Source organism: Coregonus clupeaformis, chromosome 15, assembly GCF_020615455.1.
Source record: "Coregonus clupeaformis isolate EN_2021a chromosome 15, ASM2061545v1, whole genome shotgun sequence".
In the NCBI taxonomy this organism is placed as follows: Eukaryota; Metazoa; Chordata; class Actinopteri; order Salmoniformes; family Salmonidae; genus Coregonus; species Coregonus clupeaformis.
In genome coordinates, this window is record NC_059206.1 from 39,017,340 (window position 1) to 39,259,715 (window position 242,376).

At 43.0% G+C, this 242,376-nt stretch overlaps 7 protein-coding genes and 1 non-coding gene across 11 annotated transcripts; 7 read left to right on the forward strand and 1 right to left on the reverse strand.

Annotated features, from left to right (window-relative positions):
• The first annotated feature begins 645 nt into the window (after positions 1-645).
• LOC121582468 (DDRGK domain-containing protein 1) lies at positions 646-11,600 on the forward strand. The gene is made up of 9 exons (XM_041898272.2): positions 646-857; positions 1,221-1,376; positions 1,463-1,599; positions 2,112-2,213; positions 2,334-2,456; positions 4,871-4,909; positions 10,722-10,778; positions 10,978-11,026; positions 11,149-11,600. The coding sequence occupies exons 1-9, from the start codon at positions 770-772 to the stop codon at positions 11,307-11,309; spliced, it is 912 nt and encodes a 303-aa protein (XP_041754206.1). The 5' UTR covers positions 646-769; the 3' UTR covers positions 11,310-11,600.
• Positions 11,601-14,684: 3,084 nt separating this feature from the next.
• LOC121582467 lies at positions 14,685-18,882 on the forward strand. Its single transcript, XM_041898271.2, has 4 exons — positions 14,685-14,718; positions 15,597-15,776; positions 16,045-16,206; positions 16,740-18,882. The coding sequence occupies exons 2-4, from the start codon at positions 15,599-15,601 to the stop codon at positions 17,204-17,206; spliced, it is 807 nt and encodes a 268-aa protein (XP_041754205.1). The 5' UTR covers positions 14,685-14,718; positions 15,597-15,598; the 3' UTR covers positions 17,207-18,882.
• Positions 18,883-21,889: 3,007 nt separating this feature from the next.
• Positions 21,890-33,704, forward strand: LOC121583477 (leucine zipper putative tumor suppressor 3). The gene is made up of 7 exons (XM_041899629.2): positions 21,890-22,105; positions 26,848-27,705; positions 28,281-28,892; positions 31,229-31,357; positions 31,711-31,902; positions 32,180-32,410; positions 32,850-33,704. The coding sequence occupies exons 2-7, from the start codon at positions 26,935-26,937 to the stop codon at positions 33,702-33,704; spliced, it is 2,790 nt and encodes a 929-aa protein (XP_041755563.2). The 5' UTR covers positions 21,890-22,105; positions 26,848-26,934.
• A 15,803-nt stretch (positions 33,705-49,507) lies between these two features.
• LOC121583315 (vasotocin-neurophysin VT 1) lies at positions 49,508-51,302 on the forward strand. The gene is made up of 3 exons (XM_041899497.2): positions 49,508-49,839; positions 50,357-50,561; positions 50,854-51,302. Exons 1-3 carry the CDS (start codon positions 49,720-49,722, stop codon positions 50,994-50,996), a joined length of 468 nt encoding a protein of 155 aa, XP_041755431.1. The 5' UTR covers positions 49,508-49,719; the 3' UTR covers positions 50,997-51,302.
• A 1,020-nt stretch (positions 51,303-52,322) lies between these two features.
• On the reverse strand, positions 52,323-81,167 carry LOC121582466 (3'-5' RNA helicase YTHDC2). Its single transcript, XM_041898268.2, has 31 exons — positions 81,094-81,167; positions 69,778-69,949; positions 68,045-68,135; positions 66,751-66,947; positions 66,370-66,572; positions 66,050-66,216; positions 65,853-65,955; positions 65,590-65,746; positions 65,247-65,354; positions 64,964-65,115; positions 64,559-64,694; positions 64,227-64,353; positions 64,060-64,125; positions 63,780-63,958; positions 62,830-62,926; positions 62,378-62,465; positions 62,148-62,228; positions 61,984-62,066; positions 61,693-61,798; positions 61,412-61,531; positions 60,969-61,241; positions 60,662-60,788; positions 60,175-60,383; positions 59,738-59,933; positions 59,487-59,593; positions 56,922-57,041; positions 56,595-56,788; positions 56,192-56,387; positions 55,869-56,075; positions 55,609-55,791; positions 52,323-53,327 (listed from the first exon to the last, which is right to left on the reverse strand). The coding sequence occupies exons 2-31, from the start codon at positions 69,941-69,943 to the stop codon at positions 53,262-53,264; spliced, it is 4,305 nt and encodes a 1,434-aa protein (XP_041754202.1). The 5' UTR covers positions 69,944-69,949; positions 81,094-81,167; the 3' UTR covers positions 52,323-53,261.
• A 5,733-nt stretch (positions 81,168-86,900) lies between these two features.
• Positions 86,901-225,797, forward strand: LOC121582465 (colorectal mutant cancer protein). Of its 3 annotated transcripts, XM_041898266.2 has the most exons (19): positions 86,901-87,214; positions 92,391-92,635; positions 93,302-93,525; positions 152,688-152,801; positions 167,142-167,284; positions 174,220-174,362; positions 182,180-182,343; positions 186,336-186,542; positions 199,476-199,622; positions 200,199-200,288; positions 204,233-204,381; positions 207,438-207,578; positions 212,364-212,464; positions 215,361-215,544; positions 217,257-217,491; positions 218,015-218,227; positions 220,840-220,931; positions 222,855-222,977; positions 223,475-225,797. In XM_041898266.2, the coding sequence occupies exons 1-19, from the start codon at positions 87,093-87,095 to the stop codon at positions 223,653-223,655; spliced, it is 3,018 nt and encodes a 1,005-aa protein (XP_041754200.1). In that variant the 5' UTR covers positions 86,901-87,092; the 3' UTR covers positions 223,656-225,797. The 3 variants fall into 3 exon arrangements, with proteins under 3 accessions (XP_041754200.1, XP_041754201.1, XP_045081063.1); XM_041898267.2 differs by lacking the exons at positions 86,901-87,214; positions 92,391-92,635; positions 93,302-93,525 and adding an exon at positions 111,686-112,380; XM_045225128.1 differs by lacking the exons at positions 86,901-87,214; positions 92,391-92,635; positions 93,302-93,525 and adding an exon at positions 132,888-132,929.
• trnaa-agc lies at positions 184,490-184,563 on the forward strand. The gene has a single exon. It is a non-coding gene; the product is annotated as a tRNA-Ala (tRNA).
• A 442-nt stretch (positions 225,798-226,239) lies between the features above and the next one.
• On the forward strand, positions 226,240-234,547 carry LOC121583313 (protein FAM221B-like). Of its 2 annotated transcripts, none has more exons than XM_041899495.1 (7): positions 226,240-226,341; positions 227,151-227,298; positions 228,445-228,568; positions 228,666-228,776; positions 228,911-229,114; positions 229,399-229,518; positions 234,094-234,547. In XM_041899495.1, the coding sequence occupies exons 3-7, from the start codon at positions 228,460-228,462 to the stop codon at positions 234,240-234,242; spliced, it is 693 nt and encodes a 230-aa protein (XP_041755429.1). In that variant the 5' UTR covers positions 226,240-226,341; positions 227,151-227,298; positions 228,445-228,459; the 3' UTR covers positions 234,243-234,547. The 2 variants fall into 2 exon arrangements, with proteins under 2 accessions (XP_041755429.1, XP_041755430.1); XM_041899496.1 differs by having other exon boundaries at positions 227,155-227,298.
• The last annotated feature ends 7,829 nt before the right edge of the window (positions 234,548-242,376 follow it).

Sequence of the window (242,376 nt, forward strand, 5' to 3'; positions counted from 1 at the left end):
AAAGAAATGGTATTGAAATTCAGTTCTGTTGGATTCCGGCTCATACAGGAGTTTATGGAAATTATATAGTAGATATATTAGCAAAAAAAGCAGTGAAAAATAATATTGTGGATAGACAGGTGCAGTTGGGTAGAGGGGAAATTAAAACATTGATTCTGAAAAATGGGTTAGATTGCTGGCAGAGACAATTGGGTGAAAGTAGTGAGGGCAGAAATGTTTATAGTACAAGGAAATCTGTACGGGAGATAGTGTCATATAATGGGAATAGAAGGGAGGAAGTTATGTTGTGTCGGATGAGATTTGGACATAAAAGATTGAATTGGGCTTTGAAATTGATAGGGAAACATGGTACTGGAATGTGTAATGGCTGAATTGTAGAGGAAACGGTTGAACATGTATTATTATTTTGTGAAATGTATGATGTAGAAAGAGAGAGGTTGTTTGACAGGGTCAGAGAGGTTGGACTGGAATGGGGGTGGGGGTGATGGGAGTAGAGAGGTTTGTAGGGAAATATGTTATTTTCTTCGAAATTCTGGGTTAGTTAAGTGAATATAGTATTATTAGTAGGTCGTGACCGGCCTCACACTCCAGTACAGTGGATGGCGGTGTAAGCACCTGTCAGTTGGTTGCGATTCGCTAATAGAAACTTGAAGAAGAAGATCACGTGACAGGGGTCTATGAAGAACACCAGAACATACGTGTCTGTTATGGTGGAGAATAGTTTGAAATGTGAAATTCATAGAATCTAAAACAGCATTTTAAATTTGCGATGGATATCGTGGTGTATTTGATTGCTGCAGCAATCCTTATTGTGTTGATCGTTTTTGCTGTGAAGGTACGAGGAAAGACAGAGGAAGGTAAGGAGTTAACGGTAGCTACCGAGCATTTGGCTAACGACACCAATACTTAAACAGCTAACGTTAGCAATACAGTTGCTATTCGTGTTTAACACTGGCTATTTATAGCGTGCTACTAAGTTAAAAGTAGAGGTTGTTTGGGTGTTTACTTTTTTCCCTTTCATTTACTCGTTATGACCTGTCAGTTCTCAATGTAGCTAGCTCAATGTAGCTAACCCCCCCCCGCAACCGCTCACTCCCTCCATTAACTCTTCCCCTTGTCTCCAGCTCGTTACCTCTCTCACAGCATATGTGTACTCGTTTTTGGGCTAAATTGACCCAATAATCTGGAATTCATAATTGTCCCGCCCTCTCTCTCTCCAGCTGACCGTGAACAGAGGCAGGATGTGTTGCCTCGGGTGGCAGCTCCTCGCCCTCAGGTGGCCGAGGAGCGTGGGGTGGGCATGCCCCGTCGCCGTAGAAATCTCAACAGCAGGGTGATGGCCCAGAGGCGAGCCCAGAGGGACGCATCCGACAACGGTAACACACCTGACACACACACACGAGTATCACATGCGTTTCTACTGTGAAAATAAAGTTTCACAAATGTGTTAATGCTCCTTCAGAGGACAGCCCTGTAGAGGAAGTGGCTATGGAGGAACAGGAAGAAGAGGAGGAACAGCAGTTCCAGGCCACAGGGAAGTTGGGAGCCAAGAAGCAGAGGAAACTGGAGGAGAAACAGGCCAAACGGGCTCAGAGAGAGGTATTACCACTCTGGAACAGCTGGAGAACAGTTCTCTATTGGAGATTGTCCATAATATGTCATCAGTAGCATGTCAATCAATAGTAGGGCCGGGACGATACCAGTATCACAATACTTGTTAGTATCGTGGCAAGGAAACAAAACATGAAGCAGATTTAACTTTTTTAGGAAAACAGCCCTAATGTTGGAAACAAACATCATTATGTTGTCATCTAGAGTCACATTTATTTTCCAAGCTATAGCACACAATATTTTACATACAGCAGGTTTTTAAAGGACCAAAGTGTTTGGCCTGCTTCGTGTTTTCATTTTTGCCATGGAAAAAATATTGCGTCACAGCCCTAGTCAATTGTCTAAAATGGCTTTCTCCCCTCAGCTGCACTGCTGTGATAGAACAGGGCAGGTGAAGGGCATCCACCATATTGCTTTGACTCACCCTGCGTTTTCATATCATTTTGTTTGATGTTTGCAAGTGTTCTTCTGGCGACTGGGTTTGATGCTGTGTTCCTCAGGCTGAGCTGGCAGAGAGAGAGGAAAGGAAGAAAATGCAGGAGCTCAGAGAGCAGGAGAGAAGCAAGGAGGATGAGAAGGAGAGACAACAGGAGCAGAAAGAGGTAATAAACACACATACACTCACTGTCTCACTCTTGAACACAGATGCAGGTAGACACATCACTTCCTATTCCCACTTTTGCACTCATTCCTTCTTTCTCCTATTATTATTTTCCTTTTAGGAGGAAGAGGAGCGGCGGGCCAAAGAGGAGCAGGAGAAGAAGGAGGAAGAGGAGTACCTAAGGCTCAAAGAGTCCTTCGTCGTCGAGGAGCAGGGTGAAGCTGATGATGTCACAGAGGAAGAGGTAGTTTACTAGTGTATTCACATAGTCCAGTCACAGGTTTAAGTGCCTGTCGACATTAACCCCCCTTTTGTAGGCCCGCGGATCGATTTCCAAAGACAATTTTTTTTATATAAATTTATATACACACACACACACACACACACACACACACACACACTTCCGGTCAAAAGTTTTAGAACACCTACTCATTCAAGGGTTTTTCTTTTCTTTTTACAATTTTCTACATTGTAGAATAATAGTGAAGACATCAAATCTATGAAATAACACATGGAATCATGTAGTAACCAGAAAAGTGTTAAACAAATCAAAATATATTTTATATTTGAGATTTTTCAAATAGCCACCCTTTGCCTTGATGACAGCTTTGCACATTCTTGGCATTCTCTCAACCAGCTTCATGAGGTAGTCACCTGGAATGCATTTCAATTAACAGGTGTGCCTTGTTAATTTGTGGTATTTCTTTCCTTCTTAATGCATTTGAGCCAATCAGTTGTGTTGTGACAAGGTAGGGTTGGTATACAGAAGATAGCCCTATTTGGTAAAAGACCAAGTCCATATTATGGCAAGAACAGCTCAAATAAGCAAAGAGAAACTACAGTCCATCATTACTTTAAGACATGAAGGTCAGTCAATACGGAACATTTCAAGAACTTTGAAAGTTTCTTCAAGTGCAGTTGCAAAAAACATCATGCGCTATGATGAAACTGGCTCTCATGGGAAAGGAAGACCCAGAGTTACCTCTGCTGCAGAGGATAAGTTCATTTGCGTTACTAGCTTCAGAAATTGCAGCCCAAATAAATGCTTCACAGAGTTCAAGTAACAGACACATCTCAACATCAACTGTTCAGAGGAGACTGTGTAAATCAGGCCTTCGTGGTCGAAACACAAGCAGTGGAAATCTGGCCTTTGGTCTGGAGTCCAAATTGAAGATTTTTGGTTACAACCGCTGTGTCTTTGTGAGACGCGGAGTGGGTGAGCGGATGAGCTCCACATGTGTAGTTCCCACCGTAAAGCATGGAGGAGGTGGTCCTCTGTAGCTCAGCTGGTAGAGCACGGCGCTTGTAACGCAAAGGTAGTGGGTTCGATCCCCGGGACCACCCATACACAAAAATGTATGCACGCATGACTAAGTCGCTTTGGATAAAAGCGTCTGCTAAATGGCATATTATATTATATTATTATTATTATGATGTGGGGGTGCTTTGCTGGTGACACTATCTATGATTTAACCAGCATGGCTACCACAGCATTCTGCACCGATACGCCATCCCATCTGGTTTGGGACTATCCTTTGTTTTTCAACAGGACAATGACCCAACACACCTCCAGGCTGTGTAAGGGTTATTTGACTTAGAAGGAGAGTGATGGAGTGCTGCATCAGATGACCTGGCCTCCACAATCCCCCGACCTCAGCCAAATTGAGATGGTTTAGGATGAGTCGGACCGCAGAGTGAAGTAAAAGCAGCCAACAAGTGCTCAGCATATGTGGGAACTCTTTCAAGACTGTGGAAAAGCATTCCAGGTGAAGCTGGTTGAGAGAATGCCAAGAGTGTGCAAAGCTGTCATCAAGGCAAAGGGTGGCTTTTTGAAGAATCTCAAATATAAAATATATTTTGATTTGTTTAACACTTTTTTTGGTTACTACATGGTTCCATATGTGTTATTTCATAGTTTTGATGTCTTCACTACTACTCTACAATGTAGAAAATAGTAAAAATTTTGAAAAACCCTTGAATGAGAAGGTGTGTCCAAACCTTTGAACGGTACTATATATATATATATATATATATATATATATATATGTGTGTGTGTGTGTATATATAGATAGATATTACACATACATATCTATCTATCTAGAACAGGATTATCTATTTTGGATGCAATTTCAATGGAGTTGATGGAGAGAGAGAGACTGCTAGAGAGTGCTCACGTGTGCACTGATTTTAAAGCAACGATATTCGACTGATAGGCTGTTTTAAAACTCTGCAATAAAAAAAAAAATATATATATATATATTTATAATAAAAAAACAAGGTCACCCCCGAAAGCCAGATGGAGATGGGTAAATTAGACGCGCATTTGGTCGTTATATTACTGTAGCATAGGCTATGCTGCAGCAAATGCAGGCCTACCCGTCACAACTGAGATGGACTGTCTCTCCCCACCCTGAGCGTTGATTCATCATGCAGAGGCCGTAGAGAAGCCACATTTAGACATCCCATGTAATTTAACAGTTCCATTTCACGCTATGCTTTTCATATAAATCATTTATTATTATTTACCGGTTTCTCGCAGTTATTTATACCGGATAAAGGGAGTGGTTTTGGGTGGTAAATCCCGGTAAATCTCGTTAACCGTGTTCCTGGCATCAAATCCCTATTTTATGTAAATATCTCTGTGTTCTTTTCTTATAGTCACGCAACCTTCTACAAGAGTTCATCCAGTACATCAAGGTATGAGCTGGAACCTAACCAGAACCATATGCACTGTGTACAAAACATTAGGAACACCTTCCTAAAATTGAGTTGCACCCCCTTTTGCCCTCAGAACAGCCTCAATTCATTGGGGCATGGACTCTACAAGGTGTCAAGCGTTTCACAGGGATGCTGGCCCATGTAGACACCAATGCTTCCCACCTTGTCAAGTTGGCTGGATGTCCTTTAGATGGTGGACCATTCTTGATACATACGGGAAACTGTTGAGCGTGAAAAACCCAGCAGCGTTGCAGTTCTTGACACACTCAAACCGGTGCGCCTAGCACCTACTACCATACCCTGTTCAAAGGCATATTTTGTCTTGCCCGTTCACCCTCTTAATGGCACACATACACAATCCATGTCTCAATTGTCTCCAGGCTTTAAAATCCTTCTGTCTCCTCCCTTCATCTACACTGACTGAAGTGTATTTAACAAGTGACATCAATAAGGGATCATAGCTTTCACCTGGTCAGTCTGTCATGGAAACAGCAAAAAATGTCATGGAAAGTGTTTCTAATGTTTTGTACACTGTATATACTGTAGTGTACACTCAACACCTATAGGTCGTTATCAATAAAACGTCACAATACGGTGCACAGCGTTCGAGTTGGCTGCTGAGGGACAAGGAGACCCCCAGCTCCACTGAAACCTTTGACAACTACGTGCCGTTTTCAAGGGAATGTTAAATAAATGTTAACTATTTGGTTTTAATATCATCACCTCTTGAAGAGAATAGTCAGAACTACAGAGTTCTGACTATTCCACATTTCGCTCTATCTTCAGAGTTATAGGCTATAGCAAGTAACTGCATGCTTTTCATTATCAGTAAACCTCAATTTATCATGTAATTTCAGATGCGTGAGGATAGCCTAACCATTTGGCATGTAGCTAGCTAGCTAGCTTGCTAGCTAATCAAACAACGTGTCATTTAGCTTGCTTCTTTAGAGATTAGAAAGGAGCTTGACATCAGCAAGTCCTTGTCCTGGTAAAGTTGCCAGTTGGACTTTTGTCATCACCACTAGATGGCAAGCAAATCAAACAATATTTGGATAAAGCCATCTACTTTATCCCCTGAAAGTTAGCTTGGTAACTAACCATATTGATGTGATCTGTTATTAGCTAGCTATACAATTTGACATGGTCCATCAATCAATGTAGCCTATCATGTCTGTCAGCAGCAATGGTGATTAAACACTCTTAAAAACAATGTTAAAGGGAATAGTGTTAACTTCACTAGGTAGGCCTACGTTGGTTGGAGAAAAAAGTACATTAGGTCTACTTACCACTACAGTGCCTTCAGAAAGTAGTCATACCCCTTGACTTATTCCACATTTTGTTCTTACAGCCTGAATTCAAAATATATTTTCTTCCTCACCCATGTACACACAATATCCCATAATGACAAAGTGAAAACATGTTTTTAGAAATGTTTGCAGATTTATTGAAAATGAAATACAGATATCTAATTTACATAAGTATTCACACCCCTTTGCTATGACACTCCAAGTTGAGCTCAGGTGCATCCAATTTCCTTTGATCATCCTTGAGATGTCACTACAACTTGATTGGAGTCCACCTGTGGCCAATTCAATTGTTTGGACATGATTTAGAAAGAAACGCACCTGTCTATATAAGGTCCTACAGTTGACAGTGCATGTCAGAGCAGAAACTGTCCGTAGATCTCAGAGAATTGTAATGCGGCATATATCTGGGGAAGGGTATAAAACTATTTCTAGAGTGTTGAAAGTTTCCAAGAGCACATTGGTCTAAATCGTTGGAAAATTTACAAAATATGGAAATACCCAGACTCTGCCTAGAGCTGGCCGTCCGACCAAACTGAGCAACTTGGCAAGAAGGACCTTGGTCAGGGAGGTGGCCAAGAAACAACTGACCACTCTGACTGAACTGTGGAGTTCCTTGGCTGAGATGGGAGAACCTGCCAGAAGGACAACAGTCTCTATAGCACTTCAGCAATCTGGGCATTATGGGAGAGTGGCCCGACGGAAGCCACTCCTGAGAAAAAAAGCACATGAACGCAATCCTGGAGTTTGCAAAAAGGCATGGGAAAGCCTCAGAGAGCATAAGGCAAAGGATTATGTGGTCTGATAAGGCAAATTGAACTCTTTGGCCTAAATGCAAAGCGCTATGTGTGGAGAATAACAGGCACAGCTCAACCACCCGTCTAACACCATCCCTACCATTAAGCATGGTGGTGGCAGCATCATGCTATGGGCTGCTTTTCAGCAGCAGGGACTGGGAGACTGGTAAGGATAGAGGGAACAATGAATGGAGCCAAATACAGGAAAATCCTTAGTGAGAACCTGCTTCAGCGTGCAAACGATCTTAGATTGGGGCGAAGATTTCCGTTCCAACAGGACAATGACCCCAAGCATACAAATCAAATCAAATTGTATTTGTCACATACACGTGTTTAGCAGATGTTATAGCGGGTGTAGCGAAATGCTTGTGCTTCTAGCCCCGACAGTGCAGTAATATCTAACAATTTCACAACATATACCCAATACACACAAAACTAGTAAGGAATGGGATTTAAGAATATATACATACAAGCAATGACAGAGCGGCATGGACTAAGATACAGAATAATATTATAGAATAGAATGCAGTATATACATATGAGATGAGTAGTGCAAGATATGTAAACATTATTAAAGTGACTAGTGTTCCATTTCTTAAAGTGGCCAGTGATTTCAATAGGCAGCAGCAGCCTCTAATGTGCTAGTGATGGCTATTTAACAGTCTGATGGCCTTGAGATAGAAGCTGTTTTTCATTCTCTCGGTCCCAGCTTTGATGCACCTGTACTGACCTCGCCTTCTGGATGATAGCGGGGTGAACAGGCAGTGGCTTGGGTGGTTGATGTCCTTGATGATCTTTTTGGCCTTCCTGTGACATCGGGTGCTGTATGTGTCTTGGAGGGCGGGTAGTTTGCCCCCGGTAATGCGTTCGGCAGACCGCACCACCCTCTGGAGAGCCCTGCGGTTGTGGGCGGTGCAGTTGCCGTACCAGGCGGTGATACAGCCCGACAGGATGCTCTCAATTGTCAACTGTAAAAGTTTGTGAGGGTTTTAGGTGATAAGCCAAATTTCTTCAGCCTCCTGAGTTTGAAGAGGCTCTGTTGCGCCTTCTTCACCACACTGTCTGCGTGGGTGGACCATTTCAGTTTGTCAGTGATGTGTACGCCAAGGAACTTGAAGCTTTCCACCTTCTCCACTGCGGTCCCATCGATGTGGATAGGGGGGTGCACCCTCTGCTGTTTCCTGAAGTTCATGATAATCTCCTTTGTTTTGTTGATGTTGAGTGAGAGGTTATTTTCCTGCCACCACACTCCCAGAGCCCTCACCTCCTCCCTGTAGGCGGTCTCGTCATTGTTGGTAATCAAGCCTACTACTGTTGTGTCGTCTGCAAACTTGATGATTGAGTTGGAGGCGTGCTTGGCCACGCAGTCATGGGTGAACAGGGAGTACAGGAGGGGCCTGAGCACGCACCCTTGTGGGGCCCCAGTGTTGAGGATCAGCGAAGTGGATATGTTGTTTCCTACCTTCACCACCTGGGGGCGGCCCGTCAGGAAGTCCAGGACCCAGTTGCACAGGGCGGGGTTCAGACCCAGGGCCTCGAGTTTAATGATGAGCTTGGAGGGTACTATGGTGTCTGTTGATAGAACTTCGGCAGCCTAGTCCTCAAATTTGCTTTGTTAAAATCCCCGGCTACAATAAATGCAGTCTCAGGATATGTGGTTTCCAGTTTGCATAAGGTACAGTGAAGTTCTTTTGAGGGCCGTCGTGGTATCGGCTTGAGGGGGGATATACTCGGCCGTGACTATAACCGAAAAAAATTATCTTATAATACGCTCAGCATTTGATTGTGAGATATTCTAGGTCGGGTGAACAGAAGGACTCGAGTTCCTCTATGTTACTACAATTACACCACGAGTCGTTATTCATGAAACACACACCTCCGCCCTTCTGCTTCCCGGAGAGATATTTATTCCTGTCTGCGCGATGAACTGAGAACCCATCTGGCTGGACCGATTTCGACAGAATATCCCAATAGAGCCATGTTCCCGTGAAACAGAGTATGTTACAGTCCTTGATGTCTCTCTGGAAAGAAATCCTTGCCCGTAGTTCGTCGACTTTGTTAACCAAATATTGAACATTAGCGAGTAGAATACTTGGAAGTGGTGGGTGGTGTGCGCGCCTCCTAAGTCGGACCAGCAGGCCGCTCCGAGTGCCTCTCCTCCGCCGGCGATGTTTTGGGTCAGCCGCTGGAATCAGTTCAGTTGCCCTGGGGAGAGCAAACAAAGGATCTGCTTCGGGAAAGTCATATTCCTAGTCGTAATGCTGGTGAGTTACTGCCGCTCTGTTTTTCCCGGATGTATGTAATGATGCAAAACACTTTCTGAGCTAATAATGTAAAAAATAATACATAAAAAAATAAAATACTGCAAAGTTTCCTAAGAGCTAGTCGTGAGGCCGCCGGAATGGCTTCAGAACAAGAATGTGAAAAGTCCTTGAGTGGCCCAGCCAAAGCCCAGACTTGAATCCCAGTTAAAATCTGTGAAAAGACTTGAAGATTGCTATTCACCACCGCTCCCCATGTAACTTGACATAGCTTGAGAAAATCCCCAAATGCAGATGTGCAAAGCTGATACAGGCGTACCAAAGACTACTCAAAGCTGTAATCGCCGCCAAAGGTGCTTCTACAAAGTATTGACTGAGGGATTTGAATTCTTATGTAAATGAGATATTTCTGTATTGAATTTTCTATAAATTTGCTAAGATTTCAAAAAACATGTTTTCACTTTGTCATTACAGGGTATTGTGTGTAGATGGGTGAGGAGGAAAAAATATTTTGAATCCATTTTGAATTCCGTCTGTAACACAACAAAATGTGGAATAAGTCAAGGGGTATGAATACTTTCTGAAGGCACTGTATGTTTAGCTAACTGTACAAAGTTTCTACCTGTAGCTTGCAAGTAATTGTTTTATTTTATTGAACCTTTTATTTAACTAGGCAAGTCAATTAAGAACAAATTCTTATTTACAATGACGGCCTACCAAGAGGCAAAAGGCCTCCTGCGGGGACTGGGATTAAAAATAAAATTGTAGGACCAAACACACATCATGACAAGAGACACCACAACACTACATAAAGTGAGACCTAAGACAACAACACAGCATGGCAGCAACACATGACAACACAGCATGGTAGCAACACAATATGAGTAAACATTATCAGCTAACAGTACATTGGCAAATATGCCCTTCTTGACAGGCAGAGCCCACAAAGGATGGGAGATTAATCTAAACCACTCACACTTATCAGATATAGTTAACTTCACTTTTATTTTAGATCACTCAAATGTCCAATTAACGGTGGCCAATATTGAGATATTGTGAGGCTATCATCACTTATCTGAAATCACATGATCAATTGATGTTTACTGATGATGAAAAGCATGCAGTTAGGCTGCTTGCTGTATAATTCTGATAAAAGAGCTAAATGTGTGCAATTGTTTTGCATGGAATAATCGGAAATGTGTAGTTCTGACTATGCTGTTCAAGACGTGGTGACGATATTACAACCAAATACTTAACATTTATTTAACAATCCCTTGAAAAAGGCACTCAGTTGTCAATGGTTTTAGCAGAGAAGGGGGTCTCCTAGCCCCCCAGCAGGCAAATCGAACGCTCTGCACCATATTGTGACGTTCTATTGTTAACAACCTATAGGCTTTTTACCCTCTATTCCTCTGGTTCTCTCTCACAGGACTCCAAGGTAGTACTGCTGGAAGACCTGGCGTCACACTTTGGAATGCGCACACAGGTGAGTGGCGGGTGATGGCTGGAAAATGGTCAAAGGGTGCCATAGACTATGATTCCTGCACTCAATGGTCTGTTCTCTTTATAAAATATGCGTGTCAGATTGTGTTGAATCTCCACAAGGTTCAAGTGTATATTAGTGTGTTTTGTGGTGGTTGAGAGAAGGGAGATGATTGGTCATCATAACTAATCTTTGCTCACAGGATGCAATTGCGAGACTGCAGGACCTCTTAGCTGATGGTGAACTCACAGGTAAGTGAATGATCGTGTGTGTGTGTGCCAAAATTAACATACTTTCTCAGAGTAAATGAGTACAGTCAGGCAGTCTTGCTTCTCTGCCGTCTGACCATCTTTATTCTTGTTATTTTCTCCAGGAGTGATCGACGACAGAGGGAAGTTTATCTCCATCACGCCAGAAGAGTTGAACGCCGTGGCTCAGTTCATCAAACAGAGAGGGAGGGTCTCTATCAGCGAGCTGGCCCAGGCCAGTAACTCACTCATCAACCTCACGCCCGAGATACGAAACATCGCCTAATGGGGAATACACAGACACGCACAACACACATGTGGACAGATTTTGCAGATTTTGCCAAAACTAGAAACTCCCTCATCAATCTACAGTAAAAACTGAAATATCCAATGCTGCCAGATTTGTGATGCCAAACTTGGATAAGCAATGAAGCATTAAACAAACACATTAGGCAACACTCATACTGGTACAGACTCAGAATTATAATTTCATACACTGGATTATTGGATTATCTTGGTTTTTGTCAACATACTCAGTATACGGACTGTATATGAATAAAGTTGACATTTGAATTGGTTTTTGATGTTGCCTCTTTTTCTGTCTTTCCAGCTCATATATATTTGTATCTTAAACTCGGCCATACAATCACAACCCACAGTTATATTCCTTGAGTATACCCCACATATTGTTGCACATCATTGCATCCTTAGAGCAGATTTATGTACCAGATTTTATAGCACATTGTTGATTCCTTGGTGGGATTCATGTGAACCTGTCAGATGGGTAAATCATTTTACAGTATGCAAAAATCTTAATTTATGCTTTGTTGGATTAGCTAGTTAATTACATAAATGTCCCTGACTTTTTAAAACCTCTTAAGGATCGGACCCTTTTTTTAAATTTTTGCCTAAAATGACATACCCAAATCTAACTGCCTGTAGCTCAGGACCTGAAGCAAGGATATGCATATTCTTGATACTATTTGAAAGGAAACACTTTGAAGTTTGTGGAAATGTGAAATGAATGTAGGATAATATAACACATTAGATCTGGTAAAAAAAACATGTGTTTTCTATTCTTTTTTTTGTTCCATCTTTGAAAGAGAAAGGCCATGATATAATATTGCAGTTTAAGTGCAATTTAGATTTTGGCCACTAGATGGCAACACTGTGTGTGAAAAGTTTCAGATTGATCCAGTGAAGCGTTGCAATGCTGGACTATTTTGTATCAAGTCTGCCCAAATGTGCCAAATTGGTCAACTGATACATTTTCAAGTACATAACTATAGAGAACATACAAAAATGATATGGTAATACAAAATGTAAGTTTACACACTCCCAGGAATGTCATACATGATGGATCATTAGCTTATACACTAACTTTCACACATCTAGATGGCCGGGCAGTGTGGAGCCAGAGACAGCAGGGGTTCAAACTGTAGAACCCAGTTCATACATTTGAATATAAAATTTGATTTTATCAAACAAAACTATGCTACATTTTATATCTGGGACCCTTAGGATGACAAATCAGAGCAAGATTACTGAATGTAAATACATTATTTACCTTCAGAGGTGAATTTATCAAACCAGTTGCCATGATACGTTTTTTGTTGTTGTGCACTCTCAAACAATGGCATGGTATTTTTTCACTGTAATAGCTACTGTACATTGGACTGTCCAGTTCGATTAACAAGAATGTAAGCTTTCTGCCCATATAAGACATGTCTATTTCCTGGAAAGTTTGCTGTTACTTACAGCAGTCATGCTAATCACATTAGCGCACGTTAGCTCAACCGTCCCTTATACGGGACACCGATCCCCTATAGGTTAATTGTTTGCACACCGTTGCACTCGGGTCGTCACTAGTTACCACAGCCACAAAGTCATAAACCATTTAATCAATTTATTTCATAAATTCTTTTACACCTAACCTTGACCACACTGTTAACTTTATGCTAAACCATAATCTTAAAATAAGACCAAAAGGCACATTTTTGTTTGCAGGAATTTTTACGATATAGTCTTTGTGGCTGTGGTTACTAGTGACAACCTTACACTCGTGTTTGTAATTTCCGGTCATCCCGGAAGACTGTCTACAGCCAGCGTCAGCTAAATGAAAGTTAGATAATCCCGTGCTTCGAATTGGATTTAGATTATGTTGGCTCAGGAAAAAACATATCTTTAGCCACAAATAGATTGTATGTTCGTGGATTTCCTTGTTTTCGTAGTTCTGGTAAGTAACGTTAGCCAGTTGCTAGCCTAGCTAGTTCCGAATGAACAAGCCTGTGCAGAGTTGTTATTATTGTGCGCGTGCATCTGAAATAGCAAGCGCATGCTAGCCAACTATAGCTACTTAATTGACAACTGATTCTCTTGAGTTAATTCAGGGCACGAGAGACGTTGTAAATGTGAAATATCGCAATGCCTGACTATACACCCATATACAGTGCCTTCAGGATGTATTCATACCCCTTGACTTATTCCACATTTTGTTGTGTTACAGCCTGAATATATTTTTTAATTAAATATGTTTTTCCTCACCTATATGCACACAATATCCCATAATGGCAAAGTGAAAACAACATGTTTTTAGAATTTTTAAAAAAATGTATTGAAAATGAAATACAGAAATATTTCATTTACATAAGTATTCACACCCCTGAGTCAATACTTTGTAGAAGCACGTTTGGCAGAAATTACAGCTGTGAGTCTTCATAGGTAAGTCTTCAGAGTTTTCCACACCTGGATTGTGCTTAATTTGTCCATTATTCTTTTCTAAATTCTTCAAGCGCTGTCAAATTGGTTGTTGATCATTGCTAGACAACCATTTTCTGGTCTTGCCATAGGTGTTCAAGTAGATTTAAGTCAAAACTGTAACTCGGCCACTCGGGAACATTCACTATCTTCTTGGTAAGCAACTCCAGTGTAGATTTGGCCTTGTGTTTTAGGTTATTGTCCTGCTGAAAAGTGAAGTAATCTCCCATTGTCTGGTGGAAAGCTGACTTAACCAGGTTTTCCTCTAGGATGTTTGTTGCCTGTGCTTCACTCCATTCCGATGTCTTTTTTTAACCGAAAAAACTTTCCAGTCCTTAATGATTACAATCATAACCATAACATGATGCAGCCACCACTATGCTTGAAAATATGGAGAGTGGTACTCAGTAAAGTGTTGTATTGCATTTGCCCCAAACATAACACTTTGTATTCAGGACAAAAAGTTAATTGCTTTAGTGCCTTGTTGCAAACAGGATACATGTTTTGGAATATTCTGTACAAGCGTCCTTCTTTTCCCTCAGTTAATTAGGTTAGTATTGTGGAGTAACTACAATGTTGTTGAGCCATCCTCAGATTTCTCCTATCACAGCCATTAAACTCTGTAACTGTTTTAAAGTCACAATTGGCCTCATGGTGAAATCCCTGAGCGGTTTCCTTCCCCTCCGGCAACTGAGTTAGGAAGGACGCCTGTATCTTTGTAGTGTAAAGTGTCATTAATAACTTCACCATGCTCAAAGGTATATTGAATGTCTGCTTTTTTTTTTTTTTTTTCCCACATCTACCAATAGGTTCCCTTCTTTACGAGGCATTGGAAAACCTCCCTGGTCTTTGTGGTTGAATCTGTATTTGAAATTCACTGCTCGACTGAGGGACCTTACAGATAATTGTATGTGTGGAGTACACTATTATTGCATACAGTGAGTCCATGCAACTTATTATGTGACTAGTTAAGGACATTTCTTACTCCTGACCTTATTTAGGTTTTGCAATAACAAAGGAGTTAAATACTTATTCACTCAAGACATTTCAGTTTTTCATTTTTAATTAATTTGTAAAAATGTCTAACATTATGGGGTATTGTGTGTAGGCCAGTGACAAAAAGTCTCAATTTAATCCAATTTAAATTCAGGCTGTAACACAACAAAATGTGGGAAAAGTCAAGGGGTCTGAATACTTTCTGATGGCACTGTAGCTTGCTTTTCAGACAATATGCTGAACAATAGACAATTCAGTTGTCACATGACTTTAGTTTTTATTTGTGGCACTTGGTTATCCCTAGCCAAGTAAAACTCAACTCCACAATGTTGATGTGAAATACATAGTGGAGTTGAGTTTTACTTGGCTAGGTTATCCCTCAACAGCAAGTAGCTAGCTAGTCTACATTTTTGTCTCTCGCAGACTTTGTAGTGGATTATTGCTAAGCTATCTGTTGGTAAGTGAAGGGTTAAGTGACAGATGCCTTAGTAAAACCTAACCATTCCACAGATCTCTCACATCCTCATTTTAGGTTTCCCAACATCAGGTTTACACTGTCAATGTTCCTACAACCTGCACCAGCATTCTGTGCTGCATAGTTATTTTTTGCATAAACTCATATTATTACAGCTAACCATACACATGACTTGTCTGAAACAGTAAGAAAATCCAGAGTCTAGTAAAACACCAGGCCTAAATGGTGACATTACTTCTATGCATTTGGCAACTTTTGCAAAGTCTCTGAGCAACAGTAGACTGTACAAATTGTTATGGATGGGGCTGACTTGATAAGTAGACCTACATCGTGTCTTCCTTCCAGCCATGACTCTGAGCATGTCTCCGGCTGCGGTGTGCCAGTGCTTTACTCTGGTGTCTCTGTGCACATCCATCGCTGACCCCAACTGGATCCAGGTCAGGAACAGTACTGACCCCGGAGGCAAACAGCTCATCTATGGAGTGGCCTTCACACTGCACGCTGCCCAGAACCTCACTGACACAGGTAGGGAAGGGCAAGGCTGGACCGTGAAAGAAGAGATTGGTTGACATTTGTCTTTTTGCGCTGCTATCACATAGTTGTCATCTGTTTTGACACTGTAGAGTTGACGTTTTCTACAGTTTAACTGCACCCACATATGTCTGGTCGTCAGTATTTCCATGTTTGTGAGCTTAAACGTATTTACGTCCTGCTTGTGCAGAAGCCTGGGAGTGCGGTGTGTGTTTATGTGCGTGGTGTTGACTTACAGTATGTGTGTGTTCCCTCCCTTTAGGTCCTCTGGGTGGTGTTAATGGCTGGGGGATGTGGCTGCTCTATGCTTTGGCGGCTCTGTGCTACAGTGCTGTCCTGCTCTCCAGCTCCTCCTTCCTATTGGACTTCCTGGGGACTGGGATGTCCCACCCTCGACTGGTGGTGTCACTCCACATCTCCACAGGTAACCTAACCTCCCTCCCTTTTTCTATCTCGGTCTCACTTTTCTTATTTTCTCTTTTTTCTTTCACGTTCTTCCTCCTTCGGTCTCTTTTGCTGTCTTATCTGTTTTTCTCTGTCTGTTTGTCTCTCTCTGAGGGCTTATCACAATACTGTAATTTACATTTTTTAAATGTTTAGTCATTTAGCAGGTGCTCTACTCCAGAGCGACTTACAGGAGCAATTAGGGTTAAGTGCCTTGCTCAAGGGCACATCTGCATATGTTTTATCTAGTCGGCTCAGGGATTTGAACCAGCGACCTTTCGGTTACTGGCCCAACGCTCTTAACCGCTAGTCATAATTTGAAGAAGAATACACTCTCACAGGTCTCATAAAATATGAAGTCTCATAAAATGACATGAGTCATGTTTTCTGAGCCATGTTGATTTACATCACTCTGCAGTTCTCTCTGGGATTAATTCGTATTTCATCCTCTCGCTGTCTTTCTCCCTTTCCCTCCGTGTCTCTTTTTCTCCTTTTCCCTTCCACTCTCCCCAGTCGTTTTCCTACTGTCCATGCTGGGAGTGTGCGGGGCCTGCCTGTATGTCATCAGCGGCAACCTTCAGGAGGGCAAATTTGGGCTACTGTGGGACTGGCTAGGGGGCTGGACCTGGCCTGGGTCTGGGTCTCCTAGGCCTGGGTCTGGCTCCAGGAGCCAGGGAGGGGGAGGGGCAGTGGGGTTGCAGGCTTACCCAGGGGAGAGCTTCTACATTGCCATGCTGGGCCTGCTCTTTTCCTGCCTGGCTTCCGTGATCAGCCTGAGTTGCCCGGGGGACCCCACCTCCACCCAGAGTGACTACACAGCCGTGGTGGAAGGGGATGACAGTGACACAGAGCCCCTCACCCCCAGGGAGCAGGGAGTGGGACAGTCTGACGGCGACAACAGGGGGGAGGAGTGGGCAGGAGAGGTGTTCCCTGAACTGACTCAGGGGGAGGTGGAGACTGCTAAAGGGGGTTCTGTTTAAATGTGTGGCATATAAGGTGAACTGAGGCTTGGTTCACGACTAGAATGCGAACCAGGACCACACATGGCCTGTAACAGACTTTATTAGACAGCAGTGCTGGCCCCTTCGCTGGTCATCTTTTGGTTCCTAATTGTTTCACTGGACCGAGCTAGTGGAATCCAGTCAGGAGCCAAAAAAGAGATCAGATGCGTTCTTTTAATGTTCGTCTGCCAATAAAAATCACTCTCGGGTCATTGTGTGTGTACAGTTGCACAACATGGAGTAAACCCGTTTATGGAAAAAAAAGAATTACTTTTTCTTTCCCTTGTGGGAGTTTAGGCCCAGAGTCTCCAACTTCACTCGACCAAGGTCAATAGTTATTTTGCTTGCTGTGATGGTTGAAAAAGTGTGCTACACAGTTAAGCTATTTCTGTCTGTGTGACCAGGGCAAGTGTGTTATATCAGATGTGTGACACAAATTATATGCCCTTCATGCTCTTTTAAATATAGTTGAACACTTGGCAGCACTTGCATGAATGGATAGTAAACTCTCATCAATGGGAACAAGCTTTGACCCTGTTCCCATTACTGCAAAAATAACCACTGGGGTATGTTCAGGATCAGCTAATGGTTTCAAACACTTCAAAACCAGAAAAGATGTTCAATTGAGCAAAAGTTGAGACATAGCCCATGTTTGTACAATCACCTATTCTCCTCTTCTAGTTATCATAAAAATCCCTAGAGGAAGGGTTTTCTGATTATTTTTTACAGGTTGTTTTCTAACCTATGCATTATCTTAACTTCTTAAACCCTTTGCAAAGTCTTTCATAGTGACACTTTAAGTTTCCCAAATGGAGGACAGAAATCCCAGAGATTATTCATAGGAGATTTACCTGAAGTGTACTGAAACTGGAGTTTCCTTTGAGAAATTCAATTTAAAAAAGCCCATTTGGCTATTATTGCCACTATAGCTTTTATCACTTTTAATTGAGCCACTATTTATTAACGCATGGATGTTTACTACTATAGGAAGAATTGAGTGGGGATATGACGTTTTACCTTTCCACAGCAGGTAGTGTAAATACATGGCTCTTGCCTTTAAATGAGTTGATATACTAATTATATTAAAATATGATGTATTGAATATTTTATGTACTTAAATGTTTCTGGTTTCATATAATGTAGACACTGCTATTGGTCACTAGATACTACAGATCACTGTGAAAATATATCCCGGTTTGGCATCTTTAGAGGTCTACATTACAGCACAAACCACTGGATAAAGCATGGTTATCCTGCTTGAAGGCAACCAATAAGACAAGCTCCTTGATGGTGCTTGGTTGCAGATGATGGTAGGACCATGGATATTGGCTTAATTAATTAAGATAGCTAAGAGGCTGCCTAGAATCAGGTTTTCCTTACCCACTTGTTTCCTGGACACAGATTAAGCCTAGTCCTGGACTGGGAAACATGTTCAATCGAGATTCTCTTTTTAGTTCAAGACTAGGCTTAATCTGTGTCTGGGAAACCATCCCTCATTCTCTTCCTCAGGTACATAGGAAGACATTCCTTCTCTTATTCCAGGGTCACAGTCCCATCTCTATGAATCAGACTGTTCATTGTGGTTGTTTGTGATGTTATTTATTCATTAAACTGTTTTGTGTTTATGTAAAACGTGTGAATGCATTTTCTTTCTGTTCCAGAACAGAAGTGTCCAGTCCAGTTCCTCTCATTCCCACTCATCTGTTTGTGTTGATCTGTCATCTCATCTCTGCCGCTACAGGTTTATTTCCAACCAACATCATCAGGACATGATCTTAATCCAAAACCATGAGATCATCTAACAAATTATGTTGCTTGCTGGTACGCAAATGACCAGGTATTAACTTAGAAATTACATGGAAATGACAAACTTTTTTGTTTACTACATGATTCCATGTGTGTTATTTCATAGTTTTGATGTCTTCACTATTATTCTACAATGTAGAAAATAGTAAAAAATAAAGAAAAACCCTTGAATGAGTAGGTGTGTCCAAACTTCTGACTGGTACTGTATGTCTGACTGTACTTTATGCAGGGTTCCTATCCAAAGAAAAGTTTGCTGGACCAATGTCAATATTTTCCAGTTACTGTAATTCCAACGGTAACATTTTAATGGCTTGTGCTTGTGTGAGAGGATGTTTTTATTTGTCAGGGGAACATCTTAACACCCCTGGGCATGATTGAAATCTGAACCCTGTCTGTTGTATAGAGTAGGTATCCTGGGGTATATGTGACTATAGGGACTGATGACCTTCTCTCCTCTTCATGGACAATCAGATGGCTCTAAATATACCTCTCTACCCAGCACTGTCCCACATGTCTTTCCTGAAGTCTTTCTGAATGCATAGGCAGGTTTTAGGGTTAGCCAGGCAGAAGGACTCGCTGTGAACATGATGTCCTCTCTGTCAAGCAATGAATTCAGCAGACAAACCACTCATTGGTAAGTAGAAATAATCTAAGGATATGGTTAGTGTAGCCTTTCTCTAGCCTATTAGTAGATGAGCATAAGGTTGGTTTACATCTGTCTTGCACTGTTCTTAAACACAGTTTAAGTCCCCCGTTCCTTTCCCCTAATCTGTCACGAGTCCACCCCCTTCTCCCATTGGACAGAAACCATTGCCATAGTAACCTTGACAAATTGTGAATGGAGAGGAAAGATGCAGGGCAGTCGAGGAGCATATTTTAGTGATGGTTTGCACTGATGAGTGAGTGTGATCCTGTGTGTACATCACACACACGCATGTAGGTACATGTGTGAACGTGCTAGCACTGGTTTACTGTACTAAAATGTACGGGAAGGTACAGATTTTCATGTAGATAGTTTGGAATATGGTGCATTTGCAAAACATGATGTATTTATTTTATGACCCTAATATTAACTATTTTGCGAGGCAAGTGGGAAATTCTTTCAACAGAGCTACCCGAGTCGCGTGTGTGTTTGTGCGCACGCGTTTACTTTATGGAGGCAGATGGAGGAAGTGAGAGGATGCTATTGGTAGCTCAGAGGGGCTGGGACGCGGTGAGTATTGCTACAGTTCATCTCCACATGGAGGAGTGGAGCGAGGGATGAGGAGAGAACCGACAGCGACGAGCCTACCAGTGGAGCTGTGAGATTCCTCTTTGTATCCCTTATTCCACTCCCTCCGTTTTTTTTCTCTCTAAGTGACATTCAGCCATGGCGGCTCAGAAATATAAAAAGAGGAGGAGAGAAGGAACAGTGGCGTTATTAAAGATGGATGTCAGATCCTGTTTCACTAGCGTACTTGCATGGGGTCCCTGTGTAGCCTATCTGTGGTCTTGTGTTCTGTTAATGTGTAGTAGGTCAGTACAGCATGAAATGTGAATACATGTGTGTGTCCCAGAGTGGGTGTGGGTCACCATGTACGTGGCGACAACGGTCATATTTGCTTTAGTGCGTGTGTATGTACTATGCAAGTATTCATCTCTGCTAACCTGGCCCAGAAAGTGTGTATGTGTGTTTGTAGTCTTGACAGTCGTATGTATCGCTCTACGACTGGCAAAGCGAGTCGTGTGTGTGTGTGAACAGGTGAATTGTGTTTGAGTGGCTTGTGTGCAGGTCAGTGTTAGTGTGAAGGACCATGGCTGTTTTCTAATCGTGTTGTCGGGGTTATGTGTAGAAGACTTGTATGAAGAAGGCATTATGAGTGGGAATCGAGTCACATTTCTTGACACTGGAATGCCTGATTTACTCCAAATAAACCCAGCAACTCTCATATGCAATGAAAGGATAGATGTGTTTTGCTTGGAAAGTATGTTGTAATGTTTTTGTATCCCTATAAAGGCCTATAATGTGTGTGAGCTACGTGATTTTGAACGCCATACCTGTATTTGAGTTTGGTAAACCCAGTCAGTTTTAGAAAAAGGACATAGTTATATGTCATACTATATGTCATACTTATCCATCTACTCATCTCTCTCTCCGATCCTTATTTTTGTCGTTGGATTGGTCATTTTAGGCAAATGTCTTCTTGTCAACTTGATCTCTTATAGAAGATGGTATCTGTTGGCTTTATGACCAGCACCAAATATTCCATTCCAGACAAGTTAACAGTTCCGTACTGCTAGTGCTACAGCTTCAACATTGGCTGTTTCTCTTTCTCTCTTTCCCTGCTCCTCAATGCGCTCTCTCTCGTCTCTTTCTGCAATCTCTCCCAGCCCTCCTCTCTCACTCTCTCTTGATTAGTCCTGAGTGAGGCTGATTTCAGGCTCCAGTTCCTCACCTACACAGCCAGCTCTGCTCTCTCTGCCCCTGGGAACTGGGCATCATGTTTGCCCAAGGCCTCGCTTGCCCTTGGTACTAAAACCTGAAGTCTGAGCTACACACACATAGACACTCAACCTGCCCGGTCATGTGTAATTCAGTTGTGCAGTACTCAAATAAATATATATAGAATAGAATGTGCAGATGCATACATAGTAATATATAGACACCGAGAGATATATTATAGGATTGGCAGGGGTCCCCATTTTCCAGCAGTAGCCTACGTATTATGTGTGGAACAGAATCAATACATTGTGTGCTATTCTGAGGTGGAGGAAGAATTCACACCTTTGTGTGGGCGCAGGCGCAGGTCTGGGAAGGGGGCGGTGCTGTGGTCCATCAGAAGGGGCGGGGCAGAGGTGGGTGTGTGACACAGCTGATACACGGATCTTCTCGCTGTCTCCATCACCCGATATCCGCTACGGGCAATAGCGGCTGCAGCCTCCCCCGACCAGAGCCACACGAGTAGGCTATAGGCCTACTGCCACTCCAACGTCCCAATCAGCGAACCCAGAATCGGACAGCTCGCCGAGGAGCAGTGGAGCGACGTTATTCGGCTTCATTCGGCGTTGTCTGTGCTGCTTCTGCCCCTAATAGTAAGTGCAGAGCTGCTCTAGGCTATGAGGTGATTGAGCGAGCGCTCCTTCATTTCCATAGAGAAATACGCGCACCTAGTATGCGACGCAGCGCGGCGCACATCTACACCTGCGTTTTTCTATATTTATCGCCATTCACCGCATTGTCAATCCATTATCCTGCCGCTTTACATGTTGGATTTGGGGTGATTCAAAGGTTGTTGTGGCAGAGAGATAAGTGGAGAGCGAAATTGAGGGAGAGAGAGACCGTGTTTTTTAATATTGCTCATTGGAGTGAAAGTAAAGATGGGAATCGGTGAGGCTCAAGCGAGCGGTTGTGCGCGCGGGTTGTAGCGGATGCTGTGCTCGCTCGAGCTCGCTCCTTTCGGATTCCCCACACCGAGAGAGAACTGCGAGTGTAGTAGAGTGCTTTGCGTGACCCACCCACGCATTATGTATTGCGTGAATGAAAAGAAAAACAGATAGGATAGATCATGTTAATTATATCGTTCTACTTGCCTTTTGTGCCTGGGTTAGGGCTTTTTCGCTGGTATGGAGAAGCGAGTAACATTTCTCCATTGTGCTTTAGCATTGCCGCTACAGCTGACAGTCTATGCACATCAGTGCGGTGAAGGGATTGATGGGGAGGTTGTTGTAGCGGCTGCAAAAATAATGGAGAGGGTTTTGAATACATGGAGTATAAATGGACAGACCAAGAGCAAATGGCCTGCAGTAGAATTTAGACCAACATTGGCACTTAAAAGGAATAGACTGATTTGTAGGCCTACATCACTACCAAAAAGATGTAGCAAATACTGTATTATTGACATGATATAAAGCCTATTGTGAGGATATGTGTGAACTAGAAGTGTGAGCTAGCATGCCCGTTTTAATATGCTGGTAATGGCAAGGGAGCTCTGATAAAATAGGCCTATTATTGAATATCCTTTACAGTGCAGTGGTTACCTCTGTACCCAATGTGACTGCTCTGGGGGTCTTCTACGCCTGGCCTATATGAGGCCTTGAATGACGTGTGTGTGGTGTGTAATGGGGTAGCAGTGGTCACTGTTTGGGGGGCACTTTGTTTGCATTTGAGGTGTATCTAAGGGTCTATGTATGGACAATGCAGTGAAAATATGGGGAGAAAATGTATTGCTGTGTGTGTGTGTGCGCGCATGTGTGTAGGCTACACATATTATTCTATTAATTACCTCATACTGCATGTCAACACAGGAGAGGAGATTAGGAAGACTCCCTTCGTGAGCGTGTATGTGTGGAAGTGTGAGAATGAGGGGGGAGCGCGCACCAGAGAGAGTGCCTGCTTGTGTGCGCGCGCTCTCTATTTGAAGCATGGAGCCGATGATGTAATGCCTAGGAGTGTGTAACTGTGCCAGTGAGGCGAGTGTAGGCACGTGCCACAGCTCAGCCAACACTGGAACAGGGCCCTCTGCTGGTATCGCACCATATGCCGATTTGGACTCAGCACGTTATCCTAAGGATTCAGTACTCCCCTGTTCACATCCCAATCTGTTCCCATGTCCTACCTGAGATGGAATGTCAATACTCACCTTATTATAGCAAAGTAACATAAAAGCATAGTAGCTTCATGTGCACCGGCTTGGCTTCAGGCATGAAGAGACAATGGGGAGAGACGATGGAAAGAGAGAGATGATTCACAAAAAGGTTTGGCTGCATCTTTGCTCAGATAGGAGTAGTAGACTACACTTGGTACAATGGACTATAAATTCACATATTTCCTTTAGGTCAATGTTCAATCAGTGATAGATATTCTGGTGAGTAATCAGTGCTCCCAGTGGGTGTGGTTCAGGGACAGGGATATAATACAAATATGGATAGTGTTCCTTATTGCACTCAGTGATACATACACGGACAATGAAGTATTGACAATTGTCTCCCATGTTTTTCCTTCCATTAGAAAGAGTGTTGATAGAGAATGTGTTTTTGTCATTATCATTGGCACAGGGGGAACAACTTACCTCTGTGTGTATGTTTGCATTTGTGTTTGTGTGTGTCAGAAGGCAAGGGGTTAACATGCAGAATAACAGGTGTGCAAAAGACCTGCTCTGCTACCCAATCACAAAGTAGAGTGTGAGATAGTGAGAGAAAGGAACAAGACAAGAAGGTTGTGTGAGCAGAGAGCACAGTAAGCTTTCCTTCTATGATTGTGTATTCAGGATCTGCAATTGAGGTACAATCTGTTAATGTAGATGTAGAATGTAGTTAATATTTGTCATGTTTGGATTGAAAACTTGATAATCAAGGAATAATCATTTGCATTGGCTCGAACAAATCCTATTGATCAGCTAGGCTATTTGTTAGCCCTTTAATACAGTGAGGGGAAAAAAGTATTTGATCCCCTGCTGATTTTGTACGTTTGCCCACTGACAAAGACATGATCAGTCTATAATTTTAATGGTAGGTTTATTTGAACAGTGAGAGACAGAATAACAACAAAAAAATCCAGAAAAACGCATGTCAAAAATGTTATAAATTGATTTGCATTTTAATGAGGGAAATAAGTATTTGACCCCTCTGCAAAACATGACTTAGTACTTGGTGGCAAAACCCTTGTTGGCAATCAGAGGTCAGACATTTCTTGTAGTTGGCCACCAGGTTTGCACACATCTCAGGAGGGATTTTGTCCCACTCCTCTTTGCAGATCTTCTCCAAGTCATTAAGGTTTCGAGCCTGATGTTTGGCAACTCGAACCTTCAGCTCCCTCCACAGATTTTCTATGGGATTAAGGTCTGGAGACTGGCTAGGCCACTCCAGGACCTTAATGTGCTTCTTCTTGAGCCACTCCTTTGTTGCCTTGGCCGTGTGTTTTGGGTCATTGTCATGCTGGAATACCTTTCCATGACCCATTTTCAATGCCCTGGCTGAGGGAAGGAGGTTCTCACCCAAGATTTGATGGTACATGGCGCCATCCATCGTCCCTTTGATGTGGTGAAGTTGTCCTGTCCCCTTAGCAGAAAAACACCCCCAAAGCATAATGTTTCCACCTCCATGTTTGACGGTGGGGAAGGTGTTCTTGGGGTCATAGGCAGCATTCATCCTCCTCCAAACATGCGAGTTGAGTTGATGCCAAAGAGCTCGATTTTGGTCTCATCTGACCACAACACTTTCACCCAGTTCTCCTCTGAATCATTCAGATGTTCATTGGCAAACTTCAGACGGGCCTGTATATGTGCTTTCTTGAGCAGGGGGACCTTGCGGGTGCTGCAGGATTTCAGTCCTTCACGGCGTAGTGTGTTACCAATTGTTTTCGTGGTGACTATGGTCCCAGCTGCCTTGAGATCATTGACAAGATCCTTCCATGTAGTTCTGGGCTGATTCCTCACAGTTCTCATGATCATTGCAACTCCACGAGGTGAGATCTTGCATGGAGCCCCAGGCCGAGGGAGATTGACAGTTATTTTGTGTTTCTTCCATTTGCGAATAATCGCACCAACTGTTGTCACCTTCTCACCAAGCTGCTTGGCGATGGTCTTGTAGCCCATTCCAGCTTTGTGTAGGTCTACAATCTTGTCCCTGACATCCTTGGAGAGCTCTTTGGTCTTGGCCATGGTGGAGAGTTTGGAATCTGATTGATTGATTGCTTCTGTGGACAGGTGTCTTTTATACAGGTAACAAGCTGAGATTAGGAGCACTCCCTTTAAGAGTGTGCTCCTAATCTCAGCTCGTCACCTGTATAAAAGACACATGGGAGCCAGAAATCTTTCTGATTGAGAGGGGGTCAAATACTTATTTCCCTCATTAAAATGCGAATCAATTAATAAAATTTTTGACATGCGTTTTTCTGTATTTTTGTTGTTGTTATTCTGTCTCTCACTGTTCAAATAAACCTACCATTACAATTATAGACTGATAATTTCTTTGTCAGTGGGCAAACGTACAAAATCAGCAGGGGATCAAATACTTTTTTCCCTCACTGTATCAACAGTTTTTACAGTTATATGAGATGGGCTTTCATTATTGTTGCATAAACAATTTTCTCAGTGGAAAAAATACATTTTAATGTGAATTTTGATATGATGTGGAATGAGGAGTAACCGTATAAGGGAATGCATACTGAAATTAAGTACTCTAATTGATACTTCAATCATACATTCAATGTACTTCATATAATGTTTTTTAAAAATACATCAGATTTGAATGCTCAAGAAATCTCTATTAGTGTCAAAGTAACCTTGTTCTTAAAAGAGTTCAAATCGCCTTAAGAGCTTTTGCAGGGTGTATAGTATGACTCCTATCTCAGAGAGAGACAGAAGGAGAGGAGGGAACAGGGAATTGGGAACTCATTGCTATGGTGAGGGGGGGAGAGCACGGGTGGAGAGAAGTAAGGAGTGGGTGAAAGGATGACCTCACCCACTGTATCAGTGTCCCAGAGGGGAGGAGGAGGAGGGGGAGTTTCAGTCAGTATTACATTGCATGAGAAAATAGCGTATAGGCCTATGGAACTTTTAGCGTAGTGCAAAGATATGAATCAACAGTCATATCCTACAATACAGTATGTCTCACTCTATAGATCATGTGTGTATGGTCACTAAATACGTGTGTGTGTGTCTACTGTACAGTATATCAACCCCTTTACTCTCTTCCTTGTGTCTGTATGTCATCTATAATTATTAAATAATTATGTTACTTACAGAGTGTGCGTGTGTACAACGGTTTGTGTGTCTGTACCTTACTCCTAATGAACCCTTTCTCCCCCTCTCTCCCTGTCTCTGTGTGTCCTGCAGTGTGTGTCGGCAGGTGCTGCCTCCCTGCCCTCCATCATAGCGCGTGTGGAGCGCGGGGGGCTGAGTGAGGGGGGGCGCCCCCAGGGCATGGGCAGTGTGGCCAGTGGGGAATCCTCCTGGACCACCACCTCCTCTGGCCAGCAGCAACAGCAGCAGGAGATCGCCATGCGGAGCGTGGGCACCCGCACCACCCAGCAGAACAGCCTGCCTCGCGCCCCCCCACCACCCCCCTCCTCTTCCTCCTCCACCTCCAACTCCACCCACAGGGGCAGGAGCTTGGAAGATAGGAGTTACAGCATTGAGAGGTCCTCACAGCAACCTCCTCCCCTGACCCATGCTAAGGGGACTACGGCGGACGAACGCAGCTTTGCCACCGTCGAGAACACTTCTTCTTCTTACTACGGCAGTGAGCGTCCTCCTCCGCTCTGCGAGGGGGCAGAGAGAGAGAGGACCCCTGTCCATAACAACAGCAACAGACAGGTCTCCAATGGCAATCGGGGCGTTTCCAATGGGAACCGAGCGGCGGCGGGTAACAGCGAGAGGCAGGTTGCCAATGCAGTGTTTCTGAATGGAGGCGGGCGGCGTGATGGGCGTGACCAGAGGGATGGGCGTGACCAGAGGGATGGGCAGGGCCAGAGGGATGGGCGTGACCAGAGGGATGGGCGTGATGGGGGTAGAGAGGTGCCAAGAGGGACGGTGAGTTTGGATATTTGCGGGAACAACGTGCTGAACAATGATAAGAACAGTAGCCAACAGCTGGCTCAGTACAAGGAGGCGGGTGCCAGCGCAGCCAAGGTGGACAACCATAACAACCCCCCCAACATCCTCCCCATCTCTGGGAAGATGGAGCAGGTTCAGGTGGGTCACTGTGTGTGTGTGTGTGTGTCTCCAAATACAGGCTGTAGGTTGAGTATGACGGTTCATGTTGAAAGGGTGTGTTGTTCATTTTGTACATACAGGCATGTGTATCTATGAGTTAAGGTGCAGGCAATAAAAAGCTGTCATAAATTGATATACTGTACTTTGTTACCTAGCGGCTGTAAATCAGTGCTGCCCATTATGACAGGGAGATATTTACATGAAATATGATCTCCTCTCCTGTCAACTCCTCCATGCATTGTAATAGCATTAGCCTTAGCTATTACTGTTGTTTATATTAGATTTATGAAAAGGTCTGGTACATGTATATCTACATATAGTTTGTGTACCGGTATATTAATAAACTATAGTAAATAAGATGAATCCCCCTTGTAATCAGGGAATGTAAGATCACTGAAATTCACATTTAGCTTCAGTATGCTGGCTGTTTAAGTAATTATACATTTAGCAGCATATTCATAATCCCTGTAGACCTAATTGTCAGATAATGTATGTTGTACAATCCTCGCGTTATATTTCACCACCAATGCCATTTGCCTTCCACCCCCATCCAGAGCAATGATGGATTGGTCCGCCCGTCGGCCTTTAAGCCTGTGGTGCCCAAGAGCTTCCACTCCATGCAGAATCTGGTGTGCCCCCCCCAAACCGGAGGAGTGGGCCGCAGTGCCGGAGGAGGTGCTGCAGGTGGTGGGTGTCCCAGTGTAACAGGACCCCTCAGAGACACAGACAGCCCTAGCAGCCGGGGTGGAGGTGGAGGTACCAGAGGCGGAGGAGGGGGTGGCAGCAGGGGCGTAGGCCAGGGGAGCCTATCTGACTCAGGGAGGAATTCTCTAACCAGCCTGCCCACCTATGCTGGCTCGGGCTATGGGCCCCCGCCTGTCCTGGGGCCCCTGAGCGCCTCTACCAGCCACATCAACCGCCTGGGGGCCACGGGGGCCCTGGAGAAGTTGGAAAAGCCTGGTGGAGTTAGCGGTAGCGGCGCTAATAGTGGTTACCAGAACGGACTGAGCGCCTCGGATAGTGGTCGTTCCTCCTCCGGGAAGAGCTCCTTGTCCTATCAGAGGCTCAGCCACCTGAGTGACGCCCCCGCACCGCTACGCCCCTCTCCCTCCTCCGATGACGTCATCCAGGACCTGGAGGACCGGCTATGGGAGAGAGAGCAAGAGGTGAGGAGAGAGAGAGAGAGAGTGAGGGAGAGGGAGATGAGGCAAGAAAGAGGGAGAGGGAGGGACGAAAAGGGAGAGGGTGGATACTGGGGGGTTCAGAAGGGAGGAGTCTTGAGATGATATTGTAGAAGGAAGCAACAAACAAATGGTACCAAATAGTGCAAATTATCACAACTATAGCACAGTGAATACAGTTATTTTATATACACTCCCATCCATATGTATTTGGAAAGTGAAGCAAAACTTTAACATTTGGCTCTATACGCCACCATTTTGTATTTGAGATCAAATGTTTCATATGAGGTAACAGTACAGAATGTCACCTTTTTTTGGGGGTATTTTCTTACATATCTGTTTTACTGTTTAGAAATGAAAGCACTTTATGTATCTAGTCTTCCCATTTAAGGAAGTCATAAGTATTGGGACAAATTCACTTCAAGTGTCTTAAAGTATTCAGAAGTGTATTATTTGGTCCCATATTTCTTGCACTCAATGACTACATCAAGCTTGTGACCCATTTGCAGTTTGTTTCAGTTGTGTTTCGGGATTATATTTTGCCCAATAGGAAATGGATGGTGAATAATATATTGTGTCATTTTGGAGTCACTTTCATTGCGAGTAAGAATAGAAGATGTTTCTGAACACTTCTACATTAATGTGGATGCTAACATGATTATGGATAATCATGAATGAATCACGAAAAATTATGAGTGAGAAAGTGAGAGGCTCAAAGACCATACCCGCCACAAAATGCCAACCTCCTCTGTTATTGGTAATGGGGCGATTCCACGCCAGCATGGCCCGAAAATATTTTTGGTACCTCAGATTGTTCAGGCAATTCTCACATAAAAAATGTATTGGGAGGAAGGATATTTAACATGCTTTTTACATTTGTATCACAAACCATTTTTGAGAAAATCATTATGAAAGTGGCCATTTTCAGCTCTTTTTAGACCTATACTGTGCCTTCAGAAAGTATTCACACCCATTGATGGACTTTTTCCACATTTTGTTGTGTTACAAAGTTGGATTGTTTTGCCAATGATCTACACAAAATACTCTAATGTCAAAGTGGAAGAACAATTCTAACATTTGCAAAACAATTAATGAAAAATAAAACACTATATAATATATAAAACACTATAATATATCTTGTCTCTAAGTATGTGAGAATTGCCAGAACAATCTGAGATACCAAAAATATTTTCGGGCTATGCTGGCATCGCGCAATGGTGAGAGGTAGCATATTTTGTTTTAGCCTCTGTAACCTTCTTACTCATCGTTATTCATGATGACATTATCAGGATTAATTAGAAGTGTTCAGAAACAACTTATCTATTCACTTAGAAAGAAAATTACTCAAGTCATCATTCACCATTCAGTTCCTATTTGGCAAAATATAACACAACCAAAACAAACTGCAAATTTATCCAACGAGTCACAAGCTTGATGTAGTCATTGCGTGCTACGAATATGGGACCAAATACTAAACTTTTGACTACCTTAATACACTTCAAGTGAATTTGTCCAAATACTTTTCCAAATGACTTCCTCCTCAAATGGGGGGACTAGATACATGTGCTAGATTCAAGTGCTTTCATTTCTAAATGGTAAAACGTATGTATGTAAATGCCCTCGAATAAAAGGTGACATTCTGTATTGTCGCCTCATATATAAAACATTTGATCTCAAATCCAAAATGTGGAGTAGTATAGAGCCAAATGTAAAATTTTAGCGTCACTGTCCAAGTACATATGGAGGGGAGTGTAATCACAAAAAGCTGTTATTTGAAATTTGAGGTGTTTGCATGACCTGTAGAGGGCATGGGTAACTGTACCAGTGATCTTACTGTACATAATACTGTCTATGGCTTAAGAATAAACCGGGAAAACCGTTGGGTGTGCCTGAAACTTGCTGAGCGGACAACTGTATTCTTATTAGCTGACGGTCAAGCAGGTAAGACACGTTAGGCCTTGGGTCTGAAATAGTAGTGCAAGGTATTCAAGTACTGAGGGCTTTGGAAGTAGCGATATGTGATAGTGGATGGGTACACATTGGTGGTAGCTGGTGGATGAAGTGTGTTACCCCCATACAATGCAATGCAAGGAGACATAGTGCAACACCTAAAATGCATTTAATTGACATTGCATGTGAGAAGTACAAAGAAATATGAAAGACTAGTGGGGCAGTAACTGGTCATTATTCACTTACCTTGATAATGGATGTCAGCCATTTTGTGAAATAACCATCCCCACCTCCTGCAGTGGATGAAAAGATGAGAACTTCACAATACATGTTAATTACACCCGAGTTCCCTTCCTCCTCCCCTCTCCCAGGTGCTCCACATGCGCCGTAACCTGGACCAGAGCGAGGCGGCCATCGTCCAGGTGTTTGAGGAGAAGCAGCGCGTGTGGGAGCTCCAGATGGACGAGCTGCGGCAGAACTATGCCTCGCGCCTGCAGCAGGTGACCACACAACTACAATAGATAGATATTAGAATTGCAGAATATACTGTATATTACAATTATAGAATGGCTCCTCAGTTCACAGATTGTGGGATGGTAGGCTATACCCAATATCATATAGCACAATAGCATTAGCCATGACTGCATGGCAAAACACTGAGAAAAGGCAAATAATGAGCTTAAAGGAGCAGTTTAGAGATGCAGAGTAAAGTTCTGTGCAAAGAGATTATTTTCTCACTGCTCTCTAATTTTATTCCAAATGGTACATTCAATATGGTTGCCACCAGCATACCCACTGCCGAATGTTGATTTGAATGGGGAATGTCCATTCTACTAATTGTATTTCTACCCAGGTGACGCGTCGCGCCCAGCGCTCCCAGAGTGCCTTGCAGGCCCAGATCAGCCGTCTGTCGCAGGATAAGCGGCGCCTGCAGGAGGAGATGGCTGCACTGCTGGCCCAGAGGGAGGAGCTGGAGAGGAAGTGCCTGGACTACAGGAAGGAGCAGGCTGACATCCTGCCTCGCCTGGAGGAGACCAAGTGGGAGGTGAGATAGGGGGGTGGGACTACCTGGGGTTAAGGGGGTGGTGTGTGTGGCTGGGTGTGGGATACAAGGGAGATGGGTGAGGGCTGAGCATAACAACTACTACTTGATGTCCATGCAAAAAAAGGACAAAAGGGCAGTACTGTCTAAAACCAATGATCAAATATGCAATAGCTGTCCTATACTGTATGTGCACATCCATTAGACAGAGACATGTTTGTTGATCTCTATTTCCACCATCTTCATACCTTTCATCCCCCCTCCCCACCCTCCCCCCCAGGTGTGTCAGAAGGCGGGGGAGATCTCCCTGCTGAAGCAGCAGCTGAGGGAGAGCCAGGCGGAGGTGACCCAGCGGGCGGGGGAGATGGTGGCCCTGCGGGGCCAGCTGAAGGAGGCCAACGCCCAGCTGAGGGACCGGGAGGAGGCCATGCTGGGCCTCAAGGACTCTTACAGCACTAAGAGCCTGGAGCTGGAGCGCTGCGAGGGGGAGCTGCAAAGGACGCTGACCGAGGTAGACAGACCTGAAACACTAGCTACAATTTGTAGAGTTGTTCTGCTCTGTGCACCACAAGTTTTGCGCTCTCGAGTCACTCACATGCATACAGATACAGGCATTCACATACACTTACTCTCTCTCTCACTCACACACTCACTCAAAAACACACACACACACAGTTTTGTTTTACTATCCTTGTGAGGACCAAACAATTGATTCCCATTCAAAATTCTATTTTCCCTAAACCTTAACCTCAAAATCTAACCCTAACCCTAAACCTAACCCCTAAGCCTAAAATAGCCTTTTTCCTTGTGGGGACCCGCGGAATGTCCCCACTTCTCCGAATGTTCCTTGTTATACTATCCTTGTAAGGACTTCAAGTGAATTAACCCCCACTTCCTCTCTCTTTAACTCCTGATTGACCCTCCTGCCTCCCCTCCCTGTGTCTCTCCAGGTCTCTCTGCTGAGGGACAAGCTGGGCATGTTTGAGGCTGAGGTGGTGGGGCTGAAGCGGGCCCTGGGTGAGCTCAGTGCGAGGGATAGGGCTATCGAGGCTAGGGGTGGAGGTGGCAGAGGGAGCAGGGAAGTATCCAGGACCAGAGTGGGGCTTTCCTCCCCACACAGCCCACTTGAGGGTTCTGCCTTCTCCTACCCGGCCCTGCCTCCACCCCCTGTACCTCCCCCAGATGCCATACTGAGTTTGCAGAGCGATGAAGCTAAAGTTCAGCGTCAGGAGGCCCACCAGCGTCAGGAGGCCCACCAGCGTCAGGAGGCCCACCAGCTTCAAGAGGCTCAATTGCGGCAGGAAATCCACCAGCAGCGCCAGGAGGCCCATCAACAGCACCAGGAGGCCCACCAGCAGTGGGAGGAGGCGGGGGATCTGCGCCGGCAGCTGGAGCGCCTCCAAGGCGAGCTGCGTCTGGAGCGGCAGCAGCGCGAGCGACAGGCACTCACCTTCAAGAAGGAGCGCCACGTGTGGATGGACGAAAAGGAGCGTGTGCTCAAGTACCAGGCCCAGCTGCAGCTTAGCTACGTGGAGACCCTGCAGAAGAACCAGGCCCTGGAGCTCCGCGTGGGCCACCTGGGCTCCAAGCTCACCTCCACCAACACCACCCCCTCGCCCACCTCACCACCCCCACTGTCCCTTGCCCCCATCCCCCTGCCCGCCCCCGTCACCCCCCTACCCTCCCTCTCTCTCTCCCCACCTCCCCTCGCCGAGGACAAGAATCTCCCCCCCACCCTCCACCAGCTGGCCCCGCCCTGGCCGGTGCCCACCCGTCTGGAGAGGATAGAGTCCACAGAGATCTAGATTCTATTTGCTGTAGATCTATGGCCCTCCAGAACACTGCCGATCAGTTAAATTCAGCTTATACAAACGTTTACAATAATTAAACCGTACCACATAGCACCTGTAACAATAGCATTCATTTGGTACAGTCCTAAATGGTTATACTACTCACTGCTACTCCGGGGCGGTCCTAGGACGCACTGCACTATGAATGGTGGACAGAGGCATGGAGGACCAATGGGAAAGGGGGAGAAAAATAATAGTTTAGACTGTGGTATTCAAAGCCGCTCTTCAAGCCCCTTTGTATGCAGGTTTTAGATCTATTGATCTGCTGTCCACAATATGAGGCAATCAACTGAACATTTAGGTTGGGGTGAAGATTGGAGTCAAGCGTAACACACTACTGGAAAAGCTCTTGTTATATTGTCATTGGCATGATATTCATATATTATAAAGAGCAAGACTGTGTAGGTGAAATTATTTGAAATAAAAAACCTGTAGAATCTATTTAAATCAAGCCAAATACTACCAATACTACTACTTCAGTTATCAAATAATGTAAAAGTAGAGACAATAAATTATCTTGCAGATTTTGTCTAGGACATCATAATAACTGACAGTGTAAAGAGGATGTATGATAGAGAGTTTGAGTAAAACACAGTTTTACCAACCTATCTACAAAAAGGGGCTTGAAGGACAACATTGAACACTACTGGTGTAAGTGTCAGATTTGAGGCATGACTGTTGGGCATGTGTGGTTACTGTATGCCATGAACAACTGGTCCAGGGCCAGTTCTTCTGCTTAATTCACATGGTTAAATCTAAATCAAATCAAAGTTTATTGGTTGTGTACACAGATTAGGATAATCTGTTAACATTAGGAACGAGGTAAAGACATCTATGATTCAGGTAAATGGGGAGATCCATCCACACATCCTCCCCCTGTGGCTTTATGTGTGCTATAAGAACACACCACACCACCACACCAAATCACAAAGGAGAAACAACCAAAAGCTTAGGATACAGAAGCCGTTTTAAGGGATGTGAGATGTGTTTTTCAGAAGTGTGTTGCATTGTAACGTGGTAACTGGTGGACTGGTGAGAGGCGTGCTTGGTTGAGATATCGAAATGAGGCTTCAGAACCCTAAGGGGCAGGATTGCATGACCGGATCAGTTGTATAAACCAATTGGAGATCTCTAAATTTTTGATGGAACTGCAGTGATGCAGTACATGTAGGTTCCGCTGTGCTGTCAGTAGCTGCAGTGACTGAGGATGGCCACCATGTGGCGACAACAACTGACACAAAATGGCTTGATCAATCCCAGGATGACCTCTTTTTTGCATTGTTCTTCGTTTCGAAACTACATAGGCGACAGCTAAAAGCAGTTTGTAATTTGTTGACGTTCTAGATGCTTTTGGTCTCTATTGATATTTGTTCAAGTGACAGAAAAGGACGTGTTAGTGATTAGGTAATAGGCTAGTTTGTTTTGCCTGGCCTGGTGCGCCGGGTGGGCAGAGTTAATTTTCTTTTGGCCATTCCATTGGTCCTTAAGTGAAATCTCCACCCACCTGGGGCACCGGGGCATGCAAAACGAACTAACCCATTGATTATTTAAACATAAAGGTTGGTCAATGAAGCTGCTTATCTGAGCAAAGTGTCTATTTAAGATCACTAGCAGCAGGTTGTAGCTGAGCCAGCAGACTTGGTGTTAGATACTAATGGTGAGACTCAGACTTTACAGGAAGAGTAATGCATTTTAGGAATGATTCTTTGAGATAATGGAGTTTTGTGTGGTGTACTTGTTTGAACAGGACCCACCATTATTAGAAAAAACAATGTATATGTCAATATATACTACCTTTATAGATATCTAGATTATATTTGGCTATATGGGACATTTTACAATATATGAAACTATTCTAAACATTATAGTGTATACAGTATATGTTGACATATATTTTTTAATGGGTCTGGGCAATTTAGAGAATACCTTTGTGGAGTGAGGGGTGAAAGGAGTGAGGACTTAAAAAAAGAATGAATGTTAAAGAGAGGACTTGTTTATATGAGGACAGTGTAAATATAGAGGGATGGAGGCCCACATACCCTCTGTTTTGGGGCAACATTTTCTGCTACAGTATGTACTTCTGTTGTGTCCTGCTGTGTTCTTGGTAGAGACAGAAAGGCAGTGTACTTGGATGTAAATATAATTGTTATTTATTATGTGTACATATATTCAAATATATCAAGCTCTTGCGTGTGAATACTTTAAGAGGATTATTGTGAATTAATGAGACAGACATTTCTGCTTTTATTTTTTAAACTATATCAATATAAATATATAAATATATACATATATATTACATCTTTTTAATTTTGATCTACTACATGTTACAGTACAACTAAAGCGAACGTTCAAAAACCATTCTGTTTCTTTTTATTGTTGTTTCATCTCTTGCAATGTCTTAAAAGACAAAATGCCGCCAAGTTTCTTTTTGTATTATTTCTTATTTTGTGGTACTGAAAAATGGCTTGAAGAAAACAAATCTTAGCAAATATGAATTTAATGAATAAAGACGTGATTACATCATCTTGAAGAACTCCTTTTTGGCCTACAGAGTATACATACCCATTTACTGTGAATAAAGCTCAATAATATGTGACTTTAAATTTTAAACATGTTGAAGTAGCTAATCTCTTATTAGAAATACAATTGGCCAATCATGGTCAATAATTAGGATTATTTGGATACAGTTGGTTAATTATGGCCAATTTCAGTATTATGATATCATGTAAATATTAGGATATTATAATGTCATATATTGATTATCAATTGATAAGTAGGAAACCCCTGCCTGCATTTCATTTAGAGTAGAAGAGCCCTCTAGCTGGTGGGCTGTAGCAAGCTATCTGCTTTCGTTTTCGAGATGATCGATCTCTGTCGAGGGAGGAGCTGTTTTTTACATATTTATTTATTCTGAACACATTTCCGTTTGTTGGCAACGTCAATTCTTGCACATTTTATTAAAATTCAAACTTTTATGTTCAGTAGCTGGACAGGCAAACGCCGCAGAGTACTAAACTGTAAACCAATCAACTTGTGTACTATCCATGGTACTATCTCTGCTGGTCACGTATGCCAATCACGTTATCCGTGTCTAAGGTATACACAGCTGGTGACATCACGAGAGCGATCTCCGTCTGACAAACTGCTATCAAGTAAAGTTTTTATTTTTTATTTGTTATCTAACTATTTAGTTATAGAAAAGTGATACCATCAATGCAAGCTGTAAAATGACTCCCAACGTAGAACACCACAACCTTAGTAAAGTAGCTAGCTAGTTACAACAAGTAGATCTGTTGCTAGCTAGCAGGAACAGATAGCTAGCTTTATCACTAGCTAGCATGTCATTCCGGGACAAGGAGCGTTTTAGCTTTCAGTTTATTCCAAGTTATAATTTGACTACAAAAATCTATAGGACAAGTAGTGTAAATCTAATACAGTCATCAAGGCAGGACCCACAAATTGCATTCATACTGACAAATAAGAAATTCCACGTTATCCCTGTCAATAGTTGGTGTATGATTATTGCAGAGCACCCTGCCTCAGACTGTCAGGATGATCATATTCTAGCTCACAAACTACTAGGCTTGGGCGGTATACCGTATATACCCTATACCGTGGTATTTGGAAATAGCCAGGGAATGGTTTTTCAATACTGTCAATACCGTTGAAACTATTTCTGTGAAGTTTTACAATACATTTTAATATTTGTAGCTACTTTTTAAGTAAATACCTGCTGTCAACCTGTGCAATACTTTAGGAGATAAAGCAGATTGCGTTCTTCATTTCACTTGTAACATTATTTTACATTATGAAGCTTACCATAGTTTCCCAGAACAGTTGAGCCAGTCACGTGTTTGTTTGTAAATAGCACAATGGGAGAAAAAGAGGGAGCAGGTGAGTCCAGCTGTGTATTGACAGGGGTCGCTTTTTATATTGAAAGTGAACAGTGTTTTTTTGCTTCAATAGAGTGATCAGGGACGTACTATAGTTTTCCTTCACAGAAAATACATTAGTGCAACACATTCGGTAGAAAATAGCTTCATTTTTATCAGATGACAACATGAGTGCAACACTATTTGGCTGGCAGCCACACAAGTAAATGAGCTTACATTGAAAAAGCAAGGTATTTTTTGCAAAAACGATGCATGGCCATCATATTTATAATGTTTATCGTTAATGTTTTGCCTAAAGTTAATCTTGCATTTTACTGGAGAAAAGTAGGCTGGCTTAACTGAGAAAAGTACTGGAGAGAAGTAGCTACACATCAGTCAGAGCGCTGTCTGCTGATAATAATGCCAGTTCATGATTTATCATCTGAGTGAAGTGCAACTGAAGCACGAAATTAGTCTGATGCCAAGCAGAAATTACAATAAGAAGCATTTTACATCTGCATTTACAAAACGCAGCAAGATATTTCTTATGCGTTTTATCTTTCTTTCCTGCGTGAAAAGCGCAGAATTCTGCATTAACGCGAGCCCTAAATTGAATTTGCTAGTTAATCTGCATGTGGCTGAATTAATAAGGTGACGGGGCATCATATTGTGTTAGCTTTCTGCCATGTTTGAGAAGTCAAAAGCCCTTTGGATGAGTTATTTGTACAGTTGCCACCATCTTGATTTCCTTGCATTTTTCTCCTCTCTGTTCTCGGCCCATCTTCTCCTCTCCTCTCCCCTCAGAGCAGAGCAGGCAGGTCCGTTGCCCTATTGACTCCAGACTCTACACAGACACAGGTGTAGCATACACATGCTGCTCCAGAGCCAGTACTGTTCTTCCTTCAGACAAGCATGCATCAAAACTTTGTTCATTTGCACAATGTCTCTTGTTCCAATTCGCTTGTAAATGTCCAAACTCACCAAAAATGACATTCGGTAGCTCCTACCTAGTGAGGGAAAGAAGTATTTGATCCCCTGCTGATTTTGTACATTTGCCCACTGACAAAGAAATGATCAGTCTATAATTTTAATGGTAGGTTTATTTGAACAGTGAGAGACAGAATAACAACAAAAAAATCCATGCAAGATCTCACCTCGTGGAGTTGCAATGATCATGAGAACTGTGAGGAATCAGCCCAGAACTACACGGGAGGATCTTGAAGGACTGAAATCCTGCAGCGCCCGCAAGGTCCCCCTGCTCAAGAAAGCACATATACATGCCCATCTGATGTTTGCCAATGAACATCTGAATGATTCAGAGGAGAACTGGGTGAAAGTGTTGTGGTCAGATGAGACCAAAATTGAGCTCTTTTGCATCAACTCAACTCGCCGTGTTTGGAGGAGGAGGAATGCTGCCTATGACCCCAAGAACACCATCCCCACCATCAAACATGGAGGTGGAAACATTATGCTTTGGGGGGGTTTCTGCTAAGGGGACAGGACAACTTCACTGCATCAAAGGGACGATGGACAGGGCCATGTACCGTCAAATCTTGGGTGAGAACCTCCTTCCCTCAGCCAGGGCATTGAAAATGGGTCGTGGATGGGTATTCCAGCATGACAATGACCCAAAACACACGGCCAAGGCAACAAAGGAGTGGCTCAAGAAGAAGCACTTTAAGGTCCTGGAGTGGCCTAGCCAGTCTCCAGACCTTAATCCCATAGAAAATCTGTGGAGGGGAGCTGAAGGTTCGAGTTGCCAAACGTCAGGCTCGAAACCTTAATGACTTGGAGAAGATCTGCAAAGAGGAGTGGGACAAAATCCCTCCTGAGATGTGTGCAAACCTGGTGGCCAACTACAAGAAACGTCTGACCTCTGTGATTGCCAACAAGGGTTTTGCCACCAAGTACTAAGTCATGTTTTGCAGAGGGGTCAAATACTTATTTCCCTCATTAAAATGCAAATAAATATATAAAAATTTTGACATGCGTTTTTCTGGATTTTTTCTTTGTTATTCTGTCTCTCACTGTTCAAATAAACCTACCATTAAAATTATAGACTGATCATTTCTTTGTCAATGGGCAAACGTACAAAATCAGCAGGGGATCAAATACTTTTTTCCCTCACTGTATATATATCTTTATGAGCGGGATTGCCGGTCTTTGCAATTAGTTTGTTTTCGTTTGCTCTCGTTAGCACATTTAGCTAGTAGCCTCCGTTGAAATTCACTATTACATCTGCTAATTTTGTTAGCATTCTGGTAATAGACGCCCAATGGTTTGGGAACCACTGTGCTAGGGCACCAAGTCCATTAACCAAAATAGCCAATTAAATAGATTTAAAAAACAAAAAACACTAGCTATTCTGTTAAGAAAAACATAAGTGTATGTAAATGTACATAAATAATTAGCCTACATGTCGACGTGATAGCCTATGCGCAACTTTAATTAGACTTTTAATTACATACTGTACATACAGTGGTGTGTATTCATGGAAGCCAGGCTTCCCCAAAAAATTGACCAAGGAAAAAACATAAAATGATTTATCTTTCTTCTCTCTGTGTTGTCATAATTTTCCTTCAATTCGCAAGAGGCTGAATGTATCTCACCGGAGAAAGCATCCGAGTGAGCGAAACAGCGGCCCTCTGTCTCTGTATGTGTAAGCCATCTATCTGATTTTTTAAATTTATTTATTTCACCTTTATTTAACCAGGTAAGCCAGTTGAGAACAGGTTCTCATTTACAACTGCGACCTGGCCAAGATAAAGCAAAGCAGTGCAATAAAAACAACACAGAGTTACATATGGGGTAAAAAACATAAAGTCAGAAATACAACAGAAAATATATATACAGTGTGTGCAAATGTAGCAAGTTATGGAGGTAAGGCAATAAATAGGCTATAGTGCAGAATAATTACAATAGTATTAACACTGGAATGCTAGATGTGCAAGAGATTATGTGCAAATAGAGATACTGGGGTGCAAAAGAGCAAAATAAATAACAATATAGGGATGAGGTAGTTGGGTGGGCTAATTTCAGATGGGCTGTGTACAGGTGCAGTGATCTATCTGATGCGGTCTGGTCATAAAGAGTATGACATAGTTGCCGCCCGAAGCATTGAATGCAAGGGAAGCCGGCGAGCATTTGGCCTTCCTTGATAAAGAAAAGTATAAAATAATAGCCAATCAGCGTTGAGCTAAACTGAGTGAGCTCAACTGTGAATGGTCCTGGCGCACCAAAAAAAAAGTGTTAAGGGAAGCAAGTTTGGATTTGGCTTCACTCCTATCACAGGAGAAATACGTAATCGACAGAAACAACTTGAATTGTTACATCTCGTTGTGTTGTTGTCCTCAGGTGGCTAGCTAGCTAGCTAAAATTGGCCCTTTCCTAAATTAGCCATTGATGGAGATAGGGATTTGGACTTAATTCTCCAACTTAATTCTCCGTACTGGCCAATAATTATAACGGCAATTCTAATCCAGCCATAAAATACATTGTGCCCCTGGCCTGAGAGGATGGAAGTTCAACATGTAGCTAGATGTAGAAGGCTAATGTTAACTAGTTAACGTTGCCCATGAAAGGAAGTTAGGCTAGCGAGCAAGCATTTTAGCCAGGTAACCTAGGACAACAAAAAATGAAAGCGTGTACTGTATGACAGTATCATAGACCGTTTCGTCAACATGAAAGAGGAGGATGAGTAGGGTGAGCCAACATGTTTTTCTACTTGCACGAACACACACACACAAATCAGAACCATGGACAGCCACATGATATTTAGTTTACGTTGACTGGACTAAATAGTTTTTGGTATCTTTTAGTTGTCACTGTATTAGACTAAGCATAGGAGCTTTGATGATGTTGAAATGTTGAAGTTGAAATGGTGCTGGAATAGTGAAGGCAGCTCCTGTTTTCTTTGCGACTTGCAGTAACTCTCCGTGGTTCTAAATCAATATTTGTTTAGAAGTCCGAAAATGTCGGAAACATTAACTTTCTTGACCATGCTGTAGGTCATGTAACTGTTTGTTACATGCAATATGCTTTGTTGACTTCACCGGACAGAGGTTGCTCTACGGTTTTGTGATGAAACAAAGGTGTTGTTGAATTTATTCTGCGACTGTGTCTTCTTATTGTCTCGGCCTTAGGCATATATCACGGTCACAGGGCATATGAACTAACAGGTTATAGAGCAAACAACGCAATTATCACAACACATACACTACATGACTAAAAGTATGTGGACACCTGCTTGTCGAACATCTCATTCCAAAATCATGGTTAATAATATGGAGTTGGTCCCCCCTTTGCTGCTATAACAGCCTCCACTCTTTTGGGATGGCTTTCCACTAGATGTTGGAACATTGCTGCGGGGACTTGCTTCCATTTAGCCACAAGAGCATTAGTGAGGTCGGGCACTGATGTTGGGCAATTAGGCCTGACTCGCAGTCGGCTTTCCAATTCATCCCAAAGGTGTTCGATGGGGTTGAGGTCAGGGCTCTGTGCAGGCCAGTCAAGATCTTCCACACCGATCTCGACAAACCATTTCTGTATGGACATCGCTTTGTGCACGGGGGCATTGTCATGCTGAAACAAGGAAAGGGCCTTCCCCAAACTGTTGCCACAAAGTTGGAGGCACAGAATCGTCTAGAATGTCACTGTATGCTGTAGTGTTAAGATGTCCCTTCACTGGAACTAAAGGGCCTAGCCCGAACCATGAAAAACAGCCGCAGACCATTGTTCCTCCTCCACCAAACTTTACAGTTGGCACTATGCATTGGGGCAGGTAGCGTTCTCCTGGCATCCGCCAAACCCAGATTCGCCCGTCAGACTGCCAGATGGTGAAGCGTGATTCATCACTCCAGAGAACGCGTTTCCACTGCTCCAGAGTCCAATGGCAGCCAGCTTTACACCACTCCAGCCGACGCTTGGCATTGCGCATGATGATCTTAGGCTCGGCCATGGAAACCCATTTCATGAAGCTCCCGACGAACAGTTACTGTGCTGACATTGCTTCTATAGGCACGTTGGAACTCGGTAGTGAGTGTTGCAACCGAAGACAGACGATTTTTACGCACTACGTACGTATTCGGCGGTCCCATTCTTCACAGTCCGCGTTGTGCAGTGAGGTGGAAGCTTTAACAAAATAAGAAATGCTTGGACTAAACCTCTAACTGTGTCTTTGTGACTCTTTAACTATGGTTAACCAGTAATGCGAGTAGGATGTAACAATGTTGACAAACTATGATGAACGGAGCTAGCGTGGTTCATGTAGCCGATGTAAAATGTAGCAATGTTACCACGAGCAAAGGGGCCCCCAAAGCTCATGTTCAATCAGTTAACACACAGGGGGTGTGCTACGCCAGTGTACATACCCCACAAGACATGCTGCAGACGTCTCTGTCCAGAACAGAGGCTAAGAAACGCACAGTACTATATAGAGCCAGACATGGAACTCACTCCCACCTCAGGTAACTCAAGCTAGCAATAAAATCAGATTTAAAAAAACAGATAAAACATCACCTCACGGCACAACGTGGACTGTGAAGAAACACACACATACACCCACTCTAACACACACACACTCTACACACAGCCACACATTATTCTTAGTAATGTATTGTAAAATTGTGATGTAATAATGGAGCAACGTTGTGTATGATGTAATGTTTTATTTCTGTTTGGGCCACAGGGAGAGTAGCTGCTGCCTTGGCAACAGCTAATGGGGATCCTAATAAAAGACTAAATACTTCTCAAAGCAGAGGATGTGCGCCAGATGTCACTGGTCCTGCTAAGTGGACTGTCAAATAAAAATTAAGTGTGCCATTATGACATAAAGTCAGTCACTAAAGGATGTGGAGTGAGTTATAGAAGTGTTTGTTTGCAAAGTTCAGAAACAAATACTGTGTAACTAAATCTCGTTTTCATTTAGAGTGAATCATTTCAATCACAGGGCCTCATGATAGACAACTAATTGTGAAAACCATGATAAAGTGCAGGAAAAATAGGTTGATTTAATGTTTTGAAGAAAATAAAAACGTTATGTCATTGTTATTTTATAAGGTATATCAATACATTTTACTCATACTTTCTTGAAGAACTTTTGAAAGAATTAGGGCATTTTTTATTTTTTATTTTCAGTTAAAACAAAGGGGGAAATGTAAGGGTGTCAGCATGATAGGCTGTAGCATGAATTAGCATCAAAGCTTGTGATGTCACCAAGGTTTCTGTCAGATGCGCATAAGTGCTGTACAATAAGTGTCTCCCACTCTCTCACTCATACACACACACACACACACACAGGCACATTAACACAAGCATGCTCAGAAGCCCTGTTTATACCTGGTTCTAACATGCGTCCTTTGTCCTGATCCAGACTGGTTGCATAGACTAGACTATTTTTTTGCTACTTTGCACCTACTTAGCATGTTAGCTAACCCTTCCCCTAACTTTAACCCTTTTAGCTAACCCTAACCTTAACCCTTTAACCTAACTCCTAACCTTAACCCTAACCTTAACCCCTAACCCTAACCCCTAAAGCTAACGTTAGCCAGCTAGCTAATGTTAGCGTTATCCTCCTAGCCACCTAGCTAACGTTAGCCACAACAAATTGGAATTCGTAACATATCATACATTTTGCAAATTCGTAACATACAGTTGAAGTCGGAAGTTTACATACACTTAGGTTGGAGTCATTAAAACTCATTTTTCAACCACTCCACAAATGTCTTGTTAACAAACTATAGTTTTGGCAAGTCGGTTAGGACATCTACTTTGTGCATGACACAGGTATTTTTCCAACAATTGTTTACAGACAGATTATTTCACTTATAATTCACTGTATCACAATTCCAGTGGGTCAGAAGTTTACATACACTAAGTTGACTGTGCCTTTAAACAGCTTGGACAATTCCAGAAAATGATGTCATGGCTTTAGAAGCTTCTGATAGGCTAATTGACATAATTTGAGTCAATTGGAGGTGTACCTGTGGATATATTTCAAGGCCTACCTTCAAACTCAGTGCCTCTTTTCTTGAGATCATGGGAAAATCAAAAGAAATCAGCCAAGACCTCAGAAAAAAATTTGTAGACCTCCACAAGTCTGGTTCATCCTTGGGAGCAATTTCCAAACACCTGAAGGTACCACGTTCATCTGTACAAACAATAGTACGCAAGTATAAACACCATGGGACCACGCAGCTGTCATACAAGCTCAGGAAGGAGACGCGTTCTGTCTCCTAGAGATGAACGTACTTTGGTGCGAACAGTGCAAATCAATCCCAGAACAACAGCAAAGGACCTTGTGAAGATGCTGGAGAAAACAGGTACAAAAGTATCTATATCCACAGTAAAACGAGACCTATATCGGCATAACCTGAAAGGCCGCTCAGCAAGGAAGAACCCACTGCTCCAAAACTGCCATAAAAAAGCCAGACTACGGTTTGCAACTGCACATGGGGACAAAGATCATACTTTTTGGAGAAATGTCCTCTGGTCTGATGAAGCAAAAATAGAACTGTTTGGCCATAATGACCATCGTTATGTTTGGAGGAAAAAGGGGGTGCTTGCAAGCCGAAGAACACCATCCCAACTGTGAAGCACGGGGGTGGCAGCATCATGCTGTGGGGGTGCTTTGCTGCAGGAGGGATTGGTGCACTTCACAAAATAGATGGCATTATGAGGAAGGAAAATTATTTGTATATATTAAAGCAACATCTCAAGACATCAGTCAGGAAGTTAAAGCTTGGTTGCAAATGGGTCTTCCAAATGGACAATGACCCCAAGCATACTTCCAAAGTTGGACAGGGAATTTTTACTAGGATTAAATGTCAGGAATTGTGAAAAACTGAGCTTAAATGTATTTGGCTAAGGTGTATGTAAACTTCCGACTTCAACTGTATTGTACGAATTGCAATTCGTAACATATCATACAAATTATCATTTGTAGCCTATCATACGAAATGGATGATGGACATCCACAAATTAACACATACCATACGAAACGTGACATATCATACTAAATGGAGTGACTTGGATTTACGTACAGAATAATACGAAATGCTCTGAGACCATGTTGCCTGATCAGTTTGGTGAAGAAGGCACAACAGCGCCTCTTCAACCTCAGGAGGCTGAAGAAATTTGGCATGGTCCTTAAGACCCTCACGAATTACAGATACACCATTGAGAACATCCTGTCGGGCTGTATCACCGCCTGGTATGGCAATTGCACCATCCGCAACCGCAGCACTCTCCGGAGGGTGGTGCGGTCAGCCCAACGCATCACAGGGGGCACACTGTCTGCTCTCCAGGACATCTACAGTGCCTGGTGTCACAGGAAGGCCAAGAACATAATCAAGGATCTCAGCCACACAAGCCACGGCCTGTTCACCACGCTACCATGTAGAAGGCGGAGACAGTAGAGGTGCATCAAAGCTGCAGCCCTATGTGTCATAGTAATTGAATACTGGTCATTTTAATCATGTTTACATACTGTTTTACCCACTTCATATGAGCTTCAAGTTCCTTGGTGTCCACTACACCAACAAACTATCATGGTTCAAACACACCAAGACAGTCGTGAAGAGGGCACGACAAAGCCTATTCCCCCTCAGGAGACTGAAAAGATTTGGCATGGGTCCTCAGATCCTCAAAAGGTTATACAGCTGCACCATCGAGAGCATCCTGACTGGTAGCATCACCACCTGGTATGGCAACTGCTTGGCTTCCGACCGCAAGGCACTACAGAGGGTAGTGCATACGGCCCAGTACATCACTGGGGCCAAGCTTCCTGCCATCCAGGACCTCTATACCAGGCGGTGTCAGAGGAAGGCCCTAAAAATGGCCAAAGACTCCAGCCAACCTAGTCATGGACTGTTCTCTCTGCTACCGCACAGCAAGCGTTACCGGAGCGCCAAGTCTAGGTCCAAAAGGCTTCTTAACAGCTGCTACCCGCAAGCCATAAGACTCCTGAACAGCTAATCAAATGGCTACCCGGACTATTTGCATTGTCCCCCTCTTTTACGCTGCTGCTACTCTCTGTTTATTATCTATGCATAATCACTTTACCTCTACCCACATGTACATCTTACCTCAATTGCCTCGACTAACCTGTGCCCGCTCACATTGACTCTGTACCAATACCCCCTGTATATAGCCTCACTACTGTTATTTTACTGCTGCTCTTTAATTATTTGTTATTTTTCTATTTTTCTTATTTTTTTATTTTTTTACTTATCTATTTTTTACTTAACACTTATTTTTCTTAAAACTGCATTGTTGGTTAAGGGCTTGTAAGTAAGCATTTCACTGTTGTATTCTGCGCATGTGACAAATAAAATTGTATTTGATATACTGTATTCCAGTCAAGGCTCATCCTATATATCTGCTGCTGTACCCACCTTTTCTATTAATATACTGTCCATATTGTCTATACACACCATCATATACATTTATATTTATTTTCTGGACTCTGACATTGCTCGTTCTGATATTTCTTGATATTTTTATTTTGGGGGATTTGTGTGTATTGTTCTGTATTACTGCACTGTTGTAGCTAGAAACAATAAAATTTGATTAGATTTTGATTTGATCCTGTCCACATTCTGATTGTGCCCACATTTTTTGACATGTGTAAACGACTAAAAGACGCATTGTGATCTTATAAGTGTAAACAGACCAGCTTGGGATGTAGGATGCATGTTAACCACATGTATAAACGGAGCTATAGACCACCCTCTTCAGAGGTGGTCTTGATGCATTGTTCGTCACTTCTCCTCTGACTAGATTCTTATTGAGAATGTACTATTCCAACGCCAGTACGATACGCAAGTCACCTGTTAGGACACTGAGAATTAACACTCATTTAGAAAGGCCCATTAGAATTTCCAATGGCTTGATTTATTCCTAAATAAAAACGTGTAAAATGTCACTGCATAAACATGGTCGTGTTCAAAACCTCACACTAGCTGTAGCTTATTTTCTCCCTGCTCCATCTGTCGATGTCATGTCCAACTGATATTGGTTTCAAGGTTTATTTCAAGGTATTTATTATCATAAACCATGTTTCTATCTACAGCTTTTATGCGAGTAAAGTCCTACAGTTACAAAAATCATGACAGCTGTGATGGAAACAAGACGTTTAGGTACAATTGTATAAATGCCTACAGATAATTTATTCGTTCGACATGGGTGGGATCTTTTTGTGAGAGGTAAAATGAACTATGCAAGAAATGGCGGTGGAAACGCCTTTATGCGCAAATATTTATATAATAACCATCATATCGAAGTAAATTTGGAGTCACCTAATGATATGTTGCATGTTACTCCCACTACGACTCGGGAAACCATGCAGTTTTATTAGGCTACAGATTAAAACATTTATGATGCACGGTGATCTTGATGCTCCTTGCAATAAATATCGAGGGTATGATTCTGGTGACATGATGATCGATGCTTGACTGCCGGTTGACAAATAAAATTATTCTCTCGCTTATCCATAATAATCTCATGTAGACTAGTTTACCGTATCTGCGAGCTGTTGGCTAGAGCCAAAACCAGAGTACGCACATTTGCTATTTAATGCAACCGTTTTTGTGACAAAATTATCGGTAGAGTTGAAAATGCGATGGAAACACATTGAACTTTAGATTTGTATTCGGTACATGAAAGCTTTTAAACGAAAAAGAAAACGTTGTTTTCTCTACGCCATCATGCAACAAGTCTGTTTGGTGGAAACACCGATGGTGGGAAAATGAGCATATTTTCTTTATGTGGATTTTAGAATATTCGCATGAAAATCTGTTGCCAATTGGATGGAAACCTGGCTATATACTGTGAACGATTGTTACTTCAGAATTGTTGTCTCTTTCCCAGTTCCCCCACCACTGCCATAGCTCTACAGTAGACTATGTATGGAATAATTGGTCAGTCTAAGAAATGTGTGCCAAGCTGCACCATTGTAGGCTATTGTAACAATATCATTGGGAATCCTGTTTCCTCTTCCAACTAGTTGCACTGGCTGTGATTGTGACATTACATCATTTCCGTACAGCCATTGGGGTGGGGGTAGATATTGTTATTTTTGCTCCATCCATTTGAAGGCTCCCCATGACTTCTCACTGTTGCTCCATTTTGTTTGCTGCCTCGCATACGAACAGCTGGTTTAGTGTAACAGTCATAAATATTCAGAACAATTAGCCGTGGCATCGCTGTAAAGGACTGACAGCTTCTTCAGCTCATGTTCAGAGGTCCTGCTTGATGTGCCATAAACAAAATTTAAGTTTTCTGATGCAGCTCATCGCTCTGGGTCTTACAATGCTTGCTCTCTCTTTCTCTCTCTCTCTGTGTCTGCCTGTCTGTCTAATAACCTGTCACAAGCACATCACTCTGGATCAATGTCACACATTTTGTTTCACATTTAGTCAAACATTTCTCCATCACTCACTATTTCTGTTCTTTCTTTCTCTTTTAACATTGCCACCCCTCTTCTCAGTCTCTTGTCCGATTGGGATGAAAACGGTTAATTAAGGGGAGACCACTTGCATGACCTAAAATGAGTTGAGACACTTACAAATTATCTTTATGTCTATTTTATAGAAATACAGGTTTAGGATGTGTTTTTAGAGACAGTTATTGATGTCATTGGCATGATATGGAATGAAATTGTTATATTTCTTTGTAATACATATGCTTGGAATGTCCATGGTGTCACATCATTTCATATAGGTCTAGGCAATAACCTGACCGTTGATAGGCTCTCCAGACAACTCATTGAAGTATATAGACAGACAGTGTCAGTCTTATTCATCTAATTTACCAGTGTCATTGGTCAATTCTAATTAGTCTTTCTTTAATCAAATGGGAGAGGGATTAGCCTAATTTTGACAGTTGAATTATCAGAGATCAGATCGGACATTGGCCGTGATCACCGTGGGGAGATGCAAATTATGTGATGACGTGGGCGCCAAGCATACGCTTTATCAACTTGGACGATCCCTATAAAAAAACTGAATGTTCTTAGTCATTCAAAAAAAAAACGAGCCGTTTGAAAGAGTTCAGTTGTAGCCGTAGCCACAAATTGGACGAAGCACTTTACATTGAACAAGATGCCAGATTCTACAATTCCACTGCTATGCGTCCTGGGGCTCCTCGCGCTCTCCTCTGCATGCTACATCCAGAACTGTCCGCGAGGCGGGAAGCGCTCTTTTCCTGATCTGCAAAGACAGGTAAGTTATTTTTCGATGGAAAAATATTGTTTTCGAAGGAAAGTTATTCAGTTTTGTTCCCAATAATTTTAACAGTTGGTTTTAATTTGGTTGTTCTGGAAGGTAGTGAGTGCTTTGTTGTTTTAAGAAAACTTTACGCCTATTGGTGCAAATAATCCATTGGTTTGAAATTAAGTAGCCTATTAATTCTGTTCCGTTGTTCACGAAAATAAAATAATTCTTACAGATAAGCATCACATCAGCTTAATGTGAATAGCCTACAAATGAGCTCTGCCAGAGGCATTCATTGCGCAAAATGTAACCTAACGATATTTTTGGGCGACATCGTCCTTCATGTGACTTCTTGCTCATGCTTGCGGTATTGAATCTTATATAAAAATAGGCTAGATAGCTTACTATTAATTTCAAAAACTGAAACACAGTAGGCTAATCAGCGGTGTTGTTTCCCGATAAGCTTTAGTCGTGCGTAATTGCGCTTCTACACACAGCGATTAACAAAGGATCCTTCCATTTTCAGTGCATGTCTTGTGGCCCCGGGGACAGGGGCCTCTGCTTTGGCCCCAGTATCTGCTGTGGGGAAGGGATGGGCTGCTACGTGGGCTCCCCAGAGGCAGCTAGTTGTGTGGAGGAGAACTACCTGCCCTCCCCCTGCCAGGCCGGAGGAAGAGTGTGTGGCTCTGAGGAGGGACACTGTGCTGCACCTGGGGTCTGCTGTGATGCAGGTAAGACAGCCCTCTTGTTTTGTTAGCCCTAGCCTCTGTCTGTCTGCTGGACTTGATAAAGACAGTAAATGGAGAGGTGAGCTTGAAACCGATGTGATATTAGTGATTTTACTGGTTTTACTAGTAAGAGGTGACTTATTGTGTAAATACTTGAACCCAGATCTTTTTGCCTATATACCATTTTGCATCATCCACTAGTTGGTGAGGTAACACTTCAGTTCATAGTAATACAAAAAAAATCCATATTGATGTTTTGTCTACTATATGATTAAGTTCTTTCTTATTTCTACAGAGAGTTGTCTACTGGATCCAGACTGCCTAGAGGACAGTAAACGTCAGCCACCTAGCGAGCAGAACAGTTCATTGATGGGAGGTTTGGCAGGAGACCTGCAGCAGTGGATGCTGCATGCCACCAGCAGAGATAGACATCAGTAACCAACCACTGGCCATCCCTCACCTGAACACACACCCAGAATAGAGCCTAGATCAGTTTCACATTCACTACTACTGAAAAAAATAAACGATCTAACACAGCATACACACATCTTTCACATACAACAGGACACACACAGGAGAGGAAGAGTGGGCTTGCTGCATAAGAAAAAACGATAAGCTCTAGTACATGAATCTTTACTGTGTGCATAGTAGCCTTCAGTAAGTTGTCATTTATAATGCTTCAACTCAAATATGGATTGTACAATCCACTAAGGGTGGAAGGAATGTAAATATGTAGCAAATAAATATTTTCTTGCACTGTTGAAATGTGTTTTTCCTATGACTTACTGAGAGGTACAGTAATAGGCAAACAGCATCTTTATAGGGATTGTTCACCACAAAATCAAAAGGTTCTTGTCAGGGTTGGTGCCAATAACTCAGTCTAAATTCCAGTGAATTCATGAATTGATTTGCACTCCTATGGACAATTTTTTTTAATGCAACAGTCTGGAATACCACATAGGTAGGAAAGATTTGGCACCATATAATCTGATTTTAGGGTGAACTATCCTTTTCAGGTAATACTGCAATGTGGATGTATAAAAAAGCTGACAGGTTATTGATAAAGTCTTTATCTATATCTTAAATGAATCAGATGAACACATACTTGTCAGTCAATTGTGTAATATTTAACCCCCTGCTTTACCAGGGATAACATGAACCGATACAAAAAACTACCCAGTTGAACATTTCATATCCAAAATTTTAGTTTATTAAAACGTACAAAAATAATTACAAACGATCACAGATCAGTTGAAATGAAAACACAAACATTTGGATCGTTGACACCAAGACTGAAAGAGAAAGACATGACCTCTAGTAAGGTCTCACCAGGCACAACTTAGCTACAGTTCAAGGTTATACGCTGAGTGTACAAAACATTAGGAACACCTGCTCTTTACACGACACCATGACAGACTGACCAGGTGAACCCAGGGGAAAGCTATGATCCCTTTATGATGTCACTTGTTAAATCCACTTCAAATCAGTGTAGATGAAGGGCAGGAGACCGGTTAAAGAAAGATTTTTAAGCCTTGAGACAATTGAGACATGGATTGTGTATGTGTGCCATTCAGAAGGTGAATGGGAAAGACAAAATATTTAAGTGTCTTCACACTCAATAGTTTCCCGTGTGTATCAAGAATGGTCCACTACCCAAAGGACATCCAGCCAACTTGACACAACTGTGGGAAGCATTGGAGTCAGCATGGGCCAGCATCCCTGTGGAATGCTTTCGACACCTTGTAGAGTCCATGCCCTGACAAATTGAGGCTGTTCTGAGGGCAAAAGGGGGTGCAACTCAATATTAGAAAGGTGTTCCTAATGTTTTGTACACTCAGTGGGCGACTGCAGTGACACGCATTTCAAAGATGTTAACACAACATTCCAACACATTGTGTGCCATGGACTGCTATGGTACATGAAACTCATATGTACTGTGAGAAGCATTGAAAAGACATACGGGACACGATTCCTTACTAATAGTCCCAATCATTACATTTCACTGTACACTTTCTCTCTTCCATAGTCCCATATCCTTCACTGTGAGTTAGGGTAGATGCCAGTCTCCTTATATACTGTATTATCCGGATTATTAAAAACAAAACGGAACAGAGCTTCTCTCATGAGGTCACTTCATGTAAACACATCTTTCTGCACTTAGACATTCTTGAACATGAACATAATAACAATATTGCATCTGAAAAGCTGAACAACTTTCAGAACATGAACTTCAGTTACAAAAAAAAAAGCCACTGGACCACTGACAAAGAAGTGGGTACAGAAGTGGTTCAAAACACATTCAGGAACAAAACTAGCCCTCGATCTGTTATAATGCTGCCTTCGATCTGTTATAATACTACATAGCCAAGTCAAATGGTGAGGTCCTCAAGGTCAGTCCAAACAGTGCAATCTCTCATAGGTAAAGGAAATACATGTAATTACCACATTGCCAACTGGTAATGGTATTTAATAAAAAAGAATCAAGTGGGCATAGCAAAAGAACAGGTCAAGGCTGCGTAAAATTAAACTATAGTTTGGTGCATTTTAAATTAAGAAATGGAACTATCCAAGAGTGAGCAGTTATTTTGTCAGATTTCCTTAAACACTGTGCAAATTATATTTCTGCAGTCACATTTTGTGTAACCTGTGGTTATCTGATGATAAAGATGGGGCCTGTTGTACCTCGTGTTGCTGTGGTAGCTGCTATGGTTTCCCTGAGAGTCTCTCCCACAGCAGCAGCAGCTGGCCTCCAGCCTGAGGCTCCACCTCCTACATGAACCAGAGAGAGAGAGGAGAGGTGTAGTGAGGGGCAGTGAGATGGGGGAAAAAATAGTTCCATTCCAGTCATAGAAATATACAGACCAAAGATGGAAATGAGCTACACTATATATACACAAAAGGTATGTGGACACCCATTCAAATTAGTGGATTCGGCTATTTCAGCCACACCCGTTGCTGACAGGTGTATAAAATCGAGCACACAGCCATGCAATCTCCATAGACAAACATTGGCAGTAGAATGACCTTACTGAAGAGCTCAGTGACTTTCAATGTGGCACCATCATAGGATGCCACCTTTCCAACAAGTCAGTTCGTAAAATTTCTGCACTGCTAGAGCTGCCCCGGTGAACTGTAAGTGCTGTTATTGTGAAGTGGAAATGTCTAGGAGCAATTACGGCTCAGCCGCAAAGTGATAGGCCACACAAGCTCACAGAACGGGACCGGCGAGTGCTGAAGCGCGTAGCATGTAAAAATCATCTTTCCTTGGTTGCAACACTCGCTACCGAGTTCCAAACTGCCTCTGGAAGCAACGTCAGCACAAGAACTGTTCATCACAAGCTTCATGAAATGGGTTTCCATGGCCGAACACCCGCACACAAGCCTAAGATCATCATGCGCAATGCCAAGCGTCAGCATTGTGGTGTAAATCTCGCCGCCATTGGACTCTAGAGCAGTGGAAACGCGTTCTCTGGAGTGATGAATCACGCTTCACCATCTGGCAGTCCGATGGACAAATCTGGGTTTGGCGGATGCCAGGAGAACGCTACCTATCCCAATGCAAGTTTGGTGGAGGAGGAATAATGGTCTGGGGCTGTTTTTCATGGTTCGGGCTAGGCCCTTTAGTTTCAGTGAAGGGAAATCTTAACGCTACAGCATACAATGACATTCTAGACAATTCTGTGCTTCCAACTTTGTGGCAACAGTTTGGGGAAGGCCCTTTCCTGTTTCAGCATGACAATGCCCCCGTGCACAAAGTGAGGTCCATACAGAAATATTTTGTTGAGATCGGTGTGGAAGAACTTGACTGGCCTGCACAGAGCCCTGACCTCAACCCCATTGAACACCTTTGGGATGAATTGGAATGCCGACTGCGAGCCAGGTCTAATCGCCCAACATCGGTGCCCGACCTCACTAATACTCTTGTGGCTGAATGGAAGCAAGTCCCCGCAGCAATGTTCCAACATCTAGTGGAAAGCCTTCCCAGAAGAGTGGAGGCTGTTATCGCAGCAAAGGGGGGACCAACTCCATATTAATGCCCATGATTTTGGAAGAGATGTTCGACGAGCAGGTGTCCACATACTTTTGGTCATGTAGTGTATGTAGCAATATACAGTATGTGCATAGTTCAAGTAATCTCACTTGAAATCTTAAAATGTAAGCCATTTTAGTATGTTTGTTTAATTAGTCTTTGTATATTGAATGTTGTTTGTCGGAGGGGTCATCTTGACAATATAGAGTGCAATAGTAATGGCGTCTTTTTGTAGGCACTAACGGAGGAGAACTCTGCCATGGCTCGTTGGCCAAAGCCTATTGGGATATTCATGTTTTTTTTTTGTAGGGTTTTTGGATAAACGCTGAAAATAAGGTCTGTGGTAAACACAGGCTTAGGAGATCTTATACGTTTTGTTCTATGAGATGATCTTCATCAGCTAACATCACTTTCTGTGAATTTTGAAGCATTTAAGTATTCAAAACAAGCACAAAAAGGCTTAATAATTCATAAAGTTCATGTTAACTGACATTATCTCATAGAACAAAACGTATAAGATCTCCTAAGCCTGTGTTAAACTTAGACCTTATTTTCAGCATGTATCCCATAGACATTTTACATTTTTAGTAATTTAGCAGACGCTCTTATCCAGAGCGACTTAAAGTAGTAAGTGCATACATTTTCCTTTTTTCATACTGGTCCACCGTGGGAATCGAACCCACAACCCTGGCTTTGCAAGCACCATGCTCTAACAACTGAACCACACAGGACTTCATAGGAATGGCCAACGAACCAGAGGTAGATTTACATTTACATTTTAGTCATTTAGCAGACGCTCTTATCCAGAGCGACTTACATGAGCATAATGCTAACTAATTTCTGTTGTTTAGCATTACAAGCTGGCAAGCTCTATTGTCCTCAGATAGTGAGATCATCTTGACAGTAGTCTGTAGGGGAGTTTTGACCATATTAGCAGCATAACATATCTCTTTGTTCAGTTGTCTATATTGGTCCTGGTCTGTGGAGATGTTCTGACTGTATTGATGTTAGGTAACCCACCTGTCCGTCTCTGCTGATCTGCACTTTCTTGTTGTCGTTCCAGGGGTTGAGCAGCTGCTGGGCATACTGGAAGGGCAGGATCTCCTTCCGGGTCCACTCCACACTGAAGACCCCCCCCAGCCCTGTGGAGCCCCAGTCCTGACAGGGCTCCTGTCCGATGACCGACATCATCCGCGCATAGCCCTGAGAGGCCGAAAATGACATGTTACAGTCTGCTATTCTCCATTTCCACAGACGCACACGCACACACACACACACACCTGGAAATGTCCGGAGCCCTGGACAGAGAAGACCAGGAAAACCAGGCTGCTCTCCAGGAAGGCTCTGTTGAGTTTTAGCTCGTTGCTGGGCGTGGTGGACCAGATTCCTCTCTGCTGGGAGATGTCAATGTTCCTCAGGTTGCTACTCTTCATGATGAAGTAACGCACCGTCACACCTCCTGGCCGCGGGGATGGAGACTTGGAGCACTGAGGGAGCGATTGAGTTAAACTATGATAGATTTAGATTTACACACTGTGATAAATGACTTCAACCGTTGCTGGAGCAAAAGCTGTACTAATAAAGATATTGGTCATTTGTGTACCTTTCCTGATGAAGTGGGGGAGGGGCTGGCACAGGGGCTGTGGAGGCCGAGTGAAGCCGATTCAGGAGACTTGGTGGTGGAGGAGTGGTCATCTGTGGGGAACTTGGAGCCCTTGTCCCTGCTGCCATGGGGGGCTTTGGGCTGCAGGAGGGCCGAGGCAGGGGACAGTATGGAGGCAGGGGACAGTCTGGAAGACCTGGAGGAGGGGAGGGGAGGGGAGGGGAGGGAGGTCTGGGTGGGTTAGTGGACTGGCCAGGAACTGGATATAGATCAGATTGACAAAAACGTAATTAACAGATTGATATACTTCGTTAACCTATAAGGCATTGTGAATACTGAGATACAACTTTTGATCGTAGTTGGTCCATTTCCCATACTGACGCATCCAACCCCCTCTCATCACCTGTCTGTGGCTGTTTGTGATGGGGTGGCGATGAGGAGTTCGTTGGGGCTGGCTGTGGGGCCGGGGGTCCTCCTGCTGTTGGCGTTCCTCCAGGATGAGGTCTGGGGTGGCTCCTCAGAGGACATGGGCCGGGGCCTCTGGCCAATCCCTGTGGGCTGCTGCAGCCCTGCAGTCTGATCCTCAGTCCCCAGCACCTGGAGACAGGATGGGGATGTATGGGTCAGTGACAGATACAGGTACCAGGTGGTACAGCTACCAGGTTTACAGGCCCATTTACGGTGTTATTTCCAGTATTTCTTTCATAATTTAAGCCAGTGTCCTACTGACCGACACCAGGGCCCGTATGGTGTTCTCATCCAGCTGAGACCAGGGCTTGGAGGGGGAGCGGATCCTCCTCAGGAACAGACCGTGCCACTTCTGCCTCAGCTGGAACACCAGACCCACCACCTGACAGACAGAGGGATGGAGAAGAAGAGTGGGTTATACAGGTAAGAAGGCAGTTTCCCCTACAATTTTTTTCAGCAGAGGTGGCAAAGTTAGCAGGGGGCGTGGTAGTGGGCATGGCCAACGGTGCCATCTCCGGCCAACATTTTTAATAGCCTTGGCAGCAGAGACAAAATGTAGATGTTTTAAAGCAAATGTCCTGTAATTCTACACATTTTGCCATGGGGTGGAGAGAAACACTTAATTTTAAAGCTAGTTTCCTGCAATTCTACACATTAAGTCATGGGGCTGATGGCTGAGATAAATAAATGCAGTTTTATAGCTAATTCCCTGCAATTCTACACATTTTGCCATAGCATAAGAACAAGGCATAAGCCATCTGAGTAACTCAAATATTATAACAAAATCAATGGGAGCCCCATGCCATGACAGTTTTGGAATTTTCAAGCTGTCCTTTCAAACAGCTCTTACGTTAAAAGGGCATAATCATTTTTACAATTTCACAGTATTATTCCAACCTCCGTGTGGAAATATATACAGTACCAGTCAAAAGTTTGGACGCACCTACAGGGTTTTTCTTTATTTTTACTATTTTCTAGATTGTAGAATAATAGTGAAGACATCAAAACTATGAAATAACACATGGAATCATGTAGTAACCAAAAAAGTGTTAAACAAATCAAAATATATATTTTGTACTTGAGATTCTTCAAATAGCCACCCTTTGCCTTGATGACAGCTTTGCACACTCTTGGCTTTCTCTCAACCAGCTTCATGAGGTATTTCAATTAACAGGTGTGCCTTGTTAAAAGTTAATTTGTGGAATTTCTTTCCTTCTTAATGCATTTGAGCCAATAAGTTGTGTTGTGACAAGGTAGGGGTGTTATATAGAAGATAGCCCTATTTGGTAAAATACCAAATCCATATTATGGCAAGAACAGCTCATGTAAGCAAAGAGAAACGACAGTCCATCATTACTTTAAGGCATGAAGATCAGTCAATCTGGAAAATGTCAAGAACTTTGAAAGTTTCTTCAAGCGCAGTCGCAAAAAACATCAAACGCTATGATGAAACTGGCTCTCATGATGATCGCCACAGGAAAGGAAGACCCAGAGTTACCTCTGCTGCAGAGGATAAATTCATTAGTTACCAGCCTCAGAAATCGGTAATTAACTGCACCTCAGATTGCAGCCCAAATAAATGCTTCACAGAGTTCAAGTAACAGACACATCAACAGTTCAGAGGAGACTGCGTGAATCAGGCCTTCATGGTCGAATTGCTACAAAGAAACCACTACTAAAGGACACCAATAATAAGAAGAGACTTGCTTGGGCCAAGAAACACGAGCAATAGACATTAGATCAGTGGAAATCGGTCCTTTGGTCTGATGAGTCCAAATTTGAGATTTTTGGTTCCAACCGCCGCATCTTTGTGAGACACAGAGTAGGTGAACGGATCTCCGCGTGTGGTTCCCACCGTAAAGCATGGAGGAGGTGTGATGGTGCTTTGCTGGTGACACTGTCAGTGATTTATTTAGAATTCAAGGCACACTTAACCAGCATGGCTACCACATCATTCTGCAGCGATACGCCATCCCATCTGGTTTGCGCTTAGTGGGACTATAATTTGTTTTTCAACAGGACAATGACCCAACACACACCTCCAGGCTGTGTAAGGGCTATTTGACCAAGAAGGAGAGTGATGGAGTGCTGCATCAGATGACCTGGCCTCCACAATCACCCGACCTCAACCCAATTGAGTTGGTTTGGGATGAGTTGGACCGCAGAGTGAAGGAAAAGCAGCCAACAAGTGCTCAGCATATGTGGGAACTCCTTCAAAACTGTTGGAAAAGCATTCCTCATGATGCTTTTTGAGAGAATGCCAAGAGTGTGCAAAGCTGTCATCAAGGCAAACGGTGGCTACTTTGAAGAATCTCAAGTATAAAATATATTTTGATTTGTTTAACACTTTTTTGGTTACTACATGATTCCATATGTGTTATGTCATAGTTTTGATGTCTTCACTATTATTCTACAATGTAGAAAATAGTACAAATAAAGGAAAACCCTGGAATGAGTAGGTATGTCCAAACATTTGACTGGAACTGTATATAAAAACACAGGAAAATCTGCACTGGGCAGTCAAAAATGTGTAAGATATGTCTTTTCAAACAGCTCATACACTAAAAAGGCATTATCATTTTCACAATTTCACAGTACTATTCCAACGTCATAGTGTGGAAATATACTTATACAAAAAACTGGAAAATCATGTTTGACTGCACTGGGCCCACCGCTGCTAAATTAATATAGGGGAAACACTGGAAGGTGATGAGCACAAGATGCAAAACTGCTGTTTAAATTAAATGCCCAGTTGTATTGCTTGAAGGGCCCTTTGAGTACAGACAGAGCATATCAGCACTGCAAAATAACCAAGCTATGTCCTCACCTCTCGGTCCAGTTTGAAGTTGAGCCACTCGTCGATCTTCATCTGAGCCAGGTGGGCCGTGGAGCGATCCTCCATCTCACTGTCACTGCTCTCATTCACCACATCATCTACAGCAGGCACATAGGGCCATACAGGCAGAGAGTGATATTTACAAGAGTCTCTTTGGAACCATCAGATTTCAACATATTAAGTGCAAATATAGGCAAGACTTATCTAACTGAAGGATGTTTCCTTCAGTTAGATAACCCTACCTTTCTGAATGGCAGGTTCCTGTAGGGCTGTGCTGGGCAGTTTGGCGCAGCCCCCGAAGATGGCTACGGTGAGTGGGGAGACCACAGAGCAGCAGCGGATGCTAGCTATCCTATGGGCTCGTGTCATCTCATCATAGATCAGCCAATCGGTGGGCAGGGACTGGACGGCCGCCACCTGGCCATTGACTGGGGGGATCTAAGAGATGGAGAAAAGGTATAAACATGTTTTTAGAGTCAGGGTGGGGTTAAAATGGTTTGAGTATATTATAGTTTTGGACTGAATGTAAGCATACAGTAAAGAGAGATGGAGAAGTCAGGAAGCACCTGATTTTAAGAAAACTGCCCTAAACAGGGTTCACTGAAGAAGACCCTTTGCTCCACTAGGAGCTAAATAAGGAATAAGTCAAGTAGGTGAACAGAGGATGTGTGCTAGCTACCTTCTTATGGGGCTGTGGCTGGCTGAGGATGGAGGTGGGGTGGAAGCGGACCCTCTTCTCCTTGGCCCCGGAGAGGGAGCAGCTCTCACGGTCCACGTGGATCAGGTTGGGGTACATCCCGGCCACCAGGGCTGCCTTCACCACTGACCAGTTCTCAGAGTTCAGGTTCACGTCGCGGATGTCTCCGCCGCCCCGCGCCCGCACAAAGCCTGGTGGTGGAACACACAATGAAAAAGGAATCAATGTATCGATGTGAGGGGGGCGAAGACAACCAAAAAGGCCACAGGATATGGTGGGCACCAAGACAAGTGGATGGCTCACAAGGCTATTCATTTCACATAGGGTCAGGTGGAGGTTGTGTGGGCTTCAGTAGAGCATAAGTCTTTATCCAAACACTACCTGCAGTCAAATTAATATCCAGTATAGAAACCCACAACCTTGGTCCATCATGCTCCACCTGAGCCCTCAGTACCACTGTAAGGCTGACCTATGGCTCTGAGCTGTCCCAGGAGCTGGGTCCTCATCCCTATGATGATCTCCATGGTGGCCTGGGACAGGAAGTTCTTCTCACAGAAGGACCTCTCCCAGCCGTCGCTGCGGGCCTTCTGCCATGCCTACAACACCACAGGAGAGATGGATTGTTAGGAACATGTCGTCTGGACAGTGCTTTTTCAATGTGATTTGTGCAGTCAAATCAAGCTGCTAATAATGCTTTGGATTAAATATATCTAGCTCTAAACATCTCAACAGCAATTAAATGAGTTAATTCTTTAAACCTCAAATTCACCCCTTACCTGGAAGGCTCGGAGCAGGGCCATGTGGTCGCTGAAGGTCCCTGCAGTAAAGCGCTTCCGGCACAGCATGGATGCCCTCTTCTGGGAGGCCTGGGAGGGCAGCACGAAGGGGTCGCGGTGGGCCAGCGTGCAGGCGATGGTCAGGATGGGGTCCAGGCACTTGAGCACCACACCACACAGAACCATCTTGCCCAGGTGGGGCTCCACAGGCAGGTCAGCCAGGTGGTAGCCCAGCTCCGTCAGGTCCTCCCACGGATCCATGGCGTCTATGGTCTATGGATAAATGTTATGGTTAGTGTTGTTTTCTACCTATGTTCATTAGGTAGTGTCACAGTGCCAAGAACCGATGCCCTCCACCTCGATGACAACAGTAGTCATTGATAAAGTGGGAAAAAAGTTATTTAGGTCATGATCAGTTCAAAACTAAAAATACTAGCTCTTACCTTGAGCATCTGCACTGCGTTTTTGACGATGAGGATGGGAGGTGGTTCGGGTGCTTTGGAAAGGAATTCAGCGATGGAACAAGTGATGGGGGCCAGCAGCTTGGTGTGGAGACACAGTTCCTGAAAGAGAGAGAGAGGGGAGGAGGGAGTTAACTACCACAAACAACACTGCCTGTGAGGTATATGCTTGCATGCAAGTGTTTATAATGATAACAACTTTGTCTGTATAAGTATGTTCCTGTTTCATACGTTCAGCTTGAAGCGCGTGTGTGTGTGTGTACCTGCAGGGGCATCCTCAGTAGCTGGGGGACCTGGTACTCCAGCATGTTGTTGAAGCGGAGGCGACTGAAGAGGTGGAAGCAGATCCCTGGTCGGCAACGCCCAGCTCTGTCACACAACACAACATAGGACACATTCATAAGAGGACTTAAGACGCTATGAGGCTTCATAAGAGATGATACACCCTTATCATCATGATATGTCTATAGTGCATGGAGTGCCTCTGTGGTAGGGCTCTGATAGAAATCAATCATGTACAATTTACATGGGGAATATCTGAATCTGTGCTTCACCTGCCCTTCCTCTGCAGCGAACTGGCCTTGGAGATCCACACCATCTTCAGCATGGTCACGTGGTTCAGGGCATCAAATGACTTCTTTGATGGGGAAACAACCACATATCAGATTTGCTATTCTGTCGGGGGGGAAAACACTCTTGTTTTCAAAGTGATCATAACCTCTTTGACTTTTCCTGCGTCGATAACAAACACCACATCGTTGATGGTGATACTCGTCTCTGCGATGTTGGTGGAGAGAATCTGAGGAAGAGAGGAAAATACTTGATGTCTGAACAAGAAGGGGTTGAATGGTATTTTGCTTCAAGGAACACTTTGGGCCCCAGAAGTAGGCTTGGTGAAACTGGTCTTTGGTGTGTTAGCCAGCACAGCAGATGTAAAAATAGACTCACTATTTTCCGGACCCCAGCAGGAGTGTTCTTCAGCACTTTCTTCTGATCTGAGGTCTGCATGTTGGAGTGGAGTGTGAAGACCTGGTATCTATAAAGAAACAACACGCAGATCTGAGGTTCTAGATGTGGTTCAAACAGGACAAAAACAGAAAATCTCTTAATTGTCTCCTCCAAATAATCCATATTTCTTCTATAGAAGGTATATTTGGCAATTTTTGTCAATATAATGATGCTTCTTAATCTGACTTGCAAATGTGTTGGGTGTAAATTTACATTTGGGTTGCATAAGCAGGAACATCATGGAAGTGAGCATCAAATTAGAACAATAAAACGTGAATAAATTGATCAGAATCAGACACAAATAGACAAGAGCTATGTTGAAATACTGATGGCTCAATTAAATGATGTTGAGAGGGACACGTTGCTCTCGCCACTCATTTAACTGATAGTACCTTTGGGAGTGGTCTGCAAATCTTTTATCGTCGTACAGGATACGGTCCCTCAGACCCACTATCTCATCGTATCCGGGGAGGAAGATCAACACCGCACCTGACATAGAAAATATTTTACATAAAATCAAACTATATGTTCAATACAATCAAGGGAAAAATGTACACTGCCACGTTGAGAGCTTGGGATATAAGGATCTATCTGCATTTTTGTCCAAATTAAGTTATTGACATAGCCTTGTTCTGTTCAATGTTCTCTACCTATATAGTACTCTAAATACACAAATTCATGTTGTTATGTTCAAAAGAATACAAGATAAAAATTGCTGACACCATTCAAAACAAGGAGAGTTCGGAACTTTAAAGAAAATTAGCTCAGAATCATATTTTTGCAGATAGAACCTTATAGTACCAAGCTCTCGACTTTGCATCAAACATTTAGAAAAGTTTAAAAAATACAAGACCATTTAGTAGTCACTAGAGAAAACTATCAAGTAGTCGTTAGATAACACTCGTCACCACACCTGAGTGGCGCAGTGCTAACTGTGCCACTAGAGATCCTGGTTCGAATCCAGGCTCTGTCGCAGCCGGCCGCGACCGGGAGACTCATGGGCGGCGCACAATTGGCCCAGCGTCGTCCAGGGTAGGGGAGGGAATGGCCGGCAGGGATGTAGCTCAGTTGATAGAGCATGGCGTTTGCAACGCCAGGGTTGTGGGTTCGATTCCCACGGGGGGCCAGTATAAAAAAAATATGTATTCACTAACTGTAAGTCGCTCTGGATAAGAGCGTCTGCTAAATGACTAAAATGTAAATGTAAGACTATCAAGTAGTTGTTAGATAACACTCGTCAAGTAGTCACCACACAAGACTATCAAGTAGTCACTAAATAACACTCGTCATGTAGTCACCACACAAGACTTTCAGGTAGTCACTAGACAAGACAATCTCTCACCTTCCTCGGAGCTGGTGCAGATGTTTTGCAGCAGGTGCATGATGAGGTCCAGATCCACCCTCTCGTCGTCAAAGCTGTGGTGGTATTCCTTGAGCAGCTCCTGGTCCTCCGGGCTCATCTCTGTCGTGGCTGCCTGCACCAGGGACCACTCGTCCAGCTTCCCCGCCTCCAGGGATGAGCTACCAAGGAAGAGAGTATTTCTGTTATCATCCTAAACAAACAAAGGAAGGGTTTTTATATCGTCATTCATAGCAATGATAGTGATACATGGTGCTCTTACAGGTAGGATTCTAGTAGGTCCACCACCTCTGCCTGCTGGAAGTGCTTGGCCCAGTCCAGTGCAGTCCTGAAACAAACCAAATACTGATCAACATTTCAGACTAATTTATGGTGTATAGAGTAAATAAAAAGGGGATGCATTCATACAGTTATTCAAAGAACCCTTACCAGCCATTGGAGGCCTTGATTCTGATGCTGGCTCCCATACTCAACAGCTGCTCAATCTGACTGAGGAAGCCTCGACCTGCTGCCACCATGAGGGGAGTGGCGCTCGTCTCACTGTGCATGTAGTCCACTGAGAAGCAGAAGGGGAGGAGGACATATCAGGCTGGGAAATATTGGGAATATTACTCTCAACCCCTTGGGATTAAAGATGTATTTTTTGTTTAAAAAAATAAAAAATGTATAATGTTGGTGTCATTATTTCATACAGAAATAAGATAGAGATACAAGAGTAAACTGGGGCACATATTTAAGGACGCATACAAAACCCATCTTACCGCTGACGTTCTCACTTAGGATGAGATTGAAGAGCTGGATGAAGGCGTCAGCGTCCTGGTTGAGGAAGATGTCTGAGATGCAGGCGTCCATCTCCTTCAGCAGCCACGGGTCCAATGACGCCACATCTTTCTCATTCTGAAACAACACATCCTGTATCAAACTGATAGCAAACCCAGTGCCACTTAGTAAGAACCAGGAAATATATCTGTGATGTGATGTTGGTGAACTAAATCATAAGGAGCAATCAATGAATAATCAGAAAATAATTAGTGGCATCTCTTCAGCACATTCAGAGTATATACTGAAAATAACTGAAGCAACTGGGAGAAAATAACATAGAAAACTCGGATATTGAGAAATGTGCATGGACCCCATATTCAACCCAAACTAACTGTTGTTCTCACCAGCTGGTTGAAGACACTGTCCTCTCCATCATCCAGCAAGTCGTTCTCCTGGAGGACACAGGAGGCTGAGGTCTTCTCCCTCTGGGGCTCCTGGCGGGAGCCGCCCTCCTGGACCTTACACCACTCTGTCAAAGACGTCTGCTGCTTCTCCTCTGCCAGAGACGACACACACATGCACTTGTTCAGTCTGGGAGAGTCCAAAACTGGACATGGGTCCAAAACAGTGTTCAGAAATCAAAATGGAAATCAAGCAAACCAGGATTGAGAGATGGTTGGTAGTTACCCCTCTGGATCTCCTTTTTGTATTTCATCATGTCTTTGTTTGCATAGCCCGTTGTCCTCAAGATGTCTTCCAGGAAGAGTTGCTTCACCTCAAATGGTCTTCCTTTGACTAGATCAAAAAAGTATTCTTACTTTAACAAGTCAGTGCTTGCAGGACCAGTCAAGACAAGCAGTAGCCCCTTCCATACAGAGGTCTTTCCCTGCAATTACCTGGCTTTGGCAGGTAACGGTTTCACTGATGAATCCCGGTCCCAATTTCAGATGAATATATCAGGTGATTCTGTAGTGATTTCTGCACCCTCCTCTCTGTATGTGGCCTATCCAAACACATGGGGTTGACTTACTGTGGATGACGGGACAGGAGCTGAAGTAGCGGAGGAACAGCTCCACGTCCAGGGCAGCGCTGGACAGGATGAGCTTCAGATTGGGCATCGTCTGGAGCATGTCCCTCATCTTGGTCAGCAGGAAGTCACTCAGGCCGTCCCGCTCGTGAACCTCGTCCTGATTGGACAAGAGGCAGGAAGTACAAGATTAACTCATATTGATGTGCATTCATTCAGTAAAAGCAGTGAACTATAACAAAAGGATCACAGTAACTTGTACTCACCACAATGACGTGAGTAACAGTGGACATTGTGGCATCTCCAGCCATCAGTGTTCTTAGCAGGACTCCGCTGGTGCAGAAGGTCAGCAGCGTCTTAGGAGAAACCCTGAGGGGTCAAACAGAGTAATTAACTTCCGCACAGTAGCCCAGTGAAAGTAGACCGAGTTAGTGCCTCCCTTCCTCCCTCGCTCTTCTCCTACCTGCTCTCCAGGCGGATCTGGTAGCCGATGGTCTGACCGATGCTCTCCCCTCTCTCCGCGGCAACCCGCTCTGCCACAGCGATGGCTGCCAGACGCCGGGGCTGGGTGCAGAAGATCCGACAGGGTATCCCATTTCGGCTGCAGTCGTCCAGGAGGAACTGTGGGATCTGGAATGGCAAAACACTTCCCATTTAGTTTCTAGCTGATCAGGAACTTACAAATGTAACACCTTTATCATACCAATGCAATACCTTTGTAGAGCATAAGAACAGCAAGATCCCATATTTGGACAGTGAATTTAAAACGTTTCTCCCCCTCACCTGTGTAGTTTTCCCCGAGCCGGTCTCCCCCACCACTAGGACCACACGGTTGTCTTTGATGACTTGGACGATCTCTTCCTGGCGCTCGTACACAGGCAGTGAGCGGCGGAAGAAGTCTAGCTCAGACGGGCCCCTCCTCTGGGGCACCTGGGGGATGCCGTTGTTGAGCCGCCCGCTGGTCCTGTTCTTGTCACGGCTGCTCTCTGGTGGAGAAAAATGAGGGGCAGAGGAATGTTTATACTTTGTATTGTCAAGACATATTGTTAACACATTGATCGTTTCTTCATTAATTAGTACATCTGACATTAAAAACCTAAAGATTGGCAAGGTCTCCCATTGATATCAATGCATTATTAACCCTGAGATGTAACTGCCACTCACCAGCCTCCATGGCCACAGACAGGCCCCTCTCAGTGTGAGGCAGTAGGTCTGTGCACTCCTTGTTGGTGATGGGGAACCTCTGCAGCAGGCTGCGCACCACGTGCTTGGAATTGTGGGAAAGGTTGAAAGACATGATGGACTGGGCCGTCTCTGAGCCATCCTTCTTTCTGATAGTGAGGGTGCGGCTTGATCCTTTTCTGAAAATGAATTAAATAAGGCTGTTAGGCTTGAAGCACAGTACACTTTAGTAAACCTGAGGGAGGCTTTTAGGGAGTTACACTTACGGTACAATGTCGGGGAAGGATACACAAACTTTTCTACTCAAGTTTCGCTTGTACACAGTGTACAAAACGTGCTCTTTCCATGACATAGACTGACAAGGTGAATCCAGGTGAAAGCTATGATCCCTTATTGATGTCACTTGTTAAATTCACTTCAATCAGTGTAGATGAAGGGGAGGAGACAGGTTAAAGGATGTTTAAGGCTTTATGACAATTGAGACATGGATTGTGTATGTGTGCCATTCAGAGGGTGAATGGGCAAGACAAAAGATTGAAGTGCCTTTGAACGGGGTATGGTAGTAGGTGCCAGGGACACCGGTTTGAGTGTGTCAAGAACTGCAATGGTGCTGGGTTTTTCACACTCAACAGTTTCCCATGTGTATCAAGAATGGTCCACCACCCAAAGGACATCCAGCCAACATGGGCCAGCATCCCCGTGGAATGCTTTTGACACCTTGTAGAGTCCATGCCCCAACAAATTGAGGCTGTACTGATGGCAAAACGGGGTGCAACTCAATATCAGGAAGGTGTTCCTAATGCTATGTACACTCAGTGTATATGGGAGTATCTGAGGTTGACCTAAAGACTATAGACGGATTGGCTGACAACATTTCAAAAACATTATGCGCGCGCATTGATGTGGCCGGAAGCCGTGTGTTTGTTATGATTATGAACAGTCAGATAACTAGCAACAATGACAAGAAGCTGCCATGTCGGGAATTGTAGATGGCTCATTTCAGCTAGTGTTTTGACTGATTTCATGTCAATGCTAATAGGGCAGAAATTCGCTAGCTAGCTAACTCTAACGATGTATTGGAGAGACAACAAGTTCTCATTGTGCAAATGTATTTATGTTTTCAATAAACATGGAGACAAAATACAGTTTACATGTTGTCAACAATCTAAGACAACCCAGTCTGTTTTGCCCCATAGTTGCGCGCGCGTCGGTTTTATTGCTAAACAACCAACCTGGCTATGGGTTCTGACCACTGATGTAAATTTGGATAGCTCACCCTCTGCTTTTAGAGATATATCCCAGGGACTGCGCAAAGCGATGGATGAAGGCCCTCTCAGTACTGGACAGGGAGGAAGGAAACTCAATTTCTGTAAAAATCAAAATAACTAATGATTTAGTATAATGCATCATATACTGTTCCTGCATGTACTTCGGAAAGTACTCAGACCCCTTGACTTTTTCCACATTTGGTTACGTTACAGCCTTATTCTAAAATGGATTAAATAAAAAAAATCCTCAGCAAAACAGAAATACCTTATTTACATAAGTATTCAGACCCTTTGCTATGAGACTCGAAATTGAGCTCAGGTGCATCCTGTTTCCATTGATCATCCTTGAGATGTTTCTACAACTTCATTGTAGTCCACCTGTGGTAAATTCAATTGATTGGACATGATTTGGAAAGGCACACACCTGTACCACAATTGACAGTGCATGTCAGAGTAAAAACCAAGCCATGAGGTAGAAGGAACTGTCCGTAGAGCTCCGAAACAGGATTGTGTCAAGGCACAGATCTGGGGAAGGGTACCAACACATTTCCGCAGCATTGAAGGTCCCCAAGCACACAGTGGCCTCCATCATTCTTAAATGGAAGAAGCTTGGAACCACCAAGACTCTTCCTAGAGCTGGCCGCCCGGCCAAACTGAGCAATCGGGGGAGAAGGGCCTTGGTCAGGGAGGTGACCAAGAACCCGATGGTCACTCTGACAGAGCTCTAGAGTTCCTCTGTGGAGATGGGAGAACCTTCCAGAAGGACAACCATCTCTGCAGCTCTCCACCAATTAGGCCTTTATGGTAGAGTGGCCAGACGGAAGCCACTCCTCAGTAAAAGGCACATGACAGCTCGCTTGGAGTTTGCACCTAAAGACTCTACGATCATAAGAAACAAGATTCTCTGGTCTGATGAAACCAAGATTGAACTCTTTGGCCTGAATGCCAATCATCACATCTGGAAGAAACCTGGCACCATCCCTACGGTGAAGCATGGTGGTGGCAGCATCATGCTGTGGGGATGTTTTTCAGCGGCAGGGACTGGGACACTAGTCAGGATCGAGGAAAAGATGAATGGAGCAAAGTACAAAGTACAGAGAGATCCTTGATGAAAACCTGCTCCAGAGCGCTCAGGACTTCAGACTGGGGCGAAGGTTCACCTTCTAACAGGACAATGACCATAAGCACACAGCCAAGACAACGCAGGAGCAGCTTTGGGACAAGTCTCTGAATGTCCTTGAGTGGCCCAGCCAGAGCCCAGACTTGAACCCGATTGAACATCTCTGGAGAGACCTGAAAATAGCTGTGCAGCAACACTCCCCATCCAACCTAACAGAGCTTGAGAGGATCTGCAGAGAAGAATGGGAGAAACTCGCCAAATACAGGTGTGCCAAGCTTGTAGCGTCATACCCTAGAAGACTCGATGCTATAATCACTTCCAAAGGTACTTCAACAAAGTACTGAGTAAAGGGTCTGAATACTTATGTAAATGTTATATTTTTCTATTTTATTTATTATAAATTAGCAAACATTAAACTGTTTTTGCTTTGTCATTATGGGGTATTGTATGTAGACTGATGAGGGGGAAAAAAACAATTTAATACATTTTTGAATAAGGCTGTAACGTAACAAAATGTGGAAAAAGTGAAGGGGTGTGAATATTTTCCGAAGGCACTGTAATCCACATTTCTCCACGAAGCACCACTTCATCAGCATGAGTAGAATGACCATTTTCTCTTACCTTTTTGCTCACTGTACTGAAATCTCTCAAGGGAGATGTTCACAGCAATCTTAACTTCTTCGTCGATGCGTATGTCTTTCAGCCCTTTGCCCCTGGGTCCCCCACCACCAGAGTGTTTGGATTGGCCCATGGCAGGCTTGTGGGAGGCAGTACTGGGACGTGACATGATGCACTGTAGAACACAAGAGTTCATCAAATGTAGCTAATGTGTAATCTACTTTACAACAATACATTGCAATCTCCCTACATGACTGTCACATGTTACTTGAACTAACTAGAGACAAAGGGTAGAGTGTCATTCCATGTCATTTCAGGAAGCCATGACACCTACCATCTCAGACTGTTTTGAAATGGTTTCTGCAGTTAGAAACATAAAAGATTAGCATTCCTTTAACATTGTTTTGTTGAAATATAATTTGATCTCTGAGAAATGTAGCTAACTGATTGCACCCAAATTGGCCCTTTTATTTATAGGATTCACATAATATTAAATAAATATAGTACCTAACATCCGATTTGGACCAAACTTTATCCTACCAATGAGTAAGACATGAGTAATCCAAAGAAATTGTCATAAGCTACCTACGGACCCACACCATGCCCACCCCAACGGCCAGTATACAGTATCAGTTCCCGATGTCTGACAAGTAGTGTGAAGCTGCGGCTAGAAGTATTATTTATTCATACAAAGTAATGCACAGTTGGGTGCTGAGGGGAGGACAGCTCATAATAATGGCTAGAATGGAGTTAATTGAATGGTAGCAAACACATGCAAACCATATGTTTGATACCATTCTATTTATTCCGTTCCAGCCATTACTATGAGCCCATCCTCCCCAATTAAGGTGCCACCAGCCACCTGTGATGTAATGTATTCTCAGTAAATTTGGTGATGGTTATTTTCCCCTGTTCAGAGAAATTAGTCATTGAAGTTTTGCACCATCACACAACCTCATATTACCAGGTATTGACCACTAGATGGTGCTGTTCCTGCTATTAGTTGAAAAAAAGTGTGACGAATCCCCCTCCCCCTCAATGTTAATTCAAGACAGAACCTTCAAATGATAATGATTAATAAACGTGGGGGAAGAATTAAAGTTAGAACATTTTATTGGCCCAAACACATCTCAAAAGAAAAATCATATTAAAACAAAAAACAGCATTGAGGACTTCTCATTCCTCATTTCATTCTTTCACTTTCTTTTCTTTCTTCAGTGCATCTTCTATTACAGTGATGTCGCTACATCCCAAATGATATTGGCAACCAGTTGCAGTGGTTGGTGCCTTAAAGCCAATTTATGCTTGATCCGAAAATGTGGTCGGAGGCTTTGTATTGAGGGTGTGACGCAATTGCGGAGCCTCTGGAGGCATGCAGAGGCCAATCAAGCTCTGTACCGCATCGCCGTGCGCCTCTCAAATTTTTTAACAATGCGGAGGGCTCCGTACAGCTCCACATTGTCATGATTGGTTGACGGTAGGTGGGGGCGGTACGTCCTGTATAAACACCAACTCACTTCCTTCACAACTTTCTTCACAATAGCTCTGCTCTTCTCCACTAAGCGCAAGAACATTCGGAAAGTATTCAGACCCCTTGGCTCTTTCCACATTTTTGTTATGTTTTTGATTAAATTAATATTTTTCCTCATCAATCTACACACAATACCCCATAATGACAAATGGAAAATAGGTTTTTAGAAATGTTTTCTAATTTATTAAAAATATAAAACAGAAATACTTTATTTACATAAGTATTCAGACCCTTTGCAATAAGACTCGAAATTGAGCTCAGGTGCATCCTATTTCCATTGATCATCCTTGAGATGTTTCTACAACTTGATTGGAGTCCACCTGTGGTAAATTCAATTGATTGGACATGATTTGGAAAGGCACACACCTGTATATATAAGGTCCCACAGCTGACATGTGCATGTCAGAGCAAAAACCAAGCCATGAGGTTGAAGGAATTGTCCGTAGAGCTCCGAGACTATTTCTGCCACATTGAAGGTCCCCAAGAACACAGTGGCCTCCATCATTTTTAAATGGAAAACGTTTGGAACCACCAAGACTTTTCCTAGAGCTGGCTGCCTGGGCAAACGCAGCAATCGGGGAAGAAGGTTCTTGGTCAGGGAGGTGACCAAGAACCCTATGGTCACTCTGACAGAGCTCCAGTTCCTCTGTGGAGATGGGAGATCCTTCCAGAAGGACAACCATCTCTGCAGCACTCTACCAAATCAGGCCTTTATGGTAGTGGCCAGACGGAAGCCACTCCTCAGTAAAAGGCACAAGACAGCCCGCTTGGAGTTTGCCAAAAGGCACCTAAAGGACTCTCAGACCATGAGAAACAAGATTCTCTGGTCTGATGAAACCAAGATTGAACTCTTTGGCCTGAATGCCAAGCGTCACGTCTGGAGGTAACCTGGCACTATCTCTACAGTGAAGCATGATGATGGCAGCATTATACTGTGGGGATGTTTTTCAGCGGCAGGGACTGGGTGACTAGTCAGGATCGAAGTACAGAGAGATCCTTGATGAAAACCTGCTCCAAAGCGCTCAGAACCTCAGACTGGGGCGAAGGTTCCCCTTCCAACAGGACAACGACCCTAAGCACACAGCTAAGACAACGCAGGAGTGGCTTCGGGACAAGTCTCTGAATGTCCTTGAATGGCCTAGCCAGAGCCCGGACTTGAACCCGATCTAACATCTCTGGAGAGACCTGAAAATAGCTGTGCAGCGACGCTCCTCATTAAACCTGACAGAGCTTGAGAATCTGCAGAGAAGAATTTGAGAAACTCTCCAAATACAGGTGTGCCAAGCTTGTAGCATCATACCCAAGAAGACTTGAGGCTGTAATCGCTGCCAAAGTACTCAACAAAGTACTGAGTAAAGGGTCTGAATACTTATGTAAATGTTATATTTCAATTATTTGTTTTTATTATACATTTGCAAAGATTTCTTAACCTGTTTTTGCTTCGTCATTATGGGGTATTGTGTGTAGATTGATGAGGGAAAAAAAACAATTTATTACATTTTAGAATAATGCTGGTAACGTGGAAAAAGTCAAGGGGTCTGAATACTTTCCGAATGCACTGTATGTATGTATGTATGTATGTATGTATGTATGTATGTATGTATGCATGTATGTATGTATGTGTATATATATATATGTATGTATGTATGTATGTATGTATGTATGTATGTATGTATGTATGTATGTATGTATGTATGTATGTATATATATATATATATATATATATATATATATATATATATATATATATATATATATATATATATATATATATATATATATATAATACAGTGGGGAAAAAAAGTATTTAGTCAGCCACCAATTGTGCAAGTTCTCCCACTTAAAAAGATGAGAGAGGCCTGTAATTTTCATCATAGGTACACGTCAACTATGACAGACAAAATGAGATTTTTTTCCTCCAGAAAATCACATTGTAGGATTTTTAATGAATTTATTTGCTAATTATGGTGGAAAATAAGTATTTGGTCAATAACAAAAGTTTCTCAATACTTTGTTATATACCCTTTGTTGGCAATGACGCAGGTCAAACGTTTTCTGTAAGTCTTCACAAGGTTTTCACACACTGTTGCTGGTATTTTGGCCCATTCCTCCATGCAGATCTCCTCTAGAGCAGTGATGTTTTGGGGCTGTCGCTGGGCAACACGGACTTTCAACTCCCTCCAAAGATTTTCTATGGGGTTGAGATCTGGAGACTGGCTAGGCCACTCCAGGACCTTGAAATGCTTCTTACGAAGCCACTCCTTCGTTGCCCGGGCGGTGTGTTTGGGATCATTGTCATGCTGAAAGACCCAGCCACGTTTCATCTTCAATGCCCTTGCTGATGGAAGGAGGTTTTCACTCAAAATATCACGATACATGGCCCCATTCATTCTTTCCTTTACACGGATCAGTCGTCCTGGTCCCTTTGCAGAAAAACAGCCCCAAAGCATGATGTTTCCACCCCCATGCTTCACAGTAGGTATGGTGTTCTTTGGATGCAACTCAGCATTCTTTGTCCTCCAAACACGACGAGTTGAGTTTTTACCAAAAAGTTATATTTCGGTTTCATCTGACCATATGACATTCTCCCAATCCTCTTCTGGATCATCCAAATGCACTCTAGCAAACTTCAGACGGGCCTGGACATGTACTGGCTTAAGCAGGGGGACACGTCTGGCACTGCAGGATTTGAGTCCCTGGCGGCGTAGTGTGTTACTGATGGTAGGCTTTGTTACTTTGGTCCCAGCTCTCTGCAGGTCATTCACTAGGTCCCCCTGTGTGGTTCTGGGATTTTTGCTCACCGTTCTTGTGATCATTTTGACCCCACAGGGTGAGATCTTGCGTGGAGCACCAGATCGAGGGAGAGTATCAGTGGTCTTGTATGTCTTCCATTTCCTAATAATTGCTCCCACAGTTGATTTCTTCAAACCAAGCTGCTTACCTATTGCAGATTCAGCCTTCCCAGCCTGGTGCAGGTCTACAATTTTGTTTCTAGTGTCCTTTGACAGCTCTTTGGTCTTGGCCATAGTGGAGTTTGGAGTGTGACTGTTTGAGGTTGTGGACAGGTGTCTTTTGTACTGAAAACAAGTTCAAACAGGTGCCATTAATACAGGTAACGAGTGGAGGACAGAGGAGCATCTTAAAGAAGAAGTTACAGGTCTGTGAGAGCCAGAAATCTTGCTTGTTTGTAGGTGACCAAATACTTATTTTCCACCATAATTTGCAAATAAATTCATAAAAAATCCTACAATGTGATTTTCTGGATTTTTTTCCCTCATTTTGTCTGTCATAGTTGACGTGTACCTATGATGAAAATTACAGGCCTCTCATCTTTTTAAGTGGGAGAACTTGCACAATTGGTGGCTGACTAAATACTTTTTTCCCCCACTGTATACACACAGTGAGGGAAAAAAGTATTTGATCCCCTGCTGATTTTGTACGTTTGCCCACTGACAAAGAAATGATCAGTCTACAATTTTAATGGTAGGTTTATTTGAACAGTGAGAGATAGAATAACAACAACAAAATCCAGAAAAATGCATGTCAAAAATGTTATAAATTGATTTGCATTTTAATGAGGGAAATAAGTATTTGACCCCCTCTCAATCAGAAAGATTTCTGGCTCCCAGGTGATTAGGAGCACACTCTGAAAGGGAGTGCTCCTAATATCAGTTTGTTACCTGTATAAAATACACCTGTCCACAGAAGCAATCAATCAGATTCCAAACTCTCCACCATGGCCAAGACCAAAGAGCTCTCCAAGGATGTCAGGGACATTGTAGACCTACACAAGGCTGGAATGGGCTACAAGACCATCGCCAAGCAGCTTGGTGAGAAGGTGACAACAGTTGGTGCAATTATTCGCAAATGGAAGAAACACAAAAGAACTGTCGATCTCCCTCGGCCTGGGGCTCCATGCAAGATCTCACCTCGTGGAGTTGCAATGATCCTGAGAACGGTGAGGAATCAGCCCAGAACTACACGGGAGGATCTTGTCAATGATCTCAAGGCAGCTGGGATCATAGTCACCAAGAAAACAATTGGTAACACACTATGCCGTGAAGGACTGAAATCCTGCAGCGCCCGCAAGGTCCCCCTGCTCAAGAATGCACATATACAGGCCCGTCTGAAGTTTGCCAATGAACATCTGAATGATTCAGAGGAGAACTGGGTGAAAGTGTTGTTGTCAGATGAGACCAAAATCGAGCTCTTTGGCATCAACTCAATTTGCCGTGTTTGGAGGAGGAGGAATGCTGCCTATGACCCCAAGAACACCATCCCCACCGTCAAACATGGAGGTGGAAACATTATGCTTTGGGGGTGTTTTTCTGCTAAGGGGACAGGACAACTTCACTGCATCAAAGGGACGATGGACGGGGCCATGTACCGTCAAATCTTGGGTGAGAACCTCCTTCCCTCAGCCAGGGCATTGAAAATGGGCCGTGGATGGGTATCCCAGCATGACAATGACCCAAAACACACGGCCAAGGCAACAAAGGAGTGGCTCAAGAAGAAGCACATTAAGGTCCTGGAGTGGCCTAGCCAGTCTCCAGACCTTAATCCCATAGAAAATCTGTGGAGGGAGCTGAAGGTTCGAGTTGCCAAACGTCAGCCTCGAAACCTTAATGACTTGGAGAAGATCTGCAAAGAGGAGTGGGACAAAATCCCTCCTGAGATGTGTGCAAACCTGCTGGCCAACGACAAGAAACGTCTGACCTCTGTGATTGCCAACAAGGGTTTTGCCACCAAGTACTAAGTCATGTTTTGCAGAGGGGTCAAATACTTATTTCCCTCATTAAAATGCAAATCAATTTATAACATTTTTGACATGCGTTTTTCTGGATTTTGTTGTTGTTATTCTGTCTCTCACTGTTCAAATAAACCTACCATTAAAATTATAGACTGATCATGTCTTTGTCAGTGGGCAAACGTACAAAATCAGCAGGGGATCAAATACTTTTTTCCCCTCACTGTATATATATATATATATTTAAAAGAACTCAGTCCGGCTTTAAATTTACTCTAGTCATTGCATACCTTAGAGAGCTATTTATAACTTGTCAGAAATGTCCAGATCAACTAGCCCATGTCAGCTAATGTTTTTTTATTCAGGTTTTTTGGCCCATAGATATTGTTGTAATTTTTTCATTACTCAAATATCACATTAATATACATTAGACATGGCAAAATGAATAGAATTGCAAGAAAATTAGCTTTAAAACTGCTAAATGTTCTGCACCAACAAGAGGGGTGTGAACAGTTTGTGTCATGAACAGTGCTTGTTCCCATAGAAATAGACATGGCGTGTGCTCACAGGGGGGGTGCGGGATGTGAAATGCTGGAAGGGGGGCCGAGTGAAAAAGTTTGGGAACCCCTGCAATAGAAGATGCACTTTAGAAAGAAAAGAAAGTCAAAGAATGAAATGAGGAATGAGTTGTCCTCAATGCGGTTTTTGGTTTTCATATGATTTTCATTGAGATGTATTTGGGCAAATATATTGTTCTAACTTTAAATGGTCAATGTGTAGTTGCTACATACATTTTTGGGATTATAAATTAATGATATGTACCAAATGACTCTTAAAGAATATAACTTAGTTCATTTTACATTTTCAGTCATTTTATCAGACAATCTTATCCAGAGCGACTTACAGTTAGTGAGTGCATACATTTGTTATACTTTTTTTTCATACTGGCCCCCCGTGGGAAACAAACCCACAACCCTGGCGTTGCAAGCGCCATGTTCTACCAACTGAGCTACAGGAGGCCCATGAGCTTAGTTCAACTGTTGTACCCCATCAAAACCTAAATATAAGCTTGTTTTACTCCAATTTTTGGATGGTCAGTCCTTGCATCCATAGCTCTGTCTATGAATTTGAGAGTGGTTACATTTCTCCAGCCCCATCCATCAGCTTTTTGCCAAAACAGTGGTAGGGAGTACACTTTCTTATTGTTTCAACTGTGGATTGCCCCTTTAACTCTTCACTTTACATTTATAAATCATTATCATTTGAAGGTTAATTCTTTTTTATCTAATAGCAGGAACAGCACTGTCTAGTGGTCAGAACCTGGTAATATCAGGTTGTATGATGGTGCATAAACCTAACAACTACACTGAGTACGTTTACGTGGTCCTCTGTAGCTCAGCTGGTAGAGCACGGCGCTTGTAACGCCAAGGTAGTGGGTTCGATCCCCGGGACCACCCATACACAAAAATGTATGCACGCACGACTGTAAGTCGCTTTGGATAAAAGCGTCTGCTAAATGGCATATTATTATTTATTATTATTATTATTACATGCACACTAATAATTCAATATTAAAGTAGGAAGAGTATGTAAACACCTTACTCTGCTTACAGTGCCTTCAGAAAGTATTCACACCCCTTGACTTTTTCCACATTTTGTTGTGTTAAAGCCTGAATTTATACAAATAAAGAGAGTCGCATACTATATATAAACTCCCAGTAAGTTATTGGGTAAACCACCAACGTTTCGGCATCACTGTGAATTCTTCAGGGTCAAGAAGACACAGTGATGACGAAACGTTGGTGGTTTACCCAATAAATGATTGGAAGTTTATATATAGAGTGTGCAACTCTTTTTATATATTTTTATGGCTTGCAGTTTATTAACTGTTAATCAGCACCTCTACACAAAATAATTTCTCTGGGTGTGCGCCAGCTCAAACCTTTCATTAAAGCCTGAATTTAAAATGGATGAAATTTAGATTTTTTTTGTCGCTGGCCTACACACAATACCCCATAATGTCAAAATGGGATTATATTTTTCGAAAATGTTACAAATTAATTACAAATAAAAAGCTGAAATGTCTTGAGTAAATAAGTATTCAACCCCTTTGTTATGGCAAGCCTACATAAGTTCAGGAGTAAAGATGTGCTTAACAAGTCACATAATAAGTCGCAAGGACTCACTGTGTGCAATAATAGTGCTTAACATGAATGAATACCTCATCTCTGTACCTCACACATACAATTATCTGTAAGGTCCATCAGTCGAGCAGTGAATTTCAAACACACATTCAACCACAAAGACCAGGAAGGTTTTCCAATGCCTCACAAAGAAGGGCACCTATTGGTAGATGGGTCAAAATGAAATAAAAAGCAGACATTGAATATCCCTTTGAGCATGGTGAAGTTATTAATTACGCTTTGGATGGTGTATCAATACACCCAGTCACTACAAAGATACAGGTGTCTTTCCTAACTCAGTTGCCGGCGAAAAAAGTAAACTTCACAGGGACTTCACCATGAGGTCAATGTTGACTTTAAAACAGTTACAGAGTTTAATGGCTGTGATAGGAGAAAACTGAGAATGCATCAACAACATTGTAGTTACTCCACAATACTACCCTAAATGACAGAGTGAAAAGGAAGCAGCCTGTACAGAATAAAAATATTCCAAAACATGGATCCTGTTTGCAACAACGCACTAAAGTAATAATGCAACAAAATTTGGCAAATCAAATACAACACATTACTGTGTACCACACTCCATATTTTCAAGCATAGTGGTGGCTGCATCATGTTATGGGTATGCTTGTAATCGTTAAGGACTGGGGAGTTTTTCAGGATAAAAAAAATTAAACGGAATGGAGCACAGGCAAAATCCTAAACGAAAACCTGTTTGTCTGCTTTCCACCAGACACTGGCAGATGAATTCACCATTCAGCAGGACAATAAGCTAAAGCACAAGGCCAAATCTACACTGGAGTTGCTTACCACACTGGAGTTGCTCACCAAGAAGACAGTGAATGTTCCTGAGTGGCCGAGTTACATTTTTGACTTAAATATACTTGAAAATCTATGGCAAGACCTGAAAATGGTAGTCTAGCAATGAAAAGAGCGTGAATAATTTTGTGGCTAGCTCTTAGAGACTTACCCAGAAAGACTCACAACTGTAATCACTGCCAAAGGTGCTTCTACAAAATATAGACTCAGTGGTGTGAATACTTATGTAAATTAGATATTTCTGTATTTCATTTTCAATACATTTGCAAACATCCTCTGTAGCTCAGCTGGTAGAGCACGGCGCTTGTAACGCCAAGGTAGTGGGTTAGATCCCCGGGAACACCCATACACAAAAATGTATGCACGCATGACTGTAAGTCGCTTTGGATAAAAGCGTCTGCTAAATGGCATATTATATTATTATTATTATTATTTCAAAAATGTCTAAAAACATGTTTTCACTTTGTAATTATGGGATAGTGTGTAGAGGGGTGAGAGAAAACATATCAATCTACACACAATGACAAAATGTGGAATAAGTCAAGGAGTATGAATACTTTCTGAAGGCACATAAATCGGCATACGGAAATAATCAAAGTAAGCGTACACCAATTAAAACACCTGGTTTTCTGCGCAGTCTTTCTAATTATTAGGACATGTAAACACCTTAATCGGAATTCCAGCGGTGTATTTGATCCGTGCATGTGCTAGATCCAGCTGTGCAAGCCTCCCTCTTTAGCGAGAGTTTCGGAACAATTGAAAGCATGCATTTTAGAAGTAGTTTCCCCTATAAACGTTTATGTCCGAATCAAACAGGCGTTCCAAAACTAACATGGTCGCTGTAGTAGAACGTTTATTTTGATTGGAGATTTTCTGCATTTATCAAAGTCCCATCAGGTAGCCTGATTTCAGATATGTCCATGTAAACAGAATTATTAGGGAAATCGTTATTCTTGCAAAGCATGTAAACAATGTAATCAAACTATTATATTAATCTGACTACCCACAATAATCGTATTATTGTGTGCATGTAACCGTACTCAATTACTAATTTCTCTGAACAGGGGTAAATAAACATCACCAAATTTAATGAGAATACATTACATAGTATAATGAGACAATACTCCTAGCCGCAGCTTCCTACTACTTGTCAGACAGAGAACTGATCATGTTTACTGGCCGTTGGGGTGGGCTTAGTGTGGGAGTTGGGGAGTCCGTGAGTTGCTTTTGACCATTTATTTGAGTTCCTCGCGTCTTAAATCCATGTTAAGAAAAGGTATGGTCCAAATGGGATGTTGGGTACTATATTTATTGAATATTAGCTACAGTATATGAATCCTATAAATTGAAATGGCCAATTTGGGTGCAATCAATTTGCTTAATTTAGTTCAAATTGTCTTTCAACAAAATACTGTTGCAGGAATTACCTTATCTGTTTTTAACTACAGAAACGATTTCAGAACAATCTGAGATGGTGGGTGTCGAAATCTTATTCATTGACCTTTTTGAGGTGGAACGACGCTAGAGCTACTATAGTTAAGTGTGCAGATGCTGACAACGATTCAATGTTACCTACTTCTGACTCTCCTCTTAAGCTATTCATAAACTCAAGAGATAAAGTAGTTAGCTAGCAAACGGTTAGCTAGCCATAGCCATCACTGAGACTGAGCTTCCGTGAGCCATGTAGCTAGCTAACTAGTTATAGGTAAAATAGCTAATGTCTCCAGCAAATCTTTTAGTAAAAATCCCTTGACAGTTGTGTTAATTTAGCTGGCTAACTACATAGCCGTAGCAACTCAGAAATATAACTAGCTAGCTAGGCTCTGGCTGCAAGCAAAAAGCTAATTTAGCTGGCTAGCTAGCTACCCAGTAGCTATCATTAGCCAGTTAATATAGTTAACTTTGGCTATCTAGCTAACGAGCTAAGTTTAGCTAGCTCGTTAGCATAGCTACAGAGACATAACAAACTTGTCATTGAGCTTTATCCATTATTTAGTTAATTATAGATAATAATTTAATTGTAACTAGCTAGGTAATACCTTTTGCTACGTCAGATCCCTGCTCGTGCGCCTCCAGTAGTTTGCAAACACTGCATTCATGGTACGTCACAGACACCGCTATGGGTACATCTCAATACGTTTTACTTCCTCGACTCTTTCCACTACTTCATCTGTAAAACCACAGTTATGAATATAGAACAAGCCTAGACTAGTCTAGTCCAAAACTGTATTATTTCACTGTCAATGCTAGAAACAACCCCTACTTATACAGGAAACACGTTTCACACCATTTCGATAAAGAAGTGACTTTTTCATAGCAGGTTAGGATAATTTATGCAGCAGGTTAGGAGAATGGGCATAGGAGACAGACTGAGGTTAAGGTTAGGAAAAGGGTTAGGGTTAGCGAAAATGCTCTCCTAACCTGCAACGAAAGTCACTTAATGTTGAAGTTGCTGAAAAAGAGTGTGCCCCCCTACTTATAAGCATTTGTGTTGATCTGAAAGGTTTTGATAGTACTGAATAGGAGGTTTAACAAATGCTACCCATTTGTGACAGGACATGACCCCAAGTTTTGTTCAGTGTTTCCCAGGGGATTCTAATTGGTGTAAAAGGTATAAAACCATCCCTTCCTGCTCTTCTGCCTTAACCTATTATATCATTTTAATACTTAGATAAGATCTCCCCCTCCTGGACATATGCTAAATTACTTAAATCTAATTCTACACATTTTGTCATGGGGCAGAGAATTTTTAAAATGTTTTTATTTTTATTATTATTATTTTTTTTATATTATTATTATTTTTTTTTTTTGGTCATTTAGCAGACGCTCTTATCCAGAGCGACTTACAGGAGCAATTAGGGTTAAGTGCCTTGCTCAAGGGCACATCGACAGATTTTTCACCTAGTCGGCTCGGGGATTAGAACCAGCGACCTTTCGGTTACTGGCACAACGCTCTTACCCACTAAGCTACCTGCCGCCCTTGTTGTTGCAGCTTTAACGCTAATATCCTGCAGAGGCAGAGAGACAGGTTTTGGGGAATACAAGAAGTATTGAGTGGATACCGATATCCCTGTGAGCAGTGGCGGCTCCTGAAAAAATTCTCAGGGGGGGCAATTTTTCTGATGATTTAGGTGACCTACACACATTTTAAAAAAGATATGTCCAGCAACAACATGAAGACAGGGGCAGCATATAAGTCAATACCAGAAGCATTTATTGACTGATCTCAAAAGTGTTGGCTTACCAGGGTTGGTGGAGCCCTCAGTTTCATCTTTGCCTCGCAAAGCTAACTCAAACACTCCGCAAAACTTCACACACTGGATTAGCCGGCTGAGGATGTGGCGGTTCTTGCTAATGTCGTAGTAAATATATTTGTTATAGTGAATATGGAATATGATATGTTGAGTAAAATGTTGTGCTAAGATCTATTTAGGTCAGGAGCTGGTTATAAGTTCTGTTCCTATCCAATAACAATGGACAAAAGGGTCCTATCTTGTCAGCCTTGTCAGTTTCAGTTCTCCAGTAAACTTGTGATTATCAACACTAACCTCATCGTTGTGGCGGCGGACAGCTAGCCTGTATCCCTCATCCAGTTGAGTGGGAATGTTCACTCTCCCCAAAGCAGACAATCTCAAACAGCTATCCATGTGGGTCTTTGACAGCTCATGTTTCTTAATCTTTCCTGAAAGATGGTGCATGTCCGTTACACACCAGTCGCTGTCCAAGCGGTGCTGTCTGCCGTGCCGCCTTCAGGGTGAAAGAGTAAGCAGGGGGTAGCAGAAGACTGCATTAGCTACATCGCAGCCTGCTAGCCAGGTTTTTCGTTCGTACCAATTTTTGGAAAATCCTCGGGTGTAGGACTTCCCCCCTTTAGTAGAAACCTGTTGAATTATTAAATTTGGTCTGGGAGGTCCTAATTATTTCGTTGCCAATTTATCTTCATTTGTTCGCCGACAAAAAGGAACTTCTTTCAAAGACACAATCGAGTTGCACTGAAGCCTAGCCATTTTGATAGTAGTAGTGAATTGATTGACGAGGCTACCCGCTCTTTTCTTAGTTACGTTCATGGTTATGTTACGTATGACGAAACGCGTAAGTGCAAGCCCTCAGAAACCCATAGAGATTGTATTGAAAGCTCTGATATTTGAAAAAAATAGATTTTACATGGGAGTCTATGACAGACTTCTGGGCGATTTTCAACCTGACTGAAATCGCCCCAAAAGGGGGGGGGGGGCCATTTGAAGCACGACTTTAGCCTGATTGGACATTTAGTGGCACTGTGGCAGATCAGACGTCTAGATTACAACACTGATAACTACTGTTGCCGTGATATAATTGATTAGAAAAAAAATCCCTTCCTTTTCCCGTTTGGCAGTGCGTCGCCCATATCGCCCTATTGAACACACCGCCCCTGCCTGTGAGCCTCCCAGGCCCCTGTTGCCCAGGGTTAAGAACATAAATTGTAGATTAATAATATTACATTTTATTGTATTACACACCCTAAAATTATTCCACGGATCCCTTGGCCAACATTTGTTTAATCTGTTGTTGTTAGCAATATTCATTAAAAAAATCCTAAAACAAAAATGATTTCAATACTAATATTTTGAGATCTGGCCAAGGACCCCACTTTGAGAAACCCTGCTGTAAATAACTCACAGCCAACATACAGGTCTATTACCTAGCTATAGGCCTACTTATTACTTCAGGTATTCATGTTTCATCAATGAAATGTATGTTTCATCAATTAAATGCTTTGTTACTTTGCAACAACATATGTTGAACTTTATTGAGGGGCCTCTGTTTAAATAATATCTCAGCAATCAATGTTGGTTTAAATCCATATAATCTATTTTCTATATTTAAACTATGAAATACAAATGTGCAATCCTTGTTCATACTCACACAGTTTTCATGCTGCCCAGGACAATATTGCTCTGCTAGACTGGCCTCCCGAGTGGCGCAGTGGTCTAAGGCGAGCTGTGCCACTGCCCAGGACAATATTGCTCTGCTAGACTGGCCTCCCGAGTGGCGCAGTGGTCTAAGCAGTGCTAGCTGTGCCACTAGAGATCCTGGTTCGAATCCAGGCTCTGTTGTAGCCGGCCGCGACCGAGAGACCCATGGGGCGGCGCACAATTGGCCCAACGTCTTCCAGGGTAGGGGAGGGAATGGCCGGCAGGGATGTAGCTCAGTTGGTAGAGCATGGCGTTTGCAACGCCAGGGTTGTGGGTTCGATTCCCACGGGGGCCGGGAAAAAAATGTATGCACTCACTAAACTCTGGATAAGAGCGTCTGCTAAATGACTAAAATGTGAAGCTACAATAAGGATTCGCCACATTAGTGGAATTTGTGGTTTGCCTTCAAAATAAAAGTCCCTCATTGAAAGTGATGCATATAGTGGAATCATGCCATATTTGGACTATATAATGCTAAACAAGGTTGGAATGTTGTTATACAATAATAAGGTAATTTGACACAAAAGTACAACTGTTGTAATTGCACTGTGGATCTATCAGAATTGCATTGAGGGCATAGTTATATTTCATTGTGGATCAATTAAATGGAGTATCAGTCTTATCAGTGACACCCACAGAACACAACTGTAAAGAGTTTACACAAATATTAGCGTTGTTGTGTTCTGTAAGGCTGTACAGTGAAATACGTATGTCCAATATACGTACAGTTGAAGTCGGAAGTTTACATACACTTAGGTTGGAGTCATGAAAACTCGTTTTTCAACCACCACAAATTTCTTGTTAACAAACTATAGTTTTGGCAAGTTGGTTAGGACATCTACTTTGTGCATGACACAAGTAATTTTTCCAACAATTGTTTACAGACTATTTCACTATTTCACTTATAGTTCACTGTATCACAATTCCAATGGGTCAGATGTTTACATACACTAAGTTGACTGTGCCTTTAAACAGCTTGGAAAATTCCAGAAAATGATGTCAAGGCTTTAGAAGCTTCTGATAGGCTAATTGACATAATTTGAGTCAATTGGAGGTGTATTGTAGACCACCACAAGTCTGGTTCATCCTTGGGAGCAATTTCCAAACGCCTGAAGGTACCACGTTAATCTGTACAAACAATAGTACGCAAGTATAAACACCATGGGACCACGCAGCCGTCATACCGCTCAGGAAGGAGACGCGTTCTGTCTCCTAGAGATTAACATACTTTGGTGCGAACAGTGCAAATCAATCCCAGAACAACAGCAAAGGACCTTGTGAAGATGCTGGAGGAAACAGGTACAAAAGTATCTATATCCACAGTAAAACGAGTTCTATATCGACATAACCTGAAAGGCTGCTCAGCAAGGAAGAAGCCACTGCTCCAAAACCGCCATAAAAATGCCAGACTACGGTTTGCAACTGCACATGGGGACAAAGATCGTACTTTTTGGAGAAATGTCCTCTGGTCTGATGAAACAAAAATATAAATGTTTGGCCATAATGACCATCGTTATGTTTGGAGGAAAAAGGGGTGCGCTTGCAAGCCGAAGAACACCATCCCAACTGTGAAGAACGGGGGTGGCAGCATCATGCTGTGGGGGTGATTTGCTGCAGGAGGAAGGAAAATGATGTGGATATATTGAAGCAACATCTCAAGACATCAGTCAGGAAGTTAAACCTTGGTCGCAAATGGATCTTCCAAATGGACAATGACCCCAAGCATACTTCCAAAGTTGTGGCAAAATGGCTTAAGGACAACAAAGTCAAGGTATTGGAGTGGCCATCACAAAGCCCTGACCTCATTCCTATAGAACATTTGTGGGCAGAACTGAAAACCGTGTGCGAGCAAGGAGGCCTACAAACCTGACTCAGTTACACCAGCTCTGTCAGGAGGAATGGGCCAAAATTCACCCAACTTATTGTGGGAAGCTTGTGGAAGGCTACCTGAAACGTTTGACCCAAGTTAAACAATTTAAAGGCAATGCTACCAAACACTAATTGAGTTCATGCAAACTTCTGACCCACTGGGAATGTGATGAAAGAACTAAAAGCTGAAATAAATCATTCTCTCTACTATTATTCTGACATTTCACATTCTTAAAATAAAGTGGTGATCCTAACTGACCTAAGACAGGGAATTTTTACTAGGATTAAATGTCAGAAATTGTGAAAAACTGAGTTTAAATGTATTTGGCTAAGGTGTATGTAAACTTCCGACTTCAACTGTAGTAGGTTGACTGGTAAGCTTAATGTGGCGCATTTCACAGGGATAGAAATAGGAGCTACGATGCTAATATTTGTGTAAACTCTCCACAGCTGTGTTCTGTGGGTGTCACCTGAGTAGACTGATACCACATTTCATTGATCCACAATCCATAGACAAGGAAGGCTGTACAGTGAAAGATGAATGTCAATACGCGCAATAGGCTGACTGGGGAGGTCCCGCAATAAGAGCTACGACGCTAATATTTGTGTAGACTGATACCCAATTTCAATCCATAGGTAAGACTGCACAGTGAAATATAAGTATGCCCCAATGCAATTCTGAAGTCTAATACATCCACACTGCCATTTCAACTGATTTTTTTGTCAAATTAGTTCATTATTTTATTTTGTTTAATTTAAATTTCAACATTCAAAACTTGTTTAGTATTATCTAATCCAAATATGTCACGATTCCACTATTTGTATCCATTTTCATCTTTCAATTAGGGAATTATATTTTGAAGGAGAACAGCATATTCCGCTATTGTGGCTAATCCTTATTGTGGTTAGCTTCACATAGGTCCCACTGAGTTATAATAAAGTCGGCATTCACCCTCACCAAAAGTTTACCCAAAGCTTTTTATCGCCTTCCCTATTCCCGACTAGATTTCGGGCTTAACTTTTACTGCACATGCTGCACCCTCCTTTTTGCAGAAGTGACCTAAACCCAAGTTTACATTTGATTCTATTCAATCACATGTCGGGTAGTAGCCTACACTTATGAGAAGTGTGACGATGGAGCAGTTACTTCGTTGAGAGTGAATACTTGGAGGTGTAATAGCCTAGCATACTAGTCACAGTATTCAGGGAAGATCATGGCGGCGGTGGAGGTGAGTGTGAGTAGCGGCAGTAGTGACACATCTAGCACCGGCGAAGACGAGAGGATGAGGCGATTGTTTCAGACTTGTGACGGTGACGGTGATGGATACATCAACAGGTAAAACAATTTTTTATCAACGACACGGTGGGGTTAGAATTGAAGGCTACCAAATGCAGATTAACAGATTTTTCAGACATGTATATACGAGATGGAAATATAATAACTTGTTTAGCAAGCAAGCTATGCTTTGCTCTAGTTTTGTAATGTGAGCAAATTGCCAGTGACTTCCATAGTGAACAAGTTCTCGGATTTTGTTTCGTGCACTTCGAACCATGCTCAGTCTCGAAAACTGGCAACGGCAAACTAGCTAAAAACAGCTGCATTGCCATGGAAGTGTTGGCTTGAGTTTTTGAAAACAACTCAAAATGTAATATGACGATGGAAATGTTGCAACAGTGAATTTAGTTGAAACTAAGAATGTAGTTAGCTAACTAAAAGCTGTACTCCAGACCATCATACTCATAGACTAGCTCCAGACTAGAAGAACCTGTTGGCCAATAGCATGTTTCCTATTATGTGGGCAATATCATAATCATAACCATCCAGTTTGTAACTTGTTACAAGAAAATGGATGGACATAGCTTATGTTCTAATAGCTTATGCACTGAGTCATGTTGTTCAGAGTCAGAACTGCTTTCACACATGTTCATTGACGAGGCCTACTGCATATTATAAATAAACACCAACCCTCCAACTTAGATCACAGCAACTGTATTTGATGCAGCATCCAAAGACCTTTTACATTTCATGTTCAGGCTACAGCAAAGTGGCATGAGCCAGGCAAGATCATAGAGAAGACTCCTGAGCACAGGGAACTGAAACATTTGTCCATACCTCGGAATAGGGAATCTAGGCCTATTCCTATCCTAACATAGTCTTGTGAGTGTGAGTTATGGTGTCAGTAAGTTATTCAGTTACAGTTTACACAGCGATATGAGTTATAATCACAGTGGTGGTCTGTAATTATAAAATGCTTATGAACTCTGAAGTGTTGAATGTTCTTTCTTGGCAGTAAAGTAGGCATGCTTCAGGCTATACACAGGCAGCGAGAGCGGTGAGGAAAATTAAAACATGCAGGAGAGGAGAGCTTAAGAGCATTGGTTACTTTTGACTCAACTCAAACACATCTGTTATTTTTCAGTCATCTCTTTTCAGTCATCTCTTGAGAAGCCCATGGTTTGCTTAGTCACTTGAGATGCATGTTTTAATGTATATATACTACCAGTCAAAAGTTTGGACACACCTACTCATTCAAGGGTTTTTCTTTATTTTTAAAATGTTTTACATTGTAGAATAATAGTGAAGACATCAAAACTATGAAATAACATATATGGAATCATGTAGTAACCAAAAAAGTGTTAAACAAATCCAAATATATTTTATATTTGAGATTCTTCAAATAGCCACCCTTTGCCTTGATGACAGCTTTGCACGCTCTTGGCATTCTCTCAACCAGCTTCACATGGAATGCTTTTCCAACAGTCTTAAAGGAGTTCCCACATATGCTGAGCACTTGTTGGCTGCTTTTCCTTCACTCTGCCGTCCGACTCATCCCAAACCATCTCAATTGGGTTGAGGTCGGGGGATTGTGGAGGCCAGGTCATCTGATGCAGCACTCCATCACTCTCCTTCTTGGTCAAATAGCCCTTACACAGCTTGGAGGTGTGTTGGGTCATTGTCCTGTTGAAAAACAAATTATAGTCCCACTAAGCCCAAACCAGATGGGATGGCGTATCGCTGCAGAATGCTGTGGTAGCCATGCTGGTTAAGTGTGCCTTGAATTCTAAATAAATCACAGACAGTGTCACCAGCAAAGCACCCCCACACCATAACACCTCCTCCTCCAAGCTTTACGGTGGGAACTACACATGCGGAGATCGGCCGTTCACCCACACTGTGTCTCACAAAGACATGGCAGTTGGAACCAAAAATCTCAAATTTGGACTCCAGACCAAAGGACAGATTACCACCCGAGTGGCGCAGTGGTCTAAGGCACTGCATCGCAGTGCTAGCTGTGCCACTAGAGATCCTGGTTCGAGTCCAGGCTCTGTCGCAGCCGGCCGCGGCCGGGAGACCCATGGGCGGCGCACAATTGGTCCAGCGTCGTCCAAGGTAGGGGAGGGTTTGGCCGGCAGGGATGTGGGTTCGTTTCCCACGGGGGGCCAGTATAAAAAAACAAACAAAAAAAACAACAACAACAAAAAAACACGTATGCATTCACTAACTGTAAGTCGCTCTGGATAAGAGCGTCTGCTAAATGACTAAAATGTAAATGTAAAATGTCTAATGTCCATTGCTTGTGTTTCTTGGCCCAAGCAAGTCTCTTCTTCTTATTGGTGTCCTTTAGTAGTGGTTTCTTTGCAGCAATTCGACCATGAAGGCCTGATTTACACAGTCTCCTCTGAACAGTTGATGTTGAGATGTGTCTGTGACTTGAACTCTGTGAAGCATTTATTTGGGCTGCAATTTCTGAGGCTGGTAACTCTAATGAACTTATCTTCTGCAGCAGAGGTAACTCTGGGTCTTCCTTTCCTGTGGCGGTCCTCATGAGAGCCAGTTTCATCATAGTTCTTGATGGTTTTTGCGACTGCACTTGAAGAAATGTTCAAAGTTCTTGACATTTTCCGTATTGACTGACCTTCATGTCTTAAAGTAATGATGGACTGTCATCTCTCTTTGATTATTTGAGCTGTTCTTGCCATAATATGGACTTGGTCTTTTACCAAATAAGGCTATCGTCTGTATACCCCCCCTACCTTGTCACAACACAACTGATTGGCTCAAACGTATTAAGAAGGAAAGAAATTCCACAACTTAACCTTTTAAGAAGGCATACCTGTTAATTGAAATGCATTCCAGGTGACTACCTCATGAAGCCGGTTGAGAGAATGCCAAGAGTGTGCAAAGCTTTCAAGGCAAAGGGTGGCTATTTGAAGAATCTCAAATATAAAATATATTTGGATTTGTTTGACACTTTTTTTGTTACTACATGATTATTTCATAGTTTTGAGGATAACACAGTGCCACTGACGCGGCCCGCTCCCAAGGACTGTGGGCTCTCGTTCTCCGTGGCCGACGTGAGTAAGACATTTAAGCGTGTTAACCCTCGCAAGGCTGCCGGCCAAGACGGCATCCCTAGCCGCATCCTCAGAGCATGCGCAGACCAGCTGGCTGGAGTGTTTACGGACATATTCAATCTCTCCCTATCCCAGTCTGCTGTCCCCACTTGCTGCAAGATGTCCACCATTGTTCATGTACCCAAGAAAGCAAAGGTAACTTAACTAAATGACTATCGCCTCGTAGCACTCGCTTCTGTCATCATGAAGTGCTTTGAGAGGCTAGTTAAGGATCATATCCTCTACCTTACCTGCCACCCTAGACCCACTTAATTTGCATACCGCCACAATAGATCCACAGACAATGCAATCGCCATCGCACTGCGCACTGCCTTATCCCGTCTGGACAAGAGGAATACCTATGTAAGAATGCTGTTCATTGACTATAGCTCAGCCTTCAACACCATAGTACCCGCCAAGCTCGGGGCCCTGGGTCTGAACCCCGCCCTGTGCAACTGGGTCCTGGACTTCCTGACGGCCGCCCCCAGGTGGTGAAGGTAGGAAACAAGACCTCCACTTCGCTCATCCTCAACACTGGGGCCCCACAAGGGTGTGTGCTCAGCCCCCTCCTGTACTCCATGTTCACCCATGACTGCGTGGCCACGCACGCCTCCAACTCAATCATCAAGTTTGCAGACAACACAATAGTAGTAGGCCTGATTACCAACAATGACGAGATGGCCTACAGGGAGGAGGTGAGGGCCCTGGAGGAGTGGTGCCAGGAAAATAACCTCTCCCTCAACGTCATCAAAATGAAGGAGCTGATCGTGGACTTCAGGAAAAGCAGAGGGAGCACACCCGTATCCACATTGACGGGTCCGCAGTGGAGAAGGTGAAAAACGTCAAGTTCCTCGGCGTACACATCACTGACAATCTGAAATGGTCCACCCACACAGACGGTGTGGTGAAGAAGGCGCAACAGTGCCTCTTCAACCTCAGGAGGCTGAAGAAATTCGGCTTGGCCCCTAAGAACCTCACAAACTTTGACAGATGCACAATTGAGAGCATCCTGTCGGGCTGTATCACCGCCTGGTACGGCAACTGCACCACCCGCAACCGCAGGGCTCTCCAGAGCGTGGTGAGGTCTGCCAATTGCATCACCGGGGGCACACTGCCTGCCCTCCAGGACACCTACAGCACCTGATGTCACAGGAAGGCCATAAAGATCATCAAGGACATCAACCACCCGAGCCACGGCCTGTTCACCCCGCGACCATCCAGAAGGCGAGGTCAGTACAGGTGCATCAAAGCTGGGACCGAGAGACTGAAAAACAGCTTCTATCTCAAGGCCATCAGACTGTTAAATAGCTATCACTAGCCGACTACCACCCGGTTACTCAACCCTGCACCTTAGAGGCTTCTGCCCTATATACATAGACATGGAATCACTGGTAACTTTAGTAATGGAACACTAGTCACTTTAATAATGTTTACATACTGCTTTACTAATTTCATATGTATATACTGTATTCTATTCTACTGTATGTTAGTCAATGCCACTCCGACATTGCTCGTCCTAATATTTATATATTTCTTAATTATTTTACTTTTAAATTTGTGTGTATTGTTGTGAATTGTTAGATACTACTGCACTGTTGGAGCTAGGAACACAAGCATTTCGCTACACCCGCAAAAACATCTGCTAAATGTGTGTATGTGACCAATACAATTTGATTTGATATATTGCTCTAATTGTATTCCTTTCCATGTCATCTAGGAAACCTATTTGCCCCCTCCAAACCTGTCCTAATATTTATTTATTTTCACTCTTTTGAGAATTGAAGACAATTTCTCAGGCTGGTGCCCTGGCTAATGTATCAGAAATTCAGCTTGGTACTGCAACTTGTACACCACTCTTCAATTGAAAACCATGTTCTTCCTCTCCATGTCCTTCTCCTCCTGTCCCTCCATATCTCTCTCTCTCTCTCTCTTTCTCTCTCTCTCTGCCCTTTTACCTCTGCCTCTCCCTCTTCTTTTCTCTCTGCCTCTCCTTCACCATGTCCCTCCCGATTTCTCCCTGTTTCTTTGCCTATCTCCATACTTTTCCTCCTGCCTCTATCTCCTTCCCTCTTCTTTTCCATCTCCCTTTCCATCCTTCTCTCCCTCTCTCCTGTTAGGAATGACCTGCTGATGGTGTGCAGACAGCTAAACATGGAGGGGTCTGTGGCAGAGATCATGGGCCAGCTGGGAGCGGACGAGCGAGGCAAGATCTCCTTTGAGGACTTCACCCGCTGCCGCATGCAGCTGGTCAACGAGATCCGAAAGGAAGAGGGCGAGATCTCCCAACGCTCCCAGGACTCTGACACTAGGAAGCTCAGGGAACACATCGCCTCCTGGCCAACCAGTAGCGAGATTAGCCGTGGTGAGTTTGGGGATAGCCAATCAAGATTAGGCAGAATTGTGAGTTACATTGTTAAACAAGAGACACAATTAATCACAGCTGCCTACAAGCATAAAACCAACTAAGAACAGGCAACACCAAACAACTAAACCTAACACCCAACATCCAACAACTAACTGCAAACAACCACTAACCCTTATTACACAGTCATTATTAACCATAAACAACTGACACCAAACCGCTAACATGAAACAACCAAAACGGATCCTGCATGACTGAGGCTAGGGTTTTTAGCTCTGTTGCTAAACCTTCAGTAACATTTGTTTTTAATTGGCCGTTCTAAATAGGAGCCTCTGGAGCATCAGCCAGTGCTCATTATTGTGGAATGAAAGGAGAGCATAATGACCAGGCATGTTTACCCCATTTTATAGTGACTAATTCAATCTACCTAACTCAGCCCACTTCACATGTGCATGAAACCACTTCAAAAGTAATCCACAGAGAATAAAAAAAAAACTGAAGTCTACTTGCATAGGGAAGCAGTAATGCATGCAAAAGTTTTTAGACTCTTGAGGTTCTCTTTAGGCAGATCTGGTTGGGAGTGTCAAACCTTCACACTGCTTATTAGTTATGAGTTATTACCTGTTAGCTATCGAGTTATAATGTGTCCCCTATGGGCCTTGTCAGGAGCCAGAGAGAGCTGGGAGTACTACTCTGGGGCCCGGGACCTTCAGAGTTCAGACATCCAGCCTCAGCAGACACAGACCCAGCAGCAGCCAGCCATCCTCCAGAAGCTCCTGGAACAGCCTGGGACTGTCCTAGAACAGCAGGCTGCCCTTCATAAACTCCTGGCCCAGACCAGTGCCCGCTGTGCCCCCCTGGCAGGAAACTACCTGGAGCTGGCCAACACAGTGAGTAGACCGCTGTTGATGCTGATGAATGCTGAGTGCATACTGCATAGTGCTGGTGGTAGCATTTGATGGATTCCTGATATGTTGCCTTTAGAATTATCTTGTGAGCCACCCAATGACCAAAATAGTTGTTTCTAGTCAAAAGCCAGTCTGCGACTCAGTATGTATTGGCTGCTGGTGCCACCCACCATTTGGTGAACACTGATATAGGACCGAAGCACATCACCTATAAGATCAGATACTACTTAGCCTCTGAGTTACTGGACGTTTACTTCCAACGATGAAGGAATGAATGTGCAATGAATGGTGGAGTCTGGAGATATTGTATTTACAGAAATACAGGCACCTCCAACACTCATACACAGTTTAGTTGGTAACACAGAACCCTAAGAAGTGTTGTGGTGCTGTGTGAAAGTTGAAAATCAATATAATAGGGGTAAATTAATGAATGATAGGTGTAGTAAGCATGGTTATGAAGCAGAGGGCAGCGCTGCTCATGATTACTCAATCTACTCGCATTCTCCTCTCCTGCTTAGAGCAGCCACTGGGCCTGTATGGCTTGACATCATTACATTTACATTTTAGTCATTTAGCAGACGCTCTTATCCAGAGCGACTTAGAGTTAGTGAATACATATATATATATTTTTTATACTGGCCCCCCGTGGGAATCGAACCCACAACCCTGGCATTGCAAACGTCATGCTCTATCAACTGAGCTACATCCCTGCCGGCCATTCCCTCCCCTACCCTGGACGACGCTGGGCCAATTGTGCGCCGCCCATGAGTCTCCCGGTCGCGGCCGGCTGCGACAGAGCCTGGATTCGAACCAGGATCTCTAGTGGCACAGCTAGCACTGCGATGCAGTGCCTTAGACCACTGCGCCACTCAGGAGTACAGTGATCTATGGAGCATGGTACCCCCTCCTTATTTACATTTACATTTTAGTCATTTAGCAGACGCTCTTATCCAGAGCGACTTACAGGAGCATTTAGGGTTAAGTGCCTTGCTTAAGGGCACATCGACAGATTATGGTTAGTATTTGAAGATACTGGTCCTAACTGCGACACCATTCCTGTGTCTTTACTCTTCAACAAGAAAACTGTCAAACCTACAGACCTCTTCTGACTCTAGAACCACATTGGGGTATCGCAATACTTTTTATGCTTGGTCTGGGTAGGGATTCCAACACTCCCTGTGTTGACCTTGGCTCTCCCTGTCACTTAGCGTTAAGGGGTATCATCATCAGGGTAGCCGTATAATCTCTATCACCTCCCCTGAGCAGTAATCACACCCCTTCATTAATGCATCCATATTTATTATTCATCACATTGAGCTGTCTCATGAGCTGTCATATATCCTTCCTATATCAGGTTTCAGGGCTGGGCGCCTTTATGGACCCATATAAATCATTTAGTCATTTATTACGGAGATTCACATCATGACACCGTCCCTCTGTAGATTAGCACAGGCACCGGAGAGAATGGGAGGTTAAATGCGATCGGTTGTGAGTGACAGAGAGTGATGTTTGTGTCTGATGGAGAAAGTGTAGTCACTAGTCACTTTCCAGCTCTAACCATTATGTGGGATATGGTGCAGTGGTGTAGCAACCATTTGTAGCACCCCCACGCAATTAGGAGTCCCACTTTACGGGTTTGTCCTGCTGGTGCTGTGTTTAATGTGGCCCCCGGGCTTCGATTACAGCCCTAATGGAACATCTGGTTGCTGACACGGGGAGGCCGTGACACTATCAATGCTTTTGGTTCTCTGTAGGTCGAAAAGTGACTTTATGGACATGGTCCCTGTCATGTTTTGGGATGTTTTCAGAATAGGGGGAGCGTACAGATGCTGTATAGCCTATGATTGTTTTTGTTTGTTATTTTTAATACCTGGGTTGGTTCTTTTTATGTGGGTCTATCAAATTGTCTTTCAATTGGTCCTCTGTAGCTCAGGGTTCGATCCCCGGGACCACCCATACACAAAAAAATGTATGCACGCATGACTGTAAGTCGCTTTGGATAAAAGCGTCTGCTAAATGGCATATTATTATATTATAAAGGTTTAAATGTTCACTACATATTAGTCGCCAAACCCACTGGCTCCAGGTCATCTATAAATCACTGCTAGGAATCCCCGTCTTATCTTAGCTCACTGGTCACCATAGCAACACCCACCCGTAGTCTGCGCTCCAGCAGGTATATCTCACTGGTCATCCCCAAAGCCAACACCTCCTTTGGCCGCCATTCCTTCCAGTTCTCTGCTGCCAATGACTGGAACGAACTGAAAAAATCTCTGAAGCTGGAGACTCTTATCTCCCTCACTAACTTTAAGCGTCAGTTGTCAGAGCAGCTTACCGATCACTGCACCTGTACACAGCCATTCTGAAATTAGCCCACCCAACTACCTCATTCCCATATTGTTATTTATTTTGCTAATTTGCACCCCAGTATCTCTATTTGCACATCATCTTTTGCACATCTATCATTCCAGTGTTAATTATGAAATTGTAACTATTTTTGCACTATGGCCTATTTATTTATTGCCTTACCTCCATAACTTACTACATTCGCACACACTGTATATATATTTTCTGTTGTATTTTTGACTTTATGTTTTGTTTACCCCATATGTAACTCTGTGTTGTTTTTATCGCACTGCTTTGCATTATCTTGGCCAGGTCGCAGTTGTAAATGAGAACTTGTTCTCAACTGGCTTACCTGGTTAAATAAAGGTGAAATTAAAAATAAATTTAAAAAATGTCAAATCACATTTTATTTGTATGTGTGAGGGTGTGGGTAGAGTCCAGTGAGTGTGCATAGAGCCAGTGCAAGAGAGTCAGTCCTCCCCAAAAAATGTAGGCTACGTTTTATCTTCCTTCATGCACTCATGTAGACCATGTTAGTATGTGGAGGCCTTGTATTGAATTATGTTCTGTCCTTGAAGGACATTTTGCAAATATTAAGAGATTTGTTATTTACTGAACAAAAATATAAACGCAACATGCAACAATTTCAAAGATTTTACTGAGTTACAGTTCATTTGAAATAAATTAATTAGGCCCTAATCTATGGATTTCACATGACTGGGAATGCAGATATGCATCTGTTGGTTACAGATACCTTAAAAAAAAGGTAGGGGCGTGGATCAGAAAACCAGTCAGTATCTGGTGTGACCACCATTTGCCTCATGCAGTGTGACACATCTTCTTCGCATAGAGTTGATTGTGGCCTGTAGAATGTTGTCCCACTCCTCTTCAATGGCTGTGCGAAGTCGCTGGATATTGGCGGGAACTGGAACACGCTGTCATACACGTCGATCCAGAGCATCCCAAACATGCTCAATGGGTGACATGTCTGGTGAGTAGGCAGGCCATTTTCAGCTTCCAGGAATTGTGTACAGATCCTTGCGACATGGGGCCGTGCATTATCATACTGAAACATGAGGTGATGGCAGCGGATGAATGGCACAACAATGGGCCTCAGGATCTCGTCACGGTATCTGTGCATTCAAATTGCCATCGATAAAATGCAATTGTGTTCGTTTTCCGTAGCTTATGCCTGCCCATACCATAACCCCACCACCACTATGGGGCACTCTGTTCACAACGTTGACATCAGCAAATCGCTCGCCCACACAATGCCATACACGTGGTCTGCTGGTGTGCTGCACTCACTAACTGTAAGTCGCTCTGGATAAGAGCGTCTGCTAAATGACTAAAATGTAAAGCCGGTTGGACGTACTGCCAAATTCTCTAAAACGACATTGAAGGTGGCTTATTGTAGAGAAATGAACATTCAATTATCTGGCAACAGCTCTGGTGGACATTACTGCAGTCAACATGCTTGAGACATCTGTGGCATTGTGTTGTGTGACAAAACTGCACATTTTATAGTGGCCTTTTATTGTCCTGAGCGCAAGGTGCACCTGTGTAATGATCATGCTGTTTAATCAGCTTCTTGCTATTCCACACCTGTCAGGTGGATGGATTATCTTGGCAAAGGAGAAATGCTCACTAACAGGGATGTAAAGTAATTTGTGCACAAAATTGGAGAGAAATAAGCTTTTTGTGCATATGGAACATATCTGGGATCTTTTTATTTCAGCTCATGAAACATGGGACCAACACTTTACATGTTGCATTTTATATTTTTGTTCAGTGTACATCAGCTGCTGAGTGGAGAGTGAATGCTACATTTTCTCCTGTGTGAATAGAAACATTATTGATTGTGTGCGTGGCGTGCGTGAGAGAGAGCGGGAGAGCGTGTGTGTGTTTATGTGCGTCAGCCAGTGTTATGTATAGCAGAGAATACATTGCCATCCCTGGTTGAGTAGAATCCCATGCCCCCTCACCCAACACTCATTACCCAACTCCACATCCCTCCACACTCAGTAAACAACATTGTGTTTGGGGGAAAATAATGTGCATATCATTATCTCCCTGAGAAGAAACTTAATCCCAATGCGTTTGCAGATTGCTTTCTTTGGCAGCTTGAGTTTATTCACACCCCTGTTCATTAGCTGGTGTTTTATTGGCCATAGACAATCACTATGCGGGAATGCTGTTACCCCATTGGCTGCAGCCAGCATCCGGCCAGGGCTGTAAAGGCGGATTAACACTGTCAATGGAGACATGGGACATATGCAGCGGCCACCAACAGATAAAACAATGAGGACGGTATATCACTGTCAAAGGGACTTTCCGACAGTATTGAACTGAAACACACTTTTGTCATTCCTCTTTGATTTCTGATAAGATTTTATTCGTCACATGCTTTGTAAACAACAGGTATAGACTAACAGTGAAAGGCTTACTTACAGACCCTTCCCAACAATGCAGAGAGAAAGAAAATAGAGAAATAATAGAAAAATAATAACACGTAATAATAAATACACAATGAGTAACGATAACTATATACACGGGGTACTAGTACCGAGTCGATGTGCCGGGGTACGAGGTAATTGAGGTAGATACAGTGCCTTCAGAAAGAACTCACACCCCTTGACTTATTCCACATTTTGTTGTGTTACAGCCTGAATTCTAAATGGATTACATAGATTTTTTTTCTCACCCATCTACACACAATAATACCCCATAATGACAAAGTGAAAACATGTTTTTAGAAATGTTTGCAAATGTATTGAAAAATGCAATACAGAAATATACTATTTAAATACTTTATAGAAGCACCTTTGGCAGCGATTACAGCGGTAAGTCTCTAAAGCCTTGTTCACATTGGCAGTTTGAAGTGACTCAAATCCTATTTATTTGCATATCAGATTCAAATCTGTTATTTTCCATGCAGTCTGAACAGCCAAAAAGCACATGGAATTAGATATTTCAAACCACCTTCGTAGGTGGTTTGAAATCAGATACAAATCTGATTTCTGGCCATGCGACTTGTCTGAACAGTCAAATCTGATTTATTTGCCCCCAAGTTGTTTTTAGACTGTTATTTGGCAGATCTTGTTGCTTGCTAGCTACTCTGTTGACAGTTTTGACAAGAACATGTGGTAGCTATCTAGCTTGTACATTTTTTACAAACAAATTAGTGAATGTGCTAGAAAGCTAAACAGCTAGCTAGCTAGTTGACTGCTGTGGCTAGCCAAAAAGGACTAGTTTTGAAAGTTGGATGATCTTATCCTTTGAGGCTTTAAGTGTTCTTACACTCAAAGCAATTGGGAAAGTCCATGGCAGGCATTATTGTCACCTTTAACTTGCTACATAACTTCTGAATGATTGGAAGCACGAGCACCCCCACCATTCAGCCTACAACACTGCGCACACACCAGGGCTCGAATTTCCCAGCAGCACCGACGACAGCGTTGACACCCCCTTGTGTGGCTGTAATGGCCAAAAAAAAATCCATGCTTTGTGGCCAATGTGGCCGTTGTGCCCTTGGGGCTGAATATAATAATTCCCTTCTCCCGGCTGCCAGTCGCCGTACTCCGAAGCGCCTCTCACTCATATCGCTCTCTCAGATATCTAAATTCTTATTAGCCAATGCCCGTCACATGATCGGGTCCTTCTCACAGGCATCGCAGCTCCGAAGTAGGCTAGAAGAGAAGATGGACACATCGGGGATGCAAAGGCGCGAGTCCTTATTGAATTCCGAGGAGCTTATTGAAGATGTTAGAAGAACTGTCCACATTTACTTTTCATCAGCCAACAAGATGAGTAGGCCTAACGAACAGCAAAAGCACTAGCCTATGTCAATAATCCCCCATAGTACAAAAGTTGACCTATTCTATTGCTCAGCTTGTCCTTGTGTATGAGAAATTAAATATTCCAAACATACTCTGGGACAGTTGTGGGACACGATATATCCGAAATTAATACAACCACTGTAGCCTACATAAAAACAAACATTTAAAAGCAATGAGGCTGATGCAACAGATCAGAACGTTTAGCTTAAAATGTTGATAAACTATTAGGCTATTTCTTCACATTATAAGTGCAGCAATGCCCACAGAAATAGGCTATAAGCAAGAATGTTCCAAAATGCAATTAGCGGAAGTGCACCGCAAATGCAAGCGCTTTCATATGACAGAGATGAAAATATCCTTCCGAAATGTTGAGAGACTCATCAAAACATGTGTTGTTAATATGACTAGGATTGTGTCTTTGGCTGCTGGACAATGAAAGAAAGTTGAGAACATAAGAGAAATAGGCTACTGGTTTCAATGGCATATGAGGAAGTGTTTATCAAATAATCCCCTTAACATTTGGTCGGAAAATGGTAAGACATGCCTCATAAAATGACAAAAAACGTCCAGGTTTTAAACAATAATGTTTATGGTTACATAGTTTCAAAATATTGACTGCCTCCACTCAGATTGTAAGGTGGGTGATGTTGCAGTGCGCAACATGCACTGGCCTTTCTCTCCTATCTGAACTAACAGTGCCTCAAGTATGTCGACAGAATCAAGCCTTTAGATATTAATAATAATCCTACATTAAATTTGGTGTTTAGCATATATATATATATATAAAATTAAAAGTCTAATTAAAGTTTGGCTACATTTTCAGGCACCTTCCTCTTGTCAGCATCGGTCTGGACATGACCGGCTGTAGCCAATACGCATAGGCTATCACGTCGACATGTAGGCTAATTATTTATGTACATTTACATACACTTATGTTTTTCTTGACAGAATAGCTACTGTTTTTCGGATTTCAAATACATTTAATTGGCTATGTTGGTTAATGAAAAATAGGCCCACCCACTGAGGAGTATTTCTGTTTGTAATAAAGTACTTTTGTGGGGAGAAACTCATTCTGATTGGCTGGGCCTGGCTCCCCAGTGGGTGGGCCTATGCCTCCCAAGCCCACTCATGGCTGCACCCCTGCCCAGTCATGTGAAATCCATAAATTAGGTCCTAATGAATTTATTTCAATTGACTTATTTCCTTATATGTACTGTAACTCAGTAAAATCGTTGAAATTGTTGCGTTTTATATTTTTGTTCAGTATACAATGTTGTTGATCCATTCTCCAGACAGTTTTCTCCTATCACAGCCATTAAACTCTGTAACTGTTTTAAAGTCACTATTGGCCTCATGGTGAAATCCCTGAGCGGATTCCTTCCTCTCTGGCAACTGAGTTAGGAAGGACGCCTGTATCTTTAGTGACTGGGTGTGTTGATACACCATCCAAAGTGTAACTAATAACTTTACCATGCTCAAAAGGATATTTCATGTCTAGGTACCTTTTGCGAGGCATTGGAAAACCTCCCTGGTCTTTGTGGTTGAATTTGTGGTTGAAATTCACTACTTGACTGAGGGACCTTACAGATAATTGTATGTGTATGGTACAGAGATTACATTTACATTTTAGTCATTTAGCAGACGCTCTTATCCAGAGCGACTTACAGTTAGTGAATACATATTTTTTTATACTGGCCCCCCGTGGGAATCGAACCGTTGCAAACGCCATGCTCTATCAACTGAGCTACATCCCTGCCGGCCATTCCCTCCCCTACCCTGGACGACGCTGGGCCAATTGTGCACCGCCCATGAGTCTCCCGGTCGCGGCCGGCTGCGACAGAGCCTGGATTCGAACCAGGATCTCTAGTGGCACAGTTAGCACTGCGATGCAGTGCCTTAGACCACTGCGCCACTCAGGAGTACAGGAGAGATGAGGTAGTCATTAAAAAATAGTGGTAAACACTATTATTGCACAAAGAGTGAGTCCATGCAACTTTATGTGACTTGTTAAGCACATTTTTACTCTTGAACTTATTTAGGCTTGCCATAACAAAGGGGTTGAATACTTATTGACTCAAGACATTTCAGCTTTTCATTTTTTAATACATTTGTAAACATTTCTGAAAACAACATAATTCCACTTTGACATTATGGGGTATTGTGTGTAGGCCAGTGACCAAAAAAACCAACATGTAATCCATTTAAAATTCAGGCTGTAGCACAACAAAATGTGGAAAAGGTCACGGGGTGTCAATACTTTCTGAAGGCATTGTACATGTTCCCTGTGATTGCAGGCATGATTCATGCCTAACACACGCACAAACACACATACCCACACACAGTTTGGTGCCATCTCATTATCGGGCTCATTATCCTAAGAGCTCTCAGCTGTTGATCCACCAATCACTCAGCCCTGCAGACCAACTGCATTCAGGCACTTTTACCTTAGTCGATGGTAGTTTTCACTTTATCTTTATGCAACTGGAGATTGGCCTCAAATCAAGATAGTGTGGTCAGTGCATTAGCACATGATTCAATATTAACTCTACAAACACTGAAATAGGTTTGGAAAGAGATGTTTGCTCTGTAATGCTGTGCACACACACTTGCTCTTGCTCTTGCTCTCTCCATTCATATACATTATGCTGTACTACTTTACAGCATGATGTATGGTAAGCTAATGCCACGAGTTGCAACCATACAGGCTGATCTAGGCTATCCATAGTCGGAGGTCCATCTCTTTACGCTAGTGTTTTGTAGAGACTTTTGTATGATCTTGATTCCATGCCACATACAGAAGCCTATCTTTACCTCTATATAAGCACTTTCTCTTTCAGCATGTGTAATATATCCACTGGGGCGGCAGGTAGCTTAGTGGTTAAGAGCGTTGTGCCAGTAACCGAAAGGTCGCTGGTTCTAATCCCTGAGCCGACTAGGTGAAAAATCTGTCTGTGCCCTTGAGCAAGGCACTTAACCATAATTGCTCCTGTAAGTTGTTCTGGATAAGAGCGTCTGCTAAATGACTAAAATGTAAAATGTGTGGATGGTTAGGTTTTGTCCATAGCAGAAGTGGCTGGCTGTATCTTTCTCACTACTTGTCTCCATCTGGTGTCTTAGTATGAAATCCCCCTATGATATGACACCAGGGCCTCAGCCAAGCCCCAAAATAGAGCAAAGTAGTCCTAATAGATTTAATATACAGTTACTAATAGATAGCCTATTTTCAAGACCACAAAAAGCAACAGTTATATCTGTTAATCAACCCTTTACACTCGTACCCGCATACGGGTGGAAAATGGCAGATTTGGGCACCGATAAACGCCTAAATTGGAGCGCAATGGCTATACAGTAACATGCTATACATGACATCAGAGCTCTGGCTCTGCGCTTCACAGGTTTTGACTGATAGCCATTCTGAACATGAGCACCTCGCGCGACAAGAAGTTGCCCCCATCTCTCCTGCTAATTGGGCATCTTTTGCAAATGTTATGTTGTCTGAGTGAGGGAAATGCTGTAAATTAAGAGGACTCTTATGTATTTTGAAAAATGAGACGTTGAGGATTAGAATAATTACCGCTTTGATGTCATACAAGCAAGCCAAACACCCGTGAGTCCAAATGTGCACTTCACATTTCCATACCAGAAACCTACTGTCATATACATTGTCAACATTTGACCACTATGTGGCCTCCTGTAGCTCAGTTGGTAGAGCATGGCGCTTGCAACTCCAGGGTTGTGGGTTCGATTCCCACTGGGGGCCAGTATAAAAAATGTATGCACTCACTAACTAAGTCGCTCTGGATAAGAGCGTCTGCTAAATGACTAAAATGTAAAATTGTATGTTTGATGTACAGGTACTAGATTAAATCATACCCTGGGTTGTTCTGAACAGAATGAGCCTATGTTTGTCTATTGTGAAGAACATTTGCCGTGGTCCACGCACTTGAATGCACTCATAACTCCTTTCTATGCGCACAAAAATGATGATCTGTTTCCCTGAATTGCCTTGTGAAAGCCTAACACTGTAATATCATATTTTATAACTTAGTTGGTTATAGAACAGGCTTTCAAATGATGCCCACCTGACCCAGATTGCAATTTATAATGGACTGTTTTTGCAAACAAAACAACTACAAGAGTTGAAGACGACTTTGAGTCATAAAGGTGCATTGAAATGACTTATGAACTGTGCACACTTTGGAGACACCAGCTAGTCCTCTTACTCAAACCCTTATAATTTTCTTGTCTTATGTGGTACCTATCCCACATTTTCCAGGAATACTCTTATCATGTTACTAATTGTATTCAGAGTATTTTCAGATTTTGTATCAACAAATGCTGCGAAAGTACAGTAAATGTAAAATGCACATAAAATCAACAGTGTATTGTTTGGATTCAGTCTTGTGTCAGGTGAACTGTTGTGTCCTCACCTTTGGTGTAATAATTTCCCCATAATCTCCAAAATGTTCCCTTTCAATTGCTATCATGGTTATGCATTTCATATTTCTTCTGTAAGAAACATTTCAATTTCGCCCTATCCATATAGGCCAATTCCCATGAGTGTAAACGGTTAACAGATGCATGCAGTATCTGATGGATTTAGGGAGGAGGAAGTGTATTTTGACAAAATGAGCCAGCACATGTCGCTCTCTTCGATATGGCAGTAACTTATGGAGGGAACAGTGTTTCACCAGAGGAAGAGAAGTGAGTGAAGCTTGGAGGAAGAGGATGAGAGAGAAGCGGAAAGGAGGAGCAGTCCTGCTGAGAGGATATAGACGCAGCCGAGCGGTCGCACCACATGTTCATGGAAGAGGGGAAGGAAGACATGGAGAGGAATGGGAGGAAGAGTGGTAGGTAGAGAAGGAAGAGGAGGACGATGCACACACAGTCACCAAGGGAGTGATCCAGAACAGAAATGTGCATCCAGAGCCTTCTGTTTCCTCTCCTGCCTCGGGAAGTACACACACACAACACTCACACACAGCAGGCTATCCCTTTACCACACCAGCCTTGGTTCATGACCTGTGTCTTGTTTGATGTTTTGTGAGTTGTGAGCTAGTCTGGCTCCTAGTCTTACAAAGCCTGCTCCCTCATTTTATTACCATGCTTCCAAAGAGCCTAACTGAAAGAGCATAGTCTAGGTTTCTACATAGCTTAACCAGTATGAATCTAGACACACACAGGCTGCAAAATGGCACCAATTCTGAACATGAACAAAAATATAAACGCAACTTGCAACAATTTCAACACTTTTACTGAGTTACAGTTCATATAAGGAAATCAGTCAATTGAAATAAATTCATTAGGCCCTAATCTATGGATTTCACATGACTGGGAATACAGACATGCATCTGTTAGTCACAGATACCTTAAAGAAAAGGTAGGGGCGTGGATCAGAAAACCAGTCAGTATCTGGTGTGACCACCATTTGCCTCATGCAGCGCGGCACATCTCCTTCCAATAGAGTTGATCAGGCTGTTGATTGTGGCCTGTGGAATGTTGTCCCACTCCTCTTCAGTGGCTGTGCGAAGTTGCTGGATATTGGCGGAAACTGGAACAAGCTGTTGTACATGTCGATCCAGAGCATCCCAAACATGCTCAATGGGTGATATGTTTGGTTAGTATGCAGGCCATAGAAGAACTGGGACGTTTTCAGCTTCCAGGAATTGTGTACAGATCCTTGCAACATGGGGCCCTACATTATCATGCTGAAACGTGAGGTGATCACTGCGGATTAATGGCACGACAATGGGCCTTAGGGCTGGGTGGTAAACTGTATTTTACTATATACCGGTATTGGTGCACGGACCGGTTTGGGTTTGTACTTTACCTTTAATAACGGGTTTGTTAAATGTTATACGCTGTGTGTAACGTCCATTTGTATCGTTTATTTCGTTACTCTCTCCGCTCTCTCTCTCTCCATGCTGCTTTCCACACAGACCTAGCCCCGCCCCCTGCTACTCAAAGAGCCCATTTGTTGTTCCTCGACCAGGAGACACTTGCGTTCAGTCTTCATTGTCAATGCAGCACATGCAACAATGTTGATGACAACGATGCTGTTTTCACTTTGCTTCTTAATATAGAACCACTAGCATTCTATAATTACACTATTAGTTTGTGTTTCTTACATCTGCAAACAGCTAGTTTGTCTTTTCTTAGCAAGTTGGGCCTAAATCTTGTTAGCCGTTAAAGCTAATCGCTAGTTAGCTGGCTAGCTAGCTAATAAATGTACAGAGTCAGAGAAAAGGTAATTAGCTATACTGTACAGCCTGTTAATACCAGTGATGGTGTAGACTTAAATCAGCAGGTTGTTTGTGCAACACTATCTTTTCAATCAAAGGAGGAATACGCCAAGCATGAATATGTTCGCTACATGAAGTAGTTTAAAATAAAACATTAAATGTAGCCAAAGATTATAAGGTCCCCTAGGAAACACTTAACAACACTTGTGGTTCCTACCCTGTCACAATAACTCCCTGGCATTTTCATTCGTTGTCATGTCAAACAACACTTTATTCAAAGTGCCCACTATTATATTCTTACTATAGAATTAGAATAATCATTTTATTTCAGTGATTCCAACAGTTCACCCAAGTGTTTTGCTCTAAATTGCAAGTCAAATCGCAATTGCAACATTTGGTTAAAAATAAGGCCTAGATTAGGGCTGCACGATATATCGTTTCAGCATCGACATTGCGATGTATGCATCCGCAATAGTCACATCGCAGAACGTGCGATTTAGTAAGGTAAACATATATCAGTCTACAATATATATATTTTTAAAATGTTAAACTAGCATTATATCTGTCTGATATAACGTAATTTACTCCGATTTATGGGTTATTGGATACACAGTTTATTATTATTTTAAATACGGAGTTCGTTGCTGCACGTGGTTGACATGCAGGCTCTGCTTGCGCGTGACGAAATGATGAGCGAGGAACAGGCAAAAAATACCAAAATTGAGAATTTCGTTGCAAAAAGAAATGCATCGTCAATTATATGGAAATATTTCGGCTACAGACAGGATGATGTTGACCAAAAACAGGTACTTTGTCGAGAGTGCCTTGCAATTGTTGCCGCAACACGACCAATTTCTTTCGATCATTTAATGCAGCACCACAAATCTTCGTATGACGAGTGCAAAGCATCTCAATGCCCTCCAAAGCAAAAATCTATTTCGGATGCCTTTGCCAGTATTACACCATACGAGAAAGGTTCCAAACGGCAGAGAGAAATCACAGATTCAATAACATTTCACGTCGCAAGACATGGTACCAATTAACACGGTTACCAAAGAGAGTTTTAAAAACATGATCCAGTCGCTTGACAAGCGGTATGTAATGCCATCACGCAACTATTTTTCTCAAGTTGCCATCCCAGAGGTGTACGAGAAATGCAAGGCACAAGTTGAAACAGAGCTGTCACAAGTGGAATATTATACAGCAACAACGGACTTGTGGTCCAGCCGGACAACGACCATACACTTTTATTATTCAAAAACATAAAATACTGTCATACAGTACTTTTTGTATTTTTATACTGTGATATGATATTTTGGCCGTATCGCCCAGCCCTGATGGGCCTCAGGATCTCATTACAGTATCTCTGTGCATTAAATTGCCATAGATAAAATGCAATTGTGTTCAATGTTCATAGCTTATGTCTGCCCATACCATAACCCCACCGGCACTCTGTTCACAACGTTGACATCAGTAAACCGCTCGACACATGACGCGATACAAAAATGGAGCCATCTGCCCGGTACATTTGAAACCGGGATTCATCCATGAAGAGCACACTTCTCCAGCGTGCCAGTGGCCATCGAATGTGAGCATTTGTCCACTGAAGTCTGTTACGGCGCCAAACTGCAGTTAGGTCAAAACCCTGGTGAGGACGACGAGCGGGCAGATGAGCTTACCTGAGACGGTTTCTAACAGTTTGAACAGAAATTCTTCGGTTGTGCAAACCCAAAGTTTCTTCAGCTGTCCGGGTGGCTGGTTTCAGACCATCCCGCAGGTGAAGAAGTCGGATGTGAAGGTCCTGGGCTGGCGTGGTTACACGTGGTCTGCAGTTGTGAGGCTGGTTGGACATACTGCCAAATTCTCTAAAACGACGTTGGAGGCAGCTTATGGTAGAGAAATGAACATTCAATTCTCAGGCAACAGCTCTGGTGGACATTCCTGCAGTCAGCATGCCAATTGCACGCTCCCTCAAAACTTGAGACATCTGTGGCATTGTGTTGTGTGACAAAACTGCACATTTTAGTGACCTTTTATTGTCCCCAGCACAAGGTGCACCTGTGTAATGATCATGCTGTTTTAATCAGCTTCTTGATATGCCACACCTGTCAGATGGATGGATTATCTTGGCAAATGAGAAATGCTCACTAACAAGGATGTAAACAAATTTGAGAGAAATAAGCTTTTTGTGCATATGGAAAATTTCTGGGATCTTTTATTTCAGCTCATGAAACATGAGACCAACACTTTACATGTTGCGATTAATATTTTTGTTCAGTATAAGTCGGAAGCAGCTTGGTTATCCAGGCACCTCTATTTAAGTCCCCATCAGCACTATGTGGTATAAAGCTGTAACAGATGAGTTATATGTGCCTTAGATTGCTCTTAAAAAAGCCCAAGCCTCAGCCATTCCTAGGCAGGCCCTAATCCTGATTTTTAGCATTGATCACAGGAAAGATCTCTCTGTGTGCTGTATGTCACCCTTTATGTTTACCCATTACTTGATGACAATAGTGACTTTTGACATTGTGAAATGTAAAAGGGGGAACATTCAATTAATTACCCTTAGTACAAAAAGTTCTACATTTTGGACTTTTTCTTGTGGAATGTCCACAAGATAGTAGTACAGTAAAGCTATCCTTCTCAGTCACCTCTTTAAAAATGGCCACCCTTGTTTCAACCTTACAGCTGAACTGAGGAAGAAATCAATCAATTTGTGCCTAACTGGTGGACAAAATCGCGACCAGTTGTGGATGTCATAACCAGTTGTGACAGGTGTTATGTCAGTCTTATAACAGTATTATGCCTATTTCCTGCTTTGGTGGGAGTTGTTTATCTAGAGATCAGACAATGTGATTAAAGGCCTTTGACTCAGCAGGTAGAGAAAGAATGACACCACCAGGCTGGCCGTTAGCCAGTCCTCCCTCTTTGGGGGCTAGCTGCCACTGTTTGGATTAGCGTCTGTAACTCTAGCTAGCGCTAAACCCATAGCCCCCCTCCTGTGTTAGCTAGGCTAACTGTATCGCTATCTGCCCTCAACCCATAGCCCCCCTGTGTGCTAGCTAGGCTAACTCTATCACTATCTGCCCTCAACCCATAGCCCCCCTGTGTGCTAGCTACGCTAACTCTATCGCTATCTGCCCTCAACCCATAGCCCCCATGTGTGCTAGACTAACTGCTATATCTACCCTCAATCCATAGCCCCTCTGTGTGCTAGCTAGGCTAGCTCTATCGCTATCTGCCCTGCAGCAGATTTGATTTCACTCACATTCAAGTTGTGTTTCCCTGTGCCACTCCTCTTTTCTCTCCCCCTTGGAAAAGTGCCCAGAAAAGCATTAGCGAGTCTCCCAATACATCCTCCCAGCCAGCACCACTGCACCAGTCACTGTGTCCTCAAAGCTCTGTGTTGATCGCTAACAAGGTGTTAGCCGTAATGTGTTAGCCTAGCTTGTCTTTGAAATGTCTCTTTTGGATTAACATGTGGGTGTTGGAGGGCTGTTGAGAGGACTATGTGTTGGTGATGAGGTAAGTAAAGCTGGGCAGGAGGATGAAAGAGATGGGTGGTAGTTCTGTGTGGAAAGTTGCTTTAGGCCCTGCCTGCCCTATAGCCTAGAGCTGAGTTGCCAGGTTGGAGTGGACGTAGCTAGAGACCAGAGACCACTGCAAAGGGTAACTGTTGGGTCTTGGATGTCTATGTGGGTGAAGGGTGAGGATGTTGGCCGTTTTAGACTGCTATGTGGATTTGATGGGAAACATGCAATCGATCTTCAGGGATGCCTCTCATTTTAGTCTGGTTGGAGAATCACTTTCTATTGAGGCCTATGTTCTTTTATATTAATCTGTATTTCAATCTATAGCAGTATGATATGTGTACCTACATGCTGTGCTGTATTACTTTACATTGCTCTGGGAGATGTTATTTTCCTGTTATGTAGTGATGGTTATTTGAGCTTTCTTCCACTACTAGTAACAGCTAAGTGTCATTATGTGAACAAATTATTTATATCTTGCCATCTAATTACTTTTCTATCTGCCTAGAAAACCTCTTAGAAAAAAGAAAACCCTTGAGTAAAAGAAGGGGTCTATTCTCCATGTCATTGTTCTCTTTTAATTTTCACTGATTAAGGAGAGAGGGAGACAGACTATTCTACCCACTCCATTACATTTCTTTGAGTCGCTCAATTAGAACGTGAACCAGCTCCCAATGTACAGTAAGTCCAGCTTCATAAATCATACATGCCGGTGTTTTTGCAGGGCCAGAGCAGCTCTGTCTAAACATAGCCCAGCAGCACCTCTGATATACTACTCCGAGTGCAGAGTCAGAAAAGGTTCAACTTTTTGTCTCCTGCTACGGCTCTCATCTTCTCAACTGTCTCCTACTGTTAGAATTATTTTAATTTTATTGTAATATTGTTCTCTTAGAATATCAATGGGGAATGGTAGTTGAACTTGTTTCAGCACAGTTCTTTTAATATAGTTCGTTTTTTTACCCCTTAGTGAAATGGATGAGAGAAGACATTATATAATATACATTTTGGATGAGGCTATGGTGAAGCCTTGTGCTATAGGGTGGTAGGTTGAAGTATTACGACTCCCTTGCCTTGAAGTCTTACTATTGACCGTGAATTCAGTGATCAGGGCATTGTGAGTTTACATGTTCCAATTTGCATGGCAAGTAAGGCAGACTTCTAATTAGGGGCATATGCCAGCAGGTGCCCTACTGTGTGTGTTTCCCCTCTTCATTCTGCTCTTTGTGTGTTTGCATTCTGATGAGCAGTGTCCAGCTTGGGGAGCAGCGTGATTTGTAGCTGAGCTAAAAGGTCAGGATCACCAAAGCGCTATAACACCCCTTCTGTGCGTGTTGTGTGTGCGTGTTGTGTGTGCGTGTGTGAGCATGTCTGAAATAGCTGCTTGTGTTGCTGTGTCCATCCACATCTGTGTGTGTATGTGTGTGTGAATGCTACTCTGCTATGTGGTCTCCTTGACACCTTGGTCATTCCCCTAATGTGGCTTCCGGTCACATCACAACTTGTCATATCAAAAATCTAACCAATATCAATAGGGGGAGAGGTTTATTCCATTTTCCATTCAAAGCTCAGAGCAAGAGGTGGTCGTACTACCAATTTTTTCAAATGCTTATGTGACTGCCTTTCCCCTTGCCAACAATCTAACCTATCTGAATTAGCTAGTCTTATCGGCTAACAAATATTGCGTTGATCCATGTAGTCAAATATTAATTACTGGTTGCGCTAAACACCAGTCATCAATATATTAATAAAGTGCTCCAATCTGTTCATATTTAATGAGGCCTGAACGGGCTGCTAATGAACTGGTCTATTAGTGCGCCCTACACACTATAATTAAGTATACGAGAGGAAGTGCCAGAAGTGCACTTTAATCGCTTTAACAGCCTCCAAGAGTGGAGATGAGGGAAAGTTCTGGAACGCTGCCATTTCTAGAGCTCAGGGAGGAAAAGAGGAGAGAGAGAGAGAGAGCGAGAGAGCGAGAGGGAGGGAGAAAGGGGGAGAGAGAGAGGGAAAAAGACAGCATGCACTCTGTTGAACATACCATTAGTGCCGGGGCACTCTTTTGTGTGAGTGCTGGTCTGAGTTTAGGAGAGAGAGCGAGAGAGAGAGAGGTCTGGGAGTGGCACAGACCGACTGAAGGAATGGGAGGAGGGTGTGAGGGAGGGGGTGCTGCTAAAACTTGAATCCATATCGGAGAGGGAAAGTGAAGAGAGGAGGAGGAGAAAACGAGGGGAGAGGGGGGTAAGGAGGAACAACCGCTGGCAGACTGGAATCCGACAGGCAGTCGAGCAGCAGAGACGATAACACACTGGGGAATGCTGCCCGCTACACACACACAGACGCACTGAGCCTGGCCCCGGGAAGCTCTCGCCACACACACTCCGGCTGTGGCGGCAGCGCGTGGAGATGACAGGGGGGAGCGGCAGGGAGAAGGCGAGCCAGCCAAGAGATACTCCATCAGTTTTCCTTGGATTCACTCGGGAACGGTTCTCTTGAGGGTCAGCAGGAGCGCTAATGACTTAACTGATAACGGATCATGGAACATGTGCCGGTGTGTGTGACTCTGCACCTCTGAACGTGAGCGGGTTTGTGTGTATGTGTGTATACCTCCACCTTTTGGTTTGTGTGTGCGTGCGTGTGTGTGTGTGTGTGTTCACTCTGATCACAGTGTGGGATTTTTCTGAATGAAGATGGCTGGCCACAGCAGCCAGCGGACACTGGAGACTACAAGCAGCTGAAGACAAGGGACTAAGGGACTGCGTTTTTCTTTCGTCGCATTTCCGTCGGGAGAGAGAGCCCTGGAATCTTAATATTTTTTGAGAGTTTGGGGAAATCATGAATTCTTCCGGAGCAGTCGGGAAATTGGGGATTGAAGGGGGCGAGGTAAGATGGCACATTTCTGTACTACTGGCCACATCAAAATTGTTTGTCTTGCTTGAAGGCTTGTCTCTCAGGTCTATAAGGTCCACTGGGTAAGAGGTAGCTGTTAATTCGAGAAGGGTTGGGTCTGAGTTTTCTCTTACTTTATGTCTTAAAGGCTTGGTTTGGAAGTGGTGACTTGTGTCGTTAGGGTTTCTGTGAAATCCTCTTGCCACCCATTTCTAGGTTATTTCAAGGTTTGGCCAAGAGGTAGGTCTCCTGTCTTATAACAATCATTTCTGGAAGGTTTCAGTCAGAGCTGTCTGTCTTTCGTCCCTCTGTAAACACACTTGCCCCTCCATGTGGGCAGTTCACGGCTCAGAGTAATCTGGGTTAGTCCTCTACCCCTTTCTCTCTCCCCCGCGGTCCCCCCCTGCCTGCAGCGTATTAAATCCAGGTGGGGGGAGTTAGGTTCAGGCGAAATCAGGGGGAGGAAAATTTTGGCGATGTGCCTTGGGGTATATTACACTCCACACAGTGAAAATAAAAGACTAGATAGCTACCAAATCAGCACTCTTTCCCTCTCTCTCGCTCTCTCTCTCTCTCTGTCTCTGTCTCTGTCTCTGTCTTTCTGACTCTGTAAAACAAGCAAGATCTGACTGTTAGTGTAAGCTCTTCTACGGAAGTGTTTCTTTCAGTTTCAAAGTCTTCATGGCCCCCTTCCCTTCTACCCTCACATTGTCCACAGATGAGAACGGTTAAATCTCCCAGAGAGTCACAATGGCCATTTGTTTCTGAAGATACAGGAAGTGAGGCTCTGTGTAGAGTCACACGTGTAGAATTTAAGGAAATGTATTTTAAAACAAGAAATGTCATCTCCGGGGGGGGCACCTCATGGGCAAAACATTTTAGTGTGCCCCCTTTTGACAGCGGAGATTACATTTCTTGTTTTAAAATACATTTCCTTAAATTCTACACGTGTGACTCGTTTCAGGAAACTAGGCGTATGTTGCATGTCACTACTTCACAGGAGAGGCATTTTGAACGTAAACATTAATTTTTTATCAAAATGCGTTTTCTGGCAGAAATGCCTTCTGGAACATGTGAACTTTCATGTTCCTTAATAACAAATGTGTATGCCATCTGTAAATACGAATACAATTGTTAAATTACGAGCCTTGTTGGTTTAGCCACGGGAAAAGACGGGAACCATCCCACTAGCCATGATGGGCTGAGATAATGGATGGGCTGGACATGCCGAGAGATGAATTCGGATTGGTCTGCCATGTAGCATGCTTCCGTCTATAACATGAGCTGCTCAGTATGTGTAGGTAATCCTTTCTACCGCAGCTTTTTTGAAAGATGTGAAGAACTGCAAAAGTGTTGCTACTACTCTCCACTTTCTAGAGGACGATTGTGCAATGCTGACTCTCTGACTCTCTCTGAAAATGAATCAGACGATGAGGAAATCCCAGATGTAGGTAAAAATATAGCTTTAGCTACCTGCAGATTCATGCCTGGTGGCTAGTTATGACAATCAGTTTGTATTGCGAGTAGACTTACCCAATTTGTAAGTCGCTCTGGATAAGAGCGTCTGCTAAATGACGAAAATGAAAATGAAAAATAGTATGGGTTGGGTTTTTTGCTGCATTCAAAACAACTGGGAACTCGGAAATATCCTACTTCTGACTTCAGTGCGTTCAAGACAACTGGGAACTCTGGGGGGGGAAAATGAGCTTTGACTGGGAAAAATATTTTTCTACGGTCATCCAACTTGGAATTACAACTTTCTAGAGCCCTGACTTTCCGATCACTGATGTCATGATTTGACCTTGTATTTTTCCAAGTTCCCAATTGTCTTGAAAGGACCATTAGGTTAATTGTTTAGCTAGCTAGCTACATGTCTAAACAAAAGACTCCACATCGCCAGATGATTACATTACCCATACAGTTAGCCAGGTGTGTCTGGGGCTGATTACGGTTAACTATTGTACTAACTGTAAGTCGCTCTGGATAAGCGCGTCTGCTAAATGACTAAAATGTAAAATGTAATGTATTTCATGTGTACATGTCTAGACAAGAGTGACCCATCCACTTAGCTAGATGTGGCTGAGGGGTGGTTATAGCATTTATTTCACATGACCCATCAATTTAGACAAGTGTTTCTGGGTAAGAATCATCTAATAATTATGAAATATTTATCTGGACACTTTTTTTGATATTGCTACTATGCAAATATGCAAGTGATCATGTCACTGTACCATTAACACCTTCTGTGTCCTGTGCATGTGACAAATACTTAGATTTTATTTGATATAGTGTGTGTTTACCGGTAATGTGAAGAACAACATGACCTGCACCAAAGTCAGATTAGGAAATAGGCCAAGGACTACAGTGAAGGAAAAAAGTATTTGATCCCCTGCAGATTTTGTACGTTTTCCCACTGACAAAGAAATGATCAGTCTATAATGTTAATGGTAGGTTTATTTGAACAGTGAGAGAGAGAATAACAACAATAAAATCCAGAAACACGCATGTCAAAAATGTTATAAATTGATTTGCATTTTAATGAGGGAAATAAGTATTTGACCCCCTCTCAATCAGAAAGATTTCTGGCTCCCATGTGTCTTTTATACAGGTAACGAGCTGAGATTAGGAGCACACTCTTAAAGGGAGTGCTCCTAATCTCAGCTTGTTACCTGTATAAAAGACACCTGTCCACAGAAGCAATCAATCAATCAGATTCCAAACTCTCCACCATGGCCAAGACCAAAGAGCTCTCCAAGGATGTCAGGGACAAGATTGTAGACCTACACAAGGCTGGAATGGGCTACAAAACCATCGCCAAGCAGCTTGGTGAGAAGGTGACAACAGTTGGTGCGATTATTCGCAAATGAAATTAACACAAAATAACTGTCAATCTCCCTTGGCCTGGGGCTCCATGCAAGATCTCACCTCGTGGAGTTGCAATGATCATGAGAACGGTGAGGAATCAGCCCAGAACTACACGGGAGGATCTGGTCAATGATCTCAAGGCAGCTGGGACCATAGTCACCAATAAAACAATTGGTAACACATTACGCCGTGAAGGACTGAAATCCTGCAGCGCCCGCAAGGTCCCCCTGCTCAAGAAAGCACATATACAGGACCGTCTGAAGTTTGCCAATGAACATCTGAATGACTCAGAGGAGAACTTGGTGAAAGTGTTGTGGTCAGATGAGACCAAAATCGAGCTCTTTGGCATCAACTCAACTCGCCGTGTTTGGAGGAGGAGGAATGCTGCCTATGACCCCAAGAACACCATCCCCACCGTCAAACATGGAGGTGGAAACATTATGCGTTGGGGGTGTTTTTCTGCTAAGGGGACAGGACAACTTCACCGCATCAAAGGGATGATGGACGGGGCCATGTACCGTCAAATCTTGGGTGAGAACCTCCTTCCCTCAGCCAAGGCATTGAAAATGGGTCGTGGATGGGTATTCCAGCATGACAATGACCCAAAACACACGGCCAAGGCAACAAAGGAGTGGCTCAAGAATAAGCACATTAAGGTCCTGGATAGGCCTAGCCAGTCTCCAGATCTTAATCCCATAGAAAATCTGTGGAGGGAGCTGAAGGTTCGAGTTGCCAAACGTCAGCCTTGAAACCTTAATGACTTGGAGAAGATCTGCAAAGAGGGGTGGGACAAAATCCCTCCTGAGATGTGTGCAAATCTGGTGGCCAACTACAAGAAACGTCTGACCTCTGTGATTGCCAACAAGGGTTTTGCTACCAAGTACTAAGTCATGTTTTGCAGAGGGGTCAAATACTTATTTCCCTCATTAAAATGCAAATCAATTTATAACATTTTTGACATGCGTTTTTCTGGATTTTGTTGTTGTTATTCTGTCTCTCACTGTTCAAATAAACCTACCATTAAAATTATAGAATGATCATGTCTTTGTCAGTGGGCAAACGTACAAAATCAGCAGGGGATCAAATACTTTTTTCCCTCACTGTAGATAAAGTGTATTGCTACTACTTTCTTCACTTTTAGTCTTGAAATCTTTGGTTGTTTACTACACTACCTTACTCTGTTTAGCACATGGCCTCACATGTGAATCCTTATAGAGATGGGTGGGGCTAAAGCTTAAGAGGGTGTGAATGATGCTGAATGGGTGTATACAAAGAGCTCTCCAGGCCATTTTCTCAAAAGTAGGTGTTACAAGTTTATCTACTTTCAAAGCAGAATTACTTTCCCATTGTTCCTCAGCTGCAGTGTATGATATACATTTTGGGTTGTTGCTCTGAATCTCTACTTTAATCCAATGTAAAAAAACAGCATTTCACATTTTGCTACATAGGACCGAATTGAGCCGGCCGGTCACATTTTGCCATGGGGAGTAGAGACAATATTGCAGTTTTAAACCAAGCTTTATGCAATTCTACACATTTTCCCATGGGGTTCAGATAATTTTTTTGCAGTTTTAAAGCTAATTTTGAGCAATTCTTCACATTTTGCCAAGACTTATGCCATGTTAATGATATCTGAGCGAGATCGACTAACAAGATCAATGGGGGCCCCCTGGAGGTCAGTGCCCCTAGGCACATGTCCTGCATGCCCGGTTGGTATTCGGCCATGATTACTACAAGTTTAGATAGCTGGCTAAACTAATTTACCAATCTAATAATTGTTAGCTGACATGGCTAATTGAGTGACTGTCAGTGACTAGCATAACAAGAGAAAAATGTCTGATGCACAACCACATTTAGAAATTGCACCTTGTGTATTATACTATTTGAACTCTTAACAGTTAGTTGAGACCCCAACTGAGTTCCTACATTTAAAATGTTTAAATAATAATAGGCGGCCGGGGGCCCTAAGCGACCGCTTATGTCGCTTATGCCTGGAGCCGGCCCTGTCCACAAATTTGGGATGAGGGGTTTGTGGTCTAACTGAGGAGGTTGTGACTAGCTGTCTCCTCAACACTGCTGCATCCTGTCATCTTAATAGAGGTGTCCAGTGTCACTTTGAGTTAGATTTGTAGTTGATAGTGTAGATTTGATCAGATTTAGGTCGTTGAAGGGATTGGTTATTAATCAATTGTAGAAAGGATCATGAATAAAGAATTGTTCGAAAAGCTGCTGGAATTTTCATAGTTTCGGGTTTCAGAACCAATCAGCTTTTTTGGTCACATTTTGCTCAAAGAGGGCTTTGCAACAGTGTTTTTTTGTCTATTCTAGCCTGACTATTCTAGCCCAACAGTCAAGGTTATGACATTGTGTCTGACTGAGAGCATTTAACTCCCTGGCCAAACTGTAGCTCAGTTGGTAGAGCATGGCGCTTGCAACGCCAGGGTTGTGGGTTCGTTTCCCAAGGGGGGCCAGTATGAAAATGTATGCACTCACTATCTGTAAGTCGCTCTGGATAAGAGCGTCTGCAAAATGAAAAAAATAAATAAATAGAGCTACCCAAATAAATGTCTAGGGAGTGGGCAGCATCGGCCAAATAAACGTAGAGCGGCGCTGTATAGACTAGAGTCAGGTTGAGGTATTCCATCTTGGCTGTCCAGTGAGGGCTGCCTGGAGGAGACAGATGTAGGGAGCATATGGCAGGTATCCAGACTCCTGTATAGAGACTATATACAGTGCCTATAGAAAGTCTACACCCCTTGAACTTTTTTGGGATGAGGGGTTTTCAAGACGATTTTAAGTCAAAACTGTAACTAGGCCACTCTGGAACATTCAATGTCGTGTTGGTATGCAACTCCGGTGTATATTTGGCCTTGTGTTTTAGGTTATTGTTTTATGTTAACCTGCTGAAAGGTACATTTGTCTCCCAGTGTCTGTTGGAAAGCAGATTGAACCAGGTTTTTCTCTACGATTTTGCCTATGCTTAGTTTATTCAGTTTATTTTTATCCTAAAAAACTCCCTAGTCCTTTCCGATGACAAGCATACCCAAAACATATGATGCAGCCACCACCATACTTAAAAATATGAAGAGCGGTACTCAGTGATGTTATGTTGGATTTGCCTCAAACATAACGCTTTTTATTCAGGACATAAAGTTAATCACTTTGACACATTTTCAGTTTTACTTTAGTGCCTAATTGCAAACAGGATGCATGTGTTGGAATATTTTTATTCTGTACAGGCTTCCTTCTTTTTACGCTGTCATTTAGGTTAGTATTGTGGAGTAACTACAATGTTGATCCATCCTCAGTTTTCTCCTATCACAGCCATTAAACTATGTAACTGTTTTAAATCCACCATTAGCCTCATGGTGAAATCCCTGTGCGGTTTTCTTAGTCTCCGGCAGCTGAGTTAGGAAGGATGCCTGTATCTTTGTAGTGACTGGGTGTATTGATACACCATCCAAAGTGTAATTCAAATTTAATTTGTCACATACACGTGTTTAGCAGATGTTATAGCGGGTGTAGTGAAATGATTGTGCTTCTAGCTCCGACAGTGCAGTAATATCTAACAATTTCACAACATATACCCAATACACACAAAACTAGTAAGCAATGGGATTTAAGAATATATACATATATGGACAAGCAATGACAGAGCATCATGGACTAAGATACAGAAGAATATTATAGAATAGAATGCAGTATATACATATGAGATGAGTAGTGCAAGATATGTAAACATTATTAAAGTGACTAGTGTTCCATTTCTTAAAGTGGCCAGTGATTTCAATTAATAACTTCACCATGCTCAAAGGGATATTCAATGTCTGCTTTTTTTTTTTTTTTTACCCATCTGCCAATAGGTGCCCTTGTTGCGAGGCATTGCAAAGCCTCCCTGGTCTTTGTGTTTGAATCTGTGTTTGAAATTCACTGATCGACTGAGGGACATTACAGATCATTGTATGTATGAGGTAGTCATAAATATTCATGTTAAACACTATTATTGCACACAGAGTGAGTCCATGCAACTTATTATGTGACTTGTTAAGCACATTTTTATCCTGAACTTTATTTAGGCTTGCCATAACAAAGGGGTTGAATACTTATTGACTCAAGACATTTAAACTTTGAATCTTTTTTTATTAATTTGTAAACATTTCTAAAAACATAATTCCACTTTGACATTATGGGGTATTGTGTGTAGGCCAGTGACACACAATCTAAATGTAATCATTTTTAATTCCGGCTGTAACACAACAAAATGGGGAAAAAGTCAAGGGGTGTGAATACTTTTTGAAGGCCCTAAAGTAATACTGCAAAAACATAACATAGCAAAAACTTGGCCTAAATACAAAGCCTTATGTTTGGGTTAAACACATTATTTTCAAGCATGGTGGTGGCTGCATCATGGTATGGGTATGCTTGACATCGGTAAAGACTGGGGAGCTTTTCAGGATGAAAAGAAACGGGATGGAGCTAAGCACAAGCAAAATCCTAGAGGTAAAGCTGCTTCAGTCTGCTTTACACCAGACACTGGGAGAGGAATTCACCTTTCAGCAGGACAATAACCTACAACACAAAGCCAAATCTACACTGGAGTTGCTTACCAAGACGACATTGAATGTTCCTGAATGGCCAAGTTACAGTTTTGACTTAAATCTGCTTGAAAATCTATGGCAAGACTTGAAAATTGCTGTCTAGCCATGATCCCTAACACCTTGACAGAGATTGAAGAATTTAGAAAAGAATAATGTGCAAATGTATTTCACAATACAGGTGTGCAAAGCTATCATGCGACTTACCCAAGAAGACTCGCAGCTGTAATCGCTGCCAAAGGTGTTTCTAACATGTATTGACTCGGGGGTGAATACTTATCTAATCAAGGCATATTAGTGTTTTATTTTTCATTAACCTTTCTAAAATGTCACTTTGACAAGATAATTTTGTGTAGATCGTTTACAGCAAATGACAAATCCATTTTAATCCCACTTTGTAACACAATAAAATGAGAAGAAATTCAAGGGAAGTGTAGACTTTCTATACAGTGGGGAAAAAAAGTATTTAGTCAGCCACCAATTGTGCAAGTTCTCCCACTTAAAAAGATGAGAGGCCTGTAATTTTCATCATAGGTACACGTCAACAATGACAGACAAATTGAGAATTTTTTCCCCAGAAAATCACATTGTAGGATTTTTAATGAATTTATTTGCAAATTATGGTGGAAAATAAGTATTTGGTCACCTACAAACAAGCAAGATTTCTGGCTCTCACAGACCTGTAACTTCTTCTTTAAGAGGCTCCTCTGTCCTCCACTCGTTACCTGTATTAATGGCACCTGTTTGAACTTGTTATCAGTATAAAAGACACCTGTCCACAACCTCAAACAGTCACACTCCAAACTCCACTATGGCCAAGACCAAAGAGCTGTCAAAGGACACCAGAAACAACATTGTAGACCTGCACCAGGCTGGGAAGACTGAATCTGCAATAGGTAAGCAGCTTGCTTTGAAGAAATCAACTGTGGGAGCAATTATTAGGAAATGGAAGATATACAAGACCACTGATAATCTCCCTCGATCTGGGGCTCCACGCAAGATCTCACCCCGTGGGGTCAAAATGATCACAAGAACGGTGAGCAAAAATCCCAGAACCACACGGGGGGACCTAGTGAATGACCTGCAGAGAGCTGGGACCAAAGTAACAAAGCCTACCATCAGTAACACACTACGCCGCCAGGGACTCAAATCCTGCAGTGCCAGATGTGTCCCCCTGCTTAAGCCAGTACATGTCCAGGCCCGTCTGAAGTTTGCTAGAGTGCATTTGGATGATCCAGAAGAGGATTGGGAGAATGTCATATGGTCAGATGAAACCAAAAATATAACTTTTTGATAAAAACTCAACTCGTCGTGTTTGGAGGACAAAGAATGCTGAGTTGCATCCAAAGAACACCATACCTACTGTGAAGCATGGGGTTGGAAACATCATGCTTTGGGGCTGTTTTTCTGCAAAGGGACCAGGACGACTGATCCGTGTAAAGGAAAGAATGAATGGGGCCATATATCGTGAGATTTTGAGTGAAAACCTCCTTCCATCAGCAAGGGCATTGAAGATGAAACGTGGCTGGGTCTTTCAGCATGACAATGATCCCAAACACACCGCCTGGGCAACGAAGGAGTGGCTTCGTAAGAAGCATTTCAAGGTCCTGGAGTGGCCTAGCCAGTCTCCAGATCTCAACCCCATAGAAAATCTTTGGAGGGAGTTGAAAGTCGGTGTTGCCCAGCGACAGCCCCAAAACATCACTGCTCTAGAGGAGATCTGCATGGAGGAATGGGCCAAAATACCAGCAACAGTGTGTGAAAACCTTGTGAAGACTTACAGAAAACGTTTGACCTGTGTCATTGCCAACAAAGGGTATATAACAAAGTATTGAGAAACTTTTGTTATTGACCAAATACTTATTTTCCACCATAATTTGCAAATAAATTCATAAAAAATCCTACAATGTGATTTTCAGGATTTTTTTTCTCATTTTGTCTGTCATAGTTGACGTGTACCTATGATGAAAATTACAGGCCTCTCATCTTTTTAAGTGGGAGAACTTGCACAATTGGTGGCTGACTAAATACTTTTTTCCCCACTGTAGGCACTGTAGCTATGTTTCAATCCTATGGAGACGTAGTCATGCCCTGCTTGCAGCCAATTTCAATGGTGAGAAAGGGGGAGAGAGAGTGAGTAGACAGAGTTCAGTTTTCGTAACCAACAATGTGTGTTCGAGCTCTTTAGGGACAGAGCAGGGGTTAGAGAGAAAATTATGCATGTGGGCACTTTTACTTCTTCCCCTTACTAACCCTGCAGCTCTGGTAAAGCAATGTTCAGGGGCGTAGGCGATTCCCCATGTCGTTCTATTTTTTCACTCCCCTCACATCAACTCGAGAAAATATGTTTTGTCTGGGCAGATGTTTTAGAGGCCCTTTACCTTCAATTTATGGCGAGGGAAAGCAGACTGGATCTGTCAGTGACTTAACAGCCGTAGTATTGTAAACGTAGCATTCGGTCATCATTTGCGCCGCTGATGTACTACTGTGGAGCGCAGAGAATCATAAACAACGGTCGAGGCACTCGATCGATGCGGGGTGGATTTGGAAGAGACGGACCCGGAGGCTGCACGAGCGTAGGGCCGCGTAGTCTCTGTGCCGCCACCGGTTTGTACGCAACCTTGATTTACGGCCCCTCCGTCAAATGCAAACATGAGCGAAGTGGGGGCTGCAGGTAGAATTTACGAGCTCCTCCTGGTAGCTAGAGTAAACCAGAACAATGAACCAGTGTAGGAATGAATAACCATGGAACTTTTATTTCTTTATCCTCATATTTAATTATGGGTCTCCTCTGTATACTCGATGGTCTCTTTAAAATGTGCTGTCACATATTTATGAAGTTGTTACATTTCTGAATTCATTATGGGAAGAGAGGGAGCATATTGATTGAGACAACATTGAGTGCTATAATTCAACAGTCGCCTTCTCTGATGTTTATTGATCAAGTGACTCATGGTGATAGGCTACTTGCTAAACAAGAGAGTGTCATTGCGATAATACAGCCAAGTAAAGCATTTACATTTTGATTAAAGTTAGTTTAATAACATTATGAACTAGGCCTACGTTTTCAATTTAGATATCTGTTTGCTTAGAGTGTAATGTGCACTCAAATACTAAAATGAAGTAATTGATAGTAGGTGGGGTGGTTTTATGTTCCCTTGTGGAGTAGTCTGCATAGTGAAACACTTCAGTCTCTGATGTGTTCAGTCTCTAGGCCAAGGCTCACCAACCCTGTTCCTGGAGAGTTACTGTCCTGTAGGTTTTCCCTCCAACCCTAATCTAGCGCACCTGATTCAAATAATTAGCTGGTTGAAAAGCTAAATCCGGTTAGTTACAACTGGGGTTGAAATGATAACCTAAAGGAGGGTAGCTCTCCAGAAACAGGGTTGAGAGCCCTGCTCTAGGCCTAGGCCTATATATTTGACCAAGGTATCAGTAACTTTATAGTTTTTCTTAACAGTAGTTTCATGAGCTCTGTTTCTCCCGGGCAGTCTTGATAACAGAGGTTGTTTCATGCTAATATTTTCTTAATTGGCTGAGTGCGCTGTACAAACATCAAAGGGCTGTATGTGGGGATACGCCATACATAACACAGAAATATTCAGGGGTTATTTGTGCTATACATCGTATCCATTCGTGTACAGGGAGAGGGAGAGAAAGAGAGACCATGGACTCAGCCCCTGCTTTATAGGGAACATATACAGTGGGTATAGATCACTGTTTCCTTAGGGTTCACTTGACTGACCAGAAAAACGCAGCAAGCCAGCGCCAGTGCACCAGAGGTGTGTCGTCGTGGTGATGGTGCTCGAGCAGCATGCATAATGTTCCCATGCTGCTCAGTCAGATATGGCCATGTGCTTGTTTCTAATTACTCACCTAAGTGGTTCTCCTCTATAGCTCTCCCTCTCTCCATAGGCACAGTCTTATGATAAGGAAGGCAAAGGCATCATTCTTAGTACAGACATAGACACACCACTGACCCTGTTCTAGTTCTGTGGCGGTGTGCAGTTCATCTTCTCCATTATAGGCATTCAAAGGGTGCTGGTGTGTTGCAAAGCCCGAAAGGCATGGTCTTGAACTGCAAGAGGCCTCACCGTGTAGAGTGCTATTTAGGCTTTTAAATTCTTGGCCGGTGGGACCTACCAATACCAGCCAACGAACTAGCCACAGCAGTCAACGAACTAGCCACAGCAGCCAACGAACTAGCCACAGCAGCCAACGAACTAGCCACAGCAGCCAACGAACTAGCCACAGCAGCCAACGAACTAGCCACAGCAGCCAACGAACTAGCCACAGCAGCCAACGAACTAGCCACAGCAGCCAACGAACTAGCCACAGCTGCCAATGAACTAGCAAAAGCAACCAACGAACTAGCAACAGCAACCATCAAAGACCAATATCAGCATATGATATGATGAAAGATGCAGATGTTCTATTGAAGCCCGGCGTATTTATTAGCTAGTCCTGGAAAACCTGTTGTAAGCTTTTTCCAGTGCAGCTGGTCCTAAAATGATGCGGTCAGTGCTTTGAAAGAGACACCATGTAATTTAAAGGAGAATCAAGAGACAATAATTTTATATATTGTACTTAAGATTTACCAGAGCGAACCACTTACTTATCAAAGTAAGGCTTCATTTGAACACGAGCCATAGGCATTTTTATGGTTGTTAAGTAGATGTTTATGGTTGTCATACAGTGTGTTGATGTTCATAGAGTTATTTTAACTATGTTTGATAAAGATTTGATTCATGGTCAGTCCTTGTTTTTCTGTCTTTGTCATCAGTTTAACTTTAGGGTTCAAGACTGATGGACATAGCCACTGTTGCCATAGAAATCTGCACATTAACCAACTCCTTGCCACTAATTTCTAGGTTAACTATGACAAGCTACAGTAACACATTTCAGCCAATGCATTTCAATTCCATCTCTCTCAAACAATTCCACTTTAAATTACTCTGAAGGACTCAGGGTGATACTGTATTTCTGTGATGAATTTGAATAAGGTTTGAAAGTAAATGTGCAAGGCTGAAAGTAGGGAAGTAAGCCAAGGTTTCCCCTGACTAATGACCCGTGTCAGTCTGAAGCTGCAGTATCCTGGAGCAGCAGGACTGACTTGGGCCCTTACCTCAACGTGCCTAATTGAAATCATTAATTTACTGGGGGAGCCCTCATTAACTCCCTTCTCTAGGTCTTTAGCAGGTAATTAGAGTGAAGTACTTAGGCCCCAGAGAAACTAGAGGAACACTGAGAATCACACACACTAATGCAAACATGCATGTTCATGTGCGTGCGTGCCGACACTTTTATAGATCACACTTTCACAGAGGCACAAATTCAGAAACACACAATCACACATACACACACTTTTGTAATCAGAAACACACAATCATACACATACACACTTTTATATCACCTATACTCACTCACACACTGACTTTCTCACTGTCACTTTCTCACCCCATTTCGCTCTGCGAGACAGGGTAGATCCACTGCCAATTAGGGCTGGCACAAGTAAATGTAATGTAAAATTACTGTATAACCGTGTAACCGACGGTTATGGATGAAGACCATCATGAAAATAAATAGAAAACGTCAGAACCGTTTAAATCTATTTATAAATGTTTTGTGTGGAACGAACAGCTGACTGAAGATGGGAAGGCTGGGCATTCATACAGTTGAGTCCTGCATTCATACAGTTGAGTCCTGCATTCATACAGTTGAGTCCTGCATTCATACAGTTGAGTCCTTATATATACAGTGGGGAGAACAATTATTTGATACACTGCCGATTTTGCAGGGTTTCCTACTTACAAACCATGTAGAGGTCCAAAAATCCAGAAAATCACATTGTATGATTTTTAAGTAATTAATTTGCATTTTATTGCATGACATAAGTATTTGATACATCAGAAAAGCAGAACTTAATATTTGGTACAGAAACCTGTGTTTGCAATTACAGAGATCATACGTTTCCTGTAGTTCTTGACCAGGTTTGCACACACTGCAGCAGGGATTTTGGCTCACTCCTCCATACAGACCTTCTCCAGATCCTTCAGGTTTCGGGGCTGTCGCTGGGCAATACGGACTTTCAGCTCCCTCCAAAGATGTTCTATTGGGTTCAGGTCTGAAGACTGGCTAGGCCACTCCAGGACCTTGAGATGCTTCTTACGGAACCACTCCTTAGTTGCCCTGGCTGTGTGTTTCGGGTCGTTGTCATGCTGGAAGACCCAGCCACGACCCATCTTCAATGCTCTTACCGAGGGAAGGAGGTTGTTGGCCAAGATCTCGCGATACATGGCCCCATCCATCCTCCCCTCAATACGGTGCAGTCGTCCTGTCCTCTTTGCAGAAAAGCATCCCCAAAGAATGATGTTTCCACCTCCATGCTTCACGGTTGGGATGGTGTTCTTGGGGTTGTACTCATCCTTCTTCTTCCTCCAAACACGGCGAGTGGAGTTTAGACCAAAAAAAGCTATATTTTTGTCTCATCAGACCACATGACCTTCTCCCATTCCTCCTCTGGATCATCCAGATGGTCATTGGCAAACTTCAGACGGGCCTGGACATGCGCTGGCTTGAGCAGGGGGACCTTGCGTGCGCTGCAGGATTTTAATCCATGACGGCGTAGTGTGTTACTAATGGTTTTCTTTGAGACTGTGGTCCCAGCTCTCTTCAGGTCATTGACCAGGTCCTGCCGTGTAGTTCTGGGCTGATCCCTCACCTTCCTCATGATCATTGATGCCCCACGAGGTGAGATCTTGCATGGAGCCCCAGACCGAGGGTGATTGACCGTCATCTTGAACTTCTTCCATTTTCTAATAATTGCGCCAACAGTTGTTGCCTTCTCACCAAGCTGCTTGCCTATTGTCCTGTAGCCCATCCCAGCCTTGTGCAGGTCTACAATTTTATCCCTGATGTCCTTTCACAGCTCTCTGGCCTTGGCCATTGTGGAGAGGTTGGAGTCTGTTTGATTGAGTGTGTGGACAGGTCTCTTTTATACAGGTAACGAGTTCAAACAGGTGCAGTTAATACAGGTAATGAGTGGAGAACAGGAGGGCTTCTTAAAGAAAAACTAACAGGTCTGTGAGAGCTTACTGGTTGGTAGGTGATCAAATACTTATGTCATGCAATAAAATGCAAATTAATTATTTAAAAATCATACAATGTGATTTTCTGGATTTTTGTTTTAGATTCCGTCTCTCACAGTTGAAGTGTACCTATGATAAAAATTACAGACCTCTACATGCTTTGTAAGTAGGAAAACCTGCAAAATCGGCAGTGTATCAAATACTTGTTCTCCCCACTGTATATATAAGGACTCAACTGTATGAATGCAGGACTCAACTGTATGAATGCAGGACTCAACTGTATGAATGCCCAGCCTTCCCATCTTCAGTCAGCTGTTCGTTCCACACAAAACATTTATAAATAGATTTAAACGGTTTTGACGTTTTCTATTTATTTTCATGATGGTTATACAGTAATTGTGCCAGCCCTAATTGGCAGTGGATCTACCCTGTCTCGCAGAGCGAAATGGAGTGAGAAAGTGACAGTGAGAAAGTCAGTGTGTGAGTGAGTATAGGAGATACAAAAGTGTGTGATTGTGTTATTCAAACGGTTGTTACAGTGACCTATAACCGTCATCCAAAATTCCAATACCGTTACAGCCCTACTGCCAAAGTATATGCAATGGACCTAGAGCATTTAACACTTGGAAATGAGGCCTGAGAGTGAGGAGAGGGAGATAATTCAACTTTCACAGTCCATTAAGCTGTAAAACCAAAGTTTGAGCCTGTTCTCTCCCTTCCTCCCTCTTTCTCTCTCTCTTTCTCTCCTCTCTCTCCACCAGTCAAAACAAACGGGGCTATTTATAGAAATTAAATGATAAAATCTCTAAAGCTACTCAGTGAGAACATTAACAGGAGAGTAAAAAACGAATGCTATGATGATGGTTGTTCTTGGTACAGCTCTGTGCATAAGTCTCTGTAATTGAGCAGAGTGACTGTACTTGTGTGTGTGTTGTTGTGGAGGCTTCTGTCACCCATGATGGAACATCTCATCCTACATCCAGGACAACACCCCTTGGTATCAGACGGATGCAGCTACTGCAACACTTGACTGGCCTGAGGCTGCAGGGGAAACTCGCTGCTCTGGACTGTGCTGACCACTCGGTCTCCCATTCCATGTACCAGAATACTGCCGTTGGTGAGGACATTCTCACCTTTACTGTTAAGGCAAGGCTGCAAGTTCTACAAATAAAATATAATCTAGCACTCTGGTACCCTGCAAACCATGACCCATTTCGTATTCTAGATGAGTCAAATGTAATGGAGTCCATTGCCCATGTTGTGAATGGCTGCTGTTCAACATACAAGGATTTGTACATTGCTTGACATGACCGCCTTGTTGACCGGATAGCCAGCGAGGTGAGACAACTAGTCTCACCAACAGCACATATGCATAAACATTATTGTGTAAGGGGAAGCTGGTTTGATGTTGATGATGATGTGTTTTCCTGTGTGCCAAATATGGCAGGTATTGTTGTTGTGTGGGAGGCCAGGGCGAGGTGCTCATTTTGGAAATGGCCTGCTCATTTGACGGCTACGTGGAGCAGGCCTTTGCCGAGAAGCTGCTTAAGTACCAGCCCCTCGTGGCACGCTTGGACAGCCTCAAGTGTAGGTGCAAGCTGGTGGCACTGATATTTGGCAGTCTCTGCCACGTACACAGGCTTGTAGTGCGTGGCCTCCAGATTGCGGTAAAGCAATTGGCTAGGTACTGCTCTGTTTCAGCTGTCGTGGGCAGCCTAGCTGTTTGGAGAAGGAGGTGCTTTCTGTACCCTTGAGTGCCATGCATACAGGGACCTTTGAAATGTTTGGATCCTTTTTTTGTAAATTTGATTGATGAATTCAAATAAAGTATTTAAATTGTGTGTGTGTGTGAGCCTTCAGATCTGGTTCTGTAACAGTACCTTTTAGCGGTTAGTGTTTTTTTTGTTTGTTGAGCAAACGAGCTGTGAATGAGAGCATGCAAAAGTTGAGTTGATTGCCCATGCTCATGCAGACCTTGAGAAACCCTTTCAAGTTTGGACAGACACTGAAATGTGTAAATGTGTTTCCCCTATATTAATAAAAACTATACAGTCGGGGACAATCTAAAATAAAATAAATGTCATGGCATGGGGCCCCAATTAATTTTGTTATAATGTTTGAGTCTCTCAGATAGCATAAGAATACGAAATAAGCCTTGGCAAAATGTGTATTGGCGGAAATTAGCTTTAAAACAAAATTCTCTCTGCAGCCAAGAGGGCCTCTAAAATTGCGGTCGGACACAGTGCCATTGCCACCGCTGCTGAAAAACATTCTAGAACATTTTTTTTACATTTCTGCCGAGACGCGCTTTTAAGATCAGAGTGACAAGTTACATATCTTCCTCAGATTGTCATCAGATCGTCCGAGAAACCTCCAAGGTATAGCTAGCTAGCTTGTAATCCTGGAAGTGTAGCCAACCCATAGAGATAGATAGAGGACTCTAGTGCCCAAAAGACAGTTTTAGTATGGGCAGCGCCAGTTGAGGACGTTCACCATTTTGAAGTAGTTAACTGGGCGGGACTTCCTATGGGTTAAGGAAGGCTCACATAATTCTATCCAGGTCATCAGGAGGGATCAGTCAATCAATTATTCTCTTGAGAAAACCTTCCATAACTGCAGGTGGCAATAAATTGCCAACCTTGGCTTTATACCTGTTCAAACACACTCTAGGTGGCAGTATGCACCCTTTCAGTTTGTTTGTCAACTCATAGAAGTAGTAGAATAAAAAAATTTACTACTTCAAAATGGAGATGGTCTCAATGGTGCTGCCCATGCTCTCACTGACATCATAATGGAACAGATACAGTGTTGCGTCCTCTAACACTATCACTATAGACTGGTTGTTTTTTTTAGCAACAAAACCGACGCGTGTGCAACTATGGGGCAAAACAGACGAGGTTGGCTTAGATTGTTGACAACATGTAAGCTATATTTCGTCTCCAATATTTATTGAAAACATAAATACATTTGCACAATGAGCCCTTGATGTCTCACTGAAACATCATTACAGTTGTTGGTTAGCTAGCTAGTGAATTTGAGCCATATTGACATGAAATCAGTCAAAACCTCTCAAAACAAGACATGATATCAAGAACAAGATTAAATGAGCACACTGACTTCTGCCCCATGGAAGCACGCACATCGTTTTCCTGACATTATCAGCCAACCCATCTATGAGCCAACCCTATTAATAGATGTCTGTAATCATTGTTAGCTAAGATACAGTAACGTTACACTAGCTAAATTATTTTGGGGGTTAATTTAGAATTGGCTGGTGATGTCATTGAGATCGCGAGATAAAATGAAACTGTCCTTGATTTTAAGATGAGTTTCAAAGGAAGAGAACATAATTACATTTTCATGCATTTTGGAGTAGAATGTTTTTGGGGGTTTTTGTCCCCAGAAGTGACCTTCTTGTCAAAGTCATTCAACAACAAAAATCCCCCTCCGCAACCTCTGCCACCACTGCTGAAATAAATCCTACTTTAAACACTGTTATTGTTCTTGAATGTGCTTTTATCTTTTATTAGGCTTATATACATATCATAAAGTCTAACCTCGTAGAGAAGACTTCATTTTGTATCAACAGACAGATAATAAAATAAGGTCTGAAGGTAGTGTAATTATGTATTTTAACAATCTCTTTTTGTCTTTGATTCAAACAGCAACCAAGTCTTTGATTGCATTTCAAGCTGAGAGCTGTTCCTTAGAGGCACATCCTGTGGGGCTGGTAGTTAAATTCTTGCCAAACTAGATTTGTGATTGTACAATGTCATTCCACTCAAGTCAAGTTACCCCAAAGAGCATTGTTATTTCCATCCAAATTTCTTGGAGTCGTTTTGTCTTTGTTTGCAGCCGTGGCAAAATAGTGTTCTTATTTAGATGTTGGGTATATATCACTGCATCTAGTTGAGCTCTGTTCGATATCTCTTTCATCTGGGGTGAGGTAATCACAAGTTCCATTGTCCAGTGCCGAGCCTCCTGCGTGTGAAAACGCCTTGTTTTTTACCTTTGACCTGCCCACAGCTTCGCGCACCCTGGCGGGACTACACTTCCCACAGGAAGTCCTGAGGAAAATAATGGGCTGGGCTGTGTTCTCACTCCAAATGTTTACTTCCTGTCCGAATGCCTTTGGTGTGAGAAGTGAAGGAAAGGACAGACTGAGATATTAGCCCTAGCTCGGCCTTGTTGTGGTCAGTGGTCACTACATAGGCTAAGCCTACTTATAGGGTTGCTGTGTCCTCCACTTGTCTATGGTTTGAAGGCTGTAATTTTGAAACAGAGTCATTTGTTTGAAACATGTCTTGTTTTTTTTATTAGCGTGATTGTGTCTTCATCATTTCCAGACATGTGTGATGTCTGTACATGAATACGTTTTTTTTTTTTACTGTATCAATGTTGAAAACAGGTATATTTAGGTGTGACTATAAGCACAGAACATTTACAGTACCTATGTTTTCCCCTAGAGATCTGACAGCTGATTTCCCTTTGATTTATTTCCAGTTGCCTCCAAGGAGTTAGATCTAACAAGTGTTCAGGCAAGGAGGCTACTTATGTTATCCTGATTCTGCTAAAGGCCAGTTAAGGCTATATCTTACATTATGCTGTTACAACTGTACTGCTAGACTAGGCTGTATGTTTTCTAGAGTGGACGTGGAGGGAATGTTAAAAATAACTTTAATTTAAAAGAAGGGGAAAAGGGATGTTTTGTCCCCTTGTGCTATTTGTTGTTTTCTGAGAGGATGAGTGGTGTAGTACCTTGTTTCTATAATTTGTACTGAGGTAGGTTTTGCTAGGTAACATGTGTTTTCTTGACTGGAAGGGATCGGAGCAAACAAAGTAATAATTCCTTTGCAGTCGTAAAAGGAAAACAAAGTATAACCTTGAGGTATTTGTTGTTTTCTTGTGAGAGAAATAAGTGATTCAGCACTTTATGTACTTTGATGAAGTGAAGTACTTGTTTTCAAGGTGGAGGCTACACTGCTAGGTCCTGGAATCTGTGGTCTCAGGAGAGGTCTCTGTCCAGACTGTGTGTCTGCTATGTCCAGCAGGAGGTCCAGGTCATGGCCACTCACTCCTGACCTTTCACCCTGGACACAGCCTGTCCTTTCCACTTCACTAATCTTTCTCTCTACCCCTTTATCCACACACACACATGCATGCAAACACGCATGCATGCATGCATGCACAGACAAACACACACGCTCTGATTCCACATTCCTGTCTCCATGCTATGCTAGTCAGGTTTCAGTTTGTGTTGCCTTTTCCTCTCTCTGTGGGGGGGAAGCGGGGGTGAAGGGAGGGGGTCAGATGTCTTGTGGAGCACCTAGGGACCATTCGTTTTCTGACCAGGGCTCAGTCCAATAGCAGGCAGCCTCAACCCTGCGACCAACACCCCCCACTCGGACAGGAAGGAAAGGGCGATGCTAACAACAAAATGAAAAAGAAACAGAGAGAGAGCAGAGCAGCCCCTTGTTTCAGAGGGAACTCACACAGTCAAGACTCCACAGCGGACAGAACTCCAAACACCACAGGGAAACCTAATGGAATGTTGGGTAGACCGTGTGCTACCTCTGAGCAGGAGATGATGACAAGCCACAGCCAGGAGGAGAAACGCACACAGAGCGCCTTGGTCAGGGGGAGAGGAGGATAGAGGGAGCACAGGTAAGGAGAACAGAGGAGCAAAGAGGGGAGAGGAAGAGAGACTGTGACAAGAGAGATAAAAGGAGAGGATCAGGCGAGACAAGGAGATCGGTAATCTCAGTAGTTTCAGAGAATAAGAGACCCAGCAGGGATACCAATGAGAGGAAGGTAACGGAGGCCCTCTTTGGGGAAGAGAAACAGAGGAGAGGATTTGGGAAGAGAGGCCAGGGGGAAAGATGTTATTTGTATTTATTTAACTAGGCAAGTCAGTTAAGAACAAATTCTTATTTACAATGACGGCCAAACCCGGACGACGCTGGGCCAATTGTGCGCCGTCCTATGGGACTAAAAGGTGAGTTTGTTCATGCCTAGCGGCCAACCGTTGGGGTAATCACGGCTGAGGAGCCTATAGAAGTATGAAGGGAGGGTGGCACAGACTCTGGAGTTTGATAGTATATATATATTTTTTTTACATTTACTTGCCGTCAGATCCAAGAAGCACGTTTAGTTTGCCATGTCTCTGGCAAGTGGTGGTGCTTTAGGTTGTGTGTAGGGAGACACACTTTGTTTTCTTGACTTTTTAATATTTTGCCCAGTCTCCTTTTAGTTTTAATTTATTCAGCCCATCAGTTGTTTTATTGCTGTACATTGTCTAACATTTTTTTTAATTTCACATTTTTAATCGAAGCGCTTTTTCATTGCGCTCACGCGTCTTATAACCGCCGCAGTGATCATTCTATTTTACGGCACTGTTAAGCTAAACGAGAAGGGCTTTGTGTGAATGGTAATGAAGTTGATTATTTCATTATCTCTATGTCTTTGTCCCTAGGACATGGCCTGTTATTTGTGCTGCACCAGATGTATCCTGTAGGATGTCACCGATCCCTTCCTTATCCCCCTTGTTAGAGTTCATCCTTCATGAAAGGACAATACTTCTAAAAGCCTATTTCTGCATTAGGTATTTCTGTGAAACAATATGGTATAATTCATTAATCACCTGTCAACAAGGCTTTTGACTTCTTCTAGAGAGTATAGATAAATCGGACTGCTAACAATTTTCGGAAATACCAAAAATATTGGCATTATTGTGTATTATAATGTCCACTTATATAGGCTGCAAGTGCTCCATCAGCTTTCTCATTACGGTTCCACCACAAGGTCATGGTGAGTGTACCCATCTTATTAACTGGTGTGTATTCCTCCGGCACCACTTTGGTTCCACTTGAGTAGCCGTGTTAACCATTAGCATTTTCATGGGCTGGTGCGTCTGTCAGTGTGTAGCAGCCTAGACCCCTGTCCTCAGTGGTACTGTAGGCGGTTATGTATACTGCTGTGCTAAGGTAAGGCTTTGGAAGCCAAAGTGCTTGGCTGTGCTCTGTCCGAGACGCTGTGTCAGCATGGAGCTAACTCTCCCGCGCTCCAGTCTACACTCTAAAATCTCATTTAGGGACTCACACTACAGTAAGGCTGGGCGATATGGTCAAAATATCACTGTATTTTTCTAATTTATGATGGTATTTGACGGTATTTTATGTTTTGGAATAATAAAAGTTCTACATTTGCTTTAGGAGTAGTGAGTGACCCAACACAAGTGATTTGAATGGGTCTTTCTCCATTCTGATTGTTTTATACTGTTCAATTAAACTTCAACCCCCACATTTTCATACATTTCTGCATTTCCTGCACTCACTTGAAATCATTTCCACACTGCCACGTATGTAGGGCTGGACGATATGGGCAAAACATCTAAGGCCTTATTTTTTACCAAATGTTGCAATTGCGATTTGACTTGCAATTTAGATCAAAACACTTGGGTGAACTGTTGGAAATATAATTATTATTCTAAATCTATAGTTAGATGCCAGGGAGGAGTTATTCTGACAGGGTAGGAACCAAAGTGTTGATCAGTGTTTGGTAGGGGACCTTATAATCTTTGGCTACATTAAATGTTTTCTCTTAGCTACTTCATGTAGCCAACATATTCATGCTTTGCCTATTCCTCTTTGATTTAGAAGATACTGTTGCACAAACAACGTGCTGATTTAGGCCTACACCATCACTGGTATCAGGCTGTATAGCTAGCTACGTTTGCTCTGACTCAGTACATTTATTAGCTAGCTATACTGAACAAAAATATTAACGCAACATGCAACAATTTCAACGATTTTACTGAGTTACAGTTCATATAAGGAAATCAGTCAATTGAAATAAATTCATTAGGCCCTAATCAATGGATTTCACATGACTAGGCAGGGGTGCAGCCATGGGTGGGCATGGGAGGGCATAAGCCACCCACTGGGGAGCCAGGCCCAACCAATCAGAATTAGTTTTTCCCCACAAAAGGGCTTTATTACAGACAGAAATACTCCTCAGTTTCTTCTGGTCTCAGACGATCCCACAGGTGAAGAAGCCGGATGTGGAGGTCCTGGGCTGGCGTGGTTACATGTGGTCTGTGGTTGTGAGGCCGGTACTGCCAAATTCTCTAAAATAACGTTGGAGGAGGCTTATGGTAGAGAAATGAACATTCAATTCTCTGGCAACAGCTATGGTGGACATTCCTGCAGTCAGCATGCCAACTGCACACTCCCTAAAAACTTGAGACATATGTGGCATTGTGTTGTGTGACAAAACTGCACATTTTACAGAGGCCTTTTTATTGTCTCCAGCACAAGATGCACCTGTGAAATGATCATGCTGTTTAATCAGCTTCTTGATATGCCACACCTGTCAGGTGGAGGGATTATCTTGGTTGGTTAGGACTGATCCAAGGTCAGTTTTGTATGTTAACTTCTAATGCAGGGGGTGTCTATTAGGTTAATTTGTGCACAAAATTGGAGCGAAATAAGCATTTTTTGCATATGGAAAATTTATTGGATCTTTTATTTCAGTTCCATGTTGAGTTTATATTTTTGTTCAGTATAGATAGCCAGCTAACTAGTGATTATCATTATCATTAGCGGCTAGCTTTAGCGGCTAAGGCAATTTAGCCATAACTTGCTAATAAAAGTCAAACTAGCTGTTTGAAGATGTAAAAAACAAACTAATAGTGTAGTTATAGAACGCTTGTGGATTTAACATCGTCGTCATCAACATTGTTACACTGACCATGCAGACTGAACGTTAGTGTCTCGTGGTCGAGAAACAACAAATAAGCTCCTTGAGTGATGGGGCAGGGCTAGGTCTGTGTGGGAAGTGGCATGGAGAGAGAGCGGAGTAAACTATAAAAATAGTCAAACTGCGGTGGTCTCAATGGTGTAGTATATTCTTATCCAAAGGCATAGCTATGGGCCTAGATGGGGGAGGGTTGAGTGCATTGGTAAGAGGTGGAGGTATTGAGGGTTGGATGGGTGGAGGTGTGGCGTGTGTGGGTCTCTCCAGAAATTCCAATGCTTTTAAGGTAATTATAGTCGTGGAGAAATGACAAGTGACGTATGGCAGGAATGCCGAGAGGAGGGAGGGCCACTTCCCATGTGGCACCGAGACATGTCATCAAAGGAAATACGATTTGTGTGAATGTAGGCTGTCAGCATGTCACACAGACCCATACCACTGGGAGAGCCTTTAAAACCTTGCCTGGCGCTAATTTGCTAACCTGTTTGCACTTTCATAAAGATAAATACTTCAGCAAAGCCGTCTGATCCTTTAGGACTGATCCAAGGTCCGTTTTGTGTGTTAACCTAATAGACACCCCCTGCATTAGAAGTTAAGTCAATTTGACTAAGGGCCCATGCCTGTAAAGGCAGTTGTCAGGAGCGCCATATACTGGGGAAAAACAATAACAAAATAATTCACCACTAGGTACACCACAGGACTACTGAATAAGATGGCGGTGCTGAGGAGGGTGCGCGTCTTGCCGGTTCCTGCTCGACTTTGCTTTTTTGTGGCTATTTTTGCATTAATTATTACTTTGTTTGCTCAGAATGTTCATGCATTAATTTCCTATGTCCAATCGCTGGAGCAAGGTTTAAATCGCAGAGGGACATCAGGGAATGCTGTGTCTTTGTTTTTACAGAGACATGGCTTACAGACGATACACTCGACTCTGCTATTCAACCCAACTGCTTTTCCGTTTTCCATATGGATTAAACGCCGGCTTCTGGTAAGAGTAGGTGGGAGGGGTATGTTTCCTCATCAACAATTCCTGGTGTACCGAAGTTGAAAACATCTCAAGCTCCTCTTCACCCAACCTGGAGTTTCTGATGCTTAATATGCCGACCCCACTATATGCTGAGGGAATTCACTTGTGTTATTATCACAGCTGTGTACATACCGCCACAAGCAAACATCAAGGCGACACTCAGCGAATTGTACAAAATCATTAGTCAGCAAGAATCGTCTCACCCAGAAGCAGTCTTTATTGTCACGGGGGATTTTTTAAAATATTACCAACATGTATCCTGCCCCACAAGAAAAAAGAATGTACTGGACCATGTACACTAAGTGTACAAAACATTATGAACACCAGCTCTCCATGACATAGACTGATCATGTGAATCCAGGTGAAAGCTATGATCCCTTATTGATGTCACTTGTTAAATCCACTTCAATCAGTGTAGATGAATGGGAGGAAACAGATTTAAGAATACATTTTAAGCCTTGAGACAATTGACATGGATTGTGAATGTGTGCCATTCAGAGGGTGAATGGGCAAGACTAAATATTTAAGTGCCTTTGAACAGGGTATGCTAGTAGGTGCCAGGCGCACCGGTTTGTGTTAAGAACTGCAACGGTGCTGGGTTTTTCATGCTCAACAGTTTCCCGTGTGTATCAAGAATGGTCCACCACCCAAAGGACATCCAGCCAAGCTGACACAACTGTGTGAAGCATTGGAGTCAACATGGGCCAGCATCCCGGTGGAACGCTTTCGACACCTTGTAGAGTGCATGCCCCGACGAATTGAGGCTGTTCTGAGGGCAAAAGAGGGGGGTGAAACTCAATATTAGGAAGGTTTTCTTAATGTTTTGTACACTCAGTGTATATACTAACATTGGTGATGCGTACAAAGCCACCCCCCGCCCCCACTTCGGCCAATCAGATAATGTCTCTGTTCATACTCCCCGCCTACAAGCAGCAACTCAAGAGGGAGCCACCAACACAGAATAGTGAGGCGCTGGACAGAGGAGGCAGACTCAATGCTGCAGGACTGTTTTGAGAATACTGATTGGAATATGTTCAAAGACTCATCCACCCAGAACTCATCCATCAATATTGAGGAATATACATTGTCAGTCACAGGCTTCATTAGGTAATGTCAAGAGGGCGCAAAAGTGTCTCTACTTCCTAAGATGGCTGAAGAAATTTGGCATGCCACCCCGGTTCCTCTCCAAATACTACCATTGCGCCATTGAGAGCGTCCTGACCAGTTGCATCACAGCCTGGTATGGGAATTGCTCTGTCCACGACCGCAAGGCCCTCCAGTGGGTGGTGAAGACAGCCCAGTACATTGCTGGGACAGTGCTCCCATCCACCCAGGACATGTACTCGAAACGGTGCCTGAGGAAGGCCCGCAGCATCATCAAGGACCCCACACACCCCAGCCACAAGCTGTTCTCTCCCTTACCATCGGGCAAACAGTATCGGAGCATGAGTTCTGATACCAACAGAGAATGCTGAACACTTGAACTGGACTGACAACCACCTACTCTGTTTCTCCGCACCTTAGAACACATGCACTCACTCAAGCACACACCCACATGCGCACACATACACACACACACACACACACACACACACACACACACACACACACACACACACACATATATACATTCATGCGACACATATCACAACTGCTGCTACCAGACTCTTATTATGATTGCTAAATACTGAACAATTTAAACACTTGCCCCCCAATCCCCCCTTCCCCACTACACGTGTAAATATTGGACTATAAGTTGTGCCTTCCTGTATTATACTAATGCTAAAATGTTTATTAGATTCTAGAAAGCCATTTACTTCATATTTGTATTCTTATCTTTTATTATTTAATATTGTTGTTGTTGAGAAGAAACCTGCAAGTAAGCATTTCATTGGACGGTGTATACTAGGGCTGGGAATTTCCAGGGACCTCACGATACGATATTATCACGATACTTAGGTGCTGATACGATATATATTGCGATTCTCACAATTCTATATGTATTGCAATTTGATACTGTGATTTTATTGTGATTCGATGTTCCAAACATATTGCTCATCATATGTCTGCTGCAGAGAGACAAGCGAGAACATTAGAAAACTAGTTTGATCAGTCAGGGAAATAAAAGTGCTGAAAACAAATTGGCTCCCTATTTAAAAAGAAGATAGAGAACAAGTTATAAAGGAAGAAATACTGGTGTTTTGGTGCCGGTACAGCCAACTAGTGCAAAAATAATATTGCAATAACTTGTATACCTACATGCTTATAGGTATATGCTACAAAATCATTCTACATGAAGCAATTTCTTGCCTCGTTGTGTAGAATGCACTAGGTGCTGTTGCATGAATTGTTCTATCCCAATTCAATTGGGATCACAAGTGGGGGCCACAAATGACTCTCGAATTGCATGTTTGAAACCGCTGTTCTAACTGTTAATGCTATGATTGTAAAGGGGAAAACTGACCCTAAATCTAAATTCAATCAGAAGAGAAGTTGATCTCAATGCAGAAAAGCTTCAGCGTTAGCATTTAGCCAGCAGACGGCAAGGCCACGTTTTTCCACTTGCCCTGAAAAGAACTCGTCGGAATGCTGCAGCTTTTGGCGAAATAATACAATTTATAACACAAGTTGACACTATATTGCCTTTAATGTATTCAATTAGCTTCAGCATTGAAGAGTTACCATGTGATAATTTGTCTCTGTCTTCTGGCCATAACACAAATTAGATATGAATCACATCTTCCCTCAGCATGTGGAGCACCAAACTATTTTTGGTGCCGGGTGGCGAGGTGAGATTGATTACAGCCTCTGTAGGAGCGTCTGTTTGCGGACCCTGAGAGGGCAATTAATTGTTCCGTTGCTTGAGTTAATATTTTTTTCGAGCCTGAGGAAGGGCAGCTACAGTGAGTGCCTTTAGAAAGTATTCACACCCCTTGACTCTTTCCACATTTTGTTGTAACATTTTGTTGTAATATTTTGTCAGCCATCTACACTAAATACTCTGTCAAATTGGAAGAAAATTTCAAAAAATGTTAGAATCAACTTTGGCAGCGATTACAGCTGTTAGTCTTTCTGGGTATGTGTCTTAAGAGCTTTGCACACCGGGATTGTACAATATTTGAGCAGTATTATTTTAAAATTTCTTCAAGCTCTGTCAAATTGCTTGTTGTTCATTGCTAGACAACCATTTTCAGGTCTTGCCATAGATTTTCAAGTAGATTTAAGTAAAATCTGGGCCACTCAGGAACATTCAATGTCGTCTTGGTAAGCAACTCCAGTGTATATTTAGCCTTGTGTTTTAGGTTATTGTCCTGCTGAAAGGTACATTTGTCTCCCAGTGTCTGTTGGAATGCAGACTGAACCAGGTTTTCCTCTAGGATTTTGCCTGTGCTTAGCTTTATTCCGTTTATTTTTATCAACAAAACAAACTCACTAGTCCTTGCCGATGACCAGCATACCAATAACATGATGCAGCCACCACCATGCTTGAAAATATGAAGAGTGGTGCCTTATTGCAAACAGGATGCATGTTTTGGAATATTTTTATTCTGTACAGGCTTCCTTCTTTTCACTCTGTCATTTAGGTTAGTATTGTGGAGTAAATACAATGTTGTTGATCTAGCCTCAGTTTTCTCCTATCACAGCCATTAAACTCTGTAACAGGTTTAAAATCACCATTGGCCTCATGGTGAAATCCCTGAGCGGTTTCCTTCCTCTCCTGCAACAGAGTTAGTATCTCTGTAGTGACTGGGTGTATTGATACACAATCCAAAGTGTAATTAATAACTTCACCTTGATCAAAGGGATATTCAATGTCTGTATAAAAAAAAAAAAAAAGGTTTTATCTACCAGTAGGTGCCCTTCTTTGCGAGGCATTGGAAATCCTCACTGGTCTTTGTGGTTGAATCTGTGTTTGAAATCCACTACTCAACTGAGGGACCTTACAGATAATTGTATGTGTGGGGTACGGAGATGAGGTAATCAATCAAAAATCATATTAAACACAATTATTGCACACAGAGTCCATGCAACGTATTATGTGACTTGTTAAGCACATTTTTACTCCTGAACTTATTTAGGCTTGCCATAACAAATGGGCTGAATACTAATTGACTCAATACATTTCATCTTTTCATTTTTAATTAATTTGAAAATAATTCCAAAAACATCATTCCACTTTGACATTATGGGGTATCGTGTGTAGGCCAGTGACACACAATCTCAATTTAATCCATTTTAAATTCAGGCTGTAACAACAAAATGTGGAAAAAGTCAAGGGGTGTGAATACCTTCTGAAGGCACTGTATGAGATAAATAGGCTGCATAGCTACTGCACTGCTGTTGAATTGTTTGCCTCTCCTGTACTTAGTAAAGGTTGTAGTTGTACTGGCTGCATAAAGCTTGTACTGGCTTAATTCTGCCTTAGTGATGGCTAATGAACAATGTTGCCCTCTTCATTTGGTGGACTTAAAACACATTTCTACTCTTGGTACAGGGTACACAGTACAAACATCCCGCTCACTACTATTGTGTTTTATTCATAAGTATCGCTTGGGTTTACCTTGAGGTTTCACAGAGGTTTCAGTCAAAAGCCTAGTCCCTAGTACAAAACCCACTGTACTGTAGGTCATAATTTTTTACAATGGGGACAGTGGCAACAAGACCTTTACCTTAAATTAATAGCTCACAGACACAGATTGGGGACAACCTTTATAAGGTCAATCGGTATTGTAGCTTTCAGATAAGGCAATTTCATTGGTTAACATACAGTGGGGGGAAAAAGTATTTAGTCAGCCACCAATTGTGCAAGTTCTCCCACTAAAAAGATGAGAGAGGCCTGTAATTTTCATCATAGGTACACGTCAACTATGACAGACAAATTGAGATTTTCTTTTTCCTGAAAATCACATTGTAGGATTTTTAATGAATTTATTTGCAAATTATGGAGGAAAATAAGTATTTGGTCACCTACAAACAAGCAAGATTTCTGGCTCTCACAGACCTGTAACTTCTTCTTTAAGAGGCTCCTCTGTCCTCCACTCGTTACCTGTATTAATGGCACCTGTTTGAACTTGTTATCAGTATAAAAGACACCTGTCCACAACCTCAAACAGTCACACTCCAAACTCCACTATGGCCAAGACCAAAGAGCTGTCAAAGGACACCAGAAACAAAATTGTAGACCTGCACCAGGCTGGGAAGACTGAATCTGCAATAGGTAAGCAGCTTGGTTTGAAGAAATCAACTGTGGTAGCAATTATCAGGAAATGGAAGACATACAAGACCACTGATAATCTCCCTCGATCTGGGGCTCCACGCAAGATCTACCCCGTGGGGTCAAAATGATCACAAGAACGGTGAGCAAAAATCCCAGAACCACACGGGGGGACCTAGTGAATGACCTGCAGAGAGCTGGGACCAAAGTAACAAAGCCTACCATCAGTAACACACTACGCCGCCAGGGACTCAAATCCTGCAGTGCCAGACGTGTCCCCCTGCTTAAGCCAGTACATGTCCAGGCCCGTCTGAAGTTTGCTAGAGTGCATTTGGATGATCCAGAAGAGGATTGGGAGAATGTCATATGGTCAGATGAAACCAACTCAACTCGTTGTGTTTGGAGGACAAAGAATGCTGAGTTGCATCCAAAGAACACCATACCTACTGTGAAGCATGGGGGTGGAAACATCATGCTTTGGGAATGTTTTTCTGCAAAGGGACCAGGACGACTGATCCGTGTAAAGGAAAGAATGAATGGGGCCATGTATCGTGAGATTTTGAGTGAAAACCTCCTTCCATCAGCAAGGGCATTGAAGATGAAACGTGGCTGGGTCTTTCAGCATGACAATGATCCCAAACACATCGCCCGGGCAACAAAGGAGTGGCTTCGTAAGAAGCATTTCAAGGTCCTGGAGTGGCCTAAGCCAGTCGCCAGATCTCAACCCCATAGAAAATCTTTGGAGGGAGTTGAAAGTCTGTGTTGCCCAGCGACAGCCCCAAAACATCACTGCTCTAGAGGAGATCTGCATGGATGAATGGGCCAAAATACCAGCAACAGTGTGTGGAAACCTTGTGAAGACTTACAGAAAACGTTTGACCTGTGTCATTGCCAACAAAGGGTATATAACAAAGTATTGAGAAACTTTTGTTATTGACCAAATACTTATTTTCCACCATCATTTGCAAATAAATTCATTAAAAATCCTACAATGTGATTTTCTGGAGAAAAAAAAACTCATTTTGTCTGTCATAGTTGACGTGTACCTATGATGAAAATTACAGGCCTCTCATCTTTTTAAGTGGGAGAACTTGCACAATTGGTGGCTGACTAAATACTTTTTTTCCCCACTGTACATTACACCTGACCAGATATCATTTTGGTATGTGGCACTCTTGTATTTGTGAAGGTTTCACCATATGGGGAACATATAGTCCTACATTATTGTATTATTTTGCTAGTTTAGGCTAGAGGAGGAGGATTATCTTATTTAGTGAATTTCATTTTCATTTTTTTTGTAGTGAAACATAAAGTTCTCCTTTTTCGATAAAACGAAATACATTCACATGGCACCAAATAACTGATTTAAAACACACTGTTTTGCAATGAAGGTCTACAGTAGCCTCAACAGCGCTCTCTGGGGTAGCACCATGGTGTAGATGGAGGACAGCTAGTTTCCGTCCACCTCAGGGTACAGTGACTTCAATACCAAACCTAGGAGGCTCATGGTTCTCACCCCCTTCCATAGACTTACACAGTAATTATAACGACTTCCGGAGGACATCCTCCAACCTATCAGAACTCTTGCAACATGAACTGACATGTTGTCCACCGAATCAAAGGATCAGAGAATGAATCTAGTACAGAAAGCATAAGCATAAGCTAGCTAGCACTGCAGTGCATAAAATGTGGTGAGTACAAACAAATTTACTTTAAGGAGAAGCAGCAGAGAGAGGGAGGAAGAGAGAGAGAGCTAGCTATATTTCATTGTATTTTTTTTCTAATGCAGCTAGCTAATTTAGCCTACTCAAACATGTTACATTGTTACGATGTTACATTGAGCTGGGTGAATGGAATATGATTACTGTAATAGAAATAAGGCCATGCTCATAAAAAAAATTAACATATTCTGGGATATTGTGTGTAGATTTGATGAGGAAAACATTTAATTTAATCTATTTTAGAATAAGGCTGTAACGTAACAAAATGTGGAAAAAGTGAAGGGGTTTGAATACTTTCTGAATGCACTGTAGATGTAAAGTCTGCAGTTTTGGGGACCTGCATGGTTCTGGTACTGGTTCGACTTACCTTTTTCGCTTATAAATCGATGTGTGGACGCAATAGATTGAAGTGTCTTGCATTGAGCAGTAGCCCTGATTCTCAAGGACACAGGAGTATATATTTTCTGCTTGTATGATGCAGGATATGAAATCTGACACCATTTGAAGCTGGAATGTCTCTCCTACCATTTCATTCACTTTTCCGACTGTCTATCAACTCCTGGCTGAACCCTACATCACAGCCACTGTCAACGCATATGCCTGGAATCCTTACATTGTAGCGCAGCAGGAGAGAGTGGTTTTGTCACTGTAGCACATTCAGAGATCGATTTATAGCCAGTAATCTAAAATAATTCATAGATTGTAAACAAAAAACACTTTGTTTGTCATAGACGGACAATATTAATATGAGATGAAAGGCGAGTTCCTAATGAGTTCAGGATGCCAAGATAGAGCTCTTTGAGACGTTCACAGCGATGTGGGCATACGTTTTTGATCCAGAGAGGCCTTTAGAAAATATGTGACCGACCACCTCGATTTGGTCTTATGTAGCATCATTTGAAATGCTTTTTTAAAAAAATTTTTTTACATTGGATAAAAGTAGAGACTCAGAGCTAAAATAAAAAAAAATGGTATGTCATACACTGCAGTTGAGGAACAGTGGGAAAGTAATTCTGCTTTGAAAGTTGATAAACTTGTAACCCCACTTTTGAGAAAATGGTCCTTGAATGTTTTTGTGCACCTCCTGGAGAGCTCTTCTTTGTCTACACCCATTCAGCATCATTCACACCCTCTTAAGCCTTAGCCCGACCCATCTCTTTAAGGATTCACATGTGAGGCCATGTGGTAAACACATGCTATATCAAATCTAAGTTTTATGTCACATGCACAGGATACAGAAGGTGTAAACGGTACAGTGAAGTGGTTACTTGCATAGTAGCAATATCAAAAACAGAAAGTGTCCAGATATTAGATGACACACTTGTCTAAATTGATAGGTCATGTGAAGGAAATGCTATCACCCCCCAGCCACATCTAGCTAAGTGGATGGGTCACTATTGTCTAGACATGTACACATGTTCATGAAATACAATAGACACACCTGGTTAATTTGATGGGTCATGTAATAATCCGGACGAAGTGGAGTCTTTTGTATAGACATGTACATTTTGTCTAACACTAAACATACAAATATGTATTTTACAGTTATAAGGAAGGCGAAATCTTATATTTAGTTGTTTTATAATTTGATTATACTGAATTTAGAAAGCATATGAGTAATTTCAAGCCTTAATCATACAGTTTTGTTGAATAGGAAACACATCATATAAAACCTTTCATATTTTTATCATATTTGTACTGTGTACTTGAACTTGTTTCCTCAAAGATGACTACACCTCAGCAATTTATAACAATGTTTTACCAGAAAGGTGAGTTTGAACCTTTCTTGGAGTATGCAGCATTACTAGTTATTGTTTATGGCCTTCTCATGATAAATAATTACTTGTGGGGATTACGTAGATTACATTTTCAATTACATTTAGTTACATTTAACTTGTTTTAAGGAGGGTGTGTAAGGTTGACATGGAGACATTGAGTGGCAGTGATGGAGGTTAGAGGATTGCCATCCGTCTGAAAAGGATACCCCTGAATTCCCGGGAGTGGCATCTGTAGAACGGCCCTCTCATCCCCAACCCCTCCCCTCCCTGCCCCCTACTCCCTCAAATAGATAATGGAAGTGCATCATGGAGCTGTAATTAATATAATTTTACCCATGAGATAGGCCTAACTCCCTCCGGAGCCTGAAATGGGCTGTGTGTGTGTGTGTGTGTGTGTGTGTGAGAGTGAGAATGTGTGAGGGAGAGATAGGAGAGAGGGGCTCAGAACCTTCCTAGGCAGAACTCTGTAAACACATCAGTGACAGCTTGTCGCCTCAGACTGCATGGGTCCCTTGTCTGCCAGAAAATACATATTAAATGTTACACACATACACTGGAGGCCAGGTCAGCCAATCATTGAGAGCTAAATATCCTCAGTCCATCATTGCTATTGGCTCCGATTGGCTCGTCTGGACCAGGGAAATAGGACAGGTCAGAGGAAAACTCAAAACGTTTATTTAGGAGGAATTATGTAATTAACTCCAGGCCTCTTTTAAATAATAGTGCAGAGAGAGCAAAAAATTGGCCTGTATGATTAGGCTACTACTCATGATTTGTGGCTACGGAACTAGCCTTGATCATAATTACTCAGGCAAATTCTGTAGGCAACAAGAATTGTCTTTTGGCACCAAATAACTACTGTTAGTGCTGAAAATAAAAATGGACATGAAATGCACTATGCATTATGTGGTATCAATGCTGTAACAACACAGAATAAAACAATTCAATTCCCATGAATTAATCATCATTTATTCACATTACTTTACTTTACTTTAATGAAATATTTCAGTTGCTGTGTATATATTACATTTGTTTTATTTAATGACTTTATTATTTAAATCCAAGTCTTCATCTCATCTCTATATTGCTGCTGTCTATGCTGTCTGACAAAATCACTATTTTAGTAATTCTTCAAAGTAAATGGCATACTTTTATGACTGCTGAATACCAACTATCAATCACTTAAATAATGTTTTTATTTTGGTAGAGATACTTTGTGAAGCAACTGCTCTCTATCCCTTTCGATCTCTCTGTCTCCTTGTCTGCTTCACACAAACCGGACAAGTAGGAGCACAATGGATTATGGTCATTGTAGTTAATTACCACAATTTCTGCACTAAACTATGTAGAATATTGGCCTGTTGGAAACTACAACTCCCTACTACATCACTGTATTCAATAACTCCAATTGAAGAACTGTAATTGAAATAGAGCAGTGGTCCCCAAACTTTTCTGAGCCGAGATCACTTTCGGAGTCAAATTGAAGGCCGATCTACCGCTCAGATAAAAAAAAAAAACATGACATGAATCTATTAAAAACAGTTCTGTAGCAATGAGGTTTGTACATTATCCCAATATGCATATTGGCTATGCTTGAATTGCCCTGCCAATGTTGTACTTCTCAGACCATTTAAAAATTATATTTGAAAACATGAGCTACAGTATATGATCACACTGTTAATAGATCATTTGTTGTATGACTTGTGAGGCACAGCTGAGTGAGCATACATTGAAATAATGTGCTTTCTTTATTTTATTGGACTGATTGTGCTTGCATCTGATGGTCAGTCTCTGCGGAGGGAGAGCATCAGAGGTTCAGCCTCTCACCGTCAGACCGTCCCTCAGCTCTCCCCCCTCCGCTAATACTGACCAAAAAGGGGACACCGTCTTTGAGCTGACAGCAAAACACCACATTATTTCTGCCTCATGCACATATTCATGTTGTTACTCGATATTAAAAAACGCAAGCCTATCGATACACTTTGCTAGTCATTCATTGAAGCTGCAGTGCTGGTTGCAGCACAAGTGGAAGAGCGAATTTAATGGTTTATAAAAGTGTTGAATAAAAAGTGTTGACAGTGCTGAATAAAAACTTTAACATGAACTCACTCATAACACCAACTCTTTGCTGCAAAAATAATAATATAATAATAATATCCCATTTAGCAGACGCTTTTATCCAAAGCGACTTAGTCATGTGTGCATACATTTTTACGTATGGGTGGTCCCGGGGATCGCACCCACTACCCTGGCGCCATGCTCTACCAATTGAGCTACAGAGGAAAGTCTCTCTCTAGTCATGGTTTTAGACTTTTTGAAATCTAAGTATCAACTTTGCTACGCGCTCGAGCAAGCAGCAGACAGACATGGTGATCTGAGCAATCCGATTGGCTAGCGGTCGGCCAATAGGTACACTTGATTTGCACTCCCAGGCACGCCAAGTAGGCGTAGTTTGTACCTTCAGACACATTAAATGGTTCAAAATGGGAACAACTTTGCCTACCCGGCGCAGAGGGCAGCTGAAATAAGTGCACCTACGTCTAACAGCGCGAGACAGAAAAAAGTAGGAATGCATGGATTTATCGTTGCGTTTATTATATAAATATTTCGCGATCGACTAGGAATGCCTTGGAGAGCGACCAGTCGATCGCAATCGATCGCTTGGTGACCACTGAAATAGAGTAAGAAGGTCAAGGCTACCCCGTCCTTTTCTCTCCTCATGGTGAAACCCAACACTGAGATCAAGGGTTGTGCTTGTGTACTGTCTGGGGTCACTAAATACCTCTACTTCATACCTCTGCCTGCTTTTCAGTCTGTCTCCCATGTCATTTTCCTCTTTCCACCGCTGATCTCCCGACCCTTATAGCTTTTTCCCAGGGTTCAGTGGTTTTGGATGCTCTTCTGATTGGATGTGGACCGAAGGTTAGTTCTGGTGGTTGGCCCCACCAGTTGAGCGAATGGTGAAGATGACTGGTTAAACGATGCATTGATTTATGTCATTGTCTCACTCATTTACTTATCATGGAAGCTTAAGCCTTTTCATACAAACTACAGTGTTATTTATATATATATATATACTACCAGTCAAAAGTTTGGACACACCTACTCATTCAAGGGTTTTTCTTTATTTTAACAATTATTTTACATTGTAGAATAATAGTGAAGACATCAAAACTATGAAATAACACATATGGAATCATGTAGTAACCAAAAAAGTGTTAAACAAATCCAAATGTATTTTATATTTGAGATTCTTCAAATAGCCACCCTTTGCCTTGATGACAGCTTTGCACACTCTTGGCATTCTCTCAACCGGCTTCATGAGGTAGTCACCTGTAATGCATTTCAATTAACAGGTGTGCCTTCTTAAAAGTTAATTTGTGGAATTTCTTTCCTTCTTAATACGTTTGAGCCAATCAGTTGTGTTGTGACAAGGTAGGGGGGGTATACAGACGATAGCCCTATTTGGTAAAAGACCAAGTCCATATTATGGCAAGAACAGCTCAAATAATCAAAGAGAGACGACAGTCCATCATTACTTTAAGACATGAAGGTCAGTCAATACGGAAAAGTCAAGAACTTTGAACGTTAAGCGCTATGATGAAACAGGCTCTCATGAGGACCGCCACAGGAATGGAAGACCCAGAGTTACCTCTGCTGCAGAAGATAAGTTCATTAGAGTTACCAGCCTCAGAAATTGCAGCCCAAATAAATGCTTCACAGAGTTCAAGTCACAGACACATCTCAACATCAACTGTTAGTAGTCACCTGGAATGCTTTTCCAACAGTCTTGAAGGAGTTCCCACATATGCTGAGCACTTGTTTGCAGCTTTTCCTTCACTCTGCAGTCCAACTCATCCCAAACCATCTCAATTGGGTTGAGGTCGGGGGATTGTGGAGGCCAGGTCATCTGATGCAGCACTCCATCACTCTCCTTCTTGGTAAAATAGCCCTTACACAGCCTGGAGGTGTGTTAGGTCATTGTCCTGTTGAAAAACAAATGATAGTCCCACTAAGCGCAAACCAGATGGGATGGCGTATCGCTGCAGAATTTTGTGGTAGCCATGCTGGATAAGTGTGCCTTGAATTCTAATTAAATCACACAGTGTCACCAGCAACGCACCCCCACACCATAACACCTCCTCCTCCATGCTTTACGGTGGGAAATACGGAGATCATCCGTTCATCCACACCGCATCTCACAAAGACACGGCGGTTGGAACCAAAAATCTCCAATTTGGACTCCAGACAAGGACACATTTCCACCGGTCTAATGTCCATTGCTCGTGTTTCTTGGCCCAAGCTAGTCTCTTCTTCTTATTGGTGTCCTTTATTAGTGGTTTCTTTGCAGCAATTCAACCATGAAGGCCTGATTCACACAGTCTCCTCTGAACAGTTGATGTTGAGATGTGTCTGTTACTTGAACTCTGTGATGCATTTATTTGGGCTGCAATTTCTGAGGCTGGTAACGCTAATGAACTTATCCTCTGCAGCAGAAGTAACTCTGGGTCTTCCATTCCTGTGGCGGTCCTCATGAGAGCCAGTTTCATCATAGCGCTTGATGGTTTTTGCGACTGCACTTGAAGAAACGTTCAAAGTTCTTGACTTTTCCGGATTGACTGACCTTCATGTCTTAAAGTAATGATGGACTGTCATTTCTCTTTGCTTATTTGAGCTGTTCTTGCCATAATATGGACTTGGTATTTTACCAAATAGGGCTATCTTCTGTATACCCCCCCTACCTTGTCACAACACAACTGATTGGCTCAAATGCATTAAGAAGGAAAGAAATTCCACAAATTAACTTTTAAGAAGGCACACCTGTTAATTGAAATGCATTCCAGGTGACTACCTCATGAAGCCAGTTGAGAGAATGCCAAGAGTGTGCAAAGCTGTCATCAAGGCAAAGGGTGGCTATTTGAAGAATCTCAAATATAAAACATATATTTTGATTTGTTTAACACTTTTTTTGGTTACTACATGATTCCATATGTGTTATTTCATAGTTTTGATGTCTTCACTATTATTCTACAATCTAGAAAATAGTAAAAATAAAGAACAACTCTTGAATGTTTAGGTGTGTCCAAACTTTTGACTGGTACTGTATATGTATATAATGGCCAATGCTGTGTCTATCTAATACCAAATTGATTTAGATTATACGTTTTGTGAACAGTCACATAGCAATGTGTGTGCAGGTGCAAAGAGGCTCACCGTTCAGTATTAGGATAAGGTATTTTACTATATCCTAAACCTGATTTGTTCCTCACTGGATCTTCCCTATGTCTATGTAATGAGGCCTTCAATAAACGTCCCTCATTTGAAATGCTCTCTCTATCTCTCTCTGTTGAGAGAGAGAGATAGTTAAATGGTCCATTTGGAACAGCAGGTGAACCTTGCAGTCACTCTCTGTGATGTTTTCGTTTTTCCACTTCCTGAGAGGATTAATTCAATGCGTTTCTTCCCCACAGGGCTCATCAGAGATGGCAGAGGAAACACACTATCGCTGGTTAATTAATTCAAATCGCTGCCGACGCAGCAATGCGTACTTGTTCTATCTAGAGTTATGGTTTTAAAAGAGTCAGTGTGTATGGAGTTCTGTGTATAGAGAAAATGTAGGTAAAGTGAAAGGAAGATTCACCTTGAAGTTATGTAAATGAATACCACTTTCATTTTGAGTACTGTGCAACTGACTTTAAACCAAGAATGTACTATTCAGGAGTTATTGTTAAAAGTACTGAGTCCAAAAGATTCACCTTGAAGTATTGTAAGCCTGTATGGACTGCATATTATTTGTGTAGCCTGTTTGCCAAATGGTAGGTAGAGACACACTTGTTGGGTCGCGGACTATTCTTACTGAGGTTTGGCTTGTGCTGATTGTGCTGTGGTCACTGGTTAGGCTTATAACATTGCTTTGTCTAGCAGTGTTTCCCAACCCTGGTCTGCGAGTACCCCCAACAGTACACAGTTTCGTTGTAGCCCTTGACAAACACATCTCATTCAACTCATTGAGGGCTTGATGATTAGTTGACAAGTTGAATCAGGTGTGCTTGTCCAGAGTACAATAAAAATGTGTACTGTTGGGGGTACTCGAGGACCAGGGTTGGGAAACACTGGTCTAGAGGTCCACAAGAAAAAAGGTTTTGGAACCACTAGGCTATACTACAGATACAACTCAAGCAGTGAAAATACATCTTCAGGGGCTGGTTTGAGTTAGGTTAGCAGTAGAGGCTAACTTTAGCATCACCGACCATGGTCGTGTATATTTGGAGGTTGGTCTCACAGTTGGTCTTTCTTCCCTTGAAAACCAAGTCAGCTCCCCTGTCTCGTTTGGAAAGGACTCTCCTTGCAGCTTGGTGGCATGCAGTCCCATGCGATGTGTCTGTGTGTGTGTCTGGACTCGGTCTCTGCCTAGTCACGACAGCTCTAGTTCTTCTGAGAGTTAAGCCTCCCCGCGGCATGGTGAAACAGAAAGCTGGTCTCTGAGAAGTTTGACGTCTTTTTCTTATCCCTCTTTCCTATAGTTTTCTGTTATTCTGTTGCTATATGCTGAGGTAAGGGGTAAGAGCAGAGTTTTCTAAGGCCACTGGGCTTATATTTAGTTTAAGAGACTTTTCCCTTGATATGAGAAAGCATGACTGTGCTGTTTTTATTTGTTTATGGAGTAAGTGTAAGCCAAGGTAGTCCTCTCCTCTGTAACTTAACCTATACCATTTAAAAAGCGTGGTCATATTTTTTTTCAAATGGAAGTTGCTTTTGGTAATATAATAATAATATGCCATTTAGCAGACGCTTTTATCCAAAGCGACTTACAGTCATGCGTGCATACATTTTTGTGTATGGGTGGTCCCGGGGATCGAACCCACTACCTTGGCGTTACAAGCGCCGTGCTCTACCAGCTGAGCTACAGAGGACCACATTATTAGGAAAGCATACGGCTTAAATCATGACTGTGAGTAGGTTACCTGAATAGAGGAGTGTGTGTGTGAGCCCTCAGACAGTTGAACAGGCTTGTGTGTGTGACACCTCGGCCCACCCAAGTGAAAAGTCTGCTTGCTCCACATGCTAAAGTGTTAAGACTCTCTCTGTTCTGCTTTGGGCTTAAACCCTTCCCTGGAGAGTGTCTGTGTGTGAGGGCAAAGAAGTGCGTGTGCTCTGTACTCACTGTATATGTTGTAACTTGAAATGTGTGTGCTTGTGTGTATGTGTGTGTGTGTTATGGTTGTAATGCTCTCTTTTCTCACCCCTCTCTCCTTAGCTCCACCTGGCAGCCCTGGCCTCGTTGAAGGGGGACGTAGTGGAGTTGAACAAGCGGCTGGTGCAGACGGAGAGAGAGAGAGAGATGCTGGAGAAGAGACTGGCCAAGGCACAGGTATTCTTCTCTACTGGGCCATAGATATACACTCATTGGCCAGTTTATTAGTTACACCTCGTTCATGAAAATTGAGTCATGTGGCCGTGGCTTGCTATATAAAGCAGGCGGACAGGCATCGAGGCATTGTTACTTTTCGATTGAACGTTAGAATGGGCAAAACGAGTGACCTAAGCGACTCTGGGCGTGGTATGATCGTCGGTGCCAGGCACGCCGGTTCTAGTATCTCAGAAATGGCCGGCCGACAATGTCTAGGGTTTATCGAGAATGGTGCGACAAATAAAAAACATCCAGTCTGTGGCGGTCCTTTGGGGCGAAATCCGCTCGTTGATGAGAGGTCGAAATGAATGGCAAGGATCGTGCAAGCTAACAGGTGGACCACAAACAGACCGATAAATGAGCAGAGCAGCGGCGCCGAAGAAGATGGCTGCCGTTTTACAGCCCTCTAACCAATTGTACTATTATGTGTGTTTCTTCGCGTTATTTGTAATTTATTCTGTACATAATGTTTCTGCCACCGTCTCTTATGACAAAAAAGAGCTTATTGATATCAGAACAGCGATTACTCACCTCGTATTGGACGAAGATTTTTTCTTCAACGAGTCGGACGCGAAGGATATCCTACAGACACCCGACAAGGCCCAAATCCCCGTCATTCGCATGAGAAAAAGACGGAGATATCGTGGACGTAGGTCAGGGTGCCTTGTAAAGATCCGACGGCGAGCGAGTAAACTGCCTCTTCCATCAATCCTATTAGCCAATGTTCAATCATTTGAAAATAAGTTAGACGACCTAAGATTACGGTTATCCTACCAACGGGACATAAAAAACTGTAATATCTTATGTTTCACCGAGTCGTGGCTGAACGACGACATGGATAACATACAGCTGGCGGGATATACACTACATCGGCAGGATAGAACGGCTGACTCCGGTAAGACAAGGGGTGGCGGTCTGTGTATATTTGTAAACAACAGCTGGTGCATAAAATCTAATACTAAGGAAGTCTCAAGGTTTTGCTCGCCTGAGGTAGAGTATCTCATGATAAGCTGTAGACCACACTATTTACCAAGAGAGTTTTCATCTATATTTTTCGTAGCTGTCTATTTACCACCACAAACCGATGCAGGCACTAAGATTGCACTCAATGAGCTGTATAAGGCCATAAGTAAACAGGAAAACGGTCATCCAGAGGCAGCGCTCCTAGTGGCCGGGAACTTTAATGCAGGGAAACTTAAATCCATTCTACCTAATTTCTACCAGCATGTTAAATGTGCAACCAGAGGAAAAAAACTCTAGACCACCTTTACTCCACACACAGAGACGCGTACAAAGCTCTCCCTCGCCCTCCATTTGGCAAATCTGACCATAACTCTATCCTCCTGATTCCTGCTTATAAGCAAAAACTAAAGCAGGAAGCACCAGTGACTTGGTTAATAAAAAAGTGGTCAGATGACGCAGATGCTAAGCTACAGGACAGTTTTGCTAGCACAGACTGGAATATGTTCCGGTAATCTTCCGATAGCGTTGAGTAGTACACCACATCAGTCACTGGCTTCATCAATAAGTGCATTGATGACGTTGTCCCCACAGTGACCGTACGTACATACCCCAACCAGAAGCCATGGATTGCAGGCAAGATCCGCACTGAGCTAAAGGGTAGAGCTGCCGCTTTCAAGGAGCAGGACTCTAGCCCGGACGCTTATAAGAAATCCCGCTATGCCCTACGACGAACCATCAAACAGGCAAATAGTCAATATAGGACTAAGATTGAATCGTACTACACTGGCTCTGACGCTCGTCGGATGTGGCAGGGCTTGAAAACTATTACAGACTACAAAGGGAAGCACAGCCACGAGCTGCCCAGTGACACAAGCCTACCAGACGAGCTAAATAATTTATATGCTCGCTTCGAGGCAAGCAACACTGAAGCATACATGAGAGCATCAGCTGTTCCGGATGACTATGTGATCACGCTCTCCATAGCCGATGTGAGTAAGACTTTTAAGCAGGTCAACATTCACAAGGCCGCAGGGCCAGACGGATTACCAGGACGTGTACTCCGAGCATGCGCTGACCAACTGGTCTTCACTGACATTTTCAACATGTCCCTGACTGAGTCTATAATACCAACATGTTTCAAGCAGACCACCATAGTCCCTGTGCCCAAGAACACTAAGATAACCTGCCTAAATGACTACCGATCCGTAGCACTCACATCTGTAGCCATGAAGTGCTTTGAAGGCTGGTCATGGCTCACATCAACACCATTATCCCAGAAGACCTAGACCCACTCCAATTTGCATACCGCCCCAACAGATCCACAGATGATGCAGTCTCTATTGCACTCCACACTGCCCTTTCCCACCTGGACAAGAGGAACACCTACGTGAGAATGCTATTCATTGACTACAGCTCACCACAGTGCCCTCAAAGCTCATCACTAAGCTAAGGACCCTGGGACTAAACAGCTCCCTCTTTAACTGGATCCTGGACTTCCTGACGTGCCGCCCCCAGGTGGTAAGGGTAGGTTACAACACATCTGCCCCGCTGATCCTCAACATGGGGGCCCCTCAGGGGTGCGTGCTCAGTCCCCTCCTGTACTCCCTGTTCACCCATGACTGCATGGCCAGGCACGACTCCAACACCATCATTAAGTTTGCTGACGACACAACAGTGGTAGGCCTGATCACCGACAATTATGAGACAGCCTATAGGGAGGAGGTCAGAGACCTGGCCGTGTGGTGCCAGGATAACAACCTCTCCCTCAACGTGATCAAGACAAAGGAGATGATTGTGGACTACAGGGAAAAAAAGAGGACTGAGCACGACCCCATTCTCATCGACGGGGCTGTAGTGGAACAGGTTGAGAGCTTCAAGTTCCTTGGTGTCCACATCACCAACAAACTATCATGGTCCAAACACACCAAGACAGTCATGAAGAGGGCACGACAAAGCCTATTCCCCCTCAGGAGACTGAAAAGATTTGGCATGGGTCCTCAGATCCTCAAAAGGTTCTACAGCTGCACCATCGAGAGCATCCTGACTGGTTGCATCACCGCCTGGTATGGCAACTGTTCGGCCTCCGACCGCAAGGCACTACAGAGGGTAGTGCGTACGGCCCAGTACATCACTGGGGCCAAGCTTCCTGCCATCCAGGACCTCTATACCAGGCGGTGTCAGAGGAAGGCCCTCAAAATTGTCAAAGACTCCAGCCACCCTAGTCATAGACTGTCCTCTCTGCTACCGCACGGCAAGCGGTACCGGAGCGCCAAGTCTAGGTCCAAAAGGCTTCTTAACAGCTTCTACCCCCAAGCCATAAGACTCCTGAACAGCTAATCATGGCAACCTGGACTATTTGCATTTGGCGTAAGCAGCATGAGTCCAGGGACCCATCCTGCCTGGTGTCAACGGTACAGGCTGGTGGCGGTGGTATAATTTTAAATTTTTACATTTTAGTCATTTAGCAGAGGCTCTTATCCAGAGCGACTTACAGTTAGTGAATACATACATGTATTTTTTATTTTTTTTATTTTTTTATACTGGCCCCCCGTGGGAAACGAATCCACATCCCTGCCGGCCAAACCCTCCCCTACCTTGGACAACGCTGGACCAATTGTGCGCCGCCCATGGGTCTCCCGGTCGCGGCCGGCTGCGACAGAGCCTGGACTCGAACCAGGATCTCTAGTGGCACAGCTTGCACTGCGATGCAGTGCCTTAGACCACTGCGCCACTCGGGAATGGTGTGGGGAATGTTTTCCTGGCACACGTTAGGTCCCTTGATACCAATTGAGCAATGTTTCCATGCCCCAAAGAATTCATGTTGTTCTGAATGCAAAGGGGGTTCCAACTCGGTACTAGATGGATGTACCTAATAAACTGGCCCCTGAGTGTATATTCACATAGACTCATATTCATCATTGTATTGGACACTCACTTAGCTAGGCTATCCATTCAAAGTCCTATGACCAGAACATTGGTGTAATGCAGTGGTTACCGGCACCACCCCATTTAAAGCCTTACAAATCTTAATAATATTTCTGTCTACAAGCCAGCTGAAGTGGATCTTTCACCATGATCCATAATTATAAAAAAAACACTGTAAATAGTTCCTCTTTCTCTTCCTATTTTCTGCACCTGTGGATTAGACCTCTCTGGTATGGAAACATTATTTTGTAGGGTTAGCGATTTTTATCTTTGAATAATAACCTAAACTGCTAAAGAATGATAGATGTTAAAGAACTACAGTAAAAAGCTGTGATGGAATTGCACTGGCTTCATATGAGTGAGATTTCCTTTTTTGAAGAATATCCAGGAATAGCTGACATTGCACACAGGCATTGAATTGTATGGCTCATCTATTGCAATGCGTCTGGGAATCCTCCCCGCCTCTTCCCCCAAAACACCCAGTCCATATGCTCCAATCAGACTACATAGAGAAGAGGTGCAGAATGATGATGACACCATCACAGAGATAATTTTTTTGTCGTTTCCATCATTCTAGCATGCTGGAAAGGAACTGCTTTCTTTTCAGCAGTCGGGTATCACCTTCCCATTACATTGCTCATAGTATTGTATTATTTACATTGTTTTCAGTGTAATGCTATTGTCCCAGTGACTGGTATTCTCTGTGACCTTGGGTGTGTATTAGAGGAGGAGGAGGAATTCATTCCAGCTCTGGCTCTCTGAATCCCTGATCTCATACAGTGATGAGAGACTGGAAGCTTTACTTTTTTAAATAAAGAGGAAATTGATTTGGGGATTATTTGGCATGAAGCAACACACCCCATATGTCACTGGAACCAGGAACGTCAGTAATCATGCCAACTGCTCAGCTTCGATCTGCTTTGTAGTTTTCCCAGTCCCAGTGATTGGCACTGTCTCTCTCCGAGGATGGAGTTTTGGGCTTGCTTGGTGTGTGTGAGACCGAGAAAGGGGGAGAATGCTTGTTTATGGAGATAATTATTGGGTGTTTATGCGTTTGTGTAATGGAGTGCGTGTGATAGACGGAGAGAAATAGCGAGACAGATTGTGTGAGTACCTGTTCTATAAACAGCCTGGCCACTCTCTCTCTCGCTCTCTCTATCTCGTGCACTCTCTCTCTCTCTCTCCTCTCCCCTCTCCCTGGACCACCACAAACAGACGCTGGTTTAAAGAGCTGTGGAATACCTCTGATGGCAGTTACATCAGCAATGGTTATTTCCCTAGTGGCGGCTGTTGTAAACAATAGGCTATCTGGTACTATTATTTGTGTCAAATATTAATGCTAGAAACATTCGTTTTTTATTTTAGTTTCCCATCTGTTCCACTGGAGTTAGATGAAGAGGATTAGACCATTAGTTTTAAGATAAAGAAATAGCTTGGAATGTACATGCACTTGCCATTGTTATTAGATTCCATTGTGATTAGGGTTGGGCTGTATCAACATTTTCATATCGTCATACCGTCCTTCTCTCATCCCAGGATTTATGGTATTACCGGTTTAATACATAAGGGGGCGCAAAAACTCAAGCGTCTGGGCATCTATTACCAGAATGCTAACAAAAATAGCACAAGTAATAGCGAATTTCCATGGAGGCTGCTAACTAAATATGCTAATGCACTCAAACGTAAATAAACGAATTGCAAATACCGGCAATCCAGCTCATAAAGTTAGACATATATACAGTGGGGAGAACAAGTATTTGATACACTGCCGATTTTGCAGGTTTTGCAGGTTTTCCTACTTACAAAGCATGTAGAGGTCTGTAATTTTTTATCGTCAGCGACAGCCCCGAAACCTGAAGGATCTGGAGAAAGTCTGTATGGAGGAGTGGGCCAAAATCCCTGCTGCAGTGTGTGCAAACCTGGTCAAGACCTACAGGAAACGTATGATCTCTGTAATTGCAAACAAATGTTTCTGTACCAAATATTAAGTTCTGCTTTTCTGATGTATCAAATACTTATGTCATGCAATAAAATGCAAATTAATTACTTAAAAATCATACAATGTGATTTTTAGATTCCGTCTCTCATGGTTGAAGTGTACCTATGCTAAAAATTACAGACCTCTACATGCTTTGTAAATAGGAAAACCTGCAAAATCGGCAGTGTATCAAATACTTGTTCTCCCCACTGTAGGTAGGAGCTACCGAATGTAATTTTTGGTGAGTTTGGACATTTACAAGCAAATATGAATGAGAGACATTGTGCAAACGAACAAAGTTTTGACGCCTGCTTGTCTGAAGGAAGAACAGTACTGGTATTTGAAAAACCATCCCGTGGCTATTTCCAAATACCCCTGTATACGGTATATACGGTATACCACCCAAGCCTAGAGTGAATGGAATAAATCCAGTCTGGCTGACATTGGTAATTGTCGAGTGTGACAGAGAGACCACTGATGGATTAGACAGTGATGTCATCACACCCAATATTCTACAGAGACACTAGGCCTATATATGCACTGGCAGACAATTGAAACGTTTGGTTCCCATTGATTTGCCCTTTTCTGTGTCTTTTTATGATACAAACTACACATCTCACTTTAGGTGTCTGTGTCCAGGGTCTCATTCTACCTGTCCATTAGCCTATTCACAGCCTACAGTGAAGGAAAAAAGTATTGGATCCCCTGCTGATTTTGTACGTTTGCCCACTGACAAAGAAATGATCAGTCTATAATGTATTTAATGGTAGGTTTATTTGAACAGTGAGAGACAGAATAACAACAAAAAAATCCATGTCAAAAATGTTATAAATTGATTAACATTTTAATGAGGGAAATAAGTATTTGATCCCTCTGCAAAATATGACTTAGTACTTGATGGCAAAACCCTTGTTGGCAATCACAGAGGTCAGATGTTTCTTGTAGTTGGCCACCAGGTTTGCACACATCTCAGGAGGGATTTTGTCCCACTCCTCTTTGCAGATCTTCTCCAAGTCATTAAGGTTTTGAGGCTGACGTTTGGCAACTCGAACCTTCAGCTCCCTCCACAGATTTTCTATGGGATTAAGGTCTGGAGACTGGCTAGGCCACTCCAGGACCTTAATGTGCTTCTTCTTGAGCCACTCCTTTGTTGCCTTGGCTGTGTGTTTTGGTTCATTGTCATGCTGGAATACCCATCCACGACCCATTTTCAATGCCCTGGCTGAGGGAAGGAGGTTCTCACCCAAGATTTGATGGTACATGGCCCCGTCCATCGTCCCTTTGATGCGGTGAAGTTGTCCTGTCCCCTTAGCAGAAAAACACCCCTAAAGCATAATGTTTCCACATCCATGTTTGATGGTGGGGATGGTGTTCTTGGGGTCATAGGCAGCATTCATCCTCCTCCAAACACGGCAAGTTGAGTTGATGCCAAAGAGCTCGATTTTGGTCTCATCTGACCACAACACTTTCACCCAGTTCTCCTCTGAATCATTCAGATGTTCATTGGCAAACTTCAGACGGGCCTGTATATGTGCTTTCTTGAGCAGGGGGACCTTGCGGGCGCTGCAGGATTTCAGTCCTTCACGGCGTAGTGTGTTACCAATTGTTTTCTTGGTGACTATGGTCTCAGCTGCCTTGAGATCATTGACAAGATCCTCCCGTGTAGTTCTGGGCTGATTCCTCACCGTTCTCATGATCATTGCAACTCCATGAGGTGAGATCTTGCATGGAGCCCCAGGCTGAGGGAGATTGACAGTTATTTTGTGTTTCTTCCATTTGCGAATAATCGCACCAACTGTTGTCACCTTCTCACCAAGCTGCTTGGCAATGGTTTTGTAGCCCATTCCAGCCTTGTGTAGGTCTACAATCTTGTCCCTGACATCCTTGGAGAGCTCTTTGGTCTTGGCCATGGTGGAGAGTTTGGAATCTGATTGATTGATTGCTTTTGTGGACAGGTGTCTTTTATACAGGTAACAAGCTGAGATTAGGAGCAATCCCTTTAAGAGTGTGCTCATAATCTCAGCTCGTTACCTGTATAAAAGACACCTGGGAGCCAGAAATCTTTCTGATTGAGAGGGGGTCAAATACTTATTTCCCTTATTAAAATGCAAATCAATTTATAACATTTTTGACATGCGTTTTTCTGGATTCTGTTGTTGTTATTCTGTCTCTCACTGTTCAAATAAACCTACCATTAAAATTATAGACTGATCATGTCTTTGTCAGTGGGCAAACGTACAAAATCAGCAGGGGATCAAATACTTTTTTCCCTCACTGTATATGTATTGCCAGAAGCATGGCTGTTGGTGTCTGTGTAGAGTAATGACTGGAACCCTTATGCATAGCCCAGTTAGTAGCTACACACATCGCAGGGCCCTGTCAGGTCCCACAACAAACTGTCTCCTAACTCAAAGTGTCAGCACGGCAACAGTTGGAAATAGTAGCACAATAAAAACAATAAAGAGGCTATATAGAAGGAGTACCAGTACCGAGTCAATGTGCAGGGGTATGAGGTACACGACATGACCAAAAGTATGTTCTCGTCGAACTTCTCATTCCAAAATCATGGGCATTAATATGGAGTTGGTCCCCCCTTTGCTGCCTCCACTCTTCTGGGAAGGCTTTCCACTAGATGTTGGAACATTGCTGCAGTGACTTGCTTCTATTCAGCCACAAGCATTAGTGAGGTCGGGCACTGATGCCTGGGTCGCAGTCGTCGTTCCAATTCATTCCAAAGGCGTTTGATGGAGTTTGGTCAGGTCTCTGTGCAGGCCAGTCAAGTTCTTCCACACCGATCTCGACAAACCATTTCTGTATGGACCTCGCTTTGTGCATGGGGGCATTGTCATGCTGAAAAAGGAAAGGGCCTTCCCCAAACTTTTGCCACAAAGTTGAAAGCACAGAATCATCTAGAATGTCATTGTATGCTGTAGCGTTAAGATTTCCCTTCACTGGAACTAAGGGGCCTAGCTCATATAGTTGGCACTATGCATTTGGGCAGGTAGTGTTCTCCTGGCATCCGCCAAACCCAGATTTGTCCGTCAGACTGCCAGATTGTGAAGCGTGATTCATCAATCCAGAGATCGCGTTTCCACTGCTCCAGAGTCCAATGGTGGGGAGCTTTACACCACTCCAATCGATGCTTGGCATTGCCCATGGGGATCTTAGGCTTGTGAGCAGCTGCTCTGCCATGGAAACCCATTTCATGAAGCTCCCGATGAACAGTTCTTGTGTTGACGTTGCTTCCAGAGGCAGTTTGGAACTCAGTAGTGAGTGTTGCAACCGAGGACAGATGATCTTTATGCGCTTCAGCACTCGGCGGTCCCGTTCTGTGAGCTTATGTGGCCTACCACTTCGCAGCTGAGCCGTTGTTGCTCCTAGACGTTTCCACTTCACAATAACAGCACTTACAGTTGGCCAGGGCAGCTCTAGCAGGGCAGAAATTTGACGAACTCACTTGTTGGAAAGGTGGCATCCTATGACGGTGCCACGTTGAAAGTCACTGAGCTCTTCATTAAGGCCATTCTACTGCCAATGTTTGTCAATTGAGATTGCATGGATGTGTGCTCGATTCTATACACCTGTCAGCAACGGGTGTGGCTGAAATAGCCGAAACCACTGATTTGAAGGGGTGTCCACATACTTTTGTGTACATATAGGGTAGTTGAGGTAATTGAGGTAATACAGTATGTACATGTGGGTAGGGGTAAAAGTGATTAGCGCAGGGGTGTCAAACGTCCGGCCCACGGGCCGGAACAGGCCCGCAAACGGGTTTAATCCGGCCCGCGAGATGATTTTGTAAAGTATAAAAATGATCTGCAATTTTTCAATAAAAGAAACTGCTGTTCCAATTGTGTCCACTGGATGGCGCAATAGCAATTGTGTTAAGCGAGCAAACTGTTTATACCGGGGCAGAGCAAATAGGTCAAGCAAGTGCAGCCAGTCCGGATGAGCTACTTTGTTTTGCCCGCGATATTTATTACGGCTTCTACTTTTAACATTATGTGCTTTGGCACCCTCATTGCCCCAATATGTCTCTGTCAAAAAAGAGAAAAGTGGACGCAGAGTGTTCCAAGAAAAATTGTCATCCTTCTATTTATTCACGGAATTGAATGGGAAAGCTGTATGTTTGGTGTGTTCACAGCATGTTGCAGTGCTGAAAGAATATAACCTTCGTCGCCACTATGTGAGTCTTCATGCCGACAAATATGACAACTTTCAAGGACAGCGGAGAAGAGAGAAGGTGAATGAACTGTTGGCGGGTCTGAAGAAACAGCAGTCTGTGTTTACTCACAGCCGAGACATCAGTGACGCTGCAGTGAAAGCTAGCTACCTCATTGCTAATGAAATCGCAGTGGCTTCAAAACCATTTAGTGAGGGTGAATTTGTAAAAACATGCATGATGAAGGCAGCGGAGATTGTGTGCCCTGAAAAGCACCAGGCTTTTGCAAATATCAGCCTGACAAGAAACACAGTTGCAGACAGAATTTCCGATCTTTCAGTGGATTTGGACAGCCAGTTGAAGCAAAAAGTAAAGTAATTTATTGCGTTTTCGGTTGCAATTGATGAAAGCACGGACATTACAGATGTTGCACAACTGGCCATTTTCATCCGCAGAGTTGATGACACATTGACCGTCACCGAGGAGTTCGTGGAGTTGGTGCCGATGACAGATACAACGACAGCAGCTGATATTTTCACTGCACTCGTCAGCGCGCTGGACAGGGTCGGAGTAGACTGGTCCCGCGCTGTCAGCCTGGCTACAGATGGTGCGCCCTCAATGATCGGGAAAAAAGCAGGCGTTGTGACAAAGTTCAGAGAGAAAGTGCAATCTGCAAATGGAGGACGTGATTTTTGGACTTTTCACTGTATTTTGCACCAGGAGGCTTTGTGTTGCAAGTCATTAAAGATGGATAACGTCATGAAGGTGGTTATTATTTTTATTATTATTATATTATTATTATTATTATATTATCCAAACTGTTAATTTCATCCGATCCAGAAGCCTGAATCAACGTCAGTTTGACAGCCTTCTCAGAGAGAAAGACCACATCTATGGCCTGCCATACCACACTGAGGTAAGATGGTTAAGCCGAGGTGCTGTGCTGAGGCGTTTCTTTGATTTACGAGAAGAAATTGAACAGTTCATGGAAGAAAAGGGCAAACCAGTGTTAGAATTTCATTCCGCAGAATGGATGCAGGACCTTGCATTTATGGTGGATGTTACAGAGCACCTGAATAACTTGAACAAACAGCTGCAAGGGTGCAACAAAGTTGCCACGCAGTATTATGACAGCATACGTTCTTTCAAGTTGAAGCTGTCATTGTGGGAGACGCAACTCGCCGGTGGTGATGCAGCTCACTTCCCCTGTCTGAAAAATGTGTGCGCGACCCAACATGTGGCAGACATGAAGCGGTTCAAAGATAAAATAACGGGACTGTTAAGGGAGTTTGAGCAACGCTTTCAGATTTTTGGTGAACTGGAGAAAGACTTCAACGTTTTTTGTTCGCCATTAACCGTGAATCCCTCTGATCTGCCTGTCAGCATCCAACTTGAAATAATATACTTGCAGTGTGACTCGGATTTGAAGGGCAAATTTGCCGCAGCTGGGTTGGACACATTTTATCAGAATCTCTTGCCAGGTTACCCCAACTTGACAGCCCTCGCTGCAAAACTGTTGTGCATGTTTGGAACCACATATCTTTGTGAGCAAGTTCTCTGTAATGAGCATAAATAAAACAAAGCTGCGCTCAAGGCTCACGCACAAGCACTTGAATCACATCCTGAAGTTGGCTGCCACTCAGGATGTGACGGCTGATATTGATGCGCTGGTGAAAGCTAAAAGATGCCAGGTATCAGGAGTCAAATAAACTATGCAACCCCACTTAAAGTGCTGCATGAGACACCCTGATATAGTTCTGTGATCTGTGATATACTTCTGTGAATCACTGAGGCATTGTGTGTTTGTGTGTTGTTTGTCCTCAGAATTTCAAATAGCTTGAGGTGTTTTATGATTAATAGTGATGTTGTGCTTTTGGACACACTGTCCTCAGGCTCCAGCTTTATGTTTATTTGTTTTTATGTTGATGTGCTATTGTTTTTAATTGATTTTATTGTATTTGTATATTTAACCTATTCTTGACTCTGTGGTTCTTGCACTTGTTTGGGGAACAGGATTTCATTATTTGTATCTACATTTCTGCCTGAGAAATGACACCCTGATATAGTTCTGTGATCTGTGAAACAGTTCTGTGAATCACTGAGGCATTGTGTGTTTGTGTGTTCTTTTTCTTTAGAATTTTCAAATAAACTTGAGGTGTTTTATGATTAATAGTGATGTTGTGCTTGTACTATTTTGGACACACTGTCCTCAGGCTCCAGCTTTATCTTTTATGTTGATAGTATTAAAACAAAGAAAACAATCTGAAGTTGTTGTTTTTAAGTTATATATACCATGGTTTTACCGGTCCGGCCCACTTGGGAATAGATTTTCCTCCATGTGGCCCCTGAGCTAAAATGAGTTTGACACCCCTGGATTAGCCAATCAGGATATAATGTATAATAAACAGAGTAACAACAGCATGTGTGCGTGTGTTTTTGTGTGTGTGAGCATATGTATTGTGTGTGTGTGTGTGTGTGTGTGTGTGTGTGTGTGTGTTGGAGTGTCAGTGTAGTATGTGTGAGTGTGTGGGTAGAGTCTAGTGATTGTGCATAGAGCCAGTGCAAGGGAGTCATCTAAATGTGCCCACTCTTTTGACATTTGAACCCTCTCTGGTCTAAATTCCAAAGCCGTAAATATGCAGGACATTTCAGTCAAACTAGTTTATACAAAGGATATGTGATGACTAGAAGTCTAAGGAGGATGTTTGACTCTGACTCCAAAATAGTTGTTTTCCTGAAGTGGATGTTTTTTCAGTCAACTAATGTATCGGAGGTGACCATTTGTTGAGAACACCCTCTCACAAAAAAAAAATGCAGTCTTTTTATCGGCTTTTTATCTCAACATGTACTTTTGAATCTTTGGCCCTTGTAGAAGTATGTTGCCTATGAAAGTCTGAGCCAAACTGCTTTAAACCAAGTAGGATTTAAACCACATGCCACTTCCTATCAGTGACTGTTGTGTCTCTATGGGCGACAGTGGATGGGTGTTATGACAGTTAGTGACACACGTCACACTGTGTGACCTGACAATGGCTGACTGGAAGCTGCTCTTTGTCACTGCAGCTCTCCCTGGGGCAGGGAGCTAAAGCCACTCAGCTCTTCTAATTGTCACTGCTGGCCATTTGACAGAAAGACTCCTGACTCAACACATAGGATAACACACACACACACACACATTGGGGCTCTGTCTCTGCGTGGGGACTCTGATGGCTGTGTCAGCCTGAGGCACATACCTCGTCACCTGAACCCCTGACCTTTCACACACAGATGTTTTTGTTTAGGGTGAAGTACACCCCTGACTCCTGACTCCCCAAGCTTCTGACCTATTGACCTATGACTCCTACTCTCAGAATCCTGGGGCTTAGACTAATTCAATGGGGTGCTAGTTTAGAAGGTCGCAGATAGAAAGATTCCACACGACCCCCCCATGTGCCTCATGCCAGAGGTTTATGTATTTTCATCATGTAATTCTATTATATTTTTCACATTTATTTGGCAGTGTGATTTATGCATACAGAAACACAGGAATTATTTTCATAACGTTAAACCTTTGTGAACAAGTCCATAGTAGTTGTAGGGGACCGCTTATAGTAGTTTTAGTGCTTGATTAATGTCCCATTGTATAAAGCACTAGGCAGACCCCTCTTTGTCTGTCTTTGTTTCATTTTCACGTTCAACCTCCGACACAGGCCAGGAAAACATACCGATCTGCTAAGGTCATTCTAGGAAGCATAGTATAACACACACACGCTCAAGCCAGATCTCTCACACACACACACATGCATACACACACCTCTTTTCTGGAAAGCGGATACCTTTCTCTCTTTCCCAGCCTCTGAGCTCCATGTAGACAATCCCCAGCAAAGCCCTTAGGCCTGACCTCACACACAATGGTGCAGTGTGTGTGCGTGTGCGCCAGAGACAACAATCTGGCAACCCAGCAGAGAATTGCCTCTGGATTTATTCCCATTCCAAATTACACATGACTGTGTAGGAAGATACCTTTGTTCAAATGCCATTCTCCACACTTCAGCATTGAATGGCGTCATTGTTATGGGTTTTGAATGGGGGATTTTTACAGTAACATGATTCAATCTCTAAAATGTGATGTCAGTTAGGAAATGTTGGCTGTTTTGTAGATTGCTTTCCTTTCAAAATTCCCAAATAACAGAATAGGTTGCCTCTCAGATATTAAGGCATTAGCTCAGTGGGATAAAAAGGTATTGGGTTAATGTGTGTGTGTGTGTGTGTGTGTGTGTGTGTGTTTTGTCAGTGTGAGCAGTCCTATCTGACGCGGGAGCATGAGGACGTTCAGGAGCGGACCACCCTACGATACGAGGAGAGGATCACAGAGCTGCACAGCATCATCGCTGAGCTCAACAAGAAGATAGACCTGCTACAGGGCTCTACCATCAGGTGGGTGGTACACACAAATGCACACTAACATACGCACGCACATGCACTCACATACATACGCACATAGGCAGGTATGCAGACTAGGGCTGGGCATATGGCCTAAAAATCATATCTTTTTTTGGGCAATAATCACTGATCTGGCTTTCAAGTCTGTCAATGAAAATGCCCTTTTTTGTTACAAATTCAACCAGAACCATGCATAATGCACATTCACTAATAATGACTAAGTTCTTGTAGCAGGCATTAGGCTATAGAAAATTAACACGGGTCTCATCATCAATCTCTCAAGCCCACGTGCTAGTAATTAGCCAGCTAATCTTTATATTTCAAGTTTAGCCAACTTGGATCTATTTGCTAGCGAACAAGGTTGAACAGTTTAATTGTTATGAACACCCTTCTGTCTATCTCCAACTGTTTGAAAAGCGTGTTAGCCTGTCCACTTTGTTCAGATGTTGAAATCAAGTGGCCTACCTTATTTCTCAGAATGAGAACGAGTTGCCAATTCCTTATATAATTGTGTTTTATGCTTATTGCACATTTATAAAACACAGACTAGACAGCTAGTATAAAAATGCTGCTAGCGGTACGTGGTATCCCAATGCCGCACACGACAAACTGAGCATTCATTTTCCAGAATCAATGTTCATTGATACTCCTGTTTCAGTAGTGTCTGCTCTGCGCGCAATTTGAGTAGTTGAGACATAAAAAGGGTATCGTTAGAAAAGTTAACTTCTCCTCTATTACAGTAAAATAATGTCTCAATGTGTTTTGGTGTCCATATTTGACCAAACCTCAAACACAAATAGCGAGTTGAAACCGCTTGTCAGACAGGAAGATGTGATCTCTCTACTTTGTTAACATGAGAAGCAGGGGGGGAGGGGCTTGGTGTGTGTGTGTAAACCATAGAGGAAGAGGTGAAGCACTAAGATCTGTCCAAAATAAGGCCAATGCGTTTCTATAGGCTTATTTTGGACCTAAGCTTGTCGCCTACCTTCCCGCCTTTGGGACAACGACTCCCATTGTTTGGGCGGAGACGAGCATCTCGTCAATATACACGGATCGCTGGTGTAAATGGGAAGGTGCACACAGCACAGATGAGCGAAGGAGACGAGACCAAAAATACATGAGAACAAGCGGACATAAACACTCATAAACATTTAAAATAACAAAACCTTGATTCTTGCGATACAGGCATTTGGAATATCGCGCAAAAACATACATTCAAATTAATCGAAATATATCAATATATCGCCCAGCCCTAATGCAGACAGGCACATACATACCACCTCCACCCTCAATTCCCTTAGGTACCCTAATTGTGCCTCCTTTTGATTGGAATCCCTTTTTAGGACCCTTTCGTATAACTCTCTTCCTCCATTGTTTACTTACTGTAGTGAAATCAAAATGGCAGCATTTGCGTCAGAGGCCTCCTAAGTGTTTGTTTTCCTAGCTCAAGTGCCCTCTCCAGCCCTCTCCACAGGTGCTCAGCACACCGACGTGCACCGGAACCAACTTCTCTGACATAACAGGCATGGTTTTGAGTGCTAAGCAGGGACATTAACCAAACAATTCATTAGAATGAACTCAAGCATGGCAGCCCCCCAAAATTCCTCAATTTCCAAACTGTGTACTGGTTTTTGATTAGGTTCATTATAAAGTCTTAAGAATTTTGGAAAAGGGAAATTCTCCAAATCTGTTTTCTTTCATGCTCTGGTTATTTGTGTGTGTATGTGTTCGCATAAACTGTGCCATGCCAATTCAGTGTATGTTGCGTCATGTTGTCAGAACAGCACGTAACTATGTGAGTCAGTACTCTCTATTTGCCGACCTTGTGAGAACTCTGTGATGTTAATTTACTGCCTGGATATTTATTTCACAGATGTACAAAAAAGATTGTATCAAACCAATGAAATGCATTCAAACGACCCTATAATTCAGTGCTACTGCCAAGACTTGACATATCAATGTTTGGTAGCAGCAGTGCAGTACTACTTTCACAAATAGAGTTGATTTCAACATCACATACATACAGAATATTCACATAGGCCAGTCATATAAATATAATGTCAGAGAAGTCATCTGAAGCACATACATATGCGCGCACACACACACACATACGTACAGTGGGGGAAAAAAGTATTTAGTCAGCCAACAATTGTGCAAGTTCTCCCACTTAAAAAGATGAGAGAGGCCTGTAATTTTCATCATAGGTACACGTCAACTATGACAGACAAATTTAGATTTTTTTCTCCAGAAAATCACATTGTAGGATTTTTAATGAATTTATTTGCAAATTATAGTGGAAAATAAGTATTTGGTCACCTACAAACAAGCAAGATTTCTGGCTCTCACAGACCTGTAACTTCTTCTTTAAGAGGCTCCTCTGTCCTCCACTCGTTACCTGTATTAATGGCACCTGTTTGAACTTGTTAGCAGTATAAAAGACACCTGTACACAACCTCAAACAGTCACACTCCAAACTCCACTATGGCCAAGACCAAAGAGCTGTCAAAGGACACCAGAAACACAATTGTAGACCTGCACCAGGCTGGGAAGACTGAATCTGCAATAGGTAAGCAGCTTGGTTTGAAGAAATCAACTGTGGGAGCAATTATTAGGAAATGGAAGACATACAAGACCACTGATAATCTCCCTCGATCTGGGGCTCCACGCAAGATCTCACTTTTGAGTGAAAACCTCCTTCCATCAGCAAGGGCATTGAAGATGAAACGTGGCTGGGTCTTTCAGCATGACAATGATCCCAAACACACCGCCCGGGCAACGAAGGAGTGGCTTCGTAAGAAGCATTTCAAGGTCCTGGAGTGGCCTAGCCAGTCTCCAGATCTCAACCCCATAGAAAATCTTTGGAGGGAGTTGAAAGTCCGTGTTGCCCAGCGACAGCCCCAAAACATCACTGCTCTAGAGGAGATCTGCATGGAGGAATGGGCCAAAATACCAGCAACAGTGTGTGAAAACCTTGTGAAGACTTACAGAAAACGTTTGACCTGTGTCATTGCCAACAAAGGGTATATAACAAAGTATTGAGAAACTTTTGTTATTGACCAAATACTTATTTTCCACCATAATTTGCAAATAAATTCATAAAAAATCCTACAATGTGATTTTCTGGATTTTTTTTCTCATTTTGTCTGTCATAGTTGACGTGTACCTATGATGAAAATTACAGGCCTCTCTCATCTTTTTAAGTTGGAGAACTTGCACAATTGGTGGCTGACTAAATACTTTTTCCCCCCACTGTACATACCCCTTGACTTCTTCTACATTTTGTTGTGTTTCAGCCTGAATTCAAAATTGATTAAATATATACAGTACCAGTCAAAAGTTTGGACACGCCTACTCATTCAAGGGTTTTTCTTTATTTTTTATATTTTCTACATTGTAGAATAATAGTGAAGACCTCAAAACTATGAAATGACACATATGGAATCATGTAGGAATCAAAAATACATTTTATATTTGAGATTCTTCAAAATAGCCACCTTTTGCCTTGATGACAGCTTTGCACACTCTTGGCTTCACCTGGAATGCTTTTCCAACAGTCTTGAAGGAATTCCCACATATGCTGAGCACTTGTTGGCTGCTTTTCCTTCACTCTGCGTTCCAACTCATCCCAAACCATCTCAATTGGGTTGAGGTCGGGTGATTGTGGAGGCCAGGTCATCTGATGCAGCACTCCATCACACTCCTTCTTGGTCAAATAGCCCGTACACAGCCTGGAGGTGTGTTGGGTCATTGTCCTGTTGAAAAACGAATGATAGTCCCACTAAGCGCAAACCAGATGGGATGGCGTATCGCTGCAGAATGCTTTGGTAGCCATGCTGGTTAAGTGTGCCTTGAATTCTAAATAAATCACAGACAGTGTCTCCAGCAAAGCACCATCACACCTCCTACTCCATGCTTCACGGTGGGAACCACACATGCAGAGATCATCCGTTCACCTACTCTGCCTCTCACAAAGACACAGCGGTTGGAACCAAAAATCTCACATTTGGACTCATCAGACCAAAGGACAAATTTCCACTGGTCTAATGTCCATTGCTCGTGTTTCTTGGCCCAAGCTAGTCTCTTCTTCTTATTGGTGTCCTTTAGTAGTGATTTCTTTGCAGCAATTCGACCATGAAGGCCTGATTCACACAGTCCCCTCTGAACAGTTGATGTTGAGATGTGTCTGTAACTTGAACTCTGTGAAGCATTTATTTGGGCTGCAATCTGAGGTGCAGTTGACTCTAATAAATGTATCCTCTGCAGAAGAGGTAACTCTGGGTCTTCCATTCCTGTGGCGGTCCTCATGAGAGCCAGTTTCATCATAGCGCTTGATGGTTTTTGCGACTGCACTTGAAGAAATGTTGAAAGTTGTTGAAATGTTCCGTATTGACTGACCTTCATGTCTTAAAGTAATGATGGACTGTCGTTTCTCTTTGCTTATTTGAGCTGTTCTTGCCATAATATGGACTTGGTCTTTTACCAAATAGGGCTATCTTCTGTATACCAATCCTACCTTGTCACAACACAACTGATTGGCTCAAATGCATTAAGAAGGAAAGAAATTCCACAAATTAACTTTAACAAGGCACACCTGTTAATTGAAATGCATTCCAGGTGAGTGTGCAAAGCTGTAATCAAGGCAAAGGGTGTCTACTTTGAAGAATCTAAAATATAATATATATTTTGATTTGTTTAACACTTTGTTGGTTACTACATGATTCCATATGTGTTATTTCATAGTTTTAATGTCTTCACTATTATTCTACAATGTAGAAAATAGTAAAAAATATTACCCTGGAATGAGTAGGTGTGTCCAAACTGAATATATATATTTTTGTAACCATCTACAGATAAACCCCATAATGACAAAGTGAAAACATGTTTTTAATTGATTGAAAATAAAATACAGAAATATCTATTTTTACATAAGTATTCACACCCTGAGTCAATACTTTGTAGAAGCATCTTTGGCAGCGATTACAGCTGTGAGTCTTTCTGGGTAAGTCTCTAAATGCTGTCCACACCAGGATTGTGCAACATTTGCCAATTATTATTTTCAAAATGATTTAAGTACTGTCAAATTGGTTGTTGATCATTGCTATACAATCATTTTCTCAGGTCTTGCCATAGATGGAAGTCAAAACTGTAACTCGGCCACTCAGGAACGTAAGCAACTCCAATGTAGATTTGGCCTTGTGTTTTAGGTTATTGTCCTGCTGAATGGTGAATTCATCTCCCAGTGTCTGGTGGAAAGCAGACTGAACCAGATTTTCCTCTAGGATTTAGCCTGTGCTTAGCTCCATTCCGTTTCTTTTTTATCCTGAAAAACTCCCCAGTCCTTTTAAGGATTACAAGCATACCCATAACATGATGCAGCCACCACTATGCTTGAAAATATGGAGAGTGGTACTCAATAGTGTGTTGTATTGGATTTGCCCCAAACATAAAACTTTGTATTCAGGACAAAAAGTGAATTGCTTTGCCACATTTTTTGCTGTATTACTTTATTGCCTTGTTTAAAACAGGATGCATGTTTTGGAATATTTTTATTCTGTGCCGGCTTCCTTGTTTTCACTATGTCGATTAGGTTAGTATTGTGGAGTAAGTACAATGTTGTTGATCCATCCTCCGTTTTCTCCTATCACAGCCATTAAACTTTGTTACTGTTCTAAAGTCACCATTGGCCTCATGGTGAAATGCCTGAGCGCTTTCCTTCCTCTCCGGCAACTGAATTAGGAAGGATGCCTGTATCTTTGTAGTGACTGGCTGTATTGATACACCATCCAAAGTGTAATTAATAACTTCAACATGCTCAAAGGGACATTCAATGTCTGCTTTTGAATTTACCAATAGGTGCCCTTCTTAGCGAGGTATTGGAAAGGCTCCCTGGTCTTTGTAGTCGAATCTGTGTTTGAAATTCACTGCTCAACTGAGGAACCTAACAGATAATTGTATGTGTGGGGTATAGAGATGAGGTAGTCATTCAAAAATAATTTTAAACACTATTATTGCACACAGAGTGAGTCCATGCAACTTATTCTATGACTTGTTAACTACATTTTTACTCCTGAACTTATTAAGGCTTGCCATAACAAAGGGGTTGAATACTTATTGACTCAAGACATTTCAGCTTTTTCAGAATGTTTTGTTAATTTGTAAATATTTCTAAAAACATAATTCTACTATTCTTCTGGGTTATTGTGTGTAGGCCAGTGACAATCTCAATTTAATCCATTTTAAATTCAGGCTATAACACAACAAAATGTGGAAAAAGTCAAGGGGTCTGAATACTTTCTGACGGCACTGTATACGTGCCGTAAAGGGGCAATCAGCTTGCATTTCATGTGGAAAGTGTGCATATTTGAAAAGGACAAATTCTTACCACTGGCATAAATGAAAGGTATATATTTCCATGTTTTATAAGGCATAGCTAATCACATGAAATGGCTGTATATTGCCGTTTTACAGGTTAACTAATGCTAAGCCTACAGTATATAGGCTAGATCTCAGACGGATCAAAGGGCCATCTATAGGTTCTCTCAGGTCATTTCTTCCAGAAATGAACCATGTTAACTATATTCAAAGCTTTTAGGATTAACATGATGCATGGTTACTGTGTCTGCTATTATTTGATTAATAGCTCATACCCTACAAAACAAACAGATCTGTCATTCCCACTGCTAGATTCTGTACACCACCATCTGTCCTATGGCCATGGGGGGTGGTCATGAAAATGACATTGAAGTGAAAAACTGAATCGTGTAGGAATTCCTTCTTTTGAAAATATGTGTGAGTCATGCCCACTTTGCTGCCAGATCTGTCATTTGCCATGACAGCGTTATCCAAGCACAAACAGATCTGGCAACAAGGCTACTGTCTTATCTGTTTGACCGAACTCAGACATAACTTTGTGACCCTCTGCCCCCCAGGGAGGAGGATGAGTTTTCAGAGCTGCGTTCAGAGCTCAGCCACAGCCAGCAGGAGGTCAACGAGGACGGACACAGCCTGGACCAGGACGGGGCGTCCGTCTCACTGCCTGAAAACCACTCCACCCTGGTGACAGCCGACATGGGTAAGGAAGGACCCAATGTGCCTGTCCTGCTTGACTGTATATCAAGTTAAGCTAAACCCATGTACAATCGACTCCTGATAACAGCACGTTAGTTAAGTGCAAACTCTGTTTAAGAGCAGTGAAGTTCACCCAGACCCGATTGCATTCTTTTAACTTGCTCCAAATATCTTCATACTCCGGTTTAGAGGACACATTCACAACAGTCACAAGCCATTGCATTGATCAGGAGTTGGTTCTACACAACCAGTAGAATGAATGCTCACTATATATACAAAAGTATGTGGACACCCCTTCAAATTAGTGGATTCGGCTATTTCAGCCACACCCGTTGCTGACAGGTGTATAAAATCGAGCACACAGCCATGCAATCTCCATAGACAAACATTGGCAGTAGAATGGCCTTACTGAAGAGCTCAGTGACTTTCAACGTGGCACCATCATAGGATGCCACCTTTCCAACAAGTGAGTTTGTCAAATTTCTGCCCTGCTAGAGCTGCCCCGGTCAACTATAAGTGCTGTTATTGTGAAGGGGAAACATATAGGAGCAACAATGGCTCAGCTGCGAAGTGGTAGGCCACACAAGCTCACAGAACGGGACCGCCAAGTGCTGAAGCGCCTAGCACGTAAAAATTGTCTGTCCTCGGTTGCAACACTCACTACCGAGTTCCAAACTGCCTCTGGAAGCAACGTCAGCACAAGATCTGTTCGTTGGAAGCTTCACGAAATGGGTTTCCATGGCCGAGCAGCCGCACACAAGCCTAAGATCACCATGCACAATGCCAAGCGTCGGCTGGAATGATATAAAGCTCGCCGCCATTGGACTCTGGAGCAGTGGAAACGTGTTCTCTGGATTGATGAATCACGCTTCACCATCTGGCAGTCCGACGGACGAATCTGGGTTTGGCAGATGCCAGGAGAACGCTACCTGTCCGAATGCATAGTGCCAACTGTAAAGTTTGGTAGAGGAGGAATAATGGTCTGGGGCTGTTTTTCATGGTTCGGGCTAGCCTCCTTAGTTCCAGTGAAGGGAAATCTTAATGCTACAGCATACAATTACATTCTAGACGATTCTCTGCTTTCAACTTTGTGGCAACAGTTTGGGGAAGGCCCTTCCCTGTTTCAGCATGACACTGCCTCCGTGCACAAAGCGAAGTCCATACAGAAATGGTTTGCGAGATCGGTGTGGAAGAACTTGATTGGCCTGCACAGAGCCCTGACCTCAACCCCATCGAACACCTTTGGGATGAGTTGGAACGCCGACTGCGAGCCAGGCCTAATCTCCAAACATCAGTGCCCGACCTCACTAATGCGCTTGTGGCTGAATGGAAGCAAGTCCCTGCAGCAATGTTCCAACATCTAGTGGAAAGCTTTCCCAGAAGAGTGGAGGCTGTTATAGCAGCAAATGGGTGACCAACTCCATATTAAGCTGCCAGAGCTCGTGGGGACATTGCTTACATCCGCTATGACAGGCTCATTGTCCACCCTCCCTCCCAGAAGCCTGGGTTCGTAGCTTCAACCCCACAGCACACACACACACCAATTGATTAATGGACTGCTGAATGTATATTTCTTTGCTTTGTTTGCTCTTTTCAGTATTATGTTTATCTCTGATAAGCTACCCAGGAAAGTGCTGAAAATAGCCCATGTTAATATATGTAGCCTTAGAAATAAGGTTCATGAAAACAATAACTTGCTAACGTCAGATAACATTCATATATTAGCCATTTCTGAGACTCACTTAGATAATTCATTTGATGATACAGCAGTAGCAATACAAGAAATAACATCTATAGAAGAGACAGAAATGCTTATGGGGGAGGTGTTGCTGTATATATTCAGAGTCATATCCCTGTAATGCTTAGAGAAGATCTTATGTCAAGTGTTATTGAAGTGTTGTGATTGCAGGTTCACTTGCCACATCGAAAGCCTTTTATTTTGGGGTGTTACTATAGGCCACCAAGTGCAAACAGTCAGTATCTAAATAATATGTATGAAATGCTTGATAGTGTATGTGATGTAAACAGAGAGGTCTACTTTCTTGGGGACCTGAATATTGACTGGTTTTCATCAAGCTGTCCGCTCAAGAGGAAGCTTCTTACTTTAACCAGTGCCTGTAATCTGGTTCAGGTTATTAATCAACCTACCAGGGTGTTTACAAACACTACAGGAACAAGATCACATTTTTACTAATACTGTAGAACTTTGTTCTAAAGCTGTATCCGTACCCATTGGATACAGTGATCACAATATAGTGGCTATATCCAGGAAAGCCGAAGTTCCAACAGCTGGGCCTAAAATAGTGTATAAGAGATCGTACAAAAGATTTTGCTGTGACTGTGGGTGAGTAAATAATATTTGTTGGTCTGATGTGATTAATAAGGAGCATCCAGACGAATTGATGAAATTGCTTCTTCCAATTATTGATAAACATGCACCTGTTAGGAAAATGACTGTTAGAACTGTTAATGCTCCATGGATTGATGAGGAATTGAAAAACTGTTTGGTTGAAAGAGATGGGGCAAAAGGAGTGGCTAATAAGTCTGGCTGCACATCTGACTGGCTGACTTACTGCAAATTTGAGAAATTATGTGACTAAACTCAACAAAAAAGAAGAAGAAAACTGTATTATGAAGCCAAGATCAATTATATAAAGAATGATGGAAACAAAACTTTGGAGTACTTTAAATGAAATTATGGGCAGAAAGACAAAATCAAATCCATCTTTCATCGAATCAGATGGCTATTTTAATGATTACTTCATTAGCAAAGTGGGCAAACTTAGGCAAGAAATGCCAACAATGAACAGTGAGCCTGCATAAAACAACAAATAATTAAAGAAAATCATAGCAAGTTTGAATTTTGTAAAGTTAGTGTTCATTGATTATCGATCAATAATGACAAACCTCCTGGCATTGACAATTTAGATGGAAAGCTACTGAGGATGGTAGCTGACTCTATAGACACTCCTATCTGTCATATCTTTAATCTGAGCCTAGAGGAAAGTCTTTGTCCTCAGGCCTGGAGGGAAGCCAAAGTAATTCCGCTACCCAAGAATGGTAAAGCGGCCTTTACTGGTTCTAACAGCAGACCTATAAGCTTGCTCCCAGCTCTTAGCAAACTGTTGGAAAAAATGGTGTTTGACCAAAGACAATGCTATTTTTCTGTAAACAAATTAACAACAGACTTTCAGCATGCTTATAGGGAAGGGCACTCAACATGTACTGCACTGACCCAAATGACTGATGATTGGTTGAAAGAAATTGATAATAAGATGATTGTGGGAGCTGTACTGTTAGATTTCAGTTCAACCTTTGATATTATTGACCATAACCTGTTGTTGAAAAAACATATGTTATGGCTTTTCAACCTCTGCCATATCGTGGATTCAGAGCTATCTGTCTAATAGAACTCAAAGGATTTTATTTAATGGAAGCTTCACTAATGTCGAACATGTAAAGTGTGGTGTACCACAGGGCAGCTCTCTAGGCCCTCTTCTCGTTTCTATTTTTTACCAATGACCTGCCACTGGCATTAACCAAAGCATGTGTGTCCATGTATGCTGATGATTCAACACTATACGCATCAGCAACCACAGCTAATGAAGTCACTGAAACCCTTAACAAAGAGTTGCAGTCTGGTAATGAATGGTGTGGCTATTGAACAAGTTGAGGAGACTAAATTACTTGGCGTTACCTTAGATTGTAAATGATCATGGTCAAAACATAAAGAGATGCTCTGCTTTTTTGACACCACACTCCAAAAAGCAAGTTCTGCAGGCTCTAGTTTTGTCTAATCTTGATTATTGTCCAGTCGTGTGGTCCAGTGCTGCAAGGAAAGACCTAGTTAAGCTGCAGCTGGCCCAAAACAGAGCGGCACGTCTTGCTCTTCATTGTAATCAGAGGGCTGATATAAATACTAAGCATGCCAGTCTCTCTTGGCTAAGTTTTGAGGAGAGACTGACTGAATCACTTCTTCTTTTTATAAGAAACATTGTGTTGAAAATCCCAAATTGTTTGCATAGTCAACTTACACACAGCTCTGACACACACACTTACTCCACCAGACATGCCACCAGGGGTCTTTTCACAGCCCCCAAATCCAGAACAAATTCAAGAAAGCGTACAGTATTATATAGAGCCATAATTGCATGGAACTCCGTTCCATCTCATATTGCTCAAATAAACAGTAAACCTGATTTCAAAAAAATAAATAGAGCAATACCTCACGGCACAACGCCTCTCCCCTATTTGACCTAGATAGTTTGTGTGTATATATTGATATGTAGGCTACGTGTGCCTTTAAAAAATGTTTTATGTAGTTTTGTCCTTGAGCTGTTCTTGTCTATTAATGTTCAGAATTATTTCATGTTTTGTGTGGACCCCAGGAAGAGTAGCTGCTGCTTTTGCAACAGCTAATGGGGATCCTAATCAAATACCATATACCAAATGGCCATAATTTTGGAATGAGATGTTCGACGAGTAGGTGTCCACATACTCTTGGTCATGTAGTGTTTATGCTCTCACTCTACTCATCTTTGTCACTAATAACTGCTTTGATCAGTAGTTCATTTTAATCATCTCTCCCATAGAGAGACTCGGTTCCCTATCTGTGCATGTACTCCCTTGATGGATGGCCTGTTACAAACCAATGGCTATAGGGTTGATGGCACCCAATAAACAATTATAGGCTTCTACTGGAGATAGAATGAGGAGCAGTTATGTGCGTGTGTAGGTGTGTGTACGTATGTGTCTCTGACAGAGTGAGTGTGTGTCTGTGTGTGCATGTGTGTGTTTGTGCACTCTCCCACAATGGAAAATTGATTCAGCACTCTGCTGAATCAATTTTCCATTGTGGGAGAGTGCACAAACACACTGTTGGGTCTGTAACAGAATAATTTTGCCCAAACAACACTGCACGGCAGTTCCTTCAAGATGCTATTAATACTCCCCTCTATCAGTGGTGCTGAGAGCACCCAGCAATCACTTGTCAATGGTAAAGAGCTTAATCGGTTTCTCTTATTCATTATCCTCAACGTTTAGCAGAGAGCGAGAATATATATATATTTTCAATCTTCACAGTCCTCTGTCTCTGGCTGTAGCCGGGGCAATCTTATCCCCACACAAACAGGATTTCACCAGTCAGGAAATTGTTTAGGAAACAAATTCAAGTTTTGTTAATCATCACATTCCTTCGCACAATACTAATTGCATTTGCATTGTTGGCAAAACCTGCACTTAAGGGGACACTTGGGGAAATACATCTGCCACTCTCCACATTTTAATTTCCCACACAATGTACCCAGGCAATGTTTGTCTAGGACTGGGACAATAATCATGATCTTATTTTGGATGCAATATGGCAGCAGATGCTAACCATCGCATTGCATGTCTTTGCTGCTTTGCAGGGATTGTATTAATATGCTAATTTAAATGAGTTTCCGATGAGCGAATTTGATTGCCTCTGGAGATATGAAGTTGTATCGCTTGAGATAAAGAAGTTGACACAGTTAATAAATCAAATCAAATCAAATGTTATTGGCCACATGCGCCGAACACAACAGGTGCAGACATTACAGTGAAATGCTTACTTACAGCCCTTAACCAACAGTGCATTTATTTGTAATAAAAAAGTAGAATTAAACAACAAAGTGTTGAGAAAAAAAGAGCAGAAGTAAAATAAAATAACAGTAGGGAGGCTATATATACAGGGGGGTACCGGTGCAGAGTCAATGGGTGGGGGCACCGGCTAGTTGAGGTAGTTGAAGTAATATGTGACATGTGGGTAGAGTTAAAGTGGTCACGTATGCATAAAGTAGATTAACAGAGTACGGAGCAGACTAAAAGTAAAAAGATGGGGTGGGGGGCAGTGCAAATAGTCCGGGTAGCCATGATTAGCTGTTCAGGAGTCTTATGGCTTGGGGGTAGAAGCTGTTGAGAAGTCTTTTGGACCTAGACTTGGCACTCCGGTACCGCTTGCCGTGCGGTAGCAGAGAGAACAGTCTATGACTAGGGTGGCTGGAGTCTTTGACAATTTTGAGGGCCTTCCTCTGACACCGCCTGGTATAGAGGTCCTGGATGGCAGGAAGCTTGGCCCCAGTGATGTACTGGGCCATACGCACTACCCTCTGTAGTGCCTTACGGTCGGAGGCCAAGCAGTTGCCATACCAGGTGGTGATGCAACCAGTCAGGATGCTCTCGATGGTGCAGCTGTAGAATTTTTTTGAGGATCTGAGGACCCATGCCAAATCTTTTCAGTCTCCTGAGGGGGAATAGGCTTTGTCGTGCCCTCTTCACGACTGTCTTGGTGAGTTTGGACCATGATAGTTCGTTGGTGATGTGGACACCAAGGAACTTGAAGCTCTCAACCTGTTCCACTGCAGCCCCGTCGATGAGAATGGGGGCGTGCTCAGTCCTCATTTTTTTCCTGTAGTCCACAATCATCTCCTTTGTTTTGGTCACGTTGAGGGAGAGGTTGTTATCCTGGCACCACACGGCCAGGTCTCTGACCTCCTCCCTATAGGCTGTCTCATTGTTGTCGGTGTTCATGGCCTACCACTATTGTGTCGTCGGCAAACTTAATGATGGTGTTGGAGTCGTGCCTGGCCATGCAGTCATGGGTGAACATGGAGTACAGGAGGGGACTGAGCACGCACCCCTGAGGGGCCCCCGTGTTGAGGATCAGTGTGGCAGATGTGTTGTTACCTACCCTTACCACCTGGGGGCGGCCCGTCAGGAAGTCCAGGATCCAGTTGCAGAGGGAGGTGTTTAGTCCCAGGATCCTTAGCTTAGTGATGAGCTTTGAGGGCACTATCGTGTTGAATGCTGAGCTGTAGTCAATGAATAGCATTCTCACGTAGGTGTTCCTCTTATCCAGGTGGGAAAGGGCAGTGTGGAGTGCAATGGAGATTGCATCATCTGTGGATCTGTTGGGGCGGTATGCAAATTGGAGTGGGTCTAGGGTTTCTGGGATAATGGTGTTGATGTGAGCCATGACCAGCCTTTCAAAGCACTTCATGGCTACAGACGTCAGTGCTACCGTTCGGTAGTCATTTAAGCAGGTTATCTTAGAGTCCTTGGGCACGGGGACTATGGTGGTCTGCTTGAAACATGTTGGTATTACAGACTCAGTCATATAGGGAACTGAAGCTTTGAATGTGATGATGAAGCTTTGGTTGGAGCTAGTTGCTTGCCTTGCAACCCCAGGGTTGTGGGTTTGATTCCCGCAGGTGTTAACTGTAGGTCACTGTGGATATATGTACAAAATGACAATGTTTTCATAAAAAAATTATGATCCTGCTTGTATCTTCATCACTGTTGTCTTTCTCTCAGATAGTTATGTGGTGTGTTTTGTATTGTGCTCTCTAAACAGTAGACGTCTGTGATGTGGTTTAATGAGTGTTTTACTAGCCTGCAGCATTCCTCCAGTCAGCCTCGGGCATTCAGTTAAACCATTAGCATTTAGCACATGGCTGGTTATTAGTATGGCACTAGCACACAATACATCATCACTATGCTGCCATGCTAACAAGGTCACTTTGCTCATGCAGACTACAGTAGTTGTGTTGTTCTTGGCACATTGAGGTTTGACTATTTTCTCCTAGATCTCTGTACCCTATTATTTCTCCCTGTATCAGTCACACTGGCATTCATTCATCTGATACCAGATCAGTTTATTTGACCCTGGCCCTGGGCTTCCTCCCTGTAGACTACTGCAGTGACCTGAACTCTGTTTTCCTGACATTACATTAGGGTTTTTAAACATTGATCTGTTCTTAGACCAGTTAAGTCTGACCGCGGCCCTGTATTTTCGCCGTGTAGACAACTGCAGTGACCTAAACTCGGAGCTGCAGCGGGTTCTGACGGGGCTGGAGAGCGTGCTGTGTGGGAGGAAGAAGAGCACATGCAGCCTGTCTGTGGCCGAGGTGGACCGCCAGATAGAGCAGCTGACCACCGCCAGCGAACACTGTGACCTCGCCATCAAGGTAAGACACCAGGAAAAGACTGAGACCCATTTTAGAAAGTCATATTCCTTCCTCATTATAAACACAATTAATTGGGAATAAAGAGTGAAGGATGATTAAGAGTGGACAGAGTGAGAAAATACAACATGCAGGATAGATGAATATAGGTGAACCCAATACTGGTGTGCAAACCTCTCCTATCAAATGCATTCACAGACACTGTAAATAAAAGAGAGTTTGATGAGTTATAATAACACAAACTGTCATATGATGTTGAACTGTCCTGCTGGAAGAATTGAGCCACTTCCAGTAATCAGTCAGTAGGGGTCCTGGGGTGACCCTGGGTTGGACCCAGCAGTAACCAACCGCCTGTCTCGGCCTGGGGCCGGGGCCTGTGTAAGTCAGACTGATGTCAGCCTAATGTCTCAGACTGATGGGGGCATGATGGTGGTCCCCACGGTGATGACTCAGCTCTGGTAATGGGACCCTGTCTGCCTGGTTGTCGTCTTTGCAGCGATGGGTGGGCCAGCAGTCCTGAGAGGAATTCAGTCTGCTAGCTATTGGTTTCCTCGCAAAATGATTATACAACACACAAACACGCATACACATTGAAAGATGGGAGAATGAGAGGGGGGGGGGAAGAGACCTATAGACACAGAAAAATGTGGAGATGGATAGAAATAGAGAAAGGAACCGAGAGAGAGTTGGAAAGGAAGATGAAGGAAGAAGTAGAGGGAGAATGAGAGAGGCAGAGTGAAGGCCGGAGAGCGAGAAAGCGATAGACTGAAGGGAGCTCCTTGCCTCATACACCTAGTAATTTCACTGAATATGAGCTGACGGCTCAATGGAAATATGTCCTTCGTGTTAAGACTACTAAAGGCTTAACAGACAATCACCATCACTGGCATTCCTTTAGTGACAGTCACTGTAATGTGGGAGAATGGATTTACTTGGCTTTATTTTATCAGCCTGAATGGACCTCCGTCACAAACCATTGTGTCAGAGCAGCAATAGAGGACAGATAGCTAAACAAAGGATACTTAATATTCCTCTACACTATATGGCCCAAAGTATGTGGACACCCCTTCAAATTAGTGGATTTGGCTATTTCAGCCACACCCGTTGCTGACAGTTGTATAAAATCGAATGCACAGCCATGCAATCTCCTTAGACAAACATTGGCAGTAGAATGGCCCGTATTGGTCCGTGACTTTCAACGTGGCACCGTCATAGGATGCCACCTTTCCAACAAGTCAGTTCGTCAAATTTATTCCCTGCTAGAGCTGCCCCGGTCAACTGTAAGTGCTGTTATTGGAAGTGGAAACGTCTAGGAGCAACAATGGCTCAGCTGCGAAGTGGGAGGCCACACAAGCTCACAGAATGGGACTGCCGAGTGCTGAAGTGCGTAGCACATAAAAATAATCTGTCCTTGGTTGCAACACTCACTACCGAGTTCCAAACTGCCTCTGGAAGCAACGTCAGCACAAGATCTGTTCGCTACAGCATACAATGACATTCTAGACGATGACAATGCTCCGTGCATAAAGCGAAGTCCATACAGAAATGGTTTGCGAGATCGGTGTGGAAGAACTTGACAGGCCTGCCCAAAGCCCTGACCTCAACCCCATCGAACACCTTTGAGATGAATTGGGACGACGAATGCGAGCCAGGCCTAACAGCCCAACATCAGTCCTCGACCTCATTAATGCTCTTGTGGCTGAATGGAAGCAAGTCCACTCAGTAATGTTCCAACATCTAGTGGAAAGCCTTCCCAGAAGAGTGGAGGCTGTTATAGCAGCAAAGGGGGGACCAACTCCATATTAATGCCCATGATTTTCGAATGAGATGTTCGACAAGGAGGTGTCCACATACTTTTGGCCATGTAGTGTATCTACATTTTCTAACAAACAAATTGAACTTGGCTAGCAAATTCAGTTTGTGATTCCAAAACGGAATCCTAAATCCTCGGTCCTAAAACTTAATGTCAAAGAAGTATTTGAACACTGTTCTTGTATTTAATTTCTCTACCTTTTGTTGGCTGGACACAACCAGTGCTAATCGATTAGGATGAGGACAAGAGCTTTCTCCTTGGGCTTGAAAGAGAGGAAATCGAGCTGGTTTATTCCATTATGAATCTGACTTTACTTATTCCTAATCCAATTACATAGTCCCGTGTAGCTCAGTTGGTAGAGCATGGCGCTAGCAACGCCAGGGTTGTGGGTTCGATTCCCACGGGGGACCAATATGACATTTTTTTAAATTATGCACTCACTAACTGTAAGTCGCTCTGGATAAGAGCGTCTGCTAAATGACTAAAATGTAAAAATTACATTTTGTGGGAAGAAAAATGAACGCCTTCACATTTCCAGCTGAGGCTTAATCCCAAACCGATCCCTGGAGTCGTGTCTAGACTGAGTGTCCTAATGTTGTCTCCCTCGCAAAAATGTATCTAAAATAACGGAATGTATGTCATTTGATAGAAACAATACTTGTCCAATGAGTATGAGATGTGGATTGGATACCATTTTTCCTACACCGACCTAGCCAGGCCTTTAAGATTTGCGAGGAGACTCAGCCAAGTGTCTAGGGATGGGTTTGTGATTGGGCCATGGTATCCCGTTGTGAATGTGGGCCCAACCCATTACCATGTACTAAGCCTATGAATAGATATTGGGTATTCATGCGACACTGACAAGGTTAAGTTACTCCACATGTTCCATAGCGGTAGTTGGGTTTATAAAACAGTTTTCGATTCAGTTGATAAAGCCGATCCAGACCTCATACAGAGGGAGAGGTGCTGTACTTTATATGATATAGAGCCCATAGACACCATGCCGCCTTAAACCCACCAGAATCAGCTACCATGAAGTCTCAAGTTTAATAAGAGAGTGTAAAATACATACACTACCGTTCAAAAGTTTTAGAACACCTACTCATTCAAGGGTTTTTCTTTATTTTTACTATTTTCTACATTTTAGAATAATAGTGAAGACATCAAAACTATGAAATAACACATATGGAATCATGTAGTAACCAAAAAAGTGTTAAACAAATCAAAATATATTTTATGTTTGAGATTCTTCAAAGTAGCTACCCTTTGCCTTGATGACAGCTTTGCACAGTCTTGGGATTCTCTGTGGCTTATCCTAGCCATGCTGGGGTAGACTTATCTGTTCATTTAAAGGTTAAATGGGTGCTGGGCTGGTCTGGGATCTACAGCAGTCAATGAGACTTGGGATTTCATGCTCATTCCCTTTCCTTCCTCGTCCTCATATTCCCTCTCTCTCTCTCTGTCTGGGAGCTGAGAGGGAGATGGAGGGATGAGAGGGCTAGGTGGATAGAGGGATAAGAGAGATTCACTCTCCGTGGTGGAGGACAGATAAAGCCAGGACTCAGGCCTGTCTCTAAGCCCAGTCTCTAAGCCCACTACACGCCTATGAATCACTCACCAGAGATGAGGATCTGTAGAGGCAGACATGGTCATAGACTCCAACCCTCTGCCATATCTCACACGCACACACACATGCACACTTTGGGAGATCAGAGGTTTGTTCCACTGGATAAAAAGAGGAAAAGGACATGTGTACATACATCATAGTCTTGGATGCTTGTTCTACTCATGTAAATTGAGACACATGGTGTAGGGCTACACTACCCACAAATTATGAACATTATAATGGTGAACCGACAGGGGAAAATCCTGTGTGAAAATGTATGTGCCTGACATGTTTGATATTCTTGTTTTGTCTGTCTCACTTTTGTTTTGTCTCTGTTCTTTGTTTAAATTTTTCTCATATAATTTTCTTGTCTCTTTCTTGGGGCTACATCAAGGTACCAAATGGTTCTTCTTTGTAATGCCATTTTCATTGAGTCCCAGAGAATCCAGAGTCATTCACATTTGGTTACTAGAATTGTGACCATGTAATCGCAATCTCAACACTATACATACTGCACTGTAAAAAGGCATGCCATAAAATAACATTCCCCCTCTGTCCTTTCCTCATTTCCCCCAGACGGTGGAGGAGATCGAAGGGGCCCTGGGCCGGGACTTCTACCCCAGCCTGTCGGAGGAGCGGGTGCGCTGGGAGAAGGAGCTGGCAGGCCTGAGGGAAGAGAACGAGAGCTTGACAGCCATGCTGTGCTCCAAGGAGGAGGATCTGAACCGCACCAAGGCCACCATGAACGCCATCCGGGAGGAACGCGACCGCCTGAGACGACGGGTTAGTCAGCTGGGTCCCGTTTATATGATTATTTTTATATTTTTGTCATTTTGTCTGGAGCGACTCACAATAGAGCTGTGTACCTATGTGACTGTGTTGGTGGCTGAAAAACTGGGGTGCATTGTTGCTTAGGATTACTAAGGCAAGTTTAATGTCATTTTGATTGAATCTAGCACATAACAGAAAATACATAGTGATACATAGTACCTAGTATCTAGTGAGGTGGAAGGAAAAAAGAAGGGGATCAACTTAGCAATGAATGTTTCTCAGTTTTCTTTATGTTTCATGTTTTTTATTACAGTGAGGGAAAAAAAGTATTTGATCCCCTGCTGATTTTGTACATTTGCCCACTGACAAAGACATGATCAGTCTATAATTTTAATGGTAGGTTTATTTGAACAGTGAGAGACAGACTAACAACAAAAAAATCCAGAAGAACGCATGTAAAAAATGTTATAAATTGATTTGCATTTTAATGAGGGAAATAAGTATTTGACCCCTTTGCAAAACATGACTTAGTACTTGGTGGCAAAACCCTTGTTGGCAATTACAGAGGTCAGACGTTTCTTGTAGTTGGCCACCAGGTTTGCACACATCTCAGGAGGGATTTTGTCCCACTCCTCTTTGCAGATCTTCTCCAAGTCATTAAGGTTTCGAGGCTGATGTTTGGCAACTCGAACCTTCAGCTCCCTCCACAGATGTTCTATGGGATTAAGGTCTGGAGACTGGCTAGGCCACTCTAGGACCTTAATGTGCTTCTTCTTGAGCCACTCCTTTGTTGCCTTGGCCGTGTGTTTTGGGTCATTGTCATGCTGGAATACCCATCCACGACCCCTTTTCAATGCCCTGGCTGAGGGAAGGAGGTTCTCACCCAAGATTTGACGGTACATGGTGCCGTCCATCGTCCCTTTGATGCGGTGAAGTTGTCCTGTCCCCTTAGCAGAAAAACACCCCCAAAGCATAATGTTTCCACCTCCATGTTTGACGGTGGGGATGGTGTTCTTGGGGTCATAGGCAGCATTCCTCCTCCTCCAAACACGGCGAGTTGAGTTGATGCCAAAGAGCTCGATTTTGGTCTCATCTGACCACAACACTTTCACCCAGTTCTCCTCTGAATCATTCAGATGTTCATTGGCAAACTTCAGACGGGCCTGTATATGTGCTTTCTTGAGCAGGGGGACCTTGCGGGCGCTGCAGGATTTCAGTCCTTCACGGCGTAGTGTGTTACCAATTGTTTTCTTGGTGACTATGGTCCCAGCTTCATTGACAAGATCCTCCCGTGTAGTTCTGGGCTGATTCCTCACCGTTCTCATGATCATTGCAACTCCATGAGGTGAGATCTTGCATGGAGCCCCAGGCCGAGGGAGATTGACAGTTCTTTTGTGTTTCTTCCATTTGCGAATAATCGCACCAACTGTTGTCACCTTCTCACCAAGCTGCTTGGCGATGGTCTTGTAGCCCATTCCAGCCTTGTGTAGGTCTACAATCTTGTCCCTGATATCCTTGGAGAGCTCTTTGGTCTTGGCCATGGTGGAGAGTTTGGAATCTGATTGATTGATTGCTTCTGTGGACAGGTGTCTTTTATACAGGTAACACGCTGAGATTAGGAGCACTCCCTTTAAGAGTGTGCTCCTAATCTCAGCTCGTTACCTGTATAAAAGACACCTGGGAGCCAGAAATCTTTCTGATTAAGAGGGGGTCAAATACTTATTTCCCTCATTAAAATGCTAATCAATTTATAACATTTTTGACATGCGTTTTTCTGGATGTTTTTGTTGTTATTCTGTCTCTCACTGTTCAAATAAACCTACCATTAAAATGATAGACTGATAATGTCTTTGTCAGTGGGCAAACGTACAAAATCAGCAGGGGATCAAATACTTTTTTCCCTCACTGTAGCTCCCGAAAAAGTGGCGCGAACTTGAGCCTGTTGCCAAATGTGTCCTAGTGTGAACCTGTTCTAGGCAGAGACCTGAATCAGACTGAATCAAAGAAATCTCTGCCAAGAGGCTCTAAGATGTAATTATGGTCCACCATGTCCATTGGATTGAACGATCTGCAGAGAGCGGCTGGGGGTTCAAATATAGACATGTTCTCTGATGCCTTGTAGCTAGGCCACTGCACTGACAGACGGCAAATACCATTTCTAATTACAACGTGTTTATTCAGGGAAGTCTGAAGGAGAAGAAGAAATTACTGGGCAGGAGTGGCCAGAAATGTGTATTTATCCACGCTTCTACAAGAATGAACCCTTTGAATTCTCCAACTGCAAACTGAGATCTGCTGTCTGAACCAAACAATGGTGCGCCGGTTAGGACGGCCCTCCGAATTAATACGTAGAGCACTTTTAGACACATAATCAAATCTGGTGTCCTCCTAAGGCTTGCTGAAGCTGGTTAGCGCGGTAATGCAATTGGGTCTTTCTATAAACAAGGGTACCAGTGAGGATTTTCTACACTGGACAACTTGTGGCAGTTTTGTCGCAAAACTAAGACCGTCGCCGAAACAAAGACGGTTCTGCAGAGTTGTTTGAGGAAGGAAAGAGAGGAAGGCTCCACACCACTCTCTCACTTGAGTATCTTACCTAGTTATTTACAGATTATCTAATTTTGCTCTTTTGTAGCTTTGTCAACTATGTGTGTGTTTTCTATACCTGTACGCACCTCTCCCTGAAGGCTTCACAGACGCTCCCCACCCCTTGGCTGCAACCCTTCTAATTTAGTGTACCCTGCGCGCACAACCCATGTGGAATTCCGGGTCTCTGGCAGCGTTTGGAACTGCCGATCTGTGGTCAAGAACGCCAAGTTCATCTCAGCCTATGCTGCCCCTCAGTCCCTTGACTTTTTGACCCTGACGGAGACATGGATCACCCCAGAGAACATTGCTACTCCAGCTGCTCTTTCTTAATTTGACTATGTTTTCTCTCATAGTCCGAGAGCATCTAGTCGTTGCGGTGGTGGCACAGGTCTACTCATTTCTCCTAAGTGGAGATTTTCAATTTCTCCCTCTCTCACTTGTCCATCACCTCATTTGAATTCCATACTGTCACTTGTCCACTCAAGCTTAACATAATTGTCATCTATCGCCCACAAGGTGCCCTTGGAGAGTTCCTCAATGAGCTTGACACCTTGATGATAATAATATGCCATTTAGCAGACGCTTTTATCCAAAGCGACTTACAGTCATGCGTGCATACATTGATAAGCTCATTTCCTGATGATGGCTCACCGTTCTTCGTACTTGGCGACTTCAACCTCCCGACGTCTGCCTTCGATTAATTTCTTTACAACTCTCTTTCCCCTCCTTGCCTCTTGACTTCACCTTTTCCCAATCCCCTCCAACTCACAAGGTAAGCAATACGCTTGACCTCATCTTTACTAGAGGCCGCTCGCCTACTAATCTCACTGTAACCACCCTCCAGGTCTCTGATCACTACATGGTTTCCTTTTCTGTCTCCCTTTCCTCCAACCCTAACCATTCAGCCCCTACCCAGATGGTCATGCGCCATCTTTGCTCTCTCTTCCACTACTCTCCTCTTCTATCCTATAATTTCTCCCTTCTGCTAAATCTTTCTCCCTCCTGATTCTGCTTCGTCGACCCTACTCTCCTTCCTTTCTACATCCTATGAATCGCACTGTCCCCTTTCCTCCCAAGCTGGCTCGGACCTCCCTCCTGCTCTGTGGCTGAGTGACTCATTGCGAGCTTACAGAACAGGGCTGCAGGCAGCTGAGCAAAAATGGAGGAAAACAGGTCCTCCAGAAGTCTAATCATCCTTTCACTCCCTCCGCTCTACCTTCTCTTCCTCTGTATCCGCTGCTAAAGCCACTTTCTACCACTCTACATTTCAAGCTTCTGCCTCTAACCCTAGGAAACTATTTTCCATCTTCTCCTCCCTCCTTAACCCTCGGTTCTAGGCCCTCTCCTCTTCTCTCTATACAAAAAGTCACTCGGCTCCGTCATATCCTCACATGGTCTCTCCTATCATTGCTATGCAGATGACACTTTTCTCCTTCCCCCCCTTCTGACACCCAGGTGGCGACACGCATCTCTGCATGCCTAGCAGATATCTCAACTTGGATGTCGGCCCACCACCTCAAGCTCAACCTCGACAAGATGGAACTGCTCTTCCTCTCGGGGAAGGCCTGCCCACTCAAAGACCTCTCCATCACGGTTGACAACTCCAGTGTCGCCCTCCCAGAGTGCAAAGAACCTTGGCGTGGCCTTGGACAACACCTTGTCGGTCTCTGCAAACATCAAAGCAGTGACCCGCTCCTGCAGGTTCATGCTCTACAACATTCATAGAGTACAATCCTACCTCACACAGGATGCGGCCTAAACCAGGCACTTGTCCACTCCCGTCTGGACTACTGCAACTCGCTGTTGGCTGGGCTCCCCGCTTGTGCCATCAAACCCCTGCAACTTATTCAGAACGCATCAGCCCGCCTGGTTTTCAACCTTCCCAAGTTCTCTCATGTCACCCTGCTTCTACGCACACTCCACTGGCTTCCAGTCGAAGCTCGCATCTACTACAAGACCATGGTGCTTACCTACGGAACAGCAAAAGGAACTGCCCCTCCCTACCTTCAGGCTATTCTCAAACCCTACAACCCAACCCGGGCACTCCGTTCTTCCACCTCAGGTCTCTTAGCCCTTCCGCCCCTACGGGAGGGAAGCTCCCACTCAGCCCAGTCCAAGCTCTTCTCTGTCCTGGCACCCCAATGGTGGAACCAGCTTCCCCCTGAAGGACTGCAGTCCCTGCCCATTTTCCAAATACATCTGAAACCCTACCTCTTCAAACAGTATCTTAAATAATCATCCTCCCCCACCCCACCCCACCCCCTCTTCTAGCTCTGACTCTACTGATAGCTACGTTATTGAGATTTTTTAAAACTTTCTATGCCTGTGATATGTGGTTGTCCCACCTAGCTATCTTAAGTTGAATGCAGTTAACTGTAAGTCGCTCTGGATAAGAGCATCTGCTAAATGACTATCTAATAGAGATCTCAAAAATGCCATGTAACTTTCAAACTATTTTCATGGGCGCACAAATCCCAAATAATGTATGCATTGCAAAATGGACTACTTACCTTAATACTTGAAACCTAAATCGATACTGTCATTAACGTGGTTCTTCAATAATTATACATAGTACTTGTTGGATGCGCATTTGGTGTCCAGCTGATTGATTACTTTTCACACATCTGATCCAGGAAGGAATTTTCCGTATGACAGTCAAGTGACGAACAGCTGTTGTGATAGCGTATGCGATGCAACATGTAAAGTGTTGGTCCCATGTTTCATGAGCTGAAATAAAACATCCCAGAAATTTTCCATACGCACAAAAAGCTTATTTCTCTAGAATGTTGTGCTCAAATTTGTTTATATCCCTGTTAGTGAGAATTTCTCCTTTGCCAAGATAATCCATCCACCTGACAGGTGTGGCATATCAAGAAGCTGATTAAACAGCATGATCATTACACAGGTGCACCTTATGCTGGGGACAATAAAAGGCCACTTTAAAATGTGCTGTTTTGTCACACAACACAATGCCACATATGTCTTAAGTTTTGAGGGAGCGTGCAATTGGCATGCTGACTGCAAGAATGTCCACCACAGCTGTTGCCAGATAATTTAATGTTAATTTCTCTACCATAAGCTTCCTCCAATGTCATTTTAGAGAATGTGGCAGTACGTCCAGCCAGTCTCACAACCGCAGACCACATGTAACCACACCAGCCCAGGCCTCCACATCCGGCTTCTTCACCTGTGGGATCGTCTGAGAGGGGGTGGGGGGTTTGCTGAGGAGTATTCTGTCGTAATAAAGCCCTTTTGTGGGGAAAAACTCACTCTGATTGGCTAGGCCTGGCTGCCAAGTGGGTGGGTCTATGCCCTCCAAGGCCCACCCTTGTCTGCAACCCTGCCCAGTCATGTGAAATCCATAGATTAGGGCCTCATTTATTTATTTCAATTGACTGATTTTCTTATAGGAACTGTAACTCAGTAAAATCTTTGAAATTGTTGCATGTTGTGTTTATATTTCTGTTCAGTATAATATCCCTAGTGAATTGATGTTGATCATCAGCTGTTGTCTGCTTGATTTACAGCAGGGTCTCATTAGATTTAACAGAGAAAGCATCAAGGTAATGAGTTCATGTTTTCATATGTTTTCATTTGTGCCTTGGATTGGACACTGAGTCTACTGTGCGCAATTGTGTTGGATAGACTATTGCGCAACACTCAACGCTACTCCTATTAATTATTCTGGATATGATGACAAATTACATAGCCTAGTGGGTTTATTCACAATATGATCTGGTAATGAAATAACACAACAAATACATTTTGTTTTCCATGCTAGACCTGCAATTTTAAACAATACAAGGGGCTTGAAGTAGCCTACTTGAACTTGAATTTGGAGCTCAGAAATTCAAGTACTGGAATAGGCTTGCTTGAAAATCAGACATTTCCTGAAATTTGGTGCTTAAAAAGTTATTGTAATTAATGTAGCCAATTTATAAGTTCTCATGCGCCCTTATAATTATCTGTTTTCAGTTTTGATCTGTTTTTGTGAGAGATGTGCCCACTTTTGTTTGTTTCCCGCGCTTCAATTGAAGGCTGTTGTGCTACTCTGTTGCGGCAAAACCATGTGCGATTATTATGAGGACGACAACATCTGTTTGCTTCAACTTGGCTTTCCATACAAATCCTTTCATTAAAAAGGGAACCTGGTTTTTGGTCACTTTCTCATTATGAAAACAGCGATGGTGAGATTCAAATGGTGAGATTAATGCTACCACTATTCATCGCTCTATTATGTGTGCCTGCGTCAGCCACATAGGCTACAGAAAAATCGCCATGCATCCAATCTATTTAATCAGGCAATGTCCACATTATTCTCTCATATTTTAGAATGTAATAATAATTGTCATATCAATGCATTGGTAAGGCCTAAAGAATGCACTATTCTTAGTGGTAATAGGCTACTTTTTTGACCATTTTTGCATGCTTTTTGGGAGGGGGGTTCTATATTAGGCCCTATATGTTCAATTATGTAAATTATACAATTGTATGACATTGAGGCCCTTGAAAATTACAATTACAGTGGGGAAAAAAAGTATTTAGTCAGCCACCAATTGTGCAAGTTCTCCCACTTAAAAAGATGAGAGAGGCCTGTAATTTTCATCATAGGTAAACGTCAACTATGACAGACAAAAATAGAAAAAAAAATCCAGAAAATCACATTGTAGGATTTTTTATGAATTTATTGGCATATGATGGTGGAAAATAAGTATTTGGTCAATAACAAAAGTTTCTCAATACTTTGTTATATACCCTTTGTTGGCAATGACACAGGTCAAACGTTTTCTGTAAGTCTTCACAAGGTTTTCACACACTGTTGCTGGTATTTTGGCCCATTCCTCCATGCAGATCTCCTCTAGAGCAGTGATGTTTTGGGGCTGTCGCTGGGCAACACAGACTTTCAACTCCCCTCCAAATATTTTCTATGGGGTTGAGATCTGGAGACTGGCTAGGCCACTCCAGGACCTTGAAATGCTTCTTACGAAGCCACTCCTTCGTTGCCCGGGCGGTGTGTTTGGGATCATTGTCATGCTGAAAGACCCAGCCACGTTTCATCTTCAATGCCCTTGCTGATGGAAGGAGGGTTTCACTCAAAATCTCACGATACATGGCCCCATTCATTCTTTCCTTTACACGGATCAGTCGTCCTGGTCCCTTTGCAGAAAAACAGCCCCAAAGCATGATGTTTCCAACCCCATGCTTCACAGTAGGTATGGTGTTCTTTGGATGCAACTCAGCATTCTTTGTCCTCCAAACATGACAAGTTGAGTTTTTACCAAAAAGTTATATTTTGGTTTCATCTGACCATATGACATTCTCCCAATCCTCTTCTGGATCATCCAAATGCACTTCAGACGGGCCTGGACATGTACTGGCTTAAGCAGGGGGACACGTCTCGCACTGCAGGATTTGAGTCCCTGGCGGTGTAGTGTGTTACTGATGGTTGGCTTTGTTACTTTGGTCCCAGCTCTCAGCAGGTCATTCACTAGGTCCCCCCGTGTGGTTCTGGGATTTTTACTCACCGTTCTTGTGATCTTTTTGACCCCACGGGGTGAGATCTTGCATGGAGCCCCAGATCGAGGGAGATTATCAGTGGTCTTGTATGTCTTCCATTTCCTAATAATTGCTCCCACAGTTGATTTCTTCAAACCAAGCTGCTTACCTGTTGCAGATTCAGTCTTCCCAGCCTGGTGCAGGTCTACAATTTTGTTTTTGGTGTCCTTTGACAGCTCTTTGGTCTTGGCCATTGTGAAGTTTGGAGTGTGACTGTTTGAGGTTGTGGACAGGTGTCTTTTATACTGATAACAAGTTCAAACAGGTGCCATTAATACAGGTAACGAGTGGAGGACAGAGGAGCCTCTTAAAGAAGAAGTTACAGGTCTGTGAGAGCCAGAAATCTTGCTTGTTTGTAGGTGACCAAATACTTATTTTCCACCATAATTTGCAAATAAATTCATTAAAAAATCCTACAATGGGATTTTCTGGATTTTTTTTCTCAATTTGTCTGTCATAGTTGACGTGTACCTATGATGAAAATTACAGGCCTCTCTCATCTTTTTAAGTGGGAGAACTTGCACAATTGGTGGCTGACTAAATACTTTTTTGCCCCACTGTAAGTGCTTGGAAAAGGTCCCTGAAATCCCTTGAATTTGATTTGCCAATGTCTGTATGAACCCTGCTTAAAGGATGTATAGTCCTAGGCCTATGTTGTATAGGTGGAGTTATGGGAATTTGCATATATTCACTTTTATTCCTCTAAGTACACATATGGAACTGCATGAAAGTCCTTATTTTTGTTTCAAACTATGTTGATCTCAATGTCACACATTGGCCCCATTTATTTATAGAAAGACCCAATAGACCGTGAGATGCATCAAGTGAAAACAATCAGGCGGACCAGTCCTGCTAACCAGCCTCAAGGATTCTGTTTGCCCTGTGAAAGGAGATCCAGACGCAGCAGAAAAATCACTCCAGCTCAGCTTAGAGCACTCGTTTCTCTCTCTCTCTCCTCCCCCCTCCTCTTCTCCTCTTTCCTCTAATGAAATCTGTCCATTTTGCCGACTAATTGGACAAATGCATTGCATTGCTGTTTCAATGCGAGGCTCCTTTAAAAGGATTTGCTATGCACACATCGCCGTATCCTTGGGGGCCCGTGTCCTCCGGCTCAGCGTTTAAAAGATGGATTCAACCTCATTTGAGTCTCAAGGTCCGGAGACTATCTTAACTTCCCTTCCTTAGGATTTTACCCTCCATTGAAGAAGAGGTATTTACTTTGGTAGTAAGCATCTTTTACACCTTTTACAGTAACGGTACTGTATGTGTCTCGTCCACATAATTAATCTGCGTCAGCAGTTTGTTAATGATACAAAATAGACTATTCTTGGATTATTAATGGCTTGATTAATTTTTTTATTTTATTTTTTACCCCCTTTTTCTCCCCAATTTCGATCTTTTCTCATCACTGCAACTCCCCAATGGCCTCGGGAGGCGAAGGTCAAGACATACACCCTCCGAAACATGACCCGCCAAACCTTGCTTCTTAACACCTGCCCGCTTAACCCGGAAGCCAGCCGTACCAATGTGTCGGAGGAAACACTGTTCTCTTGACGACCGAGGTCAGCCTGCAGTCGCCCACCACAAGGAGTCACTAGAGCGCGATGAGCCAAGTAAACCCCTCCCCTAACCCGGACGACGCTGGTACAATTGTGCGCCACCCTATGGGACTCCCGATACAGACCGGGATCGAAGCAGGGTCTGTAGTGATGCCTCTAGCACCTTAGGGGAGGAAGTTGGCCAGGGGACTGGTTCATGATGGTACAGTCGCAGTCTTCTCTGTGTCCTTTGGCAGCACATGGCAGCCATGTTTGCTTTTTTTCAGACCCACGGCTCCCAGGGAGTTTGGCAGGAGAGGAGAGCAGGAAAAAACGCAGTGTTCAAAGTCATGGCCAAACTCGCTCTCGCTCTCTCTTCTGCACGCTCTCGCTCTCCCCCCCTCTGTTCCTACTCTCCCTCTCTCTCTGTCACTCTCTCCCTCCCCATCTACCCACCCTACCTTCTCTCCCAGTATCTCTCTGCTACACTGTCAACCTTTGCCCACTCTCCTCCTCTCCCCCTTCTCTCTGTCACTCTCTCTCCTTTTCCATTCTATCTCTGCCTGTCCCTCTCTCTGTCTCTGAAATTCATCCTGTCTCCTCTTCCCTGGCATCCCTGGCGAAATAGAGGTGGGGAAAATCACCGTCAGAGTTAGAAGCAGGCTTATCGCCTCATCTGTTTTCCAGACCATTATGTCTGGCTCTAGATGAAGCCTGATTTACACACCAGACCAAACCTGTGTGTGGCCGGGTAGCATACAGTGCATTTGGAAAGTATTCAGACCCATTGACTTTTCCCACATTTTGTTACGTTAAAGCCTTATTCTAAAATGGATTAAATAAAGAATGTTCCTCATCAATTTACACACAATACCCCATAATGACACAGCAAAAACAGGTTTGCAAATGTATACAATAAAAAAAAAAGATGCCTTATTTACATAAGTATTCAGACCCAGACACTCTAAATTATTGAGCTCAGGTGCATCCTGTTTCCATTTATCATCCTTGAGATGTTTCTACAACTTGATTGGAGTCCACCTGTGGTAAATTCAATTGATTGGACATGATTTGGAAAGGCACACACCTGTCTGTTTAAGGTCCCACAGTTGACAGTGCATGTCAGAGAAAAAACCAAGCCATCAGGTTGAAGGAATTGTCTGTAGAGCTCCGAGACAGGATTGTGTCGAGGCACAGATCTGGGGAAGGATACCAAAACAATTCTGCAACATTGAAGGTCCCCAAGAACACAGTGGCCTCCATCGTTCTTAAATGGAAGAAGTCCTGGTGGTTCCAAACTCTTCCTAGTGCTGGCCGCCCGGCCAAACTGAGCAATCGGGGGAGAAGGGCCTGGTCTGGGAGGTGACCAAGAACCCGATGGTCACTCTGACAGAGCTCCAGAGTTCCTCTGTGGAGATGGGAGAACCTTCCAGAAGGACAACCATCTCTGCAGTACTCCACCAATCAGGCCTTTATGGTAGAGTGGCCAGACGGAAGCCACTCCTCAGTAAAAGGCACATAACAGACCTCTTGGAGTTTGCCAAAAGGCACCTAAAGGACTCTCAGACCATGAGAAACAAGATTCTCTGGTCTAATGAAACCAAGATTGAACTCTTTGGCCTGAATGCCAAGCGTCACGTCTGGTGGAAACCTGGCACCATTCCTACGGTGAAGCACGGTGGTGGCAGCATCATGCTGTGGGGATGTTTTTCAGCGACAGGGACTGGGAGAGACTAGTCAGGATCGAGGGAAAGGTGAACGGAGAAAAGTACAGAGAGATCCTTGATGAAAACCTGCTCCAGAGCGCTCAGGACCTCAGTCTGGGGCGAAGGTTCACCTTCCAACAGGACAACGACCCTAAGCACACAACCAAGACAACGCATGAGTGGCTTCGGGACAAGTCTCTGAATGTCCTTGAGTGAATGTCCAGCCAGAGCCCGGATTTGAACCTGATCGAACATCTCTGGAGAGACCTGAAAATAGCTGTGCAGCGACGCTCCCCATCCAACCTGTTAGAGCTAGAAAAGATCTGCAGAGAAGAATGGGAGAAACTCTCCAAATACAAGTGTGCCAAGCTTGTAGCGTCATACCCAAGAAGACTCAAGGCTGTCAAAGGTGCTTCAACAAAGTACTGAGTAAATGGTCTTAATACTTATGTAAATGTATTAACCTGTTTGCTTTGTCATTATGGGGTATTGTGTGTAGATTGATGAGGGGGAAAAAAGCAATTTAATCCATTTTAGAATAAGGCTGTAACGTAACAAAATGTGGAAAAAGTCAAATGCACTGTATACTGCAGACAACATGTACTGATGTTTTTTTTATATATATATATACATGTACTGATGTTTGTACAGATAGTTAGAATGATGTAGATATACTGTACCTTTTTCTATAATGCCACATGTATGTATACAATGTAAAGGGTTGGCTATATTATTGAAAACATGCAGGTAGCTAACATGATTTAGGCATCTTGGCATGTCTGTGTATACAGCTATATCCAGTGCTGCTAACAACACATGCCAGTAGCTGACTGTGTGCGGTATGTTTGCCACATCAATGATTTATACTTCCATATATTTCGTCTCTGTCTGTACAATGGGTGCTGTGTAAAGCACAAAAGGCCATTGTATCCAAAACCAAGTTTGCTGGGTTTTAACTGTTTATATTTTTGTGGGCCAGGGTTCAAACTAATGTTCCTTTCCACGCTGTTCCTGGCAGAGCAAGCGCTCTCCCTCTGACACACACACATACACACACCCAACATGAATGCACACACACACACCTAGGGCCTAAACTGCTGTAGCGTTGTGAAGCGATAACAACATTAACAACAGCATATGTATTTTGTACACTAGCTGCGAGCATAATGCTGACAAATCCAAGCGTGCATACAAATTCATTGCAAGACCTGGAAAGCCTTTCCATGAGTTCTCTGATGCTTAATATAGAGTGAGAGAAGAAGCCTGTCAGCAGTGGAGCGACTCAAGTACCCTGTTGTCACTGCATCATCACTGTCACAAAATTCCTGCCTTTGCCCACTGCACTGAAGAGATCAGATGGATCCTCACATTGTCTCAAACTGGAGCAAGAAGTGGGTTAAGTAGCAACAAACTGAGTCCTTTGCAGGTGTGTGTGTTCTCAGCAGGTCTGGGTCCATGAACCTCAGCCTATGTGTCTGTGTGTCCCATATAATTAAATAGAACACAGTCACATTAAAATAGTGATATAATGTATCTCTATGGTGTGTTCTCCCCAGGTGCGGGAGCTGCAGACGCGTCTCCAGAGCTCCCAGCCTGCAGGCCCGTCCAGCCCTGGGCGTCTCACCCCCGCCTCCCGTCCCATCAATCCCAGCACTGGGGAACTCAGCACCAGCAGCAGCAGTAACGATATACCTGTGGCCAGGGTAGAATGCACACACACACACACACACACACTATGTTATGCATAGTAAGGTACAAAACACATGCATATTATGAATGCCGAAGTACTGGAATAATGGAGTAATGGAATTGGAGAAATGGAATGTCGTACATTCATATGAGGCACACACACACACACACACACACACACACACACACACACACACACTCTCTCTGTAGGGATATTCTGAACTCTCCTCTGGAATTTTCTCCATCTCTCTTTTCTCTCTTATTGTACTGTGTACTATCACTTGAATGACACAAACACACTCATGCACGCACACACACTAATCTGTGTCCTAGCCTTGGGCTAGTCCAGCCGGAGAGGGACAGTTGTAATCAAAAGGGTCAGTGAGATCAACCATTTGCTCTTCCACTTTCCTGTGTGTGTATGTGTGTCCTTGACATTGACCCTCAGAGGGAATACAATACATTAGAGTTTGATTCCATAGAGATCCAGGACAATACCTATATTTATTTGTATTTATTTATTTTAGGGGTCCAAGCACTTTCTGTCAGTAATTCCCAGGAATGTATTGAGTGTGTTGTCTTGTTGCTAGGTGGCAGAGCGGGTGAAACTGTCTAAAACCAGGTCAGAGTCTTCATCTACCGAAAGGCCTGTTCTGGGATCAGAGATCAGCAGCATCGGGGTAAGGAGATACTGGATGCCTATTCAATACTGAAGGCTTTGAAAGGGATAGGGAGAGGGGGAAGATGCAAAGGGATTTAAAGAAAGAAAGAAAGGAAAGTAAGAAAGAGAGAGCGGGAGAGAGAGTGGTGGACAGAAATAGTATGAGAGAGCGACAGTAGGTAGGGGCACATTTCCCTGTAGCAGCTGGCCGATGATAACAGCAGCATCAGCAGATGTGTCAGAGATGGGTATCTCCAGTGGGGTGTGACAGACCTGGTGTCACTCATACCCCACTGCTCCCTTCCCCTGGCACCCACACAGCCTTGTTGACACTAAAGGTGACCTGCCAACATCCCCTCGAACAGTTATCAGGTGACCTGCCCTCTTTTCTCTAGTGCCTCCCTCCCTCCCTCTCTTTCTCTTTCTCTCTCTCTCTCTCTCTCTCTTTTTCTCTCTCCCTCGTAACATGATTCCAGGGCTTGTCTTTTCCCTGAAAGCTCCGGCCACCAAAATTCTCCTCTCAATCTTTAGCCGGAACCCATCTGGTCCAAAATAGACTAAAAAGAGAGGGAGAGGGAAGAGAGAGAAAGAGAGGCAAACTGTTAGTATTCCTCTGGGACTAGGCTGCGACGGATTATGTAAAGTTCAATAGAAAACCTGTCTCTCTCTGTATACAATCTCTCAAAAAAGAGATTTGATCTCAAGGAGACTAACCTGTATAAGTAAAGATTATAAACACTATCTGGCATAGTGATATAATGGCGCCGGAGAAGATGGCTGCCGTTTTACAGCCCTCTAACCAATTGTACTATTATGTGTGTTTTTCCGCGTTATTTGTAATTTATTTTATACATAATGTTTCTGCCATCGTCTCTTATAACCAAAAAGAGCTTCTGGATATCAGGACAGCGATTACTCACCTCATATTGGACGAATATTTTTTCTTCAACGAGGCGGCCGCGAAGGATATCCTACATATATACTGCCGCTCCCATCAATCCTATTAGCCAATCTTCAATCATTTGAGAATGAATTGGATGACCTAAGATTACGGTTATCCTACCAACGGGACATTAAAAACTGTAATATCTTATGTTTCACCGAGTCGTGGCTGAACGACGACATGGACAACATACAGCTAGCGGGCTATACGCTACATCGGCAGGATAGAACGGCTAACTCTGGTAAGACAAGGGGTGGCGGTCTATGTATATTTGTAAACAACAGCTGGTGCACAAAATCAAATACTAAGGAAGTCTCAAGGTTTTGCTCGCCTGAGGTACAGTATCTTATGATAAGCTGTAGACCACACTATTTACCAAGAGAGTTTTCATCTATATTTTTCATAGCTGTCTATTTACCACCACAAACCAATGCTGGCATTAAGATTGCACTGAATGAGCTGTATAAGGCCATAAGTCAACAGGAAAATGCTCATCCAGAGGCAGCGCTCCTAGTGGCCGGGGACTTTAATGCAGGGAATCTTAAATCCGTTCTACCTAATTTCTACCAGCATGTTAAATGTGCAACCAGAGGAAGAAAAAAACTCTAGACCACCTTTACTCCACACACAGAGACGCATACAAAGCTCTCCCTCGCCCTCCATTTGGCAAATCTGACCAAATTATTGCTTATAAGCAAAAACTAAAGCAGGAAGCACCAGTGACTCGGTTAATAAAAAAGTGGTCAGATGACTCAGATGCTAAGCTACAGGACTGTTTTGCTAGCACAGACTGGAACATGTTCCGGGATTCTTCAGATAGCATTGAGGAGTACACCACATCAGTCACTGGCTTCATCAATAAGTGCATCGATGATGTTGTCCCCAGAGTGACCGTACGAACATACCCCAACCAGAAGCCATGGATTACAGGAAACATCCGCACTGAGCTAAAGAGTAGAGCTGCCGCTTTCAAGGAGCGGGACTCTAACCCAGACGCTTATAAGAAATCCCGCTATGCCCTCCGAACAATCAAACAGGCAAAGAGTCAATACAGGACTAAGATTGAATCGTACTACACCGGCTCTGACGCTCGTCGGATGTGGCAGGGCTTGAAAACTATTACAGACTACAAAGGGAAGCACAGCCGCGAGCTGCCCAGTGATACAAGACTTCCAGACGAGCTAAACCACTTCTATGCTCGATTCGAGGCAAGCAACACTGAAGCATGCATGAGAGCACCAGCTGTTCCGGATGACTATGTGATCACGCTCTCCGTAGCCGATGTGAGTAAGACTTTTAAGCAGGTCAACATTCACAAGGCCGTAGGGCCAGATGGATTACCAGGACGTGTACTCCGAGCATGTGCTGACCAACTGGCAAGTGTCTTCACTGACATTTTCAACATGTCCCTGACTGAGTCTGTAATACCAACATGTTTCAAGCAGACCACCATAGTCCCCGTGCCCAAGGACTCTAAGATAACCTGCCTAAATGACTACCGACCCGTAGCACTGACGTCTGTAGCCATGAAGTGCTTTGAAAGGCTGGTCATGGCTCACATCAACACCATTATCCCAGAAACCCTAGACCCACTCCAATTTGCATACCGCCCCAACAGATCCACAGATGATGCAATCTCTATTGCACTCCACACTGCCCTTTCCCACCTGGATAAGAGGAACACCTACGTGAGAATGCTATTCATTGACTACAGCTCTAGTGCCCTCAAAGCTCATCACTAAACTAAGGATCCTGGGACTAAACACCTCCCTCTGCCACTGGATCCTGGACTTCCTGACGGGCCGCCCCCAGGTGGTAAGGGTAGGTAACAACACATCTGCCACACTGATCCTCAACACGGGGCCCTTCAGGGGTGCGTGCTCAGTCCCCTCCTGTACTCCCTGTTCACCCATGACTGCATGGCCAGGCACGACTCCAACACCATCATTACGTTTGCTGACGACACAACAGTGGTAGGCCTGATCACCGACAACGATGAGACAGCCTATAGGGAGGAGGTCAGAGACCTGGCCGTGTGGTGCCAGGATAACAACCTCTCCCTCAACGTGACCAAGACAAAGGAGATGATTGTGGACTACAGGGAAAAAAAGAGGACTGAGCACGCCCCCATTCTCGTCGACGGGGCTGTAGTGGAACAGGTTGAGAGCTTCAAATTCCTTGGTGTCCACATCACCAACGAACTATCATGGTCCAAACACACCAAGACAGTCGTGAAGAGGGCACTGGTTGCATCACCGCCTGGTATGGCAACTGCTTGGCCTCCGACCGCAAGGCACTACAGAGGGTAGTGCGTACGGCCCAGTACATCACTGGGGCCAAGCTTCCTGCCATCCAGGACCTCTATACCAGGCGGTGTCAGAGGAAGGCCCTCAAAATTGTCAAAGACTCCAGCCACCCTAGTCATAGACTGTTCTCTCTGCTACCGCACGACAAGCGGTACCGGAGTGCCAAGTCTAGGTCCAAAAGACTTCTCAACAGCTTCTACCCCCAAGCCATAAGACTCCTGAACAGCTAATCATGGCTACCCAGACTATTTGCACTGCCACCCCACCCCATCTTTTTACGCTGCTGCTACTCTGTTAATTATTTATGCATAGTCACTTTAACTCTACCCACATGTACATATTACTTCAACTAGCCGGTGCCCCCCTGTATATATAGCCTCCCTACTGTTATTTTATTTTACTTCTGCTCTTTTTTTCTCAACACTTTTTTGTTGTTTTATTCTACTTTTTTATTAAAAATAAATGCACTGTTGATTAAGGGCTGTAAGTAAGCATTTCACTGTAATGTCTGCACCTGTTGTATTCGGCACATGTAGCCAATAAAATTTGATTTGATTTGTATACACTGTAGATTAAGAGAGTAGAGGATCACAAAGAAATGCCCTCAGTCAAAAAAAAAAAAAAAAAAAGATACCATTTGGGACTGGGAGGCAACCTTAGGTCAATGTAAATGTCTGTCTTACCCCCATGTAACCCTGTTCCTCCTACTCCCAGGTGTCCAGTAACGTGGCGGAACACCTGGCCCACTCCCTTCAGGACTGCTCCAATATCCAGGAGATCTTCCAGACCCTCTACTCCCACGGATCAGCCATCTCTGAGAACAAGATCAGGGAGTTTGAAGTGGAGACAGAGAGACTCAACAGGTGATACTCAAACCATGCTGTCATTGTCCTTATTATGTCCTTGTCATTTTTTTATCCATTTGTCGGTCCATCCATGCCTAAGTAATACTGATCCATGTTAAATTGGAACTGACAGCATTTTAGCAACATGGAAACTTATTAAAATCTGTTCATATATACCCCCAGGAAGAATATAACAGCTTCTTTTACATTTTCTGACAAGCGAGCACTTAGATATGGTCATTTTCATTTTTTCATAAATTCATAGAATGTATGGGAATGACGAATAGAAAGGCATTTGTGAAATGTATATAGCAATACAGAGTGGGAAAGCGGCCGTGCGTTTGGACAATTAATAGACACTGCAGTAAATAAAACCTAATAAAAACATGTCTTGTCCAGGACCGGAGTCTACGCAGACCGGTGCGCCATAGCCAATCAGAGCTACAGTAGGTCTATATGCTAATAAGCCATTTGCCACAATGGCAGTGTTGCCTACAATATTTAGCAAGTTTTCAGACCCCTCCAGCGACTTTTATTGGTAAAAGATTCTAACGACAAATTCAGCTACTTACATGGGCCTGCCATCATTCACTTTGAGCTGGACTGTGTGTTTACAGGCAGTAGCAACAGCACAACTTTAGATAATTAGAAAGCATTTGCGAAAAGCCACATATTTCTGCAAATATGTAAATACCACGGGAGTCGTCTTACATTTGAGAACTTTGATCAAACAACAGTCTTATTGATGAAACAACCGTGAAAATGTAGTCTCTCTCCTTCAGTTGCCTATGCACATCAACAATAACAAGATCAATAACTAATGTTAGCCAGAGCGAGATGAGCTAAAAATCTACAGAGGGAACTGAAGGTGAACCCTCTCAAACTTTTTCAGCTTGTAGTTGGCCGTCAGAATTGCACTGCTAAAAGATGGGGAATAGTAGCCTGCTCGCCCTTCTGCAGCTTGCCTGCCAAAGTGCGGTGTAGTTAGCTGTATGTTAAAGATTCAGACTTTGCGCGTTCATACCTCTTCAACGGAACGTACAAGAATGATATAAATTACATATTCTGAATCAGCTGACAATGGCGAACAAGTTGCGCCCCTTTATAGGCTACATGTGCACCACCAAGTCATAACAGTAGGCTAAGTTCTGAGGGGGAAAGGGACCAAATAATTAGGGTGAGGCACATGGGCTACTAACAGATTACTACACAACATACACCTATTACTTTCTTAGTTACAGTATACATATCTCCCTGGCATATTACATCATTTATGCAGCAGCTTTTAAGACATTTTTGGACTCACCTTGTTGTGCTCACTTGAACAGGAAGGTGGCGCGGCGGGCCTTCTTGTGGGCAAATTCTATCATCAAACTTTGTCATCAAAGTCTGGCATTCTCTGGATTTATCATGCTTTCAAGACAACTGGGAACTCTGAAAAAAACAAGGTTGAATCATGACGTCAGTGAATCATGACGCTTTAGAAAGAGGCCTGAGTTCCCGACATGGATGACCGCTCAAAACTTATTTTCCCAGTCGGAGCTCGTTTTTTTCCCAGAGTTCCGAGTTGTCTTGAACTCACTGAAGTCTGAGTTCCGAGTTTCCAGTTGTTTTGAACGCGGCAGAAGTCATGCTGGATTGACAGCATGGCCAATGTATTCAACCTTTTCTGGCCCATGGTGTTGCGTGTGAATGTTTATCCTTTTAAGCTTGGAAAAGAGACCCTTTCAGACAGATGTTTTAAATCCTTAAACCCAGACTTTGACAACACACCCTCTTCACCGAATAGCAGGCAGGGGAAGCAAAATAGTGGTTGCTTTGCAACGCTTGCAATTAGCCACTGATTCCTTCCAAACCACTCATTGTTGAATTTGCGATTTCCGACTTGTTGTGTAAGGTTTATGTCCAATGGAAGATGAGCACCGATGCGTTTTATCTATAAATTCTCTTCATATAAAAATGATTTGCCAGTAGATTGTCGACGTGATTCATGATGATGACTGCTTGTCTAGCTTGCTAGATAAGATTTTGGAAGTATGATATTGACATGATCAGTCCAATCAAAGCTACGGTGTGTATATAACAATGATATTACGTCATTTTATCTGTGGCCAATGACCTTGAGCCTTCTTGGATGGGCACTTCTAATGTAAATCTATGGCATCATCCAGGGGGCTTGAACTGCCTAGCTCTCCCTGTAGATTCTGTGGTGAAGTAGTGTCCCCATGAGTGACAGAACACTGAGCCAATCACGGCGCAACTAGTGAAGATTACCAACGCCTACGCTCTGTATTTTCCGATGGCTACCCCTCCACCACAGAAAGCACTGAGCTAGGCTGAAACACCTGCATTTTGGAGCTGCCTTACTCAAGAAAGCAAGAAAGAGACCATGCTTGTATGCGGCTTTATTCACTCAATAAATGTGTTTTTACATTGTTTGCATACTGTTATGTGACTCTGCCCCACCTGCCCTGAATGACGGGTCGCCACTGCTTAAAGGGATAGTTCACCTTAAAATCCAACCATTTTCATACCTCAGAATTGGTGTAATGGAGTCAATCAAAAATTAATGGGAAATATGGGCACCTGATAACCTGTGACAACTTTGAAACTTAGATTTTGGGGTGTGCTATCCCTTTAAGGTTATTTGGCACGTGTTTTATGGTATATCCCATACGTTTACCACAAACAAACAGGCTGCTGACACACACTATTTTCTCTTAATTAAGCCCAGAGTGCTTTATTGACGTCCTTGATTAGATGGATAGTTACGCGTCATTAGCTACTCGCACATAATCTACCCATAAAACCAAGGCCATTTGAGTTCTATAGAGGGGGGTGGCTATAGTTTCCCTGTCCCTTTGTCCCCTAACACTCACTTGTACTGCAATAGCTGATGTGTGATGAGCGACCTGGCACAAAATGGATGCCGTGAATTACCCAGGTGGGTGCTTTAAATCGCTGATGGATGGGTGAGTTGCAATGTGAGGTGCTTTGAGATATGACAGGCACTTTATACAGTAAATATAGCCTGATGATGATAACGACTGTGTGTGTGTGTGTGTGTGTTCCAGCCGCATCGAGCATCTGAAGTCTCAGAATGACCTGCTGACCATCACGTTGGAGGAGTGTAAGGGCAACGCAGAGAGGATGAGCATGCTTGTGGGCAAATACGAATCTAATGCCACCGCCCTGCGACTGGCACTGCAGTACAGGTATACACACACACACACAGCAATGCAACATACATAACACACATTTGCGCACTCCTACTTGGATTCACGCGCCAGCCAGAAAGAAACACGCCAACCGGGTGAAAGCCTGAATGCAAATTCCCCCCTCCACTCTTAATACCAAGCCTACTCTGAGCCTTGCATAGCTAACAAACACCTTATCAAGCTGTAAACGTCAGAGCCACGCTAATGTTCCCTCGTTAGAAGCCTCCTCCGGTAATTATAATTAAGCTGTTTTCTCCGAGGTCAGGGCCTTTTGTAGGTTCCATACGGTAGCTACCATTTGCATCTCATTAGCATTCGCATCCCCTTGGCCAATCAAGTGTGTTTGTGTGCGGGCCTTGGCCCCTCTCTGATAAGGTGCCCTGAAGGTGCCCATTCAGCAAAGCTAACGAGATACGAAAGGAAAAACAGATCTAATCTAAGTGGTCTTTCTAATTATCATCATGCTAATCATCCAACCATGATAATCCTGTGGGGATGTTATGAGTTGCAGAAAGGTTGTAAACCCTTTTCTTATATGGCAAAATTTAAGCAAACTGAAATGGAAATAAGTTGTATTTTCAGCTGTTGAAATTGACTGAATGTAATGTTGTGGGGGCATGGTATGGTAACGTTACGTGTGTTTCTCATAGCATTCTGTGTCAGGGAGACGGATTGCCTCAACGATAAGCTATGAGCAGATGAGTAAACAGATACAAAGATAGACGACAGATACATAAATAGAAACGTTATAGCCATAAAAGAGAATTATTAGTCTTGCCCATTACACCACACTTGAATAGCCCTCAAATGCTTATTAATATAACACCAGTTCCAACACACAAACACACACTAAGATTCATACTGTGTGTTTTTCCCTGTATGATTTATTCATAAAGCCATTGATTTAATGTGATGTGGGGGACTGTAGTGTGTTTCTACCTGGGGAGAGAGAGGGTTTGGCCATCTGTGTCTGGTTTGTTGTTCACTAGAAGCCCAGATGTCAGTGATTTGATTGAATTTCAGCCCCGCCAAGTGAGATGTCAACGAGGCCACCCCATTGGGCCATTTGGGTAGAGATAGACTTTCATTGGATTGGGGAGTGTGGTGTGTAGGGTTGCAAAGCTACCGGAATCTTTTGTAACTTTGGTAATTTATACTTGAATAACTTTTTAAAATCCCAGAAATGTTCCATACGCACAAAATGTTGTGCACAAATTTGGTTACGTCCCTGTCGAGCATTTCTCCTTTGCCAAGATAATCCATCCACCTGACAGGTGTGGCATATCAAGAAGCTGATTAAACAGTATGATCATTACACAGGTGCACCTTGTGCTGGGGACAATAAAAGGCCACTCTAAAATGTGCAGTTTTGTCACACAACACAATGCCACATAAACTCAGCAAAAAAAGAAACGTCCTCTCACTGTCAACTGCGTTTATTTTCAGAAAACTTAACATGTGTAAAAATGTGAATGAACATAACAAGATTCAACAACTGAGACATAAACTGAACAAGTTCCACAGACATGTGACTAACATAAATTGAATAATGTGTCCCTGAACAAAGGGGGGGTCAAAATCAAAAGTAACCGTCAGTATCTGGTGTGGCAACCAGCTGCATTAAGTACTGCAGTGCATCTCCTCCTCATGGACTGCACCATATTTGCCAGTTCTTGCTGTGAGATGTTACCCCACTCTTCCACTAAGGCACCTGCAAGTTCCCGGACATTTCTGGGGGGAATGGCCCTAGCCCTCACCCTCCGATCCAACAGGTCCCAGACGTGCTCAATGGGATTGAGATCAGGGCTCTTCGCTGGCCATGGCAGAACACTGACATTCCGGTCTTGCAGGAAATCACGCCCAGAACGAGCAGTATGGCTGTAGGCATTGTCATGCTGGAGGCTCATGTCAGGATCAGCCTGCAGGAAGGGTACCACATGTGGGAGGAGGATGTCTTCCCTGTAACGCACAGCGTTGAGATTGCCTGCAATAACAACAAACTCAGTCCAATGATGCTGTGACACACCGCCTCAGACCATGACGGACCCTCCACCTCCAAATCGATCCCGCTCCAGAGTACAGGCCTCGGTGTAACGCTCATTCCTTCGACGATAAACACGAATCTGACCACCACCCCTGGTGAGACAAAACCGCGACTCGTCAGTGAAGAGCACTTTTTGCCAGTCCTGTCTGGTCCAGCGACGGTGAGTTTGTGCCCATAGGCGACGTTGTTGCCGGCGATGTCTGCCTTACAACAGGCCTACAAGCCCTCAGTCCAGCCTCTCTCAGCCTATTGCGGACAGTCTGAGCACTGATGGAGGGATTGTGCATTCCTGGTGTAACTCGGACAGTTGTTGTTGCCATCCTGTACCTGTCCCGCAGGTGCGATGTTCGGATGTACCGATCCTGTGCAGGTGTTGTTACACGTGGTCTGCCACTGCGAGGACGATCAGCTGTCCGTCCTGTCTCCCTGTAGCGCTGTCTTAGGCGTCTCACAGGACAGACATTGCAATTTATTGCACTGGCCACATCTGCAGTCATCATGTCTCCTTGCAGCATGCCTAAGGCATGTTCACACAGATGAGCAGGGACCCTGGGCATCTTTCTTTTGGTGTTTTTCAGAGTCAGTAGAAAGGCCTCTTTAGTGTCCTAAGTATTCATAACTGTGACCTTAATTGCCTACCGTCTTTAAGCTGTTAGTGTCTTAACGACCGTTCCACAGGTGCATGTTCATTAATTGTTTATGGTTCATTGAACAAGCATGGGAAACAGTGTTTAAACCCTTTACAATGAAGATCTGTGAAGTTATTTGGATTTTTACGTATTATCTTTGAAATACATTTTTTTGCTGAGTTTGTCTGAAGTTTTTAGGGAGCGTGCAATTGGCATGCTCACCGCAGGAATGTCCACCAAATGTCCAGTTCTTCCATGGCCTGCATACTCACCAGAGATGTCACCCATTGAACATGTTTGGGATGCTCTGGATCGACGTGTACGACAGCGTGTAACAGTTCCCGCCAATATCCAGCAACTTCGCACAGCCATTGAAAAGGAGTGGGACAACATTCAACAGCCTGATCAACTCTATGCGAAGGAGATCTGCATGAGGCAAATGGTGGTCACACCAGATACTGACTGGTTTTCTGATCCACACCCCTACCTTTTTTTTAAGGCATCTGTGACCAACAGATGCATATCTGTATTCCCAGTCATGTGAAATCCATAGATTAGGGCTTAATGAATGTATTTCAATTGACTGATTTCCTTATATGAGCAGTAACTCAGTAAAATCTTTGAAATTGTTGCATGTGGCTTTTATATTTTTGTTCAGTATATTTTACATGTGATAAGGCCACACAGAGACAGAGATTATCACAGACACTTGTGATAATCTGAAGTACCCAAAAGGGCCACTAGATGTCTTGTGATAGATTACATAAAATCCTTGAAAGATACCACAATTCTGGTAGTTTACTGGTAAACTTTTCCCTAGCGGTGTGTGTGGGTGCATCTTATATGTGGTGGAAGAATCTCCAAGGAGCTTTCTCCTCTCTCTCTCTCTCTCTCTCTCTCTCTCTCTCTCTCTCTCTCTCTGTGTATGTCTGTCTGTCTGTCTGTCTGCGAGTCTGTCTGTCTGTCTGTGAGTCTGTCTGTGTGAGTCTGTGAGAGTGTTGGACTCTGTATGTATTTAAAAAGCAGTGTGGCGCCAAGCTAGTATGCGGTGGTATTAATCAGCCGTCTGGAAAGCAGTGTAATGTTATAAAGAATCAAGAGGGGGTTTGGAGCACGACAAGTGTGTGTTTTGTCTGTGTGTGTGTGTGCGTGCATGGCTTCCTTTTTTATATGATCTATGCCAGTGTGTGTGTGTGTGCGTGTGATTAAAACTATAATCATAAGTATGAAACATCAAAGAGAGGAACACTATGGTGTATTCTGATGATGCTGACTACCTTTATGGTGTTTTTGCAGGCAGAAACTTGCTGTGTATGTATTTGCGTTCTTGAGAGAGTGACTAACTCATAGTGCTGGCGTGAGCTATTAAAGTGTGTAAAAGTATCCACAGGAGTTGTTTTGGTACGGCTGAACTAGCAGGGAGTCGAGGTTGTGTGTGTGGATGTGTGTGTGTGTGTGTGTGTGTGTGTGTAAATGAGAAACGTGTTTTTAAATCAGATCTGCCCCTCTAGCGTCATCTATCAAAACACACACATACACACACACACACACACACACACACAACAAATAAAGAGAGACTAGCTATGTGGACAAAATAACTTAGAGATGTTAAATGTGTAAATTGAATGTAGGCTTCAGACTTCCTCTAATACTTAATGAATTACCCTAGCTCTCGCTGTATTTGTTTGGAGCAAAGGTGGCTTTTTTTCCTGATGTGTAATCATTGCCTGATTAAACGATAGTGCCTCGCTGTTTTTCTTCCATCTCCGGGCCCCAGGCAAACACACATGTGCACGCACGCGCTATGATGACTGTAGTTAAATAGACATCAGCACCTCTCGGCTGCGTTCCTTTTGAACACTTGATGAAAGTGCAGCACAGAGGAAGGATAAGTGGACGCGAGAGGCCTCTGCATTCCTCCAGTGTGTGTTTGTGTGTGTGAGAAAGAGAAAGAGGGAGAGAGAGCTTATGTGCGTTCTCATTTAGTATTGCAAATAGGTTTAGCTGACGTGTTTATTTGTGTCCTCTGTCAGTCAGTGTATAGAGGCCTATGCGCTACTTTATATGTGTGTGTTTGTTAACTGTTATGTGTGTGTGTTCTTTTCTCAGTGAACAGTGTATAGAGGCCTATGAGCTGCTGTTAGCCCTGGCGGAGAGTGAACAGAGTCTAGTACTTGGCCAGTTCAGAGCTGCTGGAGTGGGGACTGTAGGTGAGTCACACACTCTTCGTGCCCACACAGGCTTGTTTGTTCTTTGATCAGTGTTGGCTTGTTCCTCCCTGCATTAAGAGATCCACAGTTGAACTCCAACCAATCAAAGCAAAGAGGCCACCTCCCAAAAACACACTTCTAATCTATTACTCTTTCACAAACTGCTCCACTCTCACCCATTTCATTCCTTCACAAACCTCTCCTCTATCACTCCTTCTCTTCCCTGTTCACTTCACTCCCATCACAAACGTTCATATCCCCCTCATATGTTTCCCTCCTCTCTCTCTCCTTCAGCTGTTGACAGGTGTCATGTCTTCAGTGAGGCATGTCATGCATCATGACTCCCTTGTCTCACACACTTCCCCTACTCCCAACCTAACCATTTCCCCTTCAACACAAAAACACTCTCTTAGAAGAACATCCCCTTAGGGTAAACCCATTTTAATTGAATCACTTTTTGATGGCACACCTTTTTATTTGAACGAAGCCTTCCATACATATTTGCCCATTGTAGAAGTGCTCAGTAAGTTACTTTGTGGACCTGAATGCCAAACTATTCAAGAGATAAAGGTGCTCAAAGTTGACCCATTTTGCATACCCCACCATACCATGAGACATTCATGTCTTCATCACTGGAAAATATAAACTGTTGAGATTTGATATAATTTAAAAGCTTACAAACAAAGTTGTCAAGCAACTTTATTTTCTGGAGAAAAAATAAATAAATAAAATGTTTGAAAATGTCAGATTTTGTCATTGATGGGCGCCTAAATTGGAACGCAGAGCTCAGGTTCTCTCCGCTTCACAGTGCTATATCGGTTTTGACTGACAGCCGTTATAAACTTGAGCACTGTGCGCGACAAGAAGCCCCCATAATTAGGCTACTTTTGCACAATTGTTGTTGTCTGAGTTAGGAAAATACTGTAAATTGAGAGGAGTTGATGTGTTCTGAAAGATGAGACGTTAAGGATGATATTAAATACCGCTTTGATGTCATACAAGCAAACCACACACCCATGAGTCCAAATGTGCACTTCACATTTCCATATTTGAAAACTCATATGCCCGAGTGGCGCAGTGGTCTAAGGCACTGCATCGCAGTGCTAGCTGTGCCACTAGAGATCCTGGTTCGAATCCAGGCTCTGTCGTAGCCGGCCACGACCGGGAGACCCATGGGGCGGCGCACAATTGGCCCAGCGTCGTCCAGGGTAGGGGAGGGAATGGCCAGCAGGGATGTAGCTCAGTTGGTAGAGCATGGTGTTTGCAACGCCAGGGTTGTGGGTTCGATTCCCATGGGGGGCCAGTATGAAAAAATTAAATTAAAATAATAATAATGTAAGTCGCTCTGGATAAGAGCGTCTGCTAAATGACTAAAATGTAAATGTAAAATAGTTATTCTGTTGGAAACATTTCAATTTGGCCCTATCCATATGCTAATTATCTAAAAGCGCATAAACTCTTGATTTTCATATTTACATATGTTGTAGCTTAGATCCTATTTTACATCATCTAAGGTTTTTGTGATGTGCCCGCCATCAGTTGAAACACAACATGCTCTTGAATACAGAGTGGGGTGTCATATTTTGGCTGATAAATGTACTAAAATGGGAATACATTTGAAATGTCAGCTTTCAAATGGTACCACAAAGATGGTTGCAGGTCCACACATCAGAGAATGCTGACTTGAATGGGAAAATCTGTCGTTTTAAATTATACTTTCAATCCTCCATAGGATAGAAATATAGATAATAAAATAGACAACCATTTAAGGTGACATTTGACGGTGGGTGAACCGGCAGTCATCTTTGTGGTAGTAATTAGAAGTTACAATTTCCATTCAATTAAAATGTCAATGGTGTACCAGCTAAATTGCAGTGGTCTGATGGGATAGGCCCATTCTATCATTTCTATTTCTACGATTGAAATGACACCCACCCTGCATTCAAGAGTATGAAAAATGTATGCACTCACTAACTGTAAGTCGCTCTGGATAAGAGCATCTGCTAAATGACTAAAATGTAAATGTAAGAGCATGTTTTGTTTCAACCGATGGCGGGCACAGCACAAAAACCTCAGATGATGTGAAATAGGGTCTAAGTTACAACATATGCAAATATGGGGAAAAAACAGAGTTTATGCGTTTTTGGCAGCAGGCATCCTAGCGGTTAGAGCATTGGGCCAATTGGGCCATTAACCGAAAGGTTGTTGGTTCGAATACCCGAGCCGACTGAAAATCTGTCTGTGCCCTTGAGCAAGTCACTTAACCCTAATTTGCTCCAGGGGCGCCGTACTACTATGGCTGACCCTGTAAAACAACACATTTCACTGGACCTATCCGGTGTTTGTGACAATACAATTATTTGTTTATATATCTTTTTGGGATAATTGACATTAAATGTAAAAAAAATGACAATTTTTTGTTAACTTTTTTTCATGAAATAATAAAGTACTGTAGTTTGACAACACTGTTTGTAAGCTTTTAAATTATATAAAACTAAACTGTTTATATTTTGCAATGATGAAGGCATGGATGTCTCATGGTATGGTGGAGTATGCAAAATGGGTCAACTTTGAGCACCTTTATCTCCTGAATTATTTGGGATTCAGGTCCAAAACATCACTTTCTGACCATTTCTTCCATGGACAAAAGTGTATGGAAAGTGTTTAAATCAAAAGGGATGCTGTATAAAAGTGATTTAATTTAAATGGATGTACCCCTTATTCATCTAATGCTGACCAACTTTACATACAGTATTTATAGCCTTTTGTAGCCATATGTACATTGTCAGTTTGAATACTCCATTCAATCATTCTGTTCATATCCCTGGCAATTAAAATGACTCCAGCAAATACAAGTTATTTGACGGTTCTCTCCCTACTGTGTGTGTGTGTGTAGGTGAGCAGTCGGGAGAGGAGAGCATCACTCAGATCTTGAAGAGGGCCCACGACTGCAGGAAAACAGCAGAGAACGCAGCCAGGGATCTGCTGGGCAGGCTAGACGGTAGCTGTGGAGCGGAATTCGCTGTGACAGGCTGCAGCGTTCAACCATGGGAGAGCCTGTCCTCCAATAGTCACACCAGGTGAGTGTGTGTTTGTACTTGTTTGAGAATGTCTGCACATTGGTAAATATCCCATGTGCAATACGTGTTTAATTCACCAATACATTCCTGTTTATTTTCTATGAGAATCTTTCTAGTTCATTACTTATATGGCAATCCATCCCCTAAATATTCTGTATTGAAACATAATTGAGGCCAACCCTCTGCTCACGTTCCCAGGAAGCTGCTCCCTAAACAAAGCATTAATCTACAGCCACTGCTCCGGGAAAGAGAATACTTGACATTCATATGTGGCTCACATGTTAGTCAGGAGCACAGCAGACAATTGACAATTAAAGTAGGAGATGAGAGTCCACAGTGCTGTGCTGTGGCACCAGTACACTCTAAGGGACCGTCCCTATGCTGGATCCACATCATTGATCACACGAACGCGCACAGCAGGGAATCACACACTGGCTTTTTAATCATAGACACAAATTCATAATGAAATCTTTCTCTCTCTGTCTCTTTCTCTCCCTCCATCCCTCCCTCACACATGTACGCACACACAGACATAGAGTGCATTCGGAAAGTATTCAGACCCTGCAACCTTATTCTAAAATTGATTAAATAAAAAAATGTCCTTGTCAATCTACACACAATACCCCATAATGACAAAGCAAAAACAGGTTTTTAGAATTTTTTGCAAATGTATTACAAATAAAAAACGGATACCTTATTTACATAAGTATTCAGACCCTTTGCTATGAGACTCGAAATTGAGCTCAGGTGCATCCTGTTTCTACAACTTGATTGTAGTCCACCTGTGGTAAATTCAATTTGGAAAGGCACACACCTGTCTATATAAGGTCCCACAGTTGTCAGAGCAAAAACCAAGCCATGAGGTCGAAGGAATTGTCCGTAGAGCTCCGAGACAGGATTGTGTCGAGGCACAGATCTGGGGTAGGGTACCGAAAACTTTCTGCAGCATTGAAGGTCCCTAACAACATAGTGGCCTCCATCATTCTTAAATGGAAGACGTTTGGAACCACCAAGACTCTTCCTAGACTGAGCAATCGGGGGAGAAGGGCCTTGGTCAGGGAGGTGACCAAGAACCCGATGGTCACTCTGACAGAGCTCCAGAGTTCCTCTGTGGAGATAGCGTCATACCCAAGAAGACTCTAGGCTGTAATCCCTGCCAAAGGTGCTTCAACAAAGTACTGCATAAAGGATATTAATACTTATGTAAATGTGATATAAAATAAAAAATACATTTTCAAAAATGTCTAAAAACCTGTTTTTGCTCTGTCATTATGGGGTATTGATGTAAAAAAAAACTATTTAATCAATTTTAGAATAATGTTGGAATGTAATTTTTTTTGGAAAAAGTAAAGGTGTCTGAATACTTTCCGCATGCACTGTATCTGCATAGACACATCTTTCTTAGTTAACAGATTTGAGGCTGATTGACATTAATAAAGAGTTGTTATACAATCATGTGTCCAACCAGGTTACTATAGTTTGGTATCAAAGTCTTTGGCTGGATTTCTACACAGTGTTTGGTGACTTAATTTCTCCCTGTGTCAGACTTGCTTTGGCTAGAATCTGCCCACAAGGCACAGATCTAGGAACAGTTTAGCCTCTCTAATCCTGATCTTAACTGTTCAGGGGGAAATAAAGGCTAGTTTCTAGATGCTACAGCTATCATCCAAAGATACTATCTCTCATTTCTACCGGTATGTGTTTGTTCATAGCACCACCAGTTCAACGGCCAGCTCGTGCGACACAGACTTCTCCAGGGAGGACGAGCAGCGGCTGAAGGACTACGTGCAGCAGCTGAAGAATGACCGTGCGGCGGTCAAGCTGACCATGCTGGAGCTGGAGAGCGTTCACGTCGACCCTCTAAGCCTGGAGGTCAAGCCCCGGGGAGACACACACAGGTTGGACCTGGAGAACGCTGTGCTGATGCAGGAGCTCATGGCCATGAAGGTGAGAGAGAGAGAGAGAGAGAGAGAGAGAGAGAGAGAGAGAGAGAGAGAGCATACACACATGCTTGTATGAACAAACAGACAAAACATACGCTTCAGTTTAGGGAGTTAGTTAGAAGCTGACACTTTGTCCCCACAGTCCTCCTCTTTCAATTAAATGAAAAACTAGTCCTTATGTCCTCCACTGACCTTGGCGATCCGTCCGGTTGATAGGACCTTGTGGTGATGGCGCCACACGAGAGGGCAGGAATAGGATTAGCCTTCCCCTCTGAAATACTGAAGATTGAAACACTCACCTCACCATGGATGGCTGAAAGTTCTCCAAACAAGATGACTTGCGTCAGAACTGTCCCTGTTTGACATTAAGACTTGCACACTATTTAGTGTTGTGGTGACATTGATTATTCCATGTTATGCTTTTAGTTGGGATGGCCTTTATTCCGTTATAGGCTGCACATTAACTTGTTTAACCCTTTCTTTCCTTGTGTGTGTTAACCTTTCTATCTCTCCCTCCTCCCCCTCAGGAGGAGATGGCGGAGCTGAAGGCCCAGCTCTACCTGCTGGAGAAGGAGAAGAAGGCGGTGGAGCTGCAGCTGAGCACGCGGGAGGCCCAGGAGCAGGCCTACCTGGTGCACATCGAGCACCTCAAGGCCGAGGTGGAGGAGCAGCAGGAGCAGCGCAGGAGATCCCTCGGCTCCACTGGGAGTGGTAGTAAAGACAAGAGCCAAGCCGCCAAAGTGAGGGGACTACAGACACACACACATACAGACACACACACAAGCATTCACCTCAAACAACCCCCTAGTGCTAGCAGGGACTAGCTAGTGCCAGGGTGAGGGCGCACCCACATTTACGCCCTCAATTCTCGACCTTGAAGTAGACCTCGTCCACCTCATAGAAAACACCAGCCCTAGCTCCAAACAGGTCTACCACAGAGCCACAGAGCAGGGTTCAGGCTTGTATTGAGATTGAGACTTGTAGACAGACCTTTATAGACCGTGTCTCTCCTGTACACAGCAGCACTCACTCTGACCCAGTCAGTCACATTAAATATTGAAGAGGCTCACTGCTCTCTCTGCTCTCTTTGCAGTCTGTCTCTGTCTGTCTGTCTCTCGCTCGCTCGTTCTCTTTTGACTATATATATGTCTCTTTCCCCTCTCTGTCTTGTTTCTCGCTTCTACCCCATTCTTCCTCCTCTCCCTCTTCCTCACACCCTGTCAGTCTGTATGTATTTGGCTCCTGGGATGACAGGTGCTTGTTTGAGCCCCCATAGACAACAGTCCTAAAGCTGTGAGGGGCTGTCACTCAGAAAGGTTGGCACACTAGTACCCCCGTTAGTGAGAGTCTCCTCTGTGAGAAAGCAGTCTCTACTCCTAAAATAATTGGTCTTTCTCATTCTGTTGGGGAGCTGTCTGTCTTCACTCTGAGCTGGGGCCCTAGAGACGGGGACACTGTGTGTCTGTGAGAGTCCTACTGTCTACACAGAGTGACAGAAATAAAAAGAGAAGACCTGGAGAGGGAGAGAGGAGAAAGAAATGACTATTGAGAGGGAGGATAAGTAGAAGAATGGGGAGAGGAGAGAGAAGCAGAGGAAGGAAGGCTAACTAAGGTAAAGACAGAGTCCAACTGTACTGTATAAGAGGAGAAGAAAATGGGAGGAGTGGGTGAGAAAGTAGACAAAGGAGTACTTAGAGTCTCACGTGCAATTCTATATCAGAGCGCTAAGCCCCTCACACCATCCCTGCCCTGGTTTTCTCTACCCATTTCTTTAATCCAGATAGATAGAGATCAGCTGTCTGTGTGTTGCCAGGATTAAGAAAGGGAGAATACAGGTGTGCTTTTCTCTGATCACAGCCTTGAGCTTCCAATTCTGGTGGCACTACATTAACCTTATAATCCACTGGATACGATAACAGTGCCCTTCCATGTCCCCTGACTGGGACAGGGAATACGTGAACACACACACATGCACTTCACAACTCTAGGCATGTATATACACACAAACCTCTATGTATGCACACACCTCTCCATCTGCATGCACACACACACACACGCACATAACCCTTACAGCTTTACATGCAGACACACATACATACCCTGCCTTAAAGCTTGAGACTCCCCCCACTCCACCCAGTCCCTGCTATCACCGTAGCTCGTTTGATTCAATAAAGCTTAATCCTCGGTTGCTAGGAGCAACCGGCATTGAAGATGCCAATCACAGGGCCACCTGTAAATGAAAGTGCTTTTCAGATTGAAAGCCAGAGCAGCGGCTATTATTGCCTTTCACCCTCCTCTGTCCTATTCAAACCAGCCACCTTTTATATCTACAGACCACTTCTCATTGTTAGGGTCTAGAAATGGCCTGCTTGATTGGATCTCACACACTGGGAAGACTAATAGGCACATACACCTCCTGCTGTGGGGGAGTGTACATGCACGCACACACTCACACACCCACACCATGTTAGATCATTCCACTCTGTCAGAGCCATTCAACACGCACACAAACACTACAAGCCCAATCAAGCAAAGTTCACACAGCACAAAGGCTATTACCCAGCACACATACACCAACACAACACTAACCAGCCTCTCCCAGTATCTTCCCCTCCTCCCTGGTCACTTCCCATATCAATTTCTCCACTACCTTAATGAAAGCCATGTTCCAATATCTATCAACAGCCCTGTAATCAAATCAGGCTAGCAGCATAGCAGGCCGTGAACGTATGACAGCATACCTGTAACTCGATAAGTCATGTAGCATGCTAAATGAATGCTCTGACATGCTTGTCCGTTGTGAATCAGGCTGTATTGTTCTGTAGTCCAGGTGTAGAGCAAATACACTGGGATAATAGGTTGAAGTGGTAGTGCTGCCACCTAATGAAACGGGTGTGCATGTGACAGCTTGAGGTAAATGTTGCGCCTAACCACAGATGTAGGATCAGATTACCCTCTCCAAATCATAACCTCAACCATTATGTTGAGACCTGCAGAGCTGACCTTCGATCACTGTCTTTAGAGGCAACTTCATCCTTCTCTGGCAGGTCTGAGAGGGAATGTCCTGTGGAGTAATCAATGTTTTGGGATTGGTTACATGGGGTTGGTTTATTAATGCGATTAGTTATATAACTGATTATGTAAGGGAGTCTATTTTACTTGTTCTGTTGTGTGTTATGGTATTGAATTAGAGTGATTGAGGCCAATGTTAACTTGATCACTGTAAGTCTTTGATCTGTAGGCAGCCTAATCACCTCAGCCCATCACTTCACCAGGCCTTGTATGAGAATGGTCTATAGTTGCACTGTGTGGTTGTAGACCAGCTCCTCCTCATGGCATTGTTATGTTCCAGGATTGTGGAGACTCTCCGGCCATCAGCTTGTCAGATCTGAGGACACTTAATGACAGCGACCTGTCAGCAGAGCTCACCAACGCACTGAGACGGTAAGAAACCCAACGCACTGTGTGTGTGTGTGTGTGTTTTTGGTTTTACTATTCTTGTGGGGACCAGAAGTCCTCACAAGAATAGTAAAACAAGGAAAATTCCAACAAGTGGGGAGATTTCGCCGGGAAAAAAGCTATTTTAGGGGTTAGGGTTAGAATTATGGTTAGGGATTAAGGTTACGGTTAGGTTATTTCCTGTTTGCTAAAATTCTAATAGATCGCCTAATTTCAGTTTATGTGACAAAAAGAAGCAAGTATAGTGTAGAGAATCAGTGTACCATCTAAACCGCTGAAATATATTTTTAAGCTGGTGTACAAAACCGAAAGTAAAAGATGCAAAAATTAAACTTAAGAACAGGAAGCATAGAAATAGCGAATATAGAACAGATGTACCACTTCTTAGACCTGCTTTCAACGAGTGACAGATCTATAACACACATTTCTATGTGCATTTGGTCGGGTTGCCCAAAAAGTTACATATTGCAGCTTTAATGGAAGTGACGACTTTTCTGAAACTATTGGATTGGCTGCCTTCAACTAATGGCAGGGCTGTGTCTGGAACTGCATGTTGAAGATAGAACTATAATGAATAGAGCACACACAATCTCCTATACTATTCCAATATATCTGACGGTCATATTTGATCTACACAATACATTTCTATCTGAACATTTTGTAAATGTCCATTGTCCCAGGTGTACATAATCAAGTCAAACCAATTATATTTTGTACAGATACTGTAGGTATAGATAAGTTGTAATGCTCAACTACTGTATGACTCTTTCTACATGCCGCTGAAAAGGTTGAATGCTGTAATTAATTTTATGATACCTGAAAATACTGCAGAGTAATTCAAATACATTTGCAAACAGCAAGTTGAAGGCTTAGCAAAAAACAAATTTGAACCTCTTTGTCCATCTGAGGGTAAGTGTTGTTGTTTCAAACACACACGATACCATATTTATAGGGATAGCTTACTCAGAATACAAACTAACATGATTTTCCACCTACCTTGGCTATAGTTAATTCAAAAAGGCAGTTTGGGAATATTTAGTTTCCTTTCGACACTTAATAGCCATATTTTGTTACTGTCAGCATTCTCAGTAACACTTAACATTACTGTTCTTGTGCCTGTGTAATAAAACGGTAATTACTTTTGGAGCAACATTTTATTAGCATGTAGTTACATAATACTTTGGTAATTGCATTTTAATTGCATAGCAATAAACTGAGAGTTTTTGTAACTACTGTACACAAAAGGAATAGTTACTTCCTTATTCCACCTGTGTAATAACTCCATTATTATGCAATTGTAAAGCAATTTACAAAGTCCTATGCAACAACAATGTTGCTATTGTAATAATCACAATGTTACTACACATGTATAAGAACTGTGTTACTGTATTAATGTCTCACTCATTATGAAAATATATTTGTTAGTCATTTTGAAGCTTCAAAGTGGTCTACTCTATTGTTGATGTGATTCCATGTCCCTCATGTATTTAATTCTAGGCTATAGGCTATATTAAGATGAATATCTGAGAGTTGTCCAAACCATGTGCTTTTTATACTAGATTTAGACTAATTAAACTAACTGTTGAAGTTTTTGGTTCAGCCATCAAATAAATATGTTTTTGTTTTCAAATAACTTGCATATATTCAAATACCTTCAAATATTATTTGATTTTCTGAGAGGTATTAAAAATACTTTCAAATATTATTTGTTTTTCTGAGACCTGTATTTGAACATAAAATAAAATAGTTGCCTTTTAGTTGAAACCCTACATAAACTATTGTATATTCGACTACCTTGAGTATTTGAAAAGTTGGTATTTTCAAATAAATTACAAAAATACAACTATTTTCTGCCCAGGTCTGGTGTGTGTCTTCCTGACTCATCCCATTTGTGTGTGTGTGTCTCAGGGAGAAGAAGCTGAAGGGCCGTGTCCAGGAGTTGGTGGCAGCGCTGGAGAGACTAACCAAGAGCAGCGAGGTCCGCCACCAGCAGAGTGCCGAGTTCGTCAACGACCTTAAACGGGCCAACAGGTAACCATGACAACACTCACAGGAGGGGAGGAAATATGTTTAATGATTCAAAGTGGGAATGTTTATTGTTATTAAGACTTAATTGTGTGTGTGGGAGGGGGGGCTTGTCTATGACTACCCATAGATAAATAATGAAAAGGCCATGGAAAAATCAATACAGTTCAGCTATTTGGATTCAGACCCTTTTTTTTTTTTACGGTAGTTGTTTTGCATCGTAATACAGTGTTGCCATTTAGTGGGAAAAGGGGTGAATTGATATAGAACAGCACTATTCTTTATGGATAGCACAAACACAACCCCTCAGCACCTCTGTCTCTGTGACTTAACTCACCAAATCAGAACCAACTGAAGCCAATCCATCTGTCTGTCTGCATTGTCCTGTCTAGCCACTTGACTCTTACTCCTCTCTATCTCTCTCTCTCTCTCTCTCTCTCTCTCTCTCTCTCTCTCTCTCTCTCTCTCTCTCTCTCTCTCTCTCTCTCTCTCTCTCTCTATAGTAACCTGGTGGCGGCATATGAGAAGGCCAAGAAGAAGCACCAGGGCAAGCTGAAAAAGCTGGAGGCTCAGATGATGGCCATGGTGGAGCGCCACGAGACCCAGGTCCGCATGCTCAAACAACGCATCGCACTGCTGGAGGAGGAGAACTCACGGCCTCACACCAATGAGACCTCCCTATGACAACTGATGAGATGCCCTAATGAGAACTGATGAGGCGTCCCTATGAGAACTCACCGGATATCTCTGAGAACTCATAAGACATCGCTATGAGAACTCACCAGACGTCGCTATAGAAACTCACTAGACATTGCTATGGGAACTCACCAGACGTCTCTATGAGAACCTACGAGACGTTGCTATGAGAACTCACCAGACTTCACTATGAGAACTCACAAGAATACATGGCAATGAGAGACATCACTATGAGAACTTGCAGCCACATACTAACAAGACGTCGCTATGAGATCTCAGGAGAACTTACTAGGAGAACTCACAGCTCCACACCAACAGGACCTCCGTGTGAGCATTATTATGAGCAACGGTTAGAGGAGGGGACGAGGGAGAGGAAAGACTGGTGTGTGCGTGTGTTGTGAATGTAACCCTTTCCTACCAACCCAGAGATAGCCTGCCGTCCTATTGGGCACATACACGTGTGGGAGGACACTGCGGTGATAGCTGCAAACTCATTGGCCAGCCGATGGACTGGTAGAACTGCCAGGACCTATCAGAGTTGACGCTACAAATGACCGCTATCAATCATCTCTGGAGAACAACACATAATCATAATATACTTTTTTTGAAAGCACTACTATCCTTTCTGGCAAATGATTCACTATTATGTCTCCCACTTTATTTTATATTTAAGCTTTGATATGGTAGCCTTTTTGTTATCTCAAGGTTTGACTGCAAATTATTTTGGAAATATTTTATATCGATGTTGACATTTAAAGTTATTCCATTTTGTTGCCATTTGGAACTATGTTAAGCGATTCCCTTTTAAGGAAACCATTCTCTCAGCTCTACTTACCAACTTCCCAGTTTTCAGTATACAATGTACACTCTGCCATAGTGAAGACTCACTGAACACAAGGGCTCTATTCACTCAAACCTTTCACTGGGTTTGACGTCTGAATATGTCAAAAACATCATTCTTCTTGCACTGTCATTTGAATTGTCACACAGGTAAAAAAATAAAAATATTTGATGTATCCGGCAAGCCTGCTTCCCAGATTGGCATAGGGCCCTAAGTCAATACCTCACAGTGTGCAAAAAAATCCTTCCAATATGAATGGCAGTGTTTCAGCATGGGCCTTCAACTGTACAGCAGTGAATCAATCGCAAGATACTATAGTAAGTGTGTGGGCATGGAGGGGAGATAACAATAGGGTTTTAAGTGTGTGTGTGTGAGAAAGTTTGTGGTAGAGATACAAGAGTATGCCTTTGTCATCCCCTTCATGCACACAGATTTGTTGTACACACAAACATCCTCTCCAGCCGCAGCACTTTTCACTTCCCGCTGGATAATATCACCACATTGCCTTGTTGAGGACTCTTTGTTTTTCTGCAAGACTTAAACCCGTACCTCAGTGTTAACCAATGGCTGCTCCACTCTCTCTGGATGAGGGAACCACCTACTATTCTATAGCAATCTGAGATGCTGCAGTCTCTCACTCTACCTGACTGCTGTATTGTTCAACATACGTACTACTGTATCTAGCTACTATAAGTATACTTAAGCAGAGACAGACTGGCACCCTGGTGACACCCATGTTTCTAGAAAACCCTCAGTAGCCTGGTATACAGACATTTTAATTAGGCAGGGGTGGGTCAATTTCATATAAATATTCATGGTATATTGTCTTTGACAATATTTTGCTTCGATTCATTAACCGAATGTCCTTTTCATTCCCTGAATTTCAATGTATTGACCCCAGTCCTGCTATTTGGTAAGACCCACAGCATATGAAAGCAAGCACTGGCGTGTAGACTATTAATGTAGTAGTGATGTAATTTCCTCTCAATAAACTGTTATGATTATAATATTACTTATCACGCAAATACCTGTATTCTGTTTCTGTTGCGCATCTCGACCAGACGACACTCAAGTGAATCTGGGGTATACTCCAGTTTAGTGGGTGGTCTCATCTGTTCTGTGAATGAGACAAGAGGGGTTAGAGGGGTGGGAAAAGGGGGGTTGGGGGTAAGGAAGGAGGGTTGGCAAACTAATGACCTTATTTGCACAGATATGTTTTGGAATCAAATCTTGGCAATCATTGTTTTGTTGATTTTAATACAGATTGTATTTGTTTATATAATAAAGTAATAAACCAATTTTAAAGTAAAATGTCAATTGTGTGCTTCTCTGTTTTTCTTATGCTACAATAACCCCTGTCATACAAACAAGCATTGATTCATTCAGAAGACCAAGTCTAAAGTATAATAAAAAGAAAAAGAACGTCTGTCTGTATTAGGAGACTACTCTATTTTTAGTCATGTACAATTTATTTCTGACTTATAGTTATTCTTTGGAACGCTACTCCTCTTACACCGTTTAAGCTAGAAACACCATTTAAACTTAAAAACGTGTAGACTGGTCAGGAACATTTGGATGTCTTTTATACTTTTTAAACTATTAAGGTTTTTGTCCTCCAACCACTTATGGGATTTCTTCAACATTCTAAAGGTCCCATTGTTACAAATTCCCAGACTTCCAACATTCTATTCACAGTAAACAATGTAACTTTTGACACATCAGCTACTGTGATCACTTTCCCAACAACTTAGGCAAAAACGTATTAAATCTTCATCTACTTCTCTGAAATTGAAATCTGAAATCAGAACCGAATGATCTTCTACCAATTAAGAGGTAAAGCTGTTTTAGAACCGGATCAACTACTTTCATTAAGCCAACTTCCCACTGTTGAATATAACTGGAACTTTGAAAAATGTCAAACAATAGCAATATATTAAAATATCTGTATCAACCTTATTACTTTGGAATGTGGGCCCCCTTACGAAAAAAGATTGCAGTCAGAGTGCACTCTAACTGCAGTTACACTGCAAGATTACTTCAGTAAAAATAACTTATTTTGGACTCAGTATTTGCACCACACTGCAGTTATACTGCACTCTAACTGCATTTATACTGAAGTGTACTGCAGTTATACTGCACTCTAACTGCAATCTTTTTTCGTAAGGGGGCCCACATTCCAAAGTAATAAGGTTGATATAGTATTCAATCAAAGTAATCAGACCAGATATTTTAATATATTTCACTTTGACTATATTTCACTGCTTCACTTAAGAAAAACTTTTAAACTCTTCAACTACTACAAAAATACTTTTAAAGAGCTGAAGCAAGTCACAAAATGTTTCTTCATGGGAAATTACCATCTAGTTTGTGGTGCTACACTGCTACTTGCAAGTCTTGAGTATCTGTCTCCATAGTAACATAATCAACAACAACTTAGGTAACATAAGTCTACTGTCTACTGCACCTATGAAAGGTAAGTGAGAATAGGTAACAAAATAATTGTATGAAGGAGATTGTGAATGTTTGATTCAGTGTTAATGTCTGTAAGCTCTTGTGAGTGGGCCTATGTTTGTTAGATTCCCTGTTGGTGTCAATTTTAGCTACCCGTTGTGTGTGTTTGTATTACCTCTTGTTTGTCACAGCTAGTCAGTGCGTTGGTGTGTTAGTGCTTATGAATGGCTTCTGAGGACCAAGGTTAGCAGAACAGAGCCCTGGAGACCAGCACAGGGAAGAGGAAGGAGAAACTCTGTCACAGTGTAGTGGCAAGGCCAGTCCACCTCAGCCCTGCAGGTAGGCAGCACACATGCATGCACACACACACCCCAGCTAGCACATAATGTTCTGAGAACCATATGTTTCTTAGAGCTTGGTGAGAGTGTGGTAGTCATATGTTTATTTTGCATACCACCTTCCCACAACCTTCTGGGTATGGTGCAGGATAGTTGCTTGGCTTTGGAACATTTTCAGCACATTTATTCTCAGCACAACGTTCTTCTGTGGGTATTTTAGTACTTCAGCATAACGTTTCCTCATGGTTCTATTTAAAGTCATGTTCTCAAATTGTTCAAAGAACGTTAAGAAAACTTTCCATAAAAACCACAAGAAAACTTTAGGAACATTCAGAGATCGTTCTAAGAATGTTATTTAAAAACATATACATTCCTTTCTCAGCATCAACAAAACTCTCTATTTTGTTAAGTGTGTTCAGGTGTGTTGGCCGCGCCCACTAATTGGCCACACCTGATCTTAATGAGTGCTTGTTTCCTTTGAAATGGGGTCTGCTTGAATAGACTAAAATGAACAGCTTTGTATGAGTTAAAAAACATGTCATGCTAACTCCATCCTGGTTCTAAATCCATGGACAGAGAACAGAAGATCATAGGTTCGAATCTCTCTGATGCTGTGCCACAATAAAAAAGAAATGTTTTTGCATGATTAATGCCTAAGCAAATGATATTTCTCGTGTCCTATCTGTGCTTGGAGTTCAAAACAGTAAACCCAAACTAAGCTAGCAGTGTTATTAAAAGTCTTATTGAGACATGTTCTCAGAATGTTATTTAATTACCTTCAAATAACTCATAATTTCCATTCTCAGAACGTTAATAAAAACCTCCCAGGAAATGTTTCAGGGAACCATAGTAAAACGTTCTCAGAACCTCCCTGCAACCTAAAAATGTAAGTTCCCAGAAGAGTCCAAATATTCACTTCCGTTCTCAGAAAGTTTAAAAAGCTTTTAATTTTACCGGTCAGGAAACGTATGGCTTCGTTCCCAGAACCAATGGGAAACCAAAAACGTACGTTCCCACAACTTCCAAGGAACCAAATGTGCTAGCTGGGACACACACACACACACACACACAGTAACCTGATACAACCAAACTCCCTTGTGGTTTCTTTACCTTGTTTACCTTTACTCACTGTCCCACTGTACCTCAGTATCTATAGATACCAATGGAACAGTGGCAGTTCCCAAGTGGATACGCAGTCACACAGCCTGGACAGAAGGTCAAGGACCTCTTTGGCCCTGAGAGAGAGGCAGCACTGAAAGCTATACAGACAGGTACCACCATCCTTTGCTCACATTCCCTATTTACAACTAACAGAAAGGCTCCTACAGTATTTGTGATGTCTCTGCTCTATGGTGGTGTTGTATTCAGGTGTGTATGTGGGCTGGAGATGTCCAGACTTTACCTGGGATTGTTTCAGAGTGGGCAACTCCTCCATGTGCTTCTGTGGACATCACCTGTATGAGCATGGGAAATACACAGGTACAGACCATCTGTCTAAAAATTGATAAAAAATAGTATGACGTGTATGTATGCGTGTGTATGCGCATGGTCTGCACATGAGTGTACTTAAACTAGTTTGTGATTACATAATGGTGTGTCTGTGTGTGTGTCAGGCTCCAGTGTGCGTGTGCCCTGCTTGGTCCCATCATGTAGCTGCGGGGCCTTTGCCTTCATGCCATCCCATCCAGAAGAGGTGGGGGAGCCCTGGGTTAGAAGGAGACCAGGGTTTGACTCCCAGGTCTGGAGGGCCCTCTGTCGCTGCAAACACCCCCACCAGCAACACTCTCCCAGGGCAGGACACTCCTGCAGGGTTGGAGGTATGGCAGTGGACAATAAATGGACATGTCAGCCGCTCAATGATGTAGTAATGGCAAACATAAATGACAGGACTGTATGTGTTCCATACTTGGCTGTAAAAGTACAGAGGGCTACAAACTCTCTGGCTGTGTCTTCACCAACATATCTCTCTCATCAAAATCAACATTTCCCAAATGAAGGGCAAGGACCCAGTAGTACAGTTTGATAGGGTTTCACTTTGTTTCATGGCACCCTCACATGGGATACAGTGTCACAGTGTGTAATGGTGTCTTATGGCCCCCAGGATGTCGCTGTGTTATTTTCCACTCCAGTTTCCTGTGTGCCTCATGTGACCAGCACTGGGAGCAGCATGAGACGTTCTTTGACACTGAGCAGTCCAGGAGGAAGCAGGGCCTGCCATTTGGTGAGCTAGGATAAGTCATTATACCAAATGGTCCACCCAGCCACTACAACACATTGCTTGAATGGGAATATCTGTAGGGGAGAGTGGGGTAAGCGAATCCATTTGTTACATTCAGCATTACTCTGTCAAGGGAAATATAGTATTCTTTCTAACAAAGATATCTACATACACTACATGACCAAAGGTACAGTGGGGAGAACAAGTATTTGATACACTGCCGATTTTGCAGGTTTTCCTACTTACAAAGCATGTAGAGGTCTGTAATTTTTATCATAGGTACACTTCAACTGTGAGAGACGGAATCAAAAAATCCAGAAAATCACATTGTATGATTTTTAAGTAATTCATTTGCATTTTATTGCATGACATAAGTATTTGATCACCTACCAACCAGTAAGAATTCCGGCTCTCACAGACCTGTTAGTTTTTCTTTAAGAAGCCCTCCTGTTCTCCACTCATTACCTGTATTAACTGCACCTGTTTGAACTCATTACCTGTATAAAAGACACCTGTCCACACACTCAATCAAACAGACTCCAACCTCTCCACAATGGCCAAGACCAGAGAGCTGTGTAAGGACATCAGGGATAAAATTGTAGACCTGCACAAGGCTGGGATGGGCTACAGGACAATAGGCAAGCAGCTTGGTGAGAAGGCAACAACTGTTGGCACAATTATTAGAAAATGGAAGAAGTTCAAGATGACGGTCAATCACCCTCGGTCTGGGGCTCCATGCAAGATCTCACCTCATGGGGCATCAATGATCATGAGGAAGGTGAGGGATCAGCCCAGAACTACATGGCAGGACCTGGTCAATGACCTGAAGAGAGCTGGGACCACAGTCTCAAAGAAAACCATTAGTAACACACTACGCTGTCATGAACTAAAATCCTGCAGCGCACGCAAGGTCCCCCTGCTCAAGCCAGCGCATGTCCAGGCCCGTCTGAAGTTTGCAAATGACCATCTGGATGATCCAGAGGTGGAATGGGAGAAGGTCAAGTGGTCTGATGAGACAAAAATATAGCTTTTTGGTCTAAACTCCACTCGCCGTGTTTGGAGGAAGAAGGATGAGTACAACCCCAAGAACACCATCCCAACCGTGAAGCATGGAGGTGGAAACATCATTCTTTGGGGATGCTTTTCTGCAAAGGGGACAGGACGACTGCACCGTATTGAGGGGAGGATGGATGGGGCCATGTATCGCGAGATCTTGGCCAACAACCTCCTTCCCTCAGTAAGAGCATTGAAGATGGGTTGTGGCTGGGTCTTCCAGCATGACAACGACCCGAAACACACAGCCAGGGCAACTAAGGAGTGGCTCCGTAAGAAGCATCTCAAGGTCCTGGAGTGGCCTAGCCAGTCTCCAGACCTGAACCCAATAGAAAATCTTTGGAGGGAGCTGATAGTCCGTATTGCCCAGCGACAGCCCCGAAACCTGAAGGATCTGGAGAAGGTCTGTATGGAGGAGTGGGACAAAATCCCTGCTGCAGTGTGTGCAAACCTGGTCAAGAAACGTATGATCTCTGTAATTGCAAACAAAGGTTTCTGTACCAAATATTAAGTTCTGCTTTTCTGATGTATCAAATACTTATGTCATGCAATAAAATGCAAATGAATTACTTAAAAATCATACAATGTGATTTTCTGGATTTTTAGATTCCGTCTCTCACAGTTGAAGTGTACCTATGATAAAAATTACAGACCTCTACATGCTTTGTAAGTAGGAAAACCTGCAAAATCGGCAGTGTATCAAATACTTGTTCTCCCCACTGTATGTGGACACCTGCTTGTCGAACATCTCATTCTAAAATCATGGGCATTAATATGGAGTTGTTGTCCCCTTTGCTGCTATAACAGCCTCCACTCTTCTGGGAAGGCTTTCCACTAGATGTTGGAACATTGCTGTGGGGATTTACTTCCATTCAGCCACAAGAGTATTGGTGAGGTTGGGCACTGATTTTGTGCGAATAGGCCTGGCTCACAGTTGGCGTTCCAATTCATCCCAAAGGTGTTTGATGGGGTTGAGGTCAGGGCTCTGTGCAGGCCAATCAAGTTCTTCCACACCGATCTCGACAAACCATTTCTGTATGGACCTCGCTTTGTGCATGGGGGCATTCTCATGCTGAAACAGAAAATGGCGTTCCCCAACTTATTGCCACAAAGTCGGAAGCACAGAATCATCTAGAATATCATTGTATGCTGTAGCATTAAGATTTCCCTTCACTGGAACTAAGGGGCCTAGCCCAAACCATAAAAAAACAAAAACAGCCCCAGACCATTATTCCTCCTCTACCAAACTTTACATTTGGCACTATGCATTCGGGCAGAGTGGTACCAGAGCACCAAGTGTTGGTCCAAAAGGCTCCTTAACAGCTTCTACCCCCAAGCCATAAGACTGCTGAACAATTAATCAAATGGCCACCCGTACTATTTGCATTAACCCCCCCCCCTTTGTTTTTATACAGCTGCTACTCGCTGTTTATTACCTGTGCATTGTCACTTTACCCCTACCATCATGTACAAATTACCTCGACTAACCTGTACCCCCGCACATTGACTTGGTACCAGTATCCCCTGTATATAGTCTCATCATTGTTATGTTATTGTGTTATTTTAAAAAATATATTAACTTTAGTTTATTTAGTAAATATTTTCTTAACTCTATTTTCTTCAAACTACATTGTTGGTTAAGGGCTTGTAAGTAAGCATTTCACGGTAATGTCTACACCTGTTGTATTCGGCGCAGAGAGAACAGTCTATGACTTGTATATAGGTCCTGGATGGCAGGAAGCTTGGCCTCAGTGATGTACTGAGCTGTACGCATTACGCCTGGGAAGAAAATACTTCAATTTGCTCAACTTGCCATTGGCTCAACCATTGGCTCAACTTACCCCATGGCCATTGGCTCAACTTACCCCAAGGAAAACATTTTGACTATATTAGCCCACACATCTACAGGAATGCACTCCACACTGCCCTTTCCCACCTGGACAAAAGGAACACCTATGTGAGAATGCTGTTCATTGACTACAGCTCAGCGTTCAAGACCATAGTGCCCACAAAGCTCATCACTAAGCTAAGGACCCTGGGACTAAACACCACCCTCTGCAACTGGATCCTGGACTTCCTGACGGGCCGCCCCCAGGTGGTAAGGGTAGGCAACAACATCTATCACGCTGATCCTCAACACGGGGGCCCCTCTGGGGTGCGTGCTTAGTCCCCTCCTGTACTCCCTGTTCACCCACGACTGCGTGGCCAAGCACGACTCCATCACCATCATTACACTTGCTGACGACACAACGGTGGTAGGCCTCATCACCGACAACGATGAGACAGCCTATAGGGAGGAGGTCAGAGACCTGGCAGTGTGGTGCCAGGACAACAACCTCTCCCTCAACATGAGCAAGACAAAGGAGATGATCGTGGACTACAGTAAAAGGATGGCCAAACACGCCCCCATTCACATCAACGGGGCTGTAGTGGAGCGGGTCGAGAGTTTCAAGTTCCTTGGTGTCCACATCACCAACAAACTATCATGGTCCAAACACACGAAGAAAGTCGTGAAGAGGGCACGACAATGCCTTTTCCCCCTCAGGAGACTGAAAAGATTTGGCATGGGTCCCCAGATCCTCAAAAAGTTATACAGCTGCACCATCGAGAGCATCCTGACCGGTTGCATCACCACCTAGTATGGCAACTGCTCGGCATCCGACCGTAAGGCGTTACAGAGGGTAATGCGTACAGCTCGGTACATCACTGAGGCCAAGCTTCCTGCCATCCAGGACCTATATACTAGGCGGTGTCAGAGGAAGGCCCAAAAAATTGTCAGACTCCAGTCACCCAAGTCATAGACTGTTCTCTCTGCTACCGCACGGCAAGCGGTACCGGAGCGCCAAGTGTTGGTCCAAAAGGCTCCTTAACAGCTTCTACCCCCAAGCCATAAGACTGCTGAACAATTAATCAAATGGCCACCCGGACTATTTGCATTGACCCCCCCCTCTCTATTTTCTTAAAACTACATTGTTGGTTAAGTGCTTGTAAGTAACCATTTCACGGTAATGTCTACACCTGTTGTATTCGGCGCATGTGACGAATTACATTTGATTTGATTTGATTTTTAGGACCTCATATTGAAGCTTATAAAGACCCCAACTGATGTATAGAACAATCTTACAATTATCTACTTTGGTGACACAAGCATCATAAATTAACACAATAAATTAATTTGACTTGGTGAAAATCTTAGTTTTTTTACATAACTTGCTTATCACTTTTTCCATGTAGTTTCTTCTTTCACAGACTCCATGAAATGATGACCACCTCCTAAAAATTGGTCCAATTATACATTTTGTTATGGTTTCCTAGAAACAAGGGTGGCTCAACTTACCACTTTGGCTCAACTTATCCCACTCTCCCCTACAGGAATTCTAATGGTTGTAGTCCACTGGTGGGTTGCAGCTGATTCCTCTTGGTACTAGATAGAAGTAGATATTGGTGATCTTCCAGGTTGTCTGTTTTTGCAGTCAAAATGTTTAAAGCAACAAACTGACATTTCCCTCTGCTTGGTTTCAACAGGAGAGGCATACATGCCCTTTGCAGAGGTCCCCACCCTGAGAAATGCTGTTTTAACAGGCAGATTGAAGGACACCTATGCCTTGTCAGACAGCACAGGCAGAGCAAAGGAACCCTCAGCCTTCACTGTCAGCACAAGAAAGGCTGTTTAATCATCATCATTCAGAGGGGGGTGGGTAATCAACTTTAAACTACTGACATCCACATTACTGCTTATTTTTCATTTTGTTACTTTTATTACTTTTATTACTTTTTTTACACGCCAGATACACATTTATACAAACGAACAGCAACTTACAGACACACACAAACGATGACTGCCCAGACCCGCATGCTCACACCCCCATCCCTAGTGTCTGCATTATTGTTTGCCACTTGGCCTTAAATTGTGCCAATTCGTTTTTCTCGGTCACCCATGCTATTTCAATCTTTCAGTAATAAATCATTAAATTTTTCCATTGTGTCAATTATGGCGGATTGATTGACTTTCACATTTTTTATTTAAGATGAGTGATGAGAAGAGAATCGTCCAGCCCATTGGGTATCTCATTACACCCCAATATGTCATGTCTTGAAATATGCAGTCAGATGGATTAAAAGTACGTTTACATTGTAATTCTTCTGACAGCCAACTTTCTAGCTCCGCCCACACCTTCCGGACTTTATAGTATTCCCAGAAAGCATGGATTATTTAGTCATTATTAGTTGAGTCATTGTTAAATTTGTGAATTTTGTCTCTTGTATAATAAATTCTATACTTTAGTTTATACTGGATTAAGCATCAATTTTCGTTAACTGTAATTAAGTTAGTTATGTTCCAACATTTCCTCCATCTTGTGCCAACATCAGTTCTTTTTAAGTCTTGGTTCCTATAGTTTCTATTTTTTTCTACGAGATTGTCAGTTGGATAGGCTCTCTGCAAGGTATTGTATATCTTCCCTATCATATGAACATAATTTTCTGACTCAAATAAGATTCCCTCAAGGTTTCTCTGATGTCTGAAAGATTTAAAATTGAAATTTCGTGATGTGTAACTTTTATTTGAGACTATCTACATTGGTCAGTCCAAAATTACTTTTTAATTCTGTCATGGAAATGAATGTATTTCCTGTTACCAAGTAATTTACGGTTTCTATGCCTTTAGTTTTCCATGTGGACCAATTTAATGGTGAATTCTGAAAAGCTATTCAAGGATTGTTCCATAAGGTTGTGTTTTTAGGGAGTGATATTGGTTCTTGTAGAATACATTTCATTTTCTTCTATATTGTTATAGTGTTCTTAACTATGAAATTGTTAATGTCCTTAGCTTTATCCTTTTAAAATAGACACGTTAAAAGATTCTGGGGATGAGCATGTGCATCTTCAATATGTACCCATTGGTCCTCTTTAGTGCGTTTAACTATACAAACAATTATAAAAGACTGTACACTCACTTGTATTGTATCCTCTATGTCCATACCAATTTACCATACAATATCGAATACATACAGTATGTTTAAGATTAAATGAAATACATATAATTTCCCCGTACCATCATTCTCATTGCTGGTCATTGAGACTGCTCTGTTGACTCTGTCATAATAACTAGGCCAGCCTCTCTGATGTAGCTCTCAGGCATGTTATATTACCTGCCCTGACTGTAAACTGATTCCTGTTGTGTTTTACAGGTGAGAGTGAGACTGCTTTAACTTGATACTGGATGACTCCTAGTGGAGTCATTTTGTCCAATAGGCTTAAGGCTACTACCTGCAGACCTGGGTTCAAATGCAATTTCAAATATTTCAATTACTTTCACATACATTCTGAAGTAAGTATTTATATAACCTTTATTTGAAAAAACAAGTAGTTGGATATTGGAATGTATGTGGAAATACACTTGTAAAGTATTTGAAAATACTCAAATACATTGACTCAAATACACGCCCTGTGATGGGTGAGTTGAAGGAATCAGGCGCAGGAGGGTAAATCACAGAATAACAGGATTTATTCCGGACAACAGAGTTACTTAATGCATCAAAACAGTCCAGTGCGCAAAACAGGCGCACTGGAACCAACAAGGCACCAGGGGAAAATAACCTGGCGATACAAAATACAAGGGCCCACCAGACGAGGAAAGGGTGTTTTGCCCCCTCGAGCCAGTGTCTCCACACGGTCAGGGCTCAGACAACAGCCAACAGGTCCCGATCGTAGTTCTGCTCCGCTGGGCTGAGCTTCTTAGAGAAGAATGCACAGGGGCGGTGCTTGGGTGGCGTGCCTGAGCGTTGGGATAGGACAGCGCCTACCCCTACCTCGGACACATCCACCTCCACTTCGAACGGCAATGATGGATCGGGATGGGCCAGTACCAGGGCTGAGGTGAACAGAGCCCTCAGGTTACTGAAAGCCCTGTCAGCCTCAGCAGACCAGCGGAGCCGGGACGGCCCACCCTTCAACAGAGAGGTGATGGGAGCTGCGACCTTGCCAAAGCCCCGGATAAACCTCTGATAGTAGTTGGCCAAGCCAATAAAGTGCTGCACCTCCTTCACCGTGGTTGGAGTCGGCCAATTACGCATGGCTGAAATGTGGTCTCCCTCCATTTCCACACCTGATGTGGTGATGTGGTATCCGAGGAAGGAGACGGACTGTTGGAAGAACAGACACTTTTCTGCCTTGGCATATAGGTCATGCTCCAACAGTCGGCCCAGTACTCTGCGAACCAGGGACATGTGCTCGGTGCGCGTAATGGAATACACCAGAATGTCGTCGATGTAGACCACCACACTGCGACCAAGCATGTCCCGAAACACCTCGTTCACAAAGGACTGGAAGACTGATGGAGCATTCATCAACCCGTACGGCATCACCAGGTATTCATAATGCCCCGTGGTTGTGCTAAATGCTGTCTCCCACTCGTCCCCTTCCCGGACACGCACCAGGTTGTACGCACTCCGGAGATCTAATTTTGTGAAGAAGTGCGCCCCATGCATTGATTCGATAACAGAGGAGATGAGGGGTAGAGGGTAACTATAGCGAATGGTAGTTTGATTAAGTGCACGGTAATCAATGCAAGGGCGCAGACCTCCGTCTTTCTTCTTCACAAAAAATTAACTTGAGGAGGCGGGCGAAGTGGAGGGACGTATGAACCCCTGGCGCAGGGACTCAGAGACGTATGTCTCCATAGCCTCCGTTTCAGCCTGCGACGGGATATACATGACTCCTGGGAGGCACAGCGTCTAAACTGAGGTTTATCGCGCAATCCCCCGCCCGATGGGGTGGTAATTTGGTCGCCTGCGTTTTGGAAAACATGTGTGCCAAGTCGAGGTATTCGGGGGGAATGCGCACGGTGGAGGTAGTGTCTGGACTTTCCACCGTGGTTGCACCAACGGAAACAGCTAGACACCTACCCTAACACTCTCGCGACCACCCCGTGAGAACCCTCTGCGGCCATGAAAATGTGGGGTTGTGTAGTGCGAGCCAGGGAAGACCCAACACAACAGGGAAATCAAGGGACTCAATAATATAAAAGGTGATTTGCTCTCTATGGATCTCTTGCGTAATCATTGTGACTGGTGCTGTAACCTCCCTAACAAAACCTGACCCTAATGGTCGACTGTCATGTGCTTTGATGGGCAATGGAACGGATAGGGGAACCAATGTAATACATAGACTATTAGCTAACGACCTGTCCATAAAGTTCCCAGCTGCGCCTGAATCGACCAGCGCCTTACACTGGGGAACTGTAAAATGGTAAAATGGGCAGGCCCCTTCCAGGACATCCTCTCGAAGCCAGCAGGTTGTCCAACTGGATGGCCATGTTCACCAGTTGGTTGAAAGTCAACGTGGTATCCCGGCAGGCTAGCTCCCTTCGGACGTCCTCACGCAGGCTGCATCGGAAGTGGTCAATGAGGGCCCGCTCGTTCCACCCGGATCCAGCCGCTAGAGTTCTAAACTCAAGGGCAAAGTCTTGCGCGGTCCTCGTCCCCTGCCTCAGATGGACCAGACGCTCGCCCGCCTCTCTTCCTTCGGGGGGATGATCGAAGACTGCCCGGAAGAGGCGAGCGAACACCCCGTTGTTGTCCAACACGTCTCCTCCTTCACTCCAGACCACGTTGGCCCACTCCAGGGCTTTCCCCGAGAGGCAGGAGACGAGGTTGGACACCTCCCGCTCCGAGGGAGCCGGGCTGATGGTGGAAAAATAGAGGTCCAGCTGCAGGAGGAAACCCTGGCAGCGGGCCGCTGTCCCGTCGTACTCCCTCGGTCGAGATAGGTGAATACCTCTGGGCGCTGGGGTGTGAGTGGCTGGATCCGGTCGCTCAGCTGGTTCCGAAGGGTCGGGTCCTCTCGTCACCAGGTGCTGGACAACCTGGAGAACCCGATCCATCGCTTCACCCAAGCTGGCTAACATGTTGGAATGATCCCAGACCCGCTCCATGACTCCAGGCATATTCCCCGCTCCTGCTGACTCCATGCTGTTGGGTGTGTGATTCTGTTGCGTGTGATTTGGACGGAGTCAGGCACAGGAGGGTGAATCACAGAATAAATGGTTTATTTCGGCAAATACAGCGGTACGCAGCAATGCGTAAAACACTAAAGTGCGGTATAACGGCACTGGAGAAAACAAAGCACACGGGTGAATATCCTGGCGATACAAATATATAAAGCTCCCCCGAGCTATCGTCACCTCCACAATAAACATTCACACACAAAGACAAGGGGGCAGAGGGAACACTTATACAGGTACTGATGAGGGCATATGAACCAGGTGTGTGTAAAAACAAGACAAAACAAATAGAATGATGAGATGAGGAGCGGCAGCGGCTAGAAGGCCGGTGACGACGAACGGCGAAGCCTGCCCGAACAAGGAGAGGAGGCAGCATCAGAGGAAGTCGTGACACTCCATCTCATGGCAAGATGTGTAGAATTTCAGGAAATTAGCTGTAAAACTGCAGATGTTTCTCTCCGCCACATGGCAAAACAAGTAGAATTTCATGAAATTAGTTTAGTGTTATGGGTAGGGTTACTGCTGTATGTACAATGTATTCCATTCTAGGGTTAGGATTAGTACTTTTATACTTTTATACTACTCCTCTTTGACCCAAGGTGCAGTAGCTCAGCTCTGGGAAGCTCCGGCTCAATGTAACCAACATTTCTTTGAATATAAAAGAAAGGTTACCATAAGGTCTTGTAGTTGGGGATGTGTTTGTATTATTTCTTAATTTCTGTGTGTGAAATGCTTGATTAATCAACTACAATAAAAACATGAACACTGAAAAAGTTTGGCAAGATACTGCCAGTCATTTCCGTATTTTATGACTGAAACCATGGGATCTGTGACCGAATGAGAGAGAGAGAGAGACACTCCCAGGTCATAAAAACCTAAGGGTTGATAAGGGGTCCAAAGGATGTTACATACCTGTGTTTACATTTGTGAGTGGGGTCCTTTCTCAATATATATTTTTATTTTTTTACATTGAGTGTGAATGATGCTAAGATGCTAGGAATTAAAACCCTTTGCTTTTCAAGCACAGGTGTGTGTCGGAAATAAAAAAGAAATCACACAACTGAGATGGTTCAAACTAGATTGAGAATGCACTTGCAAATCATAAATCTACACTGAGTTTTTGAAGAACTCATTCAAAACTGTCAAGAGAATATGTGCTGTCACTAGTCAGTTACTTCTTCAGTGTTGGGGAAGCTACTCTGAAAATATAGTTTACTATGTTACCAGTTACTTCACACTGGAAGAAGTTTAGCTATGCTAAAGCTACCATTAAGAAAAACATAGCTTACTTAACTAAAGTTAATTTAAAAAAAGTTGTTCTACATCCAAACTACTTTGTAAAAAATTATCATATCTAAATCTGAAATGTCATAGACTACAAATTGCAAGAACAGATCACTCTGAAGTCAGATGTTAACAGAATGTGTAATTTAGTCTATTAAAAACAAAAAGTGAGAATTAGGCACACAAAAAGTGTTTCAAGTGAGAATTAGGCATTGCATACTTCACCCATATTTTATTTTATTTTTGCAAAATAAGTTGTGTAGTTCCAGTAGTTCACTACACCACTACATGGCAAAAAAAGTAATTAACTATTGAAAATTGCAACTTGAATTTAGTTAAACTACCACCAAGCTACTGCAATTACTAGCTGAACTAACTGTAGTTCACTACTCCCCAACACTGATCTTCTTCTCTCAGAACTGTTTTGCAGTAGTAAGATGGACGAGGGGAAGCCAGTCGAGGGAAAGGAAGACAACACCAAACTGCAGTATTACTACGATGAGGGGGCAGGCATCTGCTTTCCTTTCTTCTACAAAGGACTGGAAGGGAATGAGAACCGCTTCAACACAGACAGGAAGTGCATGGAGGCCTGCTCTGCCAAGTTTGACGAGCTCTACCCATCTGCAGGTAGGCTGCTACAGAGAGTGGGGAGAGAGAGCGGCTGCTGTATGGCGGCCATTTTGTTAGGTGTAGATTCAAAGAGGACTCTACGCCTACCAAACAGGAAGTCTATATGACAGATGCAAACTGTACAGTGTTGCATTGGTGTATTGGATTTTATAATAATGGTTAGTGATTCATGAACACATATTAGGACAAGATATTGACCAAACCATATAATAAGCAAAAAGACATAGCATACACAGCAATCTTTTAATCTGATTATTATGCTACACTACTCTCTCAAAATTATCCATCCATTTAAGGAAGAATTGTTGAGCTGTTCATAGAAGTTCATCAAACCCATTATTATCACTAATCTTTTCTCTCTGCTCTCTCAGACGCAGTGTGTGACCTTGTTGCTGATGCACTACTATAACGCAGAAGAGGGTAACTGCCATATCTTCATGCATGGGTCAGTTCACTATTTATTGTTGTGAAGACACTATTTCTTATCTCTCCCTCTATGTCTGAGGTAATGACAATATGCACCCAAAGATAACAACACATCATTTTCAATATAATGAACCTACAGATTTCTATATTTCTCTCTACTGCCATGTGTAAAGGCATGTTTCTGTATGAAATGTGTATGAAAATAGTTTGTAGACACTGAAGGGCATTTTAGACATTGAGGTGCAATTCCTCCTTACACTGCACAACAGACACTCCGCTGACTTCAATTGTTTTGACAGTTCTTCTTTAGTCCTCTAGAGGTCCTTCCTCCACCACTTAATTACAACTACAGTATATTACTGTATGCTTGTTCGTCCCTTTCATGTGAGACGTTCTTCTTCTGCAGCCAAAGCAGGCCGGCCGGCTTGGTGGTGCTGTAGAGTCAGAAGCCAACCCAGATGAGAGTTCCACTAATGCAGGTACATCAATACCTTTTGTGCCATTTTTGTAGGGTTAATTGAGATCATGTTGAACCTAACAAATGAGGTACTATCTTGATGATTCTCTTTGTAATGGACCTATATTTTCATTATAAAAGAGTTTATTTTGTATTTTTGTTTCTAACTGTCTGTTGTGTTTGCCCTTGTCTCAGGACTGATCATGGGTATTTTAGGAGGAATTGTGTTCGCCGTGGCAGTGATCTCTGCTATTGTTCTCTTTGTTGCCAAAGGTAAAGCAAAGATGCGGGAATGTACCCACTGGGCATACACTGGTTGAATCAACATTGTTTCCACATCATTTCAATGAAATTACGTTGAACCAACGTGGAATAGATGTTGAATTGACGTCTGTGCCTAGTGGGTACTCTTACAAAGTCAATACAGTAACCTTTTTTAAGGAATATTTTAATTTCATGGTAATATCAATAAGTGTGTTACATTTTGAGGTTTTATAACATTATTTTTTACTTCACAGGAAAGAGAAATCAAGCAAAGATGAGAGAAAGCAGGAACCAGCTATTGAGATGTCTTAGAGATGTACAGTTGAAGTCAGAAGTTTACATACACTTAGGTTGGAGTCATTTAAAACTCGTTTTCAACCACTCCACAAATGTATTGTTAACAAACTATAGTTTTGGCAAGTCGGTTAGGAGATCTACGTTGTGCATGACACAAGTAATTTTTCCAATAATTGTTTACAGACAGATTATTTCACTTATCACAATTCCAGTGGGTCAGAAGTTTACATACACTAAGTTGACTGTGCCTTTAAACAGCTTGGAAAATTCCAGAAAATAATGTCATGGCTTTAGAAGCTTCTGATAGGCTAATTGACATCATTTGAGTCAATTGGAGGTGTACCTGTGGATGTATTTCAAGGCCTACCTTCAAACTCAGTGCCTCTTTGCTTGACATCATGGGAAAAATCTAAAGAAATCAGCCAAGACCTCAGAAAAGAAATTGTAG

What these genes read in the sequence shown, in the direction of transcription:
- LOC121582467 (XM_041898271.2), top strand. Translation starts at nt 15,599, where the DNA reads ATGACTCTGAGCATGTCTCCGGCTGCGGTGTGCCAGTGCTTTACTCTG. An exon ending in CCAGAACCTCACTGACACAG is followed by an intron (nt 15,777 to 16,044) that starts GTAGGGAAGGGC and finishes CCCTCCCTTTAG; the next exon opens with GTCCTCTGGGTGGTGTTAAT. An exon ending in GTCACTCCACATCTCCACAG is followed by an intron (nt 16,207 to 16,739) that starts GTAACCTAACCT and finishes CACTCTCCCCAG; the next exon opens with TCGTTTTCCTACTGTCCATG.
- LOC121582468 (XM_041898272.2), top strand. Translation starts at nt 770, where the DNA reads ATGGATATCGTGGTGTATTTGATTGCTGCAGCAATCCTTATTGTGTTG. An exon ending in GAGGGACGCATCCGACAACG is followed by an intron (nt 1,377 to 1,462) that starts GTAACACACCTG and finishes ATGCTCCTTCAG; the next exon opens with AGGACAGCCCTGTAGAGGAA. An exon ending in ATGATGTCACAGAGGAAGAG is followed by an intron (nt 2,457 to 4,870) that starts GTAGTTTACTAG and finishes CTTTTCTTATAG; the next exon opens with TCACGCAACCTTCTACAAGA.
- LOC121583477 (XM_041899629.2), top strand. Translation starts at nt 26,935, where the DNA reads ATGGGCAGTGTGGCCAGTGGGGAATCCTCCTGGACCACCACCTCCTCT. An exon ending in TATGGGAGAGAGAGCAAGAG is followed by an intron (nt 28,893 to 31,228) that starts GTGAGGAGAGAG and finishes CCCCTCTCCCAG; the next exon opens with GTGCTCCACATGCGCCGTAA. An exon ending in TGCAAAGGACGCTGACCGAG is followed by an intron (nt 32,411 to 32,849) that starts GTAGACAGACCT and finishes GTGTCTCTCCAG; the next exon opens with GTCTCTCTGCTGAGGGACAA.
- LOC121582466 (XM_041898268.2), bottom strand. Translation starts at nt 69,943, where the DNA reads ATGTCACGTCCCAGTACTGCCTCCCACAAGCCTGCCATGGGCCAATCC. An exon ending in TATATCTCTAAAAGCAGAGG is followed by an intron (nt 66,948 to 68,044) that starts GTGAGCTATCCA and finishes ATTCATTTTCAG; the next exon opens with AAAAGGATCAAGCCGCACCC. An exon ending in GTCTGTGGCCATGGAGGCTG is followed by an intron (nt 66,573 to 66,750) that starts GTGAGTGGCAGT and finishes TTTCTCCACCAG; the next exon opens with AGAGCAGCCGTGACAAGAAC.
- LOC121583313 (XM_041899495.1), top strand. Translation starts at nt 228,460, where the DNA reads ATGGAACAGTGGCAGTTCCCAAGTGGATACGCAGTCACACAGCCTGGA. An exon ending in ACACTCCTGCAGGGTTGGAG is followed by an intron (nt 229,115 to 229,398) that starts GTATGGCAGTGG and finishes TATGGCCCCCAG; the next exon opens with GATGTCGCTGTGTTATTTTC. An exon ending in GAAGCAGGGCCTGCCATTTG is followed by an intron (nt 229,519 to 234,093) that starts GTGAGCTAGGAT and finishes TGGTTTCAACAG; the next exon opens with GAGAGGCATACATGCCCTTT.
- LOC121582465 (XM_041898266.2), top strand. Translation starts at nt 87,093, where the DNA reads ATGGCGGCGGTGGAGGTGAGTGTGAGTAGCGGCAGTAGTGACACATCT. An exon ending in ACGATATACCTGTGGCCAGG is followed by an intron (nt 199,623 to 200,198) that starts GTAGAATGCACA and finishes TCTTGTTGCTAG; the next exon opens with GTGGCAGAGCGGGTGAAACT. An exon ending in AGGAGCTCATGGCCATGAAG is followed by an intron (nt 217,492 to 218,014) that starts GTGAGAGAGAGA and finishes CCTCCCCCTCAG; the next exon opens with GAGGAGATGGCGGAGCTGAA.
- LOC121583315 (XM_041899497.2), top strand. Translation starts at nt 49,720, where the DNA reads ATGCCAGATTCTACAATTCCACTGCTATGCGTCCTGGGGCTCCTCGCG. An exon ending in TTCCTGATCTGCAAAGACAG is followed by an intron (nt 49,840 to 50,356) that starts GTAAGTTATTTT and finishes TTCCATTTTCAG; the next exon opens with TGCATGTCTTGTGGCCCCGG. An exon ending in TGGGGTCTGCTGTGATGCAG is followed by an intron (nt 50,562 to 50,853) that starts GTAAGACAGCCC and finishes TTATTTCTACAG; the next exon opens with AGAGTTGTCTACTGGATCCA.